Genomic DNA, 288,358 nt, shown 5'->3' with positions numbered 1-288,358 from the left:
GCCTCATTTGGCAGATGTTCATGTGTCCCATGTCAGCAATGTTCTTTTGGTGTTGTGGAGCTTGTTTTTAGGAGTTTATATTGTAGTATCTTTCACTGTTGATCCTATGATTTACAAGAAAACTTGTAGAGTTAGTCTAACAGCACCATACTCTGTTAGACGGCGATTGCAGCAAAAGGAAGAGCAGCTATTTTCCTTTCTGCAATCATGGTAGACACTAAGGGCTAGACTTTCCCTCCAGGGGTGGCAAACAGAAGTCGGGGCTATTTCGGGGTCCCAATCCTGTCTCTGGAGGGGAAACAGTCACTCATTGGAATTTTCACGGGGGCACCCCCTTAAATGGCATGGAGACAGGTTCTCTGACCAATTAAGGATGGCAGGTGGGCTCTTGAAACTGGGGAGCCAATCAGAGGCCTTCCAGCTTGAAAGGAGTAGCAGGCTGTAATAGAAGTTAAGTAAAAGAGAGGGGGCTTCAAGATGGAGGCACCCTCTCTCCAACCTTTTTAAAATCTTTAATTAAAAAATAGATTCGGCAACCAGGCCATCACTGGTGGGGGTGGGGATGGGGAACTGCAGTGGTGGAGGAAATCCTTCTACAGGGTGGTCTGTGGCTGCTCTTGCACCCAGGCAGGTAGGAAAGATCTCTAGGCCTGCTGGTGGGTATCCACCTCCAGGCAGTTAAGCTGGCCTCTACCAATGGGAAACTGGAGGCCAATGGGAAAATTCCAGTCGGCCTCCTTTAATTGGACTTAATTAAACCCTTAATGAGCCTGATTGGCTACTCACTGCATGCGTGGGGCCAGCCCTGCCAGCATGATCCTGCATCTCCAAAAGTGGCCCCGAAGCAGAATGGAGCCAGGGAACCATCAAGCCAGCCGGAGGGACAAATTTATGGCCCTGCTTACCTCTGATCCTGCTGGGGCCAAAAATCCAACCCCAAGTCTAAGATATATGAGCTCATGTTCTCATGCCACCTTCCAGTAGCTGAGAGTTTCCACAGCCACTGTATGATGGATACTTTCACCATGGTGGAACAATCAACAGAAAGCAGTTTACATCATGCCAGCTACCTTGACTCTCTAGTCATCCTTTGTCCAGTGCCGTGCAACTGCTTAATCCAAGTCCTTGTGAGGGGCTTTGACAATGAAACATGCCCACCATTTAGTGACCGGTTAGAATAGGTCTCAGTCCTCCTTCTGTTTAAGAACTTCGCCTTTTTATCACAGATCCATCTCATAACTTGGTTCTAGACCTTGCACAAGGATAGGAGAAGCCCTTCTGTTGCATGTTAAGCAGTTTTATTCAATGGACCAGAAGTGTTTAGACAAGTGTCGTAATGGAACTATGCCACCAGCTAACCTGTATTGGAAGTTTGCTGTCATTGAAGATAAACAAGAAAGACCAAAGCATCCATTGCCTCTTCTCTATAAGGTCCAGGAGGACTAGGTTTAGGCTGAAGTCAACATCTACAGGACCCTTGGATACTCATATGAATCAATGTTTGGGACTCTCCAAGTGAGTTTGCCAGCAACACAATGTGATTTGCAAAGAGAAAAACCTCAGTATTTTCAGAAATGTCCCAACAATGCACTCTAGGACTGTGATACCAATTTGAAATCATCCAACATGCCCCTCATGAAGACAATAAATAGGAGGGGTGAGAATGCACAAACTTGTCTCACTTTTCCTTTAAGATAGATGGGTTTAGTAAGTCTTCTATTTACCTGCACATGAACCATGGAGTTGGATGAAATCCAGCTCATTCATGAGGGCTTCATGAGGTCTCAGACCAAAAGACTTATTGAAGTCAATGGAAACTGTGGAATTGGGTTTCCACTAAATTTTGCAACATTCTGAGATCTTGTATGAAGCCACATCTGTCCTATGAATTCTTCACCGGAGCAGAATTTAGATTCTTCCTTTCTATTCAGCAGACCTCATGCTGTGACAACTCAAAGAATCACCTTAAACCCAGTAATATCTATGAAATTCCTCTGAAGTGTTTGGACTCACAAGGATCCACTTCATGTGGATCGAAACAATAACTGTGTTCTGGATCACTAAGGGTATATATACTTCAAATAGAATCATTATCCTCAGAAGGACAGCTTCAAGTTGTGATCCTGGCACTGTTCGTCACAACAATCGCAATTTCTCCCTTTTCTCCTTTAGGGCAGCTTTCAGCAATTTGGCATGAATACATTTACACATGCCACACTGCCATTACTTGGGAAAGGCAATGTACAATTCATTTCCTCCCACTAATCTGGTTCATTAAGACCTTTCATCTGTACAGCATTTCAACAGCTTTTCTGGCTTCTACTCAAATGGGTCTTTACTATAGATGTGAACTCAGTATAATGTTCTTTCCAGATGCGGTGTTTATCATCACAGGGTTGTCAGAGAGCAGAAAACTCGTCAGTCATTGCCAGTAGCACAGAGGAGCTCTTTTGACCATTATTGATGACAGAGTTTGGAGAATGGAAAGGCAATTTAAGATAATTCTTTGTGTAATTCTGCATCCTTGCAGTTCAGCACAATCTACTAATCCTGCTTCATCTCTCTAATGACACTTCTTTCGGCACACTATATCATAATCTAACTTTATAGCAGCACTTGATTGCTCCAGAGAAGTTCAAGTGCCACGTTAAACACCATCAGCTTTTCTTTAGCAGCTCTTTTTCCCTTTGTAGTTACTTCTTTTTACTTGTTCATGGGATGTGAGCATTGCTGGCAAGGTCAACATTTGTTGCCCATCCCTAGTTGCCCTTGAGGAGGTGGTGGTGAGTTGCCTCTTGAGCCGCTGAAGTTCAAGTGGTGTATTTACACTCACAGTGTTGGTAGGAGAGAGTTCCAGGTTTTTGACCCAGTAACTTTGAAGGAACGGCGATATATTTCCAAGTCAGGATAGTGTGTGGCTTGGAGGGGAACTTGCAGGTGCTGGTGATCTGCTGCCCTTGTCCTTCGAGGTGGCAGAGGTCAGGGGTTTGTAAGGTGCTGGTGATGGAGGTTTGGCGAGTTGTTGCAGTGCATCTTGTAGTTGGTACACACTGCTGCTAGTGTGCACCAGTGGTTGAGGGAGTGCATGTTTCAGGTGTGGCCTGGTGAGCAGCTAGCACGCTCAAGCTTCAGGTTCTTTGGGGGAAATGTCAGACAACACCCAAAAATGGGCACGAGGATCACAACGTGTGATTAAACCACACCCGTTCCTTACGATGCAGGCCGCGTGCAAACTTTGTACAGCCGGCTCATTATAATGTTTGCAGTGTCCAATCAGCTTCTTAAAAGTACCTGAGGCACTGGAAAAAGGGCAGCTTACTGCATCGAGGCTCTATATGTGGGGGACGCAATCATAACACCCTAGATACCCCCTTCCCCTGCACCCCCTCCCCCTCGCACCACCTTCCCCTGCACCCTCTCCCCTACCCCCCTGCAGCCCCCCTTGCACCCCCTTCCCTCCACTCCCTTCCCTCCATTCCCTCCCCCCGCACCCCTCCCCCTCGCACCCCCTCCTCACCCCGCAGCCCCTCCCCCCCACCTCCTCCCACCGGCATCCACCTATCCCTGAGCAGGGGCCCTAACAACCCCACTGCCTTGTGGGCATCTCGGGAGAGACCAAGTCTAAGGGAATAAACCGGAACAGAAAATCTGGAGCGGAACCCCAAAGGCGGTCATGTGTCACTTTTGGCATGTTTCCGGCAGTTCCTGCAGCCATACCGGTGCTAAATGTCGTGCTCTGCACTCCTTTGGACCCCACAAGGAAGGCCGAGAGGGGGGTTTTGACCCTTGGGCAACTCACAACCTCCATACTTCTGCCCAGGCATGCGCCATGGAGAGGTCACTCCATAGTCGCCTCACAGCAACCAAAACAACACGGAAGGCAGCAGTTACAGGTTATAAGCCCAGCTCAATTGGCGTAGAGATTGGACGTCACGGGTTGCCTTTGTCAGTGGGAGAGGTCATCGCATCTCACTGGACAGCTACCGCCTGCCTCAAACCGGGCAGCCCCTGTCAGTAAGGTTCTGTCCCGCCACAGTCCACCTGCTTCAATGGGTGCTTGGAGCTCAGGGTCACTGCCTGACAAGTTCACTGTAACACTGCACTAAACAGCACGACAAAAAAAGGAAAGAAGGTACCAGCCCTTCGTTTTGCAAGCTGGAACCTCAGAACTATGTGTCCTGGCTTGTCGGAATACCTTATACAAATCAACGATTCTCGGAAGACCGCCATCATTAAAAACGAGCTCAGTAGACTCAATGTTCACATTGCAGCACTTCAGGAGACATGCCTCCTTGCGAGCAGATCTCTAACAGAGCAAGATTACACCTTCTACTGGCAGGGTAGGGATCCTGAAGAGCCAAGACAGCATGGAGTGGGCTTTTCCATCAGAAACTCTTTGCTCAGCATGATAGAGCCACCTTCAAATGGCTCAGAACGTATACTGTCCATCCAACTGCTCACTGCCTCTGGTCCAGTACACCTACTCAGCATTTATGCTCCAACACTCTGCTCCCCACATGAAGTTAAAGACCAGTTCTACGAGGAGCTCCATAATATCATTAGTAGCATCCCCAATACCGAACATCTGTTCCTGCTGGGGGACTTTAATGCCAGGGTTGGGGCCGACCATGACTCATGGCCCTCCTGCCTTGGGCGCTATGGCATTGTAAGGATGAGTGAGAATGGGCAGAGACTGCTTGAGTTGTGTACCTATCACAACCTCTGCATCACCAACTCGTTCTTTCATACTAACCCCTGTCACCAGGTTTCTTGGAGGCACCCAAGATCACGTCGTTGGCACCAGCTGGACATCATCGTCACAAGGCGAGCCTCTTTAAACAGCGTTCAAATCACACGCAGCTTCCACAGTGCGGACTGCGACACCGACCACTCCCTGGTGTGCAGCAAGGTTAGACTCAGACCAAAGAAGCTACATCACTCCAAGCAGAAGGTCCACCCGCGCATCAACACCAGTAGAATTTCTTATCCATAACTGTTACATAAGTTTCCAAATTCACTTGAAAAAGCCCTTAAAAACACTCCTACAGGAGATGCAGAGACTAAATGGGCCCACATCAGAGACACCATCTATGACTCAGCAACGACCACCTATGGCAAACATGTGAAGCAGAACGCAGATTGGTTTCAATCTCACTTTGAAGAGCTGAAACCTGTCATAGCCACTAAGCACTGTTGAACTACAAGAAAGCCCCCAGCGAATTAACATCCAAAGCACTTAAAGCAGCCAGAAGTGCTGCACAAAGAACAGCCAGGCGCTGCGCAAATGACTACTGGCAACACCTATGCAGTCATATTCAGCTGGCCTCCGACACCTGAAACATCAGAGGAATGTATTTTTTTTTATTCATTCAGGGATGTGGGCGTCGCTGGCTAGGCCAACATTTATTACCCAACCCTAATTGCCCTTGAGAAGGTGGTGGTGAGCTGCCTTCTTGAACCGCTGCAGTCCATGTGAGGTAGGTATACCCACAGTGCTTTTAGGAAGGGAGTTCCAGGATTTTGACCCAGCGACAGTGAAGGAACGGCGATATAGTTCCAAGTCAGGATGGTGTGTGACTTGGAGGGAACTTGCAGGTGGTGGTGTTCCCATGCATTTGCTGCCCTTGTCCTTCTAGTTGGTAGAGGTCGCGGGTTTGGAAGGTGCTGTCTAAGGAGCCTTAGTGCATTGCTGCAGTGCATCTTGTAGATGGTACACAGTGCTGCCACTGTGCGTCGGTGGTGGAGGGATTGAATTATTGTAGATGGGGTGCCAATCAAGCGGGCTGCTTTGTCCTGGATGGTGTCGAGCTTCTTGAGTGTTGTTAGACCTGCACCCATCCAGGCAAATGGAGAGTATTCCATCACACTTCTGACTTGTGCCTTGTAGATGGTGGACAGGCTTTGGGGAGTCAGGAGGTGAGTTATCGCCGCAGGATTCCTAGCCTCTGACCTGCTCTTGTAGCCACGGTATTTATATGGCTACTGCAGTTCAGTTTCTGGTCAATGGTGGCCCCTAGGATGTCGGTAGTGCGGGATTCAGCGATGGTAATGCTGTTGAATGTCAAGGGGAGATGGTTAGATTCTCTCTTGTTGGAGATGGTCATTGCCTGGCACTTGTGTGGCACTAATGTTACTTGCCACTTATCAGCCCAAGCCTGGATATTGTCCAGGTCTTGCTGCATTTCTTCATGGACTGCTTCAGTATCTGAGGAGTCACGTATGGTGCTGAACATTGTGCAATCATCAGCGAACATCCCCACTTCTGACCTTATGATTGAAGGTAGGTAATTGATGAAGCAGCTGAAGATGGTTGTGCCTAGGACACTACCCTGAGGAACTCCTGCAGTGATATCCTGGAGCTCAGATGATTGACCTCCAAGAACCACAACCATCTTCCTTTGCGCCAGGTATGATCCAGCCAGTGGAGGGTTTTCCCCCTGATTCCCATTGACCTCAGTTTTGCTTGGGCTCCTTGATGCCATACTCAGTCAAATGCTGCCTTGATGTCAAGGGCAGTCACTCTCACCTCACCTCTTGAGCTTAGCTCTTTTGTCTATGTTTGAACCAAGGCTGTAATGAGGTCAGGAGCTGAGTGGCCCTGGCGGAACCCAAACTGAGCGTCACTGAGCAGGTTATTACTAAGCAAGTGCCGCTTGATGGCACTGTTGATGACACCTTCCATCACTTTACTGATGATTGAGAGTAGGCTGATGGGGCGGTAATTGGCCGGGTTGGACTTGTCCTGCTTTTTGTGTACAGGACATACCTGGGCAATGTTCCACATTGCAGGGTAGATGATGGCATTAAGAGAGCTTTTGGGCCAATCATCAGGAAGATCGCCCCCCTCAAGTCTAAATCAGGGGACACAATCACTGACCAACACAAGCAAATGGACTGCTGTGTGGAGCACTACCTAGAACTGTACTCCAGGGAAAATATTGTCACTGAGACCGCCCTCAATGCAGCCCAGTCTCTGCCAGTCATGGATGAGCTGGATGAGCAGCCAACAAAATCGGAACTCAGTGATGCCATTGATTCTCTAGCCAGTGGAAAAACCCCTGGGAAGGACGGCATTACCCCTGAAATAATCAAGAGTGCCAAGCCTGCTATACTTTCAGCACTCTACGAAATGCTTGCCTGTGCTGGGATGAGGGAGCAGTACCACATGACATGCTCAATGCCAATATCATCACCCTCTATATGAACAAGGGTGACCGTGTGGACTGCAACAGCTACCATGGAATCTCCCGACTCAGCATAGTGGGGAAAGTCTTCACTCGAGTCGCTTTAAGCAGGCTTCAGAAGCTGGCTGAGCGTGTCTATCCTGTGGCACAGTGTGGCTTTCGAGCAGAGAGATCCACCATTGACATGCTGTTCTCCCTTCGGCAGCTACAGGAGAAGTGCCGTGAACAACAGATACCCCTCGACATTGCTTTCATTGATCTCACCAAAGCCTTTGACCTCGTCAGCAGATGTGGTCTCTTCAGACTACTGGCAAAGATTGGATGTCCACCAAAGCTACTAAGTATCATCACCTCATTCCATGACAATATGAAAGGCACAATTCATCATTGCGGCGCCTCATCAGACCCCTTTCCTATCCTGAGTGGCGTGAAACAGGGCTGTGTTCTCGCACCGACACTGTTTTTGATCTTCTTCTCCCTGCTACTCTCACATGCATTCAAGTCTTCAGAAGAAGGAATTTTCCTCTACACAAGATCAGATGGCATGTTGTTCAACCTTGCCCGTCTAAGAGCGAAGACCAAAGTACGGAAAGTCCTCATCAGGGAACTCCTCTTTGCTGATGATGCTGCATTAACTTCCCACACTGAAGAGTGTCTGCAGAGACTCATCGAAAGGATTGCGGCTGCCTGCAACCAATTTGGCCTAACCATCAGCCTCAAGAAAATGAACATCATGGGACAGGACATCAGAAATGCTCCATCCATCAATATCGGCGACCACGCTCTGGAAGTGGTTCAAGAGTTCACCTCCCTAGGTGATAAGAACAAGGGTGACCGTGGGGACTGCAACAACTACCATGGAATCTCCCTGCTCAGCATAGTGGGAAAAGTCTTCACCCAAACGCTGCTATGCCCAGACTGGCCAAGAGAGTGTGGGAAAATGGTGCACTGACACGGAACACAAAAGTCCGAGTGTATCAAGCCTGTGTCCTCAGTACCTTGCTCTACGGCAGCAAGGCCTGGACAACGTATGTTAGCCAAGAGCGACGTCTCAATTTATTCCATCTTCGCTGCCTCCGGAGAATCCTTGGCATCAGGTGGCAGGACCGTATCTCTAACACAGAAGTTCTCAAGGCGGCCAACAACCCCAGCTTATACACACTACTGAGCCAGCGGTGCTTGAGATGGCTTGGCCATGGGAGCCGCATGGAAGATGGCAGGATCCCCAAGGACACATTGTACAGCGAGCTTGTGACTGGTATCAGACCCACCGGCCATCCATGTCTCGGCTTTAAAGACGTCTGCAAATGCGACATGAAGTCCTGTGACATTGATCCCAAGTCGTGGGAGTCAGTTGTCAGCGATTGCCAGTGCTGGCGGACAGCCATAAAGGCGGGGCTAAAGTGCGGCAAGTCGAAGAGACTTAGCAGTTGGCAGGAAAAAAGACAGAAGTGCAAGGCGAGAGCCAACTGTGTAACAGTCCCGACATCCAATTTTATCTGCAGCGCCTGTAGAAGAGTCTGTCACTCTAGAATTGGCCTTTATAGCCACTCCAGCTGCTGCTTCACAAACCACTGACCACCTCCGGGCGCTTACCCATTGTCTCTCAAGACAAGGAGGCCAAAGAAGAAGAAGAGGACTGCATCTGGAAAGAGAGAGATGCCCTACTGTGATACAGCATTGCCTCAGTTTTGCACTGAAATAGATATGGGCCTGGAGTTTGCAGTCAGTGGTGAAACAATAGTGTTCGCTGCTGAGTGCACTGTAAAGTTCAGTCACATAGTTCAATGCCTGGAACGAGACTTTGAACTTCTGGCTTCAGCACAGCCTGCTAATGCAAGGAATGATGAAGTGCATTCCGAGTGAAGCCACGCCCCTGCTGACATTATGAGCCTTAGGCACACCCATTAAGATCAGTCTTGAGCTGAAATGCTGGTGAGTGTTTATAATGATTTTAAAAACTTTTAAACACTTTTAGCAACTTTTAATTGCTTTTAAAAACTTTGGCATAATTTAATAAACCTTTGAAAACTTGTAAGGAAATTAAAAGCGTTAAAATAAATGAGAAGGTGCATTGGACAATCTTTTGAACTACGAACTAGGTAAAACAGTTTTGAAAAGCATTTATTTATCTCTTTACTTGCTTCCCAAATAGAAGATGGCAGTGCAAAAGGCAGATGCAGGACAAATTTGTGCAATAGTGCTTCCTGATCAACTTACGGTTATGGTGCCTGACTCTTGTTTGTTGACCCCTGTATTGGGCTGACATATAACAGAAATAGAACAAAACTAGTGCACAGACAGATAATGGCATGTTCCTCTCTCACAGGCTTAATCTTTAAGGCATTGCAGTACCTGTTAGAATGATAGTCTCAGTTATTTTGAAGTCCTCTTACATTTGATGTAAGTAGGATTTTAAAACATCGGGTAATTTTTCGTTGAAAGTCCCTTCAATCTTGCAAAGTGTCTTTTACATTGAAACAAATAAATGTTATGAAAGAGTCTTATACATCTTCTAAATTTGGCCCTAGTGGACTGGGCAGGAAGACTGAAAGGTAGGACAGTTGATGAGCAGTGGCAGATGTTTAAGGAGATATTCAATTCCTCCCAACTAAAATATATTTCAGAGAGGAAGAAAGATTCTAAAAGGGGGGAAAAACCTCATGGCTAAGCAAGGAAGTTAATGATAACATCAAGACAAAAACTAAGGCATACCATATTGCAAAAGCCAGTGGCAGGCTGGAAGATTGGGAAACTTTTAAAGATCAACAAAGGGTTACTAAAAAAGTAATAAAAAGAGCAAAGGTAAACTATGAAAGAAAACTAGCGCAAAATATAAAAACGGATAGCAAAAGCTTCTGTAAGTATATTAAAGGTAAGAGAGTAGCTAAAGTGATTGTTGGTCCTTTGGACGATGAGACTGGGGAGTTAATAGAGGGGAACACAGAAGTGGCGGAGACACTAAATCAGTATTATGCCTCGGTTTTCATGGTGGAGGACACTTGTACCATCCCAATAGTAACAGGAAATGTAGAGGTTATAGAAAGAGAGGAACTTAGAAAAATCATCATCACTAGGGAAAAAATACTGAGCAAACTATTGGGATTGAAGGCAGACAAATCCCTAGGGCCTGATGGCCTACATCCTAGAGTCTTAAAGGAAGTGGCAGCAGAGATAGTGGATCCATTGGCTATAATATTCCAAAATTTCCTGGATGCGGGAAAGGTTCCAGTGGGTGGAAAAAAGCTAATATTCAAAAAAGGAGGGAGGCAGAAAGTAAGAAACTACAGACCAGTTAGTTTAACATCTGTCATTGGGAAATTGTTAGAATCCATTATTAAGGAAGTAATAACAGGACATTTAGAAAGTCAAAACGCAATCCATTAGAGTCAGCATGGTTTTATGATGGGTAAATCGTGTTTGACTAATTTGCTTGAGTTCTTCGAAGCTGTAACAAGCAAAGTGGATAATGGGGATCCTGTAGATGCAGTATATCTGGACTTCCAGAAGGCATTTGATAAGGTGCCCCGCACTAAAGGTTAATACACAAGGTAAGATCACATGGGGTTAGGGGCAATTTATTAGCTTGGATAGAGGATTGGCTAACCAATAGAAAACAGAGAGCCGGGATAAATGGGTCTTTTTCTGGTTGGCAAGATGTAACTAGTGGGGTGCCATAGGGTTCGGTCCTTGGGCTCCAACTATTTACAATCTATATTAATAACTTGGATGCAGAGATAGAAGGTACTATAGCCAAATTTGCAGATGACATTAAAATAGGTGGGATAGTAAGTTGCAATAAAGCAATAAGAAATTTACAAATGAATATGGATAGGTTAGGTGAATGGGCCAAAATTTGGTAGATGGAGTTTAATGTGGATAAGTGTGAGGTTATCCACTTTGGTTGGAAGAATAGAAAGGCAAATTATTATCTAAATGGAGAGAAACTTCAGAATGCTTTGGTGCAGAGGGATCTGGGTGTCCTTCTGCATGAATCACAGAAAGCTGGTATGCAGGTACAGCAGGTAATAACAAAGGCAAATTGAATTTTGGCATTTATTGCTAAAGGAATAGAATATAAAAGTAGGGAATTGCTGCTGCAACTGTACAAGGCATTAGTGAGAACGCACCTGGAGTATTGCGTACAGTTTTGGTCCCCTTACTTGAGGAGGGATGTAGTTGCATTGGAGGCAGTTCAGAGGAGGTTCACTGGATTGATTCCAGGGATGAGGGATTTGTCTTATGAAGAGAGATTGAGCTGTTTAGGCCTTTACTCTCTAGAGTTTAGAAGAATGAGAGGAGATCTAATTGAGGTATATAAGATGATTGAGGGGATTGACAAAGTAGACGTAGAGAGGATGTTTCCCCTTGTAGGGCAATCTAGAACGAGAGGTCATAGTTTTAGGATAAGAGGTAGCAGATTTAAAACAGAGATGAGGAGAAATTACTTCTCTCAAAGTGTCGTGAGTCTGTGGAATTTACTACCCCAGAGAGTGGTGGATGCTGGGACATTGAGTAAATTTAAGGAGGAGATAGACAGATTTTTAATTAGTAAAGGGTTGAAGGGTTATGGAGAATGGGCAGGAAAGTGGAGTTGAGGCCACGATGAGATTGAATGGCAGAGCAGGCTCGAGGGGCTGAATTGCCTACTCCTGCTCCTAGTTCTTATGATCTTATAAAAGTCATTTCAATCATGTTGGATTCTTTTACGTTGACATATCAAAGAAGTCAGATCAATATTGACAAAAAGTCATATACATTTCAAGATCTTTTAAATCATTTCAGTCTTGGTAAAAAAAAAGTCAGATAAATAAAATCCACTTAAAGAGTCTGATAAGTCAGATAACTCAAACCATCACAGATGACTGGACTCATTACAGATAATTGTACCAGTCACAGATAACAGTACCCATTGCAGATCACTGTCTGAAGTACAGATAACTTGTACCCATTAAGGATAACTGTACCCATCGCAGATAACTCTCCCCAACACAACTAACTGTACCCATCCCAGATAACTGTACCAATTACAGATAACTGTCCCAACTAGAGCTAACTTGTCCACATTACAGATAACTGTAAGCATCACAGATAACTGTACACATTGCAGATAACTGTACCCATTACAGATAACTGTACACATCACAGATAACTGTAATAACTACAGATAATTACTACCGTCACAGATAACTGTACCCATCACGGATAACTGTAATGACTACAGGTCTTCTTTTGGGCCTCCTTATCTCGAGAGACAATGGATACGCGCCTGGAGGTGGTCAGTGGTTTGTGAAGCAGCGCCTGGAGTGGCTATAAAGGCCAATTCTGGAGTGACAGGCTCTTCCACAGGTGCTGCAGAGAAATTTGTTTGTTGGGGCTGTTGCACAGTTGGCTCTCCCCTTGCGCCTCTGTCTTTTTTCCTGCCAACTACTAAGTCTCTTCGACAGGTAATGTCATCCATAACAGGTAACTGTACCCATCGCAGATATCTCTACCCATCACAGACCCAGTCCAGATAACTGTACTCATTACAGATAATTGTACCCATTACAGATAACTGTACACATTACAAAAAACTCTACCCATCACAGATAACTTTACCCCTTGTAGATGAGTATAATAATCACAGATAAATGTAAACATCACAGATCATTGTCCCCATCACAGAGAACTGTAATAACTACAGATAATTACATCCATCACAGATAACTGTTCCCACCACAGATAACTTTACCCATTACAGATAACTCTACCCATTACAGATAACTCTACCCATTACAGGAAAGCCTTAGATTGCAGGACGATATAGATGGGCTGGTAAGATGGGCGGAGCAGTGACAAATGGAATTTAATCCTGAGAAGCATGAGGTGATGCATTTTGGGGGGACTAAAAAGGCAAGGGAGTATACAATGGATGGTAGGACCCTAGGAAGTACAGAAGGACCTTGGTGTATTTGTCCATGGATCATTGAAGGCAGCAGCACAGGTAGATAAGGTGGTTAGGAAGGCATATGGGATACTTGCCTTTATTAGCTGAGGCATAGAATATGAGAACAGGGAGGTTATGATGGAATAAAAGCAAGAAATGCTTGAAATACTCAGCAGGTCTGGCAGTATCTGTGGAGAGAGAAGCAGAGTTAACATTTCAGGTCAGTTACCCTTCTTCAGGTCACTGACCTGAAACGTTAACTCTGCTTCTCTCTCCATAGATGCTGCCAGACCTGCTGAGTATTTCCAGCATTTCTTGTTTTTATTTCAGATTTCCAGCATCTGCAGTATTTTGCTTTTATTTTAGAGGTTATTATGGAGCTGTATAAAATGCTAGTTAGGCCACAGCTAGAGTACTGTGTACAGTTCTGGGCACCACACTATAGGAAGAATGTGATTGCTTTGGAGAGGGTGCAGAGAAGATTCACCAGGATGTTGCCTGGGCTGGAGCATTTCAGCTATGAAGAGAGACTGGAAAGGCTAGGGTTGTTTTCCATAGAGCAGAGAAGGCTGAGGGGGGACATGATTGAGGTATACAAATTATGAGGATCATTGATAGATTAGGTAAGAAGAAACTTTTTCCCTTAGTGGAGGGATCAATAACCAGGGGGCATAGATTTAAGGTAAGGGGCAGGAGGTTTAGAGGGGATTTGAGGAATTTTTTTTTCACATGCAGGGTGGTTAGAATCTGGAACGCACAGCCTGAAGAGGTGGTAGAGGCAGGAACGCTCACAACATTTAAGTATTTAAATGAGTACTTGAAACGCCATAGCATTTCAAGTGCCATAGCATACAAGGCTACGGGCCAAGTGCTGGAAAATGGGATTAGAATAGGTAGGTGCTTGATGGCTGGCACAGACACGATGGGCCGAAGGGCCTGTTTCTGTGCTGTATAACTCTGTGACTCTAAGTCTGGTAATAGGTTACCTACAATTAACAAATAAAATTTAATATTTGAAATCTCTGCACTCACTTCTGGAAGTTCCCTTCCTGGAATCGCGGAGCTGCTGAGCACAACAGAAGCCCCCCCTCCCCCAAGCAGCCTCTGCACCTGATAATACCAGTTCTAAACAAACCCATGTTGAAGTCCGCGTTAGTTCTGGACAATTAACCCAAATTCACAAACTACGGGTCCCTGCAGGTGAGCAGGAGTATCAGCGGCAGCTCCCCCAGAGCAAATTATTGTGTACCACAACCTGTTGTTTCCAGAACAAGTGTGCACAGGTTGGCAGTTGCAATGCCATTACAACCCTCAGTAGTGATGAATGTCTCAGCGTTTGCCACTATTGGGACCGCAATATCCAGCCTATTGTACTCATCGCTGGAGTGAGGATTGAACTCACGGTCTTCTGAGTCGGAAGCAAGACTGTTACAAGCGAGTCAAAACTAACAAGTTCTGAATAGCTTGCTACATCCTTTACTCTACAATTGCATTGCTTCATTTACGAGGAAACTTTGCACCACTGTTCAGTTACCTTCCTTATCAAGAGGGCAGCTCTTAACTGTCTTAGGAAAGATACTGGCCTCAAGATAAAAAGTGACTGATAAGTCAGAGTGGCTGACAGCCTCTATGCTACAAATAACTGAGCCAAATCTCTCACAGGAAGGAAATTGCTAAATCCTATGACTATGGAATGAAGAATTACTTTCTTCTCTCAGTTGCTTCACACATAAAGGTCACAAAATTCAGTTCCAGAGCGCAGGTTTCTCCGGGTTTATGGAAGGCGTTTGGGGTGCAAAATGGCATCCGTGCCATGCATTTACACTTTTGTGGATGTGGATCCTACTGGATGCCATTTCAGTGAGGGCGTTATCGCAGACATTAGGAGCATGTGCCAAAAATATACAGAGTAGGTAGATCAACATCAGTCAGCATGTAATGCTGATTTTACTTTAGTAGTGTTGATTTTTGACCTCAACACTCCAGCTAACCCTTTCTCTTAGCCTTGTGCAACTGAACATGTGTTTAGCAGTAGCAGGAAGGAACCCCCCACCCCCACAATGCTATTTAAAGGGATCATCAACTCTAGATTAGCTGTTGCTTGATTTCTACTGGCTGCTACTGAGCTAGTAGGAGTGTCTGATAGTTTGTACTGCTATTTAAAATTTCTGAAGTCTACAGCGAGTTGTGTGGCATGTGCTGAAGGCTTTGGTTCTCACTTCAAGGGTTCTGGTCAAACCATTTATTTCTGCGTGCTCTAGTTACCATCTCCCTTGCAGCATGACATAGAGAATGAGCAAAACAACACCGAGGAGGACAAGCTGCTTGAAAAGGGGGAAGAGAAAGGCTCTCAGCAGGAGGTCATATCCATCCATGATCTTCAATGAGTAATTCTCTTACCTCAACCTCAGCGAGACACAATGGGCTGCGTTCACCGGCTGGAAGGCCAAGGCAACCCTGTCATGGTCATTTTTGGAAGCCCTGATGGGAGAGTGTGCACATGACCTTGCCATGGACGCCCCATGGTGCAGGGTGCCATTGACTGGACATATTTTGCTTTGCAGGTGCCACATCTAAATGCGAAGATGTACTGTGACCACAAAGGGTTCCATTCCCTGAATATGCCGATGATGTGTGATTGTGGTCAGCACATCATGTGGCTGAATGCCTTGTATCCTGACAGCAGTCGTGATGCCTTTATTCTGCTCTAGTCAGCAATATTTGAGCGACCACATCAAACCAGAGGCTGGATACTGGGTGATAATTGTTATCCATTGACCACCAGGCTCATGACTCCGGTGCAGAACCTAATCACACGTGGGCAGCATGCATATAATAACAGACACACTGCCATGTGGAATGTCATCGAGCAGACAATCGGGGTGCTTAAGCAACGCTTCTGCTGCCTGGAAGAGCCCTGAGGCATGTGTCATGATTCATCACGGTCTGCTGCATCTTGCATAACCTTGCCATTATGAAGGCACAGCCTTTGCCACTAGGTATATGATGAGCAGCTGAGGAGTAGAAGGAGCAAGAGAAAGAGGAAGGGAGAAGTCAACCTGCACACAACCTGTTCCATGTGGTGACATAAAATGGCAACTGCCAAAAGCCTTTATTTACATATCATGACGTCAGCGGTCACATGTGTATGGCAAGGCAAAGTATACAAAAGTATATATCCAAATACCCCCTTTTCATAAAAAAGTCTGTTCTTGACCTTTCAAGTTTGTCTGGCTGGACACATGCATTTCACATTTGGGCCTGGATTTTTGCCTGAGGTGGTGTTCCTGGCACCGGGCCAAACAAATGTGAGGAACACCACCTCTGTCTTTTTTCCTGCCTCCGGGACAATCCTTCTGTTTTTTGTGTCAAAGTTTCAGGAGGTGGAATCCCGCATCCAAGAGCTGCCGGCCAATCATAGGGCTGGCAGCACAGCTGTTTCGGCAGCACCACCGTGAGTGATGGCCACTGTCGGTACTTCAGAGGCCTCTGACCCAGGCCCAGTGGTGGAATCCGGGAACAGAGGTAGGTGAGGCAGGATCACTGGGCTTAGTCCAGAAGGGGTGGGGGTTGGTCTTCCAGTCCAGGGGGATGGGGGTCTCAGGGGTGAAGTTGTTCCTGGTGGGATGCTCTGTGGGCCACAGATTGCCCACGGAGGAGGGACCACCCACCCTACCCCAAGCCTGAGGGAGGGTGCCTCCTTTTACAAGGGCTGGGATGGGGATCCCGCCTCCTAAAACTTTGACAGAAAAAGACAGGAGGATTGCTGCGGGCAGCGGCAGGTATGGTGGGGAAGGCAGAAACAGGGTTCTCCCGCCTCCAGCACAAAATACAGCCCAAGGCGTCCTCCCGCGTGGCAGAGGCCCCTCCCGTGCTGCTGGGATCTTACTAGCAGCGGTGGGAAGAAGCCCTTAATAGGCCACATAAGGGCCTCAATTTGTCTCTGGGTGGGAAGGCTGTCATTGGCCTATCCCACCCCCGGGAAGATTACTGGGCGATGGAGAGGTGATGGGCGCTCTGCCCCCCTGCCACCTGTCCCGATTCTCTGTGCCCCGCAGCCTCTGATCCCACCTCGGGCCCCGCAAAATCCTGGCCATGATTTTTAAAGCGTTCTGGTCATTTATGATACGTGTGCGAGTTGTTGTTGGCTGTTCAGCAGGTGTTTGCTGGTTCCTTAGGTGATGTTGCTGGTGTTCCTTCTCTGGGGAATGTTGTTGCTGTGGTGAGTGTTGCTGCTATGGTGATTGTTGCTGCTCATTATTATGCTGGTTGGAGTATGGTTGACCTCTGGGACTGATGGCATTGAGTTCCTTGCTCAGTTGGTGAATTCAGATCTGTCTCATTAGCTGTTAGCTGTGAAGGAGCAGCTTCTCCGGTTGAGCCTAGATTCCTGTAGTTGTGACAATAGATCTGGTTGTTCACTTTCACCTGGTATGATTGAGGTGACAACTTCTTCATGCAAGTCACAAATTGCCAAATGGACTCATTTTTCTTGAGTGCGTTGAATGTTTGCACTCTGACCGGCTCTCCAACTCTCAGCTCTGGCAATGATTTGGCAGTTTTATCTGACATTTTACTTTCTGTCATTTCACTATGACCTTCTCCTTTACACCTGTTACTACTTTGAGCTTCAGTAGTTTCTTAGCCGTCGGAAGAGTCATTCGGCTGCAGTGTGACATTACTCACTGGATTGGACTACTTCCCATGCCTTGAGTAGATGTGTTTCTCCACTCGAAGATTGCCTTGTACACATTTGTGTTGCATCTAGTAGATTTCTTTATGATCCTTTTGGCAATTTTCACCGCTACCTCAGCCTTTCCATTTGACGGGGATAGTGTGGAAATGATGTGTAGTGCAGAATTTCCTAATTGTTCATGAAGCATCTGAATTCTTCACTGGTGAACTGATGGCCATTGTCGCTCAACACAATGTTGGGAATGTCATGACGACTGAATTGGGTTTTCAGGCATTCTACGACCTCCCTGGTAGTTGTTGACTTCAACTGGTTTAACTCCCAGTGGTACGAATAGTAGAGACTGTGATGAGATGATCAGTTCCAGTGAGAGTGAAGAGGTCTACTCCAAGCTTCATCCATGGTTTGCATGAGATATCATGAGTTATGAGGGGCTCTTTAGCATGCTCAGCTGGATCTTCATTGCAAGCACTACAATGGCTGATGCGGTCCTTAATCTTATTGTTCATGTTTGGCCAGTAGAGCACTTCTCTTGCCTTCCTCAGACTAGACTAAATTCCTTGATGGCTTGTGTGATGCGCTCCAGCATCTCTTTTCTCACCTCTTTGGGATAATGATCCTAGTCCCTTTGTACAAGATGCCATCTTTGGCCGTCACTTCATCTCTGTATGGCCAATACTCTCTTACAGCAAAAGGTGTATCCCTGGTGTTTCAGGCCACCTTCCACCGCAACTTCCTGTAGCACTTGAACAATTACATCTCGTCCTGTAGTTTGCTTGATCTGAGCAAGATGCTTGTCTATCAGATTCAACGGCTGAATTTTATGTTCCTAATAAAGGTGGGATTGTTGGCGTGGGCGACTGGAGAATCCTTGCGGAGCCGTCTGTCATGGAACCCGATGCTGTAACACTCTTTTCCGATTTTGTTGGAGGCGGGGAAGTACCATGATTGCACTGATGCCCCGATGCAATGGCATCATCATTTAAATGTTTTACATACTGATTTAAATGCATTTGAATGTCATTTTTTGGGATCCAATGAAGCATTCTCAATTTTGTGTTTGATGTGCAGCCCTCATTTGCCTTTAGTTTCTCGACTTTCAAACGCTGGGGCCACCGAGGCAAGAGTCCTCAGTGCCTCGAAAGGGGAAGTGGTATTTGCAGTGGACATTGCTGCTCTGCTGAATCTGCAAGGGGCCTGTGTGTGAAAGGGGGGGTGGGGGGTTCTGAAAATGTATAGGTTGTGTTTGTTGGGGGAGCCATTACAGGATAGTTTAAATGATGTTGGTATGGTTGTGAAGGCTCACATTTTTGGAAAAGTTGTCAGACCAGCATTAATCCCAACTATCGAGCCACCGCTGGCATCCTGCAGAGCAAAAATTTATAAACGTCAGGGAGGCATCACTGAATGATGGGGCCACCCTTACTCTGACGTCTGATATGGTTGCTTGATGGCATACTTGTTTGTTTAGATATTTAATTCAAAACACAGAGGTATTGCTTTAATACACTGCTACTCAATGCTCGGAAAGACTATTGGCCGGGCTGGCAGACTTTTAAAGATAGCACCAGCACCTGCTCCAACATCAGGTGACACTGTGAACGGTGTCTTCATTGCCGCCCTTGCCACACGATTGAAGGGTACGGCCATCTCCATTATGCAAAATGGTCACCCGTCACATAATCGTGGCGGCGCGGCTGTTGACATCACTTACTGGATCTCCGCCAACTTGCACACCCGATCATAAAATCCAGCCCAATGTCTCTGCTGGGTTGATGACCTCCAGGGCATATTGTGCTGTTGCTTCTTGTTGAATCTGGAAGTTTTCGTCCTTTGTACTAGCATAATCAACTTCCTTCAGAGCGAGCGCAGCTCTCGATAGCATGTTGGCAATATACATCTGCTTCTCTTGCTTGTACTTCACTTCCATAGACTAGAAGAACATCCACAATCACTTCCACTCCTGGTAGACCATTGACTATCTCATGCTGTCTGCATTGGTACTCTACCGGAACAGTAGAAATGTCAAACATGCGCAGCCATCTGTACCTCCCAAATGGTGTCCAGAAAGTAGTCAGAAAGCTGCTGCTTTCATCCAACTTCACTTGCCAGTACCCATCCTTAGCATCTAGTGCAGTAAAGGCCTTTGCCTTGGCAAGTTGAAGCAGAATCTCTTCAATGGTGGTATAGGGTAGTGAGGTCTCTTCAAGGCTTTATTGAGGTCTTTTGGATCTAAACACACTCAACGTTCCAGGTTTTTTTCACCACTTCAATGCTGCTAATCCAGTCTGTAGGAGTTGTCACTTTCTTGATTACTCTCATCTTTTCGAGCTCCTCTATTTTGTCTATTAGGCTGGACTTGAGAGCCGTTGGGACTCTCACTTGTAGCGATGCGGAGTATTCTAGATAGATGTCATTCTGTCAGGAGTGATCTTGGTAACTCTCTCTCTCTGTCTCTCTCTGCCCCTGTCTCTCTGCCTCCCCCTGTCTCTCTGCCTCCCCTCTCTCACTCTCTGCCTCCCTCCTCTCTCTGTCTGTCCCCCTTTCTCTTTCTCTGGTCCCCCTTTCTGTGTCCTGTCACGACAGCGGCAGCACTGTCAATTCAGTCCCATCACTCCACAGGTCGCAGCATATTATTGAAGTTTTCCCACCCAACTGGAAAACAGCCAAATAAACCGTCTAGTAACCCCCAGAATAAAACAGACCAAGCCAGGTATCTTCAGACAACAACAAATTAACTATTTATTAACAAACTAAACCTTAAACACTATTAAGATAAACCTATGCCTAAAGACCTTATAACTTCTTATTTTAATCGAACTCCCCCATTCACTCACCTACACTCAAAAATAACAGTAGTTAGCCGGTGTTAAAAGTGGTGTCTTTTAAAAATTAGCTATTTCTTAAGAATAAATAAATAAGTAAGTCTTTGTGGGTTACATTCCTGATGGGTAAGGTATTCTAATATGAAAATAATCCAATGCCTCTCCAAGTCTTCACAGGTATTTGATGAAATAGTCGTTCAATAGATATGCATTCAAAACACTTCGGCTACAGCAGGAATCAAGACCACTGGTAAATTCCAGAAAATACAATCAATCAAGAGAGAGTCAATCTTGAAGCAAATACTTCCTGGCTTGGAAGTAAAGAAAAGGAGTTTTGCTACCTTCAGCAATACAAATAGTCTCTTCAAAAAAGGGCTTTTTCTCCTTAGGAAATTGACCTGGCCTGTAGTTCCTTGTAGAATTTCTGCTGAGAGAGAATAGACAGCTCTTTTCTTCAGTAGCACACCTTGCTGGAAGCTGGTTCAGACCGTTTTTTTGCCAGTTTTACACACAGTCAAATTGAAACATTATACTATGTGACCTCTCTCTCTCCTGCTGTGGCCTAGGTAACAAAATGCAGCTGGCACTCTGTGCCTCAGAAATCCAAAAGCTTTTCTCCCTGTCTTAAAGGCACACTGTTACAAATGGAATCTTAAAGGCACACTGTTTTAATCCAAGGAGAAAATAAATATGGTTCTGTGACAGTCCCCCTTACTCTATCTCTCTCTGCCCCATTCTCTCTCTATGTCTGTCCCCCTTTCTCTCTCTCTCTCTGCCTCCCCTCTCTCTGTCACCCTTTCTCTCTTTCTCTGTCTCCCCTCTCTCTCTCTCCCTGCCACCCAGCTTTCTCCCTCTCTCTCTCTCTGTCCCCCTTTCTCTCTCTTTCTCTCTCTCTGTTCCCCTCGTCCCCTTTCTCTTTCTCTGTCCCACCTCTTTCTGTCCCCCTCTCTCTGTCTCCCTTTCTCTCTCTCTCTGCCCCTCTCTCTGTCTCTCCCTCTCTCTGCCCACTCTCTCTGCCCCCTCTCTCTGCCAGCCCCCCTTTCTCTCTCTCTGTCCTCCCCCTTTCTCTGACACCTTGCTCTTTCTGCCCCCCTCTCTCTCCCCCCTCTCTCTGCCTGTTCCCCTTTCTCTCTCTATCTCTGTTCCCTCCCACTCTCTCTGACCCCTGTCTCTCTCTCACTCTCTGACAGTTGCAGAGAGTGGGAATGCTCAGCAGATGGTTGATCAGTGTTTTATAAAATCACATGTTAGTTACACAGCTGACAGCTGCTGACATCAGGAACAGCCATTTCCCAACATTGGACAGATTCGAGGTTTTCCAGCGGGCTTTCAAAAAACCCTGAATCTGTCCGAAGTTGGGAAGCTGCTGTTCCCGAATCAGCAACTTTCAGCTATGAAACTGACTAGCGATGTTTTTTAAAACCCAATTAGCAAGAAAAAGCCAGTGGAAAGTTTCTCATCTGCAGTACAGTACAGTTTACATCCATGGGCCGGATGGAAACCTTTGGCGGGCCGGATCCTGGCCCGTGGGCTGTATTTTGGACAACCCTGCTCTAGGGTGTAGAATGATTCATCAGAATCATTGTCTGATATCTCTCCAGCAACCATCTTTACAGGCTTGCTTTTCTTCTTTCTAGCAAAACATTTGCGTGCCAAATGGTTCAGCTTCTTGCAGTTAGAGCACTGCTTTCCCCACGTTGGACTTGCTTCCTTTTCCTTCTTGTGGTGTCCCCCACAGTGTGTACTTGATCTTTCTGCTGGCCATTCTGAAAGTTGTTCTTCCTTTTCATCATTGACTTGTACTTGGAAGACTTGGATTGCCTCTCAGCATAACACACAGCCTTATCAATTCTCCCATCAATAATCTTCATCTGTTAATTAGCTAACTCAGAAGTTCTGCACATTGTCCATAGCTTTCTTGAGAGTACGCTTCTCTGTGCTCTCACAGTGGGATCTCTTGTTTCTAAGACAATCCTATCTCTGATGAGATCATTCTTCAGTTGCCCAAACTCACAATACTCAACTAGACGTCTCAGTACAGTCACATACTGATCAATATTCTCCCTGTCTTCTGAGATCTAGTGTTAAACACATAGCGTTCATAAATTACATTAGTGGAGGGTTCAAAGTGTGTCTTCAATGCCTCCAAAATCTCCCAAGTCTTGCTTTTCTTCTCCTCAGTGCAATCTAGGGTGCAATGCAGCTTGTAACACTCCTTCCCCAACAATGATAAGAGGGTTGCAACTCTTATCTGTTCAGGTTTCTTGTGCAACACTGGCAATCCCATAATTCTACCATTGAGACGGGAAGAATTGCCAATTTCCTCTCAAATCTCCCTTCATATCCATTGGAACAGCTACTGGAAAATTCAAAACCATAACGATTTACCCAGCTGTTGATGTCATAGAGTCATAGAATTATACAGCACAGAAACAGGCCCTTCGGCCCATCGTGTCTGTGCCGGCCATCACGCACCTATGTATTCTAATCCCATTTTCCAGCACTTGGCCTGTAGCCTTGTATGCTATGGTGTTTCAAGTGCTCATCTAAATACTTCTTAAATGTTGTGAGGGATCCTGCCTCTACCACCCCTCCAGGCAGTGGGTTCCGGATTCCAACCACCCTCTGGGTAAATTTTTTTTTTCCTCAAATCCCCTCTAAACCTCCTGCCCCTTACCTTAAATCTATGCCCCCTGGTTATTGACCCTTCTGCTAAGAGAAAACATTTCTTCCTACGTATCCTATCAATGCCCCTCATAATTTTGTATACCTCAATCATGTCCCCCCTCATCCTTCTCTGCTCTAAGGAAAACAACCCTAACCTATCCAGTCTCTCTTCATAGCTGAAATGCTCCAGCCCAGGCAACATCCTGGTGAATCTCCTCTGCACCCTCTGCAGTACAATCACATCCTTCCTATAGTGTGGTGACCTGAACTTTACACAGTACTGCAGCTGTGGCCTAACAAGCATTTTATGTCCTGTGCAAAGTTGCAGACAGGATTTTTTTTTAACTCTGATGTTTTGCACATTTGCTGTCTGTCTTACAGTTATCAAAATCTTCTCAAAACCCGGCCACGTACTTCTGACACCATGTTCTATGTGGTGCATAAAATGGCTGCTGCCAAAAGCCTTTATATACATATCATGACATCAAAGGTCATATGTGTATGGCAAGCCAAAGTGTACAGAAGTATTTATCCAAATATAACCTTTCCATTTGAGCTGTCGGCTCATCCAACTGTTGTAGTAGTGAACACAGTCCCAATTCCCTATTCAACAGCAGTCTCACACATAAGCTTCCCTCTGTCACTGGCCATCACAGTGTCCTTTTGGCCACAATGCTGAAGCAAAACAACCATTCCAAACCAACTTTATCAAGCAACTCATTCAATATTCCATGCAGAAGTTATTTAATCACTCTTGTGCATTCTCTTAGTGCCTGCCTTGCACATATCTGTGCCTGGCCTAGTGCTCCTATCCAGTGGCTGCAGCATAATTGGTGGAAGCTGCTGACTTTCAGTGGGGAGACTGCAGATGGCCTTGCTGGATGATGCTGAGCAACTCTGGGCTTTGAGGCCCTGGCTTCCAATTGCCCCACCTCTGCATGCAGTCTGGGTTGGCTGCCAGCCAGGCAATAGCAAGAGCACTGGCAAAGTAACAGTGGTAGGAGGACAAAAACTGTCATCCTGAGAGAGGGCAGCAGGTTTGTACTCCACAGATCCAGTGCCACTCACTTGAGGTGGTGCCTCAATAATCCTAGTACGCTGTTGAAGGATGGGTTGCTGGACTACCGGCAAGCCCCTTTGAGCACTGGTATCCGCAGTTATGATATTGTGTAGCTTCTGCTTGTGCTGCAATGGAAGCTGAGCGATCAGCCATCAGATGCTGCATCATGGTCATGTCCACAAGTGTTCTCATGGAATTGGCCATCATTTCCATGCTGGAAAGGATCTGCACAAGCTCTGCACAAAACCCTGTGCCAAGTTGGTATCAGACTTCTCCAGCTTCCTTGACAGTAAAAACAAGCTTTCTGACAGGCCTGCCAATGCACATATGAGTATGCAATGCACCTAGCATTTCATTGTGCATTCCCATTGGCCTTTTTCTCTATGCCATTCCATCCAGGTTCTCATCTGAGTTCTTTGCAGCAGAACTCATGTGCAATCTTGCACTCCAGGCAGTTGGCACTTCCACAACCCTTTTCCCCTTCCCTGGCTGCAGGCCATTCGTGCCATATGCAGATCCCACCTCTGTGCTACCCTTTGAAGAATGCAGCACCACTATCTGAGCTAGTGACTGCGAGTGAGATTGAGTGATGGTGTTTCATCAATATTAGTTTCTTCTTCCTCTTGCCCTTCATGCTATTGCATCACTGCCTGGCCAGGTGACAGTTCTTGGGTATCTGAAAGGCAAAAGGCACAATGGTAGTGTTACGGTGAGAGAAGGGTGAAGAAAGCAAGAGTTGCAAGCTTACCCCATCTGCACCTTGGAAATCAGAAGATATTGTGCAATGAGGAGGAAGTGGGATATGAGAAGGAGGATTCGGTATGAACATAATATCATCTTCAATCCTTTCAGCCAGGCCGCTGGTCATATCCTCAGTCATGGCCATTGCTATGATGGTAAGCACAATCTTCTCCATGGGGATGAGTTCATGCATCTGTGCCTGGTCTCCTGGCTTTTGGGTGCTGCTGCCTTCGGTTATGCACCAACTTGTCTTGCAAGAGAGAGAAAGAGAAGTGTGTCAGTGAGTATGGTGCAATGTGTTTGTATAATATGGGTGTCATGGTTGAATAGCTGCAGTGTGTACAAGGTATGAGATGTAGATATGAGCTTTGCAACAGTGGTAAATGTATGAGGGGGTGATGAAGCTATGAATTTTAAGTATGAGTCATGATTGATGGAGATCGTTACTGGTGTGAGATGGGGGTGTGGTGCATTGACCAGTGTCTGAAGTTATGTGCAGTTGATGGAATACGACATTTGAAGATATATTCACTAACCTTCACCACTCTTTTGAGGTCATTGAACTTCTTTCAACTCTGCACCTAGATCCTCAAGGCTACACTGCTGGCATTGACCTGCACGGCTATCTGCTCCCATTGCCTTCTCAAACTTTGACTGAAGAGTCTCCTGGTCCCTTCTGGACAGAGGACCTCTATGATCCTGTCAACCTCCAGCACTAAGGCCTCCAGTGCTGCAGTGGATAATCTTGGAGCCTGTTCTCTGCCATGTTATGCCTTTCCTTTGGCTTTCCCAGATCCAAGATACTTGTGCAACCAATTCCAGCACCAGCTCCAGCCAAAGTGCACCTCCCCTTTAAGGGGTGTAGGCTTGCTTAAAGTAGCAAATGTTAGCTGGTACTCGTAGCAGCATCTGAAGATTTTGCGCCCCCTACTCAGACATCCAGCCACTCAAAAGCAAGTTTAGTGCTGGCAGGACACTGCAATCATGAGAGTGAGAAGGCAACACAAAGTTTGCACGCTGCCTACATCAGAACGAATAGGCGCTGGTTAATCATGCAACATGATCCCCCTGCTGGTTTTTAGGCCTTATCCAGTTTCTTCTGCAGTATTTTTACATGATAGTATTTAAAACACTATTAATACATGACTATGGCTAATTGACTTTAGAACAAGCTTTGCTGTTATAGCTCAAGTGCCTGAGACAGTGGATCTTGTGCACAGTTAATGATTTGACAGTTTCAGGGAAGGGGGCGGAATTGACAGAGATTTATGCCAACCAATGAGAAAATATTGAGCAGTATTTTTCCCCTGAATCTTTTTATTGTTTTTTTTTAGCTGAAGTTTCTTCATTTTTTTCTTATCCTTCACTTAAGACATGTGAAATTAGGGCTTTGCCGATTGTAGCTTTTATTGTCAGCAATCAATTCAGAAGTTTCAGGATTATCACTGACCTTAAAGGAATTCTAACTTCCCTTTCAGTTTTAGTTAGAATGGATATTCTTGAAGGGGGGTTTCATTCAGTCTCTAATATCTATAGAATTAGGCTTTAGAATTTATTACTAGAGCTAATACAAAGTGACAAGATCAGATAAAACAATTGTTACAACTATTGAATATTAATAGTTCTTCTTGATCTAGCAGTTTAATTTGGCATCAACCCATCTCCACCCCACCTTCGAAAGCCTCATCAGAAGTGGTGGCTTAACTTGTATCTTTCTAATTACGATAGTTATCCCCTCAACCATGAGATTTAAATGTGAAGTCTTACCATAATTCACTTGGTTATGCTTCAGTTTGAGATTTTTTTGATCAGCCCAATAGCACATTTTTTTCTGCTTCATGGTGCCAGAATTTTCACCCTTGTAGCAGAGGAACTGATGCCATTAATAGTGCATGAAATTACCTTATATAATTATTCTGAATTAGCCATGATTATTGCTTAGGATGGATATAAAAATAGGAAGTTTTGTCGCCATGAATATACTTTTGATCCTTGTAGCTTGTTCTTAAGAAATTCGGTGAAAATCCTTATGAATTTGCTACTCTGGCTGGTGGTACAAATGTTAACTCTGTCTTCCCTGAAGTTAATGAATTTAATCTGAGACATAGACTATAAATTGCTATAGGTGTTACTAAAATAAATGGGTTAACTATTTGTTTAAAATGACAAAGAATTACATAAAATAGGTCAAGCACTTGTCCCCATAATATCACCAACAATAATATCTAGTGTTATAATCTAGTCTCTTAAGGAAGGTTTATAGTTTTATTTCAATATGACCTGTTCCCTCTGTTATTTGATTTTATGGCAGCTTTTTTAGGGTCCTACTTTTAACTTTTAAATGCCAAATATTTTGATAGAAAATCATTCTTCCTATTTAACCAAGGTGTTTGGTTAGGCTGATCAATCATTTGGAATGTTGGTATCATTTTATAGTCTGTTGCCGGACATGGAAAATTCACATGTAACTTTCAAACATTTTCAGATTCCACAAGCTATGGGCCCTATCCCCAAGCCCATGACTTCTACCTCCTAGAAGGACAAGGGCAGAAAGCATATGCCAACACCACCTTTGGCTGCAAAGAATTAGGTATTTAGTGGGATGCTAGTCTTAGTAAGACCTAACTGTTTAACATTTGAGTTACAGTTGGCTGAGGGAGATTGGTGCCTGAGGAGCCCTTTGGCACTCGCACAATATAAAAACACTAACTACTGCAACAAGTCTCCTTTCCAAACTTGATCTTTGGGCACTGCAGAACTTCTGGGAGGGAAGTGTTAATGTCCAACATCAAGAGACAGCTTTCTAAAATTACTTGAGGCCACTGGAGAAAGGGGAGCCTACTGTATTTAAAAAAAAGTTGATCTTCTAATTCCTTAGATAAGGCAACTCATTGAGGACCAGAAAGCTATAAGTTCAATTTCTAACTGTTTTGAGTCACCTGATTTAAGACTAGAGTGTTCATTGCGGAATTACAATTGCCAAAAATGTACTAATGATCATTACTCGATTCTATGTCTTCAGCAGTGCTGAAAATGAAGAACATATATAGTTTATAATCCAGTTTAACTTTTTTAATCAATGCAAAATAATACATTAAAACTAAATTATGTGGTATGTTTAGATTATATCAGCTTGATATCCCTCAGTCACACTAATGCAAACGCAAATTACTGCGAATGCAGGAAATCTGAAATAAAAACAGAAAATGTTGGAAATACTCATCAGGTCTGGCAGCATCTGTGCAGAGGGAAACAGAGTTAATATTTCAAGTCAATGACCTGATCTGATGAAAGGTCAGCAGCTTGAAATGTTAACTCTGTTTTTCTCTCCACAGATGCCGCCACACCTGCTCATCATTTCCAGCATTTTCTGTTTTTATTTCTGATATCCCTCAGCCATTGGAAATGGCATTTTAAGGGCTGAATTTTACCGGCCCCTTGATGCGCGGTTCGTGGCATGGGGGCTGGTAAAATGGTACAGGAAGAGGCCCACCTTGACCCACGACGTCGAGAAGGGCCCGCTGCTTATTACCGGTGGCAGGGGGACCTCGGTGCGGCCACCCTCCACACCCCACACACCCCCTACCCCCATTCCCCCCCCCCCCCCACTGTCAGGCGGTGGGCCCTTCATCTCCATATTAAAATGAACCCTAATAACATTTAAATTAACTTACCTGCAGGTGGCGGCTGTCCCACGCTGATTTTACAGCCTCCGCGCACTCCATACGGAGATCCGGGTGAGAACCTGGTGGGGAGGTGGTGGAGTAAAATTTTCAGGGGGGGAGGGGTGGAGGAGTGGAGGAGTGGGGAAAACACTTTTGATTGGATGTGGGAATGGTGGGAAGGGGGTGAAGGGCAAAAGATTGAATGTTGTGGGGGAAAGGTTGAGGTGTTTGAAAAAGCCAATTCGGGCAATGAAATGACTGTTGGGGGGGTTGGGGAGGGGCGGGTCCTCCACCATAATTTTTTTAATTTAATAAAGTCTAACACTAATACCTCTTTAAATATTAAAATTTTTCTAAAGGGCTTAGAGCCCTTTAAAAATGGCACCGGTGCCGACACGGTGACACCGCACGCTGTTGTCGGGGACACGGAGGCCACTCCATCTACATCATCGGGGGTGGCTACTCCACTCCTTCTATTTAAATGAGCCCCTGCACGTAATATCGCGGGGGCTGTGGGACGGTGCATCTGCGCGGAATGCATGCTGTTTTTCGAGTGCACTGCCACGAACTGTGGCGCACTCAGAAAATTCATCCCTAAGACTGTTAAAATGTCATTAGTTATTACATTTAATAAAAGCACAAGATCAAGTTATAAAGTATAAATAGTAACAGAAGATGCTGGAATACTCTGCAGGTCAAGCAGCTTCTGTGGAGAGAGGAAAGTAGGGTTACATTTCCACTCCCCACAAATACTGCTTGACCTGCTGAGTGTTTAGAGCATATTTTGTTTTTTTTCTTGGTCAGATTTCAAGCATCTGTAGTGCTTTGCTTTTCGTTTTAAAGTGTGCTCATCTGAAAACAGTCTATTTTTGTTCTACCAGGGAGGCACAATTTCTAACTAATTAGGCTGTGATGTCTCTCATTAAAGATCATTAACAAACTGAATTCATTCCTTTTTCCACTGTATATTTTGTAATGGATTTCTCTGTTTCAGTTAATCCTTATCCGATTATATAAGCAGGGACTAAATTTTGTTGCTGTGGACTGTTACATGACCATAATGAGATGACAAATGTTGGAGCATTTTGAAGGCATAAAGGCTTTACATTATAATGTAGAAAGCGTGGGACTGTTTCAATTCCACACTGCTTATTTGTTGGCAAGGACTATTCTGCCATCACCGAATCTTGAGACTGTTATTTTGGTTTGATTTTTTTTTTTAGCAAGGTACTGAGCAAAGATATTGAATGTATTTTGATGTTGATTACTGTGTGAACACAACCTGCCAACATAACCTATCCAGCCAGCTCCTCGCCAGGCAATCTATTTGCTGTCTGGTCCTTTCCTTCTTACCTTTGCTTCATCAATCCAATGCTGGCTGAACACCCCTGTGCTCCCGAATGCCTGGGTTTTAAAATTTTCATTTTCAAATCATAGAATCATAGAAAGTTTAAGGCACAGAAAGAGGCCACTTGGCTCATCGTGTCTGTGCTGGCTGAAAAGCGATCCACCTATTCTAATCCCACCTTCCAGCATTTGGTCCGTAGCCCTGCAGATTACGGCACTTGAGATGCATATCCAGACTCCTTTTCAATGTGTTGAGGGTCTCTGCCTCAACTATCCTTTCAGACACTGAGTTCCGGACCCCCCATCACCTTCTGGGTGAAAAATGCTTTCCTCATCTCCCCTCTAATTTTTCTACCAGTCACTTTAAATCTATACCCCCTCGCCACTGATCTCTCTGTTAAGGTGAATAGACCCTTCACCTCCACTCTATCCAGGCCCCTCAAAACTTTGTGCATTTCTATCAGATCTCCCCTCAGCCTTCTCTGTTCGAAGGAGAACAACCCCAGCCTTTCCAATCCTTCCTCATAGCTACATTTTTCCAGTCATAGAGAGATACAGCACCGAAACAGGCCCTTCAGCCCACTGAGTCTGTGCTGACCAACAACCACCCATTTATAGTAATCCTACATTAATCCCATATTCCCTACCACATCCCCACCATTCTCCTACCACCTACCTATATTAGGGGCAATTTACAATGGCCAATTTACCTATCAACCTGCAAGTCCTTGGCTGTGGGAGGAAACCAGAGCACCCAGTTGAAACCCACACGGTCACAGGGAGAACTTGCAAACTCCGCACAGGCAGTACCCGGAACTGAACCTGGGTCACTGAAGTTGTGAGGCTGCAGTGCTAACCACTGCGCCATTCCCAGTCCTGGAACATCCTTGTAAAACTCCTCTGTACCCTCTCTAATGCAATTGCATCCTTTCTGTAATGAGGTGACCAGAACTGCACACAGTACTCAAGTTGTGGCCTAACCAATGAGTTATACAGTTCCAGCATTACCTCCCTGCTTTTATATTCTAAACCTTGTCTAATAAAGGAAAGAATTCCATATGTCTTCTTAACCACATTATCAACCTGTCCTGCCACCTGCAGGGATCTGTGGACATTCACTCCAAGGTCCCTCACTTCCTCTACACTTCTCAGTATTTTCCCAATCCCTCCATGACCTGACCCCTCCCTATCTCTGTAACCTCCTTCAGCCCTACAGCCCTCCAAGATCTCTGCATTCCTCCAATTCTGGCTTTTAATGCATCCAAGACATCCTTCGTCTCACCATTGGCACCCATGGCCGGGATTTAGTCTTGGCAACGGGGGTCACGGCCAGCGACAAAAGCACCAGTAAGAGCCCCGCATCACTTCCTCTGGGAAAGGTCTGCCAAATCAAGAAGCAATTAGGCACTTAAGTGAACAGTGGCAACCCTTCCCTGGGATCAAGAACCCCGGCCACAAAAGTCCCACATGCTCAGAGATGTGGGCCAATCAGAGGCCAGCAGCTCTTTACCTGTGCAGCACCACTGCAGAGGTGTTGGCTGCTTCTGGAAGAACACTCACCCCAGGCCCCTGGAACCAAGATACAGACAAGTCTCAGTGAGAGGGGTTTTGCAGGGTGAGGGTCACAAGGAAGTGGGGTGTAGGGGGATTGACAGCAAGGGCAAGGGTGGCTGTCAGTGGGCCCCATTTCCTGATGCCGGGTCACTTATTCAGGCACGACGTTTCTTTTAACAAGGGATACCCCCGGTGCGGGCAAGCAACCCACACGGGTTTGCTTGGTGTGCTCCCCATGCAGCGACATGCCCACCCACTGCTGGGCTAATTCCGGCGGTGGTGGGATGAGGCCCTTAATTGGGCATTAATTGCCCACTCAAGGGCTTCAATTGGTGGTGGGGTGGGAAGGCCATTCACATGCCTTCTCGCCCTGGACTTAATTTGGGTGGAGGCATGAAGGTGGCGGGATTCTATTCCCAAACTCCCAACACCATCCAGCCAGAAAATATGCTCTCCCCTCTCCAAACACGGCCTGGGGACAGCATATAATTTCCTCCCTATGCCTTCAGCTCTCAAGTCCCTAAGCTCCAGAATTCCCTCCCTAAACCTGTCTGCCTCGCCACTTCTCGCTCTTCCTTTAAGAAACTTCTTACAACTGACCTTTGTGACCAAGGACCTGTCCTATTGTCTCCTCCTTTGTCTCAGTGTCAATTTTTTTGTCTGATTAGACTCCTTAAAACATTGAAGGGCATTTTACTGCATTAAAGGTGCTGTTGATGTTGTTAGCAAATAGCACCTCTCTTATTCTCATAGCTAGGTATAAAGTCGTGCAGTGTAACAGAGCATTAGCGTTTTCAGACCTTAAGAGATTGACAGCGTATGTACTTCTTCACTTTATAGTTGGATCACCGCCACTATATAAATCAGACACAATGAAGCTAAGTGCAGGGCAAGCAAAAGACATGAAAGAAATAAGTGCAGAGAGATTCAATAATGAGGGAGGAGGCAGAAAAGTTAAGGCATGCACAGAAGAAGCTGAAATAGTCCAGAGGAATCACAAAAAGGAACCTACCACACGCCAGACATTTAATATTCTGGTCAATGCAAATACTGGCAGATCACTCACTGCATTGCTCATAGTACTTCGGAGGATTTGTAGCATTTGATGGACAGGCGAATTATGTTGTTTAACACAAGCCCCAATTTTATGAGGCTTCACCACTGGTGTGCAGATGAAAAAGGAGTCAGTGCTGCAAGTGAGACAAAACCAGACTTACAGAGCCAGATTATTGAAATGAGGTCCGATGATTCATTTCACAACTTTGGCAAAGGGTTTGTTTCCACTATGCACCATGCCCATTGAAATGCGTACATGTCTGCTCAGTGGTACTGTTCTAATTATGAGAGCAAGGTTGGCATTGAAGTGTAGCAGTTTTTTGGACAGTGAGCATTTATCTGTTTCTGGGCTGAATAACTTGCACGCATTTTTTAACTTGTGCATTGATGTCTTTTTGTAAAAGCCTTCAGTTTATTGGCCAAGACTGTCCTGTAGTATTAATAATTACTGCTGCAGGACAAATTGCAGCTTACAATGTTGAAACGATGAGAATCCCTTTGGCTGTTCCCATCGTGCTACATAAATTGAATGAAAGGAACAAATTCATGAGGGGACAAAATCTTCAACAACACCTCTGGCAGCAATATATTCCACTTCTTCTTTGGCCTCCTTGTCTCGGGAGACAATGGGTAAGCGCCTGCAGATGGTCAGTGGTTTGTGGAGCAATGCCTGGAGTGGCTATAAAGGCCAATACTAGAGTGACAGACTCTTCCACAGATGCTGCAGATAAAATTGGTTGTCAGGGCTGTTTTGCAGTTGGCTCTCCCCTTGCGCCTCTGTCTTTTTTCCTGCCAACTGCTAAGTCTCTACGACTAGCCACACTTTAGCCCCGCCATTATGGCTGCCCGCCAGCTCTGGCGATCGCTGGCAACTGACTCCCACGACTTGTGATCAATGTCACAGGACTTCATGTCGCGTTTGCAGACGTCTTTAAAGCGGAGACATGGACGGCCGGTGGGTCTGATACCAGTGGAGAGCTCGCTGTACAATGTGTCTTTGGGGATCCTGCCATCTTCCATGCGGCTCACATGGCCAAGCCATCTCAAGCGCCGCCGACTCAGTAAGGTGTATAAGCTGGGGATGTTGGCCGCCTCGAGGACTTCTGTGTTGGAGATATGTTCCTGCCACCTGATGCCAAGGATTCTCCGGAGGCAGCGACGATGGAATGAATTGAGACGTCGCTCTTGGCTGACATACGTTGTCCAGGCCTCGCTGCCATAGAGCAAGGTACTGAGGACACAGGCTTGATACACGCGGACTTTTGTGTTCCGTGTCAGTGCGCCATTTTCCCACACTCTCTTGGCCAGTCTGGACATAGCAGTGGAAGCCTTTCCCATGCGCTTGTTGATTTCTGCATCTAGAGACAGGTTACTGGTGATAGTTGAGCCTAGGTAGGTGAACTCTTGAACCACTTCCAGAGAATGGTCGCCGATATTGATGGATGGAGCATTTCTGACATCCTGCCCCATGATGTTCGTTTTCCTGAGGCTGATGGTAAGGCCAAATTCCTTGCAGGCAGCCACAAATCTGTCGATGAGATTCTGCAGACACTCTTCAGTGTGAGATGTTAATGCAGCATCATCAGCAAAGAGAAGTTCCCTGATGGGGACTTTCTTTACTTTGGTCTTCGCTCTTAGACGGGCAAGGTTGAACAACCTGCCCCCTGATCTTGCGTGGAGGAAAATTCCTTCTTCTGAAGACTTGAACGCATGTGAGAGCAGCAGGGAGAAGAAAATCCCAAACAGTGTAGGTGCGAGAACACAGCCCTGTTTCACACCACTCAGGATAGGAAAGGGGTCTGATGAGGCGCCGCTATGATGAATTGTGCCTTTCATATTGTCATGGAATGAGGTGATGATACTGAGTAGCTTTGGTGGACATCCGATCTTTTCTACTAGTCTGAAGAGACCACGTCTGCTGACAAGGTCAAAGGCTTTGGTGAGATCAATGAAAGCAACGTAGAGGGGCATCTGTTGTTTGCGGCATTTCTCCTGTAGCTGACGAAGGGAGAACAGCATGTCAATGGTCGATCTCTCTGCTCGAAAGCCACACTGTGCCTCAGGGTAGACACGCTCGGCCAGCTTCTGGAGCCTGTTTAAAGCGACTCAAGCGAAGACTTTCCCCACTATGCTGAGCAGGGAGATTCCACGGTAGTTGTTGCAGTTACCGCGGTCACCTTTGTTTTTATAGAGGGTGATGATATTGGCATCGCTCATGTCCTGTGGTACTGCTCCCTCATCCCAGCACAGGCAAACAGTTCATAGAGTGCTGAGAGTATAGCAGGCTTAGCACTCTTAATTATTTCAGGGGTAATGCCGTCCTTCCCAGGGGCTTTTCCGCTGGCTAGAGAATCAATGGCATTACTGAGTTCCGATTTTGTTGGCTGTACGTCCAGCTCATCCATGACTGGCAGAGGCTGGGCTGCATTGAGGGCAGTCTCAGTGACAACATTCTCCCTGGAGTACAGTTCTAGGTAGTGCTCAACCCTGCGGTCCATTTGCTTGCGTTGGTCAGTGATTGTGTCCCCTGATTTAGATTTGAGGGGGGCGATCTTCTTGATGGTTGGCCCAAAAGCTCTCTTAATGCCATCATACATTCCTCTGATGTTTCCGGTGTCTGAGGCCAGCTGAATATGACTGCATAGGTGTTGCCAGTAGTCATTTGCGCAGCGCCTGGCTGTTCTTTGTGCAGCGCTTCTGGCTGTTTTAAGCGCTATGGATGTTAACTCGCTGGGAGCTTTCTTGTAGTTCAGCAGTGCAATGCGATTAGAGGCTATGACAGGTTCCAGCTCTTCAAAGTGAGATTGAAACCAGTCTGCATTCCGCTTCACTCATTTGCCATAGGTGGTCATGGCTGACTCATAGATGGCGTCTCTGATGTGGGCCCACTTGGTCTCTGCATCCCCTGTGGGAGTGTTTTGAAGGGCTTTTTCAAGTGAATTTAGAAATTTTTGTAACAGCTGTGGATAAGACATTCTGCTCGTGTTGATGCGCGGGCGGCCCATCTGCTTCGAATGATGCAGCTTCTTTGGTTTGAGTCTAACCTTGCTGCACACCAGGAGTGGTCGGTGTCGCAGTCCGCACTGTGGAAGCTGCGTGTGATTTGAACACTGTTTAAAGAGGCTCGCCCTGTGACGATGAGGTCCAGCTGGTGCCAACGACGTGATCTTGGGTGCCTCCAAGAAACCTGGTGACAGGGTTTAGTGTGAAAGAACGAGTTGGTGATGCAGAGGTTATGATAGGTACACAACTCAAGCAGTCTCTGTCCATTCTCATTCATCCTTCCAATGCCATAGCGCCCAAGGCAGAAGGGCCATGAGTCATAGCCGGCCCCAACCCTGGCATTAAAGTCCCCCAGCAGGAACAGATGTTCGGTATTGGGGATGCTACTAATGATATTATGGAGATCCTCGTAGAACTGGTCTTTCGCTTCAGGTCGGGAGCAGAGTGTTGGAGCATAGATGCTGAGTAGGTGTACTGGACCAGAGGTGGTGGGCAGTTGGATGGACAGTATGCGTTCTGAGCCATTTGAAGGTGGCTCTATCATACTGAGCATAGAGTTTCTGATGGAAAAGCCCACTCCATGCTGTCTTGGCTCTTCAGGATCCCTACCCTGCCAGTAGAAGGTGTAGTCTTGCTCTCTTAGAGATCTGCTCGCAGGGAGGCGTGTCTCCTGAAGTGCTGCAATGTGAACATTGAGTCTACTGAGCTCGTTGTTAATGATGGCGGTCTTCTGAGAATCGTTGATTTTTGTAAGGTCTTCCAACAGGCCAGGACACATAGTTCTGACGTTCCAGCTTGCAAAACGAAGGGCTGGTACCTTCTTTCCTTTTTTTATCATGCTGTTTGGTGTGGTGTTGCAGTCCGCTTCTCGGGCAATAACCCTGAGCTCCAAGCACCCATTGAAGCAGGTGGACTGTGGCGGGACAGAACCTTATTGACCGGGGGCTGCACGGTTTGAGGCGGGCGGTAGCTGTCCAGTGAGGTGCGATGACCTCTCCCACCGACAAAGGCAACCCGTGGCGCCTAATCTCTACGCCAATTGAGCTGGACTTATAACCTGTAACTGCTGCCTTCCGTGTTTTTTCGGTCGCTGTGAGGTGACTATGGAGTGGCCTCTCCATGGCGCATGCCTGGGAGAATGTCTGGGGGTTGTGAGTTGCCCAAGCGTCAAACCCCCCTCTCGGCCTTTCTGGTGGGGTCCAAAGGACTACAGAGCACGATGTTTGGCACCGGTATGGCTGCAGGAACTGCCGGAAACATGCCAATGGTGACACATGACCGCCTACGGGGTTCCGCTCCGGATTTTCTGTTAGGGTTTACTCCCTTAGCCTTGGATTCTGCCGAGACTCCCACAAAGCAGTGGGGTTGTTAGGACCCCTGCTCAGGCATAGGTGGATGCCGGTGGGAGGAGGTGTTGCGAGGGGGAGGGGTGGAGGGAAGGGGGTGCGAGGGGGAGCTGGGGAGGGGGCTGCAGGGGGAAGATGGTGCTAGAGGGGAGCTGGGAGGGGGGAGGGGGGAGTGGGGGGTGGGGGAAGGGGGTGCAGGTAATAAAACATTTCATCAGTTCCCACCATCCCAGAAGACCTCACTGTGCCTGGTGTGTTGGTTGCTGCTGTGTTTAACAGGATTCCTCATAAGGATTACTAATGGAGATGACAAAGGGGAATGGTTCATAACCCAGCACAAAACCACTGCCGCACATCAATTGTCATCAGCCTGGGAGAATGTTACCACTGGAGTCCCACAGGGGTCTGTTTTGCAACCTGTTTCATATCTTCATAAAAACTTTGCAGCTAGGAGCTTAAACCAAGGTGGCTCCTGGGCTGCAAGCTCCCTAGGAAGCTCCCTTGTTGTGCAACTCTATCCATGGCAGTCTGTTCTCATTCTTAGTGCTTTCTCCCCCAATCTATCCTCTTAAACTGTTTAAATTCCCCTGGCTCTTTAATCAGTACATTTATGCCCTATCTACAAGTTAACAGCTAGTTTAATGTTACCTGGGCCCACTGCCCTCTCCCAGCCATACCTGCTCTTTGCTTTCTTCACTGAGTACTGAAGTTTGCTGAAATCGACATCCAGTTTCCTGGACGCCTCGGCTACACTTCTCTACTGGACAAAATTGCAAAGTACAGCTGGTGATACTCTGATCTTCTATCCCGTTGTCTTCATCTTCCAGAGCGTCCGTGGCCACGGCGTGCGGTAAGTCCAGTGCAGAGAGGCAGGAGCAGTGGAACCCTAGGGTAATAAGACCTAGTACAGAGGGGAAGCATTGAGAAAAAGGTGCCCCCGAACACGTAAAAAGCCACGACCCGGCCCCAGTTGACTCCATCGCGGAACGGCTCCTCGGCCACAACTTCAAAACGCCCGCGGGAGATGTGCGGCTCGTAGCGCATCTGCAGCGCAATGTCGGCGAATTGCTGCTGATACTGGCGCCCGAGGCTGTCACCCACCTCCCGGAGCAATATATTCACTGCTGTCAATACATAAGGCTATGTCTCTACAAACCTGGATATGTCAGCGGAAACCTATGTTCACTGCCTCAGTTTCACTGTACAGGCTATACTGTTTGCTGCTGGCTGACATACAGAGCTGTATTTTTTCTGTGGGAGTGGGGAATGGCAGTCAGGACCTTTTCTGGATCCCGAACACAACCCTGATGGGAAACTGTTGTTACGGCCATGTGGTGCGATACGGGTGGTTCAGACTGTTCAACTCCCCGTCTGACCACAGTAAGTGTCTTGTTATTAGGGTTTAACCCCTTGGTGTTTTATTTTTCAAATAAACAGACTGTGACAGGTTTTAATGTCGGTTTTAAAAAACAGAAAATCAATTGTTTATTGATCAATACGCCTTATCCCAAAATTGTCGTAACTGCCTCCAATCACGCACTCGCTTGCACACACACACATGCATGAAGGGAGAGATAGAGAGGGAAAAAAGGAAGGTGACTTTTAGTGGGGCGAGGTCACGATAAACCTGTTGAATTCCTTTGGAAATCAAGTTCTCAACGGGTGCAGACCTGAGGTGATTGAAGATTTCTCTCTTGATTGGAGTGCAATTGAAGATGGTGGGACACTACTGGTTCACTGCTGTCTAACGTAGATGTAGGATTTTACAGCAGGGCACGTGCTTTCCAGCTCTCTGGAACACAAGCTACTAGATGTTATTTCACTTTCTCTCTCTTTCTTTCTTTAGGCTGTCTTTTTTAAGGTAAAGCTGTATTACTTCTCACCCTCCTGGTTGGAGACATTCTGGTATCTTCCCCATTATTAATTGCACAATGGCCCAGGATGTGGTTACTTCACAACTTCTTTATTTCAGAAGAAGACATTTAATTCTACAATATTTTTAAGATGGAGTGCAATTGAGATTTGTCGTTTGTCTTTGCCAGACAGTTTGAATACACAAAGGCTAATCCTTTTTTCTTCAGTGGCCATTTTGGACCATTGTTCATTTCTTAAAATAAATATTAATTTGTAAACGACAAAGTCAGTTTTTCATAACTCTCAGAGTTAGTCCATGATTGCTGTCTCATCGCACTTCTGGTATGCGTGACACCTCTCCCAAAAGGGGAATAAAATAAAGTTCCTTGTATTTCATTTTTATGTTTTTTGTTTTTTAGGTTTAGAAAGAGGGAAAATAGAAACAGTAAGAAAGTTTACAGTCACACCACTGTACACATTCATTTCATTCGCTCCTCCATCTTACAACTGCTGCAGTTGAGATTGTTTGTTAAAGCCATTTCAGATTCAAGTTTAAGTTTTTTCATCATCCTTCCTTTAGATGAGGTACCATTGAAAAGTTGCTTTCTTTTAGTTATGTGTTGTCAAATGGGGTGTAGTTTCTCTCGCACCAGTTTGTACTATCAGAACATTAATTTCCAGGACCATGTGATTTTTCATGGAGCTTGTAGTATGCAAATTTCTGTTACTGCTTGTGGCATGTTTCTCTGTTTGTACAAGCTTTAACCCCTGAACTACTGCTTGCACAATACATGGCATTAACCATTCAGGTTCTGGCACATTGATAGTGCTTATTTCTAGGGTGATAGTGAGTGATAAATTGCTTTATAGCCCCTGCGAAGCATATGGGATTTCTTCCTGCCCCTTGTTCTTGCTGAGTTCTGACTCTAAATTGTTGGGTTCGATTCGTTTTGGATTTGGAATCTGATCATTTGATTCTTCAGTGGGTAGATCCATACTGACCTCACTTTTAGTTTTTTTGTGATTTTCACAAGTGTGGTTCACCTCAGGGTATGTTTCCTTCCCTTTCCCTTTTACTTCAGAGATAGGTGTTTCCATAATCTTCCCCATGTCCTCTGGGACAGTACCGCTTACAGATGGTTATCCAGCATACTCTGCACTCCCATGTGGCACTTCAACTAGGTGAGGTAGCTCCCTCACTCTTGGCTTTCCTGTTTGGGAAGTTTCCTCACCCCTATTTAAATCTTTAATAAAGGTTTCAGTTAACCATATCTCTGGTGCTTTTCCTTCAACTTTTGTGGCTTTTACCTTAACTTCTTTACATCTATTTGGTTCCGTCTGGGCCCTTTTAAACTCTTCTGGCTCTATCACCCTCTGTGGGATTTTTGGGACTTCTCCAGCCCTCTGCAGCTGTACAGAATTTAGTTTGCTGCCCTCAGTTTCTCCAGTCGACATAGACTGTTCTGGACCCTCTGGGTACAATACTGTGCCTCCTGCCAAGTCATTGCCCAGCAATAGGTCTACCCCCTGCATGGGTAAGCTCAGAATGATCTCGACTGTTACTATCCCAGTGACCAACTTATTCTTAGTTAAAATTTACCTAAGAGAACCTTCAAGCATTTGCCAGGCAGCCTTTTTACGAATACGTATTTGTTCTGCTTCCCGGTGGCACTTTTGTCAGTTTGGTTGCCAGTAGGATTTGAAAACAACTGGTACCCCTGAGGATGATGATCTCCTTGTCTGGTTCCTGGGACACAAAAGAAGTAATTTTTCCTTTGTGTAAAAAGTTCTGGCATGTGCTCTGCTTTTGCATTGTATTAGAACACATGCTTACCACTTTCAAAGTTACAAACATGGGCTTGGCTACAGCGCCTCCTGCTAGTTTTTTGGCACACCAACAATTGGCCTGGACATGCCCAGATTTGCCACACTGGAAACATGTTGGGCAGACCCCTACTGGTTGATCACTTGGGTTCCTCCTTTTAAAGGTTGGAGACTGGCCAGGTTTTCCTTTCCTACACTCCTTTTCTCTCAAGCCCATTTTGCTTCTTCTGCATCCCTGCGATCTCTCCATAGCTTGTAAGAGTTACAAAGCCCAAATTTATTCAGAGTTCGGGATTTGTGTATTTATTCATAATTACTGGCCATTTTTTGCAGCTTCTCTTAGAATTAGAATTAGAATTAGAATATTACAGCGCAGTACAGGCCCTTCGGCCCTCGATGTTGCGCCGATCATCTGACCTACACTATTCCATTTACATCCATATGTCTATCCAATGACCACTTAAATGCCCTTAAAGTTGGCGAGTCTACTACTGTTGCAGGCAGGGCGTTCCACGCCCCTACTACTCTCTGCGTAAAGAAACTACCTCTGACATCTGTCCTATATCTTTCACCCCTCAACTTAAAGCTATGTCCCCTCGTGTTTGCCATCCTCATCCGAGGAAAAAGACTCTCACTATCCACCCTATCTAACCCTCTGATTATCTTGTATGTCTCTATTAAGTCACCTCTCCTCCTCCTTCTCTCTAACGAAAACAACCCCAAGTCCCTCAGCCTTTCCTCGTAAGACCTTCCTTCCATACCAGGCAACATCCTAGTAAATCTCCTCTGCACCCTTTCCAAAGCTTCCACATCCTTCCTATAATGCGGTGACCAGAACTGCACGCAATACTCAAGGTGCGGCCTCACTAGAGTTTTGTACAGCTGCATCATGACCTCGTGGCTCCGAAACTCGATCCCCCTACTAATAAAAGCTAACACACCATATGCCTTCTTAACAGCCCTATTAACCTGGGTAGCAACTTTCAGGGATTTATGTACCTGGATACCAAGATCTCTCTGCTCATCTACACTACCAAGAATCTTCCCATTAGCCCAGTACTCTGCATTGCTGTTACTCCTTCCAAAGTGAATCACCTCACACTTCTCCGCATTAAACTCCATTGTGGAAGTGCACCCCAGTGAGAGTCAGGGCTTGTGGAAGTTTACCCCTTTCAGAGTCAGTGCCTGTGGAAGTGTCCCCCAGTGTGAGTCAGTGCCTGTGGAAGTTTACCCCATGCAGATTCAGTACCTGTAGAAGTTTACCCCATTCAGATTGTGAGAATAAGAAATACTGAAATGTTGTTTCTACAGCTTGTGGAAAGTTACCAAGAAGTCATTTGTGCACAACATAATGAAATCACTGAAAAAGAGAACTGATAAGGGTATGTGGAGACCTTAAGACAGTACATCACTGACAAAGAGAATTGATAAGGGTATGTAAGTACAGACCTTGGGACAGTACATCACTTAAAAATTGTGCTTAGGCAGATAACAGAGAAACAGCAAGAGTTAAAACAACGGATGTAGTGAATAAGAAACTGCCCCACTTAGATAAAGGCTGACAGCTGCAAGTTAAAACACATAATGGAGAGCCAAATAAGGTAAAACAAAAACAAGAGTTAGGGACTAGAAAGTTAGAGTAGGGTGAGAAGTAAACAGAGGAGGAGACTGTAGCAACCATAGGATAGGTTAGTGTCATAATACGTTATAACCAATAATGTAAAATAAAGGCGTGGAAAAATGGATTTGTATTGTATAAACATGAACTGAATATGTTGATCTTACTCTTGTGACTCTTTGTTCTTCCATGTGCGCTCTTATATCACTTGAGATGCTATTTTTAAATTTTGTAGCAACATCACTTCTCTCAAATTTCATGAGGGTTCTAGCTTGAGAGGTCATATCCAGTGATCAAAAGCCTTATTTTTCATTCTTTTGATTTCAATGTAAGTCGGTGTGGGTCTTTTCCGGGTGTGTCGGAATTTCTGTTTATGTGCTTCCGGTACCAGTTCATATGCATTTAGAATTGCAGTTTTAGTTTGTTCACAATCAGAGGAACTTTTTTCTGATAATAGGGAAAAAACTTCGAGCCCTACCCACGAACTTGCCTTGTAAGAGGAGAGTCCAAAATTATTTCGGTCATTTTAACCTGCTGGCTATTTTCTCAAATCAGATAAAATATGACTCAACCACCTCCTCACTAAATTTTGGCACTGGTCTTGAGTCTGTCAGCACATCAAGGTTTTGCTCTGAATTGGGGACAAGTTTTGAATGGCTGGTAGCATTTTCATTTTTGTTTTACAGTCTCTGTAACTCAAACTTTCTGGCTGCTTCCTCTCTTTGCATCTCTCTTTCCTCTTTTTCCTTTTGAAACTCTCTCTCTACCTTTTCCTTCTGAAACTGCATCTTCTCCCTTTTCAAGAGTAACTGTATTTCTTTCCTTTTCATCTGCAACTGAATTCTAGCTAGAATTATTTTTTCAGTCTCTGGTTCCATGCTGTCTTCTAGTTCAGAGGTAAGTTTAAAATGGCTGGCTAGACTTTTCCCAGTTCAGATTTTTTTACTTTTTGTTTGAAAGTGATTCCCACCTCTATAGCTAAGCTTTTTAAATCTTTAACACTTGAAGATGAGTGGAGGGTTCCACTCCCTTGAAGTCACCATGCCCATGGAGGAGGGAGCAATGGAAATAGCCAGGATCGCAGACCATGAGGAAGGCGGCCATGGCGAGATGGGCACTCATGGTGGAGATGGTGATTAGAGAGTGCAATGCCCTCATTAAGAGGGAGCCTTGCTCCGACAGTGTACCGAACACTGAGTTACATTGGGAAACCTCAGCACTGCAGAGATTTCTGCTCTCCAAGGCTAGCTCTTGTGATCTCTTCTTGTGTCTCCCACAGATGCAGATGTCTAACCTTCTCCCTCTCCATCACTGGGCCAAAGGGACAGCAGAGCTCCGAAGAAGCACCGTTACATCTTACAAGCACACTGTCCACCACCGCAAATACAGTCACCTTGTTGGGTCCTTGCACATGGTTAGTTAGGGTGGCACTAGTGTGCAGGAGAAAGTACCAGAGGCAGAGGCAGCTGCGGGCAGTTCCCCTCGGAGGAGGGAGGATTGGCACAACCCTGCTCAACTGGGCACAGAGCAAGGCCTCAGGAGTCACTGGAAAGGAGGCTCAACCTAGACCAGCAGCAGGAGGGGTGTTCCCACATGCCAGAAGTTCCCTAAGGCAGTGCAGGGCCATGACAGAGGATTGAAGACTCCATCCAACTCATGTATGCCACCATGGCTCAGTTCTTTGAGCTCAATGCTCCTCCACTGACAGAGTTGCTAACCTCAAGGAGAGCCATATGCGGCAGCACTTGAAATGCATACCACACTATGTAGCCTGGACCAGTCAGTGGCGCTGCTACTGCAGAGATGTTTGGAGGGGATGCCAGTTGCGCCCCAGCTGGTGCTCCCCTCCAGCCATCTGGAGTGCCAGCCAAGGCCTGAGGATGCCACCTAAGAGGATGAATGTGCCACGCCTCACGGGGCACCATTATTATCTTTGGCTTCCTGGGCTCCTCTGACAGAGGAGGACCATGTGTTGGAGGTTGCCCCTGTAATGATTCAGGTGCAGCAGCCTCTGGAGAAGCCCCCACAGGCACCTCCGCAATGAGAATGACAACCACATGCATCTCAGCTGGAAGCCGAGACACGTGAGCAGGCTGCTTCCACCTCCTCCAAGGCAACAAGGGGACCATCGCATAGAAGTAGCTGGGCATGGCGACCACCATGTTGCACTGGGCACTAAGTGAGTCATAGCGGTATCTCCTTCCTGTAACTGTGCCCTGTTTTCGTCTATGAGCATCATGCAAATAACAGCACTTGAAGGCAGATGAGAGAGACTCCTTTTAATAATGGCAGGACAAGAAAAGAGGTATGAGGTGGTGAAGAGGTGTGTGCAGGAGATAGCCCTTGTTCCAAAGCTGAAATTGCCAATGTGTCGGGAAGCCAGCAGCAACCAAGCAACTTCTACCTTTAACCTGAGCAGGATCTGCAGTGCACGGGAAACCCCTGTGGGATCATGAACTCATTATCTGATTATTGAACTCTGACCGCACAGGTTTCATGGACTTCCTGGAACTCATCAGGGAAAACAAAACAAGAAGACCGTGGGATTTGACAATGATGAGCAATTGGCAGAAAAAAAATACTTTCAATATTGAGATCTCACACCTTCCTTGCCTAAGTGAAAGGCTTTACTCACAGGACTCATTCTTAGAGTGTTCTTTTTGCTACGTTGGAGGTGATTTACAACACTTGGAGTTTATTGCCTATTATCTGCACTTTCCAGCTATCAATCTTTAGACCAGCATGGCAGCTGCTTAGTTGCCCTACCTTGGACGTTGGACCATGGATGAAGAACAAGATGAGCAGTAGCAGCAACACTACCCAGCAACAGGAACAGCAGCAGCCTTCTTCTCAACCACAGGAGAAAGGGATGAGCACAGAGTTCCAGCTCGCAAGAAGCAGTACCCCCAACATAGGGTATACAAGCAGAGGATAAGATTCCTGGACATGGCTGAGTATCAGTACCTCAAGAGGCTCAGGGTTTCCTGTCAGGTGGTCGCTGACATTTGCAGCCTCTTGGAAGAAGACCTCCTGCCAAGTGGACCAGCTGGCCACACATTGCCAATGGCTGTCAAGGTCACCACAACCCTCATTTTCTAATTCAACTCTGGTTCTTTCCATAGATCTGCTGGTGACATTTGTAGAATTTCACAATTCACTGCCCAAAAGTGCATCTCACAGGTGACCAATGCCATCATTACCTGTGAACTTTTCAACTGATGAGGCCGTTAAGAACAAGTAGGTGCTTGGCTTTGCCGCTGTAGCTGGCTTCCCACATAGCCAGGGACTCATCACTTGCACATATGTGGCAATCAATGCACCAGCAGATCACCCTGGAATCTTCATCAAATGAAAGGGTTTCCACTCCATCAATGTTCTGCTGGTCTGCAACCATAAAAAGATCATCATGCACGTCTGTGCAAGATTCCTAGGGAGCTGGCCATGATGTGCTTATCTTGTTTAAATGAAGATCCCTGGAATATTCATACCTTGAAGCAGAGACAAAGGATGACTCCTTGGAGACAAGGGCTAACTTCTGAAGATGTGGCTAATGATACCTGTGAGAAGCCCAAACCCTGATGCCCAGGAAAGGTACAACAGAAGCCACATGACCACCAAAGTTGTAATACAGCAAGCAATTGGGATGCTCAAAATGCAGTTTGGGGCCTGGACAGATCTTGGGGAACGGGGGTGGGGGGGGCGGGCGGTGGTGGTGGCGGGGGCGGTGGGGGTGCCCTTCAGTATGCAGTAACCACAGTTTCCAGAATGGTAGTGGTCAGGTGCACCTTGCACAACATAGTGCAGCAGAAAAGACTGGAGCTCCAGGAGGAGGCAGTTGATGAGTGTTTTACCTCTTCAAAGGAGGATGATGAGGTGCAACAGGAGGAGGAGGAGCGAGATGCAGTGAGGACACCAGTATCTGCACACATAGCTGCCAGGAATCCTCAGGACAGCCTGATTCAGGCACACTTCAGTTACTCTGAGGCAGGGCAGCCACATGGCACACTAATTCTGAACTCAGAGCTCCCACCATCCCCCCAGGCCCAGAACAAAGCAGCCTCACAACTAACAATCCATTCCTTTCACAGACACCCACTTCTCGACTTCAACTCTAGTCATACTACTCTTCACAAGACAGAAGGCTACTTGGTAGGCAGAAGGCAAAAAATGGGCAGCATGGGGCAATGGAACAATGCAATAAATTTTATGGTGTACAAAAATGAAACAGAAATGTAGAAATGTAACAGTGTTAAACACCCAAATGAATACCCTTGAACAACTACAAATCCTTTATCTTCCTTTTTCTACTACTCCTACTGGTGCTACTCCTGTGGCTGGAGGCAGGTTACTGGTATACCTGCTCTGACTGCTCAGATGCTCGTGGCCAATGTTCTCTGGATTTGGGAGGCCGTGAGGGCCCTACCAAAGACTGCCTCACCTGCACATGTGCAATAACAGATTTGGCCATTGAGACAAGAGACAGCATGTGGAGCTCTGACTTAGGTGGTAGCAAAGCGGTAAAAATGGAAGGGCTTTGGGCAGAGTCCTCACCTCCATGTGTCCTTTTTCCATCTTCCCTTGTGTGGCCCACCCACATTTCCCTGCTAGCCAAGAGCTGTAGAGCACTCTGCTGCACTTCAGTGAGGCGCTGAAAGACCAAGGCAAAGTTTTCCTCCATCTTGTTTGAGGTGGCATTTTCTGTGTGCAGGCTATTTATTGTAACAGCCCAGCTTGAGTTTGGTGGACTGCCACATCTGATGCTTAATGCGGGTGGTCGCTCTTCGATGGACATAGACATCAGCAAGAAAGCCTGAGGCATCACAGCACTCATGCTAGAGATGGACACCTCCAATCTTTCTCCAATTGTGTGCAGTGCCTCTGGAAATGCTGACAGAACCTCACATTTTCTGCTGCTGCTCTAGAATTGTCCTCTTTGTGGATCACACTGCCCATCCTGAGGCTCAGCATCTGTGTCCAGCTGAGCAGAACTTTGAGGGTCTTACACCCTCCAACAGGGTCTCTGTTCCTGTTTCCACCTACTGCTCCTGTTCACTTTTGATATTTGATACACCATGTGACAGACCAACTACCTGTCTTGGCAGTCCCACCAAGGTGAGTGTACCTGAACTAGTGGATCATGTGCATGAGTTGTGTAATGGTGCCTCCTCAGAGAGAGTGACCACCACTGAGAAATCTCAAGCCTCCTCCTGCAATACATCCTGAGGGACATTTGAAGGATCTGTGAGAGATGAAAGTCATAAATTAGAACTGACAAGGTGAGACGTTTTCATGTCATCATTTTTCACTGCCTGCTGGCATCAAGTCAACATGGGTGGTGTATGCCATGTGGCTGTATGATATTTAATTCTGTCACCAGGTAGTTGGGAGACACTCATCTCTCCATCTTCAATGGCCAGCCATGCCGAGACTCAGCTCATCTCCAGCGCCGCCTCCTCTGCAGTTGTCAAAATGGAGATGACTGGAAAGCTACATCCAGTTCTCTGCCTCTGGCGTTCTGTGCGCTTGTGCAAGGAGAGAAAGAGGAGATCTAGAAATGTGAGAAATAGAATGTTTTGTGAGGTTGGAAGGACTTTTTTAGTGGAAGGTCACTGTAAGGGATAGGTGTGACATTGCATTAAGGTGAAGGTGAGTCCCAGTGGTGATTGGTCAGGTGGGGATGTGGAGAGGCCAGTTGACAGAAAGGGATGATGCAACCTACTCTAAGATCAAACTAACTACCTACCCTTCATTCTACTATCATCCATGTACCTATCCAAGAGTCGCTTAAATGCCCCTAATGTATCTGCTTCTACTACCACTATCTCCCAACAATATCCAGGAGCAAACCATCAGACTCCTGCTGCTGATCTCCTCTGCCACTTCCAACCACGCTTTCTTGTTTTCTGAGGCAAGCTTCTTTCTTCCATCTGCAATGAACAGATCCTCGTTCTAGCCCTTACAGCCCATAGCATCATGTCCAGAGAGATATTGCTGAATCATGGTGTTGCCTTGGTCAATTCTTTCACCATTTCTTCAGTTTCCGGCTCTGTCTGAAGACCTCTACAATGCTTCAAGTCTGATCCTTACAGGTTCCCTTTAAATAGTAGATCTGAAATAAACTGCTGCAGGTTGTCATCACACCTGCTTGTTCTGATTGGTCGGGAAATCCTGAAGTCAGATACAAATCCAGAGGCTGTTTTAAAAAGCCACTGCCAAATGCTTTGCTGAAACTTCCAGGGTTCCCGATGAGCTGCAGGTTCCCTGGCTGTAAGTGGGTCAGCAAGTTAATATCCAGCCCTTAGTGTTAGCTCAGTTGACCTTAGAAAAAAAAATGCATGTGCAAGAGACATGGATGTCCAGTTTTGTTCAAGAGTTACACTCCAGGTTCCTGCTACCATACCAATAGAGATAGGGCAGTGCAGTCCTCCCCCATCTGATTTTCCTCTATTTATTTCACCCAAGTGATCCAGTATACCTATCCATATACCTATGGCAAAACTGTAAGGCCAGAAATTGGTTTGCACTCAAATTTGGGTATTTGGAAGTTATGATGAACCTTTATAAAACACTGGTTCGGCCTCAATTGGAGTATTGTGTCCAATTCCAGGCACTGCACTTCAGGAAGGATGTGAAGGCTTTAGAGAGGGTGCAGAAAAGATTTACGAGAATGGTTATAGGGATGAGGGACTTAAGAAGATAGATTGGAGAAGCTGGGGTTGTTCTCCTTACAGAAGAGAAGGTTGAGAGGAGAGTTAGAGATGTTCAAATCAGGAGGGGTGTAGACTGAATAGATAAAGGGAAACTGTTCCCTTTGACAGAGGGGTCAAGAACCAAAGGTTACAGCTTTAAAGTGATTGGCAAAAGAACAAAAGACGACATGAGGAAAAACATTTTTTTTATTCAGCAAGTGTTTAGGATATGGAATGCACTGCCTGGGACAGTGGCTTTCAAAAGGGAATTAGATAACTTTCTCAAAATAAAGTTTGTAAGATTACGTGGAAAGGATGGGGGAGTGGGACTAGTTTAGTTGCTCTTGCAGAGAGCCGCCACGGACGCGATGGGCCCAATGGCTCACTTTGTGCTGTATCATTCATGATTCTATGGCCGTGATGGCAGTAACAACTGTTGTGCCGAAACTACTGTGCTGGAGGACCATGTGAAATTGGTTCACTTGTGTGATCAGGACATGACCTGGCTGCTATGGCACTTGATGCACTCCAAAAATAGTACCAGAGCAAGGTCAGCTGGCAGGGGTGCCAGCATTGGGCTTATTTCAGGAGGGCTGTGCATTATAAAAGTTTTTACTTGGCAGAATGTGGAGAGCCAGGAGGAGCACTCCTGTTCCTCCTGGCTCTCCACATTCTGCCAAGTAAAAACATTTATTTAATTACCTTTTTGGTGGCAGCCTCCAGTAGTTCTTTTAAGGACTGCTGATCTGGCTGATTTAAACTTGAGAAAACTGATGACAGCATATACGGTGCATGCTGTGGTCAGTCACAATCCAGTTCCCCAAAGGGATGTGAAACAGCCATAGGCCCTCTGTTTGTATTGGCAATGGGGCTAGTGCTAGTTTTCAATGGAAGCCCTAATTTGGCATGCCGCACTCAGAATAAGAGGTAGGCCATCTAAGACTGAGATGAAGAGGAATTTCATCACTCAGAGGATGGTGAATCTTTGGAATTCTCTACCTCAGGGCTGTGGAGGCTCAATCATTATGCGTGTTCAAGACAGAAATCGATGGATATCTAGATACTAATGACATCAAGGGATTTGGGGATAATGCGGGAATGTAGCGTTGAGGTGGATGATCATCCATGATCTACTTGAATGGCGGAGCAGTCTCGACGAGCTGAATGGCCTACTCCTACTCTTATGTTCCTATGTTCCCCTCTTGGTGTGGACTCTGCGAGTGCATAGTGCATTCCACAATGGACTCTTCAGCTTGTTTTTAACTTGATAAATGGGGGCTGTGCAATCCAATTTCTAGGACTTGGTATGAAGTAGAGTGAAATAATGGCTCCAACGTAGTATGCAGACAGACCTTACACTATTACGGCATTGTTGGGTTGGAGCTGATCCCTGGAGTTACCTTTAAGAACCTCACTAAAGAATATTGATTTGTCTTGCTTATTCAGGAAAGTATGTTTCTGACAGTGATTGTACTATTTAAAACAAATTTTGGAGTAAGGACATAATGTATCTGCTTTAAACTTCACAAAAATGTCAAATTATAAATATTCCATTAATAATGGTGTATTGTTAATGTCACTTGGTAAACATTGATATTGTGTGGTTTGTGACTTGTGTTATGAGTCTATCACAACGATAGAACAATAGTGATGTATTGTTAGGGAGATATCAGTCACATCATTATTTACAATGTCTTATTCTAATGTAACAGAAATAATTCTGGGGTGGCACAGTGGCGCAGTGGTTAGCACCGCAGCCTCACAACTCCAGTGACCTGGGTTCAATTCCAGGTACTGCCTGTGTGGAGTTTGCAAGTTCTCCCTGTGTCTGCGTGGGTTTCCTCTGGGTGCTCTGGTTTCCTCCCACATGCCAAAGACTTGCAGGTCGATAGGTAAATTGGCCATTATAAATTACCCCTAGGATAGGTAGGTGGTAGGGAAATATAGGGACTGGTGGGGATGTGGTAGGAATATGGAATTAGTATAGGATTAGTATAAATGGGTGGTTGATGGTCAGCACAGACTCGGTGGGCCAAAGGGCCTGTTTCAGTGCTGTATCTCTAAAAAAAAAATTATTGAAGGGGTTTTTATCTTTTGTGACCCATTCTTTCTAATTTCATGCTCACTAAGTGTGAGAACATGAGAAACCTTATAGCATCGTGCAATATATGGATCAATATTTCTGACAATAGAATCTCTGGTTGTACATGAAAATCCACAAAGAATGTTAAATTTTAACAATTAATCATTATTGCTCATGTGATTGTGGAGAGGGAATGAAAGGCAGGTCACGTGAATGGGACACAAGGCTGAGGTTTGGGGAGGTGGGGTTGTGGGGCAACACCAACGCATGCTGGGCAGGCAGAAGCCATAACAAAAAATGCTCAAAAGGTAAGTGTAATGAGAAAAACAGGCCTACCAGTCACCATGTTGATTGATGCAGGTGCACAAAACAGATATTTCAGTGTTTCGTTAATCACAAGGTCAATTGGCTACTGAAAGAACAGCCAAGTTTGGAGAGCAGGAAGGATTACTAAACTGCCCAGTGAGCCCAGAATGGCATCTCAGACGATCAAAGCCCACATTAACCTTTATCATAGAATCACAGAATCATACAGTGCAGAAGAGGCCCTTCGGCCCATCGAGTCTGCACGGATGCATTAAAACACCTGACCTGTCTACCTAATCCCATTTGCCAGCACTTGGCCCATAGCCTTGAATATTATGACGTGCCAAGTGCTCATCCAGGTACTTTTTAAAGGATGTGAGGCAACCTGCATCTACCACCCTCCCGGGCAGGGCATTCTAGACCGTCACCACCCTCTGGGTAAAAAAGTTCTTCCTCAAGTCCCCCTTAAACCTCCCGCCCCTCACCTTAAACTTGTGACCCCTCGTAACTGACCCTTCAACTAAGGGGAACAGCTGCTCCCTATCCACCCTGTCCATGCCCCTCATAATCTTGTACACCTCAATCAGGTCACCCCTCAGTCTTCTCTGCTCCAGCGAAAACAACCCAAGCCTATCCAACCTCTCTTCATAGTTTAAATGTTCCATCCCAGGCAACATCTTGGTGAATCGCCTCTGCACCCCCTCCAATGCAATCACATCCTTCTTATAATGTGGCGACCAGAATTGCACACAGTACTCCAGCTGCGGCCTGACCAAAGTTCTGTACAGCTCCAACATGACCTCCCTGCTTTTGTAATCTATGCCTTGATTGATAAAGGCAAGTGTCCCATATGCCTTTTTCATCACCCTATTAACCTGCCCTTCTGCCTTCAGAGATCTATGGACAAACACACCAAGGTCCCTTTGTTCCTCGGAACTTCCCAGTGTCAGGCCATTCATTGAATACTTCTGTGTCACATTACTCCTTCCAAAGTGTATCACCTCACACTTTTCAGGGTTAAATTCCATCTGCCACTTTTCTGCCCATTTGACCATCCCGTCTATATCTTCCTGTAACCTAAGACACTCCACCTCACTGTTAACCACTCGGCCAATCTTTGTGTCATCCGTGAACCTACTGATCCTACCCCCCACATAGTCATCTATGTCGTTTATATAAATGACAAACAATAGGGGACCCAGCACAGATCCCTGTGGTACGCCACTGGACACTGGCTTCCAGTCACTAAAACAGCCATCTCTCATCAATCTCTGTCTCCTACAGCTAAGCCAATTTTGAATCCACCTTATCAAGTTACCTTGTATCCCATGTGCATTTGCTTTCTTGATAAGTCTCCCATGTGAGACCTTGTCAAAGGCTTTGCTGAAATCCATGTAAACTACATCAACTGCACTACCCTCATCTACACACCTGGACACATGCTCAAAAAATTCAATCAAATTTGTTTGGCATGACCTCCCTCTGACAAAGCCATGCTGACTATACCTAATCAAATTTTGCCTCTCCAAGTGGAGATAGATTCTCTCCTTCAGAATTTTCTCCAATAGTTTCTCTACCACTGACGTGAGACTCACTGGTCTGTAGTTCCCTGGCTTATCTCTACAACCTTTCTTAAATAGTGGGACCACATTAGCTGTTCTCCAGTCCTCTGGCACCTCCCCTGTGGCCAGAGAGGAATTAAAAATTAGGGTCAGAGGCCCTGCAATCTCCACACTCGCCTCCCACAGCATCCTGGGACACAAATCGTCCGGACCTGGAGATTTGTCCACTTTCAAGCCTTCCAAAACCTCCAATACCTGTCACTCCCTATGACAATTTGCTCAAGAATCTCACAGTCTCTCTCTAAGTTCCATATCAACATCCTCATTCACTTGGGTGAAGACAGATGTGAAGTATTCATTCAACACCCTACCAATGTCCTCTGGCTCCACCCACAAATTTTCCCCTTGGTCCCGAATGGATCCTACTTTTTCCCTAGTTATCCTCCTCCCATTGATATACTTATACAATATCTTGGGATTTTCCCTACTTTTACCAGCCAGAGCTTTCTCATATCCCCTCTTTGCTTTCTTAAGTTCCAACCTACACTTTCTGTATTCCACTAATGCTTCCATTGATTTGCTCTCCTTGTATTTGCTAAAAGCCTCTCTTTTCCTTCTCATCCTACCCTGAATGTTTCTGGTCATCCATGGTTCTCTGGGCTTGTTGCTCCTACCTATTACCCTAGAGGGAACATGTTGGGCCTCTACCCTCCCCATTTCCTTTTTGAATGCCCCCCACTGCTCTTCTGTAGTTTTCCCGACAAGTAACTCTTTCCAGTCTACCTTGGCCAGATCCTGCCTTATTTTACTAAAATTCGCTCTCCCCCAATCCAAAACTTTTTTTTGCAACTTGTCTCTTTTTTCTCCATAACAAGCTTAAATTGTACCATGTTATGGTCACTATCACCAAAATGTCCCCCACCAACACATCAACTACCTGTCCGGCTTCATTGCCCAGAATTAGGTCCAGCACTGCACTCTCCCTTGTTGGATCCTCCACATATTGGGCTAAAAAGTTCTCCTGTATACATTAAGAAATCCACTCCACCTAAGCCCTTAACACGATGACTATCCCAATTAATGTTGGGAAAGTTGAAATCACCTAATATAATTACCCTATTATTGTTACACACCTCTGCAAATTGCGCACATATTTGCTCCTCAATTTCCCGCTGACTATCTGGGGGTCTATAATAAACACCTAGCAATGTGGCTGTCCCTTTTTTATTCCCGTATCTACCCATAAAGCTTCATTTGATGCCCCCTCCAAGATATCATCTCTCCTTACTGCAGTAACTGACTCCTTAACTAATATTGCAATGCCCCCTCCTCTTTTACCCCCTCCTCTGTCTCACCTGAAGATTCTATATCCCGTGATATTGAGCTGCCAATCCTGCCCCTCCCTCAACCATGTCTCCGTGATGGCTACTATATCACAATTCCACGTGTCAGTCATTGCCCTTAACTCATCCGTTTTACCTGCAATACTCCTGGCATTAAAGTAGAGGCCTTCCATCCTGGTCTTACTCCCTTGAAACTGACTTCTGCTGTATTCCCTCTGACTTGTTTGCTTTCCTGTGCTTAGCTGTGTCCCTATTCTGCTAGGAGTCTGCGTCCCCTCCCCCTGCCAAATTAGTTTAAACTCCTCCCAACAGCACTAGCAAACCCGCCAGCAAGGATGTTAGTCCCCCTCTGGTTCCGATGTAGACCATCCCGCTTGTACAGGTCCCACCTTCTCCAGAAACGGTCCCAGTGGTCCAGGAATCTAAAACCCTCCCTCCTGCACCAACTCTAAAGCCACGCATTCATCTGTGCTACTCTCCTATTTCTATACTCGCTAGCATGTGGCACTGGGAGTAATCCAGAGATTACAACCCGAGAGGTCCTGCTTTTTAGTCTACTGCCTAACTCCCTGAATTCTTGATGCAAGACCTCATCTCTCTTTCTACCTATGTCATTGGTACCAACATGTACCATGACCTCTGGCTTATCATCCTCCCCCTTCAGGATGCCCTGCAGCAGTTCAGTGACATCCCAGACCCTGGCACCAGGGAGGCAACACACCATGCTGGAGTCACGTTGACGGCCACAGTAGCGCCTATCTGTTCCCCTGACTATAGAATCCCCTAGTACCATTGCTCTTCCTCTCTTTCCCCTTTCCTGTGCAGACAGGCTGCTTGCGGTGCCAGAAGCTTGGCTCTGTCTGCACTCTCTGGAGGAACCAGCCTCATCAGCCTCCAAAATGGAATACTGATTTGCAAGCGGGACCCTGGGGGACTCCTGAATTACCTGCCTGTTTCTCTTGGACTGCCTGGTGGTCAGCCATTTCCTTCCTTCCTCAAGTCCCTTCAGCTGCGGTGTGACCACCTCTCTATACGTGCTATCCACAATGCTCTCAGACTCGCGGATGCTCCACAGTGTTTCCAGCTGCCGTTCCAGCTCTGAATCCCGAGCTTCCAGGAGCTGCAGCTGGACACACTTCCTGCACACATGCTGGTCCCAGGGACTGGAAATGTTCCCGGCTTCCCACATGTAGCAAGAGGAGCAAACCATGGCTTCAAGCTCTCCTGCCATGACTAAATCCTTTAAATTTAAAACTATAGAAGATTATAATTAAAAAAACAAACAATTAAGTCTTGCTAAAACAATGACTTACAATTCAATCCACTTTGAAAAATACCGACCAAGACTTACTCACCAGTCAGCTGTGCTCTTTGGAAGAGCTCGGTTCCCCTCACTCTGAGGAAAGGTAGGAAATGAAAGGAGCTCCTCGGTCCCTCCTCACTGAACTTCCTCAGTTACCAAACTTCCACTATAGCACTCTAATGCAACCCAAGTCAGCACTCTATTGCAAACAAAATCAGCACTGTAAGATGGCTCACTTTTATACTGACTGACTCTAGCCCCTGAAAACTGGTTTAAGCCAATTCTCTAATTAACAAGGTGCAGCTGCAAGCAGAGCCTGAGTGAGCCCTGTTTAAATCTGGTCTAAAACTCACCTTCTCCAACCCAAACAGCAACTGTTAAGTCAATCTGCTAACCAAAAGACAGATTAGACTTAAGATAAAATTAACCCTTAATTATCCTCAGTTATTGCACTCGAATGCAACCCAAGTCAGCACTCCAGTGCAAAAAAAAATATATATATATATACTAGGAACTGGGTTGGTACTCTCCAAATTCAGTTCATGTAGCATTTTATGTCCATCAGGAGGAAACTTTCATCTTGTCAGTCTGGAATGGATTCAAACCCAGAACTCAGTGAAAGGAGAGTGATCTAAAATGTTGAACCTAAAGTATATATTTTAATTTTGTTTTTGGCTGAGATTTTACCAGCCCTGGGTGGCATGGAGGCTGTTAAAATGCTGAGGAGCTGCATCAGAAGCGGTCCCTGACAGTCCCACTGCTCGGCCATTTTACCAGCATGGAAATGGCAGTAGTTCATTCTCCCGCCAATCGGAGGAGGGCGGCTAATTTAGCCAACTAAAGGCCCAATTAAGGGCCACCTTCCTGGGCTTCTGGCATTTTTCTGGTGGCAGAGTGGCCCCCGCCGTGTGGGAAAGCCACGGGCTGCATGGAGACGGCCTCCTAACAGTGTCCCGGGGTGGCCATTGCATCTGGAGGCTCCATGGCCCAAGGAGTGGGGTCCGTTGCAGCCCCAACACCGCTGCTGGAAGGTTACCCCTCTGATTGCTGGGGCCTGCCTGACCCTGGCAGAAAAAAAAAATTCTTACTCCCTTTCAAGAGTGCCTCAAAATGGAGACAGCCTCTCATTCTCCTTGCAGCTTCAGCTGTGACCATCTGTCTCGGTGGTGCTGCCAAGGCTGCAGAATTGCAGGCCCTCTGGTTGAACCGGCAGTGTGAAGAGCTAGCCTGCCATCCTTAATTGGATTGCAGGCCCAGCAGCAGCCATTTACAGGGCTGCCGCCAGAAAGATTGCTGTCACGGTTTTGCTGCCTTTCTGCATGGGCTCAGGACTTGCATATGGTCCCGACATTGGGACTCACCCCCTTCTGAGAAAATGCCGGCCAATGTGTCAGTACTCCAATAAGCAGCTTCTGCTGAGTTCTTGTATTATTTGTCTTTTTGGACTCTTTAGGTAAGATTGTAATTTAGTTGCAAAATAGTGTTGAGTTGTGAGGCTTTTAGTTCTTGTATTCATGCCTGTTAGAAATTGGGTTGAGACTGGCCAAATTCAATTCAATAAAATAAACTGAAGTATTATTCTAAAGAATGCCTATCAATACAGGAGCATGGTTAAAATAAGAATTAGAATTCAAATCTTAAAAGCAATGTGAGTTTAAAAATTACTTGCTTTGTAATCACAGCAACCCTCTCAAATTTTAGCTGATACTGTAAAATAAGGCATTTTATAGTTAAAAATTAGCACAGAAGCCAATGTCCTAACGTGATAATTCAGGATCTTTTAAAACATGAAGATTCAGGAAAACAGCCAATATTTAACCAGCAATGAAAAATTAACAGTCAATACCATGAGCAACTAGTTTCACATGATAAAATGATTTTTCCCAGATTACTTGATTGTCTCCATGTCACACAATACATGAAATATTAAAATTACATAATATTTTAACTTCCTATCAGTGTGCTAAGTGAAAGGAGAAAAGCTATCTATCATTCATTTATTATCCTGTGTGGGTGGGTGCTTTACATCTAATTAGTTACTTATCAAATTATAATTCACATAATACAGCTGGAGTGTTACACAAGATTCAAAATAATAATCCAAAGTACCTGAACAGCACTCAGTATCCTGACCTAAGGGAAAAGCTTGGAATAGGAGAAACACATCACCAAAAGTAAGACTTCATTCTTTTGTTCATCTTTGCTTTATTTAATCAATGTTGTTCCTCTCAGGTCTTTGCCAGGCCACCTACTGAATATTAAACCAGAAAATGGTGGAAATATTCAGCAGGTTAGGCAGCATCTGTGGAGGCAGAAACAGAGCAATGACCTTTCATCAGAACTGGGAAAAGTTAGAAATATGATATGTTTTAAGCAACTGAAGTCGGTGGCGGTGGTGGGGGCGGGGGGTGGGGGGGTGCGTGGGGGTGGGGGGGGGGAGGAGGGTGGAAACAGAACAAAAGGGTGGTTTGTGATAGAGTGGAAGACAGGAGAGGTTAAATGACAAAAGAGTTGGTGGTGCAAGGCCAAAGAGAGTGGTAATGGACAAGTAAGAAAACGAAGAAAGTGTCTCGAGGAGGTTCCATGGCAGTATGATGAAAAGCTGTCATCCGAAAGCAAAAACAATAGAAAAAAAAGTCAAAACCGAAACTTGCAATGAAAAAGAAAACAAAATGGGGGCAGAGGTTATGGTCTGAAATTTTTGAACTCTTTGTTGAGTCCGGAAGGCTGTAATGTGCGTAATTGAAAGATGAGGTGCTGTTCCTTGCATTGAGCTTCATTGGAACACTGCAGGAGGCCAAGGACAGAGAGACCAGCATGAGAACAAGTTGGAGAATTAAAATGACAGGTGACCTGAAGCTTGGGGTCATGCTTGCGGATTGAACAGAGGTATTCTGCAAAGCGGTCACCCAATCTGTGTTTGATCTCCCCAGTGTAGAGCAGACCACATTGTGAACAGCGAATACAGTATACTAAATTTAAAGAAGTACACATAAATCACTATTTCACCTGGAAGGAGTGATTGGGACTTGGATGGTGAGGAGTGGGGAGGTAAAAGGGCAGGTGTTTCATCTTTTGCGTTTGCTTGCGGACTGAACAAAGGGATTCTGCTAAGTGGACACCAATCTGTATTTGGTCTCCCCACAATAAAATAGATTATGTTGAGATATAGCTCAGTCATTTAACTGTAGATGAAGTGGGCTCTGTTTCAAACCTAGGTGGCCCCCTATCATTATTTCAGGAACTCTCAAATACTGAATATATTTGCCCATAGAAGGTCCTCCAGCACTGCAGAAACAGAAGGTGGCCTTTCAAGATAAGTGAGGGAAAGGGTACCCGTTCTTCAACTATTTGAAAATAGGATAAAAGCCCTTAGCAGCTGGGCCACTGTTGTGGAGGGCAAACCCCTCCACAGGGCAGCCTGTGGCTGCAGCTAAAGCCAGGCAAGCAAGGAAGACCTCTAAGCTTAGCAAATGATAAGAATGTTGAAATAAGGGCAAGAGAATAAAGTACAGCAGCAATTGAAGCCAACTTTTATGATACCATAATAAGGGAAGCTAATGAAGAAAGTGATTGAAAGATAGTAAACAGAATCTGAGTTTGTCCTCTGTGTAAACATCATGATGTTATAAAATAACTTGTACTCATTTATTTCTTGATTAGGTTTCTGCTTGCTCTGACAAATGGCGAGAAAGACATTTTCTAACTTGGAAACAGTACTTATTGTTTTGTTCATCTTAGTGGTTATTGTGGCCATTGCTTTAATTGTACTTACAGCCACAAGTGAATCTGGAACTCCTGACAAAGGTAAATAGAAAAAAAAAGCTATTCTGTATTATTAATCATTTAGCTTTCTTGACTGTAGTTTTATAACAAAACAATTATGCAATAGGATAAACTTGTCTAGATTTTAAGGGAAATATGAATTTGACTTGGCACATATTATTGAAAGATGGATTCTAAGCAGCATTAGCACCTGGGGTTCCCTCACTTTGAAAGATGCAATTTTGCATCAACTCTGGATTTCAGTTATTTTTGAAAGGATATTGTCTTGTGGCATGAAAAAACAAATCAGAGCCCCAGCCCTGATGAAATTAAATCACCACTATGTCCTTATTAATTCATTTGTTGCCTGTTCATTATATTTGAAGAGATAGTATGAGAATCATCTTTACCTAGAAGACTGAACTGAGAAAAAAGGATTCTTGTGTTGCCTGATATTGGTGTACTTCTTGTGTTGCTGAATCTCTGTTTGTACTTTCAAAGATACAAATCTGCCTTTCATCCCAAGTTGTCCATTCAACATTCTGGATAAGAATCGAATCAACTGTTTTCCAGAAGATGGAGCTTCACAGGTCAGTTTAGAAAATATTTTTTAAAGTTTCGGGAAAACTTGCTGTACACAACTATGGCTTACTATTTTGTGTGAGTGTTACAACCAGGTGAGAAACGTGTCTAGGATTTCCTGTCAGCCTTCACCTGATCTTACTGTAACAGGGTTTTATTTTTAAACACACCATGTTTTGAGCTCCCCCTTGGTGAATCCTTGTTCACCGCTTTCCAATTATAAGGCAAAGAAATGAGCACAAACAGGCTTTCTTAGGTTTAAAAAAAGTGAAATTAAACTTAAACTAAAAACTCTAATTCGGTTAACGCCTATGGACACACACTGTGCCCCATGCTAGCATGCATACGTGATAAGCATATGGAAATAGAGACAGTAAAGAGCAGAAGAAAAATAAAGTGGAATGGTTTGAGGCAGTCTCTGAGGAGGTTTTTCTTGTTACTGTGCTTCGAACTCACTGTAGAGTCCTTGTTTCTAGGTGGATCTTGCTTCTCATTGGGACCCAGTATTCTTCTTAAACCTTGTTCACTGTAGGAGACTTTTCTTTCTTGGGGTTCATGTGTCTTCAATGGGTCTTGGAGTTCCATGAGAAAGAGATGGGAGCATACAGGAGAGGCTGTGGCGAGCCAGCCACAAGAGCTTTTCAGTCCAGAAGCAAACAGCTTTCTGTCTTCAAACACTGTTTCTCCAATTTAAAACGCTCAGTTCAAAACTCTGCAACAGTCAGTTAGTCATGTGAATAAACTGGTCTGACCAGAGCAGCTCTGTATATTGGGTGGGTAAAGGGATAGCTCCTTTGTTCCAACAAATTCAGCCCATAATCTCAAAGCAGTATGAGACTTAGCCATTACTTTTTTTTGAGAGATACATACTGGATGACATCATCTATTCACAGGAGAATAGGTCATTAAGAAACATGCCAATAAATTTAAAAGTGAATTCTGATTTTATACTGCAAATGTTTGTGAAATTTGCACTTTTAGTGCCAACAGGAGAGATAATGATAAAGTTGTAGATAGTATCTCAGTGAGCTTTCACCTGTTCTCTGCAAATAATTTCTTCAGCAAATGGAATCATGGATACAAAATTGGAAAAAATGGTGCTACATAATTTTTCAAAGCTCTGTGCATGTGTGCAAATTTCTGTACTTGGTGAGAAATGACAGGACTAGAACACAAGAAATCAGAGCAGAAGTAGACCATACGGCCCATCGAGCCTGCTCCACCATTCAATACGATCATGGCTGATCTTGGGCTTCAATTTCACTTTCCTGCCCGCTCCCCATATCCCTTGATACCCTGCGAGACCAGAAATCTACCTATTCCAGCCTTAAATGTATTCAATGATGGAGCATCCACAACCCTCTGGGGTAGAGAAAGAGTGAATAAATTTCAGCTCATTTCAGTGCCCCTTATCCTGAAACTGTCATCTCGCGGTCTAGATTCCCTGACCAGCGAAAATAATCTCAGCTTCTACCCTATCAAGCCCTTTCAGAATATTGTATGTTTCAATTAGATTGCCTCTCATTCTTCTAAACTCCATAGAATATAGGCCCAATTTCACAAAATCACAGAATCGGTACAGTGCAGAAGGAGGCTATTCGGCCCATCGTGTCCGCATTGGCTCTGAAAGAGCAATTCCCTCAGTTCCATTCCTCCAACTTTTCTCCATAACCCTGCAAGTTCTTCCTTTTTGTATAACAGTCTAATTCCTTTAGAATGCTTAAATTGAACCTGCCTCCACCATACTCAGGCAGCGCATTCCAGACCTTAACCACTTGCTGCATGAAAAAGTTTTTCCTCATGTAACTTTTGCTTCTCTTACCAAATACTTTAAATTTGTGCCCTCTCGTCTTAATTCTTTCATGAATAGGAACAGTTTCTCTCTATCTACTCTGTCCAGTCCCCTTATGATTTTGAATACCTCTATCAAATCATCTCTCAGCCTTCTCTTCTCCAAGGAAAACAGTCCTAACTTCTCCAATCTATCTTCATAACTGAAGTTCCTAATCCCTGGAATCATTCTTGTGAATCTTTTCTGTATTCTCTCCAATGCCCTCACATCTTTGCTAAAGTGCAGCACTCAGAACTGGACGCAATAGTCCAGCCGAGGCTGAACTGGGTGTCTTGGACAAGTTCAACATAACTTCCTTGCTCTTGTACTCTATGCTTTATCTACTTTTAAGTACAGACAGCCGATCTCATACTTCTTTATCAGTTTTAAACCCTTCTAGTGTCTGACTTACCTCCTCTTTCAACACTGCCTGGGTTGTATCTTCTTCCTTGGTAAAGACAGTTGCAAAGTATTCATTTAATACCTCAGCTATGCCCTCTGCCTCCATGTGTAAATCCCCTTACTGGTCCATAATCGGCCCCACTCCTCCTTTTACCACCCTTTGTATGCCTATAGAAAACTTCGGGATTTCCTTTAATCAGTCAAAACTGGAGTGTAACTGCACACAAGTGATAGAAATAACTGTGTCTGGAATTGCAGTAATAGTTGGGTAGCCACGTATAATGGAAAAAGCTCAGAAAGCCAGTTCATTATAAAAGCCTTGTACTGTTTCAATGTAAAAGAATTTGACTTGACCTTATTGCAGTTTATCATAGTATCATTAGAAATGCAGACAGATCTTTACTCTTATCAACTGACAGTGTATAAACAGTCATGCTTTGCACATTGATCATTGAGCAAAAAGTGTATGTTGCATGTTTTAGATGCTGATTGATTAATTGCTTCTGCACATTGTACCTGAACTGAAGTCAAGAAGACATGTAGGCTCCTGCTTATCATTGTGGTTGCATGATTTAGATTAAATTTGACCCAAATTTTCAATCAATAATGGAATGCATTGATAAGAGAAGTCCAGTGCACATGATACGTACCAATTTTCAAAGGGCATTTGATTAGCTGCCACATAAGCGGCACATTAAGGAACATTGTATGGAAGGGAATGTGACAATGTGTGAAGGGCAGAAAACAGAAAATATTTTTTCAGACTAGAGGGAGATAAATGGTGCTTTCCCCCAGAAGTCAGAGTAAGGAGTAATATATACAAATGATCTGGATTTGGATAGAGAGGACGACACAATATCAATATTTTTTAAAATAAGGAGCATGATTGTGAAGTAAACTTCACAAGTAAGTGATTTCAAGGGACAGGCAGAAAAATAAATTAGGCAGATAAAATTCAACGCAAATAATACAGAGGGTGGTTTTGACTCCCTCTGCCTGGCAGAAACAAGGAAGTAGTGCAGTTAAAATGGCAAGGTAGACGTACCATCCCTTCAACAAGGAATTCCAAGCTTACAGGGCTGAATTTTATTAGCGTGCCGCACATCACGGCAGCATGGTTTTACTCAGCGGCCTTCCGAAATGGAAGCGCCGCTGCTGAACCCCCGCGATATTTTGTGCGGGGATTCATTTAAATGAAGGGAGCGAAGCAGCCTCCCCCAGTGACGAGAGGGGGCAGCCGCACCGTCTCCGGCAACAGCATCCGGCGCCGCTGCGCAGGTGCCGGCACCATTTTTAAAGGGTTTCACGCCCTTAGCAAAAATTTTAATTTTCAAAGGTATATGAATTTTCATCTGCTTATAAAAAATATATAGAAAATGGAGGCCCTTTCCCAACCTCCCCATGGTTTTTTATGGCCCTATATTCAGAAAACGTATTTTATTCCCAACCCGAACTTTCCCCCCAACCTTCTCACATTTTCCCTTCAACCCCTCCCACCATCCCCACAGTCAATAAAAAGTGTTTTCCCTGCTCTTGCCCTTCCGCCCTGATAATTTTACTCCTCCCCACTTCCCACTAGTGTCTTGCCTCGGAACTCCAAATGGAGTTCCAAAGGTGCGCAAGGTGCCCTTGTGGCCATTAAATCGGTGTGGGCGGCCGCCAGTAAGTTAATTTGCGTTTCATTTTAATTAATTTAAATATGTAATGAAGGCCCCAGGGCCGCAACGAGGCCTCGCCGCCACCGGTAAAATGCAGCAGGGCCTATTTGGCATTGGGGGTCTTGGCGAGCTGCTCCCGCAAGTATTTTGCAGGACCCCCCACTACGACCCCCGCGTCAAGGGGCTGTTAAAATTCAGCCCACTTTATCCCCCAAAGACCTGCTATTTCAAAGCAAATAGTTCCATGCTGCATTTATAATGAGACAGGTAGCTGCACTATGATTCCAGCCAGGCAGCATCCTATAATTAAACCTGAAATGTTTACACAATGTGATCAGTGCTGTCCACACTATTTGAACTGTACAATAACTGTCGGCCCTGAGGGACCCTGAACCCTGGTTTGATAATGTACATGAACTGCCTTCCATTTGGTACCATCATTAATTGCTGTTCGACTTGCTCCATTAAGATGGCTCTTCTCTCTGGAGTATAATTAAGTGTGGGCCCCTGATTTATCGTGCAAACTTTATGGTACTGCAAAAAGGAAGCTGCTTCACAGCAATACTCAAGTTGTAATGTAAACACAACCTTACACGTGGTGAAAAAGCAAAATTCTGTAGATGCTGGAAACCTGAAGTAAAAACAGAAAAATAACATGACATGGTGATCACTTTAAAATGAGGGAATACCATTTAACTGTTAGGACAGTTAGACAAGGTTAAAATGTTGATTAAAATACAAAATTGTGACAGTGACTAAACTGAGGCAGTTATGACGTATATCAGTTAATGTTCATGCTGCTGCTTCTTTCACATACTCAGTTATTTTGACAGAAGATTTTTTTTTTAATTTTTGGGCCCCACAGCTTCCTTACTGCCTGGGGAAGCTCTGCACTGGTCAGTGATGATGAAACTTCCTACACACAGGGGAGAGCAGATAGGCTACAGCCAGAGTTATTCCTTTGCTATCTTTTCTGCTGTTAAACTATCTCACACTTTGAACAAGGCAAGTTTAACAAGTTTAAGTGTAGGAGAGCACAAATTCAATTTACAGAACTAGTTTTTGAAGCAGCTGTCTTATTTTTGCCTTATCAAAGCCCCATTAACCAGTTCATTTTGCAGGTTCATCCATTAGCAAATTAAATTAGAGAGGTATGATATTTTCCATGTCAAGTGTAAAAGACATTTTCTAGCCAGTAAAGTAAGACATTGTAGCAAGGAATAGCAGGTCAGGATGATCTATCTTTAACCGTCAGTTCAAATATAGGAAATCACCTGATGATTTGACAGATGCCAGTCTGTGAAATTATCTGTACTGCAATTTAAAATGTATCTGACAAATGTCTTCTTTTTTTTCTTGTTGAAAATTATATAAATTACAATTACCGTGTTGATAGATCTTTTCGAAAGCCCATGCAAGTAATTGTACCAAGGGAATTATGACACATATTAAAGTTTGTGCTAATAAAGGCAGAGGGATATTACAAATGCATGGGAGAGACCAAGGCTAAGGGAGTAAACCCTAACAGAAAATCCGGAGCGGAACCCCGTAGGCGGTCATGTGTCACCTTTGGCATGTTTCCGGCAGTTCCTGCAGCCATACTGGTGCCAAACGTCGTGTCCTGCACTCCTTTGGACCCCACCAGAAAGGCCGAGAGGGGGGTTTTGACGACTGGGCAACTCTCAACCTCCATAAATTTGCCCAGGCATGCGCCATGGAGAGGTCACTCCATAATCACTGACCACCTCCAGGCGCGTATCCATTGTCTCTCGAGATAAGGAGGCCCAAAAGAAGAAGAAGAAGAAGAAGATGGGAGATAAGAAATCTGATCAATATCTGGACATCATGTCATTATAAGTCAGAATTTATTGTAACCAGTGAGCAAACAAACTAATGAACAAACTGTGCCTGCGGTTCACTAGCCTTGCCCTTGCCTGTTTAATTTCTATGACTTTTTTCACTGGAAGTTGCTGTAAGTTAGAAATCCAAATGGCACAGCAATCTCTACTGGAAATCTGGGACCTGTGTGAACAATGCAAGCAACAGGATGTCTCCTTAACAAATCCGATTGAATTATTGTTATGACTGAGGTGGGAGGAGTGCACTGTCTTTCTCTAGTTCCACTTCTCCATAGGTCACAGCTTATATTTATTTGTGTACCCAGTTACCGATATGGCCAATTATATACTCCATTTGTTTTAGTTTCAGAATAAAATACACCAACCAGATTTCTTTAATAAACAACCAAAAGTATTAATTTATTATAAAACAAGACTTGGTCAATAAAGATGCAAAGCTTTAATACGCAGTTTGAAATATGACAGTCAATATATATATAAGCCCTTCTAAATACCCAACACACACACACACGCACACACACACATACACACACTCTGGTTAAAGGAAAAATAAAGATCCTCTGGTCAAAGTACTTAATAATTCTTGAAGAAATTAGATATGTTATGTTCCAGATGGCATACAGTCTGGCGTCTGAATACACGTAGACAGGTCACTGGGATCTTTACAGAAGCAGTTCATTGAAGAGATGTCGAGAGGAAGTCTTCCAGAAGCTTCTCAGGAGAAATGTGGCACCAGGTGTTGCAGCTATCAGATACTGGATTTTTTGCAGGGTTTCTCATAGAGGTGGAGAAAAGATGAGCTCGATGTTTCTTTCAGCAGGGTACAAACCCAACTGATTCAAAACAGTATTCAAAAATGAAACCCACTCTTGAGCACCATAAATCTTGACATGTCACTTCTCTTGTAAACAACTCCTATAATCAGAGCACACCTGTTGTTTACTTAGCTGAAGACAAGTGACATCCAGTAAATGTTGTTTTTAAACAGAGTCCTTCCAATGACCCTTTAAGAAAGTACAGCTTCTATGGAATCACTTTAGTACTCCAATGAATCCATCTCCACAATTCTAAAACACACATCCTCAAAAAATTGTTTAAAAATTGAACCATTTTCATAACAGTATTGTTGATGAGTAACACAGACACTGAACCTGGAGTAAGCTAGTCTGTATCTATGACATCATTATAGGAACGGCATGATGTTCAATGCATTTGAATGGGGGGCCAGCTGGCGCAATGCCATTTCCATGCAGTTCATAGAGGAGTGGCGGATCTCAGACAGCAACTTTCAGATTTTTGCATTTAACTGCACATTTGCGGTTGCCTGAAGTTGCTGTCCGGTTTGTGCATAAATAATGCTGAGTGCCATTAGCTTCACCATGATTTTTACCTTAAATTCTTGACCATTATCTTTCACTTTTCTCTTTCCTAGGCAGGCTGTGAAGCTCGAGGTTGCTGTTGGAAAGCAATGACAAGTGGAAATGGGCCCTGGTGCTTCTTCAGTCCGGGTACGGGATACAGGATCCAGGAAAGTCAAAAGAAAACTCAAACTGGTATGTACTGCAGCTGAAATAACTTGTTTTGCTTGTCTGCTTCCTTTATCATGTGATCTGAATGTTTTTATTGATGAGTGCACTTAACAGATCCTATTTTGAAAAAGGGTTTGAAGCTCAGCTGCACCGTTTGCCTTCTCCCTCCCTTTATGGAAATGACATTGAAACATTGTTATTGACTGGAGAAGAACAGACAGCAAATCGCTTCCGATTCAAGGTTAGCATGCTTCAAAGAGAACTGAAATCATTGGGTGTTCTACTACTGTCCTTTTAATCCAAATATGAAATAGTATACGAATTTGTATACTATTTGATTATCGCAGAATCATAGAATGGTTACAGCACAGAAGGAAACCATTTGGTCCATTGTATCTGTGCTGACTCTCTGAAGGAGCAATTCACCTAGTGCACTTTCCCACCTTCTTCCCATCGCCCTGCACACTTTTTCGCTTCAGATAATAATCCAATCCCTCATGAATGCCTTGATTGAATCTGCCTCCACCACACTTTTAGGCAGTGCATTACAGATCCTAACCACTCGCTGCATGAAAAAGTTTTTCCTCATGTCGCCATTGCTTGTTTTGCCAATTAACTTAAATCTTTGCCCTTTGGGACTCGATCCTGCCACCAATGGGAACAGTTTCTCCCTATCTACTCTGTCCAGAGCCCTCATGATTTTGAACACCTCTATCAAATCTCCTCTCAAACTTTTCTTCTCCGAGGAAAACAGTCGCAACTTCTCCAATCTATCTATGTAACTGAAGTTCCTCATGCCTGGATCAATTCTCGTGAATCTTTTCAGTATCATCTCCAATGCCTTCACATCCTTCCTAATGTGTGATTTCCCTCTGAACCTTCTATATTCAATGTGGTTCTTGGTTGTATTAATCACCTGCGATCTGTCATTAGCACACTTTTTCTCCTTCATCTTAATCTCTATCGCTTCTGTCATCCAGTGAGCTCTGGATTTGTTTGCCCTACCTTTCCCCATTCTGGGAATGTACCTTGACTGTCCGAACTATCTCTTCTTTAAAGGCAGCCCATTGGTCAGTTACAGTTTTGCCTTCCAACCTTTGATTGCAGTTTATCTGGGTCAGATCCATTCTTACCCCATTGAAGTTGGCGTTCCATAGTTAATTATTCTTATTCTGGATTGTTCCTTGGCCTCTTCCATAGTCAAACTAAACCTTATGATACGATAAGGTTTGGCACAATGGCGCAGTGGTTAGCACTGCAGCCTCACAGCTCCAGGGACCCAGGTTCGATTCTGGGTACTGCTTGTGTGGAGTTTGCAAGTTCTCCCTGTGACCTCGTGGGTTTTCGCCGGGTGCTCCGGTTTCCTCCCACAGCCAAAGACTTGCAGGTGATAGGTAAATTGGCCATTGTAAATTGCCCCTAGTGTAGGTAGGTGGTAGGGAATATGGGATTACTGTAGGGTTAGTATAAATGGGTGGTTGTTGGTTGGCACAGACTCGGTGGGCCGAAGGGCCTGTTTCAGTGCTGCATCTCTAAATAAAATAAATAAAATGATCACTGTCCCCTAAAATGTTCCCCTACTGAAACTTGATCCACTTGGCCTATCTTATTCCCAAGAACCAGGTCTAGCAGTGCCACCTTTCTCATTGGACTGGAAGCATATTGCTGGAGAAAATTCTCCTGGTAATAGTTGTGGTAAAAGACAAAACATTTGTCCAGAGAGTGTGTTAATGACAGAAAAATGAATAACTCTGTCCGAAAGCAAAAACATGAAAAACAAGTTAAAGACCAGCACGTGGTAAAAGAAACACAATCAAAATGGGGATCATGGTCTGAAAATGTTGAACTCAATGTTGAATCCAGAAGGCTGAAATGCCTAATCAGAAGGTGAGGTGCTGCTCCTCGAGCTTGTGTTGAGCTTCACTGGAACGCTGCAGCAGGTCAAGGACAGAAATGTGGCAGAGCAAGGTGATACTACAACTATTACCACTCCCTTTGCCTTTTATTCCATGACATCTTTGTCATTTAATCTCTCCTGCCCACTGCCCTATCACAGACCTTTACTTTGTTCTTCTTCCTCCCCTCCCCCTTTTCACTGGCACAGAACCTATTACATTTCTAATTTCTAGTTCTGATGAAAGGTCATCTACCGGAAACATTAACTTTGTTTCTCTCTGCACAGATGCTGCCAGACCTGCTAAGTATTTCTTGCACCCTCCTGTAATTTCCTTGCAAATTTGTTTCAGTACATTTTCCCTGCTAGTTGGCAGCCTATAGACTACACTGAGCAATGCAATTTTACCTTTTTTGGTCCTTAACTCTAGCCAAATAGATTATGTTCTTGACCCCACTGGGACATCATCTCTCTCCAGCATTGCAATGTCCTCCTTAATCAATACTGCCACCTCTCCTCCTTTCTTTCCTTAAGACCTTGTAGCCATGAATATTTAAAACCCAGTCCTGCCCTTCTATGGGCCAAGTCTTCGTGATCACCACAACATCATATTTCCACGTGGATTTCTGCATCTGCAGCTCACCAATCTTATTTACCACACTCCGCGCATTCGCATACATGCACAGTAAGCCTAATTTAGACTTTATTACTTGCCCCCTTACTCTGAACCCACACAATAACTTACTATTTCCTGCTCTAGCGCTATCTGTCTTTCTCAGTATTCTGTGCATCTTGGCATTCTTCTCTGATAATACCTCTTGTTTCCCATACCCCTGCCAAGTTAGCTTAAACCCTCCCCAATAGCACTAGCAAATCACCCCGCAAGGAACTCAGTCCCAGCTCTGTATAGGTGCAACCTGTCTGGCCTGTACAGATGCCACTGCCCAGAACTGGTCCCAATGTCGCAGGAATCTAAAGCCTTCCATCCTGCACCATCTTTCCAGCCACACATCCATCTGTTTTATCATCCTATTTCCATATTCACTTGCGGATGTTACCAGGAGTAATCTGGAGATTACTACTTTTGAGGTCCTCCTTGCTAATTTCCTTCCTAGCTCCCTAAATTCTGACGACAGGACCACTTCCCTCTTTCTACCTATGTTGTTGGTACTGATGTGGTCCATGACTGCTGGCTATTAACCCTCCCCCCTCAGGGTCCTCTGCAGCCGTTCAGTGACATCCTTGAACCTGACACTAGGGAGGCAACACACCATCCTGGATTCATGTCTGCAGCCACTGAAACGCCTTTCTGTTTCTCTAACTATTGAATCTCCTATCACTGTCGCTCTTCCTGTCTTCTCTCTGCCCCCCTGAGCCAGCCGAGGATTATCAAAACAATTAGTTACTAAAACCCCGAATTAAAAGTATTGTGCCTTTTGTTCTGTTATTATTGATGTTTTTGTAAATAGATTTGTGCTTCTAACAGACATATTCATTTTATTAACCATCATGTTAAGATTACAGATGCTAACAAGCGTCGATTTGAAGTTCTGCATGAAAACATTAAACCATTTGAGGGTCCTGCAGAATCAAATCTTAATTACGAAGTTGAACTTAATCAGAATCCCTTTGGAATTGTAATCAGGAGAAAGTCCACCAGAACTGTTTTGTAAGCAATTTTCTTACTAATACATATCTGAAACAATGTTGACACAATATTAGTAACAAGCATATTATTATACTCGCATGAAATTCCTCTGTCTTTTCTTTTAAAGGTGACATTAAAAGTAAACATTTAAACCCTGCCTCCCACTCCCAGCATTTAAAAAACTTTGATCGTATCTTTCATGCTTTTTTCTGGAAACATAAACAGCGTCAGTCTGTTACTGTCTCTGTAACTTAGAGCCTGGGGGTCATCTAAATCAATCTTCCATCATTATTCTTCAATGTGGCGTAATGTTTTCTTCCTCCATAAACTGTTCTCACTCCTTCTGTAATATATATATAAAACATCTTTAGGTAGTGTAGATTAGCAAGTTGGCCATTTAGCATTATCATTCTAATGCACTTCTGATACAAGCTTAATGAAAAGATAGATAATATCAGGCGATAAACTCCAAAAGTCTAACTTGTCTCTATTTATAAAGCCATAATTTTAAGAAAACAATCATAATATCTTATGGGGTTTTCCCAATACTTCAATTATTATCAACCTTGCAAATATAACCATTGTGCGAAAATTGAGGAATATTAACCTTTCTGCACTGATTAGAATTTATCATTGGAAGGATTGAGGTGCTACCTTGACACATGGCTCAGAGTTTCCACTAGCTTGAGTTGGTTTTATGAGCGCTATCCTGCTGAAATCAGATATTAGAGATCAAGGAATTTTAAATCAACTTTCTGCAATCTTTAACGCTGGTTTAAGCAGGCCCAGCCCACAAAACTCATCATGCCCCCTGATCAAAATAATGACGATGCTGTGTTTCCACTGATTGCGCTTGCTTGCAGCTGTTCAAGGAGTGTTTCCAATTTGAGCATGTTTTTTTTATTCATTCATGGGATGTGGGTGTCACTGGCTAGGCCAGCATTTGTTGTCCATCCCTCATTGCCCTTGAGAAGGTGGTGGTGAGCTGCCTTCTTGAACTGCTGCAGTCCATGCAGGGTAGGTACACCCACAGTGGTGTTAGGAAGGGAATTCCAGGATTTTGACCCAGCGACAGCGAAGGAACGGCGATATAGTTCCAAGTCAGGATGGTGTGTGGCTTGGAGGGGAATTTGCGGGTGGTGGTGTTCCCATGCATTTTCTGCCCTTGTCCTTCGAGGTGGTAGAGGTCGCGGGTTTGAAGGTGCTGTCTAAGGAGCCTTAGTGCGTGGCTGCAGTGCATCTTGTAGATAGTACACACTGCTGCCACTGTGCGTTGATGGTGGAGGGAGTGAATGTTTGTAGATGGGTGCCAATCAAGCGAGCTGATTTGTCCTGGATGGTGTCGAGCTTCTTGAGTGTTGTTGGAGCTGCACCCATCCAGGCAAGTGGAGAATATTCCATCACGCTCCTGACTTGTTCCTTGTAGATGGTGGACAGGCTTCCGGGAGTCAGGAGGTGAGTTACTCACCGCAGGATTCCTATCCTCTGACCTGCTGTTGTAGCCACGGTATTTATATGGCTACTCCAGTTCAGTTTCTGGTCAATGGTAACCCCCAGAATGTTGATAGTGGGGGATGCAGCGTTGGTAATGCCATTGAATGTCAATGGGAGATGGGTCGATTCTCTCTTGTTGGAGATGGTCATTGCCTGGCACTTGTGTGGCGCAAATGTTACTTGCCACTTAGGAGCCCAAGCCTGGATATTGTCCAGGTCTTGCTGCATTTCTACACGGACTGCTTCAGTATCTGAGGGGTTGCGAATGGTGCTAAACATTGTGCAATCATCAGTGAACATCCCCACTTCTGACCTTATGATTAAAGGAAGGTCATTGTTGAAGCAGCTGAAGATGGTTGGGCCTGGGATACTACCCTGAGGAACTCCTGCAGTGATGTCCTGGAGCTCAGATGATTAACTTCCAATAACCACAATGATTTTCCTTTGCGCTAGGTATGATTCCAACCAGCGGAGAGTTTTCCCCTGATTCCCATTGACTCCAGTTTTGTTAGGGCTCCTTGATGCCATACTCGGTCAAATGTTGCCTTGACGTCAAGGGCAGTCACTCTCACCTCACCTCTTGAGTTCAGCTCCGTTTGTGTTTGAGTTCAGTTTGTTAGGCATGCAGGCTCCAGTCAACACATTTTAAAAGCTTTTAAATATAAAAAATATTTAATTTATTAAGAAGCTGACTAGTGTACATGAATGAAACTAATAAATTGGTTCAGTATAGATTTTTCAGTTCTTTTCAGTGATTTAAAATCAGGTCACTCATAGGTACAGGACTAGATAATCTTATTAATGCTTACTTTTTGTGATAAACTCATTTTCAGCTCTATTGATAAAATGGCACAAGGGCACCACTCTTAAATACATCAGTATATTAATGTAAAGAAAAAATAGTAAATAATTATATTCTAGTAAGCTGACTGCAGTACATGGAAATTTGGTGAGTTAAATTCAGTTAAATTCAAAACAACTGCCAGGATCATGATGTAAGATTAACCTGTGCCTATAGCTTCCAATGCAGGCAGCATGCCAACTTCTTGCGACCTACTAATTAACATAATTGCAGCATGCACCCAATTCTGACTGCACTGTTGAGTGGCTGCACATCTCAGCAGATGGTCCAAAATCGTGAAAGGCTCACACCAATTAAAGCTGGCCTGCACTCCTTAAAGTCAACCGGCACCTCTTAAAGGGCAGGTGCATTGTCGCTGGATCAGGTGCTGGAATTTGTCCTACAACTGTTTCTGATCTGGAAAATACTCAATAATGGCACAACATGGGAGAGAGCAGGCTCCAAGGTTTTCTGATGCTGCACTGGAGGTCATAATCAAGGAGTTGCAGTGGAGGAGGGATTTGCTCTATCCACAGGGGGGCAGGAGGCCATCTCAACATACACTCAAAAAGCAGTGGGACTAGATATCTGTGGTTGTTAATGACCTGGAATCAAGCCCAAAGGACCTGGATGCAGTGCCGCAAAAAGTGCAGTGACCTAATGTGAGTGATCAAAGTCAGTGAATGCATAATCAAATGCCATATTTCAAGAACTGCATCACCATCCTTAGACACTGCTCAATACACTGCACACCCATTACTCACCTACCAACAATTTTCATCAATCAGGACTCAAACCTGACATTCATAGCTTCACTTCACCCTCACATACTTTGCAATATTGCAAGCCTCACACCGACATCTCACAGTTTTCACACACTGTAGGCTATTCCCTCATATCACCCAAACAGATTGCACCATTGACATACACCCCCCTCTCTCTTGCAGGACAAGATGACTTACAATTATAGACAGCAGATATTAACCAATGGGGGTTAGATATGGCTACATGTCCTTATCATTACAGTGGCCATTGCTGAGGACATGGCCAGCAGCAGGGTTGAAATGATAGAAGATGGCGGTATCCTCATACCTAATCCTCTTTCTCACATTCCACTTCCCCCCACTTCTGATTTAGAAGCTGCACATTGCATAATCAGACACCTCTTACTGCACCCACATCCTGGCCCCTCCGCACACCCTCACCACAATCCTACCACTGTCCCTTTCTCCTTTCAGATACCGAAGAACTGCAACCTGGTCAGCCAGTGTTGCAGGAACAAAAAGTGGATGATTTTGAGACTGATCATGAAGAAATGCCTTCACTTAATTTCACACTCACAGCCAGCATCTCAGATTCTGACACTGCACATAATTTAGAGGATAACTTATTGGCATGATGTCGTGAGTCACTGGGCATGAGTGGCCTGCAGCCAAGGGAGTAGGCAAGGGTAATGTAGGGGCCAGCTTGCCAGAGGGTGAAGTTGCACATGAGCTCTGCTGCTGAGAAGTCAAATGAGGACTTCAATGGGGCAGGCTATAGAGGAAGGCTGATGGTTATGTACACAGGAATGCTTGTTGCATTGACAGGTCTGTCGGAAAGCCTGCAGTCAGTGTCAAGGAGCAGGGAGGAGTCTGGCACCAACCTTGCCCAGACCTTGAAACTGACCCTTTCCAGCATGGAAGTGTGGCCAACCCAATTCGCACAACTGTCGACCTGACCATGATGCAATGTCTGATGGCTAATTTTGCAGCTTCCATTGCGGCGTATGTGGAAGCTACCCAGTATCTGCAGTGGAAGCTCAGATTTCTGTCATGCAAGGTCAGCTTGCTGCCATTCAACTCAAACTGCTGCCATCCTGGCTGCGGATGCTAGTGTTCAAAAAGGCTTGCAGGGTATCACAGTAGTCCAACAACCTGTCCTCCAACAGATTACTTGGATTACTGAGATGTCATCTTGAGGAAGTGGCAGTGGCTTTGTGGAGCACAAACCTGCTAACTTCTCTCAAGATGTTAGCATTCGTCTTCCCACTCCTGCCATTTCGCTAGTGCCTGTCAGTCAGCCAGTCAGCCAGCCCAGACTGCTGTGATCCATACTGAGGTAGCGCAGTACAAAGGTGGACATTCTAGGTCCAGAGATGCTTGAGGTCGTCCTGCAAGGCCATCTGCATTCTCCTCCACTGAAAATCAGCAGCCTTCCACCAACCATGCCTTAGCCACTGGGGTAGCACTGCGTAGAAGCACTAGGACAGGCAAATGCGCAAAAGATTACAGGCACTAAGGGAATGTACAAGAGTGATTAGTTGAAATAAAAACAGAAAGTGCTGAAAATGCACAGCAGGTCTGGCAGCATCTGTGGAGAGAGAAACAGCATTAACGTTTCAGGTCTGTGACCTTTCATAAGAACTGCAAAGGTTAGAAATGTAATAGGCTTTGATCAAGTGAAAGGGGGCAGGGAGGGAAGAAAAACAAAAGGGAAGGATTATGATAGGGCAAAGGGTAGGAGAGATTAAATGATAAGATGTCATGGAATAAAAGGCAAAGGGAGTGTTAATAGTTGTAGTAACAGACAAATCATTTGTCCAGAGGGAGTGTTAATGACAGAATAATGAACAGCTTTGTCCAAAAGCAAAGCATGAAAAATAAGTTTAAGACCAGCACATGATAAAAAACAATCAAAATGGTAGCCATGATCTGAAGTTGTTGAACTCAATGTTGAGTCCAGAGGGCTGTAGAGTGATTAGTTGATGTTTGTATGCAATATGGCATGTTTTGATTTTTAAATTTAGTTTGGAATGTTTATTTTGAGTTAGCTTTTATTTTTGCATTTTGGGCAAACAGATTCTGTCAGCGACATAAGGAAGGTAACATGTGGGACTATTTATGAATGGGGAATTGGCAAGGTTGTGTAGCATACAACAGACCACCACAAATCTTGGCACCTGCTCTAACAAGTACTACATGACTCCTACAGTGTGGTCTAGGCAGCAGAAGCACTGTTTCGGCATGACAATGGTCTGCTCTATCACAATGTGTACTGTGATATTACTTGTTCCTTTGGTATGTGAACGATGGTGAGATTCACAGGACTATAAGTAAAATCCAACGAATACATGGGTTTTTATTATAATGTAACTGGAAAATATATATATCACTGTCAGGCTACACCCACAACTCCCTGGTCATGTGTGATGCAGCATCACTTCCTCTGGTGATCTTCACTTACAGCTTCTTAAGGTGGTTCTCTTAAAGTCGTCCCACAACATGTAGCAGCATGGCTTTCATTGTATGCATGCTGTGCAGTGTGTGTGTGTGCTGCATACTGGAGTCCTAAGCCATACAGTCAGCAGATACCGTTGTCACTGAGTAGCCAACCTTTGGTTTGCTGTGGCAGCTTAAATGCAGAGTGCACAGCAGACTGCAGCAACAACGACTTATATTTATATAGTGCTTTTAATGTAATAAAATGTCCCAAGGCACTTCACAGGAGCAGTATAAAATAAAGCATGACACCAAGCCACAAAAGGAGATATTAGGTCAGTTGACCAAAACTGTGGTCAAAGAGGTAGGTTTTAAGGAGTGTCTTAAAAGAGGAAAGTGAGGTGGATCGGCGGAGAGGTGTTGGGAGATTATTCCAGAGCTTGGGGCCAAGGCAACTGAAAGAGTGGCCACCAATGATGGAGTGATAAAAATCAGAGGCCAGAATTAATGCCACAGAATTAAGGCATCGTAACTGTTGCCATGATTCTTTGTGTATGGTCACACACACGAGTCAAAGATTGAGGGAGCGGAATCCCTTTCAGTTGTGGTATATCTCAGAGTTGACATGCAATGCCCGCAAAACAATGTGCGTCCAGTCAATGGCACCCTACACCATGGGGAGGCCTGCAACCCTGGCAAAGTTGCACGCTTGCTCTGTTTGCTGCTCTCTAGCAAGTGCGAATGAAATCTTTGAACTGAAACCCTCAGTGATCTCCCCTATACAACAGTGGACAGCAAACTGTGAGATTTTGCAAAGACCTCCAGCTCAAGCCTCAAAGGAGACTGATGCTTGAAAGTTGATGGCCACTTTCATAGTAATTGGCAATGAGGTCTTTGCCCTGCTTTGAGATTGCAGTGACGGCTGCAGCAGTTGACAGATTTCAGTGAGGATGTCTTACTGAAATGGAGATATCTGACACACTGGGCAGAATTTTATTCTGCTCTTGGAGGTGGGCATGGTGGGGGAGGGGGAGGGCAAACAAAATGGCAGGGGCTTCATTCCCAACATTGCCCTGGATCCCCTACTATTTAGTCTGGGGCGGTGTAAGCCTTGGAGATGCTGGCAGGTAAAACCTGACAGCCTTCTAGTGGGGTTGGGTGCTCCCTCCTTTGGGGAAATCCGAGGTCCCCAGAGGATCCCCCAGTGGCAAATGCCACCTCCCTGGGAAGACCTCCCCACTCTCACCAACACCTCCTTACCCCCACCGCCAGGGCCTGCATTTATGGCACAGGTGATCCCGACTCTATTCCCCTTTCCCAGGGTCTTCTCTCATGTCAGTACTGCGGGGTCTCCTGCATTACCAGCAGTGGCCATGGCTGTCAGTGGTGCTGCTGGTATTACAGAGCTGTCAGCATTCCAATTGGCTGGCAGCTCTGGCGGTGGGAGCTCGTCCTTTCAAGGGACAGCATCCCAAAAGGCTGGCAGTTAATTGGTTGCCCGCCATTAAATGGCTGCAGGGCTCTGACGGAGGGCAGAGGTGGGCTCTTACCTCCATCTTCCGCCCACCACCAGGACCCCCATTGCCAGAATAAAATGCAGCCATTGTTCCTCACAGAGGTTCAGTCAGGAGAATAGACCCTGAACACCATGGGCAGATATGACCTGCTAAGCTCCAAAATGGCAGCTTGCTGTCAACTCAGCATTACATGCTGATTAACATCATGATCTGCCTATTCTGCATTCTTCTGTCAGATGTTCACTGCAATCAAAAAATGAGCACCCAAAAGGCATGAGCTTTGCATCTGAATTTTGCGGCGGTTATGTTTGTGATTGAGCAAGTGAGTTTGGACAGAAACTTGAACCATAACTTCACTTCAGAAAAACAGTGCAGTTTCAAGCATAATATGCATTCTGTTTGCCGATTGTGCCCAAAACTGTACCATAGAATGTAATTTAATAATTTACTTTGAAAATAAACTTGGTTCTGCTGAAAGGTCACTGACCTGAAACATTAACTCTGCTTCTCTCTCCATAGATGTTGCCAGACCTGCTGAGTTTTTCCAGCACTTTCTGTTTTTTTTCAGATTTCCAGTATCCGCAGTATTTTGCTCTTATTATATAATTGGCTCCTTTTTTGACCTACAACTTATCTCAGACTAATTAAGTATTGCCATTAATTTAAAATATGCTAATTAGTTATTATCAGCTATAAAAGTCATAGTGTATAAAGCAAGAGATCTGAAATGTCTTCTCAAACTATTATCAAAACTATTGAGCTTCATATAGGACACTCTGCTGGATTTCACAGTTAGATGTATGTGAGGATGAACTGTGTTAAATGTGATACAAGCACTGGAGTTCTTAATAATTTTCTGAATATTTCAGTTATCTTTGAATTCGGTTATTTTCTGTAGAATGAGGTATAACAAAATCTAAATACATGTCAATTCATGTTATTAACTTACATGTATTTAGTTTTACCATTGGAAGCTAGTTTGTTTTTTTAAATTTTTATATTAACTTCAGATTGTTAATAACATATATAAACTCCAGGGAATACAAATATTGAGTGGAAATTAAGTGAACTGATGAAACCTTACATTACTCTTTGCAATCTTTCACAATGTTTGTTTTATTAGTTATGAACAAATAAAAAGAGTCACACTTCTGTGCCTGTTTGTGAGTGTATGTGTGTTGTTGACTTACATACATTTTGCTATTCCAAATGTTTTACGTAGCATTTCATGCAGAATAAAAAAAATAAGTTTTTTTTCTGTAGGTTTGATACTTCAGTGGGACCTTTGCAGTTTGCTGATCAGTATTTACAAATAACTGCCAAACTTCCCAGTCACAACATCTATGGACTAGGAGAGCATGTTCATAAACACTATCGCCATGACACTAACTGGAAGACCTGGCCTATCTTCACAAGGGATGCATTTCCTAATGGGGTATGGCTGTCAGTTTCATTTTAATTAATACCATCAGATGGTTTCACTTGCCTTGTCTTTTACATTGGTCTTTTATTCTTATTTTTTCTACTGCTGGAAAAATATTATCAGTTCCACTGCAAAATATAGTTGGAATTATGTAAGTAACTTGAGGACAATGATACACTGACAACCAAATTATAAGTCGTCCTAAGTCTACATGATGTCAGCATTTGTCTCTAAATCAGAAGGTTATGGTTCAAGCCCCACTCAGAGGTGCTTGAGCACATAATCTAGGCTGACACACCAGTGAAAGACTGAGGAAATGCTGCATTGTTGGAGCTGTCGTCTTTTGGATGAGATGTTAAACTGAGGCCCAGTCTACCCTCTCACAGTGGATGTAAAAGATCCCATGGTGCTATTCAAAGAACAGCAGGGGAATTATCTTGGTGAACGTTTCTCCTTTAACGAGCACCACTAAAATAGATGATTTATCAGGGAGTTATGGTTAATACAAAATAAACCACTGAGTGGTGATAATTCATAGCTGCAAGGAAGACAAATGACTTACTTTATAGAAAACAATTGCCTCAGACATATTTTACTGTTTTTACTTTTTTCTCTTCCTGCAGTTATTAACTTGATATTTCCCCTCTTATCTTTCTTCTTCTCAAGACTGTGCCTCATGCCATGGCACAATTAGATAAACGGCAACACATTTCTGATACCTCACATATGTGGCTATGCACAAGAGTGGTCCAGAAAAACAATAACAGCTTGCATTTTTATCATGCATTTATCATAGAAAATGTTGCAAGGAGCTTCACAGAAATGTAAGGAAAACATTGCTAAACTAAAGATTTAGAAGGGATGACCAAAAGCTGAGTTAAAGATGCAGGATTTTAAGAAGGGTCTTAAAGGAGGAGAGGGAGGTGGAGTGATGGAGGGGATTACATATGGAATTCCAGAGCACAGCGCTAAGGTGATGAAGCACTTGGCTGCCAACAGTGGGCACTGCACCAGCATCGTGCCCTGATTAAGGCGCACTCCAATTTCTAGGTCATTATTTCCAATGTGTACATAATTTGCTCATAAGGCTATGCCTCGGTTTGTTGGAAGTGTGGGCTTGCCTCTGAAAGTGGTCCTTTCTATTGGTCATAAGAAAAAGTTCTGGAGTATTCCTGAATTGTAGCAGCACCTAACTTCTCTCTTGCATTCTGCTTGGCGTTTATACTGTTCTTGCGAAGCATTGGTAGATATTTTGTTACAGAAAAGTTGCAATATGAGGGCAAATTGTTATGAAGCTCACTGCCTTAAGCAATTTGAAAATATAGATGGTGCAAGCCCTGTGTGACTGCAAAGATTAAAGTGAAATTAATAGAGTAAATGTTGCATGATATAAGTGCTCTTATGACAGTAAAAGCTGCTGTTTTTCTTTATAGGGGATGCACAATCTCTATGGACATCACACTTTCTTTATGTGTCTGGAAGGGGAGAGTGGCTTAGCCTTTGGTGTTTTCTTGCTGAATAGCAATGCAATGGGTAAGCTTATTGTAATGACTGTGACAAGGGATGAGTTAACGATACTAGCCAAGAGGGCGGGCAAATAAATTATATGTTCATAAGCTTCCATCAATGGTGCTCTGAAACCAACTCCTGGAACATGTAAGAGATCTGCCTCTAATGTATCCTCGCTTCTCACAGCGATACCTTTTGGCTTTTCTCACCACTGCAATAGAAGTGAGGTTAGGAAACTCAGCATGCAGAGAGTTGGTGCAAAACCATAGAAATTTCACAGCGTAGCTGATTGAGTCTCTTTTGCGCTGCATGACAACAACACCTTATATTGAACTATGTAAAGACACTCAGACAGCAGAATACTTACCAGATTGCAGTTTAATTAATTATTGCATGGCATGGTTCTATAGTTTTGTTTACATTGTTTTGCATTTGTAGTTAGCTGGTCCTATGCCAGGTCTTTGTGCTTAATAAGGAAACAATGTTGTTACAAAAACAGAAAACACTGATCAGGTCAGGCAGCTAATGTGACGAGAGTAAAAAGGTTTTAGGTTGATCACCTTTCATCAGAACTGAATGTTAGAGATTGAAGCCACAAAATTTGACTGTGTAACCGTGCGGGTGCTGGTGTGACAGAAACCCAAAACACTACAAATGTTGGCCAGAACACTTTTAGCCACTTCTGGCATAGCTGTGCACTCCAGGTGCACTGGAGGTATGCAAAATGGGCAGATCGTGATGTCAAACAGCTGATTTGGTGACTGATCTGCAATTTGGACATTGCACGTCGTGTTAATGCCCTCTCTTAAATGTGAAAATAGTGTGTGTAAATAGCTTAATACTAAGGAACAAGTGAGTAACATTTTTTTTGAGTAAGTTTTATTTTCACTAGTGAACTGTAATGATTTTTAGTAGGATTTATCAGTAACTTAAAAAGTAAAGGTAAGGACTTTAGATTGTAGTGGGTAGTGTTTGGAGTAGAACAAGGCCCCTAGCATAATTAGTATTTTTAATTAAAGGAAGTAACTAAGTAATCTAAAGGTAAATCGTGGCATGAGAGCTCGCACTGGTGATATGCTCCTTCTGCGCTATGTGGGGAATCGGGGCACTTCCAGTGTCCCTGACGACCATGTGTGCAGAAAGTGTATCCATCTGCAGCTACTGGCAACCCGCATTACGGAGCTGGAGCTGTGGGTGGATTCACTGTGGAGCATCCGTGATGCTGGGATCATCGTGGATAGCATGTTTAGCGAGGTGGTCACACCGCAGGCAAATGCTGCAAAGGCAGGAAGTGAATGGGTGACCGCCAGGCAGAGTAGAGGAAGGCAGGTAGTGCAGGAGTCCCCTGTGACCATCCCCCTCTCAAACAGATATACCACTTTGGATATTGTTGGGGGAGATGGCTCAGAGGAAAACAGCAAGAGCCAAGTTCATGGCACCATGAGTGGCTCTGCTGCACAGGAGGGAGGGAAGAAGAGTGGCAGGGCTATTGTGAGAGGGGATTCAATTGTAAGGGGATCAGACAGGCATTTCTGCACCTGCTAAAGAGACTCCAGGATGGTATGTTGCCTCCCTGGTGCTAGGGTCAAGGATGTCTCTGAGCAGCTGCAGGACATTCTGAGGGGGGAGGACGAGCAGCCAGTTGTCATGGTACATAACGGTACCAACGACATAGGTAAAAAATAGGATGACGTCCCACAAGCTGAATATAGGGAGTTAGGGCATAAATTAAAAGGTAGGACCTCAAAAGTAGTTATCTCAAGACTACTATCTGTGCCACTTGCTAGCGAGAGCAAAGATAGCAGGATATATCAGATAAATACGTGGCTGGAGAAATGGTGTAGTGGGGAGGGATTCAGATTCCTGGGACATTGGGACTGGTTCTGGGGACAGTGGGACCAGTACAAGCTGGATGGATTATATCTGGGCAGGACCAGGACCAATTTCCTCGGGGGGGTATTTGCTGTCGGGGAGGGTTTAAACTAGAATGGCAGGGGGATGGGAATCTGAACAGGGAGACAGAGGAGGGGGAAACAAGGATAGAAATGAAAGACAGAAAGATAAGAAGCAAAAGTGGGAGGCAGAGAAAACAAGGGCGAGAAACAAATGGGGTCAAAGTGCAAAATAAAGCTAAGTTGACGAACAACATTAAAAAGACAAGTCTAAAGGCATTGTGGCTTAATGCATGGAGCATTCGCAATAAGGTAGATGAATTAACAGCGCAAATATATATGAACGGTTATGACATAGTTGCGATTACGGAGACATGGCTGCAGGGTGACCAAGGATGGGAACTGAACATCCAGGGGTATTCAATATTTAGGAAGGACAGGCAAAAAAGGAAAGTAGGTGGTAAAGTAAAGGAGGAAATCAATGCAATAGTGAGGAAGGATATTGGCTCGGAAAATCATGATGTGGAATCTGTATGGGTGGAGCTAAGAAACACCAAGGGGCAGAAAATGTTGGTGGAGGTTGTCTATAGGCCCCCAAACAGTAGTGGAGATGCAAGGGATGGCATTAAACAGGAAATTAGAGAAGCATGCAATAAGGGGACAACAGTAATCATCGGTGATATTAATTTACATATAGATTGGTAAAACCAAATTAGCAATAGTACTGTGGAGGAGGATTTCCTGGACTGTGTAACATGACCATTTTTTAGACCAATACGTTGAGGAACCAACTAGAGAACAGGTTAATAAAAATAAGAAATGCTGGAACCACTCAGCAGGTCTGGCAGCATCTGTGGAAAGAGAAGCAGAGTTAACGTTTCGGGTCAGTGACCCTTCTACAGAACGGTTATCCTAGACTGGGTATTGTGCAATGAGAAAGGATTAATTAACAATCTTGTTGTGCGGGGTCTCTTGGGGAGGAGCGACCACAACATGATAGGATTCTTCATTAAGATGGAGAGTGAAGTATTTGAATCCAAAACTAGGGGCCTGAATCTAAATAAAGGAATCTATGAAGGTATGAGGCACCAGTTGGCTATTGTAGATTGGGGAACTTTACTAAAAGGGTTGACGGTGGATAGGCAATGGATAATATTTAAAGAACATGTGCATGAATTACAACAATTATTCATTCCTGTCTGGCGCAAAAATAAAAACGGAAAGGTGGCTCAACCGTGGCTTACAAAAGAAATTAGGGATAGCATTAGATCCAAAGAGGAGGCATAAAAAACTGCCAGAAAAAGCAGCAAGTCTGAGGATTGGGAGCAGTTTAGAATTCAGCAAAGGAGGACAAAGAGGTTGATTAAGCGGGGAAAAATAGAGTATGAGAGTAAACTTGCGGGGAACATAAAAACTGACTGTAAAAGCTTCTATAAATACATGAAGAGAAAAAGATTAGTGAAGACAAATGTAGGTCTCTTACAGTCAGAAACAGGAGAAATTATAATGGGGAACAAAGAAATGGCAGAACAATTAAACACATACTTTGGTTCTGTCTTCACTAAGGAGGGCACAAATAACCTCCCAGAAATGTTAGGGAACCAAGGGTCTAATGAGAGGGAGGAACTGAAGGAAATCAGTATTAGTAAAAAAATAGTGCTAGGGAAATTAATGAGGTTAAAGGCCGACAAATCCCTAGGGCCTGATAATCTACATCCCAGAGTACGAAAGGAAGTAGCCCTGGAAATAGTGGATGCATAGGTGATCATCCTCCAAAATTCTGTGGACTCTGGAGCAGTTCCTACAGATTGGAGGGTGGCAAATGTAACCCCGCTATTTAAAAAAGGAGGGACAGAAAAAACAGGGAATTACAGACCAGTTAGCCCTATATCACTAGTGGGGAAAATGCTGGAAACTATTATAAAGGATGTGATAGCAGAACACCTGGAGAGCACAAATGGCATTGGATAAAGTCAGCATGGGTTTACGAAAGGGAAATCATGCTTAACAAATCTACTGGAGTTTTTTGAGGATGTAACCAGTAGAATAGATAAGGAAGAACCAGTGAATGTGATGTATTTGGCTTTTCAGAAGGCTTTTGATAAGGTCCCACATAAGAGGTTAGTGTGCAAAATGAAAGCACATGGGATTGGGTGTAATATATCGGCATGGATTGAGAATTGGTTGACAGACAAGAAACAGACAGTAGGAATAAACGGGTCTTTTTCCGGGTGACAGGCAGTGACTAGTGGGGGTACCGCAGGGATCAGTGCTCGGGCCCCAGCTATTCACAATATATATTAATGACTTGGGTGAGGGAACTAAATGTAACATTTACAAGTTTGCGGACGACACAAAACTGGGTGGGGGGCGGAGTGTGAGCTGTGAGGAGGATGCAAAGAGGCTCCAATGTGATTTGGACAAGTTGGGTGAGTGAGCAAATGCATGGCAGATGCAGTATAACGTGGATAAATGTGAGGTTATCCACTTTGGTTTTAAAAACAGAAAGGCTGATTATTATCTGAATGGTGATAGATCAGGAAAGATGCACAATGCAACAAGACCTGGGTGTCCTTGTACACCAGTCACTGAAAGCAAGCACTCAGGTGCTGCAAGCAGTTAGGAAGGCAAATGGTATGTTGGCCTTCATTGCATGGATTTGAGTACAGGAGCATGGATGTCTTACTGCAGTTATACAGGGCCTTGGTGAGACCACATCTGCAGTATTATGTGCAGTGTTTGTCTCCTTATCTGAGGAAGGATGTTCTTGCCATTGAGGGAGTGCAAAGAAGATTTACTAGGCTGATTCCTGGGATGGCAGGATTGACGTATGAGGAGAGATTGGGTTGACTAGGCATGTATTCATTGGAGTTAAGAAGAATGAGAGGGGATCTCATAGAAACCTATAAAATTCTATCAGGACTAGACAGGCTAGATGCAGGGAGGATGTTCCCGATGGCTGGGGAGTCCAGAACCAGGGGTCACAGTCTCAGGATATGGGGTATGCCATTTAGAACCAAGATGAGGAGAAATTTCTTCACTCAGAGGCTGGTGAACCTGTGGAATTCTCTACCCCAGAAGGCAGTGGAGGCCAAGTCATTAAAAATATTCAAGAAGGAGATAGATATATTTCTTAATGCCAAAAGGATCAAGGATATGGGTAAAAAGCGGGAACAGGGTACTGAATTAGACGATCAGTCATGATCTTTTTTGAATGGCGGAGCAGGCCCGATGGGCTTAATGGCCTCCTCCTGCTCCTATTTTCTATGTTTCTATGTTAAGCACTCTCAGCTGAACATGCATTCAGCTGCAAGAGGGACCCCCCCCCCCCCCCCCCTTGAAAGGGATGACCTTTCAACTTTCAGGTGAGGTGCTTTGACTTTCTTTTTCTGCTGCAGAGTTAGTGGAAGTATTGTGTTCTGTTTTATTGGAGGACTTAACAAAAGTCTTTCAATTCACAAGAAAGTGGTACTGGACTTTGACAAGGAGGTCAGAGGAGTTGGAAGGTCTGTAAGGAGAAAGCCTGATTCCAGTAATGGGGGCTACAGTTGTTTTCCTCCTGGTCTGGAGCATCCCTTGCAGCTGAAGCATGGGCAGCAGAGAGGGGAAACTGTGCACAGAGTGGGGAGGATGAGGACTGTCAACATATAAACATACGAATTAGGAGCAAGAGTAGGCCACTCGACCCCTCGAGCCTGCTCCTAAATGTCCCACAAGATCATGGCCAATCTGATTGTATCCTCAACTCCACATTCCTGCCAACTTCCAATAACTTTTCACCAACTTACTTATCAAGAATCTATCTACCTCTGCCTTAAAAATATTCAAAGACTCTGCTTCCACCGCCTTTTGAGGAAGAGAGTTCCAAAGACTCACGACCCTTTGAGAGAAAAAATTGCTCCTCATCTCTGTTTTAAATGGGCGACCCTTTATTTTTAAACAATAACTCCTAGTTCTAGATTCTCCTACAAGAGGAAACATCCTTTCCACATCCACCCCTGTCAAGACCCCTCAGGATCTTATATGTTTCAATCAAGTCGCCTCTTACACTTCCAAATTCCAGCGGATAAAGGCCTAGCCTGTCCAACCTTTCCTCATAAGACAACACGCCCAATCCAGGTATTAGTCTAGTAGATCTTCTCTGAATTGTTTCCAACGCATTTACATCCTTCCTTAAATAAGGAGACCAATGCTGTACACAGCACTCCAGATGTGGTCTCACCAATGTATAACTGAAGCATAACTTTCTTACTTTTGTATTCAGTTCCCCTCGCAATAAGCGATAACATTCTATTAGCTTTCCTAATTATGTGCTGTACCTGCATACTAACCTTTGGTGATTCATCCACTAGGACACCCAGATCCCTCTGCATCTCAGAGCTCTGCAGAAGGCCATACCGACCAAGAATCTTTAGGGAGCCCTTCCCCTACCTCCACCTTAGCCAGGAGCGGTGTCTGAGGCACCTTCGGACTGGATTTTTGTGGAGAAAGTGGAGCTCCCAGCGCCAGGCTGAAAAGGCAGGTGGAACCCTGTCTCATCCATTCCATGCCCCCCCTCACCCCCCAGGAGTGATCTCTGGTGTTTTGAAGCCTAAATGTCCCACACCGGGACCGTCCCTTTAAAGACAGGGATCCTGCCACCCCTCCCACCCCACCCCCGTCCCTTTAAAGATGAGGATCCCACCTCCATCAGCAACACCATCAGAGTGGTGGCCACTGCCAGTACTGCAGAGACCTTGGACCCCGGCCCGGTGCTGAAAACCCGGGCCTCAGGTAAGAGAGGCGGGGTTGTCGGGGCCAGTCCGGAAGGCCCCAGAAAGGGGAGGATAGTAGGGTAGGCGTGAAGTCCAGGGGGAGGGGGAACCATGGAGTTGTAGGTTTTGCAGGCAGGCGTCCTCTGTGGGCCACAGATTGCCTACGAAGGAGGGGACCCCACTCCCCCAGGCCCACAGGGAGTGCGCCTTATTTTACAAGGTGCCCTCCCTGCATGGCGGAGGCACCCCCCCCACTGTTGTTTAGATCGCAGCGGTGGTGGACAGAGGCCCTTAAGCGGCCATTATTAGGTTAATAGGCTACTTAAAGGTCTCAATTGGCCTCTGTGCGGAAAGACCATCGTTAGCCTATCCTGTCCCCACCAAATCGCTAGGCGATGGCATTGCGACGGGCTTTCCATGCCTCGCCACCCATTGCAATTCTATGGAACCCTGCCTGTGATCCCGCCTCAGGGGTCCCATAAAATCTAGCCCTACATTTCAACAAGGAGGTGGTGACTAAACTATGCAATCTCCTCCAACCGGACCTATAGCCGCACAGCAGGACGAGGTTGGTGCTGTTAGTGGGTGCGAACATGAGCACGGCCCTCAGTTTCTACACCAGTAGATCCTTCCAGGCAGGAGCTGAAGACATTACCGACATTTCACAGTTCACCATGCATTGCCGCATCAGGGAGCTGACAGAGGTCCTGTGCAGAAGGAGAGGGCCTTTATTGTCTTCTCTCTTAATAGACTTAGCTTAATACACTTAGCTTTGCAGGCCTCACGTATAAACAGGGACATGAACCGCAACTGCAAGGACTACCACTCCATGTATGTATAGTTTGTGTGTGACCATTCGCAGAAGATTCTTTATAGGTGAATGCCCGCTACTCTGGCAGCAGTTGTGATACATTCATCCTGTGCCAGTCATCCATTACCACCATCTTTGAGCCACCATGAAGAACCAGAGGCTGGCTCTTTGCTGATAAGGGATACCCGCTCAATACCTGGCTCCTGACCCCTCTCTGTCACCCGACCATGCGTGGACAGTAGTCCTACAATGAGAACCATGCTGCCACCAAGAACATCATGGAGCAAACCATTGGCATCCTTAAACAACAGTTCAGTTGCCTGGACTGTGGGAGAGCCTTCCACTACTTGCAGGAGTATGTCTCCAAGTTCATGTTGGTCTGCTGTGTCCTCCACAACCTTGCTGTCATGAGGATGCAGACCTTGTTATCAGGCCTTCAGAGGACACCTCGGGAGAAGTAGGAAGAAGAGGTTAAGAAATAGGAGGAGGAGGCAGGATGGAAGAAACTGGGATCCTGTCGCTCCAGAAAGCTGTCTGCAAGGAGATACGCACATTTCGATTCCCACACGATCTGATTCCCACATCACGGTTGCTCCACAATTGCCCTCCTTTGAATCCATCAGCTGCGTACCATCACAGCGTCCCTTTGGCCAAAGTCCTGCAATAAAAGCGACCACCAAAAACCATTCCATAACAACTTTATCAAACAACACGTCCAATAATACATGTAAAACTGAAATATTCACCCTTGTGCATTCCCTTAGTGCCTGCCTTGTGGGTGCCTTTGCCTGACCTCGTGCTCCTACGCAGTGCCAACGCAGCATGGCTGGTGGAAGGCTGCTGACTTTCACTGGGGGAGACTGCAGATGGTTTTGCAGAACACCCTCGAGCAGCGCTGGGGTTTGAAGGCCTGGCTTCAGACTGCATCAACTCGGAATGGATGACAACTGTCTGGGCTGGCTGGCTGAGAGGCATCAGCAGGGGTGCTGGTAGAGTGGCAGGGTGGGAGCATGAATGCTGTCATCGTGAGAGCGAGGACAGCAGTTTTGTGCACCAAAAAGCAACTGCCCCAGTGTGGTGTCTCAGTAATCCTAATAATGTCAGAGGACAGATTGCTGGACTGCTGTGAAAGCCTGCATGCACTGGTATGCACAGCCATAATAGCAGCAGTCTAAACCTGCATGGCATCCATCTGGACTGGTGTGGCAAAAAGCATGGATCTCATGACCTCAGTTTGAGCTTCCACTACAGCACTGAAATGTTGGGTAACTTCTGCCTGTTCTGCATCACCACTGGGTCCTCAAGTGTGTTTAGGATGTTGACCACCACTTCCACACTGGAAAGGATGGTTTCAAAGCTCTGGATGAAGCCTTGTGCTGCATTGGAGCTGGATTGCTTCATGCCCCTTGACAGTGACAGGAGTCTGTTTGGCAAGCCTGCCAATGCACCAAACATCTCTGTGTGCATGACCATTAACATTTTCATGTATGCCGCCCCATCAAAGTCCTTATCTGAATCCGCTGTAGCAGAACTAGTCAGTGACTTCACCCTCTGGGAAGCACACGACTATCCTTTCCCCTGGCCTTGCTGCAGTTCACTCGTGCCTGTCACTCACCATGTGCTGATCCTGACTCTCTACTACCCTCTAAGGTATGTGCAGTGCCAGTATTTAAGTTGGCAGCTGCGAGTGTCAGATTTAGTGATGGTGCTTCCTATTCAGATGTCTCGTGCTGCTCCAGTCAGTCCCACTCCCCCACTTGATCCCCGTAGCCCTGCAAGTTTATTTAATTCAAGTGCCCATCCAATTTCCTATTCAAATCATTGATTGTCTCCGCTTCCACCACCCATGTAGGCAGCGAGTTTCAGGTCATTACCACTTCTGCATAAAAAAAGTTCTTCCTCACATTCCCCCTGTATCTCTTGCCCAAAACCTTCAATTTGTGTCCCCTAGTCATCAGTTAATGGAAACAGTTTTTCTTTGTCTAATTTAATTTAAGCATGTCATAATCTTGTATACCTCTATCAATTTTCCTCTCAATCTCCTTTGCTCCAGGGAGAACAATGCCAGCTTTTTCAACCTAACCTTGTAACTAAAATCCCCCATACCTGGAACCATTCTGGTAAATCTCCTCTGCACCCTCTCAAGGACCCTCACATCTGTCCTAAAGTGTGGTGAATTACAATGAAGAATGAAGAAGAAAGTAACCAATACATTGGTCCCAGTCCTATTCAGGTCCATCCCAACTTTTCTCAATAGGTGCTTTCTGCCCCAGAACTGGTCCCAATGCCTGAATCTGATGCCCTCCCTCCTGCACTATGCTTTAAGCCACGCATTGTCCCTGCCTATTTTCCTATTCTCTTGCTAGCGTGCGGCACTGGAAGTAATCCAGAGATTACTACCTTTAAGGTCCTACTCTTTAACTTTCTCCCTAGCTCCTGTAAATCTGACTTTAGGACCTCAATACCTTCCCTTATATGCCGTTGGTGCCAATGTGTACCCCAACATCTGGCTCACTCCCTTCTCCCTGCAGAATATTCTATACCCTCTCTGTGATGTCCTTTACCCTGGCACCAGGGAGGCAACACACCATGCAGGACTGATGGTGACTGTTACAGAAATGCTTGTCTGTCCCCCTGACTATGGAATCTCCTATAACACCTGCATTTCTATACTTTGCTGTTCCTCCCATCCATTGGTGCCATGGTCTGAACTGCAGTCCTTTAGGGTATTGTCACTCCCAGTAGTCTCCAATTCTGAATACCTGTTTGAGAGTGGCACACACCCCAAAGACTCCTGCACATCCTGCTGCTTCCTAGTCTTCTAGATGTCCTCCCACCTACTATCCTGAACTCTTACTGTCTGGGGGTGACCACCTCCTGGAAAGCATGATCCAGAAACTCTCCTGCTCCCTGATACTACGCAATGACCTTTTTGTTAAAATAATCATTTGAAACCTTAAAGTACAGCATTATGATTAGCCTTTTATCCCCACAATAAAAATATGACTCTTACTTTTCTTGATGTAATTTTTAAAGTTTTTTTTTTATGTTAATGCAATCCAACTGGAAAAGGTTGGGAGCCGCTAATGAAATGTTAAAGAGCCACACGCGGATTCAGAGCCGCGAGTTGCAGACCCCTGATCTAAGTGTTAATGTCATGATAAACATCAATCCCCAAATATTAGTTGTCTGGGGCAGTGGTGGGGGAAGGGGGGGTTTACAATTAACGTATTACAGGATATGCTATAAATATACTTGTAAGCTAAAAGGACCAAAGAGCATTGATGTTACTATTTCTTTGAAGTGGCCAATCCCCTTAAAAACACATCTAAAAAAATGCAAATCCTAGGTCTTAATGGTAATGAGATTTTCAATTGATTTTGGGTAATATTTCCATAATTTACTTTTTAATTACCAAATGCTGCTGTAATCACTAGTGCCAGAAATATGTATAAAACAGCCATTGCAAAACGATACGAAAGATGGAACAGTGTATTTGTTGTCTGTTAGGCTCAATAGGGAAGATTTCTTGTGGTGTTTTTTGTACAAAAATTTTAAATGCAATTTTCATAAAGGCATGTATTAAAATTCAGTATTAATAATGCAAACAGGAAGTATTGTAATGGCGTGAAATAAGATTTACGCAGTAGATAGTACTCATGGTTGCTGGCCTCAACAGCACGTGAACAATATTAATGAGAAATGATTGAACTGCCATGGTATCTAACAGGCCATGAACAGAGAATGACATAGTTTTGCTACCAATGGTTCAATGTTGCAATAGGGAAGGAAAGACCTAAATAATCACGATATGTGCACCAATGAGCTCCTGTAAAGTGGCAACACCTTATAGGGCCCATGTGCAGTTCCTGATGCTCCAGGCAGATTCATGATGCATTAGGATTGTCAGGGCAGCATTGTTGAGTGGGAGCATCAAGTGAATGGGTACTTTCCAGGCACTTAGCAAGAGGCACTGGGGACTATGTGTGGGAAGGCAAGGAACAGGGAAAACATATAGGCACTGGGCAAGAGTTGCTACATGCTTGAGTGCAAAGGGCAGGGGTGCCTAATTTTAGTTAAATTGAATGACATCTCTTTCAGTAGCCATTCCTAATGGCTACTATGTGGCTAGAACTCTGTTTAGTTGTACTAGCTGCATCAGGGGACAGTCGCCTTAATTTACATTGATATTAAGGCCCTAAGGAACCTAGTGTACAGTTTATACCTGAGCAGGAAGCCCCTTTATATCTGCTGCCCACATTGGGACACATTGATAGACCTCAAATTACTGTGCCCAATTTTGTATGGTGCCCACCCTCACACACCCTGCCTGCACATTTCATGGACAGAATATGATTCTATGAATAATCCTCCAGCATATTTCCATTGAATCCTAGCTCACTGTCTCTGCAAACACTACTACATTTGTATTGTATACTTTCTTCGTCATTCTTCATAGTAATTCACTATAGAGGTGTTCAAATGTGTTCAGGTAAGGTCTCTATCCATGCCACTATTTTTTGAAATATGATATTGTATCAACACTGGGACCCAAGGAGGAGAAATCTAAAGCAAAAGATGATCTTTAGAAAACTTGCATTTATATTTCACATTATGACAGGAAATGTCTCAAAGCATTTACACAATAAATAGTACATTGAACTATTGTGTCGACATTATGATAAGCCATTATGTAAGCATAATTTCGGGTTGTGATGTTTTCTTCTTTCGCTGTCTACTACACACTGTATAAAGAAGTGTCCTCAGGAGTATTATAATTTACATATAGAATACGACCTACTTTTAAATCAGGTCGGACACTGTTCCAGGCAGCAACATATACATGTTAGTGCCTAGTTCCAGCACCAATGAAACAATGTGATCAAACAACCTGTATTTGATTCCTTATGGTGACGCACAGAATAAAACACTGATATAAAATTAATTTGTGTGCTATTAATTACACTTAATAATATGCATATTTTAAATAGACTAATGACTGCATCAAAATAGCACACAAAAGAATGTTACAGAAGAACATTACTATTTGTGCTATTTGAGAAAATTAAACTCCATTGTTTTTACAGTTTCAATGTATTATATTTTCCACCAAAATATTCTAGGGTACCAAAAATATGCTGCAGCCCCCAGGTACAACATAAGAGCGCAATTAATTGTATAAATGACTCCAATGTGCTTTTTAATATTTATTAGATTTTAGATTTAGATATACAGCACTGAAACAGGCCCTTCGGCCCACCGAGTCTGTGCTGACCATTAACCGCCCATTTATACTAATCCTACACTAATCCCATATTCCTACCACATCCTCACCTGTCCCTATATTCCCCTACCACCTACCTATACTAGGGGCAATTTATAATGGCCAATTTACCTATCAACCTGCAAGTCTTTTGGCTGTGGGAGGAAACCGGAGCACCCGGAGGAAACCCATGCAGACACAGGGAGAACTTGCAAACTCCACACAGGCAGTACCCAGAATTGAACCCGGGTTGCTGGAGCTGTGAGGCTGCAGTGCTAACCACTGCGCCACTGTGCCGCATTTGTAGTCTATTAATAGCTAACTACAAGTACAGTTTATTATTGTTATTGAAAGCCCCACTAAAAGTAGTAGAACTTAAACTCAGCATAACTATTTATTATGACCATCTCTGATTTATCACTGTTGACCATAGTGGCTAAACCTGATTAACAGATCCTGATTCAATTTTTTCTCTTGACAGAGGTTGAACTTCAGCCAAGCCCATCTGTAACATATAGGACAATAGGTGGAGTTCTGGACTTTTACATCTTCTTGGGTTCTTCACCTGAGGATGTTGTTCGTGAGTACTTGCAAGTAGGTTTACAATCATTATCAGTCTATAGCAATAGAACTGGATAAAATTACAGAATCATGATGTTCAAACAATTTTGTACACTATTATTTAAGAGAAACCTCTTAGTTAAGCTGTTTCCATGTTTTTGTTTGCGATCTTTATGATAATGAACATAATTCATCCATTTCTGTTTTTGGTTGAAACAATATAGCTGATCGGCAAACCGTTAATGCCTGCATACTGGACTCTGGGATTCCAACTTAGTCGCTGGGGTTATAAAAGCCTCAGTGATGTTGAAGATACAGTGGACAGGAACAGAAAAATAAATCTCCCATATGTGAGTAGAGCACATCTTTTACAAAAAACACCGAAAGGAAATAGTTTGATAGCTCTGTTTCCTAAAAATGTTATCACTCAGAAAACAGTGCAACACATTTGAAGTCATTGAAGTGATTGAAGTATTAAGTATTGTTGTAATGTCTATCTGCCCAGTGAGCAGCTAAAGAAGGCAGGTGAACACCGGATTAATGATGCAGGTGTACTCATTTACTAGAGAAAGAACAAATGCAACCATCTTTTCCTGACTAACAGAAATCAGATACAACCATTATCCTCTGTCAAATACTATAGTTTTATGTGAGTCAAAGGTTAATTCTTATGAATAGTGTTTTACAGAATAGTGTGGTCTCTTTTCCTCACTCTGTAACTACCTGACTGAACCACTCCAATTGTCCTTCTTGTCCTTGACCTACTCAGCTGAGCTGATATTTGGCATTGATGCAAAAATCAAAGCCTACATGATGTACAATATAAACCCAACAGCTAAGACACTGCATGACTTGAAAGTAGCCAAAGACAGCCATGCAAAGGATGGATCATCTTATGTCAAGAAATCCAAAGTGCATGTGACAAAGGAAATCAGCAAGCTATGTACGAAGGGATTAAGCGGGCACTTGGCTCTGCCATCACCAAAGTTGCTCCCATAAAGATGGCAGATGGTGAAGTACTCACTGGCAGAAGTAAACAGGTGTCCCGCTGGGCTGAACATTACTGTAAGTTGTACTCCGATGAGTCAGACATCTCCTAGTCTGTACTCGATACTGTCCCGCAACTTCCTGTCATGGATGAGTTAGATGAAGAACCTTCATCACTGGAGCTTGAGAAAGGCCATTCATAGACTGCCTAGTGAACAGAGGGACACCAGGCAAGATCGGAATCCCAGCCGAACTGCTCAAGCACATAAAGTCGCATCTATTGCGACACCTTTATGATCTTCTCCTCCTCTGCTGGAAAGTAGGCTCTGTTCCACAGGAGATGTGATGATTTTGGCATCGCACACTATACAAAAAAAAGGCAACAGAGGAGACTGCAACAACTATAGGGGCATCTCACGCCTTAGCAGCACGTGGAAGGCCTTTGTTAGGGTCATACTTAAAAGATTCCATTTACTTGCAGAACAAGTGTACCCAGAAGCGCAGTGCTGTTTCCGTGCTGGCAGATCTAGAGTGGATATGATTTTCTCCATACGCCAGCTACAAGAGAAGTGTAGGGAAAAGAGTATACCCTTTACCTTACTTTTGTAGATCTCACTAAGGCATTCAACACCGTCAGCAGAGCAGGGGTCTACAAGATTTTGGGAAAAATTGGCTGTCCACCAAAGCTCCTCAGTCTCATCTGATCCTTTCATGACAACATGCATTGAACTGTACAGTTTGATGGCTCCACTTTCAACAGTTTCAGAGTGAAGAATGGAGTGAAACAGGATTGTGTTTTAGCCCCCACTCTGTTTGGCATCTTCTTCTCCATGCTCCTGAGCTTTGCCTTTCCTGCAGATATGAAAGGAGTCTACTTGCAGACTGGGTCAGACAGCAAGCTCTACAATCTATCAAGGCAGAAAGCGAAGACAAAAACACATCATGTCCAAATCAGAGAACTCCTCTATCCTGATGATGCTGCACTGATTGGTCACACAGAAACTCAGCTACAAAGACTCATGGACAGTCTCTCCCGTGCCTGTAACTATAAGCATCAAGAAAACCATGGTCATGGGACAAGGTGTTGCACCTCCGCCCTTGATCACACTAAATAGCGCCTCACTAGAAGTGGTTAGCAAATTCTGCTACCTTGGTTCCATGGTGACAGACAATCTGTCGCTTGATGCAGAGATCGATACACGTATAAGGAAAGCAGCTACCACCCTTGGCCAACTTGTGAAATGCACATGGGATACACCAAGCTAAACCTTAGGACTTAGCTGATGGTTTATAAGGCCTGTGTTCTCACAACCTTGCTGTATAGCTGTGAAACATGGGTGACTTACAGCTACCAGGAAAAGAAACTCAATAATTTCCACCTTCATTTTCTGCGGAGCATTATGGACATATCCTGGCAGGACAAAACCACAAATGTGGCAGTCCTCTCAAAGGCAGAGCTCCTAGCTGTGTTGGCACTAATCAAGCAGAGGTGGCTTCAGTGGATTGGACACATCCGCAGGATGCAAGACGGTTGCATACCCATGGACCGTCTTTATGGTGAGGTAGCTGGGGCCAGACGACCAGTGTGGCGCTCAAAGCTCCGCTTCAAGGATGCATGCAAGCATGACATAAAGGCGCTAAATGTCAGCTATTGCACTGGGGAGTCACAAGCTGGTGAAAGAGGGGAATGGCAACATATCCTGTGGACTGGTGTGCAGTATCATGATGACCAGTTGCTACAGTAGCTTGGCAACAGGTGCCAACGCCAAAAACAGCAACTCACAGCGTCACTTTGGCAACTTCACGTGCAGCACTTGTGGCAAAATCTGCCTCTCAAGGATTGGCCTTCACTGCCATCAACAAAGGTGTACCAGAGAAGACACCCCACCAAATGGATTGTTTTCTGCATGTCCATCATCTTTCGTAGATGGAAGGCTGCCAACTAACCAACCTTATTTCTGAAACCACATTTACCTCCTCCCCCACCAAGTCAAAGCAGCAAAATCTGTGGGTTTTATCCAGGAATTTCTAAAGATACATCTTTTGCTGATATGATGGCTTATAAAAACAAGCACTCTTTCTGTTTTCATGTGATGAAATAAATATATAGAAATCCCACAGACTGATTAAGCCACCACCTATTGCAACAAAAACATCTGCCTATACATATTAATTATCTATACAGAGTAAGTGGCTGGTTTAGTTGAGTGCTGAGTGTTCAGTGGCGTGCAGGTTTGGAGGTGCATGTTTGTAATGTTTGTCTCTGTAAATAAAAGGTTAAGAATGCGTAAAGATTAGGCTCCAGTTCTATCCTTCACTGCCTGTCTATCTAGAATTTCTCTCTTTTTAGCATCGTCATTGTCCAAGGGTTGCTAATCATGACTCATGCCAGGATATTACTATGGGGTAAGGCAAAGAGGTAGGCCCCTAGAACAACTTCAGCCAGCACAGGGATTGAACCTGCACTATTGGTAATATTCTGCACCACGCTGTAGTCATCTAAGCCAACCAACCTCTCTAATTAGAATAGAACAATAATAGTTTTACAGAGACGGAGGGCAGCATACACATATACCATATTTAAGACCAAACCATAGCTATTGATTGAATTGCTTAAACAGAACCTTTATTCAACTTTTGTAAAAATCTTGATGGTATCTGCATGGATTAAATCTTAACAGCATTTTTTTGAGGATGGGTGGCATAGCTGATTATCATTCTAACTCTTCTCCTCTGGGACCTGAGTTTGTACAGGATGAAAATCTCCATCAGCTTTTGATCATGAAACTCTTACATAATGCCTGCTTGTGTTTTCTTAATGTAGTTTCCAGTGAGCACTAAGCTGTCAGTCTCACTCAGCGAGGCCATGAGAATGGCTGGTGTGTAAAGTAAAAACAAAATATGCATGAGTGCTGTTTCAAATACCATCAACTAACTCCGATTATTTCAGGAAAGAATATTTCTGACATCCCCTGGGAAAGCTTATCACAGTAATATAAATAAGAAGAATAGCAATGAAAAAGAGTGAAAATTTTGATCCAGTTTTAATACAATTTAGGACAACTATCAAATGCGTAATTTTGAAAATAATTCTAGCAATATTTGTAATCATCAAAAGAACATGGATATTATTGGACCTGGACTAATAGATGTTTAATTAAAATTGTTTAGGATATCCAGATCACTGATATTGACTATATGGAAAACAAAAAGGATTTTACTTATGACTTGGACAAATTCCGCAATCTCCCTGCATTTGCTCATGATTTACATAATCATGGACAGAGATACATCATCATTTTGGTAAGTTTCATAATCTTTCAGCTTTCCTTTTCACTTTGATCACATAAAAACACTACAATAAATTAGAATGAGCAGTTTTAAAAACAAGGAAATCTTTTATCAATACACTTACATTATGATTGCATGCCAAGATGCTACATGAAAATAAAACACAAAGAATAAATATTAATGAAACAACAATCTTCCGATTATCACAAGAGAGATGACTATTAGGTAACTAATCATTTATCATATTTCTGATGTTGTCATCAAAATTGCTCATTTGTGCCCTTGGAATAGCATTGCACGAAAAGCAGTCCAGCATCTAGGATCATACTGTTTAGTACAACAGCATGGTGGTTTTAGTACTAAACTAGTAAGCTGGAGTTGCTGAGTTCAAATTTCAACAAAGTAATAAAGCTAAATTGAATAAATTTGTGAGCTAGTGTCAGAAATTACTGCGAAAGGTGCCAGGTTGTCATAAAAAAGCAACTGCTTCATTAATGTCCTTCAGCAAAAGAACCTCAGGGCAAAGAGGGTTGGTAATAAATATTGCCTTGCCAGTGTCACCCATATCCTCAGAACAAATTAAAATAAAACTTTAAAATTTTGAAATATAAAGGGAATGAAGGTTGTGTGTCCTGAATGTTGACAGCTCTGTTCTTTTTCAAACATAGGATCCAGCCATTAGCACTCAGAAGCTGATAAATGGCCCATATGAACCTTATGATAAAGGCACACAAATGGGAGTGTGGATCAATGAATCTGATGGAAGGACACCCCTTTTAGGAGAGGTAACTGAAATAAACTGTATTTGTGCATATGGTAGGTTGTGCTAATGCTTGAAAAATAACATCTGAAAATGCTAACTTGTAAAAAGAGGAATGGAGATATTGACTATAATATTCCATTTTAAATTTTTGATACATTACATATTGCCAAAAGATTTCAACACCCATCTATTAAAAATGGGGTTATAACTTAGAAGGAATTGCTTCTGGTTTAATAGTTGGTGCTGTCTTGATTTGTTTTGCATTGTTTTATCTTTACCGTATGGAATGTTTTTACGGTAACATTCACAATCTATAAATAATATTATTACTGTTTCTCTATCCCATATCATTTAGGTCTGGCCAGGTGAAACTGTTTTCCCTGACTACACAAACCCTCAATGCATTAAATGGTGGGTCGATGAATGCGAAAAGTTCTACCAGAAAATAGAATATGATGGGCTTTGGATTGTATGTACCATTTTATCTTATTAGTTAATCTTATTGTATTTATTTATTTCTGCTCTATTATAAAGTCTAATTGTAAAGTTTTGTAAATACATATATATTTTGTTATATCTCTCATTTGCAGGATATGAATGAAGTGTCTAGTTTCAAGCCTGGCTCAGTAAAAGGATGTATTGAGAACCAGTGGAACCATCCTCCTTTCGTTCCAAGTAAGTTTTATCTTCCAAATGGAATGAGCTTTTCCTTTAACAACAGCAGCACAAAAGAGATTCCATTTTCATCATCGTACAGTGGAATATTCAAACTAGTTTATTGACCCAAACAGTGATTATGGTGTATTAAGTTTTCAATTATGGGCATTTTTTCAAAGCTAAAGCTTTGCTCCAAAAATGATATTTTTAACCACACATTTCATACTGAGGCTTCAGGATAAATATCTACCATCTCAATGGGAAGTTACCATCAGAAGATGCGAAACAAAGCATTTTGAATGATACTGACCTGGTAGTATTAACATTTCCTGTGAAGAAAAAGACTATAGAAAAATGACCAAACTAACCAACAGGAGTTGTGCAACAGTGGGCAGAATTTAATTCTCCCCTTGGGAGTGGGCTGGGAGGTGGTGAGGTGTCATTGAACCGGGAGGAAAGGCGGGGGCGGAGTGCCCATTCCCCCGGCTAAGTCAGGCAGGAAAAGCTGAGGATGGCCTTCCTGCTCGAGGCCAATTGAGGCCATATAGTGGCCGATAATTATGGGGAGTGCCATGTGGGGAGACCACCTAGTAAAACCATGCTGACTTACTGTGGGCTGGTTGGGGGGGTGTCCTTCTCTTTTGGCAATCTGTGGAGCACGAAGGGCCCCCAGTGGCAAAGGTCACCCCTGCACCAACAGCCCCCCTCGCCTTCAACAGCCACCCACCCAACCCCGTCGCTGGGGCCTGCCTGACTAGAACCTGCGAGCACGCCCCACTTACCTCCAGTCCAGGGCTCCAGCACTGTTCATGATGCCAGGCCTACCTGCAATCCCAGCCAAAGCCACTGCTCCTAGTGGTGCTGCTGAAACGCCTGAGCAGCCAGCCCTCTGATTAACCGGCAGCTCTGGGAGGTTGTATTCTGGTCCCTAAAGGGACAGGGACTACAGCGCTGGGCAGTTAATTGCCTGAGCGTCATTAAATAAATCCAGGAGTCCCCAAATGTCTGAGGCGGGGTTTCCCTCGCCTTCCTGGTCTGGTATCAGGGCCCCGGCTGCCTGCACAAAATTCTGCCCAAAACCTCAGGGGTGAGTCAGAGTAAGTTGTGTCCTTAGCTCACTGTATGAATGGTGTTGTCTTCTACAATGTGCCTCTTCATAGCAGCATAGCCAAGTTCAGGACCTCAGCGTGTGATGTTGAATCTGTGTTGGCCATAGTTGATTTCAATAGGATGTAGATAAGAGGGGTTCTATAATGGGCGGGTGATCCGCTCTGGCATAAATATTTATTAAACTTCTAATAATTGCTTTATAGCATATTTTCTTTGCGTCAATTTGATACTGCACTGTTACTTAATCCCAGAGGGCTAGAAACTCATCTGCTCCCATTTTCAGGCCCGAAAGACACAATTCATGATCTGCCCGCACCTGGTCCTGTTGAAGTAGGCAGCATGCAAATTTTGTGCTGTCTTCTCATTTCTGTGATTGTAGTGCTCAGCTGAGCAGACCCCACACTCCTGGCTGGCTGGCTGAACATTCAACATGGGGCCTAGCAGTTTGCGATGCTAACACATGCTCCAGCCAGCCTCCAGCTCTTAAAGGCAGTCTGTCCATCTTAATGGGGAGCAGCACTAACTGAAAGGAAGCTGCTGTTGACTGCCAGTACTGGAATTATCTGCAGTTGGAAACAAAGCTAATGCAGCATCAGAGCAGAAAGAGGCTTCCAGCTTCATAAATGTGGCGCCGAAGGCCTCTGTCAGGAAGGTCAACAGGAGGAGAGAGGCCAAGTTTTCGTGAGAGACTGAGAGCCCCTCAAAGAACATCCTCTGAAGGGAATGGGTGCAGGTGGCCAGTGAGGTGAGCTCCCAGTGTCTGGCCCCGAGGAGCTGGTAGCAGTGCCAAAAGAAGTTCAACAGCATCACATGGCTGGTTGAGGTTAGTGAATGCATCTTCACATGACATCCCATACCCACCACGCCACCAACCTCTCATACTGTTCAATGCACCACAACCCCATCACTCACCCATCAGCTACCGCAAGCACTCAGAACTCAGGCCTACTATTTAGATACTCCACCTCACCCTCATACGCATGCCAATCATGATCGCCTCTCACCCATGCACTACCTCCACATACCTCCAGCTATTCAGCTATGGCAAGTATATCGCCCAAATATAGTGCAATACAATCACAGACATTCTGGCCTCTCTCTTCCAGGACAAGGTGGCACACTATTGAAGGGAGCAGTAGGACCAGCATCAGCAAGGGATGCAATACAGGAAGAAGCCTCAGTACTGCAGAGGTCATGAGCTCCATGCTTGCACCCATGTAGGCTCAAACTTCTGGCAGTGTTCAACAGGACATAAAAACTCTCCTGGCAGTTCAGCAATCTGTCCTCCAACAGATGACTTGGAGTAGTGAGGTGCTGCTCCGTGGGAGTGGTAAATGCATCAAAAAGCATGAACCTGATGTCCTCTCTCAGCATTTGTGCTCCAAATACTGCCATTGTGCTCGTGCCCTTGCTGTTGCCTGTCAGGCAGTCAGCCCAGACTGCTGTCACCCATGCTGTGGCAGTGCAGTCCAAAGCTGGGACTTCTAGGCCCACAGCTGCTTGAATGTGTCTTGCAAGGCCATCTTCAGTCTCCTCGAGTGAAATTCAGTTGCCTTCCACAAGCCATGTTGCAGTCACAGGAGTATCACTGCGTAGGAGCTCAGGCCACGCAAAGGCACCTGAAAGACAGACATGAAGGGAATGTACAAGGTTGAATAGTCCATTTTTGTTTGCATAAGTGGATGCATTTTTGGATAAAGATGTTGTGAAATTTTTATTGTTGTTGGCTTTTATTGCAGGATTTTGGCCAAGGGCCACTGTGATGAGCTGTCCTATATGGATAGTAAGGTAGGGAATAGTGGCGGTGAAGAGTATTTCCTTAAGGGAATTGGAGTCTGAGCAAGCGCTCGCGGATGGCTTGCCCAGAGCGATGGAGTCTTAGCTGCATCCTCCCTGCCTCCCCCGCCTCCTCCTCATCCTCTTCTTCTTCCCCCTCCTCCTCCTCCTCAACTTCTTCCTCCTCTTCCTACTCTTCCTCTTGCTACTTCTCCTCCTGAGATGACTTCTGAATTCCTGGTGGCAATGGCTGAGCCTTCATGATGACAAGGTTGTGCAAGGCACAGTAGACCACCATGAACATGGACACATGCTGCAACTAGTATTCTAGGGCTTCCCCTGTGCAGTCCAGGCAGCAGATGTGTTGTTTTAGCATGCCAATGATCTGTTCTATGATATTTCTGATGGTGGCATGTCTCTCATTGTACACCCTTTGGCCGCATGTGTTCAGATGGCAGAGGGAGATCATCAGACATGTGCGGAGGCGGTATCCCTTGTCTCTGAGCAGCCAGCCTCTGGTTCTTTAGGGACTTCATGTAATTTATCTAAGTTTACTATTGATACAAAGCTAGGTGGGAACATAAGCTTTGAGGAGGATGCAAAGAGGCTGCAAAGTGATATAGGCAGGTTGAGTGAGTAAGCAAGAACATGGTTGTTTGGATATAATATGAGGAAGTGTGAAGTTATCTACTTTGGAAGGAAAAATAGAAAATAATGTTTTTAAATGGTGAGAGACTGGAAAATGATGTTATTCAGAGGCACCTGGGTGTCCTTGTGCATGAATCACAGAAAGTTAACATACAGGTACACAGCAGACAATTAGCAATTAGGAAAGTAAATGGTATGTTAGCCTTTATTACAAAGGGATTGCAATATAAAAGTGAGGACGTTTTACTGAAGTTTTGTAGGGCCTTGAGACCACACCTGGAGTACTGTGTAAGATTTTGGTCTGCTTATCTAAGGAACGATATATTTGCCTTGGAAGGAGTGCAATAAAGGTTCAGTAGACTGGTTCCTGGGATGAGGAGATTGTCCTATGAGGAAAGATTGAGTAGACCAGGCCTATATTCCCTAGAATTTAGAAAAATGAGAGGTGATCTCAGTGAAACATATAAAATTTTTAAGGGGTTTGATAGGGTAGATGGGCTGAATTTTACCAGCCCTTTGGCAATGAGCTGGAAGATGGAAAGGCTGGCAAAATGGCGTGGGAAGACATCAGTAGTGGGGGTGGGGGTCGGTTTCCCGCTGCCATGTCATTTAAGGGCCACGTCACACCTCCACGGGCATTTTGCCCATGTTGGGAGTGCCCGCTGCTGTGTGGAGAGACCACCCAACGAAACCTGGCAGCCTTTCAGTGGACTCCTGGTGGGGGTGGCCTCCTTTAGGGGTATTCCATAGACCAAAGAGGGGACCAGCTGGCAGCATTTGCCACCATGGCTTGACCTCATTGATTCCCCCCACCAACTCTGTGATCGCCAGGGCTAAGATGTCTGGTGAAATCAGCATTTCCTTCGAAATGCCTGCTCCTGATGTGCATTCCAACACAATGCTTGAGCTTTCTTTAAGAGTTGTCTTAAGGAATCATAACTTGAGCTAGATAGGGCAAAAATTTTGCCAACCATTTTAAGAAATCGTTGAAGGTCTTGGACAGAAGTAGAAATTGAGAATTCACTAATGGCTGTTGTCTTTTGCGGGTCCGCCATTATGTCCTTGTTACTGACAATGTGTCTGAAGAGATGAATAGACATTTTTGAGAATTCACACTTTTCGTTAAATGTTAGGACTTCTTCTTGTAAAAAATTCAAAACTGCACTAACCCTCAGGTCATATTCTCCGACGGATTTCCCGCCGTCCAAGATGTTGTCCATATGGCATATTATTCCTTTAAGGCTCTGTAAAATGTTTGACACAGTTCTTTGGAATGTATTTGGTGCAAATGTTATTCCGAATGGTAAACAATTGAAACAAAATCTTCCAAACGGAGTAATGAAGGTTGTCAGTAGGCTTGACGTCCCATCCAATGGAACTTGCTAAAAGCCACTATTTGCATCGAGTTTTGTGAACATAATACTCTTGGATAACTTTGTCAAGCTTTTGTCTACTGAGGACATTGGATGAATTTTCCTAGCAACCACTTATTAAGCTGAGTTAGGTCTACACAGATGTGAAGAGTACTGTTTGGTTTAGGAACTGGAACCATTCCCAAACACCACTCTGTTGGTTTTGTGACGGGAGAAACCATCCTGGTTGTCTCTTTGAGCTGGATTTTGACTTGATTCATCAGTTGGTGTGGTATCTTCTTAGGCATAAAGATACATACCAGTTTAGCATCTTCTCTCAACGTAATGCTCTATTTGATCTTAAGTGTTCCTAGATCTGAAAATAGTTTTGGAAAGTCTCCATGAAAGTGACTCTTGGATTCTTGTTACTTGATTTCATCCACTTTTTTGTTAAGATGAAGATCTAAACAAGCTCTCCTGCTCAAAATGGAAAATTCTTGATTCTGTAGAACATATAGTATTTCCAAATATCTACTTTCCCTTGTATTGGAGTGTTGCCTGTAACCTTCCCCTGACTTTCAGTTCAATTCTTCCTGGACTGAGTAACTGAGTGTCTGTTGGTTGCAAGCAATGTGTTGATAACCATGGCTCGTTCTCTGAAAAAACTGTGACGTTTGCTCCAGTGTTTAATTTAAAATTGGTAATATGTCCATTGACATAAATATCTGCTGTCCAGAATGCATGATTAGGGATATTGATCTCCTAAGGAAATTTCCTGATTTATTTTTCAATGGAGCTTGTTCCACTTCATTGACAGCTCTTTGCACGAAGACTTTTTGTTTGGAATCTTTAAGTAGGGGTCTTGCTATGACACATTTTTCCAAAATGGCCCACCTTCTTACAGTTAAAGCATTCTCCTTTATTTGCAGGACATTGTTTACACATGTGGGTCTTTTTGGTACCACAGTGCTGGTAGGGTTTCATGGTGTCTTGCATCTTCCCTCACGAGTGCAAAGTCTTCCCTGGACACAGTTTTTCCGTCCTGGGCTTCAGGTACTGTACGATCATCGGAGTTTTCCTGACCCAAGGTTTCTCTTCCCCTCTCAAGATTGCTGTGTTCTGCTTATGGACCTCTGCTTGTCTGACCATCTGTATTACCTTCTCCAGGGTGAGGTCTTTTTTTGACTGAAATAAATCTGATAAAGATCCAACCACAATACCCACAATGATGTGGTCTCTAATCAATTCTGTCTTCAGGTCTCCATACTCACATCCTTCAGCCAGTCTGTACAAGTCGTTAATGAAAGCATCCACCAATTCACCTGCTTTCTGGACCCTTCTATTAAACTTGGCCCTTTCTAAGATTTTATTGCTTCTTAGATTACTTATCAAAGGCTTGTAAAATGTCATTAAACTTATTGGAGGCCTCATTGATGCCCTGCCTTGCAATCATATCATCAGCTATTGCACCTATTGACTACAGCAAAGTGTTTACTCATTCAGCTTCAGACTTGCTGTACAGCTAGGAAGCTATTCTGTATCTTAAAAATCTTCTCCTCTTCAGAGACCAATTCTGAATCTGGTTAGGTCCTTCCAAATTCTCAAACCTTTCTGGCATTGTATATTTTGGATCCATATCCTTCCTAAACTCCATAGGTTGTTTTCTTTCTTTTATAAATTTTCATTCTCACAATAGAAGTATTCCCATGTTTTTCGGAGATTTCCTGCTCTTTTCGGAGGTTATCCATGCTTTTCAAAGGTTTCCCGCACCTCGCCTTTGCAGAATCCTGGAGGATTCAGCATTTCACTGTTTTGCCTGCCCAGTGCACCATTAGAAAATGTTTCTATCCTTTTCGAAAGCTTGCTCACCCGATTCCTGACCGTCACTCGGTTCTATAACTCGATGCCAGCGATCACTGGATCTGGATTTTTCTCAGACCACCATACTTCTATGGTGCAGCCTGAATGCCTGTCAGGCCAACTCACTAACTCTCCCTGTCTTTTCGTCATTTATGGTACAGCTTTGGAGCTCTTTGCAGACTCTCTATGAGATCTGCAGTCTTTTTGTGCCGCTGTACCGGGTTAGGCTTCTCAAAATCATCTGGGTGTGTTCACTGCTGCAACCATATTGTATATTGTTGCTAGCATTTCAGGTGCTAGGTTGAGCTTGGTTTACAGCGACCTCGGAGTCGTAAATCTAAACAGTAACTCATTTACTATATTTACAAGGACGATCTACACGTTACCTAAGCCTGTCTAACTTCTGCCACTCATGATGCTTCTTGCTTCTCCCAAGCCTATTACACATGTGATTTCTCATGTCATCATCACTGTGGGAGGTGTTACTCTCACTGCCCCCAAAATTAACCCTTTCAGACCCTTCTGCTGCACAGCATGCCATTAAAAGTCTGCTTACCTCTTACATAGTAGTCACTTTCCAGAATCACTCCTTATCCTTTGACTTCTGTAGCGGTAAGAATAAAGTCATTATTTTGGAAATGGTTGAGGAGAACATTGCCTTCAACTATTGGCAACTGGCTTCTTCTTCACACAGGTACAAATACCATTTGAACTTATCCTGCACTTCTCTTTTCTCTTTAGTTATATTGGGCTTTGTAGAACTTTTCTTCCAGATTTGTGTATTTATCTTTTAGTTCAGGGTCTTTGCAGGCATGTCAAAACATTGCTTTTAAGAAGTTGCTGTCTGAACAGGTCAATGTTTTCCTTATAATAATAGGTTTTGTATTGGCTTTTTTCTACCTTGTTTTGCTTGTCAGTTTGGAGCAAATTATGTGGGGAATATTTAATGACTTCTTAGATGGGATTTGTTTTTGAGACCTGAGAGTAAGTGATCTTAATCTACAAGGCAAAACCTTGCTGCATAACAGAATCAAAAAATAAGCTCATGAGATAAAATCCATTGACAATAGAATTTGAACTATCATTCTTTACCTTTTGCCACTACCACTTTAGAGGATACATGTGCCAAAGTTGTATGCACAATCTTTATATGTTTGTTTGTAAATCACTATCCATTTCATATAATATTTTCTTTTGAAGGGATTCTTGATAAATTGATGTACTCTAAGACCGTTTGCATGGATGCTAAACAGACTGAGGGAATGCATTATGATCTTCACAGTCTTTATGGGCACTCAATGATACTTGCTACTGAACAGTAAGTGTTAAATGTAGGAGTATATTTTAATATGTTGAGGTGAGTCATTGTAATGGTGTGAAAGAGTTGGTCAATGATTTTATTGTTCCACTGCATCAAAACCCATACATGTTATCCCAACATGTCCCCTGGAGTTAGAGGCCCAATCCCAATGCTTTTCTGATTGAGATCAAACCTTGGGATGGATTTTTATCTTTCGGCCCAACTGTAAAGCTGGTATTGAGGATCAGCCACTCATTATAGAAACTACCCAAGTCATTTCGACTTAAATCAATTGGATGAAAATCAGATGGTTTATCTAACGGATGGCCAATCCACAACACCAGTTTTATACACAGGCAGCATGTTGAAAATCTGACCCCATGCAAAAACACTTATGCTTGCTAGAAGCTGCATATATTCATATTCAGGGACCTATCCTCTGTAGGCAAAAGAAACATTGCACTTTTTTAAAATTAAACAAAAGCGTGGGGGACAATAGTTCCCTGGTGCATTCTCCACGGCAACGCCTTGACCAATCAGGGTCAACTTGCCAATCAATCAGCATCCTTTTCTCATGCAGTATAAATTTGTTGCTCCCTTTGAAATTTGGCATTCTTGCATATATCCTGATGAGTGCAAGATGAAAAGCTTCAACAGCATGTCTCTTTTTTAGCAATACTCAAGTTCTGTACTACCAAGTGACTAACAATACATTCCATTGAAAAATAAAAATTTCAGCAAGAAAGATTCATCCGCGGCTTACTCAGGAAGTTAAGGATAGTATTAGATTAAAAGAAGAAGTTTATAAAGAAGAGTAGCAAGTCTGAGGATTGAGAGTGTTTTAGAAACCAGCAAAGGGCCATCTAAAGGTTGATAAAAGGGAAAAAATAGAATACAAGAGTAAACTAGCTAGGAATATTAATACAGATTGTAAGAGCTTTTACAAGTATATAAAAAGGAATAGAGTAGCTGAAGTAAATGTTGGTTCCTTGGAAGCAGAGACAGGAGGAATTATTGTGGGAACTGAGGAAGTGGCAGGGACATTGAACGAATATTTCTGTCTGTTTTCACAATAGAAGACACAAGTTGCATACCAGAAATAGAGGGGAGCCTAATGGCTAACAAGAGTGATAAAAAGTATGAGGAAATTAAGATAATTAATATCAGTAGAGAAAAAGTATTGGAGAAACTTAAGGGACTAAAATCCGACAAATCCCTGGGGCCTGATAGTCTACATCCTAGGGTTCTAAAAGAGATAGCTGCAGAGATAGTGGATGCGCTGGCTATGATTTTCCAAAAGTCTATGGATTCTGGAACAGTCCTGGCAGATTGGAAGTTAGCAAATATAACACTGCCGTTCAAGAAAGGAGGGAAAGACAAAACAGGGAACTACAGACCAGTTAGCCTGACATCATTTTTTAGGAAAGTTCTGGAATCTATTATTAAGGAAGTCTTAACAAAATCATGTAAAGTCAACATGGTTTTACAAAAGAAAAACTTTGTTTGATAAATTTAATGGAGTTTTTTAAAGGATGTAACTAGTAGAGTAGATAAAGGGTATCAGTTGATATAGTATACCTGGATTTCCAAAAGGCATTTGATAAGGTGCCACACAAAAGATTAATAGGCAAGATAAGGGTTCATGAAGTTGGAGGTAAACATTAGCATGGATAGAGGATTGGTTAACTGACAGGAAGCAGAGAGTAGGCATAAATGGGACATTTTCAAGTTGGCAGGCTGTGACTAGTGGAGTGCTGCAGAGACCAGTGCTGGGGCCTCAGCTATTTACAATCTATATTAATGACTTAGACAAAGAGACAGATAGTAATGAATCTAAGTTTGCTGATAATAGGTGGAAATGCAAGCTGGGAAGAGGACACAGAGAGGCTGCAAAGAGATATAGACAGGTTAAGTGATGGGCTACAAGTTGACAGATAGAATATAATGTGGGGATGTGTGAGGTTATTCACTTTGGTTGTAAGAATAGAACAGCAGAATATTTTCTTAAAAGCATGAAACTTGCATGGAACACAGAAAGTTAGCATGCAAGTAGAGCAAGCAATTAGGAAAGCAAATGACATGTTGGCCTTTATTGCAAAGGGATTGGAGTACAAGAATAAAGAAATCTTGCTGCAATTGTACAGAGCTTTGGTGAGACCACACCTGGAACACTTTGCGCAGTTTTCGTCTCCATATTTAAGAAAGGATATATTTGCATTGGAGGCAATAAAGAGAATGTTCACTGGATTGATCCCTGGGATGATAGGATTGTCCTATGATGAGAGGCTGAGTAAATTCTCTGGAGTTTAGAAGAATGAATCTGATTGAAACTTACAAAATTCTGAAGGGGCTTGATAAGCACTGAGAAGTTGCCTCACCTGGCTGGGGAATCTAAAACATGGGGCACAGTCTCAGAATAAAGGACGATCATTTAGGGCTGAGATGAGGAGCAATTTCTTCACTCAAAGGGTTGTGAATCTTTGGAATTCTCTACCCCAGAGGCTAGTGGATGCTGCATCATTGAATTTATCTAAGGCTGAGGTAGACAGACAGACAGACTTTGGTCTCTCAGGGAATCAAGAGATATGGGGAACGGGTGGGAAAGTGGAGTTGAAGCCCTAGATCAGCCAAGATCAATGGCAGAGCAGACTCGAGGGGCCGTATGGTCTACTCCTGCTTCTATTTCTTATCTTCTTACCCACATTATAACAAAAATGTATTTTGTTTGACATTGCAGAGTAATTAAACGTGTATTCCATGGTAGACGAAGTCTTATCCTTTCTCGATCAACTTTTGCTGGATCAGGAAAGTACACAGGACACTGGCTGGGAGATAATGCAGCAAATTGGAATGACATCAAGTGGGCAATTCCTGGAATGCTAGAGTTTAATCTCTTTGGTATTCCATATGTAAGTTGATTTAAGATGAGTAAGTGAAGTTGGCAGTAAAAACTAAAAAGAAACATTCATCTAGTTGTCTGTAAGTTTTAATGACATCTTTTCTGAGTAATGACATCTTTTCATGTATTATCAAGATTACAAAATGTCAATCAAAACAAAGATCTGTTTTATCGAGAGCTTAGCTGTTTATAGAAGTTGAACAGCCACAACTGTTTGATGAACTAATGGTCACAATTGCACTTCCTTTTTACAGATTGGAGCAGATATTTGTGGTTTCTTTGATAATTCGACTGAAGAACTTTGTAGAAGATGGATGCAGGTTGGAGCATTTTATCCATTTTCTAGGAACCACAATGCTGAGGGATATGCAGTGAGTTTTCATAAGCTGATAATGAATATTTTATTGCAATAGGAGAAAATGTAGAAATATCTGTATGAAATATATCTATTAATATGAAAAATATCTATTAACTCATTAATCAGTGTGGTGTATTGTTAGATTTCATTTATAATTTTGGCAATAAAATTTTTCTTTATGATACAAATCTTACTTTTTAGCCTCAAGATCCTGCTTTTTATGGTGAAAATTCCCTTTTAGTGAATAGTTCCAAACATTACCTGAATATTCGGTACACATTGCTTCCTTACCTCTACACGCTCTTTCACAAGGCTAATACCTTTGGAGACACTGTAGTTCGACCACTGCTTCATGAGTAAGTACTTTCAAAAATCAATGAATTCTGATGATTATCAAAGTCATATCAACATATTATCAATCCATACTAGTGAAATTAATTCACTGGAGAGACATTGATTTTTATACAGTATAATTATCGATGCAACATATGGTATTCTTTCTGCTTAAACATTTTGAGCTCAAGTGAAAGACTTCTGTTGAAATTAATTAAAGGAGCAAGAAGACAGAAGCTGAAATCCATCTAAATCTAATCATTGTAAATTTGGCCAAATGTGTTACTCATTCGGCTGATTTTCCAGTTGGCCTGATTTTCACACTTACTGTTATATTACACCCATATGATCTGGACCATGTCATCTCCGGATGATATGAGTAAATGGCCAAATCTTCCTCACTGGAAATCACCTCAGGCTTTTATTGCAAGTGTTGCAGCAAGCAGCTTAAGCTGGAATTGTCAGAGATCTGGGAAGAAACTACCTGTCTCGGCTGATAGAAGAAAACCATTGTGCAGTATCAGGGTTTCAGGGTACGGAAAAAAAGTCTTTGGAAAATTTGGGGGCATGGTGTAGTAAAATTGGATCCAAGCATATTAACTGTTCAGGATAAACTTCATTGATTGGACGTGCATGGATGAAATCTACACAGTTTGTCATTAAAACAGGCTTCTTCCACATCTGGGGCTTTCATTAGCATATCCGAAATAGATGGATACGTTGGGCTAGATGTTGTTGTCCCCCTGCGTCGGGTTCTGTGGTGAGGGAGCCTGAAGATGGGTCCAAATGAGGCCCGCCATGGACCTCAACACCAGAAGGGCCTGACCCAATCCTCCAGGTGGTGACGAGGCTCCGTTGCGGCACCCCGCCGCTTGGCAATGGGACCTCAATTAAAATATTCAAAGAAATAAAATGAATGATTTAACATAGACTTACCTGCAATCTGGAGGACCCGCTGTGATCTTTGGCGCAGTGGCCAGCACTCCCAAACCTTCAAATCCCCGTCCGGGGAAAGCCAGCGTGACACTGGTGAGGAGGGGGCAGGAGGTAAGATTTTCAGGGGAGTGGGGGTGGGGAGCGGAACAGGGACAAATGCACATAATGGGATAATGGGTGTAGGAGATGGTGGAAAGGATTGAACTTCAGACTTTGTGCCTTTTTGTGGGGGGCAGGTCAAATGTAAAAGGTAAGAGTTTTGGGCGGGAAAGGGCAAATAGTTAATGTAATCGTTATTGGGGGTTGGGAAACGGGTATAAGAAATTTATTCATTTAATTTGGGGGTATGTATTTAAAATTTAAATTAGGTGGCAGGGCTGGCTGTCCTTTAAAAATGGCGCCAGCGGCTGTGCGCAGGTAGCTGACACCATTGCCGGGGACGAACAGCCTGCCCCCTCCGTGAGATTGGAGGAAGGGGCGGGCTGCCCTGGATATCTAAATGAACCACTGCTCTTGCTATTGCGGCGGCTCTTTGGCATGCGGCCCGCATGTGTGGGCCGCCAGTTTTTGAGTTCGCCACCAAGATCAGCGGTGGGTTCTTAAAATCCAGCCCATTCTCTTTCTCTTATGGTAGTTAGGGATCACAAGCAAAATAAATCGGAGTAGAATCCATCCAGTTGCCCGTGAACAAACCTGATCTTCATTTATTGATTCCTGCTAAGGAGTTGGCAATATCCTGAGACGCTATAGAAAGAGGGTGTTGGAGTTGCCTATCCATTGCTTTGACAAATGCTAGCTGATGTTTATCTGAGTTCTGCCTCACAACACTCTATAATGTGTTCTCGATCTCCACTCCAGCCCTTACTCAATTCATCGCTTCCATGAGATTCGCCACTTTCTTCTCATCTACTCCATCCGAACTCAGCTCTTCACCACTTAATTATTATTCCTTGGTCCAATGCTAATATCATCAACTGCTTCTACTCTTCAAGCATTGCTTTCCCCACTTTCAAAACTGCTATAATAATCCAGCTCCTTAAATAACCTGCCCATTTCCTTCATCCTTTCCAAACACCACCTCCTCTCCATTGTGGAATAAATCATTGGCACCCAACTGTGCCCATGCCCTGTTTAATTCCTTGTAATCCAGCTTCCATAATTCGCACAGAATTTGTCAAAGTCACCAACATTCTTTGTGATTACGTGATCCTCGTGCATTAACTTTCACCCTCCTATTCAACATCTCTGCAACCTTTGACGCAGTAGATTACACCATTCTTCTCCATCACTCTTGAATGGGATTCACCTATCTGGGACTCATTTCTACCTGTCGTAATGTCACCGGCACATCTCTGGTAATGGCTTCTCCTCCCATTCATGACAATTACCAGCAATGTTCTCCAAAGTGTCTACCCTTGCCCGTCATACTCCTTTCATGTGCTTTCCTTTCTGACTTACATGGGCACTGATGATAACCATATTTACTTCTCCATCATCAGCCTTGCTTCCATCAATATCATTGTGGTGTTGGGCCTGCCTGGCCAATATCAATTTATGGAGCAGCTATAATGTTTTACAACTCAGCTTCAGCAAAATTGTTCTATTTGTCACTCATTAGCCATTCACCACCTTGGACTCTGATCCTAACCCTCTCTTTGGACGCCTACCTGAGTTCAGTCTTGTGCAACTTAAGTATCTTGTTTGACCCTGAACTGAATTTCAAACTCCACACTGAGTCCGTGCCAAGACTGCCTACTTCCACTTCTGAAATATTTCTCATCTCTCCTTCCACCTCAATCACACTGCCGGTCAAGCTGTCAGCCATGAGTTTTTCACCTCCAAATTCAACTTTTCCAAACACCTCTTCCATCTCATCTAGAATTCACTTCGTTGCCCACATCCTTTTCCACATAAAATTCTGCTTGCCGTTTACTTTGTTACTTTTTCCTCCCCAGTCGCTTCCCACCCCTCAGAGCATTGACTTTAAAATCTCCGTCATCATCTTAAAATCACTTCAGTCTCATTCCTACCTTTGTATCCTCCTCAAATTCCTTTCACTGCCTGCTCTTTCCACACTTCCAATGCTGTTCTAGCTCATGTTCCTCCCCCTTTTCTTTCTACAATAAGTGACAGAGGGCTGAATTTTATCAGCGTGCCGTGTTCTGCCGCATCCCCGGCAATGGTGTCTGGTGCCACTGCACTGGCACCGGTGCCATTTTTAAATGGCTTCAAGCCCTTCAGTGACAGTTATATTTTTAAAGGTCCCAGTCTCCAGGAAATAAAAATAAAGTTTTAATGCAACTTTAAATCCCATCTCCCACCCCCAGTGGGTAATCTATATATAGGTTGCCCTCTCCCCCCAGAAAAAACTTTAATTTATATTCTGTACCTTCCCCCTGAACTTTATTCCCTTTGTCCCTCAACCCCTTCCCACCATTCCCATACCCAATGAAAAAGGTTTTCCATGATTCCGCCCCCCCACCCACCTCCTGCCCTGACAATTTTATTCCTCCTCCCCTCCCCACCAGTGTAGTGTCTTGTCTCAGAACTCCATAGAGAATTCCAAAGGCACGCGAGTTGCGATTGGCAGCCGTAAGATCGGCATGGGATGGCCGCCACCAGCAGGTAAGTTAATTTGAATGTTAATTATCTTCATTTTAATATTGTAATGAAGTCCGGAACTGGACCGAGGCCTCGCTGCCGTCGCTAATATCCGGCTGGGCCTTTTCGGCATTGTGGATCAAGGCGGGCCGCTCCCGCTAGCATTTTACGGGCCTCCCCGCCATGACCCATGGCATCGAGGGGCTGATAAAATTTAGCTCAGAGTTTTCATAAATGTTCCCACACTGTGGAACTCCCTCCTTAAACCCATTCATCCTGCTACTTTGCCCTACATTAAGATCCTCCCTGAAGCCTTTCTCTTTGATAGCACCTTCAGCCATTTCCCACTCCTGCTTGGGTCTGACTGCCCTCCCTGCCAACTGTGAAATGCCTTAAAAGATTTTGCACTACTATAAATACAAGTCATTATTCTTGTTGTTCCACTGATAAAGTAGGATGTGTGCTTTTGACACTAGACTTAAACTAGTTTATTAGGAAATGTATAAGGAGTTTGATTGTGTTTGGTTTGTTTCATACGTGGTGCAGTGTGATTAACTGCTGTTACTGGGGACAAAGTAGTAAATGTTCCATTTCCCAGCAGTTTCATCCACAACAGAAAGACATTCAAGTGCAACTATATCCAAATGTGTAAATTGTTTTATCTTTTGCAAGGTTTCCTTCAGACAATGCAACATGGACCATTGACCGTCAGTTTCTTTGGGGACCTGCTCTTCTTATCACTCCTGTGCTAGATTCTGTACGTTAATTAAACTTCTACCATTTTTTAAAATATGCACAGCTATCAGCAAGCTAATAGCAGCAAAATTTACACTTTTGAGGAGCAGCTAGATGTGGCAAAGGGAGCATGCGTCCTGATCTGACTGCATGAATTAAGATGGAGCAAATGGCCTTATTTATCTGTGATATCTTGTGTCCTAATTTAGTTTAGAGATACAGCACTGAAACAGGCCTTTCGACCCACCGAGTCTGTGCCGACCATCAACCACCCATTTATACTAATCCTACACCAATTCCACATTCCCACCACATCCCCACCTGTCCCTATATTTCCCTACCACCTACCTATACCAGGGGTGGGAGGAAACCGGAGCACCCGGAGGAAACCCACACAGACACAGGGAGAACTTGCAAACTCCACACAGGCAGTACCCAGAATTGAACCCGGGTCGCTGGAGCTGTGAGGCTGCGGTGCTAACCACTGCACCACTGTGCCGCCCTAAAGATTGAACATTTATTACATGAGCATGAATCCATGTCACAGTATAAGAAAGAGAGACTTGCCTTTATTTAGCATCTTTTATAACCTCAGGACATACCAAAGAACTTTACAACCAATGAAGTACTTTTTGAAGTGTAGTCGCTGTTGTAATGTAAGAAACATGACAGCCAATTTGTGCACAGCAAGCTCCCAAACAGCAATGATATAATGATCAGACAATCTGTTTTAGGTTTCATTGAGGGTTGCATGTTGGCCAAGACACAGAGAGAACTCTGCTGCTCTTCTTTGAATCTTGCCATGGAATTTTTTATATCTCCCTGAGAGGGGAGACTCCATTTCACCTCAGAGTTAAAATTTTTGTTGCAAATTGCTCAGTGCGGTATGCCTTGTGAAAAGTTCTAGTTTCAGACTTTAAATATCACGCAGATAGCAGCATATTTTCTCATTTACTTTTTTGACTATCAGTTTAATGTCTCATCTGCAAAATGGCATCTCCAACTGAACAGCAATTTCTCAGTACTGCACTGAAGTGTCAGACTTGTACGCTCAAGTCTCTAGAGTGGGTATTGACCCTCATCCTTGCATCTCAGAGGTGAGGGTTATGAGCCATGGCTGACAATAGTGCTACATTATGGCACACCAGAAGCCTGATGCCAACTGGATGCCTGTCAACCCAAAAAGAAAATAATGTCTTTCCTGTTTCGTTTTGCAATTATAAACTATTTTAATACTTGTTTTAAAATTTATATCAATGCTTCTTACATACTTTTCTTTATTTCAGAATACGGAAAATGTCAATGCCTATGTGCCTGATGCAGTTTGGTATGACTACGAAACAGTAAATATCATTTTGATCTAATTTTGAAGTAATAAATTCTTATTCCACAGTTGAACACTACTGCAGTGGAATAGCTCACACAGGGAACACAGCCCAATAAATCACAGTTCAACTGTGTCAGATTGTCCACCTATTTAAGTTAATGGATATCAAATCAGACACTATAGGCCCTAGTGTTTCCTGCTAGGAGCTCCCAAAAAGGAATCAGTGCTGTCATTTTCGGGAAGTAAAAGCTTCCCTTAACCATTTATTAAATCACAAGGACTTAATACAAATTAAGTTTACTTAATACTGGAAATTAGATATTTAATGAAAATTATAATAGTTGCTGCAAGAGAAGGCTGAGAATTTTCATCTTTGTCTCCAACATTAGTTCTGCTGCCTCCACAATAGCTTCTTTTCCTGAAGAGAATGGTGAGGTCTAATCAAATTAGCTGAGAGGAAATAAGTCGGCTATATTTGCCTGCAAACATTTTCTCTCCTCCAGCACAAAATTGTCTATCACAACAATAAATTATATCTAGCAACTCGACTGACAGCCCATCACATTTACCCAATAATAGGTTGCTAAATTTTAACTTTAGTCAAGGGTAGAATTCAAACTTGTGCCTTTTCAAAGGGTGCCGAATGCTTTATAACTGAATCTAATATTCTTGTACTCATTTTTCTTAAATTTGTTTTTGACAAAGCTATGTAGATATGTATAACAGTTTGAATTAAGATATGTCTATTGATAACAAAATACGTCTATTCTTTCAGGTCACAATGACCAATCCTGATAATAGAATAGTATTTACATACGGCTTTTGGGCTTGATTTTTGCGGCGAGCTTCAAATCGTGTGCGGCGCATGCATGGAATGTGCGCCAGAGTGCTGCCACGACATTTCATGTGGTGGCTTATTAACATGGTGGGGGCGGACTGCCCATCCCCGATGATGCAGAGGGGTGGGTGCTTCGACCGCAGCAATGGTGTCCGGCGGCACCGCGCAGGCGCTAGCGCCAATTTTAAAGGACTTCAAGCCCTTCAGTCATATTTACATAATTAAAGGCACAGGTTTGTGAAACAATAATGAAAAAAATTTAGTCACACTTGCAATCCCCTCTCCCACCACCCCCCATGAATAATCACTTCATTATTTTTCACGTCCCCCTAAAAAATGTAAATTCTCGATCCTGACCTTTACCCCCTCAACTTTCTGTACTTTGACATTCAAGACCTTCCCACCATCCCCTCAGCCAATCGCGTTCATTTTTGCCTCTGTCCCCCATCCCGCCCTGAAAAATTCACTGCTGTCCCCTCCCCACCAGTGTTCCACCTCGGATCTCCGTTCGGAGATCCGAAGGTACGGGATTTCGGGCCACCGGCCGGAATATTGTCGTGGGATGGCCGTCGCCGCAAGGTAAGTCATTATTATGCAATTATAATTTATTTGAATATGTTAATGACTTTTTTTGCCGAGCACGGCGGGGCCACCCCGAGGCCTTGCTGCCACCGGTAAAATGGGGCGGGGCCTTCCCGGAGTCAAGGCCTGTGGCGGGCCTCTCCCGGTAGTATTTTCCTGGCCCTCTCGCCATGACCCCCCCATGTCGGGGGGCTTATGTGCCTCACTCACTTCTCCCAGTGCTGTGCATGCTAATTAATGAATAATAAATATGCAGTACGGATATATTCTGAAAAAGCTGTTTTTGTTAAATTAGGGTGCTGCCATATCATTTCGAAAGCAGTTTGCGAATATGTATGTACCAAAAGAAAAACTGGGACTTCATGTCAGAGGTGGATTTATCTTCCCAACACAGCGACCAGCCAATACTACTTTTTATAGGTAACTGCAACCTGACTTATGCTTAGCTTTCCTGAAGTTTAATACACTTGTATTAAAATATCATAGATAATAAAGGTGCCATTGAATTACATCAAATAAATATTTTATCCTTATATATAGTCGGAAGAACCCCCTCGGTCTCCTCATTGCCCTTGATGAGCAAGGAAAGGCTAGTGGAGAGTTATTCTGGGATGATGGAGAGTCCAAAGGTATTTCACAAAACATTAATGTACTATAATCCACAGTGTGCAGCTGCTTTGAATACCGGAGATCCATAAACATCTTCTTTCTGCAATTTAGATCAGATAAATAACTTTCCTCAGAATATATATTTGCTATAAAAGATGACGGCACTGCTTCCAATTGTCTCTCTGATAAGCTGCTGTTCAGGACCAGTTCTACATATATTGTCCGAGCCCAGTGGCTTATTTCTCAACTCAGACTGTCAGTTCAAAAGAAGTATTAAATCCGTTTAGCCATGGCTGGTAAGCTATTTGAACATGGATATTCAAGCAGTTATATTACCTTTAGTACTGACCTATTGTTGTTCTTCATTCTCAGTCCTGACTGCTTTTAAATATGTTGTTTAATAATATGCCACCTCTATCACTGATGTTTCTGATGCACTGTGTTGCTGAATAGTAAATTGTGCTGATTTTACCTTTCAGATACTTTCCAAAATGAAGCTTACATTGCTTATCAGTTTACAGTTGCAGAGGTTAGCCTTTTCAAATTGATTCAGTTCTAATTTCGAATTGTTATTCTGTTACAAAATTTACTGCTCAATTTGTACATGGAACACATTTCTTGGATTGTTGGCTGAGTTTTTCTTTTTACAGAGATAGCTATGTAATACTTTAAACTGAATAAGTGTTACTCTTTGTCAGGAGGAATTGTTTCCGGAAGAGTCTGTGAAAGTATTGAGATATGTTCATTCTCCATCCTATGGAAATTCTAAAATATGACAGCATCCAAAGCACATACTCAAGTGTCAAAATTCATCCATCCTCATTCATTCATCCTTTAACCAGAATCATTAGAGAATGTGTTATTCCATTTAAAATAAGCCGATGAATTCCTTATTAAAATAATGAAGAAAATAATTTAAATAGGAAAATCAGCATTTGCATGATAACAGTGCCAACAGTAATTTCCAGGATCAGATTTTGCATTTGACTGTGCTGTACTTTATTTTGGAATGTTTAATGCTGATGTTACATGCCCATCAGGCAACTATCAACCAAATACGCCACCAAGAAACCCTAGCATTGCTAAAGTCAATGGGATGGTCAAAGAGAAAACCCTCCAGTGGCTGAAGTCATACCTTATGCAAAAGGAAATAGTGTGGTTATCAGATACCAGTCATTACAGCCCCAGGACATAACTCCAGGAATTCCTGAGGAAATTGTTCTCAGCCCAACCATTTTTATCTTTTTTTTGTCAATTACTTCTCCTCTGTTGTAAGGGGCTATTACTATATTGAGAGTCATAAAGTCATATATGGCATAGAGGCCATTCAGCCCATCAAGTTCATGTCGGCTCACGGTGGAGCAATTCAATCAGTATAACCAATAGCAGGAAAGAAATCAAGGATGAACCTTTCAGGCAATTATGAGAAGTTTGCATGAATAATTGAGTTGTAATACTAGGGAATTTTAAGCATTCTAAGACAAAACTTGTGATCAAAATAGATAAGGACTCTTAGAATGTGTCTAAAGACTGTTTCCTTCATCAATATATTGCATCTTTAACAAAAAGGGATGTAGTATTAGATCTGCTGCCAAACAATGAAGCAGAACAAATAAATTACTGTAAGGTTGGAGAACTCTTAGGTAATAATCACAATAACTTTAGAAGGTTCACATAGAAAATAGGTGAAGAAAAAGGAAAGTCAAATAAAAAGAGTACAGTATAAAGTGCTGGACTAGAAAGGATCTTATTTCAGTGACATGAAAAGGGACAAGCCCAGATTTAATCCAGGCACAACCTGAAGCCTTTGGCAGGTGTGAGTGTGGCATGGTTTTCAATTGTACATTGCATCTCAACCGTGTATCCTGTTCTAGTGTAGATATGCAGTCAAGATGCAACAGAAGAGCTGTATGCTGGTGTGAGAGTTTGGCACTGGTCAGCCGCAAACACGCTATAAGTTGACAGGCTGCATTTTATGACATGTACCAGTTATCTGATGCATAGTACTGTTGGCTAGTCTTATCTTGCTGGTTTCATTAATCACTGTGTCGTAGAATCATAGAGATTTACAGCACAGAAGGAGGGCACTCAGCCTGTCATGTTTGTGCTGGTTTTTTGAAAGGGCAATCTTACATAGTCCCACACCCCACTTTATCTGTAACCCTGTAAGTTTCTCATCCTCAAGTGCCTGTCCAACCCTCTTTTAAAGTTATTATTTTCAGGTACAGCATTCCAGATCCCAACAAATCTCTCAGTGAAAATATTTGTCCTTATTCCCTTTTAGAACTTTTACCAATGATTTTAAATCTACGACCTTTGGTTATTGACCCATCTCAAAAGGGAACAATTTTTCTCTATTAAAACCTCCCATCATTGAAAACCTCTATTAAGTTACCTCTTAATATTCTCTGTTCCAAGAAGAATATCCTAACTTTTCCAACCATTGCTCATAACTGAAGTTCTTCATCCGCAGTAACATCATGGAAAACCTCCTCTGAACCTTTTCTAAGGCTATTGCATCTTTCATTAAATTTGGTGCCCAGAACTGTCCACAAAACTCCAGTTGAGGCCTAACAGTGATTTATGAAATTCAACATGATCTCTGCTTTTATATTCTATTCCTCTATATATAACCTCAAATAACCCACATGCTTATTTAACCACCTTATTAACTTCTCGAGCACCTTTAAGGATTTGTGTATATGGATACCAAGGAATCTCTGCTTATCTACCCTTTTCAAAATTGTGCGATTTATAGGATACTCTCTTTTCATATTAGTCCTCCCAAAGTCTATCACTTCACACTTCTCCATATTGAATTCCATCTGCCATGCTTCTACCCATTTCACCATTCTGTCGATGTCACCTTAAGTGTACAACTATCCTCATCGCTATCGACTACGTTGCCAAGTTTTGTATAATCTGCAAGCTTTATAATCCTGCTCTCTGTACCCAAGTCTAGGTTGTTTAGAAAAATTGAAAAGAATAATGGACCCAAAACGGACCCTTGGGTAACACAACTGCAAACCACCTCTGAGTCTGAGAAACATCCATTCACCACCACCATTTTCTTTTTGTCCCTGAGCCAATTCTCTATCCATACTATGTCTTTCCCCTATCTATGCAATTTTTTCTTGTATCTGTTCTCAGATTCAACAAGTATTTTTGACAGCATACATTCTCACTGCCACCTTCTAGGCATGGTGCATTGTCATGTTGTGTGAAGGATGCTCTGAAGAGTTAAGTAGAGCAACTCTTCACACCTGACCACCAACTCTGATCATGCTTCCTTGTTATGCTGTCTATCCTGTCAAACCTCAACTGACATTTGTTCTCTCCATACAGCCTTTACAAAATTTGAAAACTTGGGTGATTGATTTTTCAACCTTTAAAAAAGCTCCAACATTTTTATTCCCATATATAACATCACTTAACTTTAAGTGGCAGCATATTTTCATATTGGACAGCAGCTGCACACTTTCAATTCTGAAGTTTCCCCTCATTAAGCTCCCCAAGTAAGGCTCAAGCGATACAGGTAGCCAGTTTAAATAATAATAGTGATCTGTCCTTATCACATCCACCAAGACTTCCTCATCGCTCTGGTGTTGTGGAATTTGGGTCCTCACTGTTGTCATGTCATCTTTCCTCTGGCATCACTGAATTGGACCCAAAAGAAACTAGTACAAGCTGTAACAAAAAAAAAACATAGCTTAAGTATCAAACTTTCTTTTAAGACTCAAATTAGCTGAATGCCCCTCATTTTAAATGGGTGATGAATGATGCCATCTCATTTCTGTCCTAATAATATGGAGAGGATTTACTTGTTTCTGCCCCAATACTTATTGGATTGCTTGGAGGCAATAATTGGAGGAAAATTTGGATAAAAAATTGGATTGGCACCCTTATTTGTATGTATTTTGGGCTAAATTTACTGTCAAAGTAACTGTGAGGATAATGGCGCTCACTATTATTTATGTGCAAATGACACAGCAACTTCAGGCAAGGAACAGATGCAAATATTAAATGCAAATATTGAAAAGTTGCTGTCTGAGTTGTGTCACTCCTCCATTAGCTTTGCTAAAATGGCATCTTGCAATAGATTCGAACCAAACTTGTCACAGACAATGGAGGTTTGTCAATTCTAAGTATCCCTTTAAAAGGATGATAGGTATTAATTACTGCCAACCAACCTCTCTGGCACTGAAAATTAACTATTACAAATATGGAGACTCATTCCTTCAGGTATTGTTGGAGATTTTAAAAGCGTAAGATCTTATTTTTTTCCTTTCCATTTCTCTTTTGTCTCTCTCTTAATCCAATCTTTCTTTGTCCCCTCTTTATTTTGCCTTAGGTACCTGATTTGACATTCAATTTACCTTCTCGAATTTAAATTCCCGTCTCAGTCCTTGCATTGTTCATTTCACAATCCTTCAATGTGATTGGTCAAGGATATGGTTAGAAATGTATAAAAGGCTAGTTAGGCCACAGTTAGAGTACTGCGTACAGTTCTGGTCACTGTATTATAATTCTGGTCACTGTATTACAGGAAGGATGTGATTGCACTAGAGAAAGTGCACAGGAAATTTATGAAGATGTTGCCGGTAATGGAGGATTTTAGCTATAAGAAAAGATTGGATAGGCTGTTTTTTTTTGGAACAGTGAAGACTGAGAAGAAATTTGCTTGAGCTGTACAAAATTATGAGGAGCCTAGATAGAGTCAATAAGAAGGATCTATTTCCATTAGCAGAAATGTCAATAACCAGAGGACATAAATTTAAAGTAATTGGCAGGAAGATTAGAGGGGAATTGAGGAGAAACTTTTTCACCTAGATGGTGGTAAGTGTCTGAAACTCATTGGCTGAAAGAGAGCTAGAGGCAGAAACACTCAATGCACTTAAAAAATACTTGGATATGCACTTGAAGTGTTGTAACCCAAGGCTACAAACCATGATCTACAAAGTGGGACTAGCCTGTATAGCTCTTTTTTGACTAGCACAGATACAATGGGCTGAATGGCCTCCTTCTGTTTTGTAAATTTTCTATGTTTCTATGCACTGTTCACTCAGGTCCCAGATGTTGTGTTTCCCTCACTGTACCTTGATCAGCTTGCACTTTCAGGAACTTGCCACACAAAAATCCTGCAACATTCAAGGGCAAGTCTTACTAATGGCACATACCATTAGATGCCCTGCTACAGCAAAATCTGGACCATTATAGTGAGGCAACCTGATTTAAGTGTTTTTTGACCTCTCAATGGTTGCCCCTTGATTGCTCTTTCAGTAGATAGCAAGCTCACTGCTTTGGACAAACAGTTTATGCGCAAGGCCTAGACACCTCATAATGGACCAATATGGACCTTATTGGCACAATTAGGGCTGGATTTTGGAATATTTCTTGTTCCTTTGCTATGCAAACTATTGTAAGATTCACAGGACTCCAAACAATACAAAGAAAATGTGGGTTTTTAGTATAATTAAACTAGAACATATATATACATATAGCTAGGGGCGGCACGGTGGCGCAGTGGTTAGCACCGCAGCCTCACAGCTCCAGGGACCCGGGTTCGATTCTGGATACTGCCTGTGCGGAGTTTGCAAGTTCTCCCTGTGTCTGCGTGGGTTTCCTCCGGGTGCTCCGGTTTCCTCCCACATGCCAAAGACTTGCAGGTTGATAGGTTAATTGGCCATTATAAATTGCCCCCTAGTATAGGTAGGTGGTAGGGAAATATATAGGGACAGGTGGGGATGTGATAGGAATGTGGGATTAGTGTAGGATTAGTATAAATGGGTGGTTGATGGTCGGCACAGACTCGGTGGGCCGAAGGGCCTGTTTCAGTGCTGTATCTCTAAACTATTGCATGAGCCACATCTAAACATAGCTCACTCTGTCAGACTACACCCACAACTCCCTGGCCATGTGTGGCATGACGTCACTTCCTCCAGTAACCTTCACTTATAGCACTTACGGTCATCCCACAAGAGACTTTATCTGGCTGGCAGGAATGAGAGTGGAGGTGTGGTGCTGAAAAAATAGGAGGGTAGGCACTCACCTGGAAACCTAACATTGTGACTTCGGTTCCGGATTTTGTCAGCAGCGGGAAAGCTCCAAGGCAGCATTGCCACTAAGACATCGCAGGACTGCAATTATAATTACAGAAAAGTTTTTTTATCATGTATTTACATCCACTTGACTTGGATTTAATGGGGGTTTCCTATTTAGTGAACGACACATGGGGATTGAGTGCCTTCAGATCCTCGGCTGTTTAAAGGTGGTGGCACCGAGGCGATGCCTCAGTGCTGCCACGGGTTGGCAGCCATGGTGACTGTTGGATGAATCCAGAAAGGGGAATGGGGGATGTGGCAGCCATTGCCCGACAACAGAGCAGCCCTCATGACAAGGGTGGGTACAGAGGGGGAGCAGCCCTCATGACAAGGGTGGGTGCAGTGGAGGTGCAGCCCTCAAGACAAGAATGGATGCAGAGTGGGTGTAGCCCTCATGGTCAGGGTGGGTGCAGAGGGGGTTCAGCCCTTAAGGCAAGAATGGGTGCAGAGGGGGTGCAAACCTGGAAGCAAGGGTGGGCACAGAGGGGAATTAGCCATTAGAGTGGCAAGGGGAAGGCTCCAAAGGCAAAGTCATCTCTCCAGAGACAGCACACAGGAGGGGGAGTGACCGGCTGGAATGAGTTTCATACACCCAGTCTTTGTATATCCTGCACTGCGCAGCAGAGACTCAGAGGAAAACAGGGCCAGGCAATGGTTGGGCAAGCTGGTGAAGATCGACTGGGGAGCAACAGCAGCTGGCACAAAAGGAAGAGCTTATCCACGACTCACCTCAGTTACCTCCCGATTTCCCACTGGCAGTGTCGCCGAAGACTGTGACTCTCCAGGGAGGCCGTCACCAACATATGCACCGTGCTGCAGGATGAGCTGCAACCCATTGGCTTTGGTGGGCACCCAATGCCCGTAGGCCAGACTGTGGCACTCACTCTTTACACCTCCAGTTCTTTCCAGGGATCCACTGGTGACCTGTGTGAGGTGCCTTAGGCAGCAGCCCACTGCTGCATCAAGGAAATGACCAATGCCCTGTACAAGAGGGCCAGCAACGATGTGCGGTATTGAACTGACCCTGAGAGTCAGGCGGAGAGGGCCATTGGATTCGGAGCCATCGCTGGATCTCCACAGGTGCACTGTGTCATCAATTGCACACGTGCATCCATCAAGGCACCCATGGAGCAGCCAGCGGCTTCCATTAACAGGAAGGGCTTTCATTCAATCAATGTTCAACTGGTCTGCAACCACTGAAAGTGTGTCCTGAAGGTGTCTGGGCAGCAGCCACAACATCTACATACTCCGACAGTCCCAGGTGCCACAGCTTTTCTGGCCCTGTGCTCGCCTTCAGGGGTGGATTCTTGGGAACAAGGGCTACCTATTGAAGACATGGCTACTGGTGCTTGTGAGGAACCCTTGCACTGAAGCAGAGGAGAGCTACAACATCTGCAATGGGTCCTCTTGAGCAACCATTGAGCAGGCCATTGGACATGCTGAAGCTGAGATTCCGGTACCTTGATCGATCCGGTGGAGCCCTGCAGTATGCCCCAGTGAGGGTCTTGTGTATCGTGGTGGTCTACTGTACTCTGCACAATCCAGCACAGCAGAGGGGGTGGCCTTGCATCAAGAGGACATGATTGATCACCACTCCTCATCTGACAAAGAGGATGTGAAGGAGGATGCAGAGCAGATAGTGCGAGATGATGAAATCCTTACACCGGAGGCAAGGGCCATTGAGAGACACGCAAAGAGGGCTTAGAACAATCTCATACATAGCCAGTTTCTGCCACCATGATGCCCATTCCAAGGGAACTCAGTAAAGACTCACTGTATTCGCATGCCACCACTTTCCTAGCACACTCCCGCACCTTGTGCCCAGTCTCACTAAGCACATGTACAAAGCTGAGAAGGTGCCCATATGTAGCCTGTCCCTGCATTGAAAGCCCATTGAGGAAGCAAGCATGAAGTTGGCATCCGACAGGGCAGCAAGGAAAGTATGAGAGATTCTCAATTATGACATCCGCTTATTGAAATGGTTACAATACCCAATAACAAGACCAAGTTTCACAGAGCCGTGAAACCCCAAGTGCATCTAGGTGCTCTTCTTCACGTGCTTCTGTGAGCTTTTATGAAGTGCTCCCCCTGCGCTGGCAGCTGAGTTAGAGGCGGGCTGCTGAATGCACTGCCTGGTGGCCTAGGATGATTTTGGCTGCCTGAGGCTGGAGGGCCCCCGGCTGACTGAGGAGTTTCTGTATAGGTGCATCGTCGCAGCTACTGGAGCTGGGGTCACTGGCAGAGGGGCTGAGGAGCCACTGTTCACAATTGAAGCACCCTGAGGGGAGCCCCCACATGTGGAGGTCAGCCTCTCCTCCTCCCTTTCAAGGCTCACAGAAACCTCCCTGCAGACCATAGATGGACGAGGAGCTGGAGTAGTCTCCAGGCACCTCATCCCCCTATTGCCTTGCCACTGTTGCGTTGAACCCAAGTCTAAAGCGATTGTTTATGCAGGTTTGTGCACATCTCTGGGATCTGGCTCTCCATGAGGGTTGCCAACCTCTCGAGGGAGTAAGCCATGTGCTTACATGCCAAAGACATGACAGCACTCATGGAATGGATGGTCTCCTCCATTGTCCACTCATGGTCACACATTGCCTCTGGCAGCTCCACCAGATGTTCCCTTCCCTCTCTCTGCAACTCCTGCATGTTCTGTGCTGCCACCATCAGAGGCTCATCATCAGCTGGGGCTCAGCATGGGCCAGGCCTCCCACAGTCCTCTGACTGTCAGTGGCCTTGCCATTCATGGTCTCTGTCAGCCGCTCGTATGCCTTTGTGGTGCTCTCCCCAGCTTGTGACCCTGCCTCTAAGCCCAAGTGCATACCTACCGAGGTGAGAGTATCTGTGCTAGTGGAGGGTGCAGAGGAACAGTGTGGCTATGCACCCTCTGAGGATTCTTCATCCTCAGAGGCCGATGGGATTCCAGCGATGCCAGAAAATGATCTTCCATCTGAGTGCTCACAACCTGCATCAGAAAACACAAACATTTAGGGGTTCTGCTGCATGGATCTGCCCATGCCAACCAGGCATGATGTGATTCTCTAGAAGGTCAATGGTCAGCACATGACCACAATGCCTCCTCACTCTCTTAGGTGGACACTCCAGTCTCTCCAACTGCTCTGAATTGGCTGTCCTGGGAGCCCGCAAGTTCCAAGGCTTCCTCCTCTGCCGGGACCAGTTCTTGAATGTCCAGGATCCCACCTCCTTCACCTTTTCCCTACTGTTGTGGGCCATTTTCTCCTGCAAGCATGAAGAGGGACACTGTTAATCTTCCTATGGAGACCCGAGGACACCTGTTCCGGTGGCAACCTCTTGGTCCATGATGGGAGCTCCCGAATCTCTCCTCCTCACATCTGCTCTCAAGGGACATGTAGTGGGCAAGCTTGGTCAGAAGGCTAGCTGTTTTGGAGATCCAGCCATGCATCTGACATGATCTGATGTTGCCTGAGCTCCTTGCCACCCACTTTTCAGCCCATAAGTGGCAATTAATTGGCTATTTAAGGGCCTCAATTGGCGGGGGCAGGTGGGCTGTTTGCCACCTCCCCTGCAGCTGGCAAAATAGCAGTAGGGGCAGGTAGGCAACAGGAACAACACCCCCAACTTCCATGCTCACTGCCGGGGTGGGGGTTATAGAGTCATAGAGAGATACAGCACCGAAACAGGCCCTTCGGCCCACTGAGTCCACGCCGACCATCAACCACCCATTTATACTAATCCTACATTAATCCCATTTTCCCTCTTACATCCCCACCTTCCCTCAATTCTCCTACCACCGACCTACACTAGGAGCAATTTGTTTTTTTTACAATGGCCAATTTACCTATCAACCCGCAAGTCTTTGGCATGTGGGAGGAAACTGGAGCATCCAGAGGAAACCCACAAGAACTTGCAAACTCAGCACAGGAAGAACCAAACCCAGGTCGCTGGAGCTGTGAGGCTGTGATGCTAACCAATGTGCCACTGTGCCGGTTGTTCCAGCCCATGTCAAGCTCCCTCCTGCATGACCACATGCAAGCCCCAAAGATGGGATGAATATGAAGGACTCACCTTGGAGGAGTGTAGGAGGTAATTGACCCTCTTGCAGCACTGTATCCAATTTCAGAGGGTGACCCCAAAGCTGCTGACCTCCTCTGCGATCTCTGTCCAAGCTTGCTTGGTCAGGTGGGAGGGTGTCTTCCTGTCATCCCTTGGAAAGAGTGCTCCGACCTTTTCCTTACAGCCTGGAGGAGAACCTGCAGGGACTCATCGCTGAACTGTGGGGCCACCCGTTGATATCCGCCTGACATAGTCCCTTTTGGCTTCTGGTCAGCTCCTAGCATTATGAGCTCGGTCAGCAGCATAGCAGCACAGGGACTCCAGTCAGGGGGCGTCAGCAGTACAGGGGCACAGCAGCACAGGGACTCCAGCCAGGGGGCGTCAGCAGTACAGGAGCACACCAGCACAGCCGGGGGTGGGGTGGGGGGGGGCGGGGTGGTGTCAGCAGTACAGGAGCACACCAGTACAGCCGGGGGTCAGCAGTACAGGAGCTCACCAGTACAGGGACTCCATCCAGGCATGATCAACAGAACAGCAGTACAAAGGCAAAGCAGCAGCAAAGTCTTTCAGTGAAGCAGTAGTTTAAGCAGGGCTGGTAGTTCTTTAAATATGGCGCCAGCACTTGTGTTTGTCTCCGCTGACGATGCCATCGGCCTCTCGATGCCCGCCCCCATCCTCCAATGGGACGGGGCCTGCGCCTCCTGTATTCAAATGGGCTGGCCGCTGCGTGATTACAGTCAGCTGACTGCATACGTGATGAGTGGTGACGCCACCCTCATCCGGTCCCACCGCTGGGCGTGATGGGCTGATAAAATTCAGAATTTAGTGTCAACACTACCAGGAAAAAGAATCATGAAATTTGTTCTATATGCATAATGATTTGTTTGTTCCCTTTTAGAATCATTTGGATATTAAAGTACTAAAACAAGGATACAATGACCCAAACAACCTTACATTTGAAGAAATGAGAATCCTTGGTGTTGAGAGTGATCTGACGTCTGTCATTGTGGAACATAAAGATAATGTCATGACTTTACCACCAGAAAATATCAATTATAATGCAGTTACTAAGGTAATGGAACCTTTCTTATAATCGCAATAGTTTTTTTCTTTAATTGAATACGTCTAAAATTCACTCCCTAACTGTCCCATTCTGTGCTACTCAGTCTGAACAGTATTTATTAAGCCTATAACACTTAGAAGTCAAAAATGATGTTAACTCAATGCTTCTCCATTACATCCAATTTGTAGTAGAGCTGATTGATTCCAGGATTAATTTGGAACTCAAACTTTAAATCTAATGCATGTAGAGTGAGAATTAAGTAAGAAAAGACTGTCCTGTGGGGGAAGATGGTAACACCAAAATGCTTTCAAAGATTAAGATCTATGTAAGTGACACTTGTTATTTACAAAGCAAGATCCAATATGTTCACTGCTGCTCTTGCTGGTATGTGATAAACAGACAAGGATGCATATCTCTTTGGACGTTGTGTTTGGAAAAGAACAATTAGCACATTCCTGTAAAATTGAACCTTTTTTTTTTCTCAGACCATACCCTGCTTAGACAGGAAGGATGTGGAAGCTTTAGAGAGGGTGCAGAGGAGATTTACCAGGATGCTGCCTGGACTGGAGGGCATGTCTTACGAAGAAAGATTGAGGGAGCTAGGGCTTTTCTCATTGGAGCGAAGAAGGATGAGAGGTGACTTGAGAGAGGGGTACAAGATGATGAGAGGCATAGATAGAGTGGATAGCCAGAGACTTTTTCCCAGGGTGGAAAGGGCTATCACCAGGGGGCATAATTTTAAGGTGATTGGAGGAACGTTTCGGGGAGATGTCAGAGGTAGGTTCTTTACACAGAGAGTGATGTGTGCGTGGAATGCACTGCCAGCGGTGGTAGTAGAAGCAGATACATTAGGGACATTTAAGCGACTCTTGGATAGGTACATGGACGATAGTAGAATGAAGGGTAGGTAGTTAGTTTGATCTTAGAGTAGGTTAAAGGTTCGGCATAACATCGTTGGCTGAAGGGCCTGTACTGTGCTGTACTGTTCTATGTTCTATGTTCTAACCTGGGTGGACACTCAGTGCAACCTTTAGTAACATTCTTTAATCTGATAATGATTATTGTAAACAATGTTTTTTATCAATTGCGCTATTTTGTAATGTTGGCCGAGTGTCTTTTAATGATAAAACTCATGAAACCATAATACCAGTAAGAAATCAATCTTTATTGCAATTAGTCCTGGCTAGAAAGCTGCAATAAGTATATTTGTGTTAATGTTATATAGATTACATTTTTAACATTAGATTTTCCTCTGCGGCAGGGGCTCCTGCTAAGAAAGCATTAGGGTGAAATTTCTGCCTACCAGTGTGCCCCCAGGGACAGATTAATTTGAATGTTGGTAGCGAGTACCCAGCAGTATTTTCTATACCACCAGGTTGCTGATGTTGGTTAGTGGGGGGAAAGTTGTTGTAATCAATCGTACCATGTGAAACTGAAAATAATTGAAAAAAATTTATCTCACTCCAAGTTCACATGGTTGATTGTACTGAGCAAGACAGCCGTTTAAATTTTAAAATATCCATCCCTCTCCCACACCTTAATAATGCTCGATGACAGGATTGCAGTGACATTCTTGATACCCATTATTACTAAGGATGCTAATGACTAGAACTGCATAGGATAAAATCTTCCTGCTAATACCTTTTGATTTGCTTGTGCCCAACACAAATATGGGCAGGTGTCATTTTCAGTAGAAAACCTAAGAGGTTGAAGAGCCGACAGAAGAATTTACCAACAGATTTTCTGTTCCTGCCCACCTAGAAGCTGCCCAAAAATGGATACATATTCAAAGGAAAATCCTGTTCAAGACCTCAGAAAATAAAATCATTAAAAGCATGAAAAGCTCTAGATACTGATGAAACCTATGCTTTAAACTATTATTGAGAATACTGATTAAAAATGGAATAATTGTAATCAGGATTGTTATAACTAACTCTTAGCTGACCCTTGCAATAAATGTGTTTTTCTCTACATAGGTTGTTCATCTAACAGGTCTTCAACTTGCACTAGGAGAATCATATTCAGTACAATGGAATTCTTCAGTATTTGAAAGGATTGACTGTCATCCTGAAGAAAATGCAAATGAAGCTGCCTGTATAGACCGGGGTTGTAAATGGGCTGTAAGTAATCCAAAGACAGAAAATTGTTTTGAGAGAAAAGAGTTAGTTAATTTAACATGTGTGTGTGTGTGTGTGTGTGTGTGGATATAGAAATTATTTGTAAGATCCAGTTTTGTACTTTACAAAATCGGTAATGGGGAGAATGTCTGATCATTGTTATATTCAAGCCAGCTCAAAATTGGCATGCAAAGGTCAAGAATTCCTATCAGCAGCCAGAAGAATTGCTTCCGTAAACTCTGGGTAAGTATGGAAACAGTTAAAGAGTTATACCTACAGCTATATGAGTACCATCTTCAACATCAAATAACATCAAGGAAACACTTGCAGTTCCTTTATTAGTAGCAAACATGGCTCCAATTTTAAGTTCTGAACACTCTAAGTGGGGAAGTCTGGGACCGTGCAGGAAACCTGAAAATAAATGCAGCACATCTGTCAGTGGCTTTTAAACTCAGCCATTGCATTACCATATTATTTCCAGGTTTTCTGACCAGTTAGCTTGAGTAGGCATGATGACTTGGGTTGATTTCAACTCCAGTATTTAAAGGGGCACTCTAAACATGAAATTTGATGGATTCTGGAGTTGGGAAGAGAACAAAAGAAATTGGCAGAATAGACTCCACACATTCAAAGGCTGTGCCTCATTTTAGTGACATCTCCATGAATGTGATGCTGGGGGGCTGTAAGGGCCCCCAGGGAGATACTCTTCCCCACTGACAGGAGGTAGAAGCCTGCTGGTGAAACAAAGAAGGCATGGCTTGAGATTTCCCATGAGGCCAGTGGCAGGAGTATGGTGCCACACTCGTGGAGTCAAAACCAAAAGCAGTATAATGACCTAAGCAGGACAGGAAAGGTGAGTACAGTGGCACAGTTACTTACATTCTGACATATGTATCAGCCCAACCCATTCACTCTGCCTTCTCAAGTCTGCTCCAGCACATCACTCCTCATTCCAACTTTGATTACCAGCACAGAGCAGGAGGGAGAGGCAGGGAGCTGGAGGTAGCCCTCCAGCCATCTTGTAACTGACAGCTGCAGAGGTAGACATCAGTGCAGTCTTGACGCACTTGGCTGTCAGAAATGTGGAGATGTCAATGAAGAGGATACTTCTGGAGCAGCAGCAAAGAATGTGCCATGCACTAGCACGTGCTCCAGCTGCACCATGCACACTTGCAAAGAGATTGGAGGAGTCCGTCTCAAGCATGAATGACATGATGTTGCAGGACTTCGTGATGATGTCTTTGTCCATTGAAAGAGTGGTCACGACTGGAATGGAGCATCAAGTGCAGCATGCAGGTCCTCATCAATGGTTTACACACTATGAATGCCACCTTAAATAGGATGCATGATACCTTAGGCTTGGCTATTCATCCTCACGCTGATTTGCAACAAAGTGTTCTTCAGCTCATTGTTAGCAGGAAAGTCCAGGTGGGCCATAAGAGGGATGATGGAGAAAGGGGACATGGAAGTGGGGACTCAATTCAAAGTGCTTCCACTTCTCATCCATTGTTCCCATTCAGTCAGTATCCCACATGCTGCCTCGTCTTCTGATGGCTGAATCTGCCCCAGTACAGCTGCAGGCGGAACATTCTTTGGTGGGGCTCTCATAGATTCTTAAACCCAGAGGATGTCATCAAGAGCATCTCGGCAGTCAGAGCAGCCTGCTTCTACCTCGACTGAAGCCATAGGGGTTGCACCATGTAGAAATGCTTGGAAGAGAAAGAGTAAAGCTTTGTACAAAAGCAAAAAACTGTGAATGCTGGAAATCTGAAATAAAAACAGAAAATGCTGGAAATACTCAGCAAGTCAGGCAGCATCTTTGGAGAGAGAAACAGTGTTAACGTTTCAGGTCAATGATCTGTCGTTAGGACAGGATGAATAAAAATTTGTAGTTGCAGATGGGTATGCACACAGGTGTGTTACACAACGTTAGATTGGTAAGTTTACTTTTTATTTTTGAGCTGCATAAATAATATTTCTTACCACCACTTTCACGTATTGCCTATTTTTGGTTCTTGTTTGGCAAGTGACCTTTTTACTTGTGATGAATGGCAAGATATGAATTGACACCAAGTGGGGGCTGTGATAGGGATGTGCTATTGTTTGCAGGACTCCTTTGTCTTGGGGGAATGCAGTGGTGGTTCAGTTGGGGAGTGGGGGGTGGTTTGGAGTGGGGATGTGAGTACGTGGAGAGAGCAATAATGCCATCCAGAGCAGCAATATGTACCACTGCTTGTGCATTGTCTGCATCATGTTCCATCTCCTTCTCCTCCTTAGAATTGTCTGTGCTTTGAGCTTTATTCCTCCTGCAGGTCCAAATCTCACCACTGTGCAATGCTGTGCAGAATGCAACCATTCTGGAGGCCCTGGCTGGTGCTCACTGAAGGGCTCCTCCAGATCTCTTCAGACACCTGAAGTACATCTTTAGTATGCTAATGCCTTGTTCAATGACACATCTGGTTGTCATTATGACTTTCATTGTATTGCTCCTCGGCCTCATTGGTTGGGTTCCTTATGGATGTCATTAGACATGTTTTGTGGGTATCCCATGTCTCTGAGCAGCCAGCTGGTACGTCTGCTTCAAGGTGTGAAGAGATCAGAAAGGCTGGTCTGCCGCAAGGTAAAGGCATCATGGCAGATGACTGGTAATCATGTGCGTACCTGCATAAATATCTTGTTGTGGTTGCACACCCGCTACACACATTGGTGCAGTGAAAACCCTTGTGGTTGTTGAATACTGAAAGAGTCATTACAGCTCAGAAGCAGGCCATTTGGCCCATCGAGTCCATCCTGGCCTGTGGCTGCAGCCCTATCCCTCTCTGATGCTCAATGGAAGTCTTGAAGCCTGTGTGAATGAGGCCCATAGCAAGTAGCTGCACTCAGTTCTCTGGGCCTCCACCCCATTTGCTCTATACATACAAGTGCCAAGTCTGGGAGGGTGCACAAGCAGAATGCCCCCGCTGTGCTAGGCAGGTTTGTCTCTGTTCCTGATTGCTACTTCCACTGTCCACTCAGTTCCACCCTCCCCACCAAGCCATGCTACTGTTCACAATGCCTGCTGACTGCAGCCAACACTAACATCCCGCTAAACCTCTGCCTCTGCTGAGGCTCAGAAGCTCGGTTGTTCCTGTGCACCCGTCATAAAATTTGAAAACCTTGGTAAAATTGCTGATAGTCGCCTGTTTAACAGGCTTAATTACCTTCCCTCTGTGCTCCAGCACGACCTACTCCTGGCAGGCCAGTTGCCTTTGATAACATCCAGTCGCGACATAAAGACGTCAGGTTTCCCTCCTGACGCCTTTCACTGCCATTTTAACACTCCTCCCATCTCCAATGAGCTCGTAAAATTAAGCCCATAGTGTACAATCTTTCTATCCTATCTGTTACTTACTTCCTCAGTGGAAATATTGAGTGCAGTGCTGTCTTGTTTTCTGCCACTGATACTGATGCAGCCCCTTCAAGTAATGTGTATGCAGCAATATACTGTGTGTGATGGGCTCATTCTCTTAATGTTCTCATTACCAATGATCTGGGTTTTCTGCAAAGCCAGATGTTAAGTTCAGAGCTACTGCCATCAGCCAAAAATAAGCACAGCTGCTCCTGACAGGGTCATCTGATTTGCATATTGATTGATGGACTCCCATTGGTGATATCCCAACATTGGTCAGGAGCTCAGAAGGCAGCAGAAATTTATGGCTAGAGGCATCATTAAAATATTTGTGGACAGAAGAGCATCCATGGACAAAGGAACAAAATACACAAGATAGTCACTCAAAAGAGAGGAGGATGTAAATCTTTGAATTTTGCTTAGTGCTATAAGAAATATAATGAACTGATCAGGATAGGTTAGGTATGTTCTGCCAGGATACATCTAGGCACCATTCAATTAGCACAGAGCAATTGAAAACTGAGTCTTCACCATTCCCACAGAAATGTCGGCACCTTCCCTTCACACAGGGAAATGCATGCCAATAGTCGCACTGGAATATCCACAAAGTCCAGGTGCAAAGAAAATACTACTGAATGAAATGGCCAAAGGGTTTTTGTTACCACAATATCATCAGCATATCTGTCACTGTCAATGCCTGCTCCCCTGCACAATTGACTTGCTTTACCACCTTAGGAGGAGAGTGCATGAATAGAAAACTATGAAGGGGAGGAATCTTTTGTCCAACTCTTGTTCCCTCCCTTGAAGAGAAAACAATTGAGATACTGCTGAGATCTTTGTGAAGTGCATTGGTGACAAAGAATTGTGAAGATCCTGTCAGCAGCGGTACAGTCTGAGTAATAGTGAAATTACGACTACTTAGCAACAACAGAGATCCTCACAATTAATAGCACAGTTTCAAGTCTTGGTGTAGATATTCACCATTCACTATATCCAAACAACAGTGGGTTCCTGTTTTATTTAGGCAAGCACTCTGGAGCCCAAAATGTGGGTGTGTGGAAGTCGCTGTGAACAATATCATAAGGATGCAAGGACCAAATTGTCTTTCTGTACCTCTGAGTCAGTGGCTATTTTGCAATTATAGCAAAACAGAGCAAAGAGGATTTCAATGGTACATTCTAGGGTATTCTCCAGAGCTGTGTGATCAGCACTGATTTGTATAGCTTCCCACCCTACTTCTGAAGAGTGGAAAGCTCAGGCCCATGTCTATACTAATCTTCCTATGTTAGTGGCACTGGCAAATTTGACATCTTTAAATTTAGTTTTGACATCCAACAACTAGTTGCATTTATACATCATCCTTAATGTAATATACATCTCAAGGTGCTTCACATTGAAGACAGATAAGAAAGTAGCTGTTGATTCATGGATGGAGAGATGAGGTAAGGTGAGCGAAAGCTTAGTCAAAAAGATGGTTTTTGAGTTCATTTTTACAGGTGGAGAGGTGGGGGGGGGGGTGGGTATTGGGGGGTGGTGAGAAGTTGGGGGGGCGGAATGAGGGGGCTGGGTTAGGGGGAAAGTTCCAGAGAATAAGGCCAAAGTGGCCGAAGGCTCTACCATCAATGGTGGGACAAAGGGGATAAGAGGACAAATGGGCCTCTGCACAAAAGATCAAGAGGAGCTAAGGAAGTAAAGGGCAATATAAGGCAGGAAGAGATTGAAAATATAGGGCCGAGTGAAGCTATGGAATGAATTGAAGGTAAGAACAAATATCTTAAAGATAATACATTGAGGAACAAGAACTTAATGATTGATGGAAGCATTTGGTGAGTGCATCTTAATGCCTGACAGATTACAGGCTGCTATATTTTGCAAACGTTAAAGTCGATGAAGGGTGGTGGATGGGAGATTGGAAAGAAGGCAATTAGAGTAATTGAAAATAGAAAAATGTGAACAAGGATGTCAGCAGAAATGTTGTGAATGTAGAGGTAAGTATTCTTCGTGAAGAACAGTATGTGAGGTAGTAAGGGGAACAAAGATTTTAAAGGTAATACATTGCGGAACAGGACATTAATGATTGATGGGAACATTTGGTGAGTGAAGCTCCAAGATTTTGGATTGTCTGTTTAAATATGGGCGAATGGCTGGGGAGGAGGATGAAATCATTGGAAAGGGAGTGGATTTTACTGTAAAAGCAAATAGAGTCATAGAGTTATACAGCACAGAAACAGGCCCTTCAGCCCATCGTGTCCATGCCGGCCATCAAGCACCTATCTATTCTAATCTAATTTTCCAGCGCCTGGCCCGTAGCCTTGTATGTTATGGTGTTTAAAGTGCTCTTTTAAATACTTCTTAAATGTTGTCAGGGTTCCTGCCTCTACCACCCTGTGGAATCTAGGGTGAGCCATCCTCAGACAAGGGGTGTGGGTTTGGCTAGTCATCATGTTTATACATTAACTGCTCCTTAGGATTGTACTAGGCATGGGAGTTGAGATAAGATGAGTGTTGCTGAAACAGAATGTACTTTTCTGTCTCGCACTGTGGACTGCAGTATCAGCTGCAAGGCCAATGGTGAGATAGATATGTAAACGAAGGATTGAAATAATGCTGTATCCCATTGGTATGGAGCAAATGCTCAACTGCAGTATCATTGATGTCTTTGAATGCAAATTAAGGATTGAAATTATTATTGTAAGACTATTGGTTACAGAATACTATAATTGCCACTGTTTTGTGAAACTCTTTAGAACATTACAGTGAGCCCCACTGTGGGGCGTGCTGTGGCTGTTCTCCTTGTGCACAAGTCAATAAAAGTTGACAATAAAAATCTGGTGATGGTTGCGAGTACTCCCCGTGCCAAGTCTGTTTATTTTACAACAACCCCTTCAGGCAGTGTGTTCCAGATTCCAACCATCCTCTGGGTGAAAACATTTTTCCTCAAATCCCCTCTTAACCTCCTGCCCCTTACCGCAAATCTATGCCCTCTGGTTATTGACACCTCTGCTAAGGGAAAAAGTTTCTTCCTATCTACCCTATCTATGCCCCTCATAATTTTGTGTACCTCAATCAGGTCTCCCCTCAGCCTTCTCTGCTCTAAGAAGAACAACCCTAACCTATCCAGTCTCTCTTCATAAATGTTCCAGCCCAGGCAACATCCTGGTGAATCTCCTCTGAACCCTCTCCAGTGCAATCACATCCTTCCTATAGTGTGGCGACCAGAACTGTACACAGTACTCCAGCTGTGGCCTAACTAATGTTTTATACAGCTCCATCATAACCTCCCTGCTCTTATATTCTATGCCTTGGCTGATAAAGGCAAGTATCTCACATGCCTTCCTAACCACCTTATCTACCTGTGCTGCTGCCTTCAGTGATCTATGGACAAGTACACCAAGGTCCCTCTGACACTCTGTACTTCCTAGGGTCCTACCACCTTGCCTTGATAGTCCTCCCAAAATGCATCACCTCACACTTCTCAGGATTAAATTCCATTTGCCATTGCTCTGCCCATCTTACCAGCCCATCTATATCGTCATGTAATCTAAGGCTTTCCTCCTCACTATTTACAACACCACCAATTTTCATGTCATCTGCGAACTTACTGATCATACCTCCTATATTCATGTCTAAATCATTAATGTACACTACAAACAGCAAGGGTCCCAGCACCGGTCCCTGTGGTACACCACTTTTCACAGGCTTCCAATCACAAAAACAATCTTTGACCACTAAGTCAATTTTGGATCCAATTTGCCAAATTGTCCTGATAGTTTTAATCTTTCCATTGATCACTTGAAGGAAGTTGTGACTGTTTCATGTCTTGATATTAGACAGTCTTATAGTATGATGGTTAATGTTGAGTCCAGAGTGGTGGTCGAAAGGTAGAGCTAGGTGTCATTTCTGTACATGTGGAAGTGGACCGCCATGGTCAGATCAATCTGGTGATGAATTACAAGCCAAGTTGTATGCCATATTTTCTCAGGTTTGCAACCCTCAGCCTTGAGGGCATTAAAATGGGGACTTTATGGTGAACAAGAGATGTTGGAGATGTGGAATGGCAAGGGATTAGTTAAGCAAGTGAGTGGTGGCCCTGGTTTCATGTTGGTTGGAGGGGAAAGTGAGTGGGAACTGGGAGTTTGAGAATGAACTAGCCGGAATCTAAGGCAGAGTTTTTTCCATGTGTGGATGAGGAAAGCTGTGGCACTGTGGAAGGTTAGGAGACTATAGGGGAAGAAGGAGACAAGGAAGCTGTCGGAGGTAGCCTTGCCAGTGATAGAGACCTCAAAAGCAGCAGGACCTGTAGAGATGACAAGGCTGTGGATATGGGTGGGGTGGTTATTGGTGTATGAAATAGAGTGACAATAGAGGCAGAGAAATTTGACAAGAAGGGCTGAGATGGTTATGTGTAGGTTAAGGCACAGAGGATAGGGAGTTGCTTGGTGTTGAAGGAGTGAATCTTGTGAGAATGGTGGCAGGGCTCTTGGGAGCATGATATACATCAAGAATTTTAAATGAGAAGCAGAGGTATGAAAAGCAAGTGTGGTATATGTGCCCTTGAAGGAAGATAAGATGTCAGAGGAAAAGGAGGAGAGACCGAGGCAATATTTTACAGAGAGCTTTGTTACTGTCACAGCAGTTTGGATGGGAATGTGATAGAATTATAGTCATGTTGGAAGGCTTCAGTAATGGGGAAAGCCTCACCATCCAAAAGCCATGTTCTGTCAGTGCCAGGATATCAATAGTATCATCCATAATGAAATTATGAATTGCAAAATTCTAATTCTTGAGGGATCAAATGTTGTGGAGAAGGATATGGAGTGGATGACTATCCACCAGTAGTGTCAGAAGGGATAGCAGAGCATTGCTGGATGAGGATGAGGTTAGGCAATTTAACTCCAAGGAGGAGGCATGGTGGGAAGATAAACAAATGCAGAAGTTGAGACAGTTGGGGTGGAGTGGTGGAGCTGGAAGATGTGAATGGGGGCATGTTTTGGGAAGATGGACGAAGATAGGAGAGCAGGGCAAGGCTTAGAGTTTGTCGTGCAGAAATTGGAGGCTTGAATCGAGTGTGGCAGCAAAATTGTGTGCAGAATGGACATGGGGTAAACCTTAGGTTATGTAAAACAAAGGTAAAGGGCTAGGCATTATAGTGAGGGTCAGCCGCATAGTACTTGTGTGAGGTAGAAAGCTAATCCACATTATAATGGTTTGTCCATAGGAAGGATCTTCGAGGCAGTAGGGTGGAGTGAGGATCGTTACGGAAATCAACAGAAGGAGCTAAAGTTCAAATGGGTAGTAAGGGTTCACTGATAGCTAAAAGAGGAGAGAAATTTAAATTTAGGTCACATAGATCTAAAAAGTGACCTCTGCAGGTCTGCCAAAACATCCTCCAGTTTGGCAGTACATCTTTCTGCTTCTTTTGTTTTAATCAACTTCATAACCAGATCCTGGTAAAGCAGGAGCATCAATCAAGCAAATCTAATGTGCCAGTCTGTGAACTGTTATCTTGGTTGAGATATGCTTAAAAATTAAGTTGAGGAACACAATATTCTTAAGGAAATCAGGGCCTGTATTGGCTGAGTTTATGTTGTGCATATATTGAGTCCTGGCTGAAGGGGCAGAACTGCTTTGTTTATACCCCAGGCTCGAAATGGAACAGCTCTACAGGATACCATACACACAAATGCAGAACAAATATTGCAATGCCAAACCTTAATCAATTGCAAGCGATCTAAGGTGATGTTGCTGGTGGTATGGCACAGCAGCTCTGGGCAGCATAGGTGGATCCAATGTACAGAATTGGGGGATACAATTGTAAATTCTGGAACTAATCTTCTCCCAGTCATTTAATCCTTCCTTGAGAAGGGGATTTTTGAATCTGGAAATGATTCAAATAACTAAATTTACAGCATTAATAATGCCAGTCAAAGAGTGGCTTATGAAAGATTCCAGCCTAGAAATTCAATGGTGCTGCACCCATTTTTCAGGTGCAAATGGGCACCTAAGCATCTAATAAGGTGGGTTGGGAGCCCACATGCAACTTCTGATCATGCTGCTGCTTAGGCATCAATGGTGCAGGCCGAACTATTCAACAAGAAGAACAGAATCTTCACTAAGATCCTATGCTTATTGGAAGATCATTTTCTGATATTGTGCCCCTGTAGTGAACTTATGCGATAAACTTACTGAACAGCTTAAGGCACTAACAGGCAGGAAGGACTCTTCAGCAGCTTTGGGAGCAGAGCGGAGAAGAGTGGACCTGAGGGGAGAACGCCGAGAAAGGAGCGGATAAGTAGAGCCCGAGGATTGCGACCTAGACACTTACATTCCAGGAGCGGAGAGGAGTGGACCTGAGGGGAGAATGCCGAGCAAGGAGCAGATAAATAGGGCCTGAGGATCGCGGCCTAGACATTTACCTTCCAGAAGCGGAGAGCAGTCCAGTGGCGACGGAGTTTTGAAAAAAGAAGGAAAAAAGTCAACAGTGATATCACAGGAAAGCTGTAAGGTAATTGGTTGGGTAAGTACAGCTGTTAGTGCCTGTAAATAGCTTTAAAAAAAATCAGGGGACAGTTCTTTCTTGAAAAAAACCCTCAAAACCTACCATACAAGTGATAAGATTAGTAGTGTGTTTTTTTTAAATTAATGTAATTTATTAAGGACTTTAGATTGTAGTGGGTAGTGTTTGTAATAGAACAAAGCCCCTAGTGTAATTAGTGTTTTTTAATTGAAGGGAGTAACTAAGGAATCTAGTAAGCCTGGCAGGAGAGCTCACACCCGTGATATGCTCCTCCTGCGCTATGTGGGAAATCAGGGACGCTTCCAGTGCCCCAGACGACCATGTGTGCAGGAAGTGTATCCATCTGCAGCTACTGGCTACCCGCATTACGGAACTGAAGCTGCAGGTGGATTCACTGTGGAGCATCCGCGATGCTGAGATCGTCGTGGATAGCACATTTAGCGAGGTGGTCACACCGCAGGTAAATGCTGCAAAGGCAGGAAGGGAATTGGTGACCACCAGGCAGAGTAGAGGAAGGCAGGTAGTGCAGGAGTCCCCTGTGGCCATCCCCCTCTCTAACAGATATACCACTTTGGATATTGTTGGGGAGATGGCTCAGCGGAAAATAGCAAGAGTCAAGATCATGGCAGCATGGGTGGCTCAGCTGCACAGGAGGGGTGGAAGAAGAGTGGCAGGGCTATAGTGAGAGGGGATTCTATCGTAAGGGGTACAGATAGGCATTTCCGTGGCTGCAAACATGACTCCAGGATGATATGTTGCCTCCCTGGTGCTGATTAGATTAGATTAGATTAGATTAGAGATACAGCACTGAAACAGGCCCTTCGGCCCACCGAGTCTGTGCCGAACATCAACCACCCATTTATACTAATCCTACACTAATCCCATATTCCGACCAAACATCCCCACCTGTCCCTATATTTCCCTACCACCTACCTATACTAGTGACAATTTATAATGGCCAATTTACCTATCAACCTGCAAGTCTTTTGGCTTGTGGGAGGAAACCGGAGCACCCGGAGAAAACCCACGCAGACACAGGGAGAACTTGCAAACTCCACACAGGCAGTACCCGGAATCGAACCCGGGTCCCTGGAGCTGTGAGGCTGTGGTGCTAACCACTGCACCACTGTGCTAGGGTCAAGGATGTCACGGAACGGCTACAGGACATTCTGAAGGGGAGGATAAACAGTCAGAGGTCATGGTACACATTGGTACCAACGACATAGGTAGAAAGAGGGATGAGGTCCTGCAATAAGAATTGAGGGAGCTAGGTAGCAGATTAAAAAGCAAGACCTCAAAGGTCGTAATCTCTGAATTATTCCCGTGCCACGTGCTAGTGAGTATAGGAATAGGAGGATAGAGCAGATGAATGCGTGGCTGAAGAGATGGTGCAGTAGGGAGGGCTTTAGTTTCCTGGATCACTGGGTCTGTTTCTGGCAAATGTGGGACCTGTTCAAGTTGGACAGGTTGCACCTGAACCGGAATGGGACCAACATCCTTGCTGGGAGGTTTGCTAGTGCTGTTGGGGGGGAGTTTAAACTAATTTGGCAGGGGAATGGGATACAGAGTGGAGGTACAGTAAGGGGTGATGCACAGTCAAATGTAGAAGAGAAAATGAGTCAGTCTGGAAGGCAGAGCAAATATAGACCTGTTAAGGCACAAGTGAATAATGCAAGGCTGGATTGCATCTATTTTAACGCAAGGAGTCTTACTAGTAAGGCAGATGAATTGAGGGCATTGATTGACACATGGGAATATGATATTATTGCTATCTCAGAGACATGTTTGAGGGAAGGGCAGGACTGGCAGCTCAATATTCCGGGGCATAGAATCTTCAGGCGTGACAGGGGAGGGTGTAAAAGAAGAGGTGGCATTGCACTGTTGATCAAGGAGTCAATTACTGCAGTAAGGAGGGATGATATCTTAGAAGATTCCTCAAATTAGGCCATATGGGTAGAACTTAAAAACAAAAAGGGGGCAATCACTTGGCTGGGAGTGTACTACAAGCCTCCAAACAGTCAGGGAAAGATAGAGGAGCAGATATGTGGGCAAATCTCAGAGAGGTGTAAAAATAATAGGGTAATTATAGTAGGGGATTTCAACTTCCCCGGTATCAACTGGGATAGTTTTAGTGCAAAAGGCTTAAAGGGGGTGGAATTCTTAAAGTGCATACAGAAGAGCTTTTTGAGCCAACACATAGAAAGACCTACAAGAGAAGGGGCGGTACTGGACCTAATCCTAGGGAATGAAGCCAGACAAGTGGTAGAGGTGTCAGTGGGGGGAGCATTTCGGGGATAGTGACCATAACTCTATAAGATTTAAGGTAGTTATGGAAAAGCACAAAGAGGGACCGGAAATAAAAGGACTGAATTCGGGGAAGGCCGATTTCAATATGATAAAACAGGATCTGGCCAAAGTGGATTGGGAGCAGCTACTTGTAGGAAAGTCTACATCAGACGAGTGGGAGTCATTCAAAGAGGAAATAGGGAGAGTTCAGGGCCAACATGTTCCCGTAAAGGTGAAGGGTGGGACCAACAGGTCCAGGGAACCCTGGATGTCAAGGGATATAGAGGATTGGATAAGGGAAAAAAAAGGAGGCTTATGGCAGATTCAAAGCGCTGAAAACAGCAGTGGCCCTGGAGGAGTACAGAAAGTGTTGGGGGGTACTTAAAATAGTAATTAGAAGAGCAAAGAGGAGACATGAAATAACACTGTCGGGCAAGATAGTGGAAAATCCCAAGGTGTTTTATGTATATTAAGGGCAAGAGGATAACCAGGGAAAGAGTAGGCCCCATGAGGGACAAAAGTGGCAATCTTTGTGTGAAGCCGGAGGACATAGGTGAGATTTTAAATGATTACTTTTCATCTGTGTTCACTATGGAGAAGGACGATGTAGGTGTAGAGATCAGGGCGGGGGATTGTGATATACCTGAACAAATTAGCATTGAAAGGGAGGAAGTATTAGCTGTTTTAATGGGCTAAACTGTGGATAAATCCCCAGGCCCAGATGAGATGTATCCCAGGCTGTTATGTGAGGCAAGGGAGGAGATAGCAGGGGCTCTGTCACAAATTATCAAGTCCTCTCTGGCCACAGGAGAGGCACCAGAGGACTGGAGGACAGCGAATGTGGTACCATTATTCAAGAAGGGTAGCAGGGACAAACCAGGTAATTACAGGCCAGTGAGTCTAACATCAGTGGTAGGGAAACTATTGGAAAAAATTCTGAGGGAAAGGATTAATCCCCACTTGTAGAGGCAGGGATTAATCAGGGATAGCCAGCATGGCTTTGTCAGGGGGAGATCGAGTCTAACAAACTTGATTGAATTTTTTGAGGAGGTGCCTAGATGTGTGAATGAGTGCAAGGCAGTTGATGTAGTCTACATGGACTTCAGTAAGGCTTTTGATAAGGTCCCTCATGGCAGATTGGTTAAGAAGGTAAGTGTCCATGGGATCCAGAGCAATTTGGCAAATTGTATCCAAAATTGGCTTAGTGGCAGGAGGCAGAGGGTGATGGTCGAGGGTTGTTTCTGCAAGTAGAAGCCTGTGACCAGTGGTGTACTGCAGGGATTGGTGCTGGGGCCCTTGCTGTTTGTGGTGTACATTAATGATTTAGACGTAAGTATAGGAGGCATGATCAGTAAGTTTGCAGATGACATTAAAATTGGTGGTGTCGTAAATAGTAAGGAGGAAAGCCTTAGATTACAGGACGATATAGATGGGCTGGTAAGATGGGCAGAGCTGTGGCAAATGGAATTTAATCCTGAGAAGTGTGAGGTGATGCATTTTGTGAGGAGTAACAAGGCAAGGGAATATACAATGGATGGTAGGATCCTAGGAAGTACAGAGGGTCAGAGGGACCTTGGTGTACTTGTCCATAGATCACTGAAGGCAGCAGCACAGGTAGATAAGGTGGTTCGGAAGGCATATGGGATACTTGCCTTTATTAGCCGAGGCATAGAATATAAGAGCAGGGAGGTTATTATGGAGCTGTACAAAACGCTAGTTAGGCCACAGCTGGAGCACTGTGTACAGTCTGGTCACCACACTATCGGAAGGGTGTGATTTCACTGGAGAGGGTGCAGAGGACATTCACCAGGATATTGCCTGGGCTGGAGCATTTCAGCTATGGATAGGCTAGGGTTGTTTCCCTTAGAGCAAAGAAGGCTGAGGGGGGACCTGACTGGGGTATACAAAATTATGAGGGGCATTGATAGGATAAATAGGAAGAAACTTTTTCCCTTAGCGGAGGGACTAATAACTAGGGGGCATAGATTTAAGGTAAGGGGCAGGAGGTTAAGAGGGGATTTGAGGAAAAACGTTTTCACCCAGAGGATGGTTGGAATCTGGAACACACTACCTGAGGGGGTGGTAGAGGCAGAAACCCTCATAACATTTAGGAAGCATTTAGATGAGCACTTGAAATGCCATAGCATGCAAGGCTACGGGCCAAGTGCTGGAAAATGGGATTAGAATAGATAGGTGCTTGATGGCCAGCACAGACGGGGCCTGTTTCTGTGCTGTATAACTCTACGACTCTATGAATCTATAACCTTTTCCTGTAAGAATGAAGGGCATCTGTTCAACACAATCTTTTGAGGTGTTTAGAGAATATGCCTGCTTTGATGGAATACTTGGTATGCAATGCATAAAATGTGAGGTGTGGGTAAGCAATGGTTGCAATACTCATGAGTATGAGAGTAGAAGGAAAAGAAGGTGGACTGAAGTATAGTGCAGTGATTGTCGTAGAATAAGGGGAATTAGGGGAGGGGAGTAAAAACAAGAAATGGTGGAAATACTCAGCAGATCTGGCAGCATCTGTGGAGAGAGAAGTAGAGATAATGTTTCAGGTCAGTGACCCTTCATCAGTTCTGATGAAGGGTCACTGACCTGAAACGTTAACTCTGCTTCTCTCTCCACAGATGTTGCCAGACTTGCTGAGTATTTCCATCATTTCTTGTTTTTATTTCAGATTTCCAGCATCAGCAGTATTTTGCTTTTATTTAAGGGAGGGGAGTGTTGTGAGCAGAGAGTAAGAGGGCTGTATTCTTACCTAGGCAATTCTGGCCAAGTCATTGAACCTTTTACAGCTTTGCAGCCATGCTCTGAGAACTGAGCTTTGGTAATTGACCACCTCTGCAACCACCTCCCAGTGGCAGTGGAAGGGTTACTTGGGCAGCACAGAATCTCCTTTCTACAGTCCACCAACTGCATCAGGGCCACCAATGCAGAATTATAGAACCTGGGTGCCCTGCCTGGACTGCTTCCAACTACCTTTTTGAATATAGGCATTTTCCTGGGTGTTTGTAGCTAGTGTGCAACTCCCATTTAAGCCATGCTTCTGAATGGTGTCAGAGATGCCTGATTTACAACTCCTTCACCACCTCCTCACAACCTCACTCGCCTGAAATAGGCGTGTAGCCAATGAATAGCAGTGGCTGCACACCTGAATCATTTTAGTGAAGTCCCAGCACAAAGTTATTGTGCTCTCTGGGATCAAGTGAACTGACATGCACTGAGTGGCTCATTCCTGGCACGCTAGTTCTCGGATACAATTGAATTTCTAGGCCTTCAAGTCTAGTCTGACCTCTGGTGCTAGTATGAGATGACTTTTTTGAGGTAATTGATGGTTTATTGAGTTCAATAAGCATAAGAGCTATTCCTAATTTCCTACATTACAACAGTGACTGTACATCAAATGAAAAGTACTTCAGTGGTGAGAAACACGTTGGGAAGTCCTAAGGTTGGGAAAGTTGCAATATAAAAGCAATGCTTTCAATCTTTTTTCTCATGAGATTGCCTGATGCTGTCATGAGTGAATAGAAGGAAAATGTTTAATTCTCCTGCATGGAATTTTTTAAACCTTGATGAGTGCATACAGATAAAATATAAATTAATAAGCACAAGAAATATTTGAGACTAATATTCATGTGAATGAGATTGATGATCTAAATCTTTTTTTAATTTAATGGGTTGGATGAAAATGGTCTGACACAGTGATAGGTTTCATTTTAAAAAGAATTCTTAACAATAGATACAGAAAATCATGTGTATAATTTCACTGAAAGACCGTATTTACAGTCAATGTAGCTTCATAGTTTCTAACTCATGATGTGTGATATTAAGCAATGCTTTCCATGAAGAGAATAATTATCACTGATCTAAAATTTAAGCAATGGCATGAGAAGTACAATAATTCTGCTGAAATAGACTGCAAAATGTTTCAGATATTATTCCACTTACAGTTGAGAAATACTTAAATGCATTTGGCTAGCTGAAGCAAAACTGTTTTTTTTTTCATTTTATTTTATTTGAAACCTGTATTTCTCTTTTTACAGAGCAGTTCCAAACCTTCTGAACCTTACTGCTTCTACCCAGGTGACTATGGCTATCTCCTGAATACAGTCAAAGGGGTTAGGCAAACAGAAAATGGAATGAGTGCTGAAATTCAAAGGAATATAAAATATCCAGAGCGTTACAAGGGTCAAACCCCAACTGTAGATGTCCTGAAGGTTGCTGTCACATATCTGAGTGACAATATGTTGAATTTTAAGGTAGGATTCCAATGGTAGCATAAAAGTCAAGAAGATTTGAAAGCTTATATTTAAACAGAAAAAGTGTATTGCTGCGATCCATCACAGGCTTAATTTACAGTCTACTCCTAGTAATTCAATGTCATTCTTTGAGCTAAGTATATGAATTATTCAATCATTCAAATTGAACACTGTAAATAAAAAGTGGAAATTTGGGCTCTCAGCAGGAGGTCTTATCCACCTCAGGACTTCAGGGAGCAATTCTCTTACCTCAACCTAAGTCAGGAACAATGGGCTAGATTTTTATAACAGAGACAAGAAACAGGAGCCAAGTCTGGTTTTGGGTCAGAAACCCGCCTCTGTTAGGAAACTGATTCAGGTTCAGATTTTTAAATGGGTAAGCCCTTAATTGGTATGGAGATAGGTTTCCTGTCCACTTAGAGCTGGTGGGGCCGGGAATGGAGATGGGTCAGATGAAGTGTGACACTCACGTAGACACCCCACGGCAGCCATCACTGAGACTGCTGGTTGTTCTGAGGGAGAGATTTGCTTTTGTGCCGAAGCCTTCCACTACATGAGAGGGAAATGAGATGTCACAGGGGAGCTGAAAGCCTGGTACTAGGGACAAGGTAGACCCTCGCTTCATCGATGTCGACTTGGATCTAATGCTGAAGGTCGCGAGGGAGAGGAGGGAGGTCCTCTTCCCAGCAGTGGCAGGAGGAGGCCACTTCAGCATGCAGCAGGGGCACCTCTCTGTTCTGTGTTATCCCCCTCTGCCCCTCTTCCTCCTCGTCTCTTACCTCCTACTTCTCCCACGATGAGCTGTCTTCTCTGTCCTCAAGGTCTATACCTCTATGGAGGGCCATGTTATGGAGAGCATAGCAGACCACCACAATGACAGAGACCAATGCCCTCAGTGCCTGCGCAGGTCAATCTGTGTCAAAGTGGATGTAGTCCCCTGTCCTCCTGAATATGGCATCCGTGACCTGCCTGATGGCACGATGAGCTGCCAACTGCAGGATACCATCTGGGTTCACAGCTGATCCCCGGAATGAGCCGGTTGCATAGAATTTCAGGACGATGGAGACTTTGAAGGCTGCAGGTAAGGGATTGCCATGGTGGCCGCGAGGCCTCAGGTCATTGTGGATCAGAGCGCAAATGTCCAAGACTATCTGCCTGGATAGGCGCAGCCTCCTAAGTCACTGGTGCTCTGTCATTTGCGAGTAGCTGACTCTTGGGCAGTAGACTCGATGTCTTAGTTAGCACCTTCTTCCCCTTGCAGCTCCCGACTGTGCTATTCTGGCCTCTTGCTGTCCAGATGGTTGCATCTGCTGAAGCCCATCCTGGCCGCTCTGTCCAATGTCAGAGTAGTTTGCCCTCCCTCAACTGAGCTTTGTGTATTCACCAGGTCTTCCCCTGCTAACCCCAGCTGTCTCAATGATGCCAGCGGCCTCACATCCCTCTCCAGATTTCTAACACTCACCACTGAGAAAAGCAAGTCTTACAGCTGCAGCGATGCTACTCTGTGGCACTTTTGGAGCAGCTGAGCTTAATTTTGAACCTCTGCATCATGTTAAATCAGCCTTTCCCATAGCCCTCATGGCCCTCTGCATTGTTCATGTCTTCTAAACCCTGCTGTGATTCAGACACGGTGTTCTCCCTGTGCCCTTCCTTTGAATATCCCAAACTGCTGCTGACAAGTCTGTTAATGAGCTCCACAATGAGCTCAAAAGGCGATTAATTGGAGGCATGTGGCCTTGCTGTTTGCTCCCTCCTGACATGTCTTTAAAAATAGCATTTGTGGACAGCGAGACTATCACTAGCAAACACATCTGCAGTTGATGTCTCCATCTCGAATTTGTCCGGCTTCGAGTCATTGAGCTGGATTGTGAGTTGGAGACACTCTGACACATAAGGGAAGGGGAGCAGTATGTGGACTGTTTGCTCCATATTTCTGTCACATCTCAGCGAGGTGCAGGTTCAGAACAGGGTGGGTGTGATAGTTTGCAGAGTAAAGAGAACCCAGGTGAGGTAGAGAACAGGCATCCACAGAAACTGATCCTATTTAACAGGCAAAATGTACTTGCTACCTGTGAAGATAAGGATGAAGACTGTTGGAAAGACAGCCAAAATGCAGACCATGACAGGGGCTCTCCAAAGTGGGAGTGAGCAGTAAGAGGGATAGAAGGAGGGGGAGGGGGGGGCAAGTGTAATGTGGTACTTGTGGGGGATTAAATACCAGGAATTAGGAACTAAATTAAACTGCAGGACTTCAAGCATTAGAATCTCTGGATTATTACCAAGTTAATTGTAAGTTAGTGAACGGATAAGCAGATTATGGAGGTGAACATGTGAGACGCCATCTAATGACCACCCATGGCAAACGTGAGAAGCAGAATGCAGACTGGTTTCAATCTCACTTTGAAGAGCTGGAACCTGTCATAGCCGCTAAGTGCACTGCAATGTAGAACTGCAAGAAAGCCCCCAGCGAGTTCACATCGGTAGCACTTAAAGTAGCCAGAAGTGCTGCACAAAGAACAGCCAGGCGCTGCGCAAATGACTACTGGCAACACTTATGCAGTCGTATTCAGCTGGCCTCTGACACCGGAAACATCAGAGGAATGTATGATGGCATTAAGAGAGCTTTTGGGCCAACCATCAAGAAGATCGCCACCCCCCAAGTCTAAATCAGGGGACACAATCACTGACCAATGCAAGCAAATGGACTGCTGGGTGGAGCACTACCTAGAACTGTACTCCAGGGAAAATGTTGTCACTGAGAACGTCCTCAATGCAGCCCAATCTCTGCCAGTCATGGATGAGCTGGACGAACAGCTAACAAAATCGGAACTTAGTGATGTCATTGATTCTCTAGCTCGTGGAAAAGCCCCTGGGAAGGACGGCATTACTCCTGAACGAATCAAGAGTGCCAAGCCTGCTATACTCTCAGCACTCCATGAACTGCTTTGCCTGTTCTGGGATGAGGGAGCAGTACCACAGGACATGCGCGATGCCAATATCATCACTCTCTATAAGAACAAGGGTGACCGAGGTGGCTACAGCAACTACTGTGAAATTTCCCTGCTCAGCATAGTGTGGAAAGTCTTCGCTCGAGTCATTTTAACAGGCTTCAGAAGCTGGCTGAGCGTGACTACCCTGAGGCACAGTGTGGCTTTTGAGCAGAGAGATCAACCATTGGCATGCTGTTCTCCCTTCACCAGCTACAGGAGAAATGCCGCGAACAACAGATGCCCCTCTACGTTGCTTTCATAGATCTCACCAAAGCCTTTGACCTCATCAGCAGACATGGTCTCCTCAGACTACCAGAAAAGATCGGATGTCCACCAAAGCTACTAATTATCATCACCTCATCCCATGACAATATGAAAGGCACAATTCAGCATAGCGGTGCCTCATCAGACACCTTTCCTATCCTGAGTGGCATGAAACAGGGCTGTGTTCTCGCATCTACACTGTTCGGGATCGTCTTCTCCCTGCTGCTCTCACATGCGTTCAAGTCTTGAGAAGAAGGAATTTTCCTCCACACAAGATCAGATGGCAGGTTGTTCAACCTTGCTTGTCTAAGAGCGAAGACCAAAGTATGGAAGGTCCTCATCAGGGAACTCCTCTTTGCTGACGATGCTACATTAACATCCCACACAGAAGAGTGTCTGCAGAGACTCATCAACAGGATTGCAGCTGCCTGCAGCGAATTTGGCCTAACCATTAGCCTCAAGAAAATGAACATCACGGGACAGGACATCAGAAATGCTCCATCCATCAATATCGCCGACCATTCTCTGGAAGTGGTTCAAGAGTTCACCTACCTGGGCTCAACTATCACAGTCACCTGTCTCTTGATGCAGAAATCAACAAGCGCATGGGAAAGGCTTCCGCTGCTATGTCCAGACTGGCCAAGAGAGTGTGGGAAAATGGCACACTGACACGGAACACAAAAGTCCGAGTGTATCAAGCCTGTGTCCTCAGTACCTTGCTCTACGGCAGCGAGGCCTGGACAATGTATGTCAGCCAAGAGCGATGACTCAATTCATTCCATCTTCGCTGCCTCAGGAGAATCCTTGGCATCAGGTGGCAGGACCATATCTCCAACGCAGAAGTCCTCGAGGTGGCCAACATCCCCAGCATATACACCCTATTGAGCCAGCGGTGCTTGAGATGGCCTCGCCAAGTGAGCCGCATGGAAGGTGGCAGGATCCCCAAGGACACATTGTACAGCGAGCTCGTCACTGGTATCAGACCCACTGGCCGTCCATGTCTCCGCTTTAAAGAAGTCTGCAAACATGACATGAAGTCCTGTGACATTGATCACAAGTCATGGGAGTCAGTTGCCAGTGATCTCCAGAGCTGGCGGACAGCCATAAAGGCGGGGCTAAAGAGTGGCGAGTCGACGAGACTTAATTGTTGGCAGGAAAAAAGACAGAGCGCAAGGGGAGAGCCAACTGTGTAACAGCCCGACAACCAATTTTATCTGCAGCGCCTGTGGAAGAGTCTGTCACTCTAGAATTGGCTTTTATAGCCACTCCAGGCGCTGCTTCACAAACCACTGACCACCTCCAGGCGCTGACCCATTGTCTCTCGAGACAAGGAGGCCAAAGAAGAAGAGAGAGAAGGAGGTGAACATGTGGCTGAAGGAGTGGTGTGGGAAAGATGAGTTATATTTCAGGGAACGCTGGCACCAGTATTGGGACCATTGCGATGGGCTCCACCTGAAGCAGGCTTGGACCAGGGTCCTAGCAGAAAGGATATATGGGGCAGTCACAAGAATTTTAATCGAGTAAGCGGGAGAGAGGAGTCAGATGGAGAAGCTAGTTTAAATAATAGTTCAAAAACAAATGAAAGAGAACAGAGTAGAGTAACAGTCAGAAATTATGCTTTAGTCACGTCAGGTACTATAGGAAACCTAAGAGATACAAAGCAATTAAAGTAATAGAGAAATAAGAAATGTGTGAGTAAAACATGAGAGCAGAAGCACAGATTAGAGAGTGTGGCCCAAATAAGCGATCTTTACATAGAGTACAAGGAATAAATTAAGTGAATGGGCTGCATGGTGGTCAGGACTGGGAACTAAATATACCAGGTTATAAGCTATACAGGAAAGAAGGGGGAAGATAGTAGAGGGGGGAGGAGTAGACTTTGTGATTAGGGATGAGATTACTTCAATGATAAGAGAGGATATAATGAGAGGTAAACAGGCAGTGGAGTTAAGAAATCAAAAAGGATTTAAGTCTATAGTGAGAGTTGTGTATAGCCCCCACCCCGCCCCCCTAGCAGCTATGAAGTGGTAGAATGTATAAATGCAAACAGTAGATTAGCATGTAGCAAAAGCAGAATGGTTTCAATGGGGCATTTTAACCTTCATACAGAATGGTTTCAGCAGACTAGCACATGTCAGAAAGGTAGTGAATTTCTTGAATATGTCCAGGATAGTTTTCTGCAGCAATATACCCTAGAGCCAACAAGGTGGCATGCCATATTAGATTTAGTAATGAGTAATGATCCAGATTTAGCTAATGGTGCGTGAACATTAATTTTGTAGCAATCATAATTTGATTGGGTTCAACATAATGTTTGAAAGGGCTACTAAGATTTTAAATTTAGGTAAGGCTGATCTCAATGGGATGAGACAGAGACTGTCCACAGTAAACTGGGAATGTCTGTTAATGGGTAAAACAACAGAACATCAGTGGGAGATGTTCAAAAAAATTTTAATGGGATACAGGAGCAGTTTATACCAGTAGGGGCAAGAGCTATACCTGCCAGAAAAGCCAGACGTGGACAACTAAAGAGGTGAGACACAACATAAAACTAAAAGAAAAAACATACAAAATGCAAAAAATAGCACAGATTCTGACCAATGGGAAAGATACAAAGAACAGCAAAGGGTAACAAAATAACTAGTAAGTGCTTTAAAAAGGGAGCATGAAAAGAAACTTAAAAGGGATATTAAAATAAACATTTTTTTTTCATAATTACCTCAGGAAAAAAGAGTGATCTGGAGCAATGTAGGCAGCTTAATAACTAATAATGGCGATAATATAGTTAATGAAAATAAGGAAATGGCGGACATGCTGAATAATTCTTTGGATCATTATTTACAGTAAAGGAAGAAATCAGCATGCCAGGCATCCCAAGCTCAGGGACTTACCAAAATCAACATAAGCAAAACAACAGTAATGAAGAAAATAATAGCCAGAATGTTACGTTGGGCCGGAGGCCCTGCCCACCAGCACAAAAAGTCGGAGGAGAGCTCGCCTCCGCCGGGCCTAGAACCCACGTCATGATTTTACGTGGCTCAGGCCCTTAATTGGCCACAGGCGGGACATCCACCTCTCTGAGGCAGGAAGTCCCACCTCCAAGAGCTGCTGGCCAATCAATGGATCAGCAGCTCTTCAGTCCCAGCAGTGCCACTGGGAGCGGTGGCCAGTGCTGGGACTGCACCCAGTCAGGACAGGCAACATGGACAAGGCCCCGGAATGCAAGTAAGTGTGTTGGGCCTCCCTGGGGACAATCGCTGGGCTCTGATGACACAAAGGGGGGTTGGGGTTGCTTGAGGTTTGCTTCAGTGGAAATGGCTTGTGACACAGGGGGGACCCTCTGTCGGGCACACGGTGCCCGATCAGGAGGGCCCCCCACAGCCTGCAAGGAGGCTGTCAGGTATTACTTGACAGCCTTCTGAACTACTAAACTGCTTTCCCGCTGTTGGTAATATATCAGGCAATTAATTTGCCACTTAAGGACCCTAATTGACCTGGGGTGGGAGGGCCGTTTGTCACCTTTGCTGCCCCGCTTGTAAAATTGCAGTGAGGGCGGGAAGGTGATGGGAGCAGCATTCCCTGCCTCCCACTCAATTCTATACCTGTCCCCGCCTCCAGTCTGCTCTTACGGGGGGCGTACAATTCTGGCCAATGTTGCTAAAGAGTGACAAATCCCCAAGACGGAATGGTTTCCATCCCAGGGTTTTAAAAGAAGTAGGTGAGAACTTTGCAGATACTCTAACTATAAACTACCAACAGAGAAGAAAAATACTGCAGATGCTGGAAATCTGAAACAAACAATGTTGAAAATAAAAACAAGAAATGCTGGAACCACTCAGCAGGTCTGGCAGCATCTGTGGAAAGAGAAGCAGAGTTAACGTTTCGGGTCAGTGACCCTTCATCGGAAGGGTCACTGACCCGAAACGTTAACTCTGCTTCTCTTTCCACAGATGCTGCCAGACCTGCTGAGTGGTTCCAGCATTCCTTGTTTTTATTTCAGATTTCCAGCATCCGCAGTATTTTGTTTTTATTTTAATGTTGAAAATACTCAGCAGGTCAGGCAGCATTTGTGGAGAGAAAAACAGAGTTAATGTTGCAGGTCTGTGTGACCTTTCATCAGAACTGGGTGTGGATGTCAATCCCCTCGTCCATTTTTGTGCCTTATCCAATTTTCCTCCCTTGTGCCGGAATTTTATGACTTCCCAAAGAGCGGGATGGTGGCAGGGCGGCGGTGGGGGAGGCAAAATGGAGCGGGAGGCTCGGGGGGGCTTATTTTACACAGAGCGGTGGCGGCAAAAAATGGCCTGTCCACCTCAGGCCAGCCAAGGCCCTTAAGTGGCCAGTTAATAGCCTCGTAAGGGCCTCTGCCCACCGCTAAGGGGATTTTACCCTTGGCTAGGAGGTGGCCCAGGCCTGGGAAAAGCCGCCTGTTGAAAGTAGGGAATTGCCTGAAAGCCTAGAGGGGACCCCTCCTGATCAGGCACCCTGTGCCCGACGGAAGGCTGCCCTCAATGCCCCAAGCACCCCCAATGCCCAACACGCCCCCCCCCCCCCCATACCCCCAATTGACCACCCTTGCCTCGCCAGGGCCCCAAAAGCTCCTCAACATCTTCTGTCTTTAGCTGGGTTGCAGTCCCAGCAGTGGCCACCACTCCCGGTGGTACTGCTGGGACAGAGAACTGCCAGCCCGCTGATTGGCCAGCAGCTGCATTTGGTGGGACTTCCTGCCTTAATGAGGTGGAAGTCCCGCCACAGACCAATTAAAGGCCTGGGGACCGTAAAATGTGGTCCGGATCCACAGGCCAGGCAGAGGAGGTGCACTACTGACTTTTCAGTCAGTGGACGGCTCCTGTCCAATGAGGGTAAAATTCAGCCCTTGGTTTCTAATAGGTTACTGGAGTAATGCTTGGGTTTTATGGTGATATGTCTTAAACTATTCTTTCACTGCAGAGGCACGCTGTGCTATCAGTGAAACTGGACAATTTTTAATAAGTTGAAATGCTTCAAACAGCTGCCAGTGAGGAAGTTTGAGTTTAAATGCCAAAATGCGAGAGAAGTGTACCTGCTCTTGACATAAAGGATATAAAGACATTTAAAATAGGAAGGGTGGAGATAATTGATAAACTAATCAAATTTAAAGAGGTTGAAACCCCTGTTCCAGTTGGATTGCATTTGCACATATTAAAAGAAATTAGGGAACAGCTAGAAGAGGCACTATCATGAGAACATAAGAAATTGGAGCAGGAGTAGTCCCTCAAGCCTGTTCTGCCATTTAATACGATCATAGCTGATCTTCTGCCTCAACTCCACTTTCCCGCCCATTCATTAGGAAAGGGAATACTGCCAGATGACTGGTGGACACCTACTGTGATTCCTATATACAAAAAGGGAAACAAAACAAGCCCACGGAATTATAGTCCAATTAGCTTAGTCAGTGCGAGGAAAGATAATGGAGTCCTTAATCAAAGATATTATTGAAAAACATCTGGAAACTGAAAATATAATAAAGACTAGTCAGCATGGGCTTCAAAAGGGATAGTCATGCTTGACCAACCTTACTGAATTCTTTGAAGTGGTAACAGAAAGGGTGGATAAGGGTAATATCGTAAATGTAATATATTTAGATTTTCAAAAAGCCTTCTATCAGATATTACATAGTAGACTCCCAAGGTCAGAACACATATATTCAGGGGACAAGTAGCAGAACAGATAGCAAGCTGGCAACAAAACAGAAAACACCAGAGAGTAGGGGCTTAAGTAGCAACTTGAATTGGCAAATGGTGGAAGAAGTATTCCATAAGGATCAGTGCTGGGACCAGATATTCACTATTTATATTTAGTTTAGGCAGGCATCAAGATCGGCGCAGGCTTGGAGGGCTGAATGGCCTGTTCCTGTGCTGTACTGTTCTTTGTTCTTTGTACATAAATGATTTGGGCTTGGGAATCAGAAGTTCAATTTCAAAATTTGCAAATGAAATCAAATTTGGCTGTGTGGTTAATACAGTGGAGGACGGTAACAAAATACAAGAAGACAATCATAAACTTGCAAAATGGGCATGTAACTTACAAATGAACTTCAATATAGAAAATTGTGATGTAGTACATTTGGTAGGAAAAATGAGGAGACCACATACTCCTTGGAAAGTAAGTATCTAAATAAGGTAGATGAACTGAAGGACCTGGGGCTACAGATACACAGATCGCCAAAAGTAATGACACAGGTTAATAAGACCATAAAAAAGCAAAGACTCATTTCTAGAGGGATAGAATTGAAAAGCAGGGAAGTGATATTAAACTTGTATCGAACCTTGTTTAGACCACACCTGGAGAATTGTGAACAGTTCTGGTCTCCATAATATAAAAAGGATATAGAGGCACTAGAGAAGGTACCAAAAATATTTAATAAAATTATACCAAAACGAAGAGATGGTACCTATCAGGATAAAATGAACAGGCTGGGGCTCTATTATGTAGAAAAGAGAAGACTGAGGGTGACTTGATAGAGGTGTTTAAGATTATGAAAGGGTTTGAAAGTCAAAAAGCATGGATGTATTCAAAGAGAAGCTAAATAAGCACACAAGGAGAAAGGAATGGAAGGATATGTTGATGGGATTAGATGAAGAGGTGTGGAAGGAAGCTCATGTGGAGGCTAAACACCAGCGTGGATCTGTTTGGCCAAATGGGATCTTTCTGTGCTATAAATACTTTGTAATTTTATGACATTGAGGCAGCATTCAACATTGTATGGCTCCAAAAATCAATAGTAAAACTGAGCTCAATAGTTGGAGTTGTACCTGAGTAAAGGAAGATGACAACCATTGCATTCCCAGAAGGTCACTGCAGAAGTTCTACTAGGCAAGTGCTCTTGACGATCCTCAACTGCTTCATAGGATTGAGAGTGAGGCTGTTCACAGATGATTCTACAGGGGTCAACTCTAGTCACAACTCCTCTGAAGCAGTCCATGCCAGCGTAGAGTAAGACCTGGACAGCAACCAGGCTTAGATTGACAAATGGCAGGTAACATTCATGCAATCACAAGTGCTAGAGATTTACCATCCTGAAAAGCAAAAGTCTAGCCATTTCGACGTGACCTGCCAATATAAACAAATTAACCCCAATAAGCATCTTGAGGGGCTACCAGAAGCTCAACTAAATTCACCATGTAAACACTGTGGCTACAGCTGTAAGTCAGAGACTTGGTGCTCTGCTATAACAGGTTTACCTTCTAATCCCTTGAGGCCTCTCTACCATCAATAAGTTAAATCAGGAATGTGAAAGAATATTCACCACTCAAATCGATTGGTGCAATACAGCACTCAAGATTTTTGGCACTATCCAGGTCAGAGCAGTTCACTTGAGCACTCTTGCCACCAGACTCAATTTCTACATCCTCCATCACTGGTACACTGCGACTGCTGTATGTACAACCTACAGAATGCACGATAGCAATTTATCAAGATTCCTTCAACAGCATCTCCCTTTCCTGCAACTTCGACTACTGAGAAGGACAGGAACAGCAAAGTTATGAAAACACCATCACTGCCCAGTTCTCCTTTAAGTTGTAAACCATTATGACTCGGACATACATTGCCGTTCCTTTATCATCACTGAATCTTATCCTCAACTTCCATTTTTAACACCATCTAGGGTGCACCATCATCGTGAAGACTCCAGCAATTCAAGGAGATGATCCACCACCATCTTCGCAGGACAAATAAATATAGTTTTGCCAGTGCTGTCCACAGTCTGAGAACAAATTACAAAGTAAAGCCAATTTATACACAGCAAGATCCCACAAGCGGTAAATGAAATAAATGTCCTTCTTTTTGTTTTGATATTGTTAGTTGAGGGAAGAATGATGGGCAGGACACTGGGATAAATCCCTGCTCTCCTGCAGCTAGTACCAAAGGGTCTTTTGCAGCCTGAACAGATGGAGTAGGTCACAATTAATGCAGCCAAACTAACATTTGTTAAATGCTGGTACTTAATAATATCAATAACAAAACTCCATTATCCTCCAGATTTTTGACCCACTGGTAAAAAGATTTGAAGTTCCGATCCAACTAAACGTTCCCAACTTGACATCAAGTGATGGTTCTACAAGACTTTATGAGGTTACATTGACCAATAATCCATTTGGGATCATTGTCAAAAGGAAGAATACTAGCGAAATCATGTGAGTAGTGGATTTTCTGATTGTAAGAATAGAAACAAAATACTGTCAGTACAGATAATAACTTTCAAATTCTCCTATACAAAGGGTGATAAATGGTAATGAGGTACAAGTAATCAAAGCAGCATGAGAACATAGTGAAGCCTGATTATAGCAGACGATCCTTCCAGTAAAATAAATCATATCTAACAAAGCGAGGAACTAAATCCACAACAGCTAACTCTCGCATATTTCTAACATAAACTTTAGTTGTAACATAAGCAACCATCAGAAGTTTTCAGTTCAGCCAAAAAGCTGTTTTTTCTTTTACAAAATGGCACAACTGTATAATTAGTTATTGTCTTCCTTGAGAACTTCTGTTTGAGCAATCTTTTGACTGCTTTTAGAATAGATAAATAATTAATTTTAGAATCCCTATCGCGCCCATCTCCTTTAGCCCCCACAATGCTCCATGATATCAGTGCTCCTTGTGAGCATCTGATTTTAATTTTTTATTTAGGGATACAGCACTGAAACAGGCCCTTCAGCCCACCGAGTCTGTGCCGACCAACAACCACCCATTTATACTAACCCTACAGTAATCCCATATTCCCTCCCTACACGAGGGGCAATTTACAACAGCCACTTTACCTATCACCTGCAAGTCTTTGGCTGTGGGAGGAAACCGGAGCACCCGGTGAAAATCCACGTGGTCACAGGGAGGACTTGCAAACTCCGCACAGGCAGTACCCAGAATCGAACCCGGGTCCCATGGAGCTGTGAGGCTGTGGTGCTAACCACTGCGCCACTGTGCCGCCCTGTTTCACCATTGGTGGCCGTACCAATGCTCTGGAATTCCCTCCCCAAACCTCTCCACCTCTCTAATCCTTTTTCTTCCCTCAAGACGCTCCTTAAAATCTACCTCTTTGATCAAGCTTTTGATCATCTACCTTAATACCCTAATATTTCCTTATGTGGCTAGAGTCAGACTTTGCTTTATAATGCTTCTGTGATGTTCTTTGGAACATTTTAATTACGTTAAAAGCATATATAAAAACGTTATTGTTATCGTTGCTGTAATTATGGAAGTCAAAAGAAAAAGACAGACAGGCTTAGATTTATATTATGCTTTTCACAACCACCAGACATCTCAAAGTGCTTTACAGCCAATGAAATACTTCTGAAGCGTAGTCACTGCAGTAATGTAGGACACGCAGCAGCCAACATGTGCAAAGCAAACTCCCACAAACAGCAATGTGATAATGACCAGATAATCTGGTTTTGCAATGCTGATTAAGGGATAAATATTGGCCAGGATACTGGGGATAACGCCCTTGTTCTTCTTAAAAATAGCACCATGGGGGTCTTTTATATCCGCACATGCTGGCAAATACAGTATTGGTTTAACATCTTATCTGAAAGATAGCATCTCCAATAGTGCAACACTCCCTCAGTACTGCCCTGGATTGTCAGCATTTATTTTTGTGCTCAAGTCCTGGAGTGGGACTTGAACCCTCGAACCTTTGTGAGTGAGAGGTAGGAGTGCGACCAACTGAGCCACAACTACCATCATAAAAGTAAAATAAAGTCCTCAGTTAAACACTGGGAAGACTGAAGCCATTGGAAGGAATTTAACTCCCCTCTCAGGGGCAGGCTGGGAGGTGGGGGAAGGCCGCAGAATCAGGAGGAAAGGTGGAGGGTGGAGTGGCCCCCACCCAACCCCCCTCCCGATTACGTCAGGGACGGGGAAGATCAAGGACAGCCTTCCCATCTGGAGGCCAATTCAGGCCCTTAAGTAGCCAATTAATTGCCAATTAAGGGCTTCATCCCACCACCTCTGGCACTTAACCAGCAGTGGGGGGCCCTCTGCCATTTGTGGAGGCCACCCAGTAAAACCAGGCAGCCTCCCTCTTGGCTGGTGGGCGGAAGGGCCTCCTGCTTGGGTAATCTGTGGGCCATGAAAGGCCCCCTGGCAGCGAAGGCTTCCCCTGCGCCAGCACCCTGCCTCCCCCACCCTCAACAATCCAACACCCCCTCACCCCATGCTGCATGACTGGCCCCAACGAGCCTGCCCCACTTACCTGCACTCCAGGCTTCCAACGCTGCTCCTGGGCATACTGCAATACCAGCATTGGCCACCGCTCCCGGTGGTGCTACAGAGATTGCTGAGCTGCCAGCCCTCTGATTGGCCAGCAGCGCTTGGAGGCAGGATCCCATCCTTAAAGGGATGGGAATCTGGCACCAGGCAGTTAACTGCCTGAGCGCTGGAAAAGTGCAGCTGCGGGGTGGGGGGCCCCAAACGGCCGAGGTGAGGTTCCCTCCGTCTTTCTGGCCTGGGCGTGGGACCCATGCCAGCTGCCTAAAATCCAGCCCATTGTCTTTGGACCCACCTCAAAATATGTACCCTCACTACCAATTCTATCTGCCTCTCTGGCCACCGTCTCACGTTGAACCAGACTGTCTGCAACCTCAACATCCTATTGGACCTTGGGTTGAGCTTCTGACCCATATCATCTGTTGTGAAGACAACCACTTTCACCTCTATAACATCACCCATTTCTGCCTCGGCCTCAGCCCTACTGCTGAAACCTCTCCAGAGTCAACTATTCTGATGATCACCTGGCTGGCCTCCCATCCTCCAGCCTCTATAAGCTTCAGCTAATCCTAAACTCTGCTGCCTGAATCACACTCATGGTCTCTCCTCCCTAGCACCTTCTCCAGTCCTACAACCCTCCAAGAACTCTGAGTCTGGCTTCATGGGCATACCTACTCTTTGCACCCTGCTATTGGCAGCCGAGCCTTTAACAGTATAAGCTCTAACCTCTGGAATTGCTCTCTAAATTTGTCCTCCTTTAACGCCCTCTTTAAAACACAGCTCTCTGACCAAGGTTTAAGTCACCCCTCCTAATATTTCCAGTTTTGGCTCAGTGTTGAGTTTTGTCTGCTTACTCTTCTCTGAAGTGACTTGGGACATTTTTCCATGTTAAAACCATTATATAAATCTAAAATGTCATTGCTGTAATTGGTAAATTATTATGATTCAGATTCTGAACATGTGCATTAGCCATTGTTATGACCGAGGCGGGAGGAGTGTATTGTTTATTCTAGTTCCACTTCTCCTTGGGTCACAACATATAGTTAAATTTTTTCCCACTTACTGATACGGTCAACCATATGCTCTATTTTTATCCCAGAATAAACACACCAGCCAGGTTTCTTTAATGAACAACAAAGTTATCAGTTTATTATAAAACAAGTCTTAATCAGTAATGAAGTAAAGCATAAACACACAGATTGAAATATTAAAGTTCCCTTTTTACCTTAGCTCCTCACATTCTTACACACACACATACACTGGTTAACTGGTTTTGTTTTTAGAGCTCTATTACAGATGAAAAAACACTTGGGCTGAATACTTGCTCATTCTTGAGGAAACAGCAGATGAGATATGTTGTGTTCCAAAACTGGCATACAGTCTGGCCTCCGAGTACACGTAGACGGGTCACTGGCATCTTTTAGAACAGTCCTTTTCAGGTGGTGTTGAGAATTAATTCAGCAGGCTTTTCTTCAAAGACAGGCGTGTACGTCTCAGGGTCTTTTAAAGAGATGCTGGAAAGCTGAGCTGTGTTGTGGTCTTCTCTCCTTCCTTGGGAATTCTCTTCTCTCCTTGGAAGTTCTCTTCTCTCCTTGGAGGTTCTCGCCCCTTTTATACAATTCAACCCTAACTCAAAACAATTCAAAAGCAAAACTGACAACAGGAGGTCAAGCTTTTGACCTCCATCAATCTTAACCTGTCACTTCTTCGTAAACAGCTTCTCTATTGGTTTTTGAGCTGGAAGTCAGGTGGTTTCCAAGAAAGGTTTATTGTTGTTGCTGGAAGTCAGGTGATTTCCTGGAAAGGCTTGTTTTCCTCACAAGACCTCTCAGTGCCCCTTTTAAAAAACATTTCCAGGGGCTGTTTTTCAAAGTCAAGTGGCCTTTAGATAACCCTCTTTGAACACCCCAAAGTTTACCACTTCTTCAATCTTTCAAAAATGTATCCTCAAAAGAAAACAAAACACAGAGGCACTTTCGGAACACCATACTCAAAACTGTTTTTTATGCTATTCTAATATTCTCAATACATTTTGGCAAGAATTTTCAAATGTATTCGTTAATATCTGATCAGCTGTCCACAATTATTAATAGATAGTTCAGCCATGCAGATTCAATATTCCCTGTGTGCAAGAAGCAGAGTATCTCGCCCACGACTAGTGAAAGTCAGAAGATTGCAGCAGCGCAGCCTTTATTTTTTAATAAGGGCTAATAGAGGGGCGGTGTCTTGCTACTGAGATGGAATCAGAAAAATGACCTGTAATCTTCCAATAGAATATATTTGAAATAACTAGCTCTCCTTTTTTGCATTGGATACAACATACTCCTACTATTTTTCCACCTAATTGCATGATTTTGTCACATCAAATTGCTTTGGATTATGCAAACTGCTAATTTTTCTTTCCCTACCTACATATTAATATTGTATTTTGTGTGAACTCTTAAGTATTTGCACCTGATAATAGTAGTCTATGCGAGATTAGAATCCTGTCTAATTTTAACATTTGTCGATGGTGAAATCAAATCCGAAATGCTAAGATTTTAGTCCTTCTTTATTTTCTAACAGTTGGAATTCCCAAGTGCCTGGCTTTACATTTACTGATCAATTCATACAAATTTCAACCCGACTCCCTTCAAAATATATTTATGGCTTTGGAGAAACTGAACATCGAAGTTTCAAACATGATCTGAACTGGCATACTTGGGGAATGTTTGCCAAAGATCAGCCGCCTGGTGTAAGTTTAGAAACTTATTTCCTCAGTTGTGGCTTATTGTGTTTTATTACTAACATCAAGTGCTGTGAAAAATTGAATTACCTTAGCTACACATCAAACCTGGGATTCAATGTTGTAAGTCAAAGTGATTACAATTGCTCGAAGTTTTACAGTGAAGAACAACAGAGCATAAATCACGGAGCCTTGATTTACTGTAACCCTTTATCTCTTCTATCCAGGACTATTGTCTGCAAAATTGTGAAGCAAATGACTGATATGAATGTTCCTCTGCTGGATGGTAGAATGCAGGCTTATATTGAAATAGCAGTCTCCATTCTGACTTAAAAATTGTTTATGCCACAGCAATGATTTCAACTTTGATCTCTGTATCCTGGACTAGAATATAGAGCACTGTTGATTTCAAGTAAACTGCTATTTATTTACATTCATACAAATACATTCAGATAACAGGAGCCTAGAAATTATTGTTGGCGAATGAATGGTTTGGATAACATTCCACCAACTTCTAATGTAACAATTTAAACAAAAGCCCTTCCAGTCCAAATAGGTAAAAGTCCAAAATTGTTTGACTTGTCTATTTTAAATAGGTTAATGTCTCCCCTAAAATACTAGAAAAAGAAATGTCATACCAGTGTGTTAATTGTTCATCTGCTTATGTTGCCAAGAGCAAGATTCAATTTTATGTGAAGTGCACGAGAAAATTATTTTAAAAAGTGGTGTGTACCTTCAAGATGTTATGCTTCTGCTAATAACACTTACCTGTGGTTTTATCAAAAGGAAGGCAATAATAACAGCAAAGATAACTGAAGATAACCTTGCTGGCTCAGCTCCCCTCATACCCCATCAGTAGTGTGGCATACAGAATGGCAAACAAGCAAAATTAGAGCTTTCTTTGTGTCTAATTTTCAATATATTTAGTGTTTTGCCTTAAATAGTTATTTTCTCCAATATTGTATTATTCTTGGGCAGTGCAGAAGTTTTTTCTATCTTACATAATCACAAGTCATGTGAAGATGAATATGGGGTTGATGTTATAAAGTGAAGCTTTAGCACGTTACACTGCATTCCTAAGAAACAGCATTAATGTTCATGCTTACAGCATCTGTGTCCAAGGTGACTGCTTTGTGGATGTTTTGAAGTGGAATAAAATGACAAATGCAGTTGGTGGAGTGGATAGGAAACAAAAATCAATGTTATCAATCCTGGAAAATTCAATGCAATGAACAATTTGGATTCAAAATCATGGAGAAATATTTAAGAAAATGGGAGGCCAATATATTTTAACATCAATGAGAATAAATAAAGATTGTGAAAAAATGTGATTTTAGATCCTACACAATTCTAGTGACAGCAGTGGTTTGAGTTGATAAATATGCTGCAGCGAAAATATTTAATCTAATCTCAGATCAGAAATGCATTGACATTAGGAAACATCAACTTAATTCCCACCCCCACACAGTCATGGAACCACAATAAATGATTTTGGGTTTGGTGTTATTGGAAATGTCCCTCTGAGATTGTGGAGTCATTTTCTTGTTTTAAGTGGTAGCCATCTAAATTCTTCTCAGGTCACAGGAAGACAGTGAGGGATGAGCTATTATGATCAGCGTGTGATTCATCTGAGCCAGCCAACTGCGAAACAGCCCTGACAACCAATTTTATCTGCAGCACCTGTGGAAGAGTCAGTCACTCTAGTATTGGCCTTTGTAGCCACTCCAGGCACTGCTCCACAAACCACTGACCACCTCCAGGCGCTTACCCATTGTCTCCCGAGACAAGGAGGCCAAAGAAGAAGATTCATCTGAAGATCTCAGATGGCATCATACTCAAATAGAATCTCATGCTCATTGCACTTTGGTTCTCCCTACTGGACAATTATAATATCCTGTCTTCACTTAAACTTACATGCTGAAAAAAGCTTCATCTGTGATACTATGATAGATGCTGTTGATTGTCTCTGATGAGATGAAGCTCTCAATTTACACTGGATAGAATTTTACATAGATAGTTCTATATCTCTACCAATTACATAGTAGATTAATAATGAGACAGATCAATCAAATCATGAATGTTAGAAGTCTGCAATAAAGCATAAAGTCATAGAAATATACAGCAGCTGGCTCAGTATCTAAAGAGGAATGTGAGTTAATATTTCGATGAACTATTCTTCAAAACTATCTGATAAAAGGTCATTTTTGGGTGCACAGAGTTCAGGGGACATTCTGTGCATCTGAATGGCGAGGCCAGAGGAAACCAGAAATGAACTGCTACTATCGTTGCATCGGCCCTCAGGTAAACCAGGAGTCAGGAGTTAAGAAGCCGGAGGGAAGATCGGAGGCCATGACATTGGGAGTTAGGAGGCCGGGGGTCAGATCAGAGGCCGGAGTTAAGGGGAATTTGAACACAGGGACTCGGGAGTTAAGAGCCCAGGGGAAGATCGAAGGTCAGGGTTTGGGAGTCCAGAGGCTGTGCCAGTGGGTTGCAGTGCCGATTTAGAGGGGGGTTGTGAGCAAGCAGCAGCTCATGTTCTTGTCCTTCAAAAATGTACTCCTACTCCTCCCAGCATGACAATCAGGCAACTAAATTGGAAAAAATTATGTTTTTGGCCGCAGGTGGTCCCAATGTCTGGTTTTACGGCATGCAGCTGAAGCGAGCTGCCTCAGGGCAAACCAATCTTATTTGTATATGCAAAGGGTGTTACTCCATTTTCAGGCATGGGTCCTGTCTATTTTTATCCCCTCACCAATATGGTGGGTTGCACACTTACAGACAGAAATGTGCCCATGCTTCCTGCATGTTAGGAGCTTAATTGGGCTGTTAGTGCCCAAGAAACAGTTTCTGCAAGGATGAATTTATAGGCCATTGACTCTAGTTTAACAAAAGTTTGTGGCAGAGTTTTCTATGTTCTAAACCAGTGCCTGTGAAAAGAGTTTTTTTTTTAATCTTTGTTTTAATATATATTTACAGTATAAAATGAACTGCTATGGGAGCCACCCTTTTTATATGGGTCTTGAAGAGGATTTCAAAGCCCATGGTGTACTACTGTTCAATAGTAATGCAATGGGTAAGTTAAAGTGGAATTTTATGCACTGTCTTTTAAAATGAACATGTCAATCATTTTGGGGGTCCTTTTTCATCAAAATCCAAAGTATAACAAAATTCTAGTCAAATTTCACTGTAAGAATATGAAATTCTGAGTTTACATGCACATTTTAAATGGTAATCTTTAATATTCAGAAGATTTTTTTTGCTTTTCTATGACACATTTTGAAAGGATTTCCAACATTCAAAGGATTAAACACATCTTATTTATTTTTGGTACAAAACTTAATTAAGTAACAAAGATAAACAATTTATTAATAAATGATTAATGGCAGATCAATTTATCTTGCCATCGTTATTCAATCTTGTTGTGATCTCAAGGCCTATTTGGGTCTTGATGGCTGTGATTAGCCTTAATATACAAGATTCTGATTTTTATAGATATTAAAGTAGAAGATAATTGCTACAAACTGATATGAAATCCAAAGAATCCTTTAGGGAGGTTACAAATGATGATAACCAGAAAGTAAAAGATTTAAAACCTGAATTTATCTTAAATCACACTGAATCCCAATGAAAGGCAAATTGAAGCAATGGGATACTGTTTTCCCAATCTGTGGAATACAGTATTTTTAGAATATTCATCTATTTTAACTAAGTTAATCTAAAACGTGATAATGACTTTAAAACATTGAAATCAAGAATTCCATGCATCTGGCTTGCACATTTGCCTCAAACTGCAAAAGAACTTCAACCCCCAAGTATGAAACAGACCTGTGGAATTCTTTCGCCAATATTTGTGTCTCCAAGGCAAGAAATACAAACCAGTACTCTGTAGTTTACTGCTCCCCTAATCTTTTGGATGGTCACAGTAGTAATACGTGGCCATTATTGATCATGTCAGCTCGTGGTTCATTTGGTAGCTCTCTTGCCTCTGAGTCAGAAGATTGTGTCAGTGTAGGACTTGAACACAAAAAACTCAAGGCTGACACTCCAGTGTAGTACTGAGGGAGGGCTACACTTTTGGAGGTGCAGTCTTTCAGATGAGAAGTTAAACCGAGGCATTGTCTGCCCTCTCAGGTGGATGTAAAAGATCCTGTGGCACTATTTAGGAGAAAAGCAGGGAAAAGCAGTGTTCTGGGCAATTGTTATTCCTCAATCACCATTACAAAAACAGATTATTTGGTCATTATCACATTGCTGTCTGTGGGACCTTGCTGTGCGCAAATTGGCTGCCATGTTTCCTGTACTACATAAGAATATAAGAAATAGGAGCAGTGGTAATCCTCGGCCTCAGCTGCACTTTCCTGCCCACTCCCCATATCCCTTGATTCTCTGAAAGACCAAAAATCTGTCTATCTCAGCCTTAAAGATGTTCAAAAGTGGAACATCAACAACCCTCTGGGGTAAAGAATTCCAAAGATTCATAATCGTTTGAGTACATACGAACATATGAATTAGGAGCAGGAGTAGGCCACTTGGCCCTTCGAGCTTGCTCTGCCATTCAATAAGTTCATAGCTGAATTGATTACTCCACATTTCCACCTACCCCCGATATCCTTTCACCCCCTTGCTTATCAAGAATCTAACTATTTCTGCCTTAAAAATATTCAAAGACTCTGCTTCCACTGCCTTTTGAGGAAGAGAGTTCTAAAGACCTCATGACCCTTTGAGAGAAACATTTCTCCTCATCTCTGTCTTAAATAGGCGACTCCTTATTTTTAAACAGTGACCCCTAGTTCTAGATTCTCCCACAAGGGGAAACATCCTTTCTACATCCATCCTGTCAAGACCCCACAGGATCTTATATGTTTCAATCTAGTCGCATCTTGTAAAGAAATTTCTTCTCATCGCAGTCCTAAATGATTGTTCTCTTATCCTGAGACTGTGCCCAATGTTCTAGATTCCCCAGCCAGGGGAAACAACCTCAGTGTCTACCATTTCAAACCCTTTTAGAATCTTGTATGCTTCCTTAAATAGCCTTCCTTAAATATGGAAACCAAAATTGTGCACAGTACGCCAGATGTGGTCTCATCAAAGCCCTGTACAGTTATAGCAAGACTTCTTTATTCTTGTACTACAATCCCCTTGCAATAAAGGCCAACATGCTATTTGCCTTCCTATTGTTTGCTGTACCTGCATGCGAACCTTTTGTGCTCCTTCTACGAGTGCACCCAAGTCTTTTGAACATCAACATATAGCAGTGCCACACCTTTTAAAAAAGCATTACGCTTTTCTATTCTTACAACCAAAGTTAACAACCTCAGTTCCCCACATGATACTCCATCTGCCAACTTGTTTCCCACTCACTTAGCCTGTCTATATCTCTTTGCAGCCTCTTTGTGTCTTTGTCACAGCTTACATTCCTACCTATCTCTGTAGCGCAGCAAACTAAGATACATTACTCTCAGTCTCCTCGTCTAAGCCATTAGTATAGATTGTAAATAGCTGATCCTTGCAGCACTCCACGAGTAACAGCCTCCCAACTTGAAAGTGCTCCGATTATCCCTAATCTCTGCTTCCTGTCCATTAACCAATCCTCTCTCCATTCTAATGGATTACCCCCAACTCCATGAGCCCTTATCTTGTGTATTTACCTTTTGTGTGACACCTTATTGAATGTCTTTTGGAAGTCCAAGTATACAACATCTACTGGTTCCCCTTTATCTACCCTACTGCCTCAAAAAACTCTAATAAATTTGTCAAACACCATTTTCCTTTTGTAAAATCATGTTGACTTTGTCTGATCGTACTATGATTTTTTAAGTTTCTTTGTTAAAACTTCCTGAATAATAGATTCCAGCATTTTCCTGGCCTGTCGTTCCCTATTTTCACTCTCCCTCATTCTTGAATAGCAGTGTTACATTTTCAAACTTCCATTGCACTGGGACCATACTAGAATCAGGGAATTTTCAAAAATCATAACCAATGCATCCACTATTTCTGCAGCTACCACTTTTAGAACACTAGGATGTAGGCCATCATGTCCTCGGGATTTGTCCGCTTTTAGTCCTTTAAGTTTCACCAATACCTTTTCTCTACTGATATTAATTACCTTAAGTTCCTCTCTCTTATCAGCCCCTTGTTTACCCTCTATTTCTGGAATGTAATTTGTGTCTTCTACTGAGAAGACAGCCACAATGGGCTGGATTTTAAGAGCCTGCCGCCGATCTCGGTGGCGAGCTCAAAAAATGCCAGCCCAAATAGCTGTGCAATCTCCCGTGTGGTGTCTCATTTAAATATCTGGAGTGGCCTCCCCCCTCAATCATGTGGAGGGGACAGGCTGCCCATCGCCGGCAATGGCGTCAGCTGTCTGCACACAGGTGCTGTCGCCATTTTTAAAGGGCAGTCTGCCCTGCCAGCATATTAAAATTTTTATAGATACACCCCCCCCAAAATTTATCAAATAAATCTCTCGCGCCCCTTTCCCACCCCCCAATATCAATTACATTAAGTACTTGCCCTTTCCCCCCAAAACACTTACCTTTTAAATCTGATCTTCCGTCCCCCAGCCCCCACCCACACTGTAAATTCTACCTCCTCCCCCTCCCCACCGGTGTCATGCCGGCTTTCCCCAGAGGGGGAATCGAAGGTACAGGAGTGACGGCTGCCGCGATCTTCTGTAAGATTTCAGATACGTTTATTTAAATTTATTCAAATCATTCATTTAAATATTTAGATTCAGTTCTTATCCCCCAGCAATGTGGGGGACGTGCAGTAAGAAGCGGCGGCCACCATGGAGCCTTGCCGCTGCTGGGAGGATCGGGCCAGGCCCTCCCAGCATCGGCCTCCATGGCAGGCCGCTGCTGGACCCATATTTGCCCCCCCCCCCCAACCCGCCACAGAGCCCATCGTCATGGGCTTGGTAAAATCCAGCCCAATATATTTGATCAATGTCTCTCCCATTTCCTCATTCCCCATGATAATTTCTCCTGTTTCTTCCTCTAAGGTACCAATGTTTATTTAAGCTACTCTCCTCATTTATATACATTTGTAAAAGTTCTTACAGTCCTGGATAGTTGCTGTCATTATTCTATTTTTTTCCCTTTCTATCAACTATTTGGTGGTCCTTTGCTGGTTTCTAAAACACTCCCAATCCTCAGGCTTACTACTATTCTTTGCCACATATTCTTGTAATCGAATACTATTTTGAATTGTTTCTTTAAATGTTTCCTACTTTTTATTTACTGCCACACCTTTAAGTCCACTAACCAATCAAGCTTAGCATGGTCTCCCCTCATACCTGTGTAACTGGCTTTGAATAAGTTTTTTTTCTCTAAACTAGGGCAGTAGTTTAACCAAGGACCGGGAAGATATAAGTACTGTATTACATTTATAGCTTAACTAGTTAAATTAGTTAACTAGCGGCAAGGCTCCAAGGTGGCCACTGTTCCCCACTGCCGCCACTCTTCCTCCCCAACACACTGCTGGGTGACAGGAACTGAATCTAAATATTAATATAGCTACAAATAAGTGTTGAATGACATATCAAAAACTTGAAACCCTAATTAGGTAAATAAAATACAATAGAAATGACAGGATAGGTGATGTGTTGCAGCTGTAGCATGTGGGAGCTGATGGACACCAGTGTGATCTGCAGCACATCCTCAGTATGTGTCAGTAACTCAAAGAACCTCAGCTCAGAGTTGATGTGCTGGAGTCTGAGCTTCAGACACTCCGATGCATCAGGGAGGGAAAATGTTACCTGGACACTTTGTTCCAGGAGGCAGTCACAGCCTTTAGGTTAAGTACATCAGATTTGGTCCATGGTCAGGGACAGGAGGGTGTGACTATGAGTAAGGCAGACATGGGGATCCAGAAGGTAGCACTGGAGGAGCTTCAGTTGTTGAACAGGTACAATGTTCTTGCAGCCTATTTGGACAAGAGCGGGGACTGCAGGGAGGATGAGCAAACTGACCACAGCACCATGGTACAGGGGGCCATTCAGGTTAGAGAGGAAAAAAGAATGTATTAGTAGGGTACAGTATAGTTAGGGGGATAAATACTGTTCTCTACAGCTGAGATTGTGGGTCCTGAAGGCTGTCTTGCCTTCCTCGGGGCTGGAGAAACTTGGAGTGGCCAAGGGGAGGGGATGATGGGAAAGGATCCAGTTGTCATGGTCCATGTAGGTGCCAATGAAATAGGTAGGACTAAGACAGAAGCTCTGCTAAGGGAGTATGATTAGCTTGAGGCTAAATTAAAAAGCAGAACCACAAAGGTAACAATCTCTGGATTACTACCTGAGCCACAAGCAAATTGGCATAGGGTAAATAAGATCAAAGAGTTAAATGTGTAGCTCAAAGATTGGTGTGGGAGAAATGGGTTTCAATTCATGAAGTACTACTGCCAGTACTGTGGAAAGAGGGAGCTGTTCCTTTGGGATAGGCTTCACTTGAACTGCGGTGGGACCAGTGTCCTGATGAATTGAATAACTAAGGCCGTAGAGAGAGCTTTAAACTAAATAGTGCGGGGGGGGGGGGGGGTGGGTGGGGGAGGGTTCAGATGAGGGAAAATTTAGAAAGTTGAAGAGAAAGGACAAGGCAATAATGCAGGGCAGCAATATGGGTAATGATAACCAGAGTGTGACAGGAAGGGACAGAGTGTACACACTCTGTCTGCACCAGTAATTAGGATCAGAGTAGGGAAAAATGGTAGAAAGACATAATTAAAGGCATTTTATCTGAATGCATGCAGCATTAATAACAAGATTGGTGAATTGACGCACAAATAGAAATAAATGGGTGTGATATGATAGCCATTAGAGACTTGGTTGTTAGGTGACCAAGGCTGGAAACTGAATATTCAAGGCTATTTGACATTTCAGAAGGATAAGAAGAAAGGAAAAGTTAGCAGGGTAGCTCTGTTAATAAAGGATGAGGTCAGTACAGTAGTGAGAAATGATCTTGACTTGGAAGATCAAGATGTAGGATCAATTTGGGTGGAGATAATAAATAGCAAGGGAAAGAAGTCACTCTTGGAAGAAATTTATAGGCTCCTAACAATAGCTACACGGTAGGATAGAGTATAAATCAAGAAATAATGGGGGCTTGTGAGAAAGCTACTGCAATAATTGTGAGCTATTTTAATCTTCAGATAGATTGGACAAATCAAATAGGCAAAGGTAGTCTTGAGGATGAATTCATACAGTACATTCGGGACAGCTTTTTAGAACAATGCACTGTGGAACCAACCAGGAACAGGCTATTTTAGACTTGATAACGTGTAATGAAAAAGGATTAATTAATGATTTCATAGTAAAGGATCCTCTAGGCGAGAGTCATCATAACATGATGAATTTCACAATCAGTTTTGAGAAACTTGAGTCTGAAATTAGTGTCTTCTTTTATTCTTTCATGGGATGTGGGCATCGCTGGCTAGGCCAGTATTTATTGCCCATCCCTAATTGCCCTTGAGAAGGTGGTGGTGAGCTGGGTTCTTGAATTGCTGCAGTCCATGTTGTGTAGGTACACCAACAGTGCTGTTAGGAAGGGAGTTCCAGGATTTTGACCCAGCAACAGTGAAGGAACAGCGATATAGTTCCAAGTCAGGATGATGTGTGGCTTGCAGAGGAACTTGCAGGTGGTGGTGTTCCCATACACCTGCTGCCCTTGCCCTTCTAGAGAAGAAGGAGAGAAACTTCAGAGTGCTTCAGTGCAGAGGGATCTGGGTGTCCTCGTGCATGAATCGGAGAAAGTTAGTTTGCAGGTACAGCAGGTAATAAGGAAGGCAAATGGAATTTTGGCATTTATTGCTAAAGGAATAGAATATAAAAGTAGGGAAGTGTTGCTGCAGCTGTACAAGGCAGTAGTGAGACTGCACCTGGAGTATTGCGTACAGTTTTGGTTGCCTTATTCGAGGAGGGATGTAGTTGCATTGGAGTCACGGGTTTGGAAGGTGCTGTCGAAGGAGCCTTGGTGAGTTGCTGCAATGCATCTTGTAAATGGTACACACTGCTGACACTGTGCATTGGCAGTGGAGGGAGTGAATGTTGAAGGTGGTGGATGGGGTGCCAATCAAGTGGGCTGCTTTGTCCTGGATGGTGTCGAGCTTCTTGAGTGTTGTTGGAGCTGAACCCATCCAGGCAAGTGGAGAGTATTCCATCACACTTCTGACTTGTGCCTTGTAGATGGTGGGCACGCTTTGGGGAGTCAGGAAGTGAGTTACTCGCCGCAGGTTTCTTAGCCTCTGACCTGCTCTTGTAGCCACTGTATTTATCTGGCTACTCCAGTTCAGTTTCTGGTCAATGGTAGCCCCTAGGCTGTTGATAGTGGGGGATCTGCTACCCCTTATCCTAAAACTATGACCTCTCGTTCTAGATTGCCCCACCAGAGGAAACATCCTCTCTACGTCTATTTTGTCAATCCCCTTAATCATCTTATATACCTCAATTGGATCTCCTCTCATTCTTCTAAACTCTGGAGAGTAAAGGCCTAAACTGCTCAATCTCTCTTCATAAGAAAAACCCTTCATCCCTGGAATCAATCTCGTGAACCTCCTCTGAACCGCCTCCAATGCAACTACATCCCTCCTCGAATAAGGCGACCAAAACTGTACACATTACTCCAGGTGCAGTCTCACTACTGCCTTGTACAGCTGCAGCAACACTTCCCTACTTTTATATTCTATTCCTTTAGCAATAAATGCCAAAATTCCATTTGTCTTCCTTATTACCTGCTGTACCTGCAAACTAGCTTTCTCTGATGCATGCACGAGGACACCCAGATCCCTCTGCACTGAAGCACTCTGAAGTTTCTCTCCATTTCGATAATAATTTGCCTTTCTATTCTTCCAACCAAAATGGATAACCCACAGTTAGCCACGTTAAGCTCCATTTGCCAAATTTTGGCCCATTCACCTAACCTATCCATATCCATTTGTAAATTTCTTATTTCTTTGTTGCAACTTACTATCCCACTTATTTTAGTGTCATCTGTAAATTCAGTTATAGTGCCTTCTATCCCTGCATCCAAATCATTAATATAGATTGTAAATAGTTGGGGCCGAAGGACCGAACTCTGTGGCACCCCACTAGTTACATCTTGCCAACCAGAAAGAAGACCCATTTATCCCGACTCTCTGTTTTCTGTTGGTTAGCCAATCCTCTATCTAAGCTAATAAATTGCCCCTAATCCCATTTGATCTTACCTTGTGTGGTAACCTTTTGTGCGGCAGCTTATCAAATGCCTTCTGGAAGTCCAGATAAACTGCATCTACAGGATCCCCATTATCCACTTTGCTTGTCACAGCTTCGAAGAACTCTAGCAAATTAGTCAAACACGATTTACCCTTCATAAAACCATGCCGACTCTGATGGATTGCGTTTTGACTTTCTAAATGTCCTGTTATTACTTCCTTAATAATGGATTCTAACAATTTCCCAATGACAGATGTTAAACTAACTGGTATATAGTTTCCTACTTTCTGCCTCCCTCCCTTTTTGAATAAGGGAGTTCTATTAGCTTTTTTCCAATCCACTGAAACCTTTCCCGCATCCAAGGAATTTTGAAATATAATAACCAATGGATCCACTATCTCCGCTGCCACTTCCTTTAAGACCCGAGGACTGGAAAATAGTTTAAGAGGTAACATGGTAGATAAGCAGTGGCTGACATTTAAGAAGATATTTCATAACTCTCAAAGATACATTCCATTGAGAAAGAAAGACTGTATGAGAAGGATGAACCATCCATGCCTAACTAAGGAAGTTAAGGATGGTATCAAAATGGAAGAAAAGGTCGACAATTCTGCAAAGATTAGTAGTAGGCCAGAAGATTGGAAACATTTTAGAAACCAGAAAGGGATAACTAAGAAAAAAGCAAAGAGTGAGAAATTTAGAATATGAGAGTAAGCTGGTAAGAAATATAATAACAGACAGTGAGAGCTTCGATATGTATATGAAAAGGAAGAGTCTAGCTAAAGTAATCACTGGTCCCTTAGAGGATGAGATTGGGGAATTAATTATGGAAAACAAGGATATGTGAGAGACTTTGAACAAATATTTTTTATCTGTCTTCATGGTAAAAGACACTAAAAGTATCACTAATAGTAGAAAATCAGGGGGCAAAAAGGGGGCATGAGGGAAGAACTTTAAACAATCACTGTACTTGGAAAACTAATGGAACTCATGCTGACATACCCATCACCTGATGGTCTGCATCCTAGGTTCGTAAAGAAGTGACTGCAGAGATCGTGGAATGTATTGGTTGCAATCTTCCGAAATTCTGTAGATTCTGGAAAGGTCCCAGCAGTTGTAAAATTGCAAATATAACACCCCTATTCAAGAAGGAGGGAGGTAGAAACCAGAAACTATAAACTAGTTAGCCTAACATCTGTCATTGGGAAAATGCTGGAATCCATTAAGGAAATAGTAGCAGGACATTTAGAAAATCATAATACATGCAATCAAGCAGAGTCAACATGGTTTATAAAAGGGAAATCACGTATGATAAATTTATTTGAGCTCTTTGAGGATGTAATGCACACGGTGGATAAAAGGGAACTAGTAGATGTAGTATATTTGGATTTCCAAAAGGCATTCAGTAAGGTGCCACATAAAAGATTACCACACAAGATAAGCACTCATGGTGTTGGTTGTAATAAATTGGCTAACTAATAGGAAACAGAGTTTCAGGATAAATGGATCATTATCAGGTTGACAAACTGTAACTAGTAGGGTGCCACAGATATCAGTGCTGGGTCCTCAACTATTTACAATCTATATTAATGACTTAGTTGAAGGGACCGAGTGAAGGACATGGGGGGGTGGGGGGGAGGGGGGATGCAGTTTATGCTCTCCCTGTGGCAGGTTTGGAGGCAGGGAGAGCATATAATCAGGTGGGATGGTGGCGGGGGTGGGGTGGGAGGACTCGCCACCTTCCGGCCTCCACCAAAATTAAGTCCAGGGCGGGAATGCCTTTGAACAGTCTTCCGGCCCCGCTGCCAACTGAGGCCCTCAACTGGTCAATTAATGCCCAAGTAAAGGCCTTATCCCGCCACTGCCACCACAATTAACTGAGCGGCGGGCAGCCCTGTTGACACATGGGAAGCATGGTAGGAAAAGCCGCATGGGCTGCTTGCCGGCTTTTTTTAAATTCATTCATGGGATGTAGGCGTCATCGGCCAGGCCAGCATTTATTTCCCATCCCTAATTGCCCTTGAGGAGGTGGTGGTGAGCTGTCTTCTTGAACCGCTGCAGTCCATTTGGGGTAGGTACACCCACAGTGCTGTTAGGAAGGGAGTTCCAGGATTTTGACCCAGCGACAGTGAAGGAACGGTGATATAGTTCCAAGTCAGGATGGTGTGTGACTTGGAGGGGAACTTGCAGGTGGTGGTGTTCCCATGTATTTGCTTCGGGGGTGGGTGGGTGGGGTCCCTCGTTAAAGGCTCTTAGTGCCTGAATGAGGGACCCGGCATTGGGAAGGGGAATGCCCGCTGACAGCCAACCCACTGCCCTTGCTGCCCACCTCCCTACACCCACCTCTCCCACGACCCCCACCCTGCAAAACCCCTCCTGCCCTGACCTACCTGTGGTCTTGGTCCAGTGCTGCTCCTGGGGCTCCGGTAGGTGCTCCACTGGCAGCAGCCATGACCTCTGATTTGTCAGCAGACCTCAGAAGACAGGACTTTCGACGTGAGGCTCCTTGATCCTGTGGAAGGCCCTCTGCTGTCCAGCTAAGTGACTAAATGGCACTTGATTAGGTAGGCCTCCCACAGAAAAGGCGATGTGGGGTTTTCGGTGTTGCCTTTGCTGGATGTCGAGACCCCCAACACCAACATAAAAAGCTGGCCCTTGAGTCTGTAAAAATATATAAATAGGTTAAGTGAGTTGGCAAAAAATTGGCAGATGGAGTATAATGTGGAAAAATGTGAGGCTATCCACTTGGGAGGAAGAATAGAAAAGCAAAATATTATTTAAATGGGAGGATACTGGGAGAATTTAGAACTAGGGGGCACAGTTTCAGAATAAGGGATCTCCTATTTAAGACAGATATGAGAAGGAATTTCTTCTCTCGGAGGGTCATTAATCATTGGAAATCTCTACTCAGGAGCAGTGGAGGCTGGGTCATTGAATATATTCAAGACTGAGTTAGACAGATTTTTGATATACAAGGGAGTTGAGGGTTATGGGGAGCAGGCAGGAAAGTGGAGTTGAGCCACAATCAGATCAGCCATGACCTTATTGATTGGCGGAGCAGGCTCAAGGGGACTAATGGCCTACTTGTGATCCTAATTCTTTTGTTAAGATTGTTGTTTGGATTTGAGTATTCTCAGTTTCAAACTTAATATCGAATCCAGTTGTATTGTAGTCACCTTCCCCAGTGGATCTTTTACTATGAGATTACTAATTAACCCTGTCCCATTGCACAATACTAGATCTAAATTTATCCCTAGTTGGTTCCACAAGATATTGTTCCAGTTCACTGTCACAAAGGCATTCTACAAACTCATCTTCCAAGCCACCTTTGCTAATTTGATTTGTCCAAATCTGACAAGTCCCCAGGACCAGATGGTCTACATCCTCGGGTTCTAAAAGAGATTTCTGCTGAGATAGTGGATGCGCTGGCTATGATTTTCCAGAATTTCTTAGATTCAGATTGGAAGTTGGCAAATGTTGCACTGCTTTTCAAGAAAGGAGGTAGAGAGAAAACGGAACTACAGGTCAGTTAGCCTAACATCAGTCGTTGGGAGGATGCTGGAAACTATTATTAAAGCAGTCTTAACATTGCACTTGGAAAAGCATAGTATGATTAGAGCAAATCAGCATGGTTTTAATAAAGAGAGATTCTTTTTGACAAATTTATTAGAGTTTTTTGAGAATGTAACTATTTGGGTAGATAAAGGGGAACCAGTAGATTTAGTATACCTGGATTTTCAAAAGGCCTGCAATAAGATGTCACATAAAAAATTAATAGGCAAGATAAGGGCTCATGGTGTTGTGGGTAATATATTAGAGTGGATAGAGGATTGGCTAACAGACAGGAAGCAGAGAGTGGGCATAAATGGGGCATTTTCAAGTTGGCAGGCAGTGAATAGTGGGGTGCCGCAAGGATCAGTTCTGGGCCCTCAGCTATTTACACTCTATATTAATGACTTGGATGAAGCGGCAGAGAGTAATGTTTGCTGATGATACAATGCTCAGTGGAAAGATAAGCTGCAGGGAAGATGTAGAGAGGCTACAAAGAGATATAGAAGGTTAAGTGAGTGGGCAACAAGATGGCAAATGGAGTATAATGTAGGGAAGTGTGAAGTTGTTCACTTTGGTCATAAAAATAGAAAAGCAGAATATTTTTTAAAAGATGTGAGACTGGTAAGTGTTGATGTTCAGAGAGACTTGGGGGTACTTGTATGAGGAACACACAAAAGTTAACATGCAGGTGCAGCAGGCTGTTAGGAAGGCAAATGGCATGTTGGCTTTTATTGCAAGGGGATTGGAGCACAGGAATAAAGAAGTTTTATTAAAATTGTACAGAGCTTTGGTGAGACCGCACCTGGAATACTGTGTACAGTTTTGGTCTCCACATTTAAGAAAAGATATACCTGCATTGAAGGCAGTGCAGCTAAGATTTACTAAATTGGTCCCTGAGATGATGGGGTTGTCCTATGATGAGAGACTGAGTAAATTGGGCCTATATTCTCTGGAGTTTAGAAGAATGAGAGGCAATCTAATTGAGACATACAAGATTCTGGAAGGGCTTGATAGGGTAGAAACTGAGAGATTGTTCCCACTGGTCAAGAAATCTAGAACACGGGGACGTAGTCTCCGGATAAGGGGCCAATCATTCAGGACTGAGATGAGGAGAAATTACTACACTCAAAGGGTTGTGAATCTTTGGAATTCTCTACCCCAGACGGTTGCAGATGCTCCATCATTGAATACATTTAAGGCTGGGATAGATAGATTTGTGGTCTCGCAGGGAATCAAGGGAGATGGGGAGTGGGCAGGAAAGTGGAACTGAAGCCCAAGATCAGCCATGATCATATTGAATGGTGGAGCAAGCTCGATGGGCCGTATGGTCTACTTCTACTCATATTTCTTGTCTTCAGTCTCAATGAAGATTAAAGTCCCCCACAATTATTACATTACTTTTTTAAATCTTTCATGGGATGTAGGCGTTGCTGGAAAGGCCAGCATTTGTTGCTCATCCCTAATTGTCCTCGGCAATTAGTGGCTTGCTAGGCCATTTCAGAGGGCACTTAAGAGAAAATCACATTGCTGTGGAGTCACATGTAGGCCAGACCAGTCCATTAGTGAACCAAATGGGTTTTTATGACAATTGATGATAGTTTCACAGCACCATTACTAAAACTAACTTTCATTTTCCTATTTTTATGAATTCATTGAATTTAAATTCCACCAGCTGCCTTGATGGGATTTGAAACTGAAGCCTTTCAAGTGGGGGGAGCAAAAAGTAAAGTAGTGGTTGTTGGGGACAGTATAGTGAGGGGGATCTACAGCAAAGAGCAAGAGCCCAGAAGGCTGTGTTGCCTGCCCAGTGCCAGGGTTCGGGACATCTGCTGAAGGCTAGAGAGGGGGAGTATCCAGTCATCGTGATCCATGTAGGTACCAACGACATAGGCAGGATAAGGAAAGAGGTTCTGCATAGTCAGTATGAGGAGCTAGACACCAAATGAAGAAGCAGAATCTCAAAGGTAATAACTTCTGAATTATTACCTGAGCCATGCAAATTATTACCTGCAAATGAATATAGGGCAAAAAGGATTAGAGAAATGAATGCGTGGCTCAAAGACTGGTGTGTAGAAGTGGGTTCCGATTTGTGGGGCACTGGCATCAGTACTGGGGAAATTGGGGACTGTACCATTGGGACGGTCTACACCTGAACTGTGCTGGGACCAGTGTTCTAGCAAGTCACATACTTGGGAAGTAGAAAGTATTTTAAACTAAATAGTGAGGGCAAGGGATCAAATTTGGGAAGATGTGGTAAATTAAAGAGTAGAGACATGGCAAGGGAGAAAAGTATTAACATGGGAAATGATAAACAGACCATGACATGATGTGACTGAGAGTACAAATCTAAGAGTAAATCAGCAGATAAGATTAGAGGTTACAAAAATCATAAAAAGGACAAAACTAAAGGCTCTGTATCTGAAATCTGAATGCACATAACATTAGAAGCAAAACAGATGAACTCATAGTGCAAACAGAAATAAATAAATAAAATTTATAGCCATTACAGGCACATGGCTGCAGGATGACATTGATTGAGACCTGAATATTGAAGGGTACATGGTGCTTAGGAAGACAGGAAGCTAGGAAAAGGTGAAGGAATGACTCTGTTAATAAATTATGGTATTAGCACAATACAGAGTGATGGCCTAAGTTCAGGAAACCAGGATGCAAAAGCGGTTTGGATAGAGATGAGAAATGATAAAGGCAAGAAGTCACTTGTGGGAATAGTGTACAAGGCTTCTAACAGAAACCACAGGTAGGATAGGGTATAAAGGAAGAAATAATGGGAGTCTGTCAGAAGGATACGGTAATAATCATGGGGGATTTTAATCTACATATAGACTTGTTACAACTGAGGCGGGAGCAATGCCTTGTCAATTCAGTCCCATTCCTCCACAGGTCAAAGCATATTATTAAAGTTTTCCCATCGACTGGAAATTAGCCAAATTAAGCACTCTATTAACCCCCAGAATAAAACGCACCAAACTATGTATCTTTAAATAACAACAAATTAACTATTTATTAATTAACTAAATCTTAAACACTATTGAGATAAGCCGATTTCTATAAGACTTTATAACCTCTTACTTCTCTTAACCCTAATGCACACACACATACATTCAAAAACCAATTGTTAACCGGTTTCAATAATATTAGAGTTGTTTCTTAGGAATAAATAAATCACTGGGTTATAAGTCTTTGTAGGTTATGTTCCCGGTTCAGTTTGGTGTCCTAGAGTAGAATGATCAGATGCCACTCGAAGTCTCCAGGCAAATTTGGTAAACAGCCCTTAAGAGATAGTCTTTCAAAGCATTTTGGCTACAGCAGGTGTCACACAGTTCTTTCAACAAGGAGTATAGCAACAAGTCTATTGGGATTTTGAAATCATTAGTCTTTCAGTAGAAACTTTACTGAGGATTCCAGAAAAAACAGACAACAGAGAGTCACTTCTGAGGCAAAGAACACTTAGAGTTTGGAAAGAAAAAAGGAATTTACTACCTCCAACAATACAAATGTTCTTTTCCAGGGGGTTTCTCTTCTTAGGCAATGCAGATCCTGAAGATAAATGTACATTTTTCTGCTAGGAGTGAGGATCCTTCTTCAGTCAGCATGCTTCACTGGTCTCCAGTTCAAACCGGTTACAGCCAGTCTATTACACACAGTCAAAAGTTACAATACGCCATGTGACCTCCTCTTTCTCCTGCTGTTGCGTAGGAAATAGGTGCAGCTTCTGGCATACTATGCCCCCTAGTTTTTAAAGGCACACTGTTTTTAAACAGAGGAGAAAAATAACAGTTCCATAACAGACTGGAAAAATCAGATGGGCAAAGGTAGCCGAGATGAGAAGTTCATAGAATGTTTTTGGGATAGTTTCTTAGAACAGCACATTCTGGAGCCAACCTGAGAGCAGGCTATACTAGATCTGGTATTGTGCAACGAGATGGGATTGAATAATGACCTCAATTCTGAGGGATAAGATAAACTGTCACATAGAAAGGCATGGATTAATCAAGGATAGTCAGCATGGATTTGTTAGGGGAAGGTCCTGTCTTACTAACTGAACTGAATTTTTTGAAGAAGTAACAAGGAGGATTGATGAGGATAGTGCAGTGCTTGTTGTCTACATGGATTTTAGTAAGGCATTTGACAAGGTCCCACATGGCAGACTGGTCAGCAAAGTAATAGTCCATGAGATACCAAGGAATGTGGTGAGTTGGATCATAAATTGGCTCAGTGACAGGAAACAAAGGGTAATGGTCGATGGATGTTTTTGCGAATGGAAGGCGGTTTCTAGTGGCATTCCACAGGGCTCAGTGTTGGGTCCCTTGCTGTTTGTGGTTTATATTAATGATTTAGACTTAAATGTGGGAGGCATGATTGGAAAATTTGCAATGACACAAAAATTGGCTATGTAGTTGATAGTGAAGAGGATAGCTATAGACCCCAGAATATTATCAATGGTTTGGTTGAGTGGGCGGAAAAGTGGCAAATGGAATTCAATCCAGAGAAGTGTGCGGTAATGCATTTGGGGAGGGCAAACAAAGCAAGGAAATACACAATAAATGGGAGGATATTGAGAGGGATCGAGGAAATGAGAGACTTAGAGTGCATGTCCATAGGTCTCTGAAGGTGGCGTGACAGGTAGATAAAGTGGTAAAGAAGGTATATGGAATGATTTTCTTTATTGGCCGAAGTATAGAATACAAAAGCAGGGATGTAATGCTGGAACTGTATAAAACTGTTAAGCCACAGCAGGAGTATTGTGTACAGTTCTGGTCACCACATTACAGGAAGGACATAATTGCTCTGGAGAGAGTACAGAGGAGATTTACAAGAGTGTTGCCAGGGCTTGAAATTGCAGCTATGAGGAAAGATTGGATGGGCTCGGGTTGTTCTCCTTAGAACAGAGGAGGCTAAGGGATGACTTCATTGAGGTGTACAAAATTATAAAGGGCCTAGATAGAGTAGGACCTGGTTCCCCTAGTAGAGAGGTCAATTACCAGGGGGCACAGGTTTAAGGTTATTGGTAGAAGGATTAGAGGGGACATGAGGAAAAACTTTTTAACCCAAGAGGGTGGTGGGTGTCTGCAATTCATTGCCCTGATCGGTGATGGAGGCAGAAACCATCAACTCATTTAAAAGGTATCTAGACTTGCACCTGAAATGCAAGGCTATGGACCAGGTGCTGGAAAGTGAGATTAGATTGGGCAGCTAGTTTTTTCAGCTGGTGCAGACATGATGGGCTGAATGGCCTCTTTCTGTGCCATAACTTTTCTATGGTTCTATGATTCTATACTGAAGGTGCCCCAAGGCAGCAGTGATCATATTATGTGTGAATTTTACATTCAATTTGAGGGAGAGAAGAATGGGTCTAAGACTAATATTTGAAACTTAAATAAAAGCAATTGTGAGGGCATAAAAGTTTTCTTTCTTTCTTTGGCCTCCTTGTCTCAAGAGACAATGGTTAAGTGCCTGGAGGTGGGCAGTGGTTTGTGGAGCAGTACCTGGAGTGGCTATAAAGGCCAATTCTAGAGTGACAGACTCTTCCACAGGTGCTGCAGATAAAATTGGTTGTCGGGGCTGTTACATAGTTGGCTCTCTCCTTACACTTCTGTCTCTTTTCCTTCCAACTGCTAAGTCTCTTCGACTCGCCTCTCTTTAGCCCCACCTATATAGCTGTCCGCCAGCTCTGGTGATCGCTGGCAACTGACTCCCATGACTTGTGGTCAATGTCGCAGGACGTCATGTCGCATTTGCAGACTTCTTTAAAGCGGAGACATGGATGGCCGTTGGGTCTGATACCAGTGATGAGCTTGCTGTACAATGCGTCCTTGGGGATCCTGCCATCTTCCATGCGGCTCACATGGCCAAGACATCTCAAGCGCTGCTGGCTCAGTAGGGCGTATATTTTGGGGATGTTGGCTGCCTCGAGGACTTCTGCGTTAAAGATATGGTCCTGCCACCTGATGCCAAGGATTCTCCAGAGACAGCGAAGATGGAAAGTGTTGAGACGTCGCTCTTGGCTGACATACGTTGTCCAGGCCTCGCTGCCATAGAGCATTCTGAAACACTCGGACTATTGTGTTCTGTGTCACTGCGCCATTTTCCCACACCCTCTTGGCCAGTCTGGACATATCAGCAGACGCCTTTCCCATGAGCTTGTTGATTTCTGCATTGAGAGACACGTTACTGGTGATAGTTAATCCTAGGTAGGTGAACTCTTGAACTACTTCCAGAGCGTGGTCGCCGATATTAATGGATGGAGCATTTCTGACGTCCTGTCCCATGATGTTCGTTTTCTTGAGGCTGATGGTTAGGCCAAATTCGTTGCAGGAAGTCGCAATCCTGTTGTTGAGTCTTTGCTGACACACTTCCGTGTGAGCTAGCTCAAGTGAACTGGCAAATTAGGCTAAGGAATAGGTCAATAGAGATGCAATGGCAGACATTTAAGGTGCTATGTCAGAATACACAGAATAGATACATTCCAACGAGAAAGAAAAATTCCAAGTGGAGGACCCACCGTCTGTGGTTAACTAAAAAAGTTAAAGAGAGTATCAAACTTAAAGAAAAAGCATATAATTACATAAAAATGGGTGGCAGGTCAGAAGATTGAACAGAATATAAAAACAGCAAAGAATGGCTAAAATATTGATAAGGAGGGAGAAGTAAGAGTTCAAGAGAAAGCTAGCTGGAACTATAAAAACAGATCGTCAGAGTTTATATAGGTATTTTAAAAAGAAAAGATTTAAAGTGAGCGTTGGTCCTATAGAAAGTGAGTCTGGGGAATTAATAATGGAAAATAAGGAGATGGCAAACGAATTGAACAGGTATTTTGCATCGGTCTTCACTATAGAGGCTACAAGTAAAATCCCAGAAATAGCGGTAAATCAGAAAATGGAAGGAAGGGAAGAACTCAAGAAAATTTCAATCACCAGGGAAGTGGTACTGAGCAAATTGTTATGGGCTGACAAGTCCCCAGATCCTGATAGACTTCATCCTAGGGTCTTAAAAGTGAAATAGTTGATGGCTGGTTTTAATTTTCCAAAATTCCCGAGATTCAGCGAAGGTTCCATTAGATTAGAAAATAGCAAATGTAACTCCTTTATTCAGAAAGGGAGGGAGACAGAAAACAGGAAACTACAGGTCAGTTAGCTTAACATCTGTCTTTGGGAAAATGTTCGAAGCTATTAAAGATGTTATAGCAGGGCACTTTGAAAAATTTAAGGTGATCAGACAGAGTCAACATGGTTTTGTGAAAGGGAAATCATGTTTAACCAATTTATTGGAGTTCTTTACAGAAGTAGCACATGCTGTGGATAAAGGGGAACCGGTGGATGTACAATACTTAGTTTTCCAGAAGACATTTGATAAGGTGCCACATCAAAGGTTATTGCGGAAAATAAAAGCTCGTGGTGTATTGGAATGGATAGAAGATTGTCTAGCTAACAGGAAACAGAGAGTAGGCATAAATGGGTCATTTTCTGATTGGCAAGATGTAACAAGTGATGTGCCACAGAGATCAGTGCTGGGGCCTCAACTTTTTACAATTTATGTAAATGACTTGGATGAAGTGGTCAAAGGAATGGTTGCTAAATTTGCTGATAGCACAAAGATAGGTAGGAAAGTAACTTGTGAGGAGGATATAAGGGGGCTACAAAGGGTTATAGATAGGTTAAGTAAGTGGGCAAAGATTTGGCATATGGAGTATAATGTGGGAAAATGTGAAATTGTCCATTTTGGCAGGAAGAATAAAAAAGAAGCATATTATCTAAATGGTGAGAGATTGCAGAGCTCTGAGCTGCAGAGCAATCTGGGTGTCCTAGTGCATGAATCACAAAAGATTAGTATGCAGGTACAGCAAGTAATTAGGAAAGCTAATAGACTGTTGTTGTTTATTGCGAGGAGAATTGAATACAAAAGTAGGGAGGTTATGCTTCAGTTTTACAGGGCATTGCAGGACCACATCTGGAGTACTGTGTCCAGTATTGGTCTCCTTATTTATAGAAGGATGTAAATGTGTTGGAAGCAGCTCAGGGAAAGTCTAATGCCTGGAATGGTTGGGTTGTCTTATGAGGAATGGCTTGTATCTGCTGGAATTTAGAAGATCAAGAGGTGACTTGATTGAAACGGATAAGATCCTGAGGGGTCTCGACAGGGTGAATGTGGAAAGGATGTTGCCACTTTTGAGAGAATCTAGAACTAGAGGACACTGTTTAAAAAATAAGGGGTCACCCATTTAAGCCAGAAATGAGGAGAAATTTTTTCCCTCAGAGGATCGTGAGTTTTTTGAACTCTCTTCCTCAAAAGGCAATGGAAGCAGAATCTTCGAATATTTTTAAAGCAGAGGTAGATAGATTCTTGATAAGTAAGGGGATGAAAGGTTATCAGGGTTAGGCCGGAATATGGAGTTGAGGTTACAATCAGTTCAGCCATAATCCTGTTAAATGGCAGAGCAGGCTTGAGGGGCTGAATGGCCTACTCCTGCTCCTAATTCGTATGTTTGTATGTATGTTCGTATGACTATCGCACTTGGGAGTCACTAGCTGGCGAAAGAGGGAAATGGCGACACATCCTATGGACTGGTGTACACGACCACGATGACTAATTGCTACAGCAACTTGCAACAGGTGCCAACGTCAAAAACAACAACTCCCAGTGTCACTTTGCAGCTTCACGTGCATCACTTGTAGCAGAACCTGCCTCTCAACGATTGGCCTTCACAGCTGTCAACAAAGGTGCACCAAGAGAAGGCACCCCACCTAAATGGATTGTTTGCTCCAATTCCATCATCTTTTGTAGATGGAAGGATGCCAACCCCGAGCTAAAGTAATAGCAAGTCACAGTCTCAAAACTTGGGGACAAAAGACAAACACTCACCAGCTACTGGAGCTAAAACAAAATTATAAAGCAGCACCTCCTTTCCCCCTCTACACCAAATTCCCAGCTTAGTACTCAATTCACAAAACCTTTTGTGCAGTAGGAAACACTGAGGGGAATTTTATGCTCTCCCCGTGTTAGGTTTAGGGGTGGGGAGAGCATGTAATCAGGTGGGATGGTGGCAGGGGGCTACCCTGCCACCTTCCCGCCTCCACCCAAATTAAGTGTGGGATGGGATGGCCTGTGAATGGCCTTCCTGCCCCACCACCAGTTGAGGCCCTTAAGTGAGCAATTATTGCCCACTTAAGGGCCTCATCCCATGCCACCAGAAGTAGCCCAGTGGCAGACGGGCCTGTCGCTGCATGTGGGTTGCTTGCTGGCTGTGGGGGAGGGGGTTTCTTGTTAAAAGGCACCTAGTGCCTGAACGAGGGACCTGGCATCGGGAAGGGTGGGGCCTGCTGACAGCCATCCCCTTACCTTTGCTGCCAACCCTTCACCCACAACCCCTACCCAGCGAAACCCCTCCCGCCCTGACCTACCTGTGTTCTGGGTCCCTTGGTGATCCATGGATCCCACTGGGTCCATTACCGGCAGCAGCCACTGCCTCTGCGGTGGTGCTACTCAGTTAAAGAGCTGCTGGCCTCTGATTGGCCGACAGCTCTCAGTAGGGAGGACCTCCGTTGCCAGGGTCCTTGATCCCAGGAAAGGAAACTGTCCACTTAAGTGCCTAATTGGCAGTTGATCCGGCAGGCCTTCCCCAGAGGAGGCAACGCGAGGCTCTCGCTGGTGTTTCAGCTGGTGGTCGAGACCCCAGTCACCAAGATAAAAGCTCAGCCACAGTCTACTTATATAGCGAGCTTATGGGCTGGATTTTACATCGGGCGGATGAGAGATGGCCACCGACATAAAGGTCGGTGGCGAACCTGCTTCCATCTAGCCTGTGGATCTGTCCCGCATTTTACGGCTCCCCAGGCTTTAATTGTTGTGAGGCGGGACTTCCACCCTCTTGAGGGAGGAAGTCCCGCCTCATTGAGCTGCAAGCCAATCATCGGGCTGGCAGCTCTTAGTCCCAGCAACACCACTGGGAGCGGTGGCCACTGCTGGGACTGCAGCCCAGCCGAGGACATGGAGTCAGGACTGCAGGTAAGTTTGTGTTGCCACACCGGGGGTAATCGGTTGGGCCCTGTTGAGGCAAGGGTGGTCATTTGGGAGGAAGTGGAGGCATCTTGGGTCCTGGGGGTAGTTGGGGAAGTAGGGGGGGGCCCTCAATCCAGCACCCTGTGCCCGATTGTCAGGGCCCCCCCCCACTTCCCCTGTTGGGGTGCTGAGAGGCCGCCAGCATTTATTGCGCAGCCTTTCCAGGCTCCAGGACGGCCACTTGCCACAGGTAAAATCCCCATGGAGGCGGGCGAAGGCCTTTAAGTGGCCGTTAATTGGCAACTTAAGGGCCTTGATTGGCCTGGGGCAGGCGGCCAGTTTCTCCCCCTCTCCCACCCTACGTAAAGTGGGGCAGAGGTGGGAGCGGGTCGGGAAAGCATCCCGAAGCCTTCTGCTCCATTTTACGCCACCCCCGCGCCACCATCCGGCTCACATTACAACTGCTAAGTAATTTACACTTATTCAGACAACCGCTTTCAGCTGATTGACAGTTCACTATCGTTACCACTAACAGGCAGTTTCTGTTAATCAGATACCTTAACTAGTTTGCAGTTTCTTTTGTAGTTTTAAAGTTCTAAGTTAGATTCTAACTGTTAATCTAAATTACAGCTTGAGAAATACTTGCCAAAGAGATTACACTTGCATCAAATTCCTGGTTTAGTACTCGGTTTACATGGCATTCTGTTCGCAGATCACTCTGTGCTCCCCACTTACAATAGTGGCTACACTTCAAAAATAGCTCATTAAAATGTTTTGGGACATCCTGAGGTTGTAAAAGGTGCTATATAAATGCAAATCTTTTTTTCTTATGTGCCATAAGTCACATTATAATTAAACTATTAGTAACACAGCCTTTTATGGTGCTATGTTGGAGTACATCATCTTTACTTTTGTAAGAATGCAAAGCTGCAGAGAATAAAAGTAAAATAGTTACATATATTGCAATAATGAGTCAATAACCTCTGTTAAGGAAATGGTGCCTACATGCATTTAAGGTGAAAACTTAATGCAATAGTTAGTAATCCAAGACACTGATCTTAATAATCAGTGCTAGCTTTTTGCTATATGTGATATTTCTAACCTCCAGATGTAACACTTCAACCGACCCCTTCTCTGACATATCGCACTATTGGAGGAATCCTTGACTTTTATATGGTTCTTGGTCCAACCCCAGAAAATGTTGTTGAACAATATACAACAGTAAGTATACACACCTTTATGGTTTGAATTATCTTCAGGATTGCTACCAAACAAAGTTTTCGTATGCATTTAAAAAACAAGATAATACAAATACAGCAAGGATACCCAGGGAGAGATCTCAATGAAACTCAATCTGATGATGATTAAGGATTAATTCACAAGGCACGTCATACAGTTTTCACCTGCAATAAATTTTTGCAAGAGCAAATTAAAATCAACTTTAATGCACCTTTTCTTGCCTACATAAAGGGCACTCGAGAAGCTCAGCAGAATGCTGGAGAAATAGTGACAATGACAACACAATCTTTTATATTTTCTGGTTGGACACAAAATTCCAGTCTGGTGAACAAATTTACCAGATAGAATCTAAAAGATCACCAAGTACAATCCAGCTAATCCCAGTTCTCTGCATTCTGAACCTTCCCATTGTGGCACAAGACCAGAGGTGGATAAACTACTGGGTAATATCTTCCTAACTTCAGCCTAACAACATTAAAATACTGTACAAAAGAATTTGACGTGATTGTATTGATCAGCACACGCAAAATGGTGTATGAAGGAATTTCAACTTCCTTAGCCATGAGCAAAGGCCAATTATCTCATTTCCTTAGTTACTTAGTAGATTCTGTTACCCAAGCAATGTGTGGTGAGGTACTGTGCAAAATGGCTCAGTGCAAAAACATTGTGGGCTGAATTTTATGTGTGCGCCACAGTTCGCAGCAGCGCACTCTAAGAACGGCGTGCACCCAGAGCGGATGCGCCATCCCTGAGCCCCCGTGATATTACGTGCGGGAATTTATTTAAATAGAGGGGGCGGAGCGGCTGCCCCTGATGACATAGAGGAGGCGGCCTCTGTGTCCCCGGCAACAGCATCCGGTGCCACCGCATAGGTGCCGCCGCCGCCATTTTTAAAGGGCTTCAAGCCCTGACAGCTGATTTTCAACTTTAAAGGGAACAGCACTTCAAATGTTAATACAACCATTACATTCATCATGAAAGCCTTACTTCCACCCCACAATGGTCACAAAATAAATTTATTTCCCTCTTGCCCCCGAGAAGCCATTACTGACAGTCCCGACCTTTAAATCACCAACTTTCCACTCTTTGCCCTTCAACCCCGTCCGACCATCCCCACAGCTAATAAAAAATGTTTTCCCTGCTCCTCCACTCCGCCCGCAATGAAAATGTTATTCCTCTCCCCTCCCCACCAGGTTCTCGCCCGGAACTCCATGCGGAGTTCCGAAGGTGCGCGGAGCACGAACGGCGGCCGTAATATCGGAGTGAGACGGCCGCCGTCTGCAGGTAGGTAAATTTGAATTCATTAGGCCTCATTTTAATATGGAGATATAGGGCCCGCCACCTGGTGGTGGGGGGCACCGCACCATGGTCCTGCTGTTGCCGGTAATATGCGGCGAGCCCTTCTCGATGTCGCAGGTCGAGGCGGGCCTCTCCCCGCAGCATTTTACTGGCCCCCATGCCATGACCCGCAGTGTCCAGGGGCCGCTAAAATTCAGCGCTGCATGTGCTGAGGCTGAAACAGGAGAAATATTTCCATATCCAGTTTCAACTGACTGCCCCATTAACAAGCATTGTCATCGAGGGAACCAAGCTGAAAGTCATCAAGAAATTTACTTATTTGGGGAGCATCATCTTGTTTGATGCCACCAGAGACAAGGAAGTGGACAATAGGCTTTCAACAGCAAACAGAACATTGGCAGAATCTATAAAAATGTATGGAGCAACCACAGCTTCAGACCACAGACCAAACTCAAAGTGTACAAAGCCATAGTCCTCACTACCCTTCCGTATGGTGCCGAGTCATGGGTCCTATACCACTGTCATGTATGGTGCCGAGTCATGGGTCCTATACCACTGTCATGTACACCTTCTAGAATGCTTCCATCAGCACTGCCTCCACAGCATCCTCAAGATCCGCTGGCAAGACCGCATCACAAACACTGAAGTCCTGGAAACAACCAGAATCGAGCCATCCTCCTGCACAGCCAACTGCGTAGGGTGGGTCATGTTGCCCGAATAGACGACAGTCGCCCGCCCAAGATCATGTTGTATGGAGGGAGGGCTGACCACGGGTAAAAGGAACAGAGGGGCCCCAGGCAAGTGTTTCAAGGACTCCCTGAAGAGGTCCTTCTCTGTGTACCATATCAATCATCGCCAGTGAGAAGCGCAGGCCATAGATTGTGATGCCTAGTGTTGATACATCAGGAGGGCTACAGACACCTTTGAGACTGAGCGAAGAACCAGCATGAAAGAGAAAAGGAGGAGAAGGATAGATCCAATTGTCCCCAGCAGCGACTACACCTTTACTTGTACCCGCTGTGGGAGAATCTGCCAGTCACAGATAGGCCTGACTCGTCACCATTGGGCCTGCAACCAACGACTACAACCTTCCCAAAATCTTCATCCGCAAAGAAATGTCGAGAAGATATAGCCCAGGCACTGTACCAAAGAAACAGGCATCAACTCACCTCCGCACAAAACAGATCAAATCTATACACATATTCTTATAAGATCCTACCGGGATTGATATTACTGCAACAAACAATTACAATGATAAATAGCAGTATCATTCATTAGTACTTCTGATTCATGCACTATGTATTAAACTAACAAAGTAAAAATATATGACCAAGTGTTGTAACAGAGAACAATTTGTGATAAAAGGCATCTTGTTAGCTTTGAACACAAATCAAAAATTGGCTTTTCTTGTACTCTTTTTAGCTTATTGGCCGTCCAGTTCTGCCACCCTATTGGTCACTGGGATTTCAGTTATGTCGATATGGATACAAGAATGACAGTGAAATTGAGGATCTGTACAATGATATGAAGGATGCGGGAATTCCATATGTATGTTTGTTATATAATTATGTACTAGTATTGTATCAATCTATCCAATAATCCGTTGAAAATTTGATTTGTTTTAAATAAGGATGAAAGAGCAACTGTTGTAAAAAGCACTTTAAAGATACTATTATATACCAATTTACACCAATGGAAATTAGTTTCAGATGTGCATTGATGCAAAAGTGGCAGTATACCTATGCGACTGTTGACCGTACAGCCAACAGGGCTGACATCTCCTCAAATCAGTGATCTCACCTATTACATTTCTAACCTTTGCCAGTTCTGATGAAAGGTCACTGACCTGAAACATTAACTTTGCTTCTCTCTCCACAGATGCTGCCAGACCTGCTGAGTATTTTCCAGCACTTTTTGTTTTTATTTCTGATTTCCAGCATCTGCAGTATTTTTCTTTTATTTTATCTCACATGTGGGTTTTATAGTCATGTTGAAACAGCCCAGTTCACGGCCATTGGCTGTCTGAAGAACTCTATGAATCCTATACTTTTGACTCATTTTAATCCCTCATTAGATTAAAAATTAGCCTGCTTTGGCGCAAGGCTCCCCACATAAACCAAAACATTTATGCATAATACTTCCTTGTCAGTGAGCTCAAAGTGACATGCAATGAGGTGCAGCTGTCAATGTAAATCAGGTTTGCCAATTAGGTATTACACTATATAGATATAGGGTCTGAAACTGGTATCTGAGATTGCTAACAGCAGCTTAAGTAATGCTGAAACTACTTGGTTTCTATATGTTAAAATATATCTTTGTTTGAAGGATGTGCAGTATGCTGACATTGATTACATGGAGCGGCAGTTGGACTTTACTCTTGATGTTGATGACTTCCAGAATTTGCCAAATTTGTTTAATAAAATGAGAAGTGAAGGGATGCGAATTATTGTCATTTTGGTAAGCTACTTGTTGATCCTTTTTAAAAAAACAGGTTTGAATTGTGCATTAATAATTTAATTTGAAACTATGAATACTGTACATTTATGATATTACATTTTTTGAAACTATGCAGGATCCAGCAATTTCAGGAAATGAAACTAAACCTTATGAAGCCTTTGCAAGTGGAGTTGATAAAAATGTCTTCATTAAATGGAATGGCAGTTCTGATTTTGTGTGGGGGAAGGTAATCAATATTTTTTTTTACTTTTTGAGAGATATTTAAAATGTAGCAATGTTACAAAGTGTTTTCAGTTACTTTTCTAATGAGGACAATTTTATTGATTCTAATTTCACTGCACAAATAAAATTATTTGTTTATCATAACAGCTGCAAAATAGATAAAGCAATAGTAACATTTGAACTTTTTGAATACATATTACAGGTATGGCCAGATTATCCAAATGTAACAGTCAATACATCAAAAGACTGGGATTATCAAGTGGAAGTAAGCCATATTTATACAAACATTGCATATCTGATATAATTTTATTTCTCAAACAAAATTACACCTGCAACTAAAATATATTTATTTAATATTGATCTCAAGTCAAATGTTTTACCGTAAGTATTTATGTTGATAAAGAAAACACTAAAGGCTAAGTTGAAATCTTTTTTAACTTCAACATGAACATATTTTTAAAAAAGCAACCATGGAAGCAGAGGGACTTGATTAGCATGTAAGAGAAGATGAGAAGGAAAACCCCAAGAAGATCTAGAATTCATTTTTAAATAATATATATGATGTTTTGCCTGCTTGTCCTTAAAATTGTCGTTTCATGTTGCAGCATTATCGATCTCATACTACTTTCCCAGACTTCTTCCGAAATGTAACAGCAGAATGGTGGCATACAGCAATAAAAGAATATTATACCAATCCAGTTAATTCAGATAAAAGCTTGAAGTTTGATGGGCTTTGGATTGTGAGTTTTCATTGTTCAATTTCGGTCTCATTAAACAACAATTCATAATTTCAATTAACAGCAACAGGTAATTCTTTTCTCTCTTTTTCTTTATAGGACATGAATGAACCTGCAAGCTTTGTTCATGGATCTGTTAATGGTTGTCATGATACCAAACTGAACAAGCCACCCTATATGCCAGGTTAGGACATTTCCAATTAATGGATTCTTCAAATGTGTCTCTCAAAGAGAATGTAAAAGAGTCAGGAGTTTGGAGATCGATAGTCTGTAGGCTGCCTTTTCATTTAAACTGAAATCCGCTCGTCTGTAGTAATTGTAACTCCGCGTACTGAATTTCCCTCTCAAATTTCAAAATTGGTGAATAGTTTGTTGTAAAATATAGCAATGTGGTGAACAATAAGTTATTACTTGATCCACAGTAGTCTCAGAATAAACTGCATTTTTTAATTGATGTTATATTGAAGGAATGGTACAATTTCAGCCTTACTTAGTGGGGCTGATCATTAGTCGGCCAAATCAATGTTCACGGATTGATAATACCCTCAAAAAAGGCGTCAGTACTTATTAACAGTGACACTCCGGCAGCTGCCATCTCTAAAGATGTTTTCCCTTGGCATCCAGGTTGCCCTTGTGTTAGAGGATGTGGGCCACCTCCTGTTTCAGGTGGTAGGCTTCTTGATTATGCAAGTAGGAGATCTGGATGTTAAGTGTTTCTTTATGTTGCTTGGTGTTTGAACTGTCCCAGGAACAAGCTTGCTAACAGCCTGTGCTCTCTGCTCACCTCTAAGCCCATCCATGTTCCTTGGTCTGCCTAATTTTCAGGTAAAGTTTAATAAAAAGTTATTTTCCCTGCCCTCCTGAGGACTAGTAATGAGCCAACAATTACAGACAAGAAGAAAAAAATCGGACAGCACTTCTATACAAATCTTACTCAGAGGTTTTGAGCTTGCCAAGCTGAGTGAATTGCAACTATTTTCCTGCAGGCTCTCTTGTTTCATTTAGAAAATATTTTAGTGATGATAACATATTGGGATAAATTTTACAGTTTTGCCCTCAAGCGCAGAACTTAATGCAAAGGGAATGCATGCTGGGAATTTGGGTGCAGAGGTCAGAATATCTGACTCATAGGCACCACAATGTTTCATCCAAAAATTAAAAGTAGTAGGTAAGTAATCTAGGCTATCTCAAATTCATTGTTTAATCGTTCCAAAAATGGAAGAATTTGGTTCATCATTTTTTGCATTTCACTCTGCTATTGCCTTTTTCATTAAGTATGTGGTACATTCTCATTTCAAAGCTCTTGAATCAAAGCACATGGGGTTGCAGCACAAAACCCTATGTATGGAGAGTGAACAGTTTCTAGCAGATGGAACTTCGGTACGACACTATGATGTGCATAATCTGTATGGATGGTCACAAACAAAACCAACACTGGAGTAAGTTGTAGAAGATTATCTTGAAATAACTTGTGATTTGAAATGATATGTGATAGGAAGTCAACAGAGATAAGTGTAGCTGGGCTGATTTTAAAGAGTGGAAAGAGGATAAAATAAAAGTTGCTGTATCTGAGTTAAATAGAGAAAATCAATGCAAATAACTTGATAACAAGAATATTACTTTTTGGAACAATTTTTTAAGTCCCCAAATTTCCTTGAACTTTCTACCGCTGCAATATCATAGCTTCATTAAATGTATGGTGGAATCACTGTGTAAATGGGATTTCCACTGTACTTTTGATTAAGTTATGGTGCCCCAGTGTCAAAAAGTTGAGGAAATTCAGACCAATTGCTCAAATACTGCAATAATCTCTTCAAAATTGAAGGACAATGGTTTAAGTGAACTGTGACAAAAAAATCTATGTATTTTTTATGAAATAGATAGTGTGTGATCATGTAATAGTAAGGGGAGCTGTATGACATGCTTTAGTGAAGTAATGCATTGTTGGCCTTATAGACTGTAATCCTTCCTGGTGAGAAGCAATACTGCATCAATGTGTAATCTGAGGACTTTATGGAAAGATGGAGTTTTGTATTCGTCAATGTGAGGGTCACATTAAAGAATTAGATGCTTTTCTAATTTTGGATCTCAAAATGAGTCTCAACCTCAACCTCAGCTTGTTTTACATATCAACTGTCCTTGTGCATATGCAAATAAGATTGGCAATTTCTTCCAAATTCGAAGCAGCTTTGAGTTTTAAATCCAATTTCACTCAGGTTAAGTTCAGGCTGCCCTAACCTAGGACCCTTAGAGGAGGAAGATAGCAATCAACTGTTCTGCACTGAATCTTGGTTACATTGCAATTCAAGTTCCAAAGTGAAAGCAGAGTCTCTGTTCTGAGCACATACTAACCCTCTGCATACTCCTGAGGTAATTTTCTGAGTTTGTGCTAAAGATGAGAACTTTTCCTGCCTATGGTTTTCAGATAGTACCAGATGAGGTTTCCATCATTAATGTAGAACCAGAAAAGAACCAGCAAACTGTTTTAATGCAAGGGAATAGAGAATTGAAGCTGTCAATGTGTGACTGACACACAATTTTTTTTATTCATTCATGGGATGTGGGCGTCGCTGGCCAGGCCAGCATTTATTGCCCATCCCTAATTGCCCTTGAGAAGGTGGTGGTGAGCTGCCTTCTTGAACCGCAGGTACACCCACAGTGCTGTTAGGAAGGGAGTTCCAGGATTTTGACCCAGCGACAGTGAAGGAACGGCGATATAGTTCCAAGTCAGGATGGCGTGTTACTTGGAGGAACTTGCAAGTTCCCATGCATTTGCTGCCCTTGTCCTTCTATTTGGTAGAGGTCGCAGGTTTGGAAAATGCTGTCTAAGGAGCCTTGGTGCATTGCTGCAGTGCATCTTGTAGATGGTACACACTGCTGCCACTGTGCGTCGGTAGTGGAGGGAGTGAATGTTTGTAGATGGGGTGCCAATCAAGCGGGCTGCTTTGTCCTGGATGGTGTCGAGCTTCTTGAAGGCATTGATGTTTGAGTTTTGTATACTAAAGTCATCAACATGTGATAGTCAGAAAGTTTAACACTTTGAGCTATATGTTCATTTTTGTGGGGGGGGGGAGGGCGGGGTGGGTTTTGCATATTATCTGTAAGATAACTTTTTAAAAAATTACATCTGCACACACATCTTGTCAGCTTTTCCATTTTAAATGCTTGTGTCCTCATTTATAATGGAAACTATCCACGTAAACAAAGTGGTGTTGTGCCTTCTTGTCCCATGCTAAAGGGATGTCCTTCCAGTGACCCCTCAAACACTGGCAGGATCAGCAGTGAATAGATTTCAGAGCAAAAAGCTCCAACCAACTCTACTACTTTGCTTCCCAAATTGTGGTATGTTTTTCTATTTAACTACAAACAATAATATCAAATCAAAGTACTATTTAACGATAAGGACAAAATGAATGAAATTAAAATGATAAATGGCTTGCATCTCGGTGGTGCAAAGTCATGGGAAATTAACTCATCATGTAATAAAATCTTTATATTTGTGTGTACCTCCTGTTGTCACTTTGGGCTGAATTTTTCCAGCCCTTTGGAGGTAGGCGAGATGGAAGGCCTGGCAATATGACAAGGGAAGGCATCGGGAGGGGAACCCGGCTTCTTCCCCCTGCCATGCCATATTTCCAGCACCAGGAAATATGGGTGTAGGCCATCTACCTAGTGGCCAATTAAACAAACTAAGTGACCAATTACGAACCACTTCCTGCCTTCGTGGGCATTTTGCCCGCGTCTGGAGGACTTGCCTCCATGTGGAGAGACCACCAGGATCTCTGGCGCCTGCCTGCCCAGCCCTGCGTCGCAGAACCCAATTCACCTATCTTTGAAGGCACCCTCTTCCACTAGCGGTGACACTGCTGAGCTCCTGGCCCTCTGATTGGGCTGGCAGTTGTTAAGGGTGGGCCACCATCCTTAATTGAATAGTGGCCCCTCTTAATTGGCCGCCACCAGCAATATGCCACACAAGGGTCCTACCATCAGCCGAATTAGGATTGCCTTCCGCTTTCGGCCCTGACGGCAGGACTTCCAGGTAAGCAGCAAAATTCAGCCCTTGTTTTCAACAATAAATCACAATGTCCATGTATAGAATGAAAACTGGCTATGTCAGATGATACATGGTAATTACACCTTACTGCCAGTAGTGTCAATGTAGTGTCTCAGTTTTGCATTTCCCAATTCCTCAATTTGTACTGCAGGGGAACTCCTGTGCTCCAACAATTCTACTTCTCTGTTTCCAAAATTGCCCTAAGTTTTGCTACTATTTATCAGTGATAATATAAAATGAAAGTACAAATAAAGATAAGAACAGAATGTATGATTTTAAAATGACAACTGAATGATATCTATCTGCTTCTTCTTCTTCTTTGGCCTCCTTGTCTTGGGAGACAATGGGTAAGCGCCTGGAGGTGGTCAGTGGTTTGCGAAGCAGCGCCTGGAGTGGCAATAAAGGCCAATACTAGAGTGACAGACTCTTCCACAGGTGCTGCAGAAAAAATTGGTTGTCGGGGCTGTTACACAGTTGGCTCTCTTCTTGCACTTCTGTCTTTTTTCCTGCCAACTGCTAAGTCTCTTCGACTCGCCACACTTTAGCCCCGCCTTTATGGCTGCCCGCCAGCTCTGGCGATCGCTGGCAACTGACTCCCATGACTTGTGATCAATGTTACAGGACTTCATGTCGCGTTTGCAGACGTCTTTAAAGCGGAGACATGGACGGCCGGTGGGTCTGATACCAGTGGTGAGCTTGCTGTACAATGTGTCCTTGGGGATCCTGCCATCTTCCATGCAGCTCACATGGCCAAGCCATCTCAAGCGCTGCTGACTCAGTAGTGTGTATAAGCTGGGGAGGTTGGTCGCCTCGAGGACTACTGTGTTGGAGATACGGTCCTGCCACTTGATGCCAAGGATTCTCCGGAGGGAGCGAAGATGGAATGAATTGAGACGTTGCTCTTGGCTGACATACGTTGTCCAGGCTTCGCTGCCGTAGAGCAAGGTACTGAGGTCACAGGCTTGATACATTCGGACTTTTGTGTTCCGTGTCAGTGCGCTATTTTCCCACACTCTCTTGGCCAGTCTGGACATAGCAGTGGAAGCCTTTCCCATGCGCTTGTTGATTTCTGCATCGAGAGACAGGTTACTGGTGATAGTTGAGCCTAGGTAGGTGAACTCTTGAACCACTTCCAGAGCGTGGTCGCCGATATTGATGGATGGAGCATTTCTGATGTCCTGTCCCATGATGTTCGTTTTCTTGAGGCTGATGGTTAGGCCAAATTCGTTGCAGGCAGCCGCAAACCTGTCGATGAGACTCTGCAGACACTCTTCAGTGTGAGATGTTAATGCAGCATAGTCAGCAAAGAGGAGTTCCCTGATGAGGACTTTCCGTACTTTGTTCTTCGCTCTTAGACGGGCAAGGTTGAACAACCTGTCACCTGATCTTGTGTGGAGGAAAATTCCTTCTTCTGAAGACTTTAACGCATGTGAGAGAAGCAGTGAGAAGAAAATCCCAAACAGTGTAGGTGCGAGAACACAGCCCTGTTTCACGCCACTCAGGATAGGAAAGGGGTCTGATGAGGTGCCGCTACGCTGAATTGTGCCTTTCATATTGTCATGGAATGAGGTGATGATACTTAGTAGCTTTGGTGGACATCCGATCTTTTCTAGTAGTCTGAAGAGACCACGTCTGCTGACGAGGTCAAAGGCTTTGGTGAAATCAATGAAAGGAACGTAGAGGGGCATCTGTTGTTCACGGCATTTCTCCTGCAGCTGACGAAGGGAGAACAGCATGTCAATGGTCGATCTCTCTGCTCGAAAGCCACACTGTGCCTCAGGGTAGACACGCTTGGCCAGCATCTGGAGCCTGTTTAAAGCGACTTGAGCGAAGACTTTCCCCACCATGCTGAGCAGGGAGATTCCACGGTAGTTATTGCAGTCACCGCGGTCACCTTTGTTTTTATAGAGGGTGATGATATTGGCATCGCGCATTTCCTGTGGCACTGCTCCCTCGTCCCAGCACAGGCAAAGCAGTTTGTAGAGTGCTGAGAGTATGGCAGGCTTCGCACTCTTGATTATTTCAGGGGTAATGCCGTCCTTCCCAGTGGCTTTTCCGCTGGCTAGATAATCAATGGCATCACTGAGTTCCGATTTTGTTGGCTGGCAGAGACTGGGCTACATTGAGGGCGGTCTCAGTGACAACATTCTCCCTGGAGTACAGTTCTGGGCAGTGCTCAACCCAGCGGTCCATTTGCTTGCGTTGGTCAGTGATTATGTCCCCTGATTTAGATTTGAGGGGGGCGATCTTCTTGATGCTGGCCCAAAAGCTCTCTTAATGCCATCATACATTCCTCTGATGTTTCCGGTGTCTGAGGCCAGCTGAATATGACTGCATAGGTGTTGCCAGGAGTCATTTGCGTAGCGCCTGGCTGTTCTTTGTGCAGCGCTTCTGGCTGTTTTAAGTGCTACGGATGTTAACTCCCTGGGGGCTTTTTTATAGTTCAGCAGTGCAATGCGCTTAGAGCTATGACAGGTTCCAACTCTTCAAAATGAGATTGAAACCAGTCTGCATTCCGCTTCACACGTTTGCCAGAGGTGGTCATGGCAGACTCATAGATGGCGTCTCTGATGTGGGCCCACTTGGTCTTTGCATCCCCTGTGGGAGTGTTTTGAAGGGCTTTTTCAAGTGAATTTAGAAATTTTTGTAACAGCTGTTCATAAGAAATTCTGCTCGTGTTGATGCGCGGGTGGCCCTTCTGCTTGGAGTGATGTAGCTTCTTTGGTTTGAGTCTAACCTTGCTGCACACCAGGGAGTGGTCGGTGTCGCAGTCCGCACTGTGGAAGCTGCGTGTGATTTGAACACTGTTTAAGGAGGCTCGCCTTGTGATGATGAGGTCCAGCTGGTGCCAACGACGTGATCTTGGGTGCCTCCATGAAACCTGGTGACAGGGTTTAGTGTGAAAGAACGAGTTGGTGATGCAGAGGTTATGATAGGTACACAACTCAAGCAGTCTCTGTCCATTCTCATTCATCCTTCCAATGCCATAGCGCTCAAGGCAGGAGGGCCATGAGTCATGGTCGGCCCCAACCCTGGCATTAAAGTCCCCCAGCAGGAACAGATGTTCGGTATTGGGGATGCTGCTGATGATATTATGGAGTTCCTCGTAGAGCTGGTCTTTATCTTCAGGTGGGGAGCAGAGTGTTGGAGCATAGATGCTGAGTAGGTGTACTGGACCAGAGGTGGTGAGCACTCGGATGGACAGTATGTGTTCTGAGCCATTTGAAGGTGGCTCTATCATGCTGAGCAAAGAGTTTCTGATGGCGAAGCCCACTCCATGCTGTCTTGGTTCTTCAGGATCCCTACCCTGCCAGAAGAAGTAGTCTTGCTCTGTTCGAGATCGGCTCGCAGGGAGGCGTGTCTCCTGAAGTGCTGCAATGTCCACATTGAGTCTACTGAGCTCATTGTTAATGATGGCGGTCTTCCGAGAATCGTTGATTTGTGTATGGTCTTCCGACAGGCCAGGACACATAGTTCTGACGTTCCAGCTTGCAAGACGAAGGGCTGGTACCTTCTTTCCTTTGTTCGTGCTGTTTGGTGCGGTGTTGCAGTCTGCTTTTCGGGCAATGACCCTGAGCTCCAAGCACCCATTGAAGCAGGTGGACTGTGGCGGGACAGAACCTTATTGACCAGGGGCTGCCCGGTTTGAGGCAGGCAGTAGCTGTCCAGTGAGATGCGATGACCTCTCCCGCCGACAAAGGCAACCCGTGGCGCCCAATCTCTACGCCAATTCAGCTGGACTTATAACCCGTAACTGCTGCCTTCCGTGTTGTTTTGGTTGCTGTGAGGCGACTATGGAGTGACCTCTCCATGGCGCATGCCTGGGCAAATGTATGGAGGTTGTGAGTTGCCCAAGCGTCAAAACCCCCCTCTCGGCCTTTCTGGTGGGGTCTAAAGGAGTGCAGAGCACGACGTTTGGCACCGGTATGGCTGCAGGAACTGCCGGAAACATGCCAAAGGTGACACATGACTGCCTACGGGGTTCCGCTCCGGATTTTCTGTTAGGGTTTACTCCCTACAGAAAGGCAGTGGGGTTGTTAGGGCCCCTGCTCAGGGATAGGTGGATGCCGGTGGGAGGAGAGGGTGCGAGGGGGAGGGGTGGAGGGAAGGGGGTGCGAGGGGGAGCTGGGAAGGGGGCTGTAGAGGGGTGGGGGGTGCAGGGGAAGGGGGTGCAGGGGGAAAATGGTGCGAGGGGGGAGCTGGGAAGGGGAAGCGGGGGGGGGGGGGGGTAAGGGAAAGTGGGGGGGGCGGTGGAAGGGGGTGCAGGTAATAAAACATTTCGTCAGTTCCCACCATCGACGCCGGGAAAGCTCATCCGCGTCCTCCGGGAGGTGGGCGACAGCCTCGGGCACCAATACCAGCAGGAATTCGCCGACATTGTGCTGCAGATGCGCTACGAGCCGCACATCTCCCGCGGGCGCTTTAAATTTGTGGCCAAGGAGCCATTCCATGATGGAGTCAACTGGGGCCAGGTCGTGGCTTTTTACGTGTTCAGGGTTTTTCTCAATGCTTCCCCTCTGTACTAGGTCTTATCACCCTCGGGTTCTGCTGCTCCTTCCTCTCTGCCTCTCTGCACTGGACTTACCGCACGCCATGTCTGCGGACGCTCTGGATGATGTAGACAACAGGATAGAAGATAAGAGTATCACCAGCTGTACTTTGCAATTTTGTCTGGTAGAGAAGTGTAGCCTCGGCGTCCAGAAAACTGGATGTCAATTTGAGCACAATTCAGTGCTCAATGAAGAAAGCAAAGAGCAGGTATGGCTGGGAGAGGGCAGTGGGCCCAGGTAACAGTAAACTAGCTGTTAACTTGTAGTTAGGGCCAAAATGTACTGATTAAAGAGCCAGGGGAATTTAAACAGTTTAAGAGGGTAGATTGGGGGAGAAAGCACTAAGAATTGTAGCAGATGGCCATGGATAGAGTTGCACAACAAGGGAGCTTCCTAATTTAGTAGTAAAAATTCCCACTCTTAAAATCACTCCCGCTGAAGACTAACCTTGTGCCTGTCTCTCCCTGTACAATGCTATGGGAGATTGACATGCATTCTTGAAAAGGAAAATTTAAAATATCTTGCACAGTAAATAGAGTACAGAAGCACAAAAATATAGTTATGTATACCAAATCTTAAGCAAAATAGAACGTTTTAGATATGATTTTTGGAAAAATTCTAGTTTTCAAATGATTGACCATATTTATAGTTGTAAAGTGGCATCTTACTGTTGTCATTGCAATTAATAAATATTTTTTTTCAAAGCTCTTTACAGGACGTAACTGGAGAGCGAGGGATTGTGGTGACACGTTCAACTTTCCCAACTAGTGGCCAATGGGCAGGACATTGGCTTGGAGACAACACAGCTGCCTGGGACCAGATGCATAAATCAATTATTGGTATAAAGTGTAAAATTCTTACATCTTTACATTCAATGCTCTTTAGCCATTTCTTTTCTCTTTCCTATTTTCCGGCCTCTTCAACTCATCTATCCTGAAGGCAATGAGTCATGCAATGGTAGAGTCCCAGCATTGTTAACAGTCCTGTTCCTTCATCAAGTAATCTGCCTTCATATCTGAGCTTGAACAGCAAGTCTTGGCAGACAGTTGGACTATGAGAGTGTAGGGGTTTAGAGGGAGCAGTAGTGTTATGACCGAGGCGGGAGGCGTGCATTGTGTTTTCTAGTTCCACTTCTCGACAAGTCACAACATCTATTTAAGTGTTTACCCGGTAACCGATATACCCAATCATATACTCTCTTTTTTATCCCAGAACAGAATACATGAACCAGGTTTCTTTAATAAACAACAGTTATTATAAAACAAGACTAAACCAGTAACAAAGCAAAGCATTAACACATTGACTAAAATATGAAAGTTCCTTTTTTAAAAATTCCCCAACCACATTTATTCACACAAATGCAGAGGAAAAAATACAGAAATTCACTCTGCAGATGTCTATTACAAAAGAAAACAAAAAAAAACTACTTTGGCCAAATATTTGCTAATTCTTGACTAAAAGAGAAAGAAGATATTGAAGGAAATCAGTTGTTCCGGCATTTGGGTATATGGAGACGGATCACTGGGTTCATTTCAGAAGCAGTCCGTTCTGGAGATGTTGAGAATTATTCTGGTAGGCTTTCTAGGAGAAATGTGGCATCAAGGTTTTACTGCCAGCGCACACTTGAATTGCAGACTTTTTTTATCAGCTCCTCAGGATTTCTTCAGAAAGGTAGAGAAGGAGGTGAGCTGGGTGATTTCTTCTCTCCTTGGCAGAAAAACACCAACTGTCTTCAAACAGATCATGCTCCAACTCAAACTGAAAACAATCTTCAGACCCCAAACAGAGAGTCGACCTCCTGACCTCCATAAACCTTGACATGTGGCTTCTCTGTAACCATTTTTTTCCAGGTCACTGAGGGTTCTTCTGTTACTGAGCCCAAGTCACAGATGGCCTCCAGCACAGGTGGCTTTCAAACAACATCTTGTCCTGTCGGTGAACTTGGTAAAAAAAAACACATCCATTGAATCTCTTCAGTTTTAACACAAGTCCACACAGAAACATTTTTTTTAAATGGAAGCACTTTCATAACAGTAGGGAGATCACAGCTGACCCACATGCACATGTGTGCTTTTCAGTATATGTCATTTCACTGAATCTGAATCAGAAACAGGAGCCTTAACTGATTGTTCCTTTAACTCAAGGATGCTGAGGTCAGTTGTAGTATCTCATCATCTCATGTTGAGATTGTTTCCAACCTTTCTGATCGCTGTAGTTTCATTATCACACTACGAGGTGTGTTTATTAATTGAGCTCCTTCAAGCCATTGCTAATGTGATTATATTGGATAACATTGCACTAAATACAAGGACTGCAACACAAAACCCTGGATAATATTGTCACTCAATGAAATGGTTCCCTTTCCTTAGGTCTAGCCAACCCCTCCTTTCAAATTCACCATCATCACTCCTTCTCAAACAAAACTATTCTCATATTCTCTGATCATGCAAACTACTGCCTCATTTCAACCTCTATTTTCTCTTCAAAGTTGTTGAATGCGCTGTTGTCTCCATTCAGCCCCATGTGTGTACAGTCAATGCATCCTGTGCTATGGGGAAGCTTGCTATCCAGACTGGTTGATGGTCGGCACAGACTCGGTGGGCCGAAGGGCCTGTTTCAGTGCTGTATCTCTAAACTAAACTAAACTAAACTGACAAAGCCACGTGCACGCTCTGCCTGCTTCTCTCTTTTCAAAGAAAAGACAATAAACAGATAGCAACAGATTTTCTTGTAGGTTTAAAACAGAAGATTTATTGAACAATATTCATTTCACGAAATGGTCGCAACCGCACCCACACACACATTCAGTCGCACACACACAAGAATAGACAGAGAGGAAAAGGGTAAGCGGTTTGAAGTGAAGTAGGTGTTTGGGGTTCACAGTAAACCTGTTGAATCATCTCAGAGGACAATTTCTCTTTCAAAGTTGCAGGCCTGAGTTGTTTGTAGTTTTTTGATAGTTGAGACTTCAGTCTGGAGGCAGTGATCACTTTCAGTTCTCTGTTACGAAAAGTTGAAGTGTAGAATTCACAGCTGGGTTCCTTCGTTGGCTTTTGCTGGATTTCTCACTTCTCCAGCCAGACAGGCTTTTGCAATGCTTGTTCTGATCTCTCCCTCTCTCTCTAGAGAGCTACTTTTTAAGGTCAAAATCTCCCACACATTGCCTCTGTTAGGAGGCAACAATGGACCAGGATGTGGCTATGTCACACCTTCTTTGTTTCAGAAGAACTGATTCAATTCAAAAATGTCTCTTGATGGGTTGAGGGTGGGTGTGATTGACACCTCTTAACTTGAAAAGACAGTTTGAATATGCAGGGCCAGGTCGTTTGATTTTAGGCAGCCATTTTGCAGCACATTGTCCACTTTTTTAAAGGAAAAGTCAATTTTTAATAACTCTTCAGTTTGGGTTCTGTATTTTCATCACTGCACTTCATATAAGCGTAACACCTGATTTTTGTTTCGATTAATCTCCATTTCTATTGTAATTTTTCTTTTATTCAAATATCATTAAACAATTATCTTTTCTGTGTTCTAGGAATGTTGGAGTTCAGTCTATTTGGAATTTCCTACGTAAGTCCATTTGAAAGCTTTTAATGCAGAATGTGCTGAAAGCTATTTTTTATTGTATTATACTGGAATTTAGCAGTTTCTTGTGCAATAATATGCATTTCATTAACTTTCAGACTGGAGCAGATATTTGTGGCTTTTTTAAGGATACTACCTATGAACTGTGTCTTCGGTGGATGCAGCTTGGAGCATTCTATCCCTATTCCAGGAACCACAATGGAATAGGGCACAAGGTAAGTCAGTTTTGAGTCACTATGGTAAAACAGTAGTAAATACAAAGTAGAAAGAGAAAACATATAGTCATCAGTCATTATACAATCTGACGTAAGCTGCATTGAAAATAGAAACAGAAATATCAGACTATATTGAAACATGGAAACAATAAGATTGGGAACCTTATCTATAGGATCTAAACTACTTGCTTTCAGCCTTTTGCCATTAAGCCCTGAGAAACAAACAGTGCTTAAGCTTGTGATTCTGAAACCCTTCAGCACTCATTGTCTACTTGCAACTCATGACTTTAGTCATTTTCAGTATTCATTTTTAAGCTGATCTTACTCTGAAAATTTTTTTTTGGTGTCGTTAGTAGTGAGGAGGAAAGCCTTAGATTAGAGGACGATATAGATAGGCTGGTAAAATAAGGCGGAGCTGTGGCAAATGGAATTTAATCCTGGGAAGTGTGAGGTGATGCATTTTGAGAGGACCAACAAGGTAAGGGAATATACAATGGATGGTAGGACCCTAGGAAGTACAGAGAGTCAGAGGGACCTTGGTGTACTTGTCCATCGATCACTGCAGGCAGCAGCACAGGTAGATAAGGTGGTTAGGAAAGCATATGGGATACTTGCCTTTATTATCCAAGGCATAGAATATAAGAGCAAGGAGATTATGACAGAGCTGTATGAAACGCTAGTTAGGCCACAGCTGGAGTGCTCTGTACAGTTCTGGGCACCACACTATAGGAAGGATGTGATTACACTGGAGAGGGTGCAGAGGAGATTCACCAGGATGTTGCCTAGGCTGGAGCATTTCAGCTATGAAGAGACACTGAAAAGGCTAGGGTTGTTTTCCTTCGAACAGGGAAGGATGAGGGGAGATATGATTGAGGTATACAAAATTATGAGGGGTATTGATAGGTTAGATAGGAAGAAACTTTTTCCCTTAGCGGAGGGGTCAATAATCGGGGGTCATAGATTTAAGGTAAGGGGCAGGAGGTTTAGAGGGGATTTGAGGAAAAAACTTTTCACCCAGAGGGTGGTTGGAATCTGGAACGCACTGCCTGAAGAGGTGGTAGAGGCAGGAACCTGCACAACATTTAAGAAGCATTTAGATGAGCACTTGAAGCACCATAGCATACAAGGCTACGGGCCAAGTGCTAGAAAATGGGATTAGAATAGTTAAGTGCTTGATGGCTGGCACAGACATGATGGGCTGTTTCTGTGCTGTATAACTGTATGACTATGACTCATATGACAATTTTCTTTCTGTGATTAGCTATGTCAGTTATCAATAATGATTAACCACAGTCTAAATAATTCATTTCAAAATGTTTCCAAACTTGAAAGTTAAAACAATGGTGAAGAACTTACTAAAAAATACGGAGAATATTTCCAATCTTTTCTGTGAGCTGGCTACCAGATTTCATCCAAATATTGCAGGCAACAGAACTAAACATATTAGATGACATTTGAAAATGGCTTTTTATCTGATTCCTTTAAAATTATAGTTATGCAAAATAAACATATTGCTATATTTGTTTAGTTTTTATGGTTGAGAAACTAAAAATGGCCCAAGCACTAGAATATTACGCTATGGTTTCTTAATATTGAACTTTAATATCAAACTTTATTAAGCATGATTGTAGATTTATTAACAGAAGCAGTAGGCCACGTTGCTTAAAGTGAACCTGGGTAGCCCCAAAGGCTAATTTTTATAATTGTAATGATCAGAACAAAATACTTAACAGCTGCTTCGTTTTTGCAAGTGCTTGCTCTCTCTTTGCTTTTGTAAGTGATATTTTTGCAACAACACTGATGTATTCACATGAAATTCCTCTACTGCCTTTTTAATGGAAACATTAACCCATTTATTTTAAAAAGCGGTACTGGCTGAGAATTTGGTTTCATACCAGAAATTACCATAAAATGGGAGGCTCACTACAATTTAGGACTCACCTACAAAAAAAACAGCAAGATGCGGATGCCAATCGGTGTCCCAATGCAGCCGGCCAGTCAGGGTCCTTGAAAATTCAGCTGGCGCAATGTGAAGTATTCTTGGTTGGGTTGTGGGGGTGGTGGGGGGGGGGGGCGTGGAGATGGGGTGGTAAGTTATTCTTGCTCCTCATTAAACTCCATCAAAACATTTTCTTTAGTATTGTTTTGGTGGTTGACTGCTGGTTAGGCCAATGTAGACCCTGAGAAGCATAGCATGCGTGGTACATGCCCCGCTCAGCATCTGCCCTATTTGGCAGGGTCCGAAAACATAGCTGTGGTTAACATATTCAAAGAGCATAGCATCTGTTTAGGCAAGTGCCCTGGAGACTCTGAAGTAGCTGGTTTCCAATTCAGCTACAATTTCTAATATATGAGGGGCAATTTTCAATATTTGCATGCATCGGACAGGCAATCACAATGCCTACCCATTACTAGTAGGGTGAATGCCCAAAAATGTCCAAATTTGGACCTTTTTGCATTGGGTGAGCAAGTTGCTGTTGCTGCTGTCGAACAGCTTGTTGGTTCGGGGTGTGGGAAATTTGGTGGCTCCAAAGCATTGTGGGAGTGAGAGGGCAGGGGAGCCTTGAGTGGCTGTTGTCGGGGGGTGAGGTGGGGGGGGGGGGGTTGGTGGGGTGGCGGGCACAGTATTTTTTTGGACCTGGAGGAGTAAGAATGTACCTCCTGGCCACATAAAACAAATTTTAGTGGCTATTTTATGAGCAGACTGCAGCAACCTCTCCTATTGATACTGAAGATTTCAAACAGGGATCCTATTAACAGCGAAGGTCCTTGATATGCATCGTCAAGTAGGCTCCTGCCTGTTTCGGATGGGAGTGTTGGCTGCCTGAGGTAGCTAAGGGGCAGGCAGTTTTTATTTAAATTTTCAATTGCCGGCTGCCCTTTTTTGTAGCGTGATTGGCCCGGGTTGCAAATAAACATTCGCACTGTTCCCTGCAATTGGTAAGTTACCCCCCCAAGAGTAGAATGTTGGAAAGTTGCACCTGATCTACAAACATTAAATATCCTTGTTAATAAAGTCTGGTATTGAAATATACTCCATTATCTTTTATCATTAAATATAATGGCCTGGATTTTGCTCTCAGCAGCAAAGAAACAGCACTCACTGTTTACAATTGCCCACAGACTTCTCATGGGCTTGTCAGCATAGATTTCCTATAATCCAGCATTCTTTCCAGCGCAGCGCTCTGTATAGGAGATCTGTAGCATCTATGAACAGTCTAAACAACATTAAGACTCTTTAACTAATCAGATTGAAGTATTCTCACTGAGACTTGCAGAGTCCAAACCAGGAAGTATAAAGTAGGAAATACAAATTCGATTTAAATTTTGCACAGAAAGCAAAATAAAGATTGAGAAATCCAGACGGGATTAAGGGAGAGAGATAAAAGAGACAGACAGAAAGAGTTAAAAACTGATACAATTCTGAAAATCTCCCACCCCAATATTCTTCGAAAGGAATGAGTTTCCACAGTTTTAAAATTTCTGGGTGGGCCAGGGAGTCAGTTCAGCAGCAATTAGCACTTATTATGCCATTTAATACTCACTACTGAATGCAACAGTCCTAACTCTCTGTTTTAGTGCAGAATTAGGGCTAGATATAGTCACACCGGCAGGGTTTACCGTGCCGGGCTGTAAAGGCGAGGGGAACCCCGCCTCGACCTTCCGGAGCCCCCCCACCCACCCCACCCCCGCATCATTCTATGGTGCTCAGGCACTTGTGCCTGGCATCATGGTCCCAGACCCTATAAAGATGGGGTTCCCACCTCCAAGAGCTGTCAGCCAATCAGAGCACCACTGGGAGCAGTGGCCACTTCCGATACCACAGGATACCTGGGAGAAGGGCCAGCGCCGGAGACCCGGAGAGAAGGTAAGTGAGACGGCCCCGGAGACTGGGAGGGGGGAGGGTGGGTGATGAGTGCAGGGGAGGTGTTATGGGAGGTGGATTGTTTGCTGGCAGGGTCCTCCGTGGGCCACAGATTACCCATAGAGATGGCTATAGTGTTGTAGTGTTTTGAAATTGCAATTGCATTGTGCTTTGTGTACCCTTGGGCTGCTGTAGAACTCACATGCTAGCAAAGGAAAAGTGAAACTAAAATATTATAAAGAAGAAGTCTTTATGTTCAACAGCCTGCTGCTTCTGTCTCAATCTCTGCCTCACATCTCTTATACCAAACTTGGCTAAATCTCACTCCAGTCCAGAGGGACATTACAGATGCAACCCCCGCCCCCTCCCCTCCCCAAGTCCATTGGGAGGTTGCCTCGTTTCACTGGGCGACGTCCCTGCATGGAGAAGGCCTACCCGACGCGAACCCAACGGGACCCGACGACATGTGTCAGGTTCGGGTCGGGTCGCACTTCTGGGTCCGGCATTCGGGCTCGGGTCTGGTCGGACACACACCATCAAAACCTCAGGCTCCACTGTTAATGTACTTTTTGGGCTTGAAAGGTGGTTTTGTTAAAGTTTTTTTTAAGACTGTGCAGATCAGCAACAAAGTGAAAAATGGAAGGTAGGTTAACTGATGGTCGGGTCAGGTTGGGCGTGGGAAAAAATGCAAGGACTCGGGCCAGGTCGGGCTTGGGGTCGGATGTGGTTATGTCAGGCTCGGGTCGGGTTTCTTTTGGAGACCCGAGCCATCCTTTACCCTTCGCCCCCACAACGCTGGCTTAATTCCAGCGGCAGTGAAAAGAAGCCCTTAAGTGGCTAATAATAGGTCACTCAAGGGCCTCAACTGGCCTCTGGGCAGGAAGACTGTCTTCACCCTTTCCTGCCCGACTTAATCGCAGTGCGACGGGAAAGCGATGGGCCTTCCACACCACCTCTCCCCCCGCCTCCTGACGTAATTCTCAAGGCCCCACAGCCTCCTAGCCTATCTCCAGGGGGCCCATTAAATCCAGCCCCTTGTGTGCAAGCATAAAAATTCACACTGCTGCAGTTATTTCAATGTCAAGTCTGTCAGTGAGAACTGCAACAGTCCACCCTTTTGAGGATCAGGGTATATTTCGCAGCACCTTCTGGATTTCCACATTTAACTGTGCATGTGCCTATCATAGAATCATAGAATGTTTACAGCACAGAAGGAGGCCATTCAGCCTGGCATGTCCATGCTGGAGCTCTGCGAGGGCAGCTCAACTCGTCCCAATCCCCCATGATTTCCCCGTCGCCCTGCAAATCTTTTCTCTTCAGGTAATTATCCAATTCCCTTTTGAAAGCCATAACTGAATCTGCCTCCACCACATGTCTTCCAGATTCTAAACACACATTGCATAAAAAAGTTCTCCCTCATGTCACCTCTTGTTCTTTTGTCAATCACCTTCAATCGATGTCCTTTGGTTCTCGACCCTTCCGCCAATGGGAACTGTTTTACCATATCTATTCCAGACCCAACATGATTTTGAACACCTCTTTCAAATCTCCTCTCAACCTTCTCTTCTCAAAGGAGAACAGTGTCAGCTTCACAAATCTGTCCACGCAACTGAATTCTCTCCTCCCTGGAACCATTCTTGTAAATTTTTTTATGCACCCTCTACAAAGCTTTTGCTTTCATAAAGCACTCCAGAAGTTGCTGTCAGATTTCCTCCATTATAATGGTGAACACTGATAGCTTCACCTTGATTCTGATTGCAAATTCAGGGCCAATATATAACAATTACAGTGGAAAAGTTAGGCAATTGCTTTAACTAATACTTGTGTTATGGCCTGGTGGGTGATGGTGTGGCTTGTTCCCATGATTCACCTCCCCCAAGTGACCACAGCAAGTGTTTGCATTACTCATATTTTAACCCCTTGTGTTTTATTTGCCAACTAAATAGACAGAGACAGGTTTTCTCACAGGTTTAAAAAAAACTGTTTATTTTAAGCAAATCCCAAATGATCGCAATAGCACTCAAGCCACGCATTCACTCTCACACGCACTCTCAAGAGAAGATAGAAAAGTACATGTTAAGAGGTGTTGAGTTCAGGCTGTAAAAGTCTGTTTCTTCAGGAATAACCTGTGAGATCCTGTCAGAAGGTGAATTTTAAAGTTGCAGGCCTGTTTGCTGGTAAGTGTTGCAGTTTCCTGGCAATTCACTTTGGTTGAAGATGGTGCTGATGTCTTAGGTAGAAGAGTATCTTTTACAAAGGCACTTTTTTGTCTCTGCTGTGGCGAGCCTCCAACTTGTCTCAGCAGGGTTTAACTGTATTGGCTGAACCGATTTCTCTCTCTCTCTTTCTCTCAGCCTTGTTGGAATTCAAGATGACTTTCCTTGCATTGTGTGACTGAGGGCAGACCAGACTAATGCTGTTGTCTGCAGTCCAGTCATAAAAAGATTCCCCCATTGTTCCTCAAAATGATTACCTTTTAAGGTGAATTTTACAAGGGTTGGCTTTGCCCATGTGACTTCAGGTTTCAGTCTTAGCTGGACTGTATAATAGCCCTGATGATAGCCTCATTCTGAGGAGATGAGGGTGGTTCATAGTCCATTGTAATGAAGATTATTCGGAGACGAGAAGTCTGAGAAAGGTCTTGTCTCATTGTGTTTGAGTATAGCTCACATCCAGGTAAAGTATTTCCATGCAGACGGGGCTTAATTGGTTTTCAGTCTTAATAGACATGGGTGTGGATTTGAGTGCAAGAGCTGTTGACGGTCATATGTCTTGTCCTTCATTTGCTTGACAGCACATGCACCAGTCTCTTTAAAATTGTTCCAATCTTTTATAACTCTTCAGTTTGGTTCTGTACTTTCATCACCGTACTTCTCATGAGTATGACACTTGGCTTTACTGAGAAATAAACATTGGAGTTATCTCGTGGTAGATTTTTGTCTGCACTGGTTGAATGTCAGATATATCCAGGTGAGACAATAGAGATGAAAATGGATGGAGAGGATTATACACGCATTACAAAGCCACCAGATTTTTCTTTCAATAATCCAATTGAATGTGCTTTGTTACGAGCGAGCTGTGTTCCCCACTTGACCATCCTCTGTGTACGCTGTTGAGGCAATAAGTTGGCTCGAATTTTGTGGTTGTCATGTTGGAAAAACTGTAAGCATTTGCTGTCATTACCCTGTGAAACTGACAGCAACTTCTGGCGTTCGCAGACTTCAGTTAAAAGCGGAAATCTAGAAGTTGCTGTCAGCGATGCCCTGCTCCTCCACAGGGTGCACTGTTGAAGTTCTTGTAGAAGGCAATAATAGAAATCACTTGATTTCACATGAACTTCTATTCTCTACATTGTTAGTCTCACTGTAAAAATCCTTGAAAAAGTTACACTTTGTTGAATGAGTTTTAAAAAAATTTATTGCCCATCCCTAATTGCCCTTGAGAAGGCGGTGGTGAGCTGTCTTCTTGAACTGCTGCAGTCTTTGGGGTTCAGGTACACCAAGAGTGCTGTTAGGAAGAGAGTTCCAGGATCTTGCCCCAGCAACAGTGAAGGAACGGCGATATTGTTCCAAGTCAGGATGGTGTTTGGCTTGGAGGGGAACTTGCAGGTGGTGGTGTTCCCGTGCATTTGCTGCCTTTGTCCTTCTAGGTGTTAGAGGTCGCGGGTTTGGAGGGTGCTGTCTAAGGAGTCTTGTAGATGGTACACACTGCTGCCACTGTACGTCGGTGGTGGAGGGAGTGAATGCTGAAGATGGTAGATGGGGTGCCAATCAAGTGCGCTGCTTTGTCCTGGATGGTGATGAGCTTCTTGAGTGTTGTTGGAGCTGCACCCATCCAGGCAAGTGGAGAGTATTCCATCTCGCTCCTGACTTGTGCCTTGTAGATGGTGGACAGGCATTGGGGAGGCAGGAGGTGAGTTATTCGCTGCAGAATTTCCAGTTTCTGACCTGGTTTTGTAGCCACGGCATTTATGTAGCTAGTCCAGTTCAGTTTCTGGTCAATGGTGTCTGCCCCCAAGATGTTGATAGTGGGGGATTCAGTGATGGTAATGCCGTTGAACATCAAGGGGAGATGGTTAGATTCTCTCTTGTTTGTGATGGTCATTGCCTGGCACTTATCTGGCATGAATGTTACTTGCCACTTAGCAGCCCAAGCCTGGATATTGTCCAGGTCTTGCTGCATATGGACATGGGCTGCTTCAGTATCTGAGGAGTCAAGAATGATGCCAAACATTGTGCAATCATCAGCGAACATCCCTGCTTCTGACCTTATGATGGAGGGATGGTCATTGATGAAGCAGCTGAAGATTGTTGGGCCTAGGACACTACCCTGAGGAATTCCTGCAGTGATGTCCTAGGACTGAGATGATTGACCTCCAACAACCACAAACATCTTCCTTTGTGCTAGCTATGACTTCCCCCGATTTCCATTGACTCCAGTTTTGCTAGAGCTCCTTGATGCCATACTCAGTCAAATTCTGCCTTGATGTCAAGGGCAGTCACTCTCACCTCATCTCTGGAGTTGAGGTCTTTTGTTTGAACCAAGGCTGCAATGAGGTCAGGAGATGAATGGCCTTGGCGGAACCCAAACTGAGCATCAGTGAGCGGGTTATTGTTGAGCAAGTGCCGCTCAATAGCCCTGTGAACAATCCCTTCCATCGCTTTGCTGATGATCGGTAGTAGACCGATATGGCGTTAATTGGCCGAGTTGGATTTGTCCTGCTTTTTGTGCACAGGACATACCTCGGCAATTTTCCACATTGTCAAGCAGACGCCAGTGTGGTAGCTGTACTGGAACAGCTTGGCTCGGGGCATGGCTAGTTCGGGAGCACAAGTCTTCAGTACTATTGCCAGAGTGTTGTCAGAGCCCATGGCCTTTGCAGTATCCAGTGCCTTCAGCCATTTCTTGATAACATGTGGAGTGAATCGGATTGGCTGAAGACTGGCATCTGTGATGCTGAGGGCCTCAGAAGGAGGCTGAGATGGATCATCCAATTGGCACTTCTGGCTAAAGATGGATGCAAATGCTTCAACCTTGTCTTTTGCACTGATATGCTGGGCTCCCCATAATTGAGGATGGGGATACTTGTGGAGCCTCCTCCTCCTGTCAGTTGTCTAATTGTCCACCACCATTCATGACTGGATGTGGCAGGACTGCAGAGCTTTGATCGGATCCGTTGGTTGTGGGATCGCTTAGCCCTGTCTATTGCATGCTGTTTCTGCTTTTTGGCATGCAAGTAGTCCTGTGTTGTAGCTTCACCAGGCTGACACCTCATTATTAAGTATGCCTGGTACTGCTCCTGGCATGCCCTCCTGCACTCTTCATTGAGCCAGGGTTGATCCCCCAGCTTGATGATATTGGTAGAGTGGGAGATATGCCGGGCAATGAGGTTACAGATTGTGATTGAATACAATTCTGCTGCTGCTCATGGCCCACAACACCTCATGGATGCACATTTTTAAGTTGCTAGATCTGTTCAAAATCTATCCCATTTAGCATGGTGGGGTAGTGCCACACAATACGAACGTGGGTATTCTCAATGTGAAGACAGGACTTTGACTCTACAAGGATTGTACAGTGGTCCTTCCTACCAATACTGTCATGGACACATGCACGTGCACCAAGTAGATTGATGAGGACGAGGTCAAGTAGGTTTTTCCCTGTTGTTGGTTCCCTCACTACCTGCTGCAGACCCAGTCTCACAACCATGTCCTTTAGAACTCAGCCAGCTCAGTCAGTAGTACTGCTACTGAGACACTCTTGGTAATGCACATTGAAGTCTCCCACCCAGAGTACATTTTGTGCCCTTGCTATCCTCATTGCTTCTCCTAATTGATGTTCAACATGGAGAAGCTCTGATTCATCAGCTTAGGTTGCGGGGGGAGGTGGGTAGCGGTATGATAATCAGCAGGAGGTTTCCTTGCCTATGGTTGATCTGATGCCATGAGACTTCATGGGGTCCAGAGTCAATATTGAGGACTCCCAGGGTGACTCACTCCCACCTGTATATCACTGTGCCACCACCTCTGCTGGGTCTGTCCTGCTGGTGGGATGTGGCATACCCAGGGATAGTCATGGTAGTGTCTGTGACATTGTCTGCAAGGTATGATTCCATCAGTATGACTATGTTAGGCTGTTGCTTGACTAGTCTGTAGGAATGCTCCCTCAATTTTGGCACAGCCCCCAGATATTAGTCACGAGAACTTTGCAGGGTCGACAGGGCTGAGTTTGCCGTTGTCATTTCCGGTGCCTAGGTCGATGCTGGGTTGTCCATCTGGTTTCATTCCTCTTCTTAGACTTTGTAGCAGTTTAATACAATTAAGTGGCTTGCTAGGGCATTTCAGAGGGTAGTTAAGAGTCAACATTGCTGTAATCTGGAGTCACATGTAGGCCAGACCAGGTAAGGACTGCAGATTTCCTTCCTTAAAGGACATTATTGAACCAGATGTTTTAATGGCATGTTGTTATAATTACTGTTGAACAACCGTTTTGACATTGAAAAGCTAATGTAATACTTGTGGAATGTCAAATTTCTCCATTATGAAGAAAAAAATCCAATGTTTTTTTATTTTTTTTTGAAATCTTATTTATGCTATTTCAGCTTCTACCTTAATCTCAGTATATCTCCCAATATTTATTTCACACTTTGTAAAATGATTAAAAAGTGAAGGACAATTTGGTTGTCACTGATCTATGTACCATGATGCAGGATGAGCTGACCTCAAAGGTGCCAGTGTGGCTGAAAGTAAACGAGGCAATAACTTCCATGTCACCAGATCATTCCAATGATCCACTGGAGATTGTGGGACCTCCTAGTCTGTAGTCCATTGGTACATTGAGGAGGTCACCAATGCTTTGTTTTGTCGGGCCGACTACGATCTGCGCTTCACACCGATCCAGACAGTCAAGCTGTGTGGCCTACTCCTGCTCCTAATTCGTATGTTTGTATGTATGATTTGGGGCTAGTGCTGGATACCCACAGGTGCAGGGTGTCATCGACTGCATGCATGTGGCCATCAAGGCTCCTGCAGACCAATCAGCAGCCTTCATCAACCGGAAGGGCTTACCACTAGCTCATTGTACAACTGATCTGCGACCACCGTAAATAGATCCTGCAGGTGTGTGCATGATTCCTGGAAAGCAGCCATGACACCTACATACTTTGGCAGTCAGACCTTTTCTGTTTCCCCACTCACCTTTAGGGATTGATTCTTAGGGACAACGACTACCCACTGAGGATGTGGCTACTGATGCCTGTGCAGAACCCACGCACAGATGTGGAGACGAGGTACAACATCTGCCATGGGTCAACCCGAGCAACCATCGAGCAGGCCATTGGGCTTCTGAAGATGTGACTCAGGTGCTTAGATCAATCCGGTGGAGCCCTTCAGTTTGCCTTGGTGAGAGTCTCGCACATTATGGTGGTCTGCTGTGCACTGCACAACCTGGTGCTACAGAAGGGGAAGACATTGACCAGTGAAGATGTTGTGGAGTGTGATGCCTCCTCCAATGGTGAAGATGCAGAGGAGGATGCAGCCCAGGCAGTAAGTGGCCCCAGACACAGCAGGAAAAGCAGCATGAAATACATTCGAGGTTGGGGGTGGGGAGGGGGTGGCACGAGATGGCCTTATATAATCATGTTTCCTTTGAGTCTTACCACCCACTGGAACTGTAGCAATAAAGCCTTACCTTCATGTAGCCCTGTTGTTGCCTTCTTCCTTCAGCACTGCGTGCCCAAGTGGACATCGCACAGTTGCAAGGCCGAAGCTTTGAGCACTCAGGGCTTAGTTCGTTGCTTCCAGCCCCATAGAAGGAAGGGTTTAAATGAAGTTCCAAAGGGCATCAACAATAGGTCAAAGAGAATATAATTTATTTATTCCGCGTGGCACCAAACGTAAGCCTATCCATCTGAAATGTACATTCACCCGTGAACCCACATGTGCACCTATGTGCTATTCTTAAATCTTTTCTGGGTGCTCCTATGTGGTGCTACCCCTGTGCTGTCAGCAGAGGTGGAGACAGGCCGCTGACCTTGCTGCCCCCAGCTTGGGATGACCTTGGCAGCCGTCCTCTGGCTGCCTGAGGCCTGGAGGACCCCAGAACACTGAGGGCCTCCTGCAAAGGTACAGGGACAACCTCTGTCATTGGGGCTGATGGAGGCACTGGTGTCACTGACAGAGGGATTTTGGAACTACTGCCCACACCAGGAGAACCCTGAGAGGAACACCCAGATGCAGGGTGCTGACTCTTCTCCTCCCGTTATAAGGCTCACGTAGCTCCCTGCTGAGCTAGTGGAGACTCCAGGCTCCTCATCCCCTTCTCACCTTGCCAATGCTGCATAGAGCTCATGGACAATGCAATGGTGGGCAGGTCAGCATGCATTTCCGGCAGCCACTGATTGGTCTGGTGGATCTGACTCTCCATGAGAGTCTCCAATTTCTCAGTGGAGGAAGCCAGATGAGCAATTGGCAGAGACAGTGCAGTACCCAAGGCCTGGAAGGACTCCTTCACTGTCCACGCTTGGGTACACAAAGCTTTTGGTATCTCTGCCAGATGTTGCCTGACCTCTTGCTGCAGCTGCAGCATTTCCCATGTTGCTGCTGACACCAGAGACAGATCATTAGCCAGGGGCTCAGCATGGGCCTGGTCTCCCACAGTCTTCTGATGCCAGAGGCCTTGACTGTCACAGCCTTCATGAGCTTCTGCGGCATGTCTGTGATGTGCTTACCAGGTTGTGTGCCGAATCTAAATGTGACTAAATATCCAAAGACATTAGAGTATCTGTGCTGGTGGCGGGAGCAGGGAAATAATGTGACAGTTCACCCTCTGAGGCTCCCTCCTCCTCCTCAGAGGTGGCTGACTGTCCCCCAACCTCTCCAGCTCATCAATCTTGTCTTTCATCTTGACCTGCTTGAGAGAATAGAGACATTGAAGGATTAGGGTTTGGCCATTGCGACAGTCCAACCGCCCTTACTGTGTAGCTCCATTGATGCATTGGTGAACAGATGGCTCATTTGCAGCAGGTGCACCCTTGTGCCCCAGGAAATGCACACTCACTCTCTTGGGTAGGCTGCCCGTCTCGCCAACAGCTATGGAGTTGCCGCCTTGCTGCCCTGCCTGATCTATGGTCTTCTCCTCCGTCGGGTTTAAGACATGGAGATCAGGCAATCCACCATCAGTCAGGGCATGCACCTTTTGATTGTGGGCTGTCTTCTCCTGCAGACACAATGCTGAACTAAGTTACTCTCCCAACAGGGACAAGCCCAAGACCTATGATGGTGATAGTCCAGCGGTCCATGATGGGGGCACCCATATACCTCCTGTATGCAGCCCCTCTGGAGGGATTGTGCGGGGTTGTACAATGACTAATGTGTGCCTCTCACCAAGAAGCAGCCAAGCCTCAGGCAGCATGTACGGTTGCCATTCCCCAATGCACATGACTGGGTGGTCACTCCCTTTCCACCAACACTCCCTTTCACTCTGCCACATGCAATGCCCAAAGGGTCCGAAGTTTTTAAGTGTAGTCACCTTAGCAGCCTGGACCAGGTTAATGACCTGCTTCCTTCACTGTATCCATGTCCTCGGGGTGACCTCATGACTGCTGGCAACCTCCACTATCTCCAGCTAAGCTTTCTTGGTCAAGCAGGCAGACCTCCTCCTCCCATACCTGGGGAAGAAGACCTCCCACCTTTCCATTGCAGCCTGGAGGAGAAGCTGCAGGGAGGAATCACTAAACTGTGGGGCCATCTGGTGAGTTTCTTCAGCCATGGTCACTGCAGGCTTGTGGTCAGCTCCTTGCCTGTCAGGCAGCAGAGACTGCAGAAGGGGTCCTGGACAGCAAGCAGAAGTAAATACAGGGCTGTCAGCCCCTTAAATATGGTGTCAGCACCTGCTGTTGTATCTGATAATGGCACCATTGGTGCCTCGCTCCCCAACTCTGGCCCTTGAGTGTGCAGGCCCCATGCCTCCACTTCCTTAATTGGCCAGCCACTACGTGATCGCGGTTGGCCAGCCACATTTTGTTCATGTGATGCTGGCACCCGCTTCCGTTGCCGCTGCTGAGAGCCGTCTCATCAGTTAAAAATTCAGCCCTGTGATTCAGCTTCTAATATTACGAGCAAAATGTGTGACAGAATGAAGAAGGAAGGTAATTTGAGCCCTAGGAAAACAGACTTGTTAAAATTAGTCTGCTTCTTCTGTATGAAACAGTTGTAGGTTATGGATATTAATTTAACTGTTGTTAGGACCAATGGTGGTTGGCATCCATCCATCTACGAAAGATGATGGACATGCAGCAAACAATCCATTTCGGTGGGGTGTCTTCTCTTGATGCATGTTTGTCGATGTCTGCGAAGGCCAATCCTTGAGAGGCAGGTTCTGTCACAAGTGCCACACGCAAAGCTGCCAAGTGATGCTGTGAGTTCTTGTTTTCATTGTTGGCGCCTGTTGCCAAGCTGCTGTTGCAACTGGTCATCGTGGTAGTACACAACGGTCCACAGGATGTGTCGCCATTTCTCTCTTACGCCAGCTAGTGACTCCCAGGTGCAATATCTGACATTTAGGGCCTCATGACATGCTTGCAAGCATCCCTGAAGCGGAGCTTTGGGCGCCCCACTGGTCACCTGGCCCCGGCTGCCTCATCATACAGAAGGTCCTTGGGCATGTGACCAGCTTCCATACTGTGGACATGTCTGATCCACCGAAGGGCCTCTGTTTGATTAGTGCCAACACACTTGGGAGCTCTGCCTTTGAGAGGGCTGCTGCATTTGTGATCTTGTCCTGCCAGGATATACCCATAATGTACCACAGACAGTGAAGAGGGAAATTATTGAGCTTCTTTTCCTGGTAGCTGTATGTTGCCCATGTTTCACAGCTATACAGCAAGGTGCTGAGACCACAGACCTTGTAAACCATCAAGAAAACTGTGGTCATGGGACAAGATGTTGTATCTCCACTCCTGATCACACTAAATAACACCCACTGGAAGTGCTTAGCAAATTCTGCTACCTTGGGTTCACGGTGACAGACAATGGGCTGAATTTTACCCTGCCCCAGTAGGTCAGTTGGTGGCATGGGGGGGCGGTGTAAAATTGAGCGGGAGGTTCTGGGAGGCCTACCCGTCCCGCTCCTGCCTCCGGTCGACTTTACGGCAGTCGGGGTGGGGGTGGGGTGGGGAGGGGAAGCGGCCTGCCCGCCTGAGGTCAGTCAAGGCCTTTAAGTGGCCACTTAATGGCCATTTAAGAGCCCGCACCCACCTCCATGGGTATTTTACCCGTGGCAAGCGGGTGAGCTGGGGACGTGAAAGGCCGCCCAATGAAAGCTGCTGGCCATTCCGCGCCCCAGGGGAGTTCAGGGGTGGTGGTTGCGGGCCATGGCAGTCGGGCACAGGGTGTCTAATTGAGGGCCGCCTCCACCTCCCAACCCACCCACAGGACACCCCCCTCTCCCCAAACGACCACTTCAGCCTCACCAAGGAAAGACCGATTTGCCTGGTGAGGCAAGCCCAACTTACCTTCACTCCTGTAGCCATCTGGTCGGCTGGGCTGCGGTCCCAGCAGTGACCACCGCTCCCAGTGGTGCTGCTGGGCCTAGGAGCTTCCAGCCCGCTGATTGGCTGGCAACTACCTGAGGTGGGACCTCCTCCCTCAAGCGGGTGGAAGTCCTGCCTTGGGACAATTAAAGCCCAGAGACCCGTAAAATACAGGACGGATCCCTGGGCTAGGTGGAAGTGGGTTCGCCACCGACTTTTACATTGGTGGCGAATTCCCGTCCATCCAAGGTAAAATCCAGCCCAATTTGTCTCGTGATGCAGAGCTCGTTACATGCACAGGGAAAGCAGCTGCCATCTTTGGCCGACCTGCAAAATGCATATTAGGAACAATAATGGGGTTGATTTTGACCTTTTGGCACCCAAACATTTGGTTGGTGGAGCGCTGCTTGGCAATTGGTGGAGTGTTCCAGCCAGTGTGGTGCAGGAAAAGGGGTCCTGATGGAGAGCACAGCAAACCAAGCAGTAAGTCCCCGTAAACATATCACTGTGAGTGTGGGAGAACTTAACAAAATCCCTGAGAGTTACTAGGATTTTGTGTCCAAAGGAAAATTGACCCAATACCCCCTGAGTGAGCCAAGTAAGCCCATAAACTGAACGAGGTCAGGGGGACAGAGCAATTACAGGAGAAGGTCCCTGGCATTCCCCCTGACTGTGTGACAACCCAGTCCATGGCCAAGCAAGCTCCGTCAGAGGAAGTTGAACTGGCACTGCAGACAGATGACCCTGCTGTCTAGTTATCCAATTTAGAGGAACCAAAAGAGGTGTTCAACAGGTCTCCCTTGGTCAATGCTCAGCAAGCCGACCCAGTGTTGAAAAGGTTATCACAGTCTGCCCAAACTGAAGCTGAAGCAGAGGGACTTCCAGAGTGCTACTGTTTAAAGGATGAGGTGCTGATAAGGAAGTGGACACCTCCTCACAGACCCATGGATGAAGTGTGGGCAGTGGTTCACCAGGTAGTAGTGCCACCGAGGTACCTTAGGGAAGTATTGAGAATAGCCCACGAAATTCCAATGGCTGGACATGTCGGTATCTTAAAAACTCAAGCTTGCAAAAGACGGCATTTTACTGGCCACAACTCCACAAGAATGAGGTGGAATTCTGTAAAACCTGCCACATGTGCCAGGTTGTGGGGAAGCCCTAACCTGCAATAAAACCTGCACCCCTAATTCCCACGCCAGCTTTTGGGAAACCATTCAGCAGAGTGCTGGTGAATTGTGTGGGGCCCCTGCTGAAAACAAAAGGGATTTATTTTTATTATATTTTCACCATTACGATTTCCAGCTGCTATCCCTCTAAGAACTATCTCTGCCAAGGTAGTGGTGGAGGGGCTAACTCAATTCTCACCCGATATGGGCTGCCTGCTGAGATCCAGTCAGATCAGGACACAACTTTTTTGTCCAATATTTTTCAAAAGGTCATGGGTAATCTGGGCATAATCCAGCTAAAGTCCTCAGCCTACCAGCCACAGTCACAAGGGGCTTTGGAATGGTACCACCAGACCCTAAAGATAATGATCAGGTCATACTGCTATGAGTACCCCCATGACTGGGACAAAGAGCTGGGATTTCTTTTGTTTGCTTCCAGGGACTCACCCAATGAGTCCACTGGCTTTAGTCCCTTTGAATTAGTTTATGGACATGAGGTGAGAGGTCCTCTAAAACTAATCAAGGAGAGGTTTTTGGGACACAGGCCTTCCATGTTCGACTATATCTCCATGTTCCGTGAGCGGTTCACAAGAGCTTGTGCGGTGGCTCAGGAACACCTAAAAACCTCCTAGACAACTATGAAAAGGCAGGCAGATAAGCATGCCAAAGTCAGAACATTTCAGCCCTGAGACCATGAATTAGTGCTATTACCAATGCAGGGTGAACCACTGAAAGCCCTGTTCAGTGGCCCGTACAGAGGAATAAAGAGAATAAGTGAGGTGAATTATTTAATTGACACCCCAGACCATAGGAAAAAGTAAAGACTGTGCCACATCAATATGTTAAAACGGTATCACAGGAAGGGGACAAACAAGCACATGTCTGTCAGGCAGTCAGGAAAGAGGAGAGTGAAAAGGACAGTGAGAGTGAGTTAGAGGGAGGCCTGGAGGATTCCCAGATCAAACCCCCTACCGTCTGGTTAGCTAACCCTGAAATGTTAGGGAAATTAGACACCGCACTTTCCTATTTAAGTGCAGAGCAGAGAGGAGACTTAACAAGGCTGCTCACAGGGACATGCAGGGACAAACCTAACCCTACATGATGTGGATGTAGGAGAGACCCCTCCCATAAAACAAAATCTCAATCGCCTCAGTCCAGGAAACTGACCCAGGTTCGGGAGGAAATTCAGTATAAGCTGGAGCACAAGCTGATTGAGCCCAGTCAGAGCAGCTGGAGTTTACCCAGTTGTGCAGAGCCCAAGCCCGATGGTTCAACAAGGCTCTGCATTAATTATAGGAAGGTTAATGCAGCAACCAGAGTTGACTCCTACCCAATTCCTCAACTGGAAGACTTTATTGATAAGAGTAGGAAACGCCACATACAGAACCAAGATAGACTTGTTAAAAGGATACTGGCAGTTTTCCTTAACAACCTGAGCTAAAGAGATCTCAGCTTTTGTCACCCCAGACAGCTTATTCCAGTGCTAGGTCATGTCATTTTGATTAAGAAATGCCCCCAGCCACCTTCCAAAGGCTGATGAACCAGGCAGTTCTGGCTGGCCTACCCAACTGTGTAGTGTACCTGGATGCTCTGTTAGTGTACTGTGACACCTGGGGAGACCACCTAGTCCAATTATAAGCCCTCTTCTGAAGGTTACAGTCAGCTGATCTAGTAGTAAATCTTTCAAAGAGCGAGTTCACTAAAGCTTGGGTAGCTTACCTAGGGTATGTTGTGGGTCAAGGGTGAGTGCTGCCCAGAGCAGCAAATGTACAGGCGTTGATGGATTTTCCATCCCCACTACCAAATAAGAAATAATATGATTTTGGGTTTTACCGCAAGTCCGTCCCAAACTTCAGCACTATAGTCGTCCCACTGACAGACTTGTGACAGAAAAGAGCGAAGGTAATGTGGTCAGGGAAGTGCCAAACAGCTTTTGAGAGACTGAAAGCCATTCTAACCAACAAACCAGTGCTGGCAGCTCCAAACTTTAACAAACCATTTAAAGGCAGTAACCTAGGGGTAGGTGCTGTCCTGCTCCAAGATGATGAGTCAGACATTGAGAGATCAGTTGGCTATTTCACCAAAAAATTCAACAGACATCAAAACTCTACTGTGGAGAAGGAATCTCTGGGACCATTGCTGGCTCTCAAGCACTTTGAAGTATATGTCCAAAATGGATATAGAGACACTGTAGGTTATACCGACCATAATCCTTTGACATTTGTGGAGAAATTCAAAACCCATAATGCAAGACTTTTCAATGGAGTCTATTTTTGCAAAATTATCACCTAAAGATTATCCACATTGCAGGAAAAAACAATGTGATTGCTGGTGCTTTATCCAGAGATTAACTCAGCACGGAATCATCCCTGATGAAAACGAAACCAGGGCATAGCTATGGCAGTGTGAGATTGATAAGTGAGTGTTTGACGATGTACATTTTCTTTTTTTTATTTCTGACCTTATAATGAAATGTTCCTGTTGTCACCTTTCATTTCGCATAGTGTGGCGTTGTGACGCAAACGTGCTACGTTGAACATGGTTTTTTAATTCACCAGCCGGAACCTTGAGTTAAATTTAAAAGGAAAAGAAACAGATAAAAGGTGACTCTACTAGCAGCTAGGATGGCCACCCCAATTTGCATCACTATGCTCCACATTCCATTGCATTGAGGTGGAGACGAATTGTCTGCACAGTCCCAGAAAGAATAATGAACTGGGGAATCTGAGTGAACTATCTGTCCTATTTTCATTAGCAAGACATTAAGGCCATCATCTGGACATTAAACTGGTGGAAACGAACCACTCAAAACTAATCACTTGAACAATGTGACCATGGTTGAGAGAAGGGAATTCCAAGACATGGACAGACTAAGTTGCAAGAGGGACTACACACTAGTAACCACCATGTTGGATCACTGGGGGATGGTCATGTGACAGGCCCAGCATCTGTGTGCTTAAGCTGAAATTTTCTCTGCAGCAACCAGACAAGCAAGTAGACACCAACAAGAGAAGACCTAAATGGGATCCCTCCTCTCTCTCACCAATCCACCTTGCAAGCTTCAAACCCTGCCTGCTGGCTGTAACCACCTATGCTTATCACTGCTGCAGACAGGGACTCCTTGAAGGAAATCATCCACATCGTTGTCTCCAGAAGAACCACTGAATAAGCTGTCCACATCTTCAAACCAGAACTCTCAGGACCATCAAATTCAGCCTGAAGCCAGCTGAGTCACCAACCTCCACAGACTGTATACCCCATTTTATTTCTCTGGATTCTAATTCAACCAATCCATCCTTCCCCACTCTGTAACCTATTTGGGTATGTGTGTGAACCTCGAGTGTTGGATGTGTGTGTGTGAAATTTGGAGCATAGTTTATTATTTTGCTTAGATTGGTTTAATTACAATGAAGCTAATCTCTTTCTTTGTTAAACTCAAGAAAACCGATTGGTTCTTTTTTGATCATAGAATGTAAATGGTTAAACACTCACTAAATTGCTAAGTATATCCACTTTAAAAAAATAAATAAATCTGTTGTGGTCAAGCAAAGGGAGGGAAAGAGGGGAGCCCTTCGACCTCTCCTCACCTGATCGTAACAATTGTAATAATATTGCATAAACAATTTAATATGGCACATTTTTCCAATCTGAGGAAAATAGGAGTGTTAGCTCAGACAAATTACTTTCCACGATTTCTGAAATCCATGGCAACTGGAGACAGCAAACAACACAAATAATTTGAGGAGCACAGCCACCAAGAAGCAAGACAGAGATTTGTTTACCTGCCTCTCACTTTGCCTTGTCAGTAAAATAATATATTTTGATGAATGAATGTTCTGTTAATTACATTATGTAGGTCTTGGAAAGAATACATAGATAAAAATGTATAGTCTCATGTCTAAAGTTTGCATGTTGATGAAACTTGCATTAGAGCTAAAGTAGTTTCTTTTCACATTCCATTTAATTGAAATAATTTTAGCGCAATATGCATTGAATGTGACTTTAGTAATAAGCTGATCTTGCAAGAGTGGTGGTAAAACTGAATAAATCACACAGCTTAAATCCTGTCATACTTAAGTACTAGGGTTTTAGACTTTTCTGAAAAAGCAATCGCAGAACAAATACCTATTGATGAAAACCATGGTTAATGTATGATTTTAGCATATTATTTTTGGATATGTGCATTAATTTATTATCATGCGCATAGTTTTTTTAACCAATATACCATGTCCACCTGCTCACAGGTCCAGGGATAGAATGATAGGTTTGTTGATCAGAGAATAGTATGATAGAAAGCCAAGACAATGGTGTGGATTATTCTGGTCCCATGGAGAGGGAGTTGGAGGCAGGGGCAGCGGTGAGGTTGGGGCCGGGAAAATAGTGAGAAGCCACGTCGGTACGGAACCCTGACACATTCCCACCTCCGAGGGACTTTCCGGAGGCGGACTCGGAACCTGGTCAGCTGCCTGCTCCCCAGACTTGGGCAGCCAAGTAGGGCAATTAAGACCCCACTTAGGGACCATTTTGTGACAGCGCTGGTATTTTTCTGTCTTTGGATCGGCCTCACTGTGTGCAGAGGCTGCCAGCTCAATCGAAGCAGGCTGGGAAACCAGAGGAGCCAAAGGTGACATGCCCCAATGATGGGACAGTGGGGATGAAAGGCCACAACCATGTTTGTCACTACTTCTGTGGAGGATTTCCCCTTCAATCTGATGGCCATACTGACTCAGGCCTCTTTATCTGCTGACTTCAAGACAGGCGACCGAGGATGCCTCCAGTTGAGTTGCCCTCACGCTCACCTGCCTGTCTTGGCAGTGCCGACCTCTCCCAATGGGGCTGCTGGTCTGACATCACTGTAGGCCCTCTGATTGAGCTTCCAGCCTTGGGAACCTGTCTGCTGTCTTTAATATTACAGCAAGCACAGAGGTGGCCAATTAGGAGGCTGTCTCCCTGACGGGTTACACCAGCTAACATGCTGCTGACATGGGCGGGCTCAGGACCCCCATGTGGGCCTGACATTGGAGTCCCAGTGCTTGCTGGAAGATCCAACTCAACACCTTTGTTAAAATAGGACAGAAACATTGAGGTCATGAACAATATTCAAGGGAAACCAGAGCATTCGTTACATGAAGGCCTCATGATTGTTTTGGGTGAAGTTAGCTGATCTCAGCCAATAGGATTTGGGAAGCAATTGGAATGTTAATACGTATACACTTTCCAATGTACTAGGTGAGAGCAGTAATGCTGTCAGCTATGTTGCGCTGCCCCTTTCCCCACTCCGCTCCGCCCCCACTCCCCTTGTTGAGTGCCCTGCCGAGGGAGTGTACCCTTGGGTGAGATGCTCGAATGCTGGAGAGTGGTGACTGACCTAGCAGCAGTTAACATCTTCAGAAGAGAAGGGGGTAAATTCACAAAGTGTCATTATTAAAAGGACTGTTGGACTGTCAGAGATGCCATCTTCAGGATGAAAGATTAAACCGGGACCCTGTCTTCCCTGATGTAAAAGATCAAATGGCAATATTCAAAGCAGAGCAGGGAAGCTTCCTTTAGTGTCCTAGGAAACATTTATCCCCCAATCAACACAACCTGAAGTGGATTGGCTGCATCATTTGTATCACTACTGTCTGTAGGACGATGCTGTGCACAAATTGGCTGCCATGTTTGTCTGCATAGCAGTGACATTTCAAATGTACCTCATTAACTCAAAGCATTTTGCGATGGCCTGAGAAGTTACTATATAAATGCAATTTATTTATTTCTGATAAACAAGATATTCTATGTTATAGCCAAATACACCTCAATATGGACACATTCTTTTGGGCCTCCTTATCTCGAGAGACAATGGATATGCGCCTGGAGGTGGTCAGTGGTTTGTGAAGCAGCGCCTGGAGTGGCTATAAAGGCCAATTCTGGAGTGACAGGCTCTTCCACAGGTGCTGCAGAGAAATTTGTTTGTTGGGGCTGTTGCACAGTTGGCTCTCCCCTTGCGCCTCTGTCTTTTTTCCTGCCAACTACTAAGTCTCTTCGACTTAGGGACACATTAGGGACTGAATTTCCAAAGGATTTTCCCACTTGTCTGCTAAATTTTGCATGAACAGCTAATGAAACCATTGAGAAATGGGGTAAACAGGTATTTACACTGTTTGTCCAGGGACCTTGAATGCCTTTTCATCCAGGTTTTTCACAGCTCTTCAGTTGAAATTACAGCATATAAGCAAAATAACTCCCGTGGAAATTCATCCCTACATTTTTGGCAGCCTGTCTCTATTATAACTGGATCACCTAATTGTAATTTTTATATATGCATAATTTCTTGTATCTGCACAATCAACAGTCACACAAAGCAGTTACGCAGGATTTCTTGGAGGATTTCTTTTTTCCACATGGATTATAAAAAAGAAAACAAGACTTAATGCTGCAGAACATTTTAAATTTCTTCCAGGAAATGTTTAAGTGATTAGTGAATGAGTGTAGCTTTGGTTAAACCTGCTGGTTTAATTTTCATATTTTTACTTTTCAGAGACAGGACCCTGTGGCCTGGAATGAGACATTCAGAAATATCTCAAGGAATATTCTTCAAATACGTTACAAATTGTTGCCGTTTCTCTACACATTGATGTATGAAGCTCACCATAATGGCAGAACAGTAATAAGACCATTACTTCACGAGTAAGTATATTAAAATTATCTAGTACTCACTGATTAAAAAATGCTTCGTTCTTCAAACCATTCAAGATATTGTTTGCTTGTAAAGGTTTTTTGAAGATAAAAATACATGGGATATTGATCGACAGTTCCTTTGGGGAGGAGCAATGATGATTAGTCCTGCATTAGATGAGGTATGGCTCCATATTTATTTTATTGCACACTTACCTATTGACTGTCATTGATTATAAATACAAGTAAAATTTCACAAACATACTCTTCCTTTCAGGGGGCAACTTCTGTACATGCATATGTTCCTGACTCTTGCTGGTATGACTTGTTTACAGTAAGTTATTTCAAATTATACTTAAATTTTATATATGAATAAGTAAAACAATATAACAGGTGAAATTTTCAAAAATTTAGACCATAAAACCTCAATGTACTTTATTGTGCAACATACAAAGAACAAAGAACAGTACAGCACAGGAACAGGCCATTTGGCCCTCCAAGCCTGCGCCAATCTTGATGCCTGTCTAAACTAAAACCTTCTGCACTTCTGGGAACCGTATCCCTCTATTCCCATCTATTCATGTATTTGTCAAGATGCCTCTCAAACGTCGCTATCGTACCTGCTTCCACCACCTCCCCCGGCAGCAAGTTCCAGGCACTCACCACCCTCTGTGTAAAGAACTTGCCTCGCACATCCCCTCTAAACTTTGCCTCTCGCACCTTAAACCTATTTCTCCTAGTAACTGACTATTCCACCCTGGAAAAAGCTTCTGACTATCCACTCTGTCCATGCCACTCATAATTTTGTAAACCTCTATCATGTCGCTCCTCCACCTCCGTCGTTCCAGTGAAAACAATCCGAGTTCATCCAACCTTTCCTCATAGCTACTGCCCTCCAGACCAGGCAACATCCTGGTAAAACTCTTGTGTACCCTCTGCAAAGCCTCCACATCCTTCTGATAGTGTGGCGACCAGAATTGCACACAATATTCTAAGTGTGGCCTAATTAAGGTTCTGGACAACTGCAGCATGACTTGCCAATTTTTATACTCTGTGCCCCGACCGATGAAGGCAAGCATGCCGTATGCCTTATCCACATGCGTTGCCACTTTCAGTGACCTGTGGACCTGTACGCCCAGATCTCTCTGCCCGTCAATACTCCTAAGGGTTCTGCCATTTACTGTATATTTCCCACCTGTATTAGATCTTCCAAAATGCATTACCTCACATTTGTCCGGATTAAGCTCCATCTGCCATTTCTCCACCCAAGTCTCCAACCGATCTATATCCTGGTGTATCCTCTGACAATCCTCATCACTATCCGCAACTCCACCAACCTTTGTGTCGTCCGCAAATTTACTAATCAGACCAGCTACATTTTCTTCCAACTCATTTATATATACTACAAACAGCAGAGGTCCCAGCACTGAACCCTGCGGAACACCACTAGTCACATCCCTCCATTCAGAAAAGCACTGCAACCCTCTGTCTTCTGTGACCGAGCCAGTTCTGTATCCACTAAAATAAAAGCAAAATACTGCGGATGCTGGAAATCTGAAACAAAAACAAGAAATGCTGAAATCACTCAGCAGGTCTGGCAGCATCTGTGGAAAGAGAAGCAGAGTTAACGTTTCGGGTCAGTGACCCTTGCCAGCTCACCTCTGATCCCGTGTGACTTCACCTTTTGTACCAGCCTGCCATGAGGGACCTTGTCAAAGGCTTTACTGAAGTCTATATAGACAACATCCACTGCCCTTCCTTCATCAACCATCTTCGTTACTTCCTCAAAAACTCAATCAAGTTAGTGAGACACGACCTCCCCTTCACAAAACCATGCTGCCTCTCGCTAATAAGTTCATTTGTTTCCAAATGGGAGTAAATCCTGTCCCAAAGAATCCTCTCTAATAATTTCCCTACCACTGACGTAAGGCTCACCGGCCTCTAATTTCCTGGATTATCCTTGCTACCCTTCTTAAACAAAGGAACAACATTGGCTATTCTCCAGTCCTCTGGGACCTCACCTGTAGCCAATGAGGATACAAAGATTTCTGTCAAGGCCCCAGCAATTTCCACCCTTGCCTCCCTCAGTATTCTGGGGTAGATCCCATCAGGCCCTGGGGATTTATCTACCTTAATGCTTTGCAAGACGCCCAACACCTCCTCCTTTTGATAACAACATGACCCAGACTACCTACACTCCCTTCTCTCGACATCATCCACCAAGCCTTCCCTTTGGTGAATACTGATGCAAAGTCCTCATTTAATACCTCACCCATTTCCTCTGGCTCCACGCATAGATTCCCTCCTCTGTCCTTGACTGGGTCAACGCTGGCTCCCCTCTTGCTCTTTATATACATATAAAAAGCCTTGGGATTCTCCTTAATCCTGTTTGCCAATGACTTTTCATGACCCCTTTTAGCCCTCCTGATTCCTTGCTTAAGTTCCTTCCTACTGTCTTTATATTCCTCCAGGGATTCGTCTGTTCCTAGCCTTCTAGCCCTTTTGAATGCTTCCTTTTTTTTTGACTAGGCTCACAATATCCCTCGTTATCCAAGGTTCCCGAAACTTGCCAAACTTATCCTTTTTCCTCACAGGAACATGCTGATCCTGGATTCTAATTAACTGACATTTGAAAGATTCCCACATGTCAGATGTTGATTTACCCTCAAACATCCGCCCCCCATCTAAATTCTTCAGTTCCTGCCGAATATTGTTATAATTAGCCTTCCCCCAATTTAGCACGTTCACTCAAGGACTACTCTTATCCTTATCCACAACTACCTTAAAACTTACGGAATTATGGTCACTGTTCCCGAAATGCTCCCCTACTGAGACTTTGACCACTTGGCCCGGCTCATACCCCAATACCAGGTCCAGTATGGCCCCTTCCCTAGTTGGACTATCTACATATTGTTTCAAGAAGCCCTCCTGGATGCTTCTTACAAATTCTGCCCCATCCAAGCCCCTAGCATTAAGTGAGTCCCAATCAATATCGGGGAAGTTAAAATCACCCACCACTACAACCCTGTTGCTTTTACATCTTTCCAAAATCTGTCTACATGTCTGCTCCTCTCCCTCCCGCCGGCTGTTGGGAGGGCTGGAGTAAACCCCCAACATCGTGACTGCACCCTTCCTATTCCTGAACTCTACCCATATTGCCTCGCTGCATGACTCCCTCCAAGGTGTCCTCCCGCAGCACAGCTGTGATATTCTCCTTAACCAGTAATGCAACTCCCCCACCCCTTTTACATCACCCTCTATCCCGCCTGAAGCTTCTAAATCCCGGAACATTTAGCTGCCAATCCTGTCCTTCCCTCAACCAAGTCTCTGTAATAGCAACAACATCATAGTTCCAAGTACTAATCCAAGCTCTAAGTTCATCTGCCTTACCTGTTATACTCGCATTGAAACAAATGCACTTCAGACCACCAGTCCCGCCGTGCTGAGTAACATCTCCCTGCCTGCTCTTCCTCTTAGTCTTACTGGCCTTATTTACTAGCTCCCCCTGAGTTATTTCACCTGCTGTCCTACTGCTCTGGTTCCCACCCCCTGCCACACTAGTTTAAACCCTCCCGAGTGACACTAGCAAACCTCGCAGCCAGGATATTTGTGCCCCTCCAGTTTAGATGCAACCCGTCCTTCTTGTACAGGTCCCACCTGTCCCGGAAGAGATCCCAATGATCCAGATATCTGAAACCCTCCCTCCTACACAGTGGATGGTACAGTGGCGCAGTGGTTAGTGCCGCTGCCTCACAGCTCCAGCGACCTGGGTTTGGTTCTGGGTACTGCCTGTGCGGAGTTTGCAAGTTCTCCCTGTGACTGCGTGGGTTTCCGCCACGTGCTCTGGTTTCCTCCCACAGCCAAATAATTGCAGGTTGATAGGTAAATTGGCCATTATAAATTGCCCCTAGTGTAGGTAGGTAGTAGGAGAATGGTGGGGATGTGGTAGGGAATATGGGATGAATATAGGATTAGTCTAACTGGGTGGTTGTTGGTTGGCACAGACTCAGTGGGCTGAAGGGCCTGTTTCAGTGCTGTATCCATCTATGATCTGCACCAGCAGTTCAGCCATGTGTTTAGTTGCACTATCTTCCTATTTCTAGCCTTACTGGCACGTGGCACAAGTTAGGCAAAAATGTAGTCATTTAAAACCTTAGAGCAAAGCATCAGCATTCATGTCACTGTACGCAAGACCTATGATAATTAGGTTGGGGCTGGAATCAATCCATTGGGTGAGACCCTAATAATTTTGCAACTGTGAGTGGATTGTTTCTTAACAACATACATCATATTCTCCCGACAATCTTCTTGTTTAAAAGATGCCCACAACCAGTGATGCTGAGGCAACAATTGTCGATTGTTTCAATGTTATCAAATTTTCATATAGAAATCCTAATAATTCCTATTAACTGAAACACTTCCAAATTTTATTGATGTTTTTTGCCAATTATTCATTTTACCTGTCAAATGGACAGGTGCATTTTAACAAGAAGTCCTTCCAGGTTATGAATAGTTAATATCTGTCTTGGAATGATGATAAACAGAAACATACTGGTCTTCTGTCAGTCTATCATCTATAATTTGATATCATAACAGATCATTTCTTCCTGCTGAGCCTAGGATACTATAGTCCATTTTCTAATTGTCAGGTAATGATATTATCGTACATTCCTCCTTGAATTGGCTTTGCCTGCTTTCACAAAGTGATCATCAATCTGTTTCCAAATTTGAAATAAATTACCTTTATTATCTTTGTCTGTGCAGAAAGGAACATCAATGTTCAAAAGAAAAGGAATTGATTATTCTGTGGCAAACCATTTTTAAAATAATGCTTGGTGTGTTGCATAATAGTATGTTGGTTAATGTATTAAAGTGTCTAAACTCATCAGTTTGCCTGCAGAGTGTTAGTTATGATATTTGAATCTTGAGTTCATTTTTTTTATTTGGGGTGCCAAGAGTAGATTGTAAAAATGGCAAGAGATGGAAAGAAAGCGACTGTAGTCCAATCTAAAAGAATCAAATATTCTCTTCTTACGTTTGTCTGATCCTGATATCAATGTAGGAATCATGTAGGTAGAGGCAATGCTGAACAATTAGTCTAACTAGGAATAGCTGTTTCATTCCAATTTATATTAATTGAAGTCTTTGGCAGTCTCTATGGATGCTCAACTTGTTATCATTAATGTTTGTTGGACAAATCCCCTTCACAGTAAATTCCAGACAGCCTCACCAGAAGAGTTACATTATTCATTTTATTAAAGGGCATTTATTTCACTTGTACAAGTAGAAAGTGAGGAAAAGGAAATTTACATTTTCCTTCCAATTTACTTTGAAGAAATGGACGAGACTGTGTTGATGTATGAGCAATTCTTTCATCTTGCCTGAGTTTGTACCATTCTTTCCATTGAATCATGTGGTTAAGGGCTAAGACTCCAGAATTAAAGCACATAATTTAGATTGACACTCGAGTGAAGTACTGAGGATATGTTTTAATGTCAGATAAAGGGCAGGATTTTGTTCTGCCTTGGAAGGCGGGCACAGAGGCGGGGGTGCAAACAAAATGGTGGGGTGGGGTGCCGTTTCCGACGTCGCCTGGGCCCCCTCCCATTTTGTCCAGGGATGGGAAGCCCAAGGTCAGCCTTCCCGCCCAGACCAATTGAGGCCCTGAAGTGACCAACTCTTCCCGCCTCCACCTCTTTTATGAAAGCGGAGGAGCCTGACGCCGCCGGGAGACACTGCCAGGTAAAACCTGGCGGCCTCCTAGCAGGATCGGGGTGGGGGGTTCCCTCTTTTGGGGGAAATCCAGAGCCCCCAGAGGGCCCCCCATGGCGGTGATGGCTGTCTCCACCCCCCCCCCGGCAGCAATGTCTACCCCCTGGGAAGACACCCCCACCCTCACAAACAACCCCTCACTCTGTCAGCAAGGTCTGCCTAAATGGCCCTGGCAACTCCGACCCCACTTACCTCTCCCAGGGTCTTCTGTTTATCTGCAGTACCAGCAGTGGCTCCTGGAGGCGCTGCTGACCTTCCAATTGGCCAGCAGCTCTGAAGGCGGGAACTCATCCCCTATAGCAACGTTGTCCCTGATGACAGGCGGTTAATTGCCTGCCCGCCATGAAATAGCAACAGGAGTCCAACGGAGGCCTGAAGTGAGGTCTCCCCCGCCTTCCAGCCTGCCAGCGGAACCCCTGTCACTGGGTTAAAATCCAAACCGTGTTGACATTAAGGCCATGTCAGTTCTACAGACTCAGGTGGACAATGGAAGGGTAAGTTATTGACATGGGTCGACAGAAGGGAACCTCAACCACTGGCAATTTCCCATCTGTTGATTTAATTGACTCTGTTCAGTGTACACTCAGAATGTTATGCTCAAAATCCCATGCTATTGTTCATGAACAATCATGGACATCTTCTGTCACAATGATGAAAGATCGTTCTGATGAAACGTCACTGACCGGGGTTTAATTCTGGCGATGGGGTCTCGACGTCCGGAAGAAGCGACACCGAGATCCCCATGTCGCCTCCTTTCCAGAAGGCCCGCTGAACCTAGTGCCAATCAGGCACTTCAGTGGACAGCGGCGGGGTTTCCACAGGATCAAGGACCCCGTCGCCGAAAATCCTGCCCTTGGAGAGCTGCCAGCCAATCAGAGGCCGCCAGCTGCAGCGTCACAGCAGAGCCGGTGGCTGCTGCTGGAGAAGCACCTAACAGAGGTCAAGGAGCATTACTGGACCCAGATGGCAAGTAGGTCAGGGTGGGAGGGGTCTCGCGGGATGGGAGCCACGGGGGACGGGGTGTAGGGAGGTCGGCAGCAAGGGCAGGGTTAGTGGCTCTCAGTGGGCGCCCCCTCTTCCCAATGCCAGGTCTCTCGTTCAGGTACTAAGTGCCTTTTTATGAGGGACCCCACCCCTGCCCCTGGAGCCGGGAAGCAGCCCACATGGTTTCCGTGCCATGCTTCCGGTGCGGCGACAGAACCACTCGCCACATGGCTAATTGTGCAGTGAGAAGAGGCCCTTTATTAGGGTTAATTGCCCAGTTAAGGGCCTCAATTGGAAACGGGGTGGGAAAGCCGTACACAGGCCTTTCCGCCCAGATGAGACAGGATGGTGGCGGGAACCCCCCACCCGACCACCCGCCACCATCCCACCTGATCTTATGCTTTCCCTGCCTCCAAACCCATCACGGGGGTGAGAATAAAATTCCCCTCTCTGTTTCTCTCTCCTCAAATGCTGCCAGACCAACTGAGTATTTCCAACATTTTCTGTTTTTATTTTATATTTAACGTCTTCTGTCAGCCTGGTTAACAATTTCCCATTAACTAACTGCACCAAAAAAAAGATTAGCAGATTACTGCTGCCCAGTGAGGACATGTGAGCAAAACGCTTACTGAATTTGCTTGCACAAAAACGCTTAATAATTTTTCAAAATCTCTTTTTAATCTTGTCTTTTCTGCCCCAATGGAAAGAGTGCCAGGATATCAAGCCTCTCTTTGTAACTACAGCTTCCTATTCTTGGCATCATTTTGGTGAACTACATTGCCCTCTATGCCTTGAATGTCTTCTCTATAATCGAGTGGGGAAAACTGCATCCATATTCCAAGTATGGCCTAGCCATTGCCTTGCACAAATCTATCATTATATCTTTATTCTTGTACTGTGCGCTGTTACCCTTTTTGTTGCTTTATCTACCTGTACTTGCAGGGAATTACATATTTGAATCCTTAGTTGTCTCTGTTTCTTTACACCCTTTAGTATATTTATATTGAATGTATACTCCCATTCCTTATTTTTCTGTCAAAAATGTATCACCTCTGCTTCTCTGCATTAAATTGCATCTACCACCTTTATGTTATGGGCAGTCTTATGCTTTGGACTGTTGTTGGTTAGAAACAAGGTTGAGTCTGCTCAAACTCATTTCATTTCATAGGAACATAGGAAGATAGGAACAGGAATAGGCCATTCAGCTCCTCGAACCTGTCCCGCCATTCAATGAGATCATGGCTGATCCGCGGCCTATCTCCATATACCTGCCTTTGACCCATATCCCTAAATATCTTTGCTGAACAAAAATCTATCTATCTCAGATTTAAAATTAACAACTGTTCTAGCTTCATCTGCTGTTTGTGGGAGAGAGTTCCAAAACTCTACCACCCTTCACGTGAAGAAGTGCTTCCGAACATCTCTCTTGAATGGTCTGGCCCTAATTTTTAGACTATGCCCCCTAGTTTTTGTATTTCCAACCAGTGGAAATAAATTATCTTTATCTAGCCTGTCTTTTCCTGTTAATATCTTGAAGACTTCGATCAGATCACTCCTTAACCTTCTAAATTCTAGTGAAAACAGGCCTAATTTGTGTAATCTCTCCTCGTAACTTAACCCCTGTAGTCCAGGTATCATTCTTGTAAACCTACGTTGCACTCCCTCCAAGGCCAATATATTCTTCCTAAGGTGTGGTGCCCAGAACTGCTCAGAGTACTCCAAGTGGGTTCTAACCAGGGTTTTGTACAGCTGCAGCATAACCTCAGTATCTTTATTCTCCAGTCCTCTAGATATAAAGGCTCACATTCCATTAGATTTTTGATTATTTTCTGCACTTGCTCATGGCATTTTAAAGATCTGTGCACCTGAACCCCCAAGTCTCTTTGGACATCCACTGTATTTAACCTCTTCCCCTTTAGAAAGTACTCTGCCCTGTCCTTATTTGGTCCAAAATGGATAACCTCACACTTGCTCACATTGAAATCCATCTGCCACAGTTTTGCCCATTCACCTAGTCTCTCAATATCTCCTTGTAATTTTATGCTATCATCTAGACTGTCTACAATGCCACCTAACTTTGTATCATCAGCAAATTTCATCCCAGTGTTCTGTGCTGGGTGCAATCCTAGAGACGAAAGCAAATCCACGCATGTCTCGTTCCCTAGATGTGATTTTATCAAATGTACACAGATCACAGTAAAACCTTTGTGATCTTGTCAGTCATTAGTTATACTGTCCTTGACAGTGGGTGGGATTTTATGCAATGAGCTTCAAAAATGGCGGCTTGCTCGCGCAGGCCGCTGCCAAAGAGTTGCCATAATCTCAAGCACAGCGGCTCTTTTAAGTAGCCGGGGCACCCTCACCCCCTCCATCTGATCATGTGGAGGGGGCGGGCTGTCTGTCCGCTGGCACTAACTACATTTTTAAAGGGCTGTCAGCCCTACCGGCTTATTAAAATATTTAAAGATAGATGGAATAAAATTAAATGATTAAATTTGTTTTGCCCCTCTCTCAACCCCCCAATAACAATTAAATTAATTATTTGCCCTTTCCCTTCAAAACACTTCACTTACCATCTGACCTTCCCCATCCGCTCCCACCAACACTGGACGAGGTTTAAACTACAACCCTTCCCACCATCGCCTACACTCATGACGTTAATTTGACCCCGTTGTCCCCGCACTGATAAACATACCTCCTCCCGCCTCCCAACCAGTGTTGCGCCTCGTTTTCCCAGATGGGGACCCGAAGGTGCAGGAGTGCAGGGCCCCCGGGCAGAAGATCGCGGTGGGCCATCAAGAGGCGCTGTAAGTATATTTAAATTAATTAATTTAATTGATTTGAATATAAAAATTGTGGTCCCGTTGCCCAGCGGCAGGGAGGCCGCCACAGTGCCCACCACCGCCAGAAGGATTGGGCCGGGCCCTGATGGAATTGAGGTCCATGGCGGGCCTCATCTGGGGCCATCATCAAGCCCCACCCACCACGGATCCCGACTTTGAGTGCTCCTTAAAATCCAGCCCAGCTTTAATGAAATCAAGAAATTGAAATTAGTTAACAGTGACGCAACATAGGCTGACAGTGAATTAGCAGCTAAATTTACATTGAGCCAATGGAAAAGAAAATTACGCATGGTGTAAAACAGGTCAACAGTTCCCTATCATCCCATTTTGCACTGTAGGTGTTGATCAGTTTCACCCCCACATCTTTCATCTTACTATCTGTTCATGGACAATTCTTGATTGACATTTGGTAGCTAATTATTTAATTAGGTTCAGTAAGATTAAAATTATTTTTTACTTCACAGATACAACACTTTTATGCAAATCACTTGATTGAAAAGATATTTGTGAATAACTGAGAAATTAAAAGATCTGGTTTGCATCCTTGTAACTTGATTTGTTCAACAAATCAGCAGGAAGAACTAATAATAATGGCGTTCTGTATAACTGTAATTGGCAACTCAAATAGACAAATAGCACACATTATAGGAAATGCTTGTTTTCTATAGGCCAAAAGAATTCCTGAAAGACATCAGTGGATTAATTTTTCGACACCACTTGATCACATCAACCTTCATATCAGAGGAGGTTATATTATTCCCTGGCAAGAGCCAGCAAACACTACACATTACAGGTAAATGTGCACATTACGGGATAGTTTAATGCAAATGATTCTTATAAAAAACTACAAATGTCATGGAAAAATGTCTTTTATAGAGATCATTTCCAACTTTACACTCTTGGCAGGGGTGGCTCACCGACAGAAGGTATATTTTGGGCAATACCAAAATTTCCAAAATGTAATTGCAATGAACCAGGTTCCCCTATGATGAATATATAGTCGGAAAACTATCCCTTACATATTTAAATATCAAAAATGTTTGACAGGTGTAGGTAAACAGAAGGAAGTTCATTGAAAGAATATTGGCAAATACCCTTTTTTTGAAAATGAGTGAATTCAGGGTCTGAAATTTGAAAGAGCAGGATGGAAGTGAATTTTTTTTTATTCATTCATGGGATGTGGGCGTCACTGGCTAGGCCAGCTGTTGGGAAAGGTTTAAACTAGTTTAGTAGGGGGATGGGGACCTGAGGGCAGACTCAGTTGGGAGAAAATCAGAAATGAAAATAGAAGGCAGAAAATTAATGGATGAGTCTGGAAGACGGAGGAAACAAAGATTAGAAAAATTAGAAAAAAGAGTTTGGCAGTGCTCAAGGGTATCTATTTCAATGCAAGAAGCATAGCAAATAAAGCAGATGATCTGTGGGCACAGATACACACGAGGCAGTATGATATCATCACTTTTATAGAAACATGGCTTAAGGAGGGACAGGAGTGGCAGCTCACCGTTCTAGGTTACAGGGTTTTCAGACGTGATAGGGAAGGGGATAAGAAAGAAGGGGGAGTGTCAATTTCGGTCAAGGAAACTATTACAGCTGTGAGGAGGGATGATATGTTGGATATGATATGAGGCCATATGGGTTGAGCTAAGGAACAAAAAACGGGCAATCACACTGCTGGGAGTGTACTCTTTCTTTGGCCTCCTTATCTCGAGAGACAATGGGTAAGCACCTGGAGGTGGTCAATGGTGTGTGGAGCAGCGCCTGGAGTGGCTACAAAGGCCAATTCTAGAGTGACAGGCTCTTCCACAGGTGCTGCAGAAAAATTTGTTTGTCGTGGCTGTGACACAGTTGGCTGTCCCCTTGCGCCTCTGTCTTCTTTCCTGCCAACTGCTAAGTCTCTTCGACTCGCCACACTTTAACCCCGTCTTGATGTCTGCCCGCCAGCTCTGGCGAACGCTGGCAACTGACTCCCACGACTTGTGATCAATGTCACAGGACTTCATGTCACGTTTGCAGACGTCTTTAAAGCGGAGACATGGACGGCCTGTGGGTCTGATACCAGTGGCGAGCTCGCTGTACAATGTGTCTTTGGGGATCTTGCCATCTTCCACGCGGCTCACATGGCCAAGCCATCTCAAGCGCCGCTAACTCAGTAGAGTGTATAAGCTTGGGATGTTGGCCGTCTCGAGGACTTCTGTGTTGGAGATACGGTCCTGCCACCTGATGCCAAGTATTCTCCGGAGGCAGCGAAGATGGAATGAATTGAGACGTCGCTCTTGGCTGACATAGGTTGTCCAGGCCTCGCTGCCATAGAGCAAGGTACTGAGGACACAGTCTTGATACACTCGGACTTTTGTGTTCCGTGTCAGTGCGCCATTTTCCCACGCTCTCTTGGCCAGTCTGGACAGAGCAGTGGAAGCCTTTCCCATGCGCTTGTTGATTTCTGCATTGAGAGACAGGTTACTGGTGATAGTTGAGCCTAGGTAGGTGAACTCTTGAACCACTTCCAGAGCGTGGTCGCCAATATTGATGGATGGAGCATTTCTGACGTCCTGCCCCATGATGTTCGTTTTCTTGAGGCTGATGGTTAGGCCAAATTCATTGCAGGCAGCCGCAAACCTGTCGATGAGACTCTGCAGGCACTCTTCAGTGTGAGATGTTAAAGCAGCATCGTCAGCAAAGAGGAGTTCCCTGATGAGGACTTTCCGTACTTTGGACTTCGCTCCTAGACGGGCAAGGTTGAACAACCTGCCCCCTGATCTTGTGTGGAGGAAAATTCCTTCTTCAGAGGACTTGAACGCGTGTGAAAGCAGCAGGGAGAAGAAAATCCCAAAAAGTGTGGGTGCGAGAACACAGCCCTGTTTCACGCCACTCAGGATAGGAAAGGGGTCTGATGAGGAGCCACCATGTTGGATTCTGCCTTTCATTATTGTCATGGAATGAGGTGATGATACTTAGTAGCTTTGGTGGACATCCAATCTTTTCTCGTAGTCTGAAGAGACCACGTCTGCTGATGAGGTCAAAGGCTTTGGTGAGATCAATGAAAGCAATGTAGAGGGGCATCTGTTGTTCGCGGCATTTCTCCTGTATCTGACGAAGGGAGAACAGCATGTCAATGGTCGATCTCTCTGCACGAAAGCCACACTGTGCCTCAGGGTAGATGCGCTTGGCCAGCTTCTGGAGCCTGTTTAGAGCGACTCGAGCAAAGACTTTCCCCACTATGCTGAGCAGGGAGATTCCACGGTAGTTGTTGCAGTCACCGCGGTCACCTTTGTTTTTATAGAGGGTGATGATATTGGCATCGCGCATGTCCTGAGGTACTGCTCCCTCGTCCCAGCACAGGCATAGCAGTTCATGTAGTACTGAGAGTACAGCAGGCTTGGCACTCTTGATTATTTCAGGGGTAATGCTGTCCTTCCCAGGGGCTTTTCCGCTGGCTAGAAAATCAATGGCATCACTGAGTTCCGCTTTTGTTGGCTGTATGTCCAGCTCATCCATGACTGGTAGAGGCTGGGCTGCATTGAGGGCAGTCTCAGTGACAACATTCTCCCTGGAGTACAGTTCTAGGTAGTGCTCAACCCAGCGGTCCATTTGTTTGCGTTGGTCAGTGATTATGTCCCCTGATTTAGATTTGAGTGGGGCGATCTTCTTGATGGTTGGCCCAAGAGCTCTCTTCATGCCATCATACATTCCTCTGATGTTTCCAGTGTCTGAGGCCAGCTGAATATGACTGCATAGGTGTTGCCAGTAGTCGTTTGCGCAGCGCCTGGCTGTTTTTTGTGCAGTGCTTCTGGCTGCTTTAAGTGCAACCGATGTTAACTCGCTGGGGGCTTTCTTGTAGTTCAACACTGCAATGCACTTAGCTGCTATGACAGGTTCCAGCTCTTCATTATGAGATTGAAACCAGTCTGCATTTCTCTTCGCACTTTTGCCGTAGGTGGTCAAAGCTGACTCATAGATGACGTCTCTGATGTGGGCCCACTTGGTCTCAGCATCCCCGGTGGAAGTGTTTTGAAGGGCTGTTACAAGTGAATTTAGAAATTTTTGTAACAGCTGTGGGTGAGAAATTCTGCTCATGTTGATGCGCGGGTGGCCCTTCTGCTTGGAATGATGCAACTTCTTTGGTCTGAGTCTAACCTTGCTGCACACCAGGGAGTGGTCGGTGTCGCAGTCCGCACTGTGGAAGCTGCGTGTGATTTGAACACTGTTTAAAACACAGTGTACTATAGATCCCCAAACAGTCAGAGGGCGATAGAAGAGCAGATATATAGGCAAATCTCTGAGAAGTGCAAGAACAGTAGGGCAATAATAGTAGGGGATTTTAACTACCCCAATATTAACCGGGATAGTTTTAGGGTGAAAGGAATTGAGGGAGCAGAATTCTTGAGGTGCATTCAGGAGAACTTTTTTGCCCAGTCTGTAGTAAGCCCAACAAGAGAGGGCACAGTTTTAGATTTAGTTTTAGGAAATGAAGATGGGCAGGTGAAAGGAGTGGCAGTGGGAGAGCATTTTGGTGGTAGTGATCATAATTCAGTCAGTTTTAACATAATTATGAAAAAAGACAGAGATAGAACAGGAGGTAGAGTTCTCAATTGGGGCAAGGCCAATTTAACTAAACTGAGGAGTGATTTAGCGAAAGTAGACTGGAAACAGCTACTTGACGGTAAATTATGTCAGAGCAGTGGGAGACCTTCAAAGGGGAGATTCAAGGGGTTCAAAGTAAACATGTTCCCACAAAGAAAAAGGGTGGGACAGCCCCATGGATATCAAGGAGCTTACAGGGTAAGATAAGGCAGAAAAGGAGAGCTTATGTCCGACACCGAGAACTCAATACTACAGAAAGCCGAGAGGAGTATAGAAAGTGGAGAGGTGAAATCAAAACGGAAATTAGGAAAGCAAAGAGAGGACATGAAAGAATATTGGCAAGCAAAATCAAGGTGAACTCAAAGATGTTTTATCAATACAATAAGAGTAAGAGGATAACTAAGGCGAGAGTAGGGCCCATAAAAGAGCAAAAAGGTAACCTATGTGTAGGGGCGGAAGATGTTGGTATGGTTCTGAATGAATACTTTGCATCTGTCTTCACAAAAGAGGGGGACGATGCAGATATTGTAGTTAAGGAGGAGGAGTGTGAAGTATTGGATGTGATAAACATAGGGAGAGTGGAAGTATTAATGACATAAGCATCCTTGAAAGTTGATAAGTCACCAAGTCCAGTAGGATAAACTGTTACTTAGAAAGGCACAGGTTAATCAAGGATAATCAGCATGGATTTGTTAAGGGAAAATCGTGTTTGACCAACTTGATTGAATTTTTTGAAGAAGTGACAAGAAAGATGGATGAGGATAATGCAGTTGATCTGGTCTGCATGGATTTTAGCAAGGCTTTTGACAAGCTTCCACATGGCAGACTGGTTAAAAAAATAAAATCCCATGGGATCCAGGGAAATGCAGCAAGGTGGATACAAAATTCCCTCAGCGGCAGTCAACAAAGGGTAATTGTTGATGGGTGTTTTTGCGACTGGAGGGCTGTTTCCAGTGGCGTTCTACAGGGCTTAGTACTGGGTCCCCTGCTTTTTGTATATATTAACAATTTGGACGTAAATGTAAGGGGCATGATCAAGAAGTTTGCAGATGATACAAAGATTGGCTGTGTGGTAGATAGCGAGGAGGATAGCTGTCGGCTGCAGGAAGATATTGATGATCTGGTCAGATGGGCAGAAAAATGGCAAATGGAATTCAATTTGGAGAAGTGTGAAGTGATGCATTTGGGAAGGTCAAACAAGGCAAAGGAATGTACCATTAATGGGAAAATACTGAGAAGTGTAGAGGAAGTGAGGGGCGTTGAAGTGAATGTCCACAGATCCCTGAAGGTCGATAAGGTGGTTAAGAAAGCATATAGAATCCTTTCCTTTATTAGCCGAGGTGTAGAATATAAGAGGAGGGAAGTTATGATGGAACTGCATAACTCAGTGGTTAGGCTACAACTTGAGTACTGTGTGCAGTTCTGGTCACCTCAATACAGAAAGGATGTCATTGCACTAGAGAGGGTACAGAGGAGATTTACGAGGATGTTGCCAGGACTGGAAAAATGCAGCTCTGAGGCAAGATTGGATAGACTAGGGTTGTTCACCTTGGAATGGAGAAGGCTGAGGGGAGATGTGATTGAAATGTACAAAAGTTTGAGAGGCCTGGATAGAGTGGAGGTAAAGGGCCTATTCACCTTAGCAGAGAGGTTAGTGACAAGAGAGCATAGATTTAAAGTGATTGGTAGAAAAATTAGAGGGGCGATGAGGAAAAACCTTTTCACCCAGAGGGTTGTGGGAGTCTGGACCTCACTTCCTGAAAGGGTAGTTGAGACAGAAACCCTCAACTCATTCAAAAGTATATGTACCTGAAGTGCCGCAATCTGCAGGGCTATGGACCAAATGCTGGAAGGTGGGATTAGAATAGGTGGATCGTTTTTTGACAGGCACAGGCACGATGGGCCAAGTGGCCTCTTTCTGTGCCTTAAACTTTCTATGATTTATTGCCCTGATTGCCCTTGCGAAGGTGGTCATGAGTGCCTTCTTGAACTGCTGCAGTCCTTGGTATGTAGGTACACCAACAATGCTGTTCGGAAGAGAGTTCAGGATTTTGACGTGACAGCGAAAGAACGGCGATGTAGTTCCAAGACAGGATGGTATGTGGCTTGGAGCGGAGCTTGCGGTGGTGGTGTTCCCATGCATCTGCTGCCCTTGTCCTTCTAGGTGGTAGAGGTCACGGGTTTGGAAGTTGCTGTCGAAGGAGCCTTTGTGAGTTGCTGCAGTGCATCTTATATAGATGGTAGACACTGCTGCCACTGTGCGTCAGTGGTGAAGGGAGTGAATGAGGTGATGGATGGGGTGTCAATCAAGCTGGCTGCTTTGTCCTAAAAAGTGTTGAGCTTCTTGAGTGCTGTTGGAGCTGCCCCCATCCAGGCAACTGGAGAGTATTCCATCATACTCCTGACTTGTTTCTTGTAGATGGTGGGCAGGCACTGGAGAGACAAAAGGTGAGTTACTTACTGCAGAATTCCTAGCCTCTGACCTGCTCTTGTAGGCACAGCATTTATGTTGCTGGTCCAGTTCAGTTTCTGGTCAATGGTAAGCTCTAGTGATGGTGAGGGGTTCAGCAATGGTAATGTCATTGAACATCAAAGGGAGATGGTTAGATTCTCTCTTGGTTGAGATGGTCATTGCCTGGAACTTGTGTGGCGCAAATGTTACTTGCCACTTATCATCCCAAGCCTGAATGTTGTCCAGGTCTTGATGTATTTAGACATGGGTTGCTTCAGTATCTGAGGAGGTGCTGAACATTTTGCAAACATCAGTGAACATCCCCACTTATGACTTTATGATGGAGGGAAGGTAATTGATGAAGCAGCTGAAGATGGTTAGGCCTAGGACACTACCCTGAGGAACTCCTGCAGTGATGTCCTGGGACTGAGATGATTAAATCATGATTATGTTTTCAGGAACATAACTGTAGGGTACAAATTTAGGTGGAGTTCTTGCTGTGTTTAGATACATAATGCAACATTTTCAATTCTGTGATAAATATATTAGCACATTTTCTAAGAAACTGATTTGTTTGCTGGTTATTGATCTTGAAGAATATGTACACTAAAACCTCAAAGAACTCAGATGTAACTAAAAAATGGTCCTTTTACAGCCGCAGAAACTTCTTGGGATTAATTGTTGCCTTGGATGATAATCAAGTTGCTAACGGCCGTCTTTTCTGGGATGATGGTCAGAGCATTGGTATGTCAGCTTTTGATTTTTTAAATTGTAATTCTTTGTTTCGCCTAGCTGCATAATATACAATGGAAGTCATTGTTGAACAGTAAGAAAATCAGTCTGGGAATGTAATACTGTTTACTCACTTTGGTGGCAACATTGAACACACTTTACTGTAATTTATTTTATTTTCTCCTATCCTGAAGGCACTGGCTTCTTTTGGAGTTTTATTCCGTAGGCACAAACACTTTACCCAATGGCCAATTTCATCTGTGTGACTAGACAGCAAGTTTTGGCAGCTATTGCCTAATCCCACGCTCAACTGACATCAATACCCATTTAACAGTAGAGGTCACTGATTAGCAGTCAGGAAAAGGAGAAGGAGTGGTGACTGATTTTTCTTTCCTTCTCTAAGCTAGAGAAGCTGATGCCAATATGAAGCATCTACTGCCACCTTGTTTGACATTATAACTAGGGCTTTCCCTGTTGTTTCCCTGATTTCCATACTGTGAAGTGCACTTAGAACTAAGCCATTTAACGTTGCTGTAATAGTTCCTGTTACTTCACTGTTTCAGCTTAGAGCAACTGTGTAGAAACAGTTAAACATGAGGGCTGAATCTTAACTCCCAAAAATGGATGGGGTGCAGTCATGTCAGAGATTATAAAGCAAAAAATCTGGAACAGGAACAGAAACTGCCTTCAGCCTGCCCACTTCTGGATTAACAGAGGCGGGACTAGGAACAGGCAATCAACATATAATGAAACTACGTGCCTTCTTTTTAGTAGTCGTGCAATTTTTAACCACAGGCAGCTGGGTTTCCTAGGCCTCAGGAAACTTGGCAGTTTTCAGAAGGCGAGTGAGGCTGAATCCAGGAGATAAGTGCTTTTACAGCACCCCTACTAGTCCAGGAGGAGCAGGTATGTTTCCTCCAGACCCAACAAACTTCCAAGTAAACCACCTGTCCACCCCTCCGCCCTGATCTGCCCGCTCCCATGTCCCCCACGATCATCATCAGATGCCCTGGACAACCAGAGGACCCTACCCCTGTGATTGGGACCCCTCGCCATCTAAAATCACATACCCACTCCCACCACTGTGATCACAGAATTGTTACAGTGCAGACGGAGGCCATTTGGCCCATCGTGTTATATCAGCTCTCTGAAAGAGCAATGCACTCAGTTCCATTCCCCTGCCTTCTCCCTGTAATCCTGCACATTCTTCCGTTTCATACAACAGTCTAATTCCCTTCTGAATGCTTCAGTTGAACCTGCGTCCACCACACTCTCAGGCAGTGCATTCCAAACCTTAACCACTCTCTGCGTGAAAAAGTTTTTCCTCATTTAGAACATCCCCCACAATCCGGACCCACCTACCCTCATGATCTCTCTCACTTCCCCAATACACCTATCTGTTTTCGTAGGCTTTGACCCTGTAAATCAGGATTCCCACCAGACAGGCTCCAGCCTGTCAATCAGGATGCCTGTGGACAGAAGCCCCACAGAAAAAAATCTTAAATGAGCCCTGTATTTAAATTCTGCAGGGCATTTGGGAAATCTGTTCTTTCAGGTTTCTCGAACTCACAACTGCTCCCCCCCACCCAGGACAGAACTTGCTTCCAGGCTAAAAGCCAGGCCAAGATGTGTCTTTTGTCAAGTTCTGAGATCTGTTTGAAAAAGAACGGCTGAAATTTTATAGCCCGCCACACGAGCGGTCTGGTGGCGGTGGGGGGAGGGGGGGGATAAAATTGAGAGGGAGGTGGGTGGGGGGGGGGGGGGTGGGGGTGGCGGGTGCCATTTCCGATGTCTTCCCATCCTCGCAATTTTACGTGAGGCAGCAGTGGCAAGAAAGGTCCTCCCGCCCCAGGACAATCATAGCCCTTAAGTGGCCCATTAACTGCCACTTAAGGGCCTCCTCCTGCCGCCGCTAGCATTTTACCAGAGGCGGCCGGGCAGTAAAGGCCCCCAGTATGCCGCCAGGTAAAACCTGGCAGCCTTCTTGCGGGCTGGGGGTTGGCCAGCATGATCTGGTGCCCTGTGCCCCACGGATGGCCCCCCAATGGCTCAACCATCTCCCACTGGACAACAACTTCCCCCCACTCCTACGCAACTCCTCTTGCCTCACCGGGGCACAGTCGATTGTCCCCAGTGAGGCTCCAAAAACTTACCTTGGCTCTGGGGCCGTCATCCCTCTTGCTTCTGTTGGCTGGTGCAGTCCCAGCAGTGCTGGGACTAAGAGCTGCCCACCCGCTGATTGGCCAGCAGCTCCATGGGGCGGGAATTCCTGCCTCAAGGAGGTGGAAGTCCCACCCAAGGAAAATTAACGACCTGGGGAGCGAAAAGTCCCAGCGTGGCTTCCTAGGCCCAATGGAGGCAGGCTCGCCCCTGAGTTTTCATCTGGTTGGTGGGGCCTCCTGTCCAATGTAAAATTCTAGCCAATACCTGATGCATTAGAGAATCATCTGTCATAATCATATGTGGCAATGGAATGAAGAGCATGTATTCTGTGGGAGATAATTATTTTTTCATTGACACAGTGTAGTTTGAGTCCAAGTGAAAATATAAATAAGCTCATAATGATATGTAATTGGTCAACATTTAATCAGATTTAGCAACAATGCACTCCATTCTACAAATCCTTTAAAGACAGGATTTGAATTCCAGGTTTTATTTTACTTCTGTAAGATGTGTCAGTATTTCCAGCTACTCCTTCACTGTGGAAAGTCATCATAACTCACTCATGGTTGTCATGCTCATGAGTAATGGGTCCTTCATGCTTGTGAGAAGGGCAGTAGCTCACTGTCATTGTTTAGATATAATCCACAGCATACCAGTGATGTATTATTGATGTTTCAGCCATGCCAAAGATCTTTATAACTTATGGGAACCTTTTTAACTCATAAAGAAAATAAGTGGTGCACTGTTATCAGTGCCACTTGCCATATATAATCCTCACAAATGGCTGAAGCTCCATTGATATTACTTTTATCAATATTTTATTTTAATTCTGCCTTGCAGATACAGTTGAAAGAAGTGAATACTTCCTAGCTGAATTTAGTGCTGCTAAGGTATGTGGTACCCTTTGCCTTTCACAATTCACAATTTTATTTAATGGACTGAAAAAGGAGTGAAATGTTTATACCACAGGAGTGTTTTGTTTTCACAAACCTACCCTCCAAGTAGAAAGCCCCGCCTACTGAAAGTACACGTTGGAAGCTGAAGCATGTGCCTTTCATGATTTTCTATCCATTAATTTCATTTAAAACTGCTTTAGAGGCATAATTTCATAAAATTATCACTCACATGTGTGGTTCTTTTCCTTCAGATCTTTTTCACATGGTAATCTGTTTGATGATGTTGCATCACCATAGGTGATCATGAAGAGTCATTATTGCACTTATTGACAGATATCATTCATATTCAGTAAATTAGTATTAGATGTCTGCTGAAAAGTAATGCTGCTCATGATTTCAAGATGGCATAACTTATTTGTTCTTTTATCTTGAAAAGATATGAGGCACAAAATCCCCTTAGATATTCTTTATAAGCACCCTCTCAGTGTTGATTAATCCTTTCTGTAAATAGCTGAATACCTGGCAGCTCAGTAACTCAGATCCTTTCAGGTGAAATCTAAGCTTATGATGTTAAGTCCTAGGGTTGTCTGCCATTGGAACTCGCCTCCAAGTGAGTACATTCATCAGTCTCTCTTAACATTTGTCATGCAGACGTAAAATATTCCAGATCATAGCAGCAAAGGAAAAGAACATTGTCCACCTACCCTCCTTCAATTACAAATTCAGTGTACCTCAGGCATCAGCTCATCCTGCTTTAACTGCCAATTTACCATGTTTAAAATGCAACTGCAACACACATGCCAAGCTGGATAACCAGTAAAAACCAACCAAAACCGTAAAAAACACTGACATAATCTTAAGAACATAATAAATAGGAGGTGTAGGCCATACAACCTTTCAAGCCTGCTCTGCCATTCAGTAAAATCATGGCTGATCTTTAACCTCAACTCCACTTTCCAGCACTATCCCCATATCCTTTGATTCCCTTAGTATCCAGAAATCTATCAATCTCAGCCTTGAATTTAGGAATGAGTGAACATCCACAGCCCTCTGAAGTAGAGAATTCCAAAGATTCATAACCTTCTGGATGAAGATGTTTCTCCATATCTCAGTCCTAAATGGCCAACCCCTTATCTTGAAACCCCAAGTGGCATACGAACATACAAACTTGGGGCAGGAGTAGACTATTCTGCCCCTCGAGCCTGCTCCGCCATTCTAAAAGATCATGGCTGAACTGTTTGTGAACACAACTCCAGTTTTCTGCGTACCCCCAATATCCTTTGACTCCCTTGTTTGTCAAGAATTTGTCTACCTCTGCCTTCAAAACATTCGATGACCCTGCCTCCACTGCTTTCCGTGGAAGAAAGTTCCACAGATTCATGACCCTCTGAGAGAAAAAAATGTCCCCATCTCTGTCATAAATGGGAGACCCTTTATTTTAAACGGTGCCCCCTAGTTTTAATCTCTTCCACAAGGGGAAGCATCCTTTCAACATCACCCTGTCAAGTTCCCTGAGGATCGTATATGTTTCAATAAGACTATCTCTCAACCTTCTAAACTCCAATGAATACAGATCCAACCTCTCCAACCTTTCCTCATAAGATAACCCTCTCTGGACTCTCCAGCCAAGGCAAACAGCCTCTCATCAACTACCCTGTCAAGTCCTCTAAGAATTTTATATGCTTCAGTGAAATCCCCTCTCATTCTTCTAAGCTCTGGAGAATATAGACCCATTCTACTCAATCTCTCCTCATAGGATAACCCTCTCATCCCAGGAATCAATCTAGTTAACCTTTGTTACATCACCTTCAAAGCAAGTATATTCTTTCTTGGGTAAGAAAACCAAAACTGTACACAGTACTCCAAGTATTGTCTCACCAAAACTCTATATAATTGCAGCAAGACTTTCTTACTCTTGTACTCCAACCTCCTTTCAAAAAGGGTTAACATACCATTTGCCTGCCTTATTGCTTGCTGTACCTGCATGTTAACTTTTTGTACGAGGACATCCAAGCCTCTCTCAATTCCAACATTTACCACTCTCTCACCTTTGAAAAAATATTCTTCTTTTCTATTCTTACCAAAGTGGGCACTTCTATATTTCTCCACATTATGCTTCATCTTCCACCTTCTTGCCCACTCATTTCACCTGTTTATATCCCTTTGCAGCCATTGTTTTACCCACCTGGCTTTGTATCAGCAGCAAACTTGGATCAGTTCTGAAGAAGGGTCTCTGACCTGAAACATTAACTCTGCTTCTCTTTGCACAGAAGCTGCCAGATCTGCTGAGTATTTTCAGCATTTCTTGTTTTTATTTCAGATTTCCAGCATCTGCAATATTTTACTTTTATTATATTGGATCTATTGCATTTGGTCCCCACATCTAAAGCATAGATTGTACATAGCTGAACCCCAAGCACTGATCCTTGTGGCACACCAATAGTTACAACCAACCAATCTGAATTTGACCTGTTTATTTCCACTCTCTGTTTTCTGTCCGTTAACCAAAAGCTGATGACACAAAATCAGCCCTGAATATAGCTCTATGATATATGCAGTTACACTGCAACCTTGACATAAATAAGCTGTAGGACCATCCAGAATTTTATCACTTAGAAAGCAAAAGATTGTAGCAAGAACTGCAGAGTTTTTTTTTCATTTCTTGTGGAAAAATTATGGGCTATTATAAATCTGATAAACGTTTAAACTTTTATTTATCAGTGTAACAGAAATGCTTTTCACCTACTGGGCCAAATTGACACTCCTGATTCCTTCCTCCCAGTTCATGCTACAATCTGCTGCCCTTTCCCTCGGTTTATGTTGTACTCTCATCTTTTCATGTGGACACTTTTGGAGTGTCTTTCTTCTTTGCTGCTCTGTCTCTTGCTCTACTTCCCATCTTGCTTCTCTAGGTGTTATTTTCCACCCTCACATATGCCTCTCCCTTCATTCCTGGCCATGTTGTAAAGCCACCTGTTCCCTTGCTCCCAACCTTATTGCTAGAGACACCTGTCTTCCTTCAGCCATTGGTGTGAGACTGTTTATCTCTTTCCCTTCATCAATGTACTGCCTGCCCACAATGCAGAAAATTTGCCTTAAATGAATGCCCATTGTTTACTTTGCAATCATGTTCTGAACTGTGGGTGCTTAATTTTCTCTAACTGCTTTTTTTCTCTGGTAACTGAATTGCTTTGCTGCCCGCTGCAGCACTGACATTTGTCCACAAATGTGAACAAGCAGACATTAACCTCAGAGCACAGACTTCTTCACATAAATTATGAACATTTGGAATGTATGCTGCTAGCCAGCTATAGAGTAGTACAAATTGAGGCCAGTTATACAATAGCCACTGGTCCAAAGTTTCCACTTCCCAGTGGGAGGAAGATGTATGGCAGTCTCTAGACAGAGAAATGAGAAAATTAAATTGTCAAGAATAGGGACATTTTCTGACAGGGCACTGGTTGACCAGAGAATACTTAACTGTTTCTGAATTTAAATAGAATCAATAGGTTACAACAGTAATGATACATTAGGGGTACTTTTAATCTAACAGGCAGATTCTGGAGTGGTCCCTGCAGATTGGAAGGTCGCAAATGTCACCCGACTATTTAAGAAGGGAGGGAGAGAGAAAACAGGGAATTACAGACCTGTTAGCCTTACATCAGTCATTGGGAAAATGCTGGAATCTATTCTAAAGGATGTGATAAATGGGCATTTGGATAATAATGATCTGATTGGGCAGTGTCAACATGAATTTATGAATGGGAAATCATATTTGATGAACCTGTTGGAGTTTTTTGAGTATGTTACTAACAGAATTGATAAAGGGGAGTCAGTGGACATGGTATACATGGATTTTCAAAAGGCCTTTGATAAAGTCCCCTACAGGAGGTTGGTTAGCAAAATTAAAGCACATAAGATAGGAGGTAATATACTGACATGGATTAAGGATTGGTTAACAGGCAGAAAACAGAGAGTAGGAATAAATGGGACATTCTCATGTTGGCAGGCTGTGACTAGTGGGGTACTGCAGTGATCAGTGCTTGGGCCCCAGCTGTTCACAATATATATCAATGATTTGGATGTGGGGACCAAATGTAGTATTTCCAAGTTCGCGGATAACATAAAGCTAGGTAGGAATGTGTGTTGTGAGGAAGATGCAAAGCGGCTTGAAAGGGATTTGGAAAGACTTAGTGAGTGAGCAAGAACATGGCAGATGGAATATAATGTGGAAAAATGTGAGGTTATCCACTTTGGTATGAGAAACAGATGTGCGGAGTATTTCTTAAACGGTAAGAGATTAGAAAGTGTAGATGAACAAAGGGACCTGGGTGTCATAGAGTCATACAGCACAGAAACGGGCCCTTCGGCCCATCATGTCTGTGCCGGCCATCAAGCACCTACCTATTCTAATCCCATTTTCCAGCACTTGGCCCATAGCTTTGTATTGTATGGCATTTCAAGTGCTCATCTAAATACTTCTTAAATGTTGCAATGGTTCCTGCCTCTAACACCTCTTCAGGCAGTGTGTTCCAGATTCCAACCACCCTCTCGGTGAAAGTTCTTTCCTCAAGTCCCCTCTAAACCTCCTGCCCCTTACCTTAAATCTATGCCCTCTGGTTATTGACACCTCCGCTAAGGGAAAACGTTTCTTCCTATCTAACCTATCAATGCCCCTCATAATTTTGTATACCTCAATCATATCTCACCTCTGCCTTCTCTGCTCTAAGGAAAATAACCCGAGCCTTTTCAGTCTCTCTTCATAGCTGAAATGCTCCAGCCCAGGCAACAACCTGGTGAATCTCCTCTGTACCCTCTCCAGTGCAATCACATCCTTCCTATATTGTGGTGCCCAGAACTGTACTTGTCAATAAGTCACGAAAAGCTAACATGCAGGTGCAGCAAACAATTAAGAAGGCTAATGGTGTGTTATCCTTTATCGCAAGAGGTTTTGAGTACAGGAGTAGTGAAGTCTTGCTTCAATTGTATAGAACCTTGGTTAGACTGCACCTAGAGTACTGTGTGCAATTTTGGTCCCCTTACCTTAGGAAGGATATTATTGCCATAGAGGGAGTGCAACAAAGGTTCACCAGACTTGTTCTCGGGATGGCGGGACTGTCCTATGAAGAGAGATTGGGGAAACTGGACCTGTATTCTTTAGAGTTTCGAAGAATGAGAGGTGATCTCATTGAAACTTACAAAATACTTAAAGGGATAGACAGGGTAGATGCAGGTAAGATGTTTCCCCTGGTTGGGGAGTCTAGAACCAGGGGACACAATTTCAAAATAAGGAGGATTGTGAATCTTTGGACTTCTCTACCCCAGAGGGCTGTGGTAGCTCAGTCATTGAGTATGTTTAAAGCAGAGATTGACAGATTTCTAAATACAAATGACATAAAGGGATATGATAGTGTGGGAAAAAGGCATCGAAGTGATGCATGATCGTGTTAAATGGCAGAGCAGGCTTGATGGGATAAATGGCCTACTCCTGCTCCTATGTTCCTATGTTCTTAAACCCATGGGATCGGGTGGAGCACCAATTTTACACCTTGTACAATATTATTCTCCATTGAATTCAAATGAAGACTAAAATCTAGTGGATGTTAAACAAAATAGCAACAACTTATATTTATATGGAGCCTTTAATGTAGCAAAACATCCCAAGTCACTTCACAGAAGCATAATCAAACAATACTTAATACTGAGCCACATAAGGCGATATAAGGCTGGATTTTATAAGCTCATCGCCAATCCTACGCAGGCTGCATGCCAAAGAGCCTCCGCGATCTCAAGTGCGGCAGCTCATTTAAATAGCCGGGGTGGGCCGCCCCCATCCACCCCCCCACCCTCCCCCCCCCCCGATCACGTGGAGGGGGCAGGCTGTTCAACCCCGGCAATGGCATCAGCTGCTTGTGCACAGGCGCTGACACCATTTTTAATGGGCTGTGAGCCCTACTGGCTTATTTAAATATTTGAAGATAGATTGAATTACATTAAATTAATGCATCTCTTTTGCCCCTCTCCCACCCCCCCCATAAAAATAAAATTAATTATTTGTCCTTTCTCCCCCCCAAAACACTTACCTTTACCCCCCAAACTGCACAAATTTTAAACGACAACCCTTCCCACCATCCCCTACACCCATGACGTTAATTTGACCTTGTACTCCCCTCCCGCACTGATGAACTTACCTCCTGCTGCCTCCCCACCAGTGTTATGCCTCGTTTCCCAAGACGGGGATCCGAAGGCATGGGAGTGCCGGCCAGCAGGCCAATGATCGTGGCAGGCCATCAAGAGGAGGCATAAGTATTTTTAAATTAATTAATTGAATTGATTTAAATATTCACATTGTGGTCCCGTCGTTCAGTGGCGGGGAGGCTGCCACTGTGCCTCACCGCTACCGGGAGGATCGGGTTGGGCTCTGCCAGTGTCGCAGTGTCAAGGTCCGTGGCGGGCCTCATCCAGGGCCATCTGCCATCTGCCATCTTCAGGCCCCCCCCCCCACCACAGATCCCAGCATCAAGGGCTCCTTAAAATCCAACCTATTAGACAGATGACCAAAAGCTTGATCAAAATGGTAGGCTTTAAGGAGCAACTTAAAAGAAGAAAGCGAGAGAGACAGAGAGGTTTAGGGTGGGAATTGCAGGCTTAGGGCCTAGGCAGCTGAAGGCATGGCTGTCAGTGGTAGTGTGATTAAAATTAGGGATGCACAAGAGGTCAGAACTGGAGAAGCGCCGAGATCTTGGAGGGTTGTAGGCCTGGAGGAGATAGGGAAGTCAAGGCCATGGAGCATTGCACACCATCTCATAAGTTTCCTGGCAGGCTGGTTAGATTAAAATTGCCCCCACTGTCACAGATGCTGCTGGTATGCCTTTTATAAAGTTTATCTTAATATTCAGTGGTAGGAAGGGCATAACATCCATAAGTACATAGATGCATTGAAATTACAGCATACAAAGCCATTTGGTTATCATGCCTATGCTGGTATTAATTTCTCAATGGGAGTTATGTACTCTCATCCCATTCCTATGCTCTTTACCTGTATTCTTTTATATTCTTTCATTTTAAATACTTGTCCAATTCCATTTTAAATGTTGTTAGAATGCAGCAGCCCCTTATTTTTAATTATTTACCTATAACAATATAGTATAAAAATTCAGGCAAATGCTGCAAGGTTTTGCTTCTGTACAGTATTTTGTTAGTAACAAACACGGTAGTGGAGATGGAGTTGCAACATTGTAGCCCTGATTTTCTGACCTGCAGTTACAAGGCTTTGCACTGGGAATGGAGTCACTCGAATGATTCCAATTATATTGTCATTGATGTGTGGAAATCAGTTCCCAATGTGTTGATTTTCTACTTGTGTCTTCCTTAGCTTTTTATTGGATTACAATTGCACTGTCCAATTCAGGAATATAATTCATTTTCTGGATTTATCTCGATGTTACATTGTGAGCCTTGGATGACTAATCTTTACCAACTTGTCGCTGCCATGTCAAAATATAATTTGTGATATAACATCTGATTATGTCTGTGATTTATTTGTTAAATTACAGAGCACCGTGCAAACTCATATATTGCACAACAGTAATAAGAGTACAGCAAATGAGCTGAAATTGGGATATCTCCAAGTCTGGGGAGTAGGGAACAATGAGCCTACAAATGTCACTGTAACTTATAACAACATAACAAATATCATCAGCAATTTTAACTACACATCTCAATCACAGGTAAGAAAATATAACTGCTGCAAGGATGCACAGGCTCACATTACAATTAAGGTTGCTCATATTTTAGTTGACTGCATGATATATTGAGAAATTATCCTTATTTATTTGTAAATATGCACATATGCATTCTTATATACTGGATAGAGTGCAAGAGAGCTGTTTGACCTCTACATTTATGAGTGGGCAATTTTAATGTTATGGTATGGTTAAAAAGAGAGTGTTTTACGATCAAGGCACCTTTTAAAAAGTAAACAGCTACAAAGATTTTTGGTGAATCTGAATATATATTGCTCTGTCCAACTAAAATGAAAAAATTGCAAATCTATGTGTAATTCATTTGGTCATTTAATATAAAAATTAATGTAAATTTTATGAGACTTCACTCCCAATGTTGGAGTCCTGGTTGACAGCAATACAGGACTGGGAGTCAAGCACGGTGATCACTGCACCTGATTGCAGTATTGCCAACTTTAAGCTTATTAATTTAAATGATGGTAAGATTGGGAATAGCATGTAGTTGGTATACTAATCTCTGTGCTCAATTTTCCAGTTCTTGTTCCCATCGCATGGTGCTCCACACTGGTGGTGGAGTCTCATAAAATTAACCATATTATCTGAGTGAGTGGATACCAACTTAGTTTGACAACATGATGGAGTTTGAATTAGCATATACAGTGTTTTTTATTCGTTCGTGGGATGCGTGCGTTGCTGGTTAAGCCAGCATTTATTGCCCACCCCTAATTGCCCTTGAGAAGGTGGTGGTGAGCTGCCTTCTTGAACTGCAGCATTTCTTGGGGTGTAGGTACAACAACAGCGCTGTTAGGAAGTTCCAGGATTTTGACCCAGCGACAGTGAAGGAACGGCAATATAGTTCCAAGTCAGGATGGTGTATGGCTTGGACGGGAACTTGCAGGTGGTAGTGTTCCCATGCATCTGCTGCCCTTATCCTTCCAGATGGTAGAGGTCATGGGTTTGGAAGGTGCTGTCGAAGAAGCCTTGGTGAGTTTCTGCAGTGCATCTTGTAGATGATACACACTGCTGTCACTGTTCATTGATGGTGAAGGGAGTGAATGTTGAAAGTGATAGATGGAGTGTCAATCAAGTGGGCTGCTTTGTCCTGAATGGTGTCGGGCTTCTTGAGTGTTGTTGGAGCTGCACCCATCCAGGCAAGCGGAGAGTATTCCATCACACTCCTTGTGCCTTGTAGATGGTGGATAGGCACTAGGGAGACAGGAAGTGAGTTACTCACTGCAGAATTCCAGCCTCTGACCTGCTCTCTGTTGGAGTGCCAAGGCGAGACACTGGTGTGGAAGAGGGAGAAATAAAATTATCAGGGCGGGAGGGGTGGGGGAGTGGGGAAAACAATATTTATTGGCTGTGGGGATGGTGGAAAGTGGTTGAAGGGCAAATGTGAGAAGGATGGGGGGGGGAAAGTTTGGGTCGGGAATAAAATAATATTCCTGAATATAGGGTAATGAAAAGACCATTGGGGTATTGGGAAAGGGCCTCTATCTTCTAATTATTTTTTAAAAGCAAATGAAATCTAATATCCCTTTAAAAATGTAAATTTTTGCTGAGGGCTTGAAGCCCTTTAAAAATGGCACCGGCGCCTGCGTGTTGGTGCCAGACGTCATTGCCGGGAACGTGGTGGCTGGCCCCTCTGTGTTATCGCGGCAAGCTGATAAAATTCAGCCCTATATTTCTTCTAATGTTTTTTTCAGCCTCCTTACAGATAACTTCAGTGAATCATTCACACTTCTTTCTTTTGGGCCTCCTTATCTCGAGAGACAATGGATACGCGCCTGGAGGTGGTCAGTGGTTTGTGAAGCAGCGCCTGGAGTGGCTATAAAGGCCAATTCTGGAGTAACAGGCTCTTCCACAGGTGCTGCAGAGAAATTTGTTTGTTGGGGCTGTTGCACAGTTGGCTCTCCCCTTGCGCCTCTGTCTTTTTTCCTGCCAACTACTAAGTCTCTTCGACTCGCCACAATTTAGCCCTGTCTTTATGGCTGCCCGCCAGCTCTGGCGAATGCTGGCAACTGACTCCCACGACTTGTGATCAATGTCACACGATTTCATGTCGCGTTTGCAGACGTCTTTATAACGGAGACATGGACGGCCGGTGGGTCTGATGCCAGTGGCGAGCTCGCTGTACAATGTGTCTTTGGGGATCCTGCCATCTTCCATGCGGCTCACATGGCCAAGCCATCTCAAGCGCCGTTGACTCAGTAGTGTGTATAAGCTGGGGATGTTGGCCGCTTCAAGGACTTCTGTGTTGGAGATATAGTCCTGCCACCTGATGCCAAGTATTCTCCGAAGGCAGCGAAGATGGAATGAATTGAGACGTCGCTCTTGGCTGGCATACGTTGTCCAGGCCTCGCTGCCGTAGAGCAAGGTACTGAGGACACAGGCCTGATACACTCGGACTTTTGTGTTCCGTGTCAGTGCGCCATTTTCCCACACTCTCTTGGCCAGTCTGAACATAGCAGTGGAAGCCTTACCCATGCGCTTGTTGATTTCTGCATCTAGAGACAGGTTACTGGTGATAGTTGAGCCTAGGTAGGTGAACTCTTGAACCACTTCCAGAGCGTGGTCGCCAATATTGATGGATGGAGCATTTCTGACATCCTGCCCCATGATGTTCGTTTTCTTGAGGCTGATGGTTAGGCCAAATTCATTGCAGGCAGACGCAAACCTGTCGATGAGACTCTGCAGGCATTCTTCAGTGTGAGATGTTAAAGCAGCATCGTCAGCAAAGAGGAGTTCTCTGATGAGGACTTTCCGTACTTTGGACTTCGCTCTTAGACGGGCAAGGTTGAACAACCTGCCCCCTGATCTTGTGTGGAGGAAAATTCCTTCTTCAGAGGATTTGAACGCATGTGAAAGCATTCACACTAGTACTTTGATATCATCAGCACCCATTTTTAAACAAATGAAACTCAAACCCTGACAGGATACATTAGAGGACAATAATCATAATTCTTTGTAATCATTTATTTTCAACAGTGCTCCTTACAGTAAAACTTCTTTATTTGATGTTTATCCGACTGACTTGTGTCTTAATCTTAAATGTTGGAAAGACAGGTAGCTGTAGAGTCAGCTACATCTCTTGTTATCCCAATTTCTGCACTGTATAATGTTTCAAACATCCTGTCTAGTGAGTGCTGGTATCTTATACTCACCCTCTGCAATGGATGGAAAGTCTGGGCAGCTCTGAAGTCAATAGACTTCAATAGAATAATTAGGCAACGTGTTACTGGGCGGCTGATCTGTTACTGACCATTTTGCACTGCCATTGAAGTTGACTTTTACCCTCATTATGTAGAGCTTCTCCTGATGTGACACCATGAAGTTCCACTTCACTGCTGTCATGAATAGGAAGAAAGTGCAGCCCAGGCGTCCAGTCCATTCTACACTGCTGCCAGGCACTCTCCAACCAACAGTTTAAAAATTCAAAACAGAATAACAAGGGCCAAGTAAGAGATACCCATAATTATACAGTACAATGTACTTTCCCTTTAAGCATTAGAGAAAGAAAATGGAGGTATAGCCTGTTAACTGGACATTCCAGATAAAATGAAGTCATCCCATTTATCAGATTATCCCCATTAAGCAAAACTCATTAGTATTGATTTAAATGCATTCAAAATCAATTATTCCTGGAAAATTCCCAATTTATATGAATGTTCCTATTATTCTTGTTCCTATTAACTAGCATTAAGTGGAATATAAGAATATAATGTTTCTGAATTAGTGTGAGACAGAAATTGACTTTTGAAACAGAAGACAGCAAAAGGAATATAATGAAGAAAAGTAGGAATCATTGAACTTGTATAATCTGATACAACACAGAATCTGTGTAAGTTAAAGACCCAAATGAGTTATATAAACTTTGATTTATAATGCTACCTATGGTCCTACAAATAAAAATATCAGGATCTAACACACTGTCTAATTATACAGAAATAGATGCTGACACAAGCAGTAATGTGATACAAAGTAAATCAGCTCCAACAGACAATAATTTTATTCTTCAGATGTGAGTCAATTATAATTTAGTTTGCACTTCTTCAAAATTCACCTGAATTTCATGCAATTATCAGTCAGCAAGATTGATATTCATTTTGGCACAGATGGTTGGCAAGCTGGGGTGGAGATGGGGGGGGTGGTGGCGGGTGTATCAAATCCAGAGAACCAAGGCTTAACTGAAATTAGGCATTAGCCTTTACAGCCTTCTGTTCACTGGTCAATGGCACCCTGACATTGTCCGAATTTCCAGGATCATGTGCATTCACAAATCACGTGGACATTCGTGCCATTTGCAGCACAGCAGGGATAGTCACTTGGAGCTGGGAAGAAACTAGCTGCTGAGCCTTGCTACAGTGTTAAAGAGCCAGGTGTGCCAGCCGAAGATTTTTTAAAAAGTATTTGTCATTCAATTATTCTGCAATTGACTGCTGGAGGTAAGTCAGCCTCTTAAATTAGTGTTGGCTCCAATCCCACAACAACGATGCCCCAACAAGCATGTATGCCTGCTTCACGCAGACGTGCACTATACCGGGGGCATCTGAGGTGCAAGTGGTAGGAATTTGGGCAAATGATGCCATGGTGCCAGTTTCACCTCTATTAGTGATAGTCCCAGCTGCCTAGATATCATTTTAGATGTGTTCAAAACATTGCGGATTTTCAGGGTCTGAATATGAAACATTCTGCCACATCAGGCTACCAATATCAAGTCTGTTGAGGTATTTCAAAGGGAAGTAGAAACTTGGGGAAGTAAAGATATTAGGAAATGTGAAAAGGCAAGAAATTGTGATTAATCCAATAGTGCTGCAACAACTAACTAAAATGGTGGAACATGCTCTATGGACCAATAGGCTACCTCTGTTCCTTTGTTGGGGAGTTCCTAAAGCCATTTCAACAAAGGTGGTCTTTTTTTAAATCACTATTATATTGAAAAATTGTTAAATCAAAAGAATGCTTGATATTTCTAGTGCTTGTTCTGCATTTGCTTATTTCCATTCCTTTATTGCTAAGACTTTAACGGGAGCAATTAAATAATTTGTCTGATTGCCACTCAAATATTTGGCAGTACACTTACAAGGGACATCTACTTTGTCTAATTCTCTTTTTTCATTTACAGGAACTCTTTGTTCAAATGACAGACAAGGCTTTCCACATCGATAAGCCACTAACAATTGTTTGGGAAACAGCCCCATGACTATCAATGAAATACGTCTGAATGAGAACTACAGTCATGTTAATAATCTTGGGGAAAATTTTATAATTACATTTTAATTAATGAAGTTTTGGAAGGAACTTATTCAAGAAAAATCCTAAACTGAATGCAATAATTAATAATTTGGTTTTAAATTTAATTTAAATAATTAGATTTTTAATGGATTTAAAGAAACTCTGTTCAAAGTCTTTGCTTATATTGCATTTTTGAAATAAAGGGCTCTTCATCACTGCTCAAATTACATTTTTTGCATTGTAGTACTGTTGTAACTATTGCTTGCATAATACATACAGTAGCTCACATTACCACAGTGAATCTGTCAGCATGGTTATGGATATTTCAGTAGTGTTACATGGGTAAATGTCATGGTGTTTTGTTGGTGATGGATGTGGGAGGGGGGATAGTTGGTCATGGGTGTTCAAGGGAATTCTGCTTACTCTTGGGAAGGATTAATGCCCTTGATCTACAGAAATAAATAGTGCAGTTATCGGGATGAATTTTATCAGCCCACTAGAGATGGGGCGGGGGGAGGGGTGTGGGGGGGGTGGGGGGTGTGCTAAAATAGAGAGGAAATTTAGAGGGTGGAGTGCCTGACACCTTCCCGACACCAGTCAATTTTGACAGGCGTGGGGAAGGCCATCCAGGTTCCCACCACCTGCCCGCGTGGGCTCGGGTCCCACTTTTGGTCCTGGCAGTGGGATGACTCACCTTTCCAGAAAATTCAGCCCAAGGTATCTATTCAGTATCCTTCCTGTTTTGGTATAATTTCCCTTGAATTTATCTTGCTCATCCATTAGTGGCTCTAAACTCATTTTAATTTTTCCTTATGTTCCTTGTTGTGGGTAATAATGCTTTATTATTTATTTCCATATTCTTTAATATTTTAATTTCATATGTCCTCTTTGCCTACCTAATTGCCCTTTTTTTTTACCTCTTTCCTATGCTCATATTCCCTTTTGTCATCTGCTCCTTTATGATGTGCTTCGTGGATGTCTGTTTATAGATTCAATTTAATCCTTACCTCCTTATTTATACATGGCATTTTTTTTATTCATTCACAGAATGTGGTCTTAACTGGCAAGATCAGTATTCATTGTCTATCACTAATTGCTGTTGAGAAGATGGTGCTAAGCTGCCTTCTTAAACTGCTGCACTCTGTGCAGTATAGATACACCCACAGTGCTATCAGGTAGGGAGTTCCAGGATTTTAGACCCAGCATCAATGAAGGAATGATGATCGAGTTCCCAGTCAGGATGATGTGTGACTTGAGGGGGAACTTGGTTGTTCCTGTGCACCTGTTTTCCTTGTCCTTCTAGGCAGTATATGCCACAGGTTTGGTAAATGCTATTCAAGGGGCGTTGGCGAGTTGCTGCAGTGAATCTTGTGGATGGTACACACTGCAGACATGGTGCATTAATAGTGGAGGGTCTGTATGATTAAGATGATAGATGGGGTGCTGATCAAGTGGGCTGCTTTATCCTGGATGGATCGAGCTTCTTGAGTATTTTTGGAGCTGCACTCATCAGGCAAGTAGCGAATACTCTAACACACTCCTGACTGCTGCCTTGTAGATGATGGAAAGGATTCAGGAATTAGAAGGTGAGTCACTTGCTGCAGAATACCCAGTCTCCAACCTTCTCTTGTAACCACAGTATTTATATAGCTGGTCCAGTTAAATTTCTGGCCAATGGTAACCCTTAGGATGTTGATGGTGGGGATTTGGCAATGGTAGTGCCATTGAATATCCAGCGGAGGTAGTTAGACTTTCTCTCATTAGAGATGGTCATTACCTGACACTTTTGTGACGTGTGTGTTACGTGCCACTTAACCGCCCAAGTCTGAGTGTTGCCCAGGTCTTTCTGCATGTGGGTACAGAATTCTTCATTATCTGAGGAGTTGCACATGGAACTGGACATTGTGAAAACATTAGCAAACATCGCCACTGCAGTCCTTATGAAGAAGGGAAGATCATTGATGAAACAGCTGAAGATGGTTGGCCCTAGGACACAGCCTTGAGAAACTCCTGCAATGATGTCCTGGGGCTGAGAAGATTGGTCTCCGACAACCATAATCATCTTCCTTGGTGCTATGTATGACTCCAGCTAGTGGAGAGTTTTCCCATGATTCCCATTGGCTTCAATTATACTAGAGCTCCTCAATGCTACACTCAGTCAAATGCTGCCTTGATGTCCAGTGCCGTCATTTCTTACGTCACCTCTGGAATTCAGCTCTTTTGTTCACGATTGAACCAAGGCCGTAATGAGAGTTGGATCCGAGTGGTCCAGGTGGAACCAAAATAGCATTGTTGAAGACACCTTCCATCACTTTGTTGATAGAGTAGACTGATGGAGTGCTAATTGGCAGGAATCTGATTCTTGGCTAGTTGGTTCTTGTTTTTAGTGGAACATATTTCTTCTGATCCCAGTTGACCTTTCCTTCCAAATATTGTTGATTGTTATCCTACCTCTTTGTCAATATTTTTCTTCAGTTTATCTCCCTTACCTCCATTTTTATTCCCTTATTTTTTTTCCCCAAAACCATTATTTTGGTCTTTGTACTATTTACATCACTTTGAATCCTTATCTTAAATCTTATTATTTTGTGATCATTCTCTTCAGATTTCCCTCCTTTTGTAGGCATTTTTCAAAGTGCTCTATTATATCCTTTAATCTTAATATCTGGGAGGTACTAAACCATTTAAGATTGTCTGCAAATCTCCCATTATTATTCTCAAGGAAAATGTCTTTCCATCCATCATGAATAGCCTGCATTGCTGTTGTTATTTATGATGTCAGAGAAAGAGGTGGGTTCGGAGATTGTCATTGGCAAAATTCCCACCAGTCCTGCCTTTGATTTTGTTGTGGTGTTCCTCGTAATCACCTCCACCCATGCTCTGTCTTTGTCCTGGAAATCATAACATTTATTTAATTCATTCATGGGATGTGTGTGTCACTGGCAAGATCAGCATTTATTGCCCATCCTAATTGTCCTTGAGAGGGTGGTAGTGAGCAGCCTCCTTGAACCACTGCAGTCTGTGTGGTGAAGATACTCCCACAGTGCTGTTAGGGAGGGAGTTCCAGGATTTTGACTTAGCAACTGTGAAGGAATAGCAATATCTATTGTGGTTTATTTCCCTGCTTTAGCAGATAGCCTTCTTGTTTTTTCCTATGTCATTGTTTCTGATATGGAGCACAACAACTGATTCTTACCCCTGCCTTTCCAAGTTCTTTTCCAAGTGCTTTGAGCTATACCTTACTGTGGTACAAGGTAAGCAACACACCCTCCTGTGAATGCCTTACGACTACAACCTTCCTATTCTGCACTACCCACCCCCAGACTGCCTCCTGCACCACACTGCTTTGACTAGCATTTGGGCCATCCTCTCTGCAGCCTTCTTCCTTACCCCAACAGGTACTGAGTATGTCACGCCTGTTGGACAGAGCAGTTTTTTTTTTCATTTCCTTCTGCTCTGTCTCCACCAGGTTCCCCCGGCTGTCAGGTATGGAACACTCTTCCTGTACATGTACCTCTCTATGTAATTTGACCATGTTTTAGTGTAAACTAATCCTGGTAGTCGCCAGATGCCAAAGGCCATGATTGTGATCTAGATTCCAGAAGTAAAGGGGCAGCATGATAACTTATTGTAACACGCAGTGTTATTGTGATTTCAAATTGAAATACTTATCTGTGTGACATAAAATGAGTCTTTAATAAATAACTCTGAACTAGAACCTGCAAACCTTTTGTTATGGTGACTATAATTTACTTGCAATTTTGTCATTACTGAATTATCAGATCAACCAACTGTTGGAATATAGATAGTATCCCATAAATCCTTATCGTATATCCTCTATCTCTTACTGAAACGTATGTTCCGAGTCACTGCAACATTTCAATAAGAGGGATCACTTTGCAAAGCTTCAATGACGAAAGGTATTTTCACACTCCTTATCATCTTGTCTCATTCAACTACGCTTTTCCTAATGGATACACAGCAGCTTGAAGCAAGAGTATCCATTAAGTGCTTATAGATTCTCAGTATAGAGTCAATTCAATAGCAAACATTCATTCAAAAAAATCGTACTGGTGGATTGTTCTACATTGCAAAGAAAAGAAAAAGTGGTGTGGTTCCTTTCAGCATGTTAACATTGAAAATCAAATATGTGAACTTTGCAGATCACATCAAGATCACGTTTTCACGTGATACAAAGTGTTGACAGTGGTATCAATTGGCACTTACTCACCAATAACCTGTTTACCAGTGCTCAGTTTGGATTCTGCCAGGACCACTCAACTCCAGACCACATTACAGTCTTGGTCCAAACATGAAAGAAAGAGCTGACTTCCAGAGGTGTGATAAGAGTGACTGCATTTACCATCAAGCCTCATTTGACCATGTGTGGTATCAAGGAGCCCTTGTAATATTGAAGTCAATGTGTATCAGGTGGAAAACTCTCCACTGGTTGCATTCATGCCAAGCACAAAAGAAGATAGTTATGGATGTTGGAGGTCACTCATCTCAGCCCCAGGACATTACTACAGGAGTTCCTCATGGCAATGTCCTAGGCCTTCAGCTACTTAATCAATGGCTTTCCCTTCATCATCAGGTCAGAAGTGGGGATGTTTGCTGATGATTTCATAGAGTGCGGTTCCATTCGCAACTCCTCAGATAATGAAGCAATCTGTGCCCGCATGCAGCAATATCTGGACAACATTCGGCCTTGGACTGATAAGTGGCAAGTAACATTTACAGCATACAAGTGCCAGGCAGTGACAATTTCGAACAAGAGAGAGTCTAACCACCACCCCTTGACATTCAATGACACAACCATTGTTGAACCCTCACTATCAACATCCTGGGGGCTCATCTTTAACCAGAAACTTAACTTGACTACAAGAGCAGGTCAGAGGCTATGTATTCTATGGTGAGTAACTCACTCACCTCCTGATTCCCGAATCCTTTCCACCAGCTACAAGACACAAATCTGGAGTGTGATAGAAAACTCTCCATTTGCCTGGATGAGTGCAACTCCAACAACTCTCAAGAAGCTCAACACCATACAAAGAAGCCTCCTTGATTGGCACACCATCCACAAGCTTAAACATTCACCTCCTCCACAACGGCACAGTGGCGCAGTGGTTAGCACCGCAGCCTCGCAGCTCCAGTGACCCGGGTTTGATTCTGGGTACTGCCTGTGCGGAGTTTGCAAGTTCTCCCTGTGACAGCGTGGGTTTTCGCTGGGTGCTCCGGTTTCCTCCCACAGCCAAAGACTTGCAGGTTGATAGGTAAATTGGCCATTATATAAATTGCCCCTAGTATAGGGATGTGGTAGGAATATGGGATTAATGTAGGATTAGTATAAATGGGTGGTTGATGGTCGGCACAGACTCGGTGGGCCAAAGGGCTTGATTCAGTGCTGTATCTCTAAATAAAATTAATAAATAAACCAATGCACCACGTTTGCAGTGTTTACCAAGTACAAGATCCATTGTAGCAACTTGCCAAGGTTTCTTTGACTGCACCTCCCAAGTCTGTGACCTCTACCACCTAGAAGGACAAGGGCAATAAGTGCAGAGAAACATGACCACCCGCAAGTGCCCCTCCAAGCCATACATCTTCCTGAATTGGAAATATATCGCTGTTCCTTCACTGTCACTGGGTCAAAATCCTGGAATTCCCACCCTGACGGCAGTGTGGGAATATCTGCACAGACTGCAGTGGTTCAAGAAGGCTGCTCACTACCACCTTCTTAAGGACAATTAGAGATGGGCAATAAATGTTGATCTTGCCAGTGACACACACATCCCATGCATGAATCAAATAAATGTTATGATTGATGAGGACAAGGACAGAGCGTGGGTGAGATGATTATGAGTAACACCGCAACACAACCAGAGGAAGAACTGGTGGGAATTTTGCCACAGATATCCTCCAGACCCACCTCTTTCCCTGACATCATCAACAACAACAGCAGTGCAGGCTATTCATAATGGATGGAAAGACATTTTCCTTAAGAGTAGTAATGGGAGATTTGCAGAGAATCTTAAATGGTTTAGTACCTCCCAGATATTAAGATTAAAGGATATAATGGAGCACTTTGAAAAATGCCGACAAAAGGAGGAAAATCAGCCAGATGTCTTGATTATTGTAGATAGAGTGAGAAGTTAGATTCTAGACTAAAGATCTTGAGCAAATCTACGGTGCCAGGTGCTGGAACAATGGTACAGAAGCAAATTAAATACCACAATGTGTGATTAGAGAGATGGGATCCTGAAAATCTACATTTTCCAAGATGGGGCAAGACTGTTGCCTGCGAGCTTCATTCTGTGGAAATTCTCTGCGCTGGTATAAGATGGACATGTGCCCATGCTCATTTTGGTACAGCTGGGCGACCTGCTAAGTAGGGGGAGGTGGTTGGCTCATCATTTGTACTAAAGCATCATGGGACTGACGATGGCTGCACCTCTGGAGGATGCCCCTGGGTGGCCTGGCTTTGCTTCTCTTGTTCCACTGGTGCAGTGCACTGGCAGGGAGAGAGGGTGGGGTGAGTGATAAGATCAGAGGCCTGGCTCGGGCTGTAGTCCTGAGAGATGACAGTATCAGGCAGCTGGATATTGTTTTGAGTCAGATGGAGGTAAGCCTGCTAAGAGAGAAGCCACCAGCTCATCCTTTTTGCACCTCTGAGAAACCCTGAGAATCCAGTGTGATAGCTGAAGCCCTTGATGCAGTGATTCTCCTGCAAAGCCTGCCAGACTAATCCTTGATGTTGCCTGAAAAAAAACCGCTCCAAAATGATCCCAGTTACAGCTGTTTATATGTATTTGGATGCCAGAATAAGAGACCACCTGGGAACATACCATATCTTATCCTTTTCCTTGAAGAATTACCAAGTATCTTGTCAATGATTCTTTGCTGTCTTTTTGTAAAGAGATCTCTGCAGCGAAAACTATATATTTTTTCTTTAACCGGTGTGTGTGTGGGTGTGTGTTGTGCTAATTTAGAAGGGAACTTTCATATTTCAACCTGCATCTTAATGCTTTACATTTTTGTTGAATAAGTCTTGCTTTATAATTAATTGTTTTGTTTATTAAAGAAACCTGGTTGGTGGATTTTATTCTGAAATAAAAATAGAGTATATAATTACCCGTATCAGTAATTGGGTAAAATATTTAAACATAAGGGATCAGTGTTGGGACCCTTGCTTTTCCTGATGTATATTAATGACCTAGAACTTGGTGTACAGAGCACAATTTCAAAGTTTGCAGATGATACAAAACTTGGAAGCGATTGTGAACTGTGAGGAGGGTAGTGTAGGACTTCAAAAGCACATAAACAAGTTGGCGGAATGGACAGACAGGTGGCAGATGAAGTTCAATGCAGAGAAGTGTGAAGTGATTCATTTTGGTGGGAAGAACATGGAGAGATAATATGGAATAAAGGGTACAATTCTAAAGTGGGTGCAGGAGCAGAAGGACCTAGGTGTATATGTGCATAAGTCATTGAAAGTGGCAGGACAGGTTGAGAGAGCGGTTAATAAAACATACAGTATCCTGGGCTTTTTTAATAGGGGCATAAAGTACAAGAGCAAGGAAGTTATGTTGAACTTATATAAGACACTAGTTTAGCCTCAACTGGTGTACTGCGCCCAGTTCTGGGCACCGCACTTTAGAAAAGACATGAAGGCTTTGGAGAAAGTACAGAAAAGATTCAGGAGAATGGTTCCAGGGATGAGGAATTTCAGTTATGAAGTTAGATTGGAGAAGTTAGGACTGTTTTCCTTGGAGAAGGCTGAGAGACGATTTGATAGAAGCATTCAAAATCATGAGGGGTCTGGACAGAGTAGATAGAGAGAAACTGTTCCCACTCATGAAAGGATTGAGAACGAGAGGGCACAGATTTAAAGTATTTGGTAAGAGAAGCAAAAGTGACATGAGGAAAAACTTTTTGATGCAGCAAGTGGTTAAGGTCTGGAATGCCCTGCCTGAGAGTGTGGTGGAGGCAGGTTCAATTGAAGCATTCAAAAGGAAATTAGACAGTTATAGAAAAAGGAAGAATGTACAGGGTTACAGGAAGAAGGCAGAGGATTGGAACTGAGGGAGATGCTCTTTCAGAGAGCCGGTGCAGACATGACAGGCCAAATGGCCTCCTTCTGCATTGTAACAATTCTGTGATTCTGTAATGTTGTGATCTGTGGAGAAGTGGAACTAGAGAAAGACAATGCACTCCTCCATCCTCAGTCATAACATATATTTGGCATGTATTTGAGGCCAATGTTTGCAATAACAGGAATGCAGCAGGGATGACACAGGACAGGCACATGTAACCCCTTCTAGAGGGCATAATTTTATTTAAAGTGGCAACAATGGTATAATGAACTTACAGATTAGATCCATAGGGATGAATTTCTGCATGGGTTCTTCTGCTTGCCTGCCATATCTTTGACGTAAGAGGCACAGGTATAATATATAAATATGAAATCGCTATGTGCAAATACACAGCACATGCTTATTTTTTCCTTTCTTCAGTTCAGCAAACTTTTACAAGAACTTCAATGCCTTGAGGACATTATTATGTGGTGTCTCACACTCCCATCCCATCACTACGGGCATAGTGCATTCGCCTGAAAAATAAATCTATGTTGCAGCCACGCATTTGCCTTCTCTAATCTGTTTCCATTGTCCCTGCAGCTGCTTTCTGTTCTTCCAACTGTGCTACCCTTGCACCTTTCTGGCCCCATGATGAAAATCTTTCTTAAATTTTAGTAAAATATTCGCTTGGCAATGCAATCTTCATATAATGAGATTAATGTCTCAAATTCAGCTAAACTTACATTTTTGTCATTATTGTTGCCCCATCAGCACTCATAAGTTGTTTCCTTTTATTCATTTTTCCTTTTGTTTATAGTTTCCCTACTTCTATTTCACTGATAGTCATATCCCTTGTTTATTGCTGTTCAAAATAGATTGTAGAAAACCTTTGAGGGTTTGAAATTAATGGATTGCCATTAAGTTTGTTTCTCAACTGCTCAAGTATTTTCTCCTGAAATATTCATTTTTTCCATGTGTTATATCTTTTGCCAAAGTAAAACTTTCCTGAAGTTACATCGATCAAGAGGACTGAATAGGTCCCTCCCCCTCCCACACCCCCAACTTATATTTTCAACTGTTGGCTGCTTGTTTTTGAGATAAGAAGTAGGCTTCTGGGAGTTGAAAATCTTCCTCATTATGTCATTCACAGTTTAAATATTAGTATGAGATGAAACACACAGGGCTGGATTTGAACAGCTCGCTGCCGATTTCAGCAACGACCTCAAAAAATGGCAGCCCGCCAGTGTGGGCCTCACGCCATTGAGCCGCCAGAATCTTAAGCATGGCGGTTCATTTAAATAGCCGGGGCGCCCTACCCTCCCCAATAGTGGGAAGGGGGCGGGCTGTCCATTCCCAGCAATGGCGTCAGCTGCCTGTGCGCAGGCGCTGACGCCATTTGTAATGGGCAGTCAGCCCTGCACAATTACATCAACCATTTGCCCTTACCCCCGCCAAAATACTTACCTTTAACATCTGACCATTCCCCCCCAAATTGCACAAAGTATAAATACAACCCTTCTTGCCATCCCTTACACCCATGAGGTTTATTTGACCCCATTCCCTCCACCCCCGCACTGATAAACATACCTCCTCCCTCCTCCCCAGCAGTGTCACATCTCATTTCCCTGGACGAGGATCCAAAGGCGTGGGAGTGCTGGCTGCCGCACCGTAGATAGTGGCAGGCCCTCAAGATCTGAGGTAAGCATATGTAAATGCATTAATGTTATTAATTTGAATATGGTGACTGTGGTCCTGTCGCCAAGTGGCAGGGGGACCACCATGGTGCCTCTCCACTGCTGGCAGGATTGAGCTGGGCCCTGCCAGTGTTGAGGTCTGTGGCAGGCCTCATTCAGAGCCATCTTCAGGCCCCACCCCCCGCCTTGGATCTCTACATCGAGGGCTGCTTAAAACTTAGCCCATAGTATCAATTCTATTCAGTGATCAAGACCCATAAGACATTTATCTAACACATTAGGAAGGAATCTTAAATTAGACCATGGTTGACTGCTGTGACTCTCACTAGGTACCAGTGGGTGTGAGCAGTCATGGTTGAGTTGCCTCCATAGAAAGCTGAGGTTGTTGCGACTGTGGCAGGTTGTCAGGAGTTGCCATTCAGTGATACACAGTCAGATTCCATTCTAATCATTTTTTGTCCTAACTGAGGAAATATTCTAGTGTGACTGGAGTTGAGAAAATTAAGTGAATTGCAAGAATCTCCTGGACATTTTGAGAAAGTACACCAAATCCTATTTGATTGAAAAAGCTTGATTTGTCAATACAGTGGATCACTGAACATCCCGAATATCAGCACATCAGTGACAAGCTTGACATCTGCTCACATCTTTTGATCTCTTCCTGTCTAATGCTGTCTGTCAAAAATGATAGAATTCATTCTTCTGCAGTCAAAGCAGCCTCACAGGCAAATAAAATGTCGGCCTACCAACCAAGGTATTAATGCAATCAGAAATCCTGGTTGAATCAGTGCTGAGGGCAAAGTATTGAGTGTTGTATGTTAATCTGTGGAAAGGATGAAGAGCAAGTTTAATTACATTATAAGCTCAACCACGCATACCAGCTCTCAGCTTGATAAATATGGGATCAAGCTGGACCCCAGAAGAAAATTTCCAGTCATTTGTTTAAATCGCCCCTTTTAAAGGAAGCTTATTGACTTTTTTTAAAACAAAATACTATTCTACTGGTAGCATCAGCAGGCCTACAAGTTGCTGCCAAGCACTGCATTACTTGACCTAACTACTGTTATATACCTAGGATGTGTCCACAGTGGCTAGGGCATCCATCTCTATTGTATTAATCAGGGTACCTCTGCCATCCCTGGATGCAAATACTGGAAGAGCAATATCATGGCTGTTATCTGTCCTGGTTGGGATTGTCTTCTATGACTGATTACTCCTATCTGTTTTCTCCCACCATCACCATGGTGCGGACCTATTGCAGTAAAACTTATGTAACAAACAGCAGGCAACAATAATTTTCGACATCTTGGCCACGTTGCACTCCAACAGCTAACCTCTTCTCTGTGCTGAATCAGAGGGAGGGGAGGTCCAGGTTGAAGTCAGGGGCGGGGGGCGGGGGGGTGGGGGGGGGGGGTGTGGGAGAGTGGTAGAATGAATGGAGGAGGGGTGTTGTTGAAGAGTGCCAGGTTAAAGTGAAGCCACAGGAGAAGACTGTAGGTATTCAGTCACGCGCCCCCACCCCCATTCAAACTGGCACAATTCCACCTCCCTTCCCAATTAATCTTATTCCACATTTCTCAGTTAAAGCTTGCATTCCAACGTTAGTTAATGGTAGCACTCTCTCTCCCTACCTACCACTTTTTAATTAATGCTAGCGCCGTCCTCCATCCCAAATTACAGATCCCAATTTCAGCCTCCTCCCATGTCCTTTCATCCCCCCCATCTGACTTTCATTGTCATTTCTTCACCCTTCCTCATCTACATCATTAACATTCTTTTCCACTTCCCTCTCTCTTTTATTGTCATCCATTCCTTCTTGACTTTTCTTTGACATAATATGCCCCTTCCATTCTCCCTTCAATTTCTCTCACATTGCCATCCATTTTCTTTCTTTCCTTCTCTCCACCACGCAGCTTGTACTAGGTTTCTCCACTAGTGAAATATTCCAGTTGTTGCAATCTGTAGATGAAAATTGATAATTTTCACCTACAGCATGTAACAGCCTATGCAACCTTCCATTAATAAGAGGGGCTGAGTAGGAATGACACTGGAGGGTGACAAGTCTACTTTGCTTAAGAAAAACTGACATGCTAACTAGACCTTCAAAATGCTGACGTCAGCCTGAAACAATGATGGTTTGTATATGTGGAAGAGATATGCACCCATATAGAATGAGAACTGAGCATCTGGACAACTTTGCCAAGAACCCAGGCTTTCTTCTTGGGGAAACTTTTAGGTTAAAAATCCTTACAGCTACATCTTTCAATTAAACCGTAATGTGTGGCCACTTTCTTTGACACGGGGAAAGCATTTACAGGGAATCTAGATAAACACAAGAGGGAGAAAGAAATAGAAGGTTATGCTAATAGAGTTAGTTGAAGACGGATGGGAAGAGACTCGTGTGTAGCATAAACACCAGCATGGATCAATTGAGCTGAATGGCCTGTTTCTGTGCTGCAAATTCGATGTAATTCTATGTGTGCTGTGGACCTGGTTTTCAGATCTAGCTGTAACAAAAAGAATTTTTCTGAATCTTCATGACTGAAGCATTGTCTCCTGTGACAGAACACTTTGGAAATGTCCTGATATTGTGCCTGGGTTATGTACATTCTGTTAGATTGGTACTGGCAAATAGTCTGGTTCTCCTCTAGTGCTACCCGATTATTCTAGCTTCCCTTTACAGCCTCTTCTTCCATTATATAGATCATGTAAAGTGGGATTTCCAATGATAAGCCCTGTTGCAGCTCTCAGTATTGAAATAGAATGTTTTCTAAGAGTAATATAGAATATAGGGGAAGCTGCATTCTATAGTTGGAAATTATTGCTGTCATGAGTATGTGAGAAATTTTTTTTTCAATAACTGCAGTGAGCCCCCAAGATATAGCGAATTAATCTCAGTTGAAATCCGAGTTGAGCAGTGCCTTTCTCTTTAATCAAGTACTTTCACTTTGATGCACAGGTCCTTCCACATTGTGTCTTTTAAACACTGACACACATTTTTCAGATGAGATGTTAAACTAAGGCCAAGTCTTCCCTCTCAGGTGGATATAAAAAATCCCATGGCACTATTTGAAAAAGAACAGGTGAGATCTTCCAGTGTCCTGGCTAAAATTTATCTCTCAGCTTAAACCACAGAAACACCACCTGACTGCAGCTTGTGAGACCTTCTTGTGTGAAAATTAGCTGTTGTGTTTCCTTACACTACACACAGAAATCAAAAGTGGTTTTGAAATGCTTTTGGATGTACAAGGGTTGTGAAAAGCGCTTTATAAAGGCAAGTTTAAAAAAAAAAATTTATAAGGATGTTTACGTGTTTGTGCATATTTCCAGCACATGTCAGCAGGGAGGAACCACAAAATCATCATGGTGCATCATGCTATGACCAAGGTGGGAGTAATGCACTGTTAATTCAGTCCCACTACTCCACAGGTCATAGCATATCAAATAAAGATTTCCCCCTACCGGAAATTAGTCAAATTAAACACCATATTTATTCTCCAGAATAAAGCACACCAAACCAGGTTTCTTTAAAGAACAACAAATTAACTATTTATTAGTAAACCAGTGTTAAACGATAATGAGATAAATTCAAATTGTATGAACAGATTTTATAACTTCTTATTCTTCCTAACCCTATTGGACACACATAGGGATGAATTTTACCGGCCCCGATGCTGCAGGTTGCAGTGCGGGGGTCAGTAAAATGATGCAGGGAGAGGCCCACCTTAACCCACGACGTCGAGAAGGGACCGCCGCATATTACCGGCTGCAGTGGGACCTCAGTGCGGCCCCCAGCCGCATGGCGGCGGCATCATAATTAGCATATGGTAAACGGTACTTGCCTCTGCTGATTATGCAGCCCGCCACCTCTTCATTGACACTTCCTGATTTTTCGATGTACAGGCGGCCATCACATGTCATCCCATTCACGATTGGAAAAGCCAGCGAGTCCACAGAGGCAGAAGGTAAGTTTCTTTTCAGGGGTTTCACTCAGCATTCTTAAAGGGAGGAGGGAGGATACACAGGGGTCTCACTCTGCATACTGGAAGGGAGGAGGGCACTGCAGGGGTCTCACTCTGCATTCTTAAAGGGAGGATGTCTGGGATTACTAAAGGGAAGCTCTGCTGGCATGAAGGAAGGTACTGTGTACCATCACTCCGATAATAGTGTACGGTCTGTGTTTGTTCGTGTTTGTGAGGGAGCAATGGCACACTAGGCACCCTGTGTGTGGGGATGGTGCCAGAAAGGGCAGGAGCATTAAGGTTTTATGGATGGTGGGGGCAATCGATTCAGCTGGTCGGATCTTGATGTGGTCATGCTGTGCCACTCTGAGTGTTGGCAAAGATGGGCAATGCCATGGCACGCCACATAGTTGATCCAGGAAAGCAGCTGATGTACTCGTCAATACGAATCCCTGCCCTGTTAGGAACCTTCGAATACATGGCTTCAACTTTATTTATCACATGGAAATAGGTATGGCTCATCCTACATTGTGTGATCCTCTGCTCGTGAGGATCGGTATGCGCCAGAAGCAATATCAACAGGCAGGTGCGATCCACATAGAGGCCCCCGGTCATGAGCAGCAGCCCCCAAGGAGAGCTCGCCATTACATTTGCTGTGCATCTACAGGCCCCACATGACATGCCATCGAATGTCAGAACACCAGTGTCAGAGGCGATTGCGCATGTAGAGAGGGTGGTGACACGCCTCTCTGCCCTGCTCAAGGATGACCTACAGCCCATGGGCTCCGGTGGGCATCCCATGCCTTTGTTCCTCATAGTAGCAGCAGTTCTCAAGCCTGATGCCTCTGCACCTTTTTAGAGGCCCACTAGAGACCTTTGTGGGGTCACACAGTCAGCAGAGCACCGCTGCATCGGGGAGGTCACCAATGCCCTGCATCAGAGGGCTAGTGAGTATGTCCGTTTCAGGACGGACACTCACAGCCAGACCCAGAGGGCCATTGGTTCTGGCGCCATTGCTGGAGAACCATAGGTTATAATGTTCATAGACTGCACGCATGTGGCCATCAGGCCTCCCGCCAGGCTCACCTGCAGACGTCACCATTAAAGGAGCCCTCCCAATCTAGGTGAAGCTGGTATGTGATCACCGCAGATGCTTGCTGTGAATGTGTGACCACTTCTCAGGCAGCTGCCATGACACCTGGGTCTTGCACCAGTCCCGACTGCCACTGCTGTTCACTGAACTGGCTCAGATGGAGGGGTGGCTTCTTGGAGATAAGGGCTCTCCTTTGCAGACACCAGTGAGAGACCCCACCACTACTGCAGAGGAGAGATACAATGCCAGCCACTGAGCTATATGAGCCACCATTGAGCAGGAGATCGGCATGCTGAAAGAGTGCCTCCAATGCCTGTGTGGATAGGGAGATGCCTGTACTATGGGCTGAAAAGGTCACCTCCATTCTTTGCTGCTCTGCAGAACTATGGACCCAATAGGGGACAGGCCTGGCAAGATGAGGAGAGAAGTCAACAGGATTCCTCCTCGGACAATGAGGATGCTGAGGACCTACAACATGAAAGACGCATGGGAGGGCAGATGACATCCAGGCTCTGCACGCAGGGCTAGCAGTGAGCTAGGGATGTACAGAAGTGGCTTATCAGACAAAGGCTGTCTGCTCCATAGGAACTGACATGAGTTCTTCAAGCCGCACATCACCCTCGCTCACCTGCTGTGCACCAGTCCACATCTGCAGCATCCCTGTGTAAGTCATTTGAGGCAGCAAGTGACTGAGCCAATATCCATGTCACTGCATCCGTGGAGACACTCATGAGTAATGGTGGCATGGCAATGTTGTTATTGCATACGTTGGCTCTCCTGAAGGGCCAACGGTGCAAAGGGATGGGACATTGGTGCTACATGCTGGCACACATCATTCGCACAGAGAAAAGGACATACATGTTGCTGAGGAACATTTAGTGAAAGACCTATTTACATTGCTGTGACACCTGTGCATTCCCATTTGTGTCAGTGTGTTCTCTGTAAAACTCTGTAATAGCTTTTATGGTCTATTTAAGTCTCACGTCCCGGAATATGCAAATTTACAATTATTCACCCAAGTGCCGCACGCCTACAAGAAGGAATGTTACACTTGAGTGGGAGAAGAGGATTGCAACTTCACAGTACACTGGGACACAGCAGGGTAAGTATGTGGCAGCAAAGTAGAAAGTGCTGGGGTCACTCAGCAGGTCAGGCAGCATCTGTGGAGAGAGAAGCAGAGTTAACTTTCAGGTCTGTGAACTTGGACAAGTTCACTCTGCTTCACTCTCCACAGATGCTGCCTGACCTACTGGATTTCTGCAGCACTTTCTGCCAGATTGACAGCAGCCCCACTCTTCAGCAGTCAGGTAAGTATTCTTTGACAGCTGTCAGGAAGCAAGTGCTGGGGCACTTTAAATAGACCCCAATAAAATTCAGCCCATACATTCAAAAAACAACGGTTAACCAGTTTTAAAAGATTGGTTTTAGTTAGAACTGTTTCCTAAGAATAATAAAATAACTGGGTTGTAACTTCTCGTAGAATATTTCCAGATCGATGAGGTGTCCCAGAGTCAATGTCACTTTAAGTTTCCAGGTGAAATTAATGAAGTCTGTGGTGGATAGGCATTCAAAGCAATTCTTCTGCAGCAGGTGCCACACAGATCTCCCAGAAAAAGGTGTAGCAACAGGTCTACTTGGATTTCTAAGTAGCAGTCCAACAGATTTCAGGACCTTGCAAAAAATACAACAATGCAACAGGACTCATACTTGAGGTAAAGATTTTCCAGAGACTGGGGACTACCTTCAGCAATGCAGTCTTCCTATCAGCAAAGGAGCTTTTCTCCAAAGCAGTGATTCTCCACAGAGTATTGCAACTCCTCTTCCTGGGTCTTTGCTCTTTCTTCAGGCATAAATAGCAAAAAGGGTTTTAGCTCCCATACCTTCAATTTTCAATTCCTGCAAAGTTCTTTCAGCTTCATGAACAGATTAGAATTTCCCTTGATACAGGATTTTTTTTTCAATAGCAGGAGTTTCTGGGCTGTCTTCCTGCACCTTCCAGAAGCAAACTGGTCTTTGGTTTCTTTCAGAGAGAGTTCTCTTTCTCCAGAACAGGTTCCAGCCAAAACTGGTCTTTTCTTCCAAAGAGAAACTAAAAACTCCCTAGCAGCCAGTCATGTGACAGTCATTTCTCTCTGCTGAGTGGCTTGGAAAACCAGATTGTCTTGCAGTTTGTGCCCCACCCAGTTCAGCATTCAATGTTCTCAGAGAAAAATCCTTTTTTTCTCAGTCTGTCAAAACACAGAACTTCAAGTTTTCTTTTAAAAACAAAGCACTTGTAACAATCTCAACTTATCTCATGGACTGCTCGTGATGTTTCTGCAGAAAAGGTACATCATGATGCATCAAGGGGCGAGGTTGCGCTAATGAAAACTATTAATTCTGGACCCATTGCACTGCCAGCACAAAGCAAGGTACAAAATGCCAGCTATCTGTGTAAAACGGAGGTGGTTGGCATTTATAAAATTATGCTAGCTTTTCCAAAGTCATTCTCAATTCACTTCCTCAAGTCATTTGCAAGGATGCAATGTTCTGATGTCACAATGTTACAAGCCTGGTAAGAAGAGTTTTGTACCTGACTTACTGAAGAGTGTGTCTACACTGCAGTCAGGGATTCTGTAGCCTAAATTTGAAGCCCTCACCTATTGGCTGTTTCAGTTCTCAGTTCCAAATGCAATCAGGATCAAATCACTTTTCTGATTCTCTTTTACATTGCAGGAAAGCAAAGCCATTTCAAAGCCTGCTAAAGTTGGCACCATGTCCTGCATGTGACAAGAATCTGCCATTTCAATTGAAACATTTTTAGAAATTGTTAAAACGTCAAATTTTTTTTAAAAAATGGAATAACCGCCTGCAAAACTTCTCAACAATTACCTCTGTCATTTCACTGTGGGACAGTGTTTTGGCTCTATTATCAAAACTGACTTAAACATTTAAAAGCCAATGTATAAATCGCACTTGAATTGATCTACACATCTGTACAAAAATAATTATTACATTTTATTAGAATAAAGGGGGAATTTTAATATGGGTGAGTGGGTGGGATTGGGTGCAGCTGGGCTGGGGGTGGTGCTAAATAGGCAAAAATTCTGAGCATGTGGGGAAAGCAACCTGCTGACCTCTGGGTTTTACTCAGGCGGGACAAGGGTTTGATAGCCAACTTGCTCCAAGGAGATGGGTTGGCATTTGAAATATGTTAATGAGGTTGAAGGCTTCGGATTTAACCTGCTTTGCAGGTTCAACTGTTGCTGGCTGTGTTTCCCAAAACTTGGGAAACACCGCAGTTGCAGCGAGGTGAGGACAGGCTGGGGAAGAAGCTAAGTGTCTTTACAGCACTACTTGTGGACCAGGAAAAACAGGAGTGCTTCCTCCATGAATTCCAAGTCTCCCATGCAAACCCCACCATGCTGAAATGAGCCTCCAAGATAGTGGATCTACACCCCCACTGGAGTCAGGGTTCAGTACCCCCTGGGTGAGGGATGCAAATCACCCTTGGGATCTGACACACACCTCCTGGGGTCATGAATCAGACCTCACCCTAGAATCATGCCCCTCTTCAGGATTGGGCCTCCACCCTGAAGTTGGGGATTGGCCTGCTTGGTGCTGTGGCCTCCTCCAGTGTGCGCCCCATCCAAATGGAAGCCAAACCTGTTGATCAGGCTGAGTTCTGGGCAGAGGACATGTCAATGACAGAAGACGCATGCTGTGGAGTTAAAACTGCACAGTTTGTGGGGAAACCCACTCCTGCGCACTACCTATTGTATCAGCAAGTAATAATTCTTCACAAATGTCAGATTACAGTGCCTACTCACAAGGTTTTGCCAGTGCATGATTAGAATAAAATTTGGGGTTTGACTATTATTCAAGATTCTTTAAATTGAAGTGATAATACAGGGATAAAATTTATATCTTAAAAAAGTTTGTAAATTTAAAATATTTTTGTTTTCTATAGTTTTAATGTACTCTGTATAGCTGTAGGTCAAACAAACGATTCCTATCTTAATTCAAATAAAATCTGGTATTAAAGAGAATTAAAGTCATATTAAAATACTACAAAATGCCAACTATGATGATAGTATCAGCAGAACGTAAACTTATAAGTTTACCAATTGGCTTACATGGAATTCATATGTATTTTATGCCAAGTAAATTCAGAATGGCATAATTAGCTTGGCATCAGGAAAGAACAGGCTAGCACTTGGAGCTGGTTGTATTTTGTTTCCATTATGATAAAGTTGGTAAACAGATTTGGGTTGGCAATATTGTTAACTGGTGCACTATTATTTATGCTTGAAGCAGTCGCTATAAGGTTGGCTGTGGAAATTAAAATCATAATTTGTCAAAATCCAATTATTTCTTCTAACATTCAGGTTGTTTACATGGCATCAATAATACCACCCACATCCCGCCATTCCATTCATAAGGTAACTGGAGCAAATCCTCCCATTGTCAAATTGGGGAGTTCTGCACAATACATTTGCTCCCAAGTTCTGTTGTAACTACCATTTTAAAATGTAACATGTCATAACTAAATAACTAGGACACATTGATGCATATACACATAGCTTTCTTTATAACTTGGATTCAATGGTATTATATAGAAGACTATATTCCCTTTACCAGAAACATACCAGCTCATTAGATATATGCAGGTGAAGTTTGCAGGAGATAGATCATAAGTGTTGTATAATAATACAATCATTGGGGAACTAGTTTCAGTCAAGGTTTGTAGTCAAATGATTCACGTGATTTTAGGAATCCCAACATGAATGGATAGTTGCTGCATTAGAATTCCTTTCCTGAATGAAAGTTGTTTTTGTGTGGAGTCAACTGTAATGTGATATGTCCTCGACATATTTGGCCATAAAAGTCATAAGTTAGACCGTTGTGCACACCGATCATAAAGCGGTGAATTTGTGCCAAAGTTTACTGGAAAGCTCACTAGAATACACCACAGCAAGGATAATGGTGAGTTGGAAATGATGGAACCAATGGCCAATGCATTAATCCCATAATGCTAATGGTAAAAAGCTAAATGTGGCAACCTCCAGCTTGGATACCATACTAGGTTAAATTAATCATCTGAGTGCTTATCCAAAGTTAAATATTAAAATGTATTTGATTAAAGAGAGCTGGATCTTAGAGTCTCTGCTGTGAACTCTGAGATTCCAATCAGAAAAAGCAACTAAGAAGCAGCCAGGAGATACTGAGAGGCCTACTACCAGCTCATTCCAAATCCTGTGTTCCCACAGTGGCTGAATGAACCATTAAACTAAAACAACTATGATTGCCTTTTAAAAAAGTTATTGTCAAAGGCCTTGATATTGTTAAACGGTAAAAATTCAGCTCAAGGTTGGCTGACCGGCATCTTCAACCGCAGAGTGTACGGCTAGCTCTGTTATCTGCACATACATGTCTCAATTCGTGTTTGTTCTACTAAATATCATTGCCATTAAGTTACTTCAACACTTAATAAGCTAGTGCCTTTTCCAGCTTGTTGAAGTTCTCCAATGAAATTTTGAAGTACTTTTTACATTGCACGGCACGCTGCTGCCAGGTCACCTGTGCCAATCTAGTTCACAAGTAAATTTTTGATTAAAATTGTTTTATTTACAATTGAAATGGTGCATTTCTTTTACATGAATACTTTGTAATGTCAGTTAACTTTGAAACTGTGTCATATGACGTAAGGTATCCTTGTTAGTGATTTACAGTGCACTGAAGATTTATTGATCTGTAACAGAAGTATAGCATTCTTGGGGTCTTCACAGTGTTGATGCATACATTCTTACTAACTGGTGAGTAAATGGAACAATGAATAGCATTCAGTCTTTATATTGGGCCGGATTTTGCAGTCAGTGGCAAAGCAAGATGGCTCACCACTGACCACAAAGTAAGTCTCGCTGGGAGATCTAGTGATCTCTGGCAAGAATTTCACCTCGATCGCTGTGCAGTGGTATTGCAACTGATTGCATTCTTTACTGGGCATTCACAGCGTGCAGCTGGAGTTATGTTATCAAGTTATCCAATCACATTAAAGGATTTTCACATACACACAAACAGGAAACAAAAATAAAATGCTTCTCAAAATGTTTATATAGAGCAAATTAATGATTTGGATATACAAATAGGGTGAAGGTTGAAACTAAAGTATTCTGCAAAAAACTTTTTTAAAAAATTCAAAAATGTAGCTTAAAAATCTACGAATTAATCATTTAACAGCACTCCAGGGTTATAAAACTATATTTTCAGGACCAGTTCTGTTCATTAAATTTCATTAATTACATAGCCATTAAAAACTCAGTTATACCTGATTGAACAAGGTTAGCTTTTTAAGGGGTTTTTAACAGCGATGCAGGAGTGGGAAAGTTGAAATTCCTGAGTGACAGACCGGAACTTCAGGTTTTTTCGTGCGACTCTGTGCATGCCTGACGTCCTGAAGTTGCAGTCAGTTTCAGAGGGGTAATGATGGTGAATGCTAATAATATTCTGTGATCTCCCACCACCACAACCCCACCCCCCAACTCACATCCCCACAAATTTAATTGGAAAAAATTAAAGATGGGAGAAGTGAGACGCGGGGAGGCTTGACAATATGATAAAACTGTTTTTGAAAAAATATATTCTAAATATAGAATATATTCCCATATCAGTAACTATGATGGTACTGTTGGTGGTGGCATTAGTAGTAATGTTGGTAATGGTGGTGGCAGTGGAAGCAATGGTGCTGGAGAATTAATGGTGATGATAATGGTGATAGTAATAATGCTGATGGTGATGATAATACTAGTAATAGTGGTGACAGTGGTGGCAGTCATGTTGAGTTCAGAGGTATATTTGAGTTCATCAGCAAAGCATTAGTCAGCAATGAAATATTTAATTTAAAATGAAGATAGTAGTAATGTGTAGCATTTACACACTGAGGCAAAGTGACATAAACTTTCTATGATTCTATGATATTATGATGGGAAAATAGCAAGAACAAAAAATGGTTGTTTTCATATTTCATAATGTAAGCACATATCTCAATCAAGTCACCTTAGTTAATCTACTCCCTCCATTTCCTACGCACATCTGTTTTTCAGTCATCTGTGAAAATGACTATGATTCATTTTATGCAATACCAGAGCATCACCAAGTCAATTTTGTTATCTTAAGGACAGCATGCAGGCAGCACCCCGTAATTGTACACTATCTTATTTCTCAGTGCAAAATTAATGGCACATCTAATTAAATCACAGAGCTTAATTTAAGATAACAGAAGTATCCAGCTCCATGGATCAAATATCCAAAGATTATTTTTTTGATTTTCTTTTCTGTCTACTGGAAGAAATATGCGTCAACATTTGTGTTACATTAGACAGAGCAGTTTCCCTGCTTCCTGAATCCCCTCCGGAAATCTAGTACACTGTTGCAAGAGTGCCCCAGAAATTAAGTTTAATTAGAGTATAAATAGAATAGCTATAACAAGGCTGAAGTTACTGTATGGTATGATGCATTCTTAAGTCAGAGAGTTGTTGTTGAAAAGTGTCTATTGAATGTAAACTCATGGAGTACATTTATATTGCAACTTTATCTATCAAGCAGTTTCCAAATCTCTAGTTAGCCCTCATTGTGGCTATGTAGAGAAATGGTGTGAGATTCCTTGGAGGAAGTGTATCATCTCACTTGACACCACCTGGATATTGACTTCAGTGGGTGTAAACCTGCAGCCATGCAAATCCCCCAACTGCCAAGAATGAGGCACATTAATTTTGTCATATGAACATTGATTTGAAAACTGTTGCTGAAGTACCAGGCCCTTGACTGGAAAGATATTTGCATATTAACAGAGAGTGCTTGTGGAGATAAAGGGGTTATTTCCCTTATCCAATTTAACCCACTTTAGACCTTGAGCACCAGACATTGAAGGTGAGGGAGCTCAAATTTCAGGATGACTGCTGGGATGGCTGAATCCACAAACAGATGTGGTCAGACCAGCTGGTCACGTGAGTAGCTTGTTTGGCAACCTGTTTTTTCTGAATTGCAGAAAGTGTTTTGAACTGAGAGACTGCAGTTTGCTCCTGGACTGAAGAAGACCTTTCCTGTCTGGCTCTCCCTCTCTTTCTCATGGAACTCCAAATCCACTTAAGACACATGAACCCCAAGAGAGAAAGGTCTCCTACAGCGAACAAGGTTTAAGAAGAATACTGGGCCCCAACGAAGAGGAAGATCAACCTACAATCAAGGACTCTACAGTGAGCTCGAAGAACTGTAACAAAAACTCTCTTCAGAGATTGCCTCAAACTCTTCCACTTTATTTTTCTTCTGCTCTTTTCTATCTCTATCTGCATGTGTGTATTGCGTATGCATGCTATCGTAGACACGCCATGTATCCATAGGCGTTAACCGAATTAGAGTTTATGTTTAAGTTTAATAAATTTCAACCTTTCTTCTTTAGACCTAAGAAAACCTGTTTGTACTGGTTTCTTTGCCATAATTGGAAAGCAGTGAACAAGGATTCACCAAGGGGGAGTCCTTAGGTTTCCTGAGTGTTTTTCATGCCCATTTGTGGTTGCTCTGGGCTACACAGCAAAACATCTAAATTTCATGGATCTTATTAAGTCACAGGATGTGGACACCACTGGCAAGGCCAGCATTTACTGCTTATCCTAGTTGCCTGTGAGAAACTGGTGGTGAGCCACCTTCTTCTAGTGAAGGTACACCCACAGTACTATTAGGTATGGAGCTCCAGATGGGTAGCTGTGTATCAGGT

General features: G+C 44.0%; 1 protein-coding gene across 1 annotated transcript; it reads left to right on the top strand.

Moving 5' to 3' along the window:
* The first annotated feature begins 57,762 nt into the window (after positions 1 to 57,762).
* si (sucrase-isomaltase) lies at positions 57,763 to 264,979 on the top strand. The gene is made up of 48 exons (XM_068042180.1): positions 57,763 to 57,826; positions 59,316 to 59,459; positions 59,919 to 60,007; positions 67,182 to 67,302; positions 67,410 to 67,519; positions 70,690 to 70,841; positions 79,136 to 79,307; positions 80,729 to 80,828; positions 94,006 to 94,118; positions 94,310 to 94,435; positions 98,244 to 98,375; positions 99,032 to 99,148; positions 99,482 to 99,595; positions 99,717 to 99,801; positions 107,730 to 107,847; positions 110,567 to 110,738; positions 110,983 to 111,099; positions 111,288 to 111,442; positions 115,629 to 115,713; positions 116,978 to 117,034; positions 118,734 to 118,858; positions 118,979 to 119,067; positions 119,527 to 119,576; positions 130,082 to 130,255; positions 132,223 to 132,366; positions 148,604 to 148,819; positions 160,096 to 160,250; positions 164,887 to 165,055; positions 168,023 to 168,119; positions 190,909 to 191,021; positions 193,761 to 193,886; positions 194,664 to 194,795; positions 194,911 to 195,021; positions 195,220 to 195,282; positions 195,623 to 195,757; positions 195,854 to 195,938; positions 197,055 to 197,193; positions 205,064 to 205,197; positions 207,894 to 207,928; positions 208,042 to 208,158; positions 231,240 to 231,388; positions 231,474 to 231,558; positions 231,654 to 231,710; positions 241,644 to 241,768; positions 248,667 to 248,755; positions 251,747 to 251,796; positions 259,359 to 259,532; positions 264,673 to 264,979. Exons 2-48 carry the CDS (start codon positions 59,336 to 59,338, stop codon positions 264,748 to 264,750), a joined length of 5,475 nt encoding a protein of 1,824 aa, XP_067898281.1. The 5' UTR covers positions 57,763 to 57,826; positions 59,316 to 59,335; the 3' UTR covers positions 264,751 to 264,979.
* Positions 264,980 to 288,358: the final 23,379 nt, after the last annotated feature.

This window comes from Heterodontus francisci, chromosome 11, assembly GCF_036365525.1.
Source record: "Heterodontus francisci isolate sHetFra1 chromosome 11, sHetFra1.hap1, whole genome shotgun sequence".
NCBI lineage: Eukaryota > Metazoa > Chordata > Chondrichthyes > Heterodontiformes > Heterodontidae > Heterodontus > Heterodontus francisci.
Note: the sequence above shows the minus strand (reverse complement) of the source record. Positions and strands in the feature narration are given on the sequence as shown.

Excerpts from the sequence above, each read along its gene's own strand:
- si (XM_068042180.1), top strand. The coding sequence starts at position 59,336 with ATGGCGAGAAAGACATTTTCTAACTTGGAAACAGTACTTATTGTTTTG. Across the intron at positions 160,251-164,886 it reads AAGAATACTAGCGAAATCAT|TTGGAATTCCCAAGTGCCTG; the intron begins GTGAGTAGTGGA and ends ATTTTCTAACAG. Across the intron at positions 193,887-194,663 it reads AGGATGCGGGAATTCCATAT|GATGTGCAGTATGCTGACAT; the intron begins GTATGTTTGTTA and ends CTTTGTTTGAAG.